Raw genomic sequence first — 261,332 nt, forward strand, 5'->3', positions numbered from 1 at the left:
AATGGTGAAATAAAGTCTATGAGTGATTCGTGACGCCACCTGTGGTGTTCGGCAAGGGAGGTGTTAAGCCGACGCTGCAGACAGATCCTCTGGGACAGATAGTGGGGGTGCAGCAGTGATGTTATAGCCCTCCACAGGTAGGGGTGTTGGTCCCAGGGCAGTGTAGATAGGTGTTGGGGAAGAGGGTGCAGTGTCTGGCACAGAGATGTAGCAGTGTTGAAGAAGTTGCAGGAAGAAGGCAAGGACACAGCAGAATGTAGTTTCTTTACCTTTACTTGTAAGTGCAGTCCAGGGTCCAGATTACAGATGGCACAGGAGATGATTAGCCTGGAAGCAACTTAGGAATCTCTCTCTCAGATGGGTTGTGTAGTCTCCTCTCTAGCGCTTACTTGAGGTACTGTACATGCAGTACTGTGTTACACTGAAGTTCCTCCTTCTTCCCTTTCGGATCTACCTTATATGGTAGACAGCTGTAGCCCTCTATTTCTCTTGGCTCACCTGTCGCTGCTGTGCCTCCGAGTCTTAGGTGGGAATTGTTGGTATAATGCATATTGATCTGTATGTATTGCAGCAACTACTACTGTACTGTTTTATATATTGTGCATATTGTGAGATTGTTAACAAAGTTCAGTGACAAAAAAAAAAAAAAGAGACAGGATGCCCCCTCCTTCTCTTCCCTTTTTGTTGTTGTAATGCTCCCATGCTGCAAGCCATAGCAGATACCAGACTGATCACATTTCATGCTGTAAGCTGTTCAACCTGGATATGAATAAATCTACATTCTGTGTTGCTGACTATGGATGTTACGCTGATTAATCCGCTGCTAACAGGTTATGGGCCCAAAGTCCTAGAGTCCCAGATCCCCAAAGCACAGAGAAAAGAAAAGAAAGGAAGACAGTAAAGATGGCCACCAGCAGCAGCAACTCCATGAAGTTTACAGTACCAAGTCTCACTAACCAGAATTATCAATCCTGGAAATTCAAAGTGAAAATGCTGCTGATAAGAGAAGGTACGTGGAAATACAGGAGCCTAAACCTGACCCAGTATCACAGGAGTGGATAGAGATGGATCAGAAAGCACAAAGTACCATATCACTCAGTATAGATGATCAGATTGTGCATGTGTGTAAAAGTGAAACTGCAAGAGAAATGTGGGAGCAGCTGCAAAAGGTGCATGAGAGGATAAATTTAAGCAATAAACTTTATCTCATGAGAAAATTGTACCAGTCTAAACTACAGAATGGCCAGGATATGCAGGACTACATAACAAGCATTCTAGAGATTGTAGAACGCCTGAGAGGCATTGGGGAAGATTTGAAGGACTTTCATGTAGCCGCATTACTGCTTAGTGGTCTTCCAGAAAACTATGACACGCTTGTAACAGCACTAGATGCACGCCCAGATGATGAGCTTACATTGGAGTATGTCAGAGGGAAGCTCATAGATGAATATAAGCGGAAAGCGGAAGGTGTAAACAGCAGGACATGCGATGCAGAATCTGCTTTACAGACACAAAATCTAAATGATAACAGAAAGCACCTAAAAGAAACACGTGAATGTTTTGTTTGCAAGAAATCAGGACATTTGAAAGCCGACTGTAGAGTCTGGAAAGCTAGAATGAATCAGCTGAAAAAGCAAAGCAGTCTTCAAAGGATTAAAAGTGCTGTGTCTGCAGAAAATGATTCTGTGAATACTGAAACTGCATTTACTGTCAGTGTAAATACATCAAAGCATGCATGGTGTATAGACTCTGGAGCAACTAATCACATGACTAATAACAGGGACTTCTTTTCTAAGCTTAACCAAAGTAAGTCAGAGAAAGTGATTATGGCTAATGGTCAGTACATGACTTCACAAGGTATAGGAGATGGTTATATTGATTGTCAAATCTCACCAAAACAAAGCAAGAAGATCCCAGTAAAAGATGTGCTCTATGTGCCTAGTCTTGAGAGTAATTTACTATCTGTGAAGAAACTCACAAAACAAGGAAATGAAGTTACATTTAAGCATGATAGCTGCATCATCTCAAAAGAGAGCCACACACTAGCAGAAGGAAAAATCACAAATGATCTTTACCAGCTTAAATGCAAAGAGTGTGTGTATACTGCTCAGGAAGAAAGGCACAATAACTGCATTCATGTAAGGCATAGGCGCCTAGCACACAGAGACCCAGAAGCAATAAGGAAGTTAGTTCAAAAGCAACTAGCTGAGGACATTACAATTGATCTATGTAACCAGATAATGAAATGTACTAGCTGCATCAAAGGGAAAATTTCTAGAAAAGCTTTTCCTAAGAGAAGTACTACAAGAACAGAACAGACACTAGATTTAATACATACAGATGTCTGTGGTCCAATGAGCACTCAGACTCCTGGGAAGAAGAGATATTTTCTCACATTTATTGATGATCATTCAAGATATACAGTTGTCCATCTGCTTCACAGCAAGAAAGAAGTTCCAGAGAAACTTGAAGTATATCTAGCTGAGGTATATAATAAATTTGGGAGAATGCCAAAGATTCTACATGCAGATAATGGGACTGAATACACAAGTAATGAGACACAGAGCATTTTAAAGAAAAATGGAATCCTATTTCAGACCACTGTACCATACAATCCTGAGCAAAATGGTGTCGCGGAAAGAAGGAACCGAACACTGTGAAAGTGGAAGAAGTATGTTGTTTGATGCAAATCTGCCCACAGTATATTGGGGTGAAGTAATCATGACAGCTTGCTATCTTCAGAACAGACTACCAGGTAAAGCTACAGAGAAAAATCCATTTGAGCAATGGAACAGCAGAAAGCCAAAACTACATCATATAAGAATATTCGGAAGTAAAGCGCTTGTACATGTTCCCAAAGAAAGGCGAACTAAGTGGGAATCTCACGCTAAGGAAGGGATCCTGGTAGGCTACAGTGAAACCCAGAAAGGTTATAGGATTCTACACCCAGAAACAAACAAGGTCACAATAAGTAGAGATGTAGTGATTTATGAGAACTTTGTGTCCCCCAAGTTTTGTGACATCACACCAGTAGTCCAGCTGAAGTCACAATTACAAGACAATAACAAGGAGGATGTAGAGGTCTGGCTGGATTCTTCAACCACTGAAGGAACAACAGAAAAATCAGGTGAATCTGAAATCAGGAGATCTTCAAGATCAAACAGAGGCGTACCAGCTAAACGTCTATCCTACATAGTCAAGACACTACCTGAATCAGAGCCGCAGTCATGGGATGAAATGCAAGAACTACCTGTCCATGAAAGAACAAAGTGGATCAATGCTGCTAATGAGGAAATCAAATCGCTTCATCAACTTCAAACTTGGAAACTCACCAAGCTGCCACAGGGCAAAAAGGCAATCAAGTGCAAGTGGGTCTTCAAAACCAAATATGACTCTGAAGGTAAAGTCCATAGATTTAAAGCAAGGTTGGTGGCAAAAGGATATTCTCAAAAGTATGGCGAAGATTACGATGCTACGTTTGCTCCAGTCGCTAAACAGACCACGTTCAGAGCTTTGTTAGCTGTAGCTGCTATACAAAAGATGAATGTCAGACATTTGGATATAAAAACTGCCTTTTTAAATGGTGACATTGAGGAGGACTTATACATGACTCAACCTGAAGGTTATGTAAAAGGGGGTGATGAGAATCTTGTTTGCAAACTACAAAAATCCCTTTATGGTCTTAAGCAATCAGCAAGAGCATGGAATACCAAGATGAATAAGGTCTTGTTGGAAGAAGGTTTTAAAAGAGGTCAAGCGGATCCATGCTTATACACAAAATATACAGATGGAAAGTGGATGTATATTCTCTTATATGTGGACAATGTGATTGTAGTTCATCAGGAAGACGCAGAAATTGGAAAAATGGCTGAAATTCTGAAACGAAAGACCTTGGAAATGTGACATATTATCTAGGAATCCAAATCCAGAGAGAGGAAGATGGAAGTTTTCTTCTAAACCAAAGTGCAAAAATTAATTTGATTCTGAATCAGTTTGGAATGTCAGAAGCCAAAGGTATATCAACCCCAATGGAACCATCCTACCTGAAGCTGGAAGGAGAAGATGACCTGTTGCCAAACAATGAGAAATATCGTCAGGCAGTGGGGGCACTTCTATACATATCAACTATGACTCGACCGGATATCACAACAACAGTTGGAATCCTTTGCAGATATGTGGAAAAACCACGCCAAAGAGACTGGAATGCTGTTAAGAGACTTCTCCGATATTTAAAAGAAACGCAAGCTGTAAACTTAAAGCTGTATGCAACGGGAGATCTAGAACTCACCGGCTATGTAGATGCAGATTGGGCTGGTGATTCGCATGATCGTAAATCCACAAGCGGATACTTGTTTAAAGTTGGAGAAAGTTTAATCTCCTGGTCTAGTAGGAAACAAGTGTCTGTTGCCTTGTCATCTACAGAAGCGGAGTATGTGTCCGCAGCCTATGCAAGCCAGGAGGTCATTTGGCTAAGACAATTGATGGATGATCTTGGCACACCGTCAACTCAGCCGACGGTGATTTATGAGGACAACCAAGGATGCATTAAACTTGCATGCAGTGAAAATATCAGTGCTAGAACCAAGCACATTGACGTCAGACATCATCATTTACGTGATTTGATAGATCGTGGCATAATTCAGTTCGTCTATTGTGAAACTGAAAAGATGGCAGCTGACATTATGACAAAGCCATTGCCACGAGCCAGGTTCCAAGAATTGAGGACCACAGTGGGACTAAGAGGATAAGTAGTTGTTGAGTGGGGGTGTTGGAATAATGCATATTGATCTGTATGTATTGCAACAACTACTACTGTACTGTTTTATATATTGTGCATATTGTGAGATTGTTAACAAAGTTCAGTGACAAAAAAAAAAAACAGACAGGATGCCCCCTCCTTCTCTTCCCTTCTTGCTGTTGTAATGCTCCCATGCTGCAAGCCACAGCAGATACCAGACTGATCACATTTCATGCTGTAAGCTGTTCAACCTGGATATGAATAAATCTACATTCTGTGTTGCTGACTCTGGATGTTACGCTGATTAATCCGCTGCTAACAGTCTTAGGTGGGAATAGAGCATTTACAGCTTCCTATTCCTCTGGTTTCTGTTGCAGGACCTTCAGTATCCATACAACCGTGGAGACCAGGCTCCAGATCTTGTGCTATCACTGGGAGGGAGCTCTCTATCCTCAGCTCAACCTTCAGCTTCTCTCCACATGTCTACACTCATTGCCCTCCTCACACTAACTGACTAATTTCCCCTCCTGGCCCCCAGAGAGAAGCTCTTCCCCTTAGCATTGGTTCAGATCTCCCTCTGCTGGCCTGGAGTGGGAACCGTGTTGCATGACATGGTTAACTGTTAGAAAGACCCTTCATTGCTTCCAAGCCTGACATCACCCTCCCTGGAGGAAGGCATTGCCATACTCCTGGGGGCGCCACATTTCCCTCCTCAAACTAGTAGTTTTGAGCTCCTTCTTTAAGGACCCGGGTACCACTCCAGATCCCGTCTCTGAGGATGATGTTTTTGAGGTAGAGCATATCTTGGCCACTAAGAAAGTAAGGGGTAAGACCTATTACCTGGTGGACTGTAAGGGCTTTGGTCCTGAGGTGAGGTGTTGGGAGCCTAAAAAGAACATCCAGGCCCCTCTCCTTCTTAAAATATTTTACGCAGGCTTTAAAAAGAGGGGGCGTAAAGAGGGGGATATGGTTACACTCGGTCCCAGTTCTGGCCTTGCACCCAGTTCTGGTGCTGCCCCCAGTTCTGGTCCCTCACCTGCTCCTGCTCTCCACACTGCCCCTGTACCTCGACGAGGTCCCTGTCTGATTCTCATGCTCTGTTTGTCTGTCGGCGTCCTGCTGTTGCTTCTCTCTCCTCTACTTCCTGGCATGCTGCCAGCAGGACTTCAGGGAGAATGCTTAGGATGCGCGCACGCTTCCCTCTGGTCTTTAAAAGGGACTAGTGATGAGTGAGTATACTCGTTGCTCGGGTTTTCCCGAGCATGCTTGGATGTCCTCCAGGTATTTTGGCTTGCTCGGAGATTTAGATTTCTTTGTCTCATCTGCATGATTTGCGACTGCTAGACAGCTTGAATACATGTGTGGAATGTCTGTTTGTTAGGGAATTCCCACATGTATTCAGCCTGTCTACAAGTCGCAAATCATGCAGATTAGACCACGTACTCGCTCATCACTAACAGGGACAGCGTGCATTTTTTGAAAATAGCAATTAACGAGTATCTACTCTTGCTACATCCGCTTCAGTCCCTGTTCTGTCTGCGCTACGTTTGCAATCCGTTTTCATTTGCTCATACTGTTTGTCTCCGCAGAGTATCTGTGACCAGTGTTCAACTATCTCAGACGACATCAGTATCCACAGATTCAACTGCCATCCCGTTCCAACACTCTCCATCCAAACCCGAGGACTACATCAAGGTTACTGGAGCCAGCTTCCTATCATCTGCCCGGAACCTGACCTTCCTCACCAGTGCCAGCTTCACCTCTCATACCCGGTGTCCGCCGATCAGCTCCATCAGATCTGTTTTATCTGTTACCCGTTTGTCCCGTTGGGACAACTGCTGGGGTCTAACTGTAGGTATCACCTGTGTCCCCCAGGTATTCCATTCTGGTCCTGTTCAAGGGATCTTACTTCGGGTACCTGGGACTCACTAGTCATGCCCCCTTCAGAGCCCCCCGGACCGTGGTCCCGAGGTTTCACTCACCACTTCACCATCTGTTCCTTCGCTTTAATTCGTTACAATAATCTGTATACACAGTGACTTTTTTTGTACTTGGGATTCCTGCAGTTTCTAGTATGATTTGGCTTCAGACATCTCATTCTCGTTGACCTTGTAGATTGGCTTTTGATACTTTGGAGCTGGTGATGTACAGTATGTGGTTGTCTCTGGACTTGTTCCTTGGACTCTTCTTAGTGATGGTTGTGATTCCAGTGAGATGTTATTTATCATCGATCTATGAACATTTGGCTGCCCTGACGTAACAGACAGAAGAGGCCCCTATGCAAGAACAGTATATGGGCCTTTTGCAGCCCAATATCTTCTCATGATGTACAATTTCACTGCTTTGGAGGTGCTAGAGGCCACCTTACCTCCTGGAACCCTGTGCGGCTGCACCAATAGTATGTCCGCCTCTGCTCGATTGTATTCTCTAATCTCAGGTGAACGGGCCGTGAAGTAGTTTCCTTATTACCGGATGATTTATGTCCCTTCTACATGTGGATACTTTCTGCTTTGTCGAATGGTCAGAGGTAAAATCCCAGTGGATCTCGCTAATGAAGTAAATATGACATAATTAATGGAAATGAATGAGAACACGTACACTTGCCTCTTGTCGCTGCCCATCCCATTAATGAGGGAGCCATATGATCGCAGTAGTTTTATGTTGGTGACCCTTATGACTTTCATCGCTGGTGGCTTTGGTCATTCAGAACAACCCAAAGAAGGTTACGGCTATGTGCACACGTAGCGTTTTAAAACGCTTACTAAAAACCGGACTCCTTCCCAGAAATCGCGCGTTTTTTTTCCGCGCGATTTCACCGTGATTTTACCGCGATTATGATCGCGATTTTGCCACGATTTTCGCGTGCGATATTCAAGCACTTTCCAAGCGATTTGAAGCATCGCTTGGAAAGTGATTGACAGGTTGGTCACACTCGTCAAACATAGTGTTTGACAAGTGTGACCAAGTTTTTACTATTGAGGCCGCCTATGCGGCATCAATAGTAAAAGATAGGATGTTAAAATGCTAAAAAAAATAAAAAAATCGGTGTATATTTACCTTCCGGCGTCCCGCGCTGCATTCCCGGGCCTCAGCGTTCCCAGTAATGCCTTGCGAGACCTGTGATGAGGTAGTCTCGCGTTGCTATAGCGATCTCGCGAGACCGCTAGAGTCACGCGAGACTACGTCATCACAGGACCTTGCCGCAAGGCATTACTGGGAACGTTTAGGCCGGGAATGCATCGCGGGATGCCGGAAGGTAAATATACCCCGATTTTTTATTTTTTATTCTTTTTTTACAGGGGTATGGTACCCAGGGCCTGGAGGACAGTCTCCTCTCCTCCACACCGTGGGTACCAACTGCACATGAGACGCTTAACTTCCCGCATGGTGGGCATAGCCACATGCGGGAAGTAAGCGATTCTCATGAATTCCTATGGGTGCGGAATCGCGGCAATTCTTTGCGATTCCGCACAAAGAATGAGCATGCTGCAATTTTTTTCCGCGATGCGATTCCGCCGCGGAAAAAAGCGCAGCATTAGCACAGCATGTGCGGAATGCCATAGGAATGCATGGGGGGCGTTCTGTACACGATTTTTAAGCGTTTTCGCAGCGTTTTCGCGCTGAAAATCGCGGCAAAAACGCTTAAAAATCGCTACGTGTGCACACAGCCTAAGTGGTCACAGAACAATGGTGCAACCAATGGTAAATGACAGAACCCCCGAAACCTAAAATGTTGTCCTTTTCCTTGCACCTTTCTTTTTCTCAAGATATGTTATGGATGATTACTGGTCGAATGGGAAGCATTTTATAACATTTATCACCTGTCCAGTGAAAATTTGGGGATGTAAATTTCCTTCAAACCCCCCATTTATATGTTTGTCAGACAGGGGTCAAGCAGAGGCTCCACCAATCCCGGCATCAGAAGCGTCACCATGCGATTGTCAGGTGGAGCCAGCTTCCTAATTTACCAATACGTACTGGCGCCTCTCCCCTATACATTATTTGCTCTATAAACACAGGCTGATTGGTCACATATTTATACTAAAGGATGCTGGGTATTTTGTGAAGCCATTCCCCCAGAAGAAGGCAAACAGAGTGATCTATTTCAAGTGTTTATTTCTGTTAATGTTGATGATTGTGGCTTACAGCCAATGAAAACCCAAAAGTCAGTGTAAGGTATCAAGCAGGAACACGGCATGCAGTGATGGGATGCGGGCAAAGCAAGGGTTAACAGGTTTATTTACAGGGGAATACACCACGCAGGGAGGTAAAAGGTTAAACAATATAAATGACAACGGATTTTGCAAGGTGAGGTACAACCGTACAGTTAACGGCAGTTCAGTAGCAAACGTGTTAGGAAGTCCTAAATTTGTAGCTCCGGCTGCGTACTCAATTGCGCCGACAGTTGCTGGCGCGATGTCCTTTCCATTGGGACCAAGTAAATAACAATACACCGTCTTCTGTTGACAGTGGTCGGTCTCCGGTACCTTCCACTGCCCCTAGTCCATATACGGTAGTGGCTGAACAATGGTACGCACCACAGTCCTGTACGAGCTCAGAGTGACTCTGCAAGTATATGAAGGCCAAGTCGAGTCACAAGTGTCTGGGCCGAGATTTACTAGCACAGTCAGGGTGTAGGTTACGGTCACGCTACCGGTCTCTTTCAGGTGGCACACACACAGTACTCACAATCCTGAAGTGTCTGGCTCCTGGCTTTATGTCGGTCACTGGGCACACACTGCCCGTCTCTCACTCTCTCTTGTCCCCGCGGTTGGAGGCGGGTGACAGTGGTCGCTGGTCTGTGTAGGGCTGATGCTCCCCGGACGGAGCACTCCTCTCTCTTACTGCTGCAACACCTGGCTCAGCTCTGCTCTGTGCACATGGCTCTGCTCTGCTGACACGGCTCTGCATGACTCGGCTCTGCTCTGCAGGCAACGGGGACTCCTTCTATATGGCCAGTCGCCACACTGGTACTCTCTGGTGGGGAAGCAGAGTGTGCTGCTCACCGCTCTGCATGCTGCTCTCTGCACTGCTCCCCGCCCGCGCCAGAGTGCCCCGCTTTGCGCGCTTTTCCCTTTTATGCCTCTGCTGCTGCGCACACTTTTCTGGCTCTCCCCACCCCCTCCTGTCCTCAGGAAGGTTCTCCTCACTCGGGCTTCCCCGAGACAACAGGGGAGTCTTCCCCACTCAGGCTTCCCCCGGGAACAGAGGATGCAGCCCTTCTAGTTCTGGACCCGGCATACAAGTACCTGCGGTCTGGTCTATCTCCTTACATCATTATCCCAGTAAATTAGAATAATTTATAACACCTACTGAAATGTATGCTCAGTAAATGCACTCAATACTTGGGGCTCCTTTGGTATCAATTACTGCATCAATGCGGCATAGCATGGAGACGATCAGCCTGTGGCACTGCTGAGGTGTTTCCATTTCCAAAAAGCTTGTTGGCAGAGGGAAGCATGAAGTGCCCTAAAATTTCCTGGTAGACGACTGCGCAGACGTTGGTCTTGATAAAACACAGTGGACATACACCAGCAGGTGACATGGCTCCCCAAACCATCACTGATTGTGGAAACTTCACACTAGACCTCAATCAGCTTGGATTTTGGCCTCTCCACTCTTCCTCCAGACTCTGGGATCTTGATTTCCAAATGAAATGCAAAATTTACTTTCATCTGACAACAACACCTTGGACCACTGAGCAACAGTCCAGTTATTTTTCTCCTTGGCCCAGGTAAGATGCTTCTGGCATTGTCTATTGGTCATGAGTGGCTTGACACAAGCAATGCGACACTTGTAGCCCATGTCCTGGATAAGTCTGTGTGTGGTGGCTCTTGAAACCATGACTCCAGCAGTAGTCCACTCCTTGTGAATCTCCACCACATCTTTGAATGGTCTTTTCTTAACAATCCTTTCAAGGTTGCGGTTATCTCGGTTGCTTGTGCTCCTTTTTCTACCACACTTTTTCCTTCCACTCAACTTTCCATTAATATGCTTGGATGCAGCATTCTGTGACCAGCCAGCTTCTTTAGCAATTACTGTACCTTTTGTGGCTTACTCTCCTTGTGGAGTGTGTCAATGACTGCCTTCTGGACATCTGTCAGGTCAACAGTCTTCCCCATGATTGTGGTGCCTACTGAAACAGACTAAAGGGCATGTCACACTAAGAGATATCGCTAGCAATAGCGCTATAACTAGTGACGTTATAGCGATATTGCTAGCCATATCGCTGTGTCTGATACTTACCTCCGACCGGCTCCCTGCTGGTTATCGCTGATCGCACGAGAACGTCCTGGACTGTTTCTCGTCGTCAGCTTCCTGCGGCGCTTCCTGCTGTGACGACGAGTGACGTGTGGAGCCGGGCGGGAGGACGCAGGATCGCCTGGTGTGACAGGTAAGTAGCGACCCCCATCCCCAGCGATGTCGCTAGTGAGATCTGCCTGTGTGGCAACTCACTAGCGACCACTTAGCGATGTACCAGCGATCCTGACCGCGTCATATCGCTGGTGGGGATCGCTGGTACATCGCTAAGTGTGACAGTACCTTAAGGGACTTTTTTAAACGCTTAGAAAGCCTTTGCAATTGTTTTTTGTCTGTCTGAGATAATGACTTTTGGGTTTTCATTGGCTATAAGCCATAATCATCAGTATTGACAGAAATAAACACACCTGAAATCGATCACTCTGTTTGTAATGACACTATATAATGTGCGAGATTCACTTTTTGTATTAAAGAACTGAAATAAATTAACTTTTAGAAAATAATAATCTCTTTATTTATATAGCTCCAACATATTCCGCAGCGCTTTACAGTGCTTTTTTTGCACACGTTATTGATGATATTCTAATTTTGTGAGCAGCATTTGTACCATTTGGTTGCTAGTTCACCTCCGTTTTTATATGATTCTCTGAATAATTTGGTGCTTTACTATACTTACCAGTCCTACTTCTTAGGCACTAATGGGTTAAATTACTGAGTCTATTTGGTAGGCCATGTGCACACATTGAGTATTTGGTGAGTTTTTTACCCCAGTATTTGTAAGCTAAAACCAGGAGTGGAACGGTCAGAGGAGAAGCATAATAGAAACATTTGCACCACTTCTGCATTTTTCACCCACTCCTGGTTTTGGTTTACAAATACTGGGGTAAAAAACTCACTAAATACTCAATGTGTGCATGTGGCCTTAGGGTATGTGCACACGTTGAGGATTTTGATTAGTTTCCGCGGCGTTTTTGGACGCGTGGAATTGCATCAAATCCACAGTGCAGAGTGCACACAATGTAAATCAATGGGAAATCCAAAAACGCTGTGCACATGCTGTAGAAAAAAACGCGCTGTTACAGAATCCCCCAGCACCCCGAATAGGAGATGCATGTATGATAGGTGCAATGTGAGATGCATACCCCTAATGCAGCAACCGACCGGCTGCGACCCCTGGGCAGAGGTAAACGAGATATCCCACTTCTGACCTCCCCCAGCTTTGTAAATTCCACGGTAAATGATCGGGGGTCGCCGGCCACCTGCAGCTATTGTAATGTACATCTGGTGTCTTAATTGGAGCCTGTTATCTACTGGCCCGCCACATATTGATTGTCCTGTCCTCTGTATGTATATATATTCTGAGACCGGTGAGTAAAATGTTGTCACACTGGAGACATGGAGAAGCAGTGATCTTTTATATGTTCCCATGTTGCAAAGCCTTTTGAGCCAGCGTCCTTCATCCAGAAGTGAGGAAAAGCAGAGTGGGCCTCCTGAAACACGGGGTGGTAATGTAATAGGTATTACAGCACACGCGCGGATTCGAAGCGTTTTATTTTTCGCAGCATGTCAATTCTTTGTGCGGAACTGCAGTGTTTCTGCACCCATTGACTTGCATTGAGTCAGGCACATCCACAGCAAAACTGCAGATGTAAAAAAGATCTGCGGTTTTGCTGCCGATGTGGGTGTGAGAAACGCTGCAGACCGGGAGGTGTGAAGTGTGTGGGCGGAGAATGTGTGTGTCTGTGTGTGGGCGGGGTCTGAGTGTATATGTGTGTGCCGGTGTCTGCGTGAATCTGTGTGCGGGGTCGGCGGAGCTGTGTGCAGGGTCGGCGGGGCTGTGTGCGGGGTCGGCGGGGCTGTGTGCAGTGTCGGCAGGGGTTGGCGGGTCTGTGTGTGGGGTCGGCGGGGCTGTGTGCGGGGTCGGCGGGGGCCTGCGGGGCTGTGTGTGTATGCAGGCATCGTCCGATGGGACTACAAGTCCCATCTGGATATGCCTGCTACAGTGACAGTGAGTGACACTAACCAATGATGGGACAGTAGTAGTCCCATCATCCGGCTAATGTGCTGAATGTAAAAAAACCCACATACACACATATAGTTCATACTCACCATCTACGTCTAATCCCCAAAGCCCTTGCTCACCTGCAAAATAAATTTAAATAATAGACCAACAATATACTCCCTGTGTTCGCCGTAATCCAATTAATACGATTGTCCCACCACGATCTCCCGTGGAGAGCTGTCACATCAGCAGATGCAACCACTCTCCAGGGGCTCCAGTTATACAATGACGGAGATAATCCTTCGCATTGTATCATCTGAGTTCACCTGTCACTTTGCGGCCATACAGCGTGAGAATTTTCTCACGCTGTAGTGCTGTAAAGCGACAGGCTTAACTCCGATGACATACTGCGGGAGAGTTATCTCCGGTCAGTGTGTCATCGGAGGCCTATAGAGCGGTCACATCTGCTGATGTGACAGCTCTATAAGGGAGATTGTCGTGGGACAATCGTTATTAAAGAGGGACTGCGTCAGACAGGGAGTATACTGTTGGTTTGGTTTTTTAATTTTTTTTTACAGGAGATGGTGGCTTCAAATGGATTTAGGTGTGTAATAAAAATAATGAAAAAATGTATTGGGTTTTATTTCATTAAAATACTTTATTCTTATGTGTGTGTCTTTTTTTAACCCTTTGATACTTTAAGATTAATAATGGATAGGCGTCTTATTGATGCCTCTTCATTATTAACTGGGCTTAATGTCACCTTACAATAGCAAGGTGACATTAACCCCTTAGTACCCCATATGCCAACGCTACACGGCAGTGGGATGGGAGAGGCTAAGTGCCAGAATTGGCGCATAGTACAGATGTGCCATTTCTGGGGAAGCTGTGGGCTGGTATTTGTAGCCGGGGGGGGAATATCCATGGCCCCTTCCTAGGCTATGAATATCAGCCTGTCTGCGTAGCCTTTCTGGCTATAAAATATTGGGGAACCCCGCGTAATTTTTTTTGGGGGGTCCTCCTCTTTTAATAGCCAGTAAAGGTTATGCAAACAGCTACAGGCTGATATTTATAGCCTGAGAAGGGGCTTCCCAGGCTACAAATATTGGCCCCTGGCCGTCGGCTTTCCCTCTCTAGTGCAGAAAATTGTGCGGGAGCTCACGCCATTTATTTTCCCGTTTTTTTTTTTCAAAATGAGACATTCTTCATTAATAAACATCGGCCTTGCTATTATTTATCTATCTGTCTATATCTATCCATAGATATATCAAATATATCAAAGCTACTTGAAAAAGGCTCAGTGTGGGCCAAAACATTGCTACCACAGCATGTGGGTTTGAAGTAAACCACATTTTTTTCACTTTGATTTTGGAGAGCTGTCTTCATTTTTTCCTTTGTCTGGATTTGGGTATTTTTGGATACTTTGCTGGGGAGACGTGCACCCACTAGTGATGAGCGAGTACGCTCGTTGCGCAGGATTTCCCAAGCATGCTCGGGTGTCCTCCGAGTATTTTGGCGTGCTCGGAGATTTAGTTTTCGTTGTCTCAGCTGCATGATTTGCAACTGCTAGACAGCTTGAACACGTGTGGAATACCTGTTTGTTAGGGAATTCCCACATGTATTCAGCCTGTCTACAAGTTGCAAATCATGCAGATAAGACCACGAAAACGAAATCTCCGAGCACGCCAAAATACTAGGAGGTCACCCAAGAGTGCTCGGGAAAACCTGAGCAACGAGTATACTCGCTCATCACTAGCACCCACCTATTGGTATTGTGCTGCTCCATTTCTTTGTATCTATCTATCTATCTATCTATCTATCTATCTATCTATCCCATATCTATCTATCTATCTATCCCATATCTATCTATCTATCTATCTATCTATCTATCCCATATCTATCTATCTATCTATCTATCCCATATCTATCTATCTATCCCATATCTATCTATCTATCCCATATCTATCTATCTATCTATCTCATATCTATCTATCTCATATCTATCTATCTCATATCTACCTATCCCATATCTACCTATCCCATATCTATCTATCTATCTATCTATCTATCTATCTATCTATCTATCTATCTATCTATCTATCCCATGTCTATCTATCCCATATCTATCTATCCCATATCTATCTATCTATCTATCTATCTATCTATCTATCTATCTATCTATCTATCTATCTATCTATCCCATATCTATCTATCTATCTATCCCATATCTATCTATCTATCTATCTATCTATCTATCTATCTATCTATCTATCTATCTATCTATCTATCCCATATCTATCTGTCTATCTGTGTGTAGTGGAGTGTGGGTTGGACAAATGTAAAAGAGGAGGTAGGACCAGAAATGACATCACAAATCTTTTTGTTTTCGTTAAATAACATATCTTTATGTAGCTTACAAAAACGCATACAAATCCGCAACAAAAACGCATCAAAACCACATGAAAACACATAAAAAACGCATGGATTTTTACCTGCGTTTTCTGCCAAGAGGTGCGGATTCTGTGTGGACAATTCTGCAGGCTAATCCGCAACGTGTGCACACACCCTTACAGTGAATCTCTGTGTACTTATACTAACTGCTTATATTTGTGATGCACTGATACATTGTAGCAAACCATCTGGACAGAAGAGGGGTTTGTGCTGCTGATGTCCTATCTTGCAGAGGATTGTCTATACTTGATACTATGAGAACAAACCCCCTGCTGTGAAATTATTAGGACAAGCTTTCAGCATTGAATATTCTATTCACTTTCAGCAAGCAGACATGCCGTTAGTGAAGACATATTTCGGCACATGTCCGGCTATATGCGATAATTTTCAGAGCGGGGGTTCTGGATCTGGAGAAGTTGTCATTCTTAGTACGCAGAGCCTGCGTTGCTGTTATATTTCAGTCTCCGGAGCGACAGATTCATGTAACCATCTCTTGTCCCTGATGCACAATGACATTAACACAGAATTTACATCTAATCATAAGAAGATTACGAATCACAAAGGCGAAGAAACAAATAAAAGCGACTGAAATCATCTGCAAGAAAATAAGTTCACGAGTTCCAGTAATCAGTGACAGCTTCTGTCTTCATTAGGTCTGATAGATGCAATTGTTTCATAATTACCCGCAGAGCGACTGTCACCCCCGCTCTGCTGCTGTCTGTGCGCACCATGTCAGACATGGAAAATGCCTCGAAGTCGACATCTTCTCATTAAGGTGCTCACTAGTAAGACTTAACTCCTATCAATAACTCGGGGGTTAGGTTTTCAACTTTGGAAATACTTTGAGAATGCTGCTCTGGCTGTGACTGCAGCACAGAACATGATGAAAAGTCAAAGAAAGTGAGAAAAGAGTCTTTAATTGCTTCTTGTTGTTTCAACAATTTTTGCATACAGTGCTGCTCACCATTATTGGCAGCCCTTCATTTTTGTCATAGACTGTACAATAGCTTCAGAAATAAATGGAAATGTACCAAAGTTATATCCTCAGGACTTTGTAATTTGTGGTCCAAAGTAATACAACAATAAAACATTGTTTCTCAACTCGTTGCAATTTCAAAGAAGAAACAGAATAAACAGCATGTGCACCGATAAAGGCACCCCTAATTAATACTTGGTTGCACACCCTTTGGCATTGATGACTGCCTCCAAACGTTTCTTGTAGCCATTTCTACGTTTCTTGCACTTCTCGCTGGTATTTTCTCCCACTCTTCCTTCACTGTTCAAGTTCTTGAACGTTTGCGGATTCTTTTCCCAATAGCAGATTTCAGCTCACCCTTTTTCAATGGGCTGAGGTCAGGACTCCTTGCTGGCCATTTTAAAGCAGTCCATTTTTTTCTTTTTCAACCATTCCTGTGTACTTTTGGATTTGTGTTTTGGGTCATTGTCTTGCTGGAGGACCCACGATCTTCAACTCAAACCAAGCTTTCTTATGCTAGATAGGACATTTCGTTCTAAAATCTCTTGATAATTCACTGATTTCATGTTTCCTGTGATATGGTCAGGGCCTCCAGTACCAGACACAGCAAAGCAACCCCACAGCATTATGGATCCAACACCATGCTTACCTGTTGGTAGGGTGGTCTTTTCCTTATAAGTTTCTTTGAGCCTTCTGTAAACAAACTGTAGCTTTGCATTGCTATAAAGCTCTACTTTTGCTTCATCTGTCCACAGACCATTTTCCCAGAAGGATTGTGATTTGTCAAGGTGCTCTTTGGCAAAGAACAGTCATTACTTTTTATGTGTTCTTTTTCAGCAATGGTTTCTTCTTTGGGTTTTGCTTATATAGCTCTGCTTGGTTTAGTGTTCGGCGTATGGTACTTTGGAAACCATAATCTCAGACTGTTCCAGGTTGGCCTTCAGGTCTTTGGATGTTTGACATGGTGTTTTTTCCACCATTCGCACCAATCTTCAAAGACATTTCTTGTCCATTTTTCTCTTTCCCCCATGTCCAGGGAGGTTCTTGACGGTTCCATGCTTTGCAAACGTCTTATAACATTGTGCACTGTTGAAACTGGGATACCAAGGTCTTTGGAGATGGCCTTATACCCTTTTGAAGTCTTGTGTTTGCAAATAATAGCAGTTCTGATGTCCTCAGATGGCTCCTTTTCTTCAACATTGTGACAAAGGAACAGGGCTGACAATGTAGCTTTTTAAAACACCGAAGTCATCATTCATTGGCTAATTCATGTCACATGGGCACTGACCATTAATCACAGGTGATTCTCATTTATGATTTACCACAGGCGAATCACAATGTGTTTCCATACTAATGTAATTTAAAGGGGCCAATACCAGTGTCGCAGAAATCTGTAGGTTTCTCTATTTTTCCTCCTATTGTTTCTGTTTTAAATTATTGTCTATCATTTGCACTTTTGTATTTAACATGAGTGCTTGATACAAAGAAACTGTTTCAGCTCATTCATTTTTTTAGGAGATATTTCACATTATGTACTTACACTTCATGGGTGCCAATAGCATTGAGAAGAACTGGAAGTCACTAGTACAAGCAAATATAAGGAATTTGTAATATATCTAATCAGTGAATCTACTTCGTTCTCAACTCATGAGCCATTTCTTCCCCTCCCGTCTTCTGATCTCATGATTTATGCTGAACGATTGCTAAAAACAGTCTTATACAAGATAAGACGAAATGTCATCTCACTGAGAGATCAGATTAGAGTTGCCTTTTGAGATCTATGGAGAAGAAAATTGGGAGGAGACAGAGAGACAGATCCTGCTGCTGATTTATAGTGAGTGTTTTATTCCCCACCCAGAAATGGATTCACAGCTATACTACTCAGTGTAAGGTCTGCTTCACCCAATTTATATTCTGCAGCGACAGGATTGTGCAAGACGCTATGGAATGTAATGGCGCTATATAAGTAAGTAATTTATGCTACTTTCACATTTCAGTTTTTTAGCATCAGGCACGATGCGGCGAACTATGTAAAATCCGGATCCAGCACCGGTTGCCACCGGATCCGTTTTTTTCCACAGAGTTTAATTAACACCGCATTGCGCAGGATGGCCATGCATCGCGTCCGGCTCTTGCCGGATACAGCAAAAATTGTAAGTCCAGCGTCTGGAAAAAAACGTTCCATGTAAGGTTTTTTTTGCCTGTGCCAGACCACTTTTTAAAACTGCGCATGCCTGGAAGATATTCCCTGGCATGAATTTTAACCCTGGAAGTGTCGAGAAAACCTCACTGTAGTCACATAGCACCATGTTGCGCCGCTCACAGAGCCGAACATTGCTTACACAATGCTAGCATTGATCATCTGCCTGCAGAATGCTATTCTTTTGCTTAGTGCTACCAGTGCCTACATATCGCCTAATGGTACCGTTACACTTAGCGATGAACCATCGATCCCGACAATGATATGGATCGCTGGTGCATCGCTAAGTGGTCACTCTTGAGCTGCCACACAGGCAGATCTCACCAGCGACATCGCAGGGGTCGGGGGTCGCTACTTACCTGTCAGACGCGGCGATCCTGCGTCCTCCCGCCCGGCTCCACGCATCGCTCGACGGCGCCACAGGAAGCCCAGCAGGAAGCTGACGACGAGAAATGATCCAGGATGTTCTCGCGCGACCAGCGATAAGCAGCGGGGGAGCCGGTCAGAGGTAAGTATCAAACATAGGGATATCGCTAGCAATATCGCTATAACGTCACAAAATTGGTGATGTTATGGCGATATTGCTAGCGATATCGCTCCTTGTAACGGGGGCTTAAGACGTCCAAATCATTAGTTCCTCCCACCAAAGAAACACCAACTATCTCCACTAGTGCTGCTGTTTTTAGGGGAGCTGTGCCACCCTCTGCTGGCCATCTGTATAGCTAGTAATATCTTCGTGGCATTACTGGTAAAGAGCAATTCTTCAAGTTCCACTCATCTTTGGGGATCAGTGAAGTTTATGGCTGGTGTCAGTGGGATGGCACCTTAAATCCTGGACTTTACTGCTGGGTTTGGTTTACTTAGAAAGCTTGGGACTAATTTAGAGAATTTGTGCTCACGTATGTGACATCCACTCCAATGCAGCCCATAGACTGTAAAATGTTCTAATCTATGAGAGTCGATCTCAGTGATTAGTCCCTTTAACTCCGGTCATTTCCATGTTCTCCAACACAACACAATGCTCTCCCGCCATTCATCGTGTCTCACAATCAGTGTGTTGATTCTCTGGGGCTCGGAGCAGATGTATCACTCAGTGCCAGCGCTGCCATCTCTGCAGCTTGTAACATAATATTTAACAATAAATCCATATTCCAGCACATCTTGGATGGCGTTCGCTGCCAATTATCTTCTCCGCAGCATTGGAAGCTCTGCCAGGATCCCGGGATTGTTAACTAAAAGCTTAATACACAAAAATAAGACCTCTGAAAAGGACGCAGATGGAGCAGAATTCACCCCGATGCGCGTTACACAAACGGGACTCTCAGCATGTAAAGTCAATGGCATGTAATGGAGAAGCGGGGTGATCAATCCAGGGTCGGGTTATGGCCAGAGGTAATCCGGCAGCGGCGTAGTCATTAACTGAAGGTGGAGTTGACGTCGCTTCGAACATACCGCCACTTATTTATTTCCATTTATTCATTATTTATGGATTAGCTATTTCAGCTAGCTATAAATAATGAGATGCGTCACATGTGGCTGAAGCCTAGAATCCATGAGCGTACGGAGGAAAGGTGGACAACATGGAAGTAAAAGCTACAACCTACTACAATGTAGAAACCATACTGTAACAGTGAGCAGCGCCTTTATAGCGAGCATGGAAGGTGCCATAACCCCGCACAATTGACATTAAATCAAATTGAACCCCAAAGACTTATCCCATTGAAAAGCCTGAGTGATTTCAGAGCAACCCCGTCCTTCCCATTGCCATTTAAATGCTAATCTCCACTGTCTATAGATGTAATTATGAAATATGGAAGCGCCCGGGGCCTCGTAGTCGCGTCCTATGTTACCGCATTTTATCCTCCCCAGCAGATTTCTAATGTTGTAGGTAATTGATGCTAAGCCTCCACAATGAAGTGTACTGGGGGCTGTCACGTCTCACCCGGGCAAGGGGTTCACTTATATATTTTTTTAATGTTTCTTAAATCAGCCTTCAAAATTACTCTTTTTCTAAAAGGGATGAGAAGCCAGTGAAGTTATAATAAATACCCCGCACACTTTTTGGGATTGGTCCGGGATAGTAATGATCGCCAGGCAGATGACACGGAGAAGGCCCGCCGCAGCCGCTCTCATTAATCCCGCTATTCCACCGCTCTGCTTTCATGTCTATGAATACCATTTATTATACATCAGGTCACATCCGGCATTTATCTGCACTTCATAAACAATTATTTCTTGGAGAATCCTCTAAATTGCTAAATAAATTATACAATTTTATTCCGAAGAGCCTGGGCTGCCGCACTCACTGTCATGTACACAGTGCACAAACGTCACAGATGTCAAGATGTCTTCCCCAAAGTCCCACGTACCAGATGCAAAGGCTGGAACAATGTCTGACTTTTCTTTGCTCATTATGATGATATAAATAATATTAATATTTAATAATAATAATGAAAGTCATTTTAAGCTTACCTATCATTTTAGGTAACTTTTCAGAATAAGCTGCCTTGTGTGTACAAATGATGAAAAACACTTATTTGGCTATTCTATGACTCATATCCTGCTTATTTCACCAGTTTTCCCTCTGCAGCCTCTAGCTCTACATTTCTGTTGTCTTTGAACTGGTAGGGGCAGACTAACTGCTAAGCTGTCTCCCATATACAGCACACAGACATGAGGGATTACTGTTCTCCTTTCTCTATGTAGCGCATGTTCAGGAACAGCATCATCATGGAAGACATTATCTAGCAGTACTGAGCTGTGTAGCTGTGAATCCAGCACTTGGTGAAATAAAGCACTTACTAAAAGCACCAACAATATTGTGGACATTATATAGTACAAGCTCTGAGCTGTTTACTTGTGAGTCAACAGTGAGTAAAATAAACACTTATTTGAAAGCAGTAACATGGATGACATTATGTATCAACACGAATTGGTGTAACTGTGAATCAGGCTCTGTGGTAAGATAAAACACTTACTATAGACAGCAGCAACATGGCGGTCATTATCCAGAAGTACCGATTAGTATACCTGTGAATTTAGGTTCTAACTGAATTAAGACACTAATTAGAAGGAGTGGCAGCAACATTAATGTCATTATACATTAGTACTGAACAGTATGGCTGTTAATCCAGCACAGAGATGTGTAGCATAATTAATAGAAGCAAAAGGAGCACAGAATATACTGTACAGTATTATAGTCATTAAAGTCAATAGAAGGCAGGGTTAGCAGAGTCATCTCATTATAATTAGAGGGCGTGGTCAGCAGAGTCATCTTATTAGAGGATGGGTCAGCAGAGTCATCTTATTATCAATTGAAGGCAAGGTCAGTAGAGTCATCTCATTATCATTAGAGGGTGGGGTCAGCAGTGATCTCATTATCATTAGAGGGCAGATCAGCAGAGTCATCTCATTAGAGGGTGGGTCAGCAGAGTCATCTTATTATCAATTGAAGGCGAGGTCAGTAGAGTCATCTCATTATCATTAGAGGGTGGGTAAGCAGAGTCATCTCATTATCATTAGGAGGCGGCTAAGCAGAGTCATTTCATTATCAGTAGAGGGCGGTGTAAGGTAGCGCTTGTTATTCAGGTAGGGGACACTCGCTAGGCAGCCAAATAACCAGGTCCGGCACAGGTTTCTCATATAACTCCAACAGTCGATGCGGTTTATTAAGCATCATAAACCATGAACAGCAACAGAAAGTTCATATCAACAGCATAGCGCCCATTACAGAGCTCCACTCTGTTAACCCTGTAGTCACACAGGTTATGCAATGTCCTATATGCAGGCTCTCTAGCCTCACAGTTATCTCACCCCGTGGCTGGGTTACCTCATGGTTGCTTCACCACACTGCAGACATCCATTCCCTCCCCTGGGAACTCTCAGGCACTTGCAGCCATTAAACACAGTGTCCATATGCTGTCAGGAAGGCAGCCATGTCAGCCCAGATGAGACCTTCCATACAGACCAACCGGGTCCAAGCATTCACTCATGTGACCTACCCTGGTCACCTTATATGATCCGTAGCCACGCCCACTGAACTATGGCTATGACCTCATCACAGGTCCTTCACACACATCCACTTTACTATGGCATTCTAGACACCGCCCCTAGGTGGGTTTGTAGGTAGCTGGTTCCGCCTATCTCACCAGCTACCTAGAAAGCTCTCCCTGACACAGTGTAACAAAAGCTCAGCAGTACCTCTGCTGATCAACACACATATTCAAGCTTCCATCCGAAGGCCACGTACTTTGGGATACATAACGATCATTCAGCCTCCTGTCACTCATCCTCTCCCCTGGGACACCCACACAGCGCCCCCTAGCGGACTCAGTGGTCACTACACCACAGCGGGTAAGCAGAGTCATCTCATTATCATTAGAGGGCGGGTAAGCAGAGTCATCTTATTATCATTAGAGGGCAGAGTCAGCAGAGACATCTTATTATCAGTAGAGGGCAGGCAAGCAGAGTCATCTCATTATCATTAGAGGGTGGGTAAGCAGAGTCCTCTATCAGTAGAGGGCGGGGCCAATAGAGTCATGTCATTATAATTACAGGGTGGGGTCTGCAGTCATATCATTAGAGGTTGGGTAAGCAGAGTTATCTTATTATCATTAGAGGGCGAGTAAGCATAGTCATCTTATTAGAGGGCGAGGTCAACAGAGTAATTTCATTATCATTAGACAGTGGGATTAGCAGAGGCATCTCACTGTCATTAAAAGGTGGGGTCAGCAGGTTCATCTCATTATCATTCGAGAGCGGGATCAGCAGAGTCATCAAATTATATTGAAGGGCGGGGTCAGCAAAGTCATCTCATTATCATTAGAGGGTGGGGTCAGTAGAGTTATCTTTATCATTAGATGGTGGGGTCATCAGAGGCATCTCATTATCATTAGAAAATTGTGTCAGCAGTCATCTCATTATCATTAGAAAGCAGGGTCAGCAGTCATCTCATTATCATTAGAGAGCATAGTCAGCAAAGTCATCTTACTATAATTAAAGGGCAGGATCAGCAAAGTCACCTGATAGGGAATCCTATAAATATTCTTGGAATTCTTTTTGGCTTTTTGGGGTCTCTTACACACACACTGTATATGTAAGTGCTGTCTCACGCTGAGTCCCCATAATAACTACTTATAACCTTACTCTTATGATTCTCATGAGTTACACAGCAGATGATCGATAAATAATTTACTGCACCCATCTAGACATTGAGGCTACATGACTATGTCTAATGGGGATAGAGTCCAGATACTAGATAGATAGTGGGGATGTAGCCCTCATTAACCCTCATTAAGACAGATAATGGAGCTATAACCATCATTAGGGTAAGTTAATGAGGTTGGTATTAGGGTCTTGTGTAACTTGCACCTGCTCTACTGGAAATTCCATCACGCAACAACAACTGCTAATAATTAACATACACAGTACAATCTGATTGGTTTCTGAACAAGAATCTGGTTGGTTGAAAACCATTTATGCTTACCTTTGATTAAATGACTGTCCAATGAAATATAATGATGTAATGTAACCACCTACTTAGAAGAATATATAAACCCGGATCTAATTAGACAGCCTTATGGCATTTCCAGATACATAACCTGTCTCTGTGTATTTGTCCATCACCACTCGAGTAGGCCACAACCAATCTGGCGACCCTCCAATATATCGATGACCCCTGAGGGTCAAACCTAACACATCTCAATATCATTAGAGGGCAGGGTTAGCAGAGTAATTTCATTATCATTAGACGTTGGGGTCAGCAGAAGCATCTCATTATCATTAGAGAGTAGATTCAGCAGTGTCATCTCATTATCAGAGGGTGGGGTCAGCATAGGCATCTCATTATCACTAGAAAATGGGGTCAGCAGTCATATCATTATCATTATAGAGCGGGGTCAGCAGTCATCTCATTATCATTAGAGAGTAGATTCAGCAGAGCCATCTCATTATCAGAGGGTGGGGTCAGCATAGGCATCTCATTATCACTAGAAAATTGGGTCAGCAGTCATTTCATTATCATTAGAAGGCGGGTCAGCAGAGCCATCTCTTCAGTATTAGAGGGTGTGGTCAGCAGAGTCATCTCATTATCATTAGAGGATAGGGTCAGTAGAGTCATCTCATTATCATTATAGGGTGGAGTCAGTAGAGTCATCTCATTATCATGTTTCTTTATCATCTTTTTTTATCATAGATTATGGAGAGACTGATGATATGTTATAATTGTCATAGAAAACATTAAAATCCATAAAGCAACTCCAGTGAGACGGAATTCACCCTCTACTCCTCTGTCTCACAGAATTTCCAGTAGGAAAAAGAGCTTACATTCTACGCCTCCTTGATGTAGAATTACACACTGAACATAAGGAAGTGGGTAAATTACATATAGCTAGAGGTTGAGGAAACCAATTAAGATAGGAAGAGTTAACCATTGAGGTTCCCTTTTAAAGCCACAACTCCCTACAGAATACAGATGATTAGAAAGGAAAGAACAAACCAAAAAGGACATGTGTTTACACATAGATAGAGAAGTGGCAAAGTCTCTTTTGTCTCCAGGAAAGACATCCTGAGGTAAAAGGAAACTATGGTTTCCTTCAGGGAAAATTTTACACCTGCAACTAGCCACTGGGGCATCGGTGGAAAGTTATGAATATTGGGGTTTGTATAATGTATGATGGGACATACAGTTGTGGCCAAAAGTATTGACACCCCTGCAATTCTGTCAGATAATACTCAGTTTCTTCCTGAAAATGATTGCAAACACAAATTCTTTGGTATTATTATCTTCATTTAATTTGTCTTAAATAAAAAAAACACAAAAGAGAATGAAGCAAAAAAGCAAAACATTGATCATTTCACACAAAACTCCAAAAATGGGCCAGACAAAAGTATTGGCACCCTCAGCCTAATACTTGGTTGCACAACCTTTTGCCAAAATAACTGCGACCAACCGCTTCCGGTAACCATCAATGAGTTTCTTACTATGCTCTGCTGGAATTTTAGACCATTCTTCTTTGGCAAACTGCTCCAGGTCCCTGATATTTGAAGGGTGCCTTCTCCAAACTGGGCCCTACATTATGCTGCAAAATTTGTTGGTAGTCTTCAGACTTCATAATGCCATGCACACAGTCAAGCAGTCCAGTGCCAGAGGCAGCAAAGCAACCCCAAAACATCAGGGAACCTCCGCCATGTTTGACTGTAAGGGACCGTGTTCTTTTCTTTGAATGCCTCTTTTTTTCTCCTGTAAACTCTATGTTGATGCCTTTGCCCAAAAAGCTCTACTTTTGTCTCATCTGACCAGAGAACATTCTTCCAAAACGTTTTAGGCTTTTTCAGGTAAGTTTTGGCAAACTCCAGCCTGGCTTTTTTATGTCTCGGGGTAAGAAGTGGGGTCTTCGTGGGTCTCCTACCATACAGTCCCTTTTCATTCAGACGCCGACGGATAGTACGGGTTGACACTGTTGTACCCTCGGACTGCAGGGCAGCTTGAACTTGTTTGGATGTTAGTCGAGGTTCTTTATCCAACATCCACACAATCTTGCATTGAAATCTCTTGTCAATTTTTCTTTCCCGTCCACATCTAGGGAGGTTAGCCACAGTGCCATGGGCTTTAAACTTCTTGATGACACTGCGCATGGTAGACACAGGAACATTCTGGTCTTTGGAGATTGACTTGTAGCCTTGAGATTGCTCATGTTTACTCACAATTTGGTTTCTCAAGTCCTCAGACAGTTCTTTGGTCTTCTTTCTTTCCTCCATGCTCAATGTGGTACACACAAGGACACAGGACAGAGGTTGAGTCAACTTTAATCCATGTCAACTGGCTGCAAGTGTGATTTAGTTATTGCCAACACCTGTTAGGTGCCACAGGTAAGTTATAGGTGCTGTTAATTACTCAAATTAGAGAAGCATCACATGATTTTTCGAACAGTGCCAATACTTTTGTCCACCCTCTTTTTTATGTTTGGTGTGGAATTATATCCAATTAGGCTTTAGGACAATTCTTTTTGTGTTTTTTCATTTAAGACAAATTAAATGAAGATAATAATGCCAAAGAATTTGTGTTTGCAATCATTTTCTGGAAGAAACTGAGTATTATCTGACAGAATTGCAGGGGTGTCAATACTTTTGGCCACAACTGTACATTTTAAATTTCAGGATTAATCGAGGAAGAATCTGCATATTTTTTCATAACTGTGACACCTGCCTATAAGCCTTGAATAAATTGTGGTCAGATCGCTGACACCAGCCATGTCATGTTTACTATCTATGGAAAGGTAAAATTCCGATAAAAAATATGGCGGCGATCTCGGACTTCTGTGATCGTCAGGAGTGAAGATGTTGTTAATGTTGGGAATTTCATAAGATCCTGAAGGGCTGTGAGCATCCCTCAACCTGACCCACTTGAGGCCATCAAGGGGGGTGTGTGAGTATAACTTAGGTGCTGATAAAAGGTCAAGACGAATTATGATCTCTGTTCATGCAGAAAGATACATATCAATGTATGTACGATTCTGTTCACTGGACATCTCCAATCAAAGTGCTCTCCTTTACTAAACCGAATAATCTCTGTGATCAGCGTAGTAAGTATCTTTTCTCAATCCTGCTTATTTTATGTAATTGGGATGAAGGTTCACCTTCCAACAAGACAACTCTCCTGGCTGTGATCTTTCCACTATAATCCCTTGACAATTGGTGGCAGCAGTGGGATCTGTGTGATCTCTCTGCTGTCATCCCTGGCTTGGAAAATCGTGGCAGCAGTGGGATTCTGCGTGATCTCTCCAGAGTCATCCCTTGACAATTGGTGGAAGTGGTGGGATCTGCGTGATCTCTCCAGAGTCATCCCTTGACAATTGGTGGTAGTGGTGGGATCTGTGTAATCTTTCCGGTGTCATCCCTTGACAATTGGTGGCAGTGGGGGGATTCTGCATGATCGCTCCTGAGTCATCCCTTGACAATTGGTGGCAGTGGTGGGATCTGCGTGATCTCTCAGGTGTCATAACATGACAAATGGTGGCAGCAGTGTGATCTGCATGATCTCTCTGGTGTCATCCTTTGACAATTGGTGGCAGCGATGGAATCTCCATGATCTCTCCAGTCTCATCCCTTGACAATTGGTGGCAGAGGTGGGATCTGCGTAATTTCTCCGGTGTCATCACTTGACAATTGGTGGGAGTGGTGGGATCTGCGTAACTTCTCCGGTGTCATTCTTTGACAATAATTATTACATGTTTTTCTTACTTGTGTTTTTTTTTTTTGGTGTTTTTTTTCTTGCTTGGTTATAAGGGTAGAACACATTCACCTTCATTATCAGGACTAACACCAGAGCCCAATCCCATTATTGAAGCCTTGTAACCCCTCATGGCGCTGAGCAATCTCTGAGCAGCAGTCATCTGAGCATTAATGACTGGGAGGGTCACCCCTTACCCAGAATGATCAGCACTTACAGTGGCTATAATGCCACGTGAGGAAACTTCTGCTGGAATGACACCAGGTCATTACTGGGGATGCGGAATCCCGAATATTGGATGTAATAATGAAATAAGACTTTCCATTATGATTTTGGCCGCTGCCCAGGCTCACACATACTTCACGGCTTCAAGGTAATGGGAATCATTCCCCAGGCACACAACAGCGAAATTAACCCTTCACTAGGGCTGAGGATATTTTAACAGAACTTTATAAGGGGCTGCATTCTCTGAAAGCAATATTTCACTTCTGTTGCCAGTTCACACATAGAGCAAACACAAGGACATTATACAACAATACTGAGCTGTGTAGCTGTGAATACATCTGATATAAGTGTTTATGGAGGACCATGTTGAAATAGTTAAACAGCCGTTAGCAGAGAGAAATAAATTGCATTATCCTGCATATCGAAGTAAAGATAGACTACAGGTGTACCGTCAGTTTAAGGTTCTCTAAAATTGTCACTCTGTATTTTCTGGAACAATGTAACCACTTTAATTATCACATTGACTTGTAATCTGGTAATTGCTACATTGTAACGCTGGAAGAGGAGAGGAATATTGAGATTAATCTTCGAATTACGAGCCCATTAATGCCGCTCTCGTCTCTACACCTGTACGTTACTATGAGCTGCAGAGTGAAATCTGCCTTCCTGAGACAGTCCACCTGACAGACCCTCCACCTGCGCTCATTTCATCGCCATCTTGCCTTGTAGCAATTAGTCAGTTTTGACAATTAAGAGCTTCCCCAGACATTGACACGTGTAATAAATCGCCCCGTTTATGGGCCTTATAATGTCCTCATATAAACACGGCGCTGCAGGCACCGCGCAGCTTTAAGTATTAAGTGCAGTCGCCTGTGACCAAACATAATGGGGTTTCTGGGATGAATTATGGGGAAACTAATGCAAAGAAAAATGCTCCAACTTTTAACGTATGGAAAGAGTTTGAGATGAAATTCAATAGTTGACGTCAAATGATGATAGCGACGGTATTGGTGCTGTTGTAAGGAGGTGGCAGGTCCCCTCAGTTGTGCACTCTCCTCCTTTCAAATGACCCCCCGTGCACTTTGAATAATGTATGTGTTTCTTTGTCAATGTATTATAAGTTGTTATGATGTTTCCCTTTAATATGCTATGCCTGTCATGTCTGTAATGTACCTAGTGGAGGCAGTGACAGAAACAGTTAACTGGTGGGCTGGGCCAGCAGCAGTAAGGCCACAGAAAGCTGTTGTTTCCCTCCAGAACTGCCTGAGATGTAAGACAGGGCAGACATACATGGACACAGGGCACTGCCAGGCCTCCAGGACAGGAGGGAACTGTTGCCCTGGATTCCCAAGGACTACGGAATAAGGAAGGCTAAGGACTGCAATATGGACCTCAGGGCTCCCGAAGGGCCCCCTCTTCTGAAGGGTTAATCCCGGTGCGTGGAATTCCCATGAACTTTGGCTGCTTCAGCTGCTGTGGGTGCGGCTGGAGAGTATGACAGGGACAAAGCAGGAAAACCAGTATTGTACTTGTGTCTTCTTCCTGTTTTACTATCATCCAATAAAAGTTATTTTCCCTGTTGGAAAGCTGCTATATTCCTGGATCTTTATTTCCTGGACTGCTGGAATCCAAGGAAGGGAAGATAACTCATGAACTCATGAGAAAGACTGCAGCAAACTAGTATGACGTACAATGGGCCGGGGGGGAGGTACTCGCTGAATGTGCTCACTAGACTCTGTATGGAAACTACCTCTTTAAATATCTTGGCCACCATTACCCTCCGGTTACCCTTGTATTACACTTGGCGTAATGGTGGCCGGATGGACCCTCGCAGCCTAAATAATTATGAATCTGAAATGGGTGATGCCTGAATTGGAAGAAATGGAGCTGTCGTCTGACAGTGATTCTGAATTTTATGACTGTGAATTTGGGACTTGTGCTTTGTTGCCCGCTGTTACAGTATTGCAGGTGGATGATAGAGACTTTGAGCAGTGGACCGCCGCAAAAGAAGTAAAGATGGTTGATGTTGCTGATTTATAAATGGCACCGACCACTATGGATAAGATGGCGGTCATTGGCATGAAAAATGGGGAAATTGCCGCCTTTTGGGGGCACCATGCAGAGAATTTGGCGCCAGGAGAAAATAGGCAACACCAGTTGTGATGGATGCCTGCCCTAACTGGATGTGGGCAAAGACAGAGCTCCCGCCCCCACAGTTGAACTTAGAGGAACGTATGGAGCCACAGGAAGTGACCCCACCCATGAATGGGTGGGACCCAGGAAAGACAGACTACCTGAGATTGGACGAGGCGCTATTATCTCCTTACAGAGAAAGACACAACATGTCACACCGCCGTGGTATGGGCCGCCAAGATTGGAGGTGATCCAAGGTCCGGGTGGAGGCGGGCCTGCAGTATGAGGCCTGGTGGACAGAAGACCTAGAGGAGCGGCCTTTAGCCCGATGGCCGCCTTTGCTACCCACGGAGGCCAAGGACTATGAGGAAGAAGGACCAGCAGTACCCCTACGGAAGGCTGCAGGCAAACAGGAGATGCTGGAAACTGTTCTGCTAGGCATCTTGTTGGCCGCAATTGCTGGACCCGGTTGCGCCAGTCAGCTAACATCAGGCGATGGCAGTGAGTAAAAACTACCCATCAGACTGTCCTGTTGTCTCGTCGGCCATTTACCTGTTCCCATTGTCCCGCTGTCCACACCGGAGCTGTCCAGTTTGTCCTCGTCATTGACTTCGGCAGCAGAGTCCCTGGCAATTCCTCGGGCTGTGCCCGCTACCGACGACACCCGTGGCGAAGGTGTGGAAGAGCCCCATGCAGCTGTGGAGGAGCCCTATGTGCCTACAGAAGCTGAGTGGAAACACAAAGTGATCCAGGAGAAAAGGGGGCGGGAGCACAGCATCCGTGAGGAACTACAGGGTCTGGGCAGAGGAACAGCAGCAGGCCGGATGACCCGCGGCCTCGTCAGGTACCTGGATCTGCGCAGGAGCTACGGCTTCCTGCAGGAGTTAAACACTGCAACCAAGGTCTATTTGAATGCCAGGTCCCTTATGTTCCACAGTCCTCTCCGGCAGGGGGACTTCATCAAAGAACAAGGGCCCTACGCTGTGGCCATAAGAACAGCCTCTCATTTTGACACCAGTCTACCACAGGGGACCCCGCAGGTGGAACAGCCGGCTGCTGCGGCCGCAGTTGCCCTAGCTGCACAGGAGCAAGAGGTGCCTCGGAATATTGAGGCGGCTGCAGAGGTGTTTACAGAGCCAGAGGTTCAAGGAGGTTTAGGACAACCACTGGAGGGAGTGTAGAGCCAAAAGAATAGCGGGGACTCCTCCTCCTCGAGTGGGTCCTCATACAATGTGTACATAGTAGTACAGAGTCCCCATGTGGCTTATTATGCAACCCAGAGGCCATCTATGGACTAAGCGGCCCTTTTAAGAGAAAAAAATGTTGTTGGTGCCCGTTGCACTCTATGGGGCAATACTCAGGGACTGTTTCCCGTCCCCAAGAGGACAATGGACCTCACATAGCGGCCAAGGACGGTGCCGTTTGTGGTGGCCACCTGGTGACAGCCACATTTATTTGTTTTCACGTCCTCCCAGCTTTGTTGACACCAGTTGGTGTCCCCCCTGCTGGATCACAGGACCAAGACCACATGGGGGTTAATGACAGTGGACTCTAGATGTGGCTGCTGGATGTCCGTTCCTGAACTTTGTCCCCATTCTTACCCTGGACTGGCCACATGTTCAAACACAGCCCACCACTGTCAAAAAGGGAAACATGATCTGCTGCAAGAAGGGAAGGGGATACTGTCCTCAGAAGGACCAGGGTCATGTGGATCCCTGCAACAAGAAGGACTGTCGGATCTGACTGAGGCCCATTTCCAAAGACTGTGACCACCCATGTTAATGGGATAACCAGCCGTTATAAATGTTATGTGTATTTTATGGATTGCTGTCTTTCCGTGATTGTCATGGCTGTGGACGGCCATGTTTAAGGGGGGGAGTGTAAGGATTTGGCAGGTCCCCTCAGTTGTGCCCTCTCCTCCTTTCAAATGACCCCCCTTGTGCACTTTGAGTAACGTATGTGTTTCTATGTCAATGCATTATAAGTTGTTATGATGTTTCCCTTTAATGTGCTGTGCCTGTCATGTCTGTAATGTACCTAGTGGAGGCAGGGAGAGAAACAGTTAACTAGTGGGTTAGGCCAGCAGCAGCAAGGCCACAGGAAGCTGCTGTTTCCCTCCAGAACTGCCTGAGACATTGGATAGGGCAGGCCAACATGGACCCAGGGCACCGCCAGGCCTCCAGGACAGGAAGGACCTGGATTCTCAAGGACTACGGAATAAGGAAGGCTAAGGATTGCAATACGGGCCTCAGGACTCCCGAAGGGCCCCCTCTTCTGAAGGGTTAAACCCAGCACGTGGAATTCCCCTGAACTTTGGCTGCTTCAGCTGCTGTTGGTGCCGCTTGAGAGTGTGGCAGGGACAGAGCAGGAAAACCAGTATTGTACTCATGTCTTCTTCCTACTTTACCATCATCCAATAAAATTTATTTTCCCCATTGGAAAGCTGCTACATTTCTGGATCCTTTATTTCCTGGACTGCTGGAACCCAAGGAAGGGAAGGTAACTTGTGAGAAAGACTGCAGCAAACTAGTATGGCTTGCACAATGGGCCGGGGGGGAGTTCTTGCTGACTGTGTGTCAGTAGACTCTGTATGGGAACTGTATCTTTAAATATCTCGGCCACCACTACCCCCCCTTCCCCCGATTGCCCTTGTGTTACCGCACCCAGGAGGCCTGATGACAACTGACTAAAGTTACAATGTTCTGGAAAAAATAAGCAACTTTGCAGTTTTTTAATAAAGGAAACTGGATTGGCCTTGTAAATTTTAATAACTGCTGATGTATAAAAATGGAAGCCACATGGATGACAATTCAGATGAAAATCCATTTTTTCAGGATGAAAATTGGATGATTTTTGATACGCTCGTGTAAACTTAGCCTGAGAGTGATTAACAATCATGAGACTCACAAGCATTAAGTACAGTGTCTTCTGAAAGCATTCACCCCCTTGGCTTTTTACCTATTTCGTTACATTACAACCTGTGTTTAAATATTTTTGTATTCCGATTTGTGTGTGATGTATCAATACTAAATAGTTTAAGTTAGAGAAATGAGAAAAATATAGGCATAAATTAAATTTATGTGATCAAATAACTAAAAATTGGCATGTGCATATGCATTCATCCCTTTTGCTTTGAAGCCACTAAAAATTTCTGGTGCAAGCACTTCCCTTCATAAGTCCCATTCTTAGTGACAGACTTTACAGTCCCAATCACAATACAGGGATTGTCTGCCAAGCAATGAAACGCCACAGCCATCTTTGTTGTGGTCGTGCAGTGATTGGCTGATCATTACGGCATTTTTCTTTTTTTTTTCCTGGGTGAAACTTTACCTATATACAGCACTATTTAGCAAAAAAAAAAAAGAAACCAAAAAACACATTTGTCGTAGTGGTATCTGCGTGCAGCTCATATCTGTGCGTGCTCAAAGTTTGGCCAGTTTACGGCAGTTTTCTTTTTTTGTCCTGGATGTCACAGTACTTATATACAGCACTATGTTGCATTATTTTAAAAAAACAGGCCACATTTTACAGTGGGGTCTATCTGTGACACGCCTCATATATCCATGTGCCACAAATTGAGGCATTTTAGGCCTAACTTCCCTTTTTTGGGCAGTCTGTCACTCTCGGTATATCCAGCACTTTTTTTTTACATAAAAAAAAATAATAATAAATTTTTTTTTTCAGTGGAGTATCGTCGGTATAAAGATTTCTGTTTCAAGTTGTTATGGCAGCTTCATGAATGTTAAATGCTCCAACTACTACCACCATCATCATCTTCAGCCTAGAGGCAGTCACTGCGCAGATAGAAAGTCTGAGTATCAGAGGGTGAACGATTACGTAATGTTGTACTCTGTATTGTACTCTGTCTCCGTATTACGAAGGCTAAATCTTCTTGATGAAATCATGCCTGGAAGAGCCAAAGCATGATAACGTTGAAGATCATGGGGACAGGACTCACAACTACTGAAGCCTGGTGTCCCTGGGCAGGATTCTGACAAGCCCTCACCTACTAATACTGAACTGGTTGGACAATGACATTTAAAAGGAGCCCATGCATTTTCTATAACTGAAGCTAGAGATTTTGACATTTCGGATGCATTTCCAGAGATGTCAATTGGACAGCTTGGTGGTCATAGATATGACTTCTACACCACCACACGAGCTGCCGCCACTACACCACCCGAAGGTGCCGCACCCACCACCTTCTGTCTTTTTCCAATTATCCCGCAGAATGAAAATCGGCAAGGACAAGGTCCTCTCCCCTCTGTAACAGTCTGTCATTGTAATTTTTGTTTGGGTAAACGATATCTATTGTTATGTATGTAACCCCTTGTCATGTACGGCACCATGGAATTAATGGTGCTATATAAATAGCTAAATAATAATACTATATGGGTGTTTCCACTAGACAATCTATCAAACATGTTATTAAAACTTTTTTTTTTTCTGACAACTCTGTTCAGCTGTGCACAAACTATATCAACTTGGTAGCTATACCCCAGTGGGATTTGGAACAGTGTCATGTTGACTACAGTCCCCAGATGTTATTTAGGTCCCTAATCTCACCTCTACTTCAGCAGCATGATGAATTAATAGGAAAAGCACATGGTATTGGTGTAGCTGTTGTTTTCTTGGCAAAGAAACTCAATAACATCAATGAGGTGGTTAGCCGCACACGGAATGGAGAAATAGTAAAGATGACAATTGATAAGTAGTTTCACATTTGAGGTAAAACACACTTCAACAAGTTGCTTTAACTCTTCCAACATTATATTCCAAAGCCTTGAAAAAAAAAATGAATATATTGTGAACCAAGTAGGTATGAATAATTAATCACACAAATGATGTAACATAATTCTAAACATACACAAGCTATCAGTTGGGAAATTATTTTCCACCAAAAATTGTAAGTATGAGACTAGTGTCATCTTGTGGAATGATATGAGCCACAAAGTCCTTCAAATTGAAACTGTTCTGGATGTACTGTACAATTTTCTCTAGAAAATTGGAAGTACATGCCTTCTGTGCTGGTTGCATTAAAGAACTGATTTGCCAGATATGTACAGAGTCAGGATGACCGGGCGGCGGGTACCTGTGCTGCGCCATTTCCGGAACTGTCAAGGCTGCGTCCCCTGTTTCCCGGCGGAAGGAATAGGGTAACGGACAGGCCCCATTACACAGAAAGAGGGGTTGTGTTTAGACAGGGAACCTGGCCGGAAGCTGAGGGAAAAAAAAAGCAAAGCAGGAGTGAGTCCCCAGCTCTGACCGTGTAGCAGCAAGGGGCGCAGTGCAACTGAAGTACCAACGCTGCAGCAAAATGCAGCAGACAGACCCGGTGTCCTAGAGGCATGGGGCCAGCTTAAGAGAAATCGGCCAAGACATCATAGATTTTTGGCATGGACAAGCAACACATAGGTGGCTGAGTAGCGTACTCCGTCCTTAGAGCAGTGGCGCTGCAAGGGACAGTTCCCATTGTCTTCCGCCATTAAAAGCGGTACTGCCATTTACCAAGGTGTGCTTGCCCAGTGACCACCAGAGAGCGAGGCACCATGCGCTCCTTGACCGTGAGTACAGCGCATGTGTGCAGTAGAGAGAGCCATTTCATGCCACGTGTTCAGCATGGATAACCAATAATTAGAAGGCACAGAGGAATGACAGAGGATGTTGGTACGGTCAGCAAGGTACTCCCTCAGCATTTTCAAAAACTTGCACTCCATGTGAGAGTCTTCTGCGCCTCAGGGACAGGGCGATGGGAGGCTCTGAGAAAACTCTCCCCATACTTTGTCAGTCTTCCACTGCCTTTGCTGGCTTGGAGTTGTGTCTCTCTCACCTGTACTCCTTGCTTGGCTAACAAACTTTGACCTCTGCTGCCAGCTTTTTCAGATGTGAATTTTTTTAATAATTCCGAAAGAAGGGCCCTCTGTTCCTCCAACATTTTAGTACACCTGTCTGCCTCTGGAATAAGAGATGTAAAGTTCTCCTTGTAGCGCGGGTCTAGAAGTGTCACCAATCAGTATTGCCCGTCACCCAAAATTTTGATAACACAAGAGTGATGGGAAAGGCAGCGTAGCGTAAACTCAGCCATGCGTGCAAGACTGCTAACAGTTAACACTTCCGTATCCTCACCAAGAGGACGACTGACTATGCTGTCCTCCTACTCCTTGTCCTCAGGCCTCCAACACTTAGAACTAACCTCAATAATGTCATTGTACAAGCATCATTTTAAATAACTTCTTTTAAATACACCCCTGAATTTTTTATCTCCCCCACCTCGTTTTAGATTGTAAGTTGTCACGAGCAGGATTGTTTTGTTGTGGTTTAATTATTGTTATCGTTGTTACTTAGTGTAGATTGTTAGCTGTCACCAGTAGGGTAGTTTTGTTTTAATTATTGGATTATTGTTATCGTTGTTACTTAGGACTGTTGTGTTTGAAACTGTTAAACTGTAAATATAATTTTTGCTCTATAATAACTCTCAATCTTTAAATTAGAACACAGATAAGCAGGATGGAGACGTTAATTATGGTGTCATTGACACTCACCCTCTTTGTGGGTTCGTCAAAGTTTTGGAGGATGTTACGTATGTCAATCATCCATGTCCACTCCTCACATGTTATGTGTGAAGACAGAACTGAATACAGACAATCTTGTTGATGCTGGTAGATTATTCAACAACTGCCCTCTTCTGCTCACAAATCTTTTCCAACATCTGCAGTGCAGAGTGTGGCGCCCCTGAGGCTTCAGTCGCCACAGAGGTACTGCACCTTCTCCTAAGGTGTGGTGCCCCACCATCCAGGTAGGCTGGGAGCTCCCTTCCACATTCCAACACATGCACCCCACACACAGGATAGTTCAGCAGGGACCCATCCATGCTTTATGCTGGAAAGGTCATAGAGTGCCTTTTGTGGTCCCTGGCTTCGTAACACGAGAGGTGCTGGGGAGGCGGGTGGAGTTAGATATAAAAGAGAGGGATGGTGTAGGATTTCAGGTCAGTCAGACGAGGGTCTGAGAGAGAGAGCAGGCTGACAGCAGGTCAGCCTGAGAGGAGCTCAAAGCGGAGGAAAGCAGTCAGTCAGGAGAGGCTGAGGACTGGTCTTAGTGGAACGAGCTCCCTAGGGAAGGAAGAGAAGGAGAAAGAGACATAGACTGAAGACTACAGATTCCATAAGAGAGATAGAACAGATCGGAACGAAGGAGAATAGAAGGACGGTGGGAAGCAGGTTGAGAAAGAGAGAGAACCCTTCCAGTCCAGAGCGCAAAGGCCGGGGCCCGGTCCCCGAGGTTGATTGGATCTTTATGTCCGGCAACAGACACCGGCGGAGTAGTGAGCCACTAACGCCTTACTCCCATCATAGACTTGGGACACAACAGCACTTGGAGAGTGAGCCGGGATGCAGTGAGGAGTCCCCGAAGCAGGCTACAGCTGTCTGTCATACAAGTAAAGACTAGGAACACCTAGAGAGAGGCATTCCAGGGTAACTAAGTACTGGAGTGCTTTGCACCTAAAGGCGCATTGGAGGAGTCGTTCAGTAAGGTACATGTTGGCGGAGTGTGGAAGGGAAAATCCTATCCTGCCTGGAGGTTGGCTGGAGCCCTGACCTGGAGAACACAGTACGGAGGCAGGCAGTGGAGTGAACTGCAAACAGTGAGTAAAGCTTTGGAACCACATACTCTGGTGTCCTCCAGTTATTCCCGCACCACTACACCTGGGTACCAGCCTCCATACCATTCTGTGCCTCTCCTCATCCATTGTACCTACACTGCCCTGGGACTACAGCTCCACCTGTGGGGAGCTACACCATCTTTGCTGCACCACACCATCAGTCCCAGCGGATCTGCATGCAGCGTTGGCTCAACATCTTACTTGCCAAACACCACGGGTGGCGTCACAAACTATTCTAATAAACCTTATCACCCTTAACATCACCGCCATTAATATTGGACGCCCAGGGCCACGGACCGGGTCATCGCTGCTGTGACACATTCTCACCTTGACACCGGCCCGGTACCGAGTACCCCGCTGCCCCGGGTGTGCGAGGGCGACCCATAGAGTTCCAAGGCCTGGGGGCATCACACACCAGTCACTGAGCCAGAAGATGCAAGCGCTGCTGAATCAAGTGAAGGGCGGATTAAGCTGTAGCTGACTTTCTAAAATGGAGATTTCGAGCGTTGCACTTTTCCGAGCAGATCTGCCAGCTTCGTGTCGCTTTTCAAAAAACGTTGACCAATTTGTTTAAGAGCATGAGCCAGGCATGGCACGTGTGTGAGCTCACCTTGACACAGAGCAGCCACCAGGTTCCAGCCATTGTCACACACAACCATGCCTGGCTGTGGGTTCAGCCATCTCAGCCACCGATCTACTTGCTCTTTCAGAGCTGTCCACAAGTTTTCAGAATTTTGGGGTTTGTCACAGAAGCATATTATCTTCAGCACAGCCTGTTCCCGCTTTAATTTGGCAGTGCTGCAGTGCTTCCAGCTTGTGACTGATGTGCTACCCTTTGTAGCTGGAGGCTAAAGAGGAGGCGAAGGACGAGTAGGAGGTGCAGGAGCTGTAGACTGTGGAGGCAACCCAGATTGGCATTTGGGAGGACGTGCACCATACCAAGGTTCGAGTGGGTCCCGAATTCCACTATGTTAACCCATTGTGCCCTCAATGAGATGTACCGTCCCTGCTTCCTGACCACAAGCACTTGTCCACGTTTGTGGTTAGGTGGACTTTCCAAGTAACAGCATTGTGGAGGGCACAGGTAATGTTGTGGGACACGTGCCTGTGTAATGCCGGGATGACACACCGGGACAAATATTCCCACATGTTCGTGCCCTCGGGGTGATACTCGACTCTTCCCTCTCTTTCAAGCTAAGATCCAAGCCCTTGCCTCCTCCTACCCATTACAACTCAAAAACATTTCCTGGATCCTTACTTTGTCGAACGTATGAAATATATATCTCATGGGAATCAAAAATAGTGCGAACATATATATCCCTTAAAACGAATTATTTATTTTATACATTAAAAAACACCTATCCCAGTGAAAAATGGCCAATGCCAAAAATAACCAGACCTACGCTGGGATGCTACATAGCCCTACTTTAAGGCTCACTGATACCTTCCTAGCCGTGGAGGTTGGCACCCTAAAAACGCGAATTGGTGCCCCCACTCAACGTGGACTATCCCTCACTCCCCTACCAGTCCCTATTCAGACAGGAGGGAAAACAATAATCTGAACAATAAACAAAGATGATGCATGATGGCATCATCTGGGTATCATATATGGATATGATCCTCCTGATGAACCGCTACAGGCGGGGAAACGCGTCATGGTTGACCTGCACATGATAAGTGACTTTGTTTATTATACTATGATTCAGAATATACCCTTGAGAGGGGTTAGTTTGTATTATCTGTCTGTCGGACATATTAGTCTGTCACATATGGTCATGATGTGGAGGTAATAGATTTTTTATCTTTAATAGTATCCTGGGGTCCTACTTTAGCCTAAGGCAACTTTAATGTTCATTGCTATAATATCAGATGGGCATACCTACATATGACAAGCAATTTATTGGTTAATATACCCCTGTGTGGGGGTTCTATCAGGACAACATCAATTGTTTGAGGTTTTGCTTGAGCTTAGGGCATTCTGAAGTTTCATTTCTGCAGAAATCAGATTATTGTTTTCCCTCCTGTCTGAATAGGGACTGGTAGGGGAGTGAGGGATAGTCCACGTTGAGTGGGGGCGCCAATTCTCGTTTTTAGGGTGCCAACCTCCACGGCTAGGAAGGTATCAGTGAGCCTTAAAGTAGGGCTATGTAGCATCCCAGCGTAGGTCTGGTTATTTTTGGCATTGGCCATTTTTCACTTGGATAGGTGTTTTTTAATGTATAAAATAAATAATTTGTTTTAAGGGATATATATGTTCGCACTGGATCCTTACTTTCCAAGAAAATTAAAAAATGTTTGTGCACGCCCTCATGATCTTCCGCCTCGACTATTTCAACCTTATACTCTCTAGCCTCCTCTCAAGCACTCTTGCACAACTCAAATCTATTCAAAACTCTGCTGCCAGAGTAATCCAACTGTCCCTCCTTTATGCCCCAGCCTCTCCTCTCTTCCATGCGCTTCACTGCCTTCCTATTGCCCATAGGCTACAGTTGAAAACCCTAAATATGACATAAAAAATATTCAGAATTGAGAGTCCTCAGTGGTTGATACCTTTTAATGGCTAACTGAAAAGATGGTAACACATTGCAAGCTTTCGAGACTACTCAGGTCTCTTCATCAGGCATAGACTAATACAAAATCCGAAGAGTCACATATTTATGCACAATAAAGCACAGAAAAAATGCAATAGATGAGACAAGTGATGTGTCTCCCCCACATACAGACCCCCACAGGGCAAAAGCTTAGAGCAAGGATGAATGCTCATCATCACACAATAAGAGAAAAAAGAATGGATTTACCTGTGGCAAAACATTTTTGTATGCCTGATCACAGCAACACCATGGATATGAAATTACTAGTATTGAAAAGTAACTTCACATCTCAGAGAGACAGGAGGGTTTGGGAGTATAAATTTATGATGACCTTTGACACTCTCAATGCTGGAATGAATGTGTCACATGGATTTATGTATTTTTACATCAATTAAGGAATTTGCTCCTAAGACCTTGTGGGGGCATCACAACACATTAGGAGACCCCAATCAGAGGACAATAAAACATCCAGACTCCTTATCTATGAACTAGTCCAATATTCATGTTTCTCCCTATCCCATAATGATATTTCTGCTTCACGTCACTTGTCTTATCTATTGCATTTTTTCTGTGCTGTGTTGTGCATACATATGTGATTCTTCAGATGTTGTATTAGTCAATGCCTGATGAAGAGACCTGAGTAGTCTTGAAAGCTTGCAATGTGTTACCATCTTTTCAGTTAGCCATTTGTCATGATCCAGGCTGGATCTGACAAGTTAAATGGACAAAGTGAACTTTTTTTCCTTTGGCTTGGTGCCAAAGTGGGTTGATTGCCCCCGGTGGCCATTAGAATTATTACACGTGGTGTCGTTTGTTCTAAGTTGCCCCGGTGGTGGTGAGCGGTAGTGCACCTTAGTTTCTTTGGTTTAATGTGCACATAATTATAAAACAGGTGTTAGGCTCTTTAAAAGAGTGCCAGGTGTGTTTGATGACTGTTGGTGATATTGTGTGTTCATTTGGCAAGTAAGCCTGGGGTGAGGAAGGAGCTGAACATGAGTCCTGCGCAGCCCAGCCAGAGGGGACGAGTGGCAGCTATGTGGTCTGCAAGAAGGGCTGGCATGGCGTGGAGGAGTCACAGTTTATGGTGTCGGCAGGAAGTGCTTGCATGGCTTGGTGGAGTGGCGACTATGGAGAGATTTGCACTCAGCATGCGGGACTTAGTTGCTGAGAGCTGGACTCAAGCATGCTTGACTTTTTGGGCAGGAGCTGAACTCATTTTTGGGACTCTGTTGTTACTGGACTTCTGCAATTGGTGGTGGACTCTGCTCCAAGGCTGCACTATGGTGAAGGATCCAGTTATGGTGATGAATTAGGGTGGAGGAGAAGATGCACGCAGGTGGTGGGCTCTGTTGCTAGGAGCGTACACAACAGAGCAAAGCTAAGTGGTGTTTCCCCTGCTTTGTCATCTTTCCTCATGTGTGTTTTAGTGCAGTGGTGGGATTAGTTTCCGCACCGACCAATTCCCTAGTGAGGGTTTAGGTCAGGGCGAGCTAGGGTTTTTAGGTTCCTGTGCGCGCCCGGTGCGGAACCGGCATAGGGAATGTTAGGAGTGCAGGGACACTGGCTCAGAGGAGCTCAGGAGGTCTCCACTTCCCTATTCCCTATTGCAGGGCCCACCATTGTTAATGTTTCCCAGGTTTCCCCTTATTATTTAAATTCGCCTTACAGGAGGCGGGGTTTCCAGACTATTGTACATAAGGTGTATTACCTAAATTCGCCAGTTGGAGGCAGCGTATCCAGCTGCACGTTTTATTATTTAAATTTGCCCCACTGGAGGCGGTGTATCCAGGGTCACGTGTGTTATGGGTTCGCCTTGCGGTAGTCGCTGTGTCCAGACACACGCGTGGCTGTGACATTATCACCAAACCTTACTTTTTTTTTTCTTGGTGAGCTTTGGCCATGTGGAGACCTGTGAGTAATTGCTGCCGGGCCTCACTGAGGTGAGTGGGGAGCAGCATGGCGTGTTAGAGCCGCGGCAGCAGCAGTTATCAGGGTCTGGGGCCTCTGCTCAGGTAACCAGGAAATCAAAATGGCGGCTTTGGCAAGTAGCCTCCTAGAGTCGCTGCTGGGGAGCGGGACTTGTTCCTACAGGCGGATGTAACCAGACAGGTGGGTGGAGTTTGTGATCCCCATGGTGCTGCTGGGGTTCCTCGAGGTGAAGGGGTACGTCCCTGTAGTGAGCAGACTGGTGTTATAGTCCGCGGGGCTCACGCCAAATCTTCCATACCATTGAAGAAGCCGCCCCCTCCTGGTCGTGTGGAGGAAGGCGACCAGCGAGTGTATATTTCCTCCATATCCCGGTCCCTTCTCCTCCAGGTGTGAGCAGCAGGTACGCTGCGGGGGAGTGGGGGCATATCTCAATCCTCGCCATTATCCAACCCTGGGAGGCGTAGACCTCATGGTGAAAGGGTTGGAGGGTGGTGTCCCTTGGTGAATAGCGGGGGTGTGAGTGTGGTGACAGCAGGGGGACGCCTCTGTTGTCAAGTCCAGAATGAGTTCACCAAAATATGACAAACGAATGTGTGGCAATAAACGTTCAGGTCCGGACCTGTGTGTGAACGAGCATGTATGGGTGGCCACCAAAAAACATCTTGTGGAAGTGTGTTGTGGAGTCTGATCAGCTCATAGCAAACATACACATACATAAACTCGTTCCCCAGGTCGGCGCTGTGGAGATGAGTGGTGCCTCCAGAACATACATTGCCAATACCAGAGGTGGGTTTGTCATTAACCTGAAGTGTCAGGTAGTGGTGGGGTGAACTCTGGATCTGGGCGTCCCCGCTGTAGGTGTTTCCCTTATGAGGAGTGGTCTTGAGGGTCCAGAGGCCCCTCATTAAGGAGGGGGTACTATCATGATCCAGGCTGGATCTGACAAGTTAAATGGACAAAGTGAACTTCTTTTCCTTTGGCATGGTGCCAAAGTGGGTTGATTGCCCCCGGTGGCCATTAGAATTATTACACGTGGTGTTGTTTGTTCTAAGTTGCCCCGGTGGTGGTGAGCGGTAGTGCACCTTAGTTTCTTTGGCTTAATGTGCACGTAATCATAAAACAGGTGTTAGGCTCTTTAAAAGAGTGCCAGGTGTGTTTGATGACTGTTGGTGATATTGTGTTCATTTGGCAAGTAAGCCTGGGGTGAGGAAGGAGCTGAACATGAGCCCTGCGCAGCCCAGCCAGAGGGGACAAGTGGCAGCCATGTGGTCTGCAAGAAGGGCTGGCATGGCGTGGTGGAGTCACAGTTTATGGTGTCGGCAGGAAGTGCTTGCATGGCTTGGTGACTATGGAGAGAGTTGCACTCAGCATGCGGGACTTGGTTGCTGAGAGCTGGACTCAAGCATGCTTGACTTTTTGGGCAAGAGCTGAACTCATCTTTGGGACTCTGTTACTGGACTTCTGCAATTGGTGGTGGACTCTGCTCCAAGGCTGCACTATGGTGAAGGATCCAGTTATGGTGATGGATCCGGGTGGAGGAGAAAATGCACGCAGGTGTTGGGCTCTGTTGCTAGGAGCGTACGCAACAGAGCAAAGCTAAGTGGTGTTTCCCCTGTTTTGTCATCTTTCCTCATGTGTGTTTTAGTGCAGTGGTGGGATTAGTTTCCGCACCGACCAATTCCCTAGTGAGGGTTTAGGTCAGGGCGAGCTAGGGTTTTTAGGTTCCTGTGCGCGCCCTGTGCGTAACCGGCATAGGGAACATTTGTAGTGCAGGGACACTGGCTCAGGGGAGCTCAGGAGGTCTCCACTTCCCTATTCCCTATCGCAGGGCCCACCATTGTTAATGTTTCCCAGGTTTCCCCTTATTATTTAAATTTGCCTTAATGGAGGCGGGGTTTCCAGACTATTGTACATAACGCGTATTACCTAAATTCGCCAGTTGGAGGTGGCATATCCAGCTGCACGTTTTATTATTTAAATTTGCCCCACTGGAGGCGGTGTATCCAGGGTCACGTGTGTTATGGGTTCGCCTTGCGGTAGTCGCTGTGTCCAGACACATGCGTGACCGTGACACCATTAAAAGGTATCAACCACTGAGGACTCTCAATTCTGAATATTTTTCTATCTACTGGCTAACATGGTACAAAGATATACATCTTTCCTGTATAAATATGACATACAAAGTCTTCCACAACCTGTCTCCTCGATACATCTGTGACATGGTTTCCCAATGTCCGACTGGGTAATGACTTCTTCTACGCAAACCTAGTGTGCCGTCAGCGAGTTGTACCATCCCTGCCCACAAGCATTTGTCCACGGGTCCGTGGTTAGGTGCACTTTCCCTGTAACAGCATTGTTGATGGCCTGGGTAATGTTGTGGGACACATGCTTGCTTGTGTAATGTCGTGACCACATACCTGGAGAAATAGTGGCGGGTGGGGACCGAGTACCTTGTTACTGTCACCGCCATCAGGTTGTGGAAAGTGTCCATCTTCCACCAGCCTAAAATGCAACATTTGGAGTGCAAGCAGATGTGAAATTTGTGAATTTAGTACTGTGGCCTGTGGGCCGTTGGCTGCGTCTTTCCACTTACGGACCAATGACTGGGGTATGGAAAACTGAAGGCTGCGCTGGGACAAGGATGTGGACGTGCTTGATGATGGTACTATTTGACTGTGGTCAACAACAGGTGCAGGGCAGGAGGCATCTTCGCATGCACCATGGACAGGGGATTGGCTTACACGCACAACAGCGGAAGAAGCAGTGGTATTACCCGCAGACACTGTTCATGGAGCCTGGTGTTCAACCAACAAAGTTGGGTGCTTTGCTGCCATGTGACTGATCATGCTGGTGGTCATAAGGCTGGTAGTTTTACTACCCCTGCTGATGCGGCCATGGCCGGTGTTGCAAATGTCCTTTTTGGGGTTATTGGCAGAGTCTTTAAAGTAAAACAAGACTGGTAGGGGGACATTCATTGTCTCCGTCTCCCACACCACCTCCTCACCTCGACACCTGTCTTCCGGTATTCCCCAAGGCTCTCCTCTAAGACCCCTACTCTTCTCCATCTACATCTTCGGCCTGGGACAGCTGATGTAATGGCACAGTTTTCAATATCATCACTACGCCGATGATACGCAGATCTACCTATCTGTACCTGACATCACCTCCCTACTGACCAAAATCACACGTCTTCCCGCTAATCATCCTTCTTTTCTGCTCGCTTTCAAAAAGTGGACATGGACAAATCAGAATACATCATCTTTACAGTATCTCATGCTGAGTATACCTGAGAACTGTGTATGCCTCATTCGGTACCACTTTAGTAAGTGGTAAACTTTGCCCTAGAGAAGATGAATTTCCAGACATTCACTGCCTTTTTTTCACATTTTTTGCAGCTGTGATCTTCATCTTATTGGTGTGGATGTGGTCAATTTCTAAGTCGTCATCAATGCCATCATCGTTCATATGTTGTAAAGAGGAAATCAGGTGTTTCCAAGGGTCGTGGTTATGTACGTTTTGTGCCATTCCTTTAACAGTGTTCGTTACACTAGGACTATTAATTTTAGACTGGAACATTAGGATATTATTGGTAATATGTATGGGTGAAGATGAAGAAGCTTGTGCCACGGGTGTGTTTTTTATAGTTACAGACGGTGCACTCATCTTTAAACTTAGTTTTTCACAAGCATCCATTAGTTTGTTTGGTTTTCCTCCAACACTGATCTGCTTTCTCTAATTCAGCATCTCATGAACATGTTGCACTATGCCCTTTATACAGACACGTGCGTCTTTGGCAACATATTTTGGACGGGCATTTCTTAGGCCGAGTCTCACACATGCATCTGTTACACCGATCTTCAAACGGGCATGAAACCGATTCTGGTAATTGATGGTGGCTAAACAATAAATTATTGTTGGCTGTATCCTGGATCTCATACCTCCCATAGCCACTGCTGTTATTAATCTTGTACTTTCCCATTCCTGTCATCACCATGCCCCTTTTCCATATCACTTCATCCAACGATTCGTCCACCATATTGTTACTAAAAACATGCACCTTCCCAGCAGCAACTGTGTAGGAAACCACGTTACAGTTTTGCAAGGTGTTTATGATGCCCCTAAAAAAAAAGGTACACACTATGTTGATATCTACCCCACGGGGAAAATGTTTGCCAGCCAACATACTTAGTGTATGGGCATTACAAGTCTAGGAGACTTTAAATTGGGCATAGTTTTTAATCAGGCCTTCCTCCACGTCTTATCATCCGTCGCCACTAGATCACCAGCGTTATCGTGTTCCATGCTGCTACAGCCATTGTCAAAATCCTAACAAGGGTGGGTGTTTTTGCTGGGCATTAAATACTTGTTATGGAAAAGGTTGAGGTGCACCCCACAGGGGAAAATGTTTGCCAGCCAACACACTTAGGGTATGGGCATTACAAGTTTAGGAGACCCGCTCCTTTTTAATGGGACATTTTTTGTTAAGAGGCCCTCCTCCATGTTTCTTCCAAGGGGGGATTGGGGTTGTTGGGGTGCATATGACTTGGTAGCAGGGCAGGCCTTGCAGTCAATGCATAAGAAAAAACAATGGGAGTACAAAATGAATAATGTGAAGTGGATTTTCCTGGGCCCATCCAGTACCTGGGTTAAAAGGCATATTGGACTGCAGATGACTTGGCAGCATGGCAGGCCTTGCTGTCAATGCATAAGAAAAGAGTATGGAAGTGCAAAATGAATAATGTGAAGTGGATTTTACTATGCCCATCCAGTATGTGGGTTCAAAGCCTTATTGGGGTGCATATGACTTGGTAGCAGGGCAGGCCTTGCAGTCAATGTATAAGAAAACAGAATGGGAGTACAAAATTAATAATGTGAAGTGGATTTTCCTGGGCCCATCCAGTAACTGGGTTCTAAGGCATATTTAGGTGCATATGACTTGGTAGCAGGGCAGGCCTTGCATTCAATGCAACATTTTTTATGGAAGCCCTCCTGTACATCTCGTGAAAGGGGTATTGGGGTGCGTTGTAATTCTTGTCAGCCCATCCACTCACTGCATAAGCTATAACAGTTTAGGAGACCCACTGATTAATAATGGCCCTTTAAGCAGATTAATGCTGCCTGATGCCCCGATAAAAATAGGCTCTGTGACTTTAAGAGTCCCTCCTTCATAAATGAAGCAAGATATGTCTGCTTATGTGTCACACACCACATGGCCAGCTAGGGTTGTTAAATGTTACAATGACATTTCCCAGTGAATGCATTTGTTTTCGTTGAAAGCAATGTTAACCCCTTAGCGACCGCCGATACGCCTTTTAACGGCGGTAATTAAGTGTATTAAAACCACAGCGCCGCTAATTCACGGCGCTATGGAGAAAGTGAATAGCGCCCCCCAGTGTCAGATTTTCAACCCTATAACGGTGACCGCAAAAAAAAGCCATGATTTTGCATTAAATTTCTCTTTCCTCTGATGTGATCACACATCAGAGGAGAGAGAACTAGGGTCCCCGATCCCACCCCGGTACCTCTCCGTGGTCCAGGGTCCCCTCCCGGTGGTCCCGTGTCCCGCCGACGTCCTCCAGTGGGCGCCGCCATCTTGGATCCGGAAGAAAATGGCGGACGCATGCGCAGTGCGCCCACCGGGAATCTGCCGGCTCCAGCTGGCAAATTCCATTCATTCATTCTGATCACTATGATAAACTATCATAGTGATCAAAATAAAAAAATAGTACATAACCCCCCCGTTTATCACCCCCTTAGTTAGGCCAACATAACGAAATAAAGAAAATATTTTTTTTTCAGTTTTCCATTAGGGTTAGGGTTAGGGCTAGGGCTAGGGTTAGGGCCAGGGTTAGGGCAAGGGTTAGGGCCAGGGTTAGGGCTAGGGTTAGGGCTAGAGTTAGGGCTAGGGTTAGGGTTAGGGTTAGGCTAGGGTTAGGGCTAGGGTTAGGGTTAGGCTAGGGTTAGGGCTAGGGTTAGGACTAGGGTTAGGGTTAGGGCTAGGGTTAGGGCTAGGGTTAGAATTAGGGTTAGGGCAAACTAGGATTAGGGTTAGAATTATGATTAGGGTTGGGGTTAGGGTTGGGATTAGGGTTAGGGGTGTGTTGGGGTTGGGTTGGATCAAGAATTGATGGGTTTCCACTATTTACCAACTTTGGGGGTCTAAAAATTTGGGTCTAAAAAATCACTTTTGTGGAAATAAAAAAGACTTATTATTTTCACGGCTCTGCGTTTATAAACTTCTGTGAAGCGCTTGGAGGTTCAAAGTGCTCACCACACATCTAGATAAGCTCCTTGGGGGGTCTAATTTCCAAAATGGGGTCACTTGTGGGGGGTTTCCACTGTTTAGGCCCATCAGGGGCTCTGCAAACGCAACATGATGCCCGCAGACCATTCCATGAAAGTCTGCATTCCAAAATGGCACTCCTTCCCTTCCAAGCTCTCTCATGCGCCCAAACAGTGGTTGCCCCCCACATATGGGGTATCAGCGTAATCAGGACAAATCGCACAACAACTGTGGGGGTATGATTTCTCCTGTTACCCTTATAAAAATAAAAATTTGGGGGCGAAAAGATCATTTTTGTGGAAAAAAAATGATTTTTTATTTTCACGGCTCTACGTTATAAACGTCTGTGAAGCACTTGAAGGTTCAAAGTGCTCACCACACATCTAGATAAGTTCCTTAAGGGGTCTAGTTTCCAAACTGGGGTCACTTGTTGGAGGTTTCCACTGTTTAGGCACATTAAGGGCTCTCCGAACGCAACATGGCATCCGATCTCAATTCCAGCCAATTCTGCGTTGAAAAAGTCAAACGACGCTCCATTCCTTGAGAGCTCTGCCGTGTGCTGACATATGGGGTATCGGCGTATTCAGGAGAAATTGTACAACAAATTTTGTGGTTGATTTTCTCTTTTAACACTTGTGAAAATAAAAAAATTGGTTCTGAAGTAAATTTTTTGCAAAAAAAGTTAAATGTTAATTTTTTCCTTCCACATTGCTTTAGTTCCTGTGAAGCACGTAAAGGGTTAATAAACTTCTTGAATGTGGTTTTGAGCACCTTGAGGGGGCTAGTTTTTAGAATGGTGCCACTTTTGGGTATTTTCTGTCATGGACACCCCTCAAAATGACTTTAAATATGATGTGGTCCTTAAAAAAGAATGGTTTTGTAAATTTTGTTGTAAAAATGAGAAATCGCTGGTTAACTTTTAACCCTTATAACTTCCTAACAAAAAAAAATTTTGCTTCCAAAATTGTGCTGATGTAAAGTAGACATGTGTGAAATGTTATTTATTAAGAAATTTGTGTGACACATCTCTCTGATTTAAGGGTATAAAAATGTAAAGTTTTAAAATTGCAAAATTTTCAAAATTTTCGCCATATTTCTGTTTTTTCATAAATAAACACAAGACTTATCAAAGAAATTTTACCACTAACATGAAGTACAATATGTCGCCCCCTGACAAAGGCTCCCGAAATGCGCATCGGGGCGGGTACCTGGTCCTCCCATTTGTCTGTGTGCACGGGCATCTAATAGGTAATGTAGGACATACTTATTTTTTGTGACATGACTCTGTGTAGTGTATTTAGATGGTATCACTGTTATACTGAGTGGGCTATGTCCCCATACTACACCTTGTATGTCTGACACAACATTTTTGTGTCTGTTTTTTTCTTTTGTTTTTTTTTCCTTTTTCTTTTTGTCCCCCCTATTTGGGTTACATTTCAGTGACATGTGAGGACTTTGGTGCTTTTTTATATCTGATGACAAGTTACCAACTTATACAACTTTTTATCTGTATTGTTCCTTGCCCTGTATCCTAATAAAGCAATTTTATCAATTGACCTGTTTGTTGTTAGGAAGTTTTTTCTTCTTCCTCCCCCTCGCTGGTCATTAAGCTGCAAAATGGCTCTGTCACTAAGGGGTTAAAGTTGAAAAATGCTTCAAAAACGCTGCATCTGAACATAGCCGAAGTGGTGGAGGAAAATTTTGGTCTAGGGTTATTTATTTTGCCTTGTATACAAGTCATTAACCTGGAAAGGACGCACCTTAACATATTTCCCAGCAAAATCCATTTTGGTTTCGTTTTGGTATGTTTTTTGGTGCATCGGTAAAAATGGCATGAAACTCTGACAACATTGTTTAAAGCTGTGAACTAGGAGTCAGGAATGCTTCTAGGGGCGATCCCCATGATGTCCCCATGTCATTTGAGCAGTGTTTCCATAATTTTCAGATGTTTTCAGACCTTAAAAGGACCCCTGGGGGGGATCGCGGTAAAAATGCTCGGGTCTCCCTTAGACTTTCATTGGGCTCGTTGTTCTGTCCGAGTACCCGAGTATTCCAATTTGCTCGACCCGAGCAACGAGCACCCGAGCATTTTAGTGTTCACCCATCACTAGTTATAAATAAAATAAAATCTCCCAATCTCTGATGGAAAAAACATGGTAGCACAACAAAGAGAGGGCGTCCACCAAATCTCTCAGCCCAAGCAAGGAGGGCATTAATCAGAGGCATCACAAAGACCAAAGATAACCCTGAAGGAGCTGTAGAGTTCCCAAGTAGAGACTGGAGTATCTGTCCATACGACCATGATACGCCGTACACTCTATAGAGGAGACCTTTATGAAAGAGTGGGCAGAAAAAAGCCTTTACTTACTCACAAAAATTGTAAGGCTCATTTTGATTTTGCTAAAAGACATGTGGGAGACTCCTCAAATGTATGAAGGAAGGTGCTGTGGTCAGAGGAGACAGAAATTTAACTTTTTGGCCACCAAGGAAAACGATGTGTTTGGAACCAAATCAACATAGCTCATCACCCCATGAGCAATATCCCCACCGTAAAACATGGTGGTGTCAACATCATGCTGGGGGGATATTTATCGGCAGCAGGACAGGGAAAATGATCCAAGTCAAAGGGAAATTCAGGGATATTCTTGAGCAAAGCCTGTTTCAGTCTGTCAGTAATTTGAGACTGGGACGGAGGTTCACCTTCCAACAAGACAATGACCCAAAGCATACTGCTAAAGCAACACTCGAGGAGTTTAAGGGGAAATGTGTAAATGTTCTAGAGTGGCCGAGTCACAGCCCAGACCTTAATCTAATGGAGAATCTGTGGTCAGACTTGAAAATTGCTGTTCACCAGAGGAAACCATTTAACGTGAAGGGGCAGGAGCAGTTTTCCTTTGAGCAATGGGCAAACATTCCAATGGCAAAATGTGAAAAGCTCATAGAGACTTATTCAAAATGACTTGCAGCTGTAATTGTCGCAAATGGAGGCTATACAAAGTACTGACCTTAGAGGGTTTAATAGTTATGTACTCTGAAGTTTTCAGCTATTTTGTCCTATTTGTTGTTTGCTTCACAATAAAAGAAATGTTCACAGTTATTGACATGTTCTTTCGACATGTTCTTTACATGAACTGATGCATACCTTCAAAAAACAGTGAAATTATAGGTCGTGAAGAAGCAAAACACACCGAATGCCAAGGGGGTGGATACTTTTGCAAACCTCTGTGTTCTGTCTCCAACATTTAATTCATAATCCCTGATTATCTGCTTGTTAAATACATTTTTACAGTGTTTTCTGGCTCCATCTAGTGACCAGAGTCGTAACCGCAGTGTTATTGTGTGTTTTACTTTCATTTTCCCATTTCCCTCCATTCGCAGTGCATTCTGGTAAGGTTGCAATGCACCCTGCTAGCCTTTTGCAAAGGATTATGGTTAGTTCAGCCCCCATTTTCCCTCCAGTACACCATTTTCCTTCAGCCTGCATTCAGGAAGCATCTCATTTCTCTTCTCCCCTTGTGACAGCATCGCTGGTATGTATTTATGCATCCTGTATCCAATTCTTGTCTCATATTAGCCTGCTTAGTTAGTTCCCCCTGGTTAGCTATTAGTGCAGATGATGTATTATATATATATGAATCCCTGAAGAACCCAGTACTGATTGTATGCATATATGTTTTTGTTTGTAGTTTCACCGCGCCAATATACCATCACGTTCAATAAAGCCCAGATTCAACCTACAGTCACCTAACTGGACCCCAGTATCAGTTTAGCTGCCTGTATAAGCTACATGAACTCTGCTTCATTTAATGAGGACAGAACACTCTGTATATGCAAAATCAATATGACATATTCCAAGACGTGTCTGGTCCTGTGAGTACTTCTATAAGGGCACTGAGAAGCTGATTTTGGATGCAAGGATGTGGATGCAACGGAGGACTTTGGCCTGAAAGTGAGTACACCGCACTGGACACAGCACAACAATGATGGACCTTCCTCCACATCATTCACATGTAGGACATACAGAAACACTAGGTATCAAAAGGGCTAAATGACCTCTGCAGTCACATAGCCAATGGCATAAAATATCCTACAAACAGGAACATATGTATTTGTCCCACAGGCTTCATTACCTGCAGAACGAGGAAAGTAATGATTCCTGCGATCTCCATGGGGCTCAACGAGAGCAATGTTATTGAAACAACAAACAGCAAATCTATATAGTCAGAAAGGTTGGTCATATCCGAAAGTTATGCACCCTGAAGAATGGCAGGAGTCGCGGCACAACAGCCAACACCAAATTTTTACAGAACTAAAGATCTACTTATAAAACCAGGAAGAATTCAGGAAAGCTTTTAGGTACACTAATCCTGCAGCAATGTACAGTATGAACTAATCAGACATCAAAAAGTCATGATTTATACTGGAAAAATCTACTCGGTATATTAGTGAGCTGTATTATAGCAGTTATACTCCTGAACATGGGGGCAGTGCCGGACACTGGAGCCAGGGGCCTCAGGTGGAATTGATTCTCAGGCCCGCCCTACTACTACTCTGCATGAAAATCTTACATGCTCGTATTAAAGCCTCATGCATGAGGACACTATGTAATAAGGGACAGCATTACACAGAATAGAAAAGAAGACTATGTAATAAGGGACAGAGCTACACAGAAGAGAAAACACTATGCAATAAGGGACAGAGCTATACAGAAGAAGAAAAATTATGTACTACGGGACGGAAATGTACAGCAGAGAAGTCATTATGTAATAAGTAGTGATGAGCGAGTATACTCGTTACTCGGGTGATCGAGTATTTTGGCATGCTTGGAGATTTAGTGTTTGTCGGTGCAGCTGCATGATTTGTGGCTGCTAGACAGTCTGAATACATGTGTGAAATTCCTAAGGGTGTGTGCACACACTGCGGAATGCTCTGCGGATTTGTCAGCGCGGATTTAGTAAAATCCGCAGGTAAATGTTAATTCTTTCTGCGGTTTTGAAACCACAGCAAATCCGCACCATCTGCACTGCGGTTTCCATTTTCTATTCATTGTAATGGTACTGTACAATGCAGCTGATTCTGCTGTGGTTCCGCAGGGCCAAATCCGCTGGGGATCCGCAGCAGAATCCACAGCGTCTTCACACGCCCTTACAAATGAGCATTTCTCACATGTATTCAGCCTGTCTAGCAGCCACAAATCATGCAGCTGCGTCGGCAAACACTAAATCTCCGAGCACACTAAAAAACTTAGAGATTACCCAAGCAACGAGTATACTCGCTCATCACTAGTAATAAGGGATGGTGCTATACATAAGAGAGAACACTAAATACAGTAATAAGGGAAGACATTATACATAATGAGAAAAAAGAATGCAGTAAGGTATGGAGTTATACAGAAAAGAGGACACTATGTAATAAAGGAAGGAATTATACATAAGAGATGACACTATGTAGAAAGGGGTGGAGTTATGCATAAGAGAGGACACTATATAATAAGGGACGGCATTATACATAACAACAGAGGACACTAGTAAACCAAAGACTGAGCTACACCTAGCAAGAAAGGATACTATTTAATAAAAGATGTAGCTATACCGAAAAGAGGACAGTATGTAATAAGGAACTGAGTTACTGTATACATAAGAGAGGACACTATGCAATGAGGGACGTCATTATAAATAACAAGAAAGGACACTAAGTAGTAAGGCACGGAGCTATACATAATAAAGAACACTATGTAATAAGGTACGAAGCTATACAGAAGAGAAGACATTATGTAATAAGGCATGTAGCTATGCATAAGAGATGACGCTATGTAATATGGGACGGCATTATAAATAGCAACAGAGAACACTATGCAATAAAAGACTTAGCTATACATAACATGAAAGGACATTATTTGATAAGGGATGGAGCTATAAAGAGATTACACTATGTAATAAGGAATGGAGCTATAATGAAGAGAAGACACTATTTAATAAGGGACAATCCATTACCAGTCCTTGTCTTGTAACATATATTCCTCCTCTTAATTATTACATCAGTTCCCTTCTTGTGTCCTTCCCCAATCCATTACCGATCCCTGTCGTGTATCCTATCTCCCTCCCCATGTATTATCAGTCCCTTTCTTGTGTCCTCTCTCCCTCTGCCTCTAATCCATTACCAGCCACATTCCTATGTCCTCTCTCCATCCCTGATTCATTACCAGTCAATGTCTTGTGTACTCTCTCCTCCCAATTTTTACCAGTCCACGTCCTCTCTTTCTACCACTAATTAGCTACCAATATTTTTATTGTGTCCTATATACCCAATTCATTACCAGTCTCTGTTCTGTGTCCTCTCTCCCTCCCCTTTCATTACCAGCTCCTATTATGACTCTAATTCACTACCCCAAATTCACCACCAGTCCTTGCCAAGTGTTTTCTCACCAACAATGTAAAAAAGAAAAGAAAAAAGGGGGTAGCATTGTAGTAGTTATATTCCTGTACATAGAGAGCAATATAAAAGTAGTTCTATTCTTGTACATGGGATCAGTATTATAGTAGTTATATTCCTGTACATAGGGGGAAGTATTATAGTAGTTACATTCTTGTACATAGGGGGAAGTATTATAGTAGTTATATTCTTGTACATTGTGGCAGTATTATAGTAGTTATATTCTTGTACATAGGAGCAGTATTATAGTAGTTGTATTCTTGTAAATAGGGGACAGTATTATAGTAGTTATATTCTTGTAGATGGGTAGATGGGGGCATTAGTATAGTAATTATATTCTTGTACATAGGAGTAGTATTATAGAAGTTATATTTGTGTACATAGGAGCAGTATTATAGTAGTTATATTCTTGTACATAGGGGCAGTATTATGGTAGTTATATTCTTGCACATGGGGCAGTATTATAGTAGTTATATTCTTGTACATAGGGGGCATTATTATAGTAGCTATATTCCTTTACATAGGGACAGTATAATAGTAGTTATATTCTTATACATAGGGGCAATATTATAGCAGTTATATTCTTGTATGTAGGTGACAGTATTATAGTAGTTATATTCTTGTACATAGGAGCAGTAGTATAGTAGTTATATTCTTGTACATAGGGGCAATATTATAGCACTTATATTCTTGTACATAGGGGCAGCATTATAGTAGTTATATTCTTGTATATAGGGGCAGTATTATAGTAGTTATATTATTATATATGGGGCAATATTATAGTAGTTATATTCTTGTACATACTGTAGAAGCAGTAGTATAGTAGTTATATTCTTGTACATAGGAGCAGTATTATAGTAGTTACTGTATATTATTGTAGAAAGAAGCAGTATTATAGTAGTTATATTTTTTATATAGTGGGCAGTGTTATATTTTTCTTACAGTTGATTGTGTGTTTATCTATTAGTGATGAGTAGAGTTGAGCGAAAAGGGTCGAAAAAATTCAAAAGTCGCCGACTTTTGGCAAAGTCGGGTTTCATGAAACGAAACCCGACCCTAGGATGAGGTCGGCCACGAGGTCGGCGACTTACGCGCCAAAGTCGCGTTTCAAAAGTTTGTTTTGCGCTCTTTTTCAGCCAATCAGGATCCACGGACACTGTGGGCAACGTGATGACATAGGCACGGGTCACCACCATCTTTCAGAAGGGCATGCAAGTGATTGGCTTGCTTTGGTGGGCGTCACAGGGGGTATAAAAGGGCGTGCACGCCGACCGCCATCTTACTTCTGCCGATCTTAGTATAGGGAGAGGTTGCTGCTGATTCTGTAGGGAGAGCGTTAGGCAGGGAAGAAGACAAAAAAACTGCTTCTGCTGCTAGCGATTTGGCCTGCACAACACACAAGTCACTGTGTGTGCAGTGCAAGGGGAGGCTATATTGTGGTGTATCAGTGGTGTTGGTTGTTGGGCTGCCTTTTAAGGCTTCCTGACACGCTGGCATTGCTGTTTACCCACTGCTCCGCAAACTGCTTTTTTAAAAGCAATCCAATCTCCCTTATCCTCTCGTCACTTTGGTCACAGGCAGCTGTGCCATCGAGCGTGTCACATAGCGCTCAGATATCAGTGGGCCGCACACAATCCACAAGTGTCCAGTGTCCAAAAGTGTACGCAGAGATTCAAAATCTCCATTATCCTCTCGTCACTTTGGACACAGGCAGCTGTGCCATCGAGCGTGTCACATAGCGCTCAGATATCAGTGGGCCGCACACAATCCACAAGTGTCCAGTGTCCAAAAGTGTACGCAGAGATTCAAAATCTCCATTATCCTCTCGTCACTTTGGTCACAGGCAGCTGTGCCATCGAGCGTGTCACATAGCGCTCAGATATCAGTGGGCCGCACACAATCCACAAGTGTCCAGTGTCCACAAGTGTACGCAGAGATTCAAAATCTCCATTATCCTCTCGTCACTTTGGTCACAGGCAGCTGTGCCATCGAGCGTGTCACATAGCGCTCAGATATCAGTGGGCCGCACACAATCCACAAGTGTCCAGTGTCCAAAAGTGTACGCAGAGATTCAAAATCTCCATTATCCTCTCGTCACTTTGGTCACAGGCAGCTGTGCCATCGAGCGTGTCACATAGCGCTCAGATATCAGTGGGCCGCACACAATCCACAAGTGTCCACTGTCCAAAAGTGTACGCAGAGATTCAAAATCTCCATTATCCTCTCGTCACTTTGGTCACAGGCAGCTGTGCCATCGAGCGTGTCACATAGCGCTCAGATATCAGTGGGCCGCACACAATCCACAAGTGTCCAGTGTCCAAAAGTGTACGCAGAGATTCAAAATCTCCATTATCCTCTCGTCACTTTGGTCACAGGCAGCTGTGCCAACGAGCGTGTCACATAGCGCTCAGATATCAGTGGGCCGCACACAATCCACAAGTGTCCACTGTCCACAAGTGTACGCAGAGATTCAAAATCTCCATTATCCTCTCGTCACTTTGGTCACAGGCAGCTGTGCCATCGAGCGTGTCACATAGCGCTCAGATATCAGTGGGCCGCACACAATCCACAAGTGTCCACTGTCCACAAGTGTACGCAGAGATTCAAAATCTCCATTATCCTCTCGTCACTTTGGTCACAGGCAGCTGTGCCATCGAGCGTGTCACATAGCGCTCAGATATCAGTGGGCCGCACACAATCCACAAGTGTCCACTGTCCACAAGTGTACACAGAGATTCAAAATCTCCATTATCCTCTCGTCACTTTGGTCACAGGCAGCTGTGCCATCGAGCGTGTCACATAGCGCTCAGATATCAGTGGGCCGCACACAATCCACAAGTGTCCAGTGTCCAAAAGTGTACGCAGAGATTCAAAATCTCCATTATCCTCTCGTCACTTTGGTCACAGGCAGCTGTGCCATCGAGCGTGTCACATAGCGCTCAGATATCAGTGGGCCGCACACAATCCACAAGTGTCCAGTGTCCAAAAGTGTACGCAGAGATTCAAAATCTCCATTATCCTCTCGTCACTTTGGTCACAGGCAGCTGTGCCATCGAGCGTGTCACATAGCGCTCAGATATCAGTGGGCCGCACACAATCCACAAGTGTCCAGTGTCCAAAAGTGTACGCAGAGATTCAAAATCTCCATTATCCTCTCGTCACTTTCGTCACAGGCAGCTGTGCCATCGAGCGTGTCACATAGCGCTCAGATATCAGTGGGCCGCACACAATCCACAAGTGTCCAGTGTCCAAAAGTGTATGCAGAGATTCAAAATCTCCATTATCCTCTCGTCACTTTGGTCACAGGCAGCTGTGCCATCGAGCGTGTCACATAGCGCTCAGATATCAGTGGGCCGCACACAATCCACAAGTGTCCACTGTCCACAAGTGTACGCAGAGATTCAAAATCTCCATTATCCTCTCGTCACTTTGGTCACAGGCAGCTGTGCCATCGAGCGTGTCACATAGCGCTCAGATATCAGTGGGCCGCACACAATCCACAAGTGTCCAGTGTCCAAAAGTGTACGCAGAGATTCAAAATCTCCATTATCCTCTCGTCACTTTGGTCACAGGCAGCTGTGCCATCGAGTGTGTCACATAGCGCTCAGATATCAGTGGGCCGCACACAATCCACAAGTGTCCACTGTCCAAAAGTGTACGCAGAGATTCAAAATCTCCATTATCCTCTTGTCACTTTGGTCACAGGCAGCTGTGCCATCGAGCGTGTCACATAGCGCTCAGATATCAGTGGGCCGCACACAATCCACAAGTGTCCACTGTCCACAAGTGTGTGCAGAAATTCTAAAACTCCCCTGTCCTATAGACACCTTGTACCTTGTTTTACATTACTATATAGTTTGTTGGATTTTGTCTACATTTCTACCAAAAATGAGGAAGGCTGGTGGAAGAGGCCGTGGAATTGGGCGGGGGTTGGCAGCTGGTAATGATGGTGTTGGTGGTGGATCTGATGGTAGTGGCAAGAGCAAAATAGGACTGAATGCAGGAGGTGCTGACCCTGCGTCATCGTCTGGCTACATAAGGACTCGAACGCTTAGTTTTCTAGGAGTTGGCAAACCGCTTTTAAAGGCAGAGCATCAGGAAAAAGTTTTGTCTTACATTGCTGACTCAGCCTCCAGCTCTATCGCCTCCTCTTCTTCAGTTGTAAAAAGTAAAAGCACTGAGTCGTCATTGGAGGCTCATGTTCATGAACCACACCTTTCCTTGTGTCCTTCACCCCAACCAAGATTGAAGGATGACGCAGGCCATACTACTGATTACTCCATGGAGCTGTTTTCACATACCATGCCTGGATTATCAAGTCAAATGGTGAATTACCCAGGCCAAGATGAATCTGACATGGAGTGCACTGATGCACAGCCGCTGATGGATGATTCTGCTGGTACATTCACTCAGAGCACTACATTGTCCTCGCAGTGTACAGAGCCAGATTTTGACCCTGATGAGACTCAGGTGCCCCTTCCCGCACACTATACCACCATACACGGTGACACAGAGAAAGGTACACATGACATAGAAGAGGAGGTGATGGATGACCCAGTTGTTGACCCAGATTGGCATCCATTGGGGGAAGAGGGTGCTGCTTCCAATAGCTCAGATGAGGAGCATCCACAGCAGACATCGACATCGCAACAGCTGTTATCTGGCAGGCCCGGAGCACTCCAAAGACAGGTTCCAAACATCAAAAGAGTTGCTGGACAGCTTGTCCAGAGGGTCAAAAGATCACAGCGTGCTAGGCCGCAAAATGTCTGCCAAAGTAGGAAGAGTGCAGTGTGGCACTTTTTTGAACAAAATCCTCATGATCAGGCCAAGGTTATCTGTAAGAAGTGCGCAAAGACCTTTAGCCGAGGGAAAAATCTGAAAAATTTGAATACCAGTTGCATGCTTAGACATTTAACCAGCATGCACTTGCAAGCGTGGACACAACACCAAACCTCAAGTGCCACATGTGCAACTGATCACAACGAAGGTAGTCAGCAACGCTACATTGTTTCCCCCACTGTAAGCCCACCGGTTAGCACAGCAGCAAATGTTGAGGTGTCGTTGCAAGGCCACAGCAGTCAGGGAATCCCACTGTTATATCAACGAAAGACTGATTCTAGGCCATCAGAAAGAACACCAACTCCATCACCATCATCAACCCTCTCTCAGTCCGCCCTGTCCACCGCTACTTCCACCATATGCAGCTCTCAAGTCCAGCTCACCCTCCCAGACACTATGAGTAGGTCAAGAAAGTACTCAGTCTCTCATCCGCGTACACTGGGTTTGAACGCCCACATTGCCAAACTAATCTCGTTTGAGATGATGCCCTTTCGGTTGGTGGAAAGCACAGCTTTCCGCGAACTCATGGCCTATGCAGTACCACGCTATGACCTACCCAGTCGCCACTTCTTCTCTCGCAAAGCCATCCCAGCCCTCCACTATCATGTGAAAGACCGCATTGTCCATGCACTCAAGCAGTCAGTGAGCGGAAAGGTGCACCTCACAACTGATGCATGGTCCAGTCGGCATGGCCAGGGCCGTTACGTGTCCATCACTGCGCACTGGGTTAATGTGGTGGATGCAGGGTCCACAGGGGACAGCGGTGGTGGGACAGTGCTGCCTAGCCCATGGTATAGGAAACAGTTGGCTGTAGGCGTTCGACCCTCCTCCTCCTCCTCCTCCTCCAGAAGCGACAGCTCGTCCACAGAGCGCAGTCGTACGAGCACTCCATCTGCAGCTGCCACTGTTGCACACGATGTGTCCCCCTATCGAGCAGCTAGTGGAAAGCGTCAGCAGGCTGTGTTGCAGATGATGTGTTTGGGCGACAGACACACCGCCGAGGTGCTGGCCGAGTACTTGAAGCGACAAACTGAGTCATGGCTGGGCAGTGTACATCTTGAGGCAGGCAAGGTAGTTAGTGATAACGGCCGTAATTTTGTGGCAGCCATAGCCCTTTCAAAACTCAGCCACATACCTTGCTTGGCTCACACCTTGAACCTGGTGGTGCAGTGCTTCCTCAAAAATTATCCGGAGTTAACAGCCCTGCTCCAGAAGGTGCGAAGACTGTGCGCGCACATCCGCCGGTCGCCTGTACACTCCGTTCGTATGCAGAAGCTGCAGCGATTGCTCCACCTTCCCAACCACCGCCTCATTATCGACATTGCAACAAGGTGGAACTCCACCCTGCACATGGTGGAGCGGCTGTGCGAGCAGAGGCAGGCCATAATGCATTTGTGGGAGGATACACGGCCAGGCACTTTGAGAGCAGACATGGAGTTGACAGGCGTGCAGTGGTCGAAGCTGAAAGACCTTTGTAAAGTCCTTCAGTGTTTTGAGGAATGCACACGGCTGGTAAGCGCAGACGATGCCATCCTAAGCATGAGCATCCCACTTATGCGTCTGCTCATGCAAACTTTGACGCACCTTAAGGAGCAGGCGTCTGCAGCCAATGTTGATGAGGAGGAAGAGGAGGAGGGAATCCTTGATGACATTCAACCATTGTCTGCTCAGGGACCTCTCCTGGACGAGGTGGAGGAAGAAGAGGAGGAGGAGGATGATGGGGATGATTACTTAGGGGAGGAGGATGCATCTCGTGGGGCAAGTGAAAATGTTGGCGTGGCAAGGTCTGGTACAGGGTTTGTGCGTGACTGGAGGGATGTGGATTTGCCAGAAAGTGCTCCTCCACCCAGCACTCGCAGTGCATCATTGACACCGGGAACATTGGCCCACATGTCAGATTATGCCTTGCGGATCCTAAAAAGGGACCCCCGCATTGCCAAAATGATGAACAATGACGACTACTGGTTGGCCAGCATCCTGGATCCACGCTATAAAGGCAAATTACAAAACATCATGCCACAGGAGAACCTTGACCTAATATTGGCTAATAAACAAGCAACTCTGGTAAATCGGTTGCTTGAGGCATTCCCAGCACACAGCAGCGGTGATGGTTCTCACACGAGCCGTACGGGCCGGGGGCAGCTTGGCAGAGGTGTTCGTGGTGCACACAGCAGAAGTGGCGTTGGAGACAGGGGTTTCATGACAATGTTGTGGACTGATTTTTCAAATACCGCTCACACAACTGGTAATACTGCATCGATGGAAAGTGACAGGAGACAGCAGTTGTCAACTATGGTTACAAACTACTTTTCCTCCCATATCGATGTTCTCACACACAGGTCATTCCCCTTTGACTATTGGGCCGCTAAACTGGACACCTGGCCTGAATTGGCCCAATATGCCTTACAGGAGCTCGCTTGCCCAGCTGCAAGTGTGCTATCGGAAAGAGTCTTCAGTGCAGCTGGATCAATCCTGACAGAAAAAAGGACCCGTCTGTCAACCCAAAATGTGGATGATCTAACCTTCATTAAAATGAACCACGCATGGGTTTCCAAGGATTTCGTCCCACCTTCCCCTGATGACACATAGGGTGACAGAAAAATGGCTTGCTTTGGTCCACCTCTTCCTGGTACTTCACCTATTTCGCCTTTTGCATCAGTTGAATGTCCAACATCAACATATGCCACTTTCTAAAACTCCCTAACTGTGCTGCCTCCCCCCCCATGGCCGGGGTCACCACCTAGCGCACGACACCGTGCGAGTGCCGTTGCCCTGGACAGGTGGGTAGGCCGACTCTTGGGCGCGGGCACTGGCACAGGGTCCCTCATAGTGCAATCAAGTGTCTCTGACGGTGGTGGTGCACACCCGCCGTCAGACACACCGCTGTACTATGAGGGGCCCAGTGCCAGTACCGACGCCCACGAGTGGGCCCCCCTTGCTTGGCCAGGGCCCCAGCATTTGCAATCTTTACCTCTCCCTGCTCCTCCGCTGTGTAATCTGGGCCGTCAAATCCATACTGTGCCTGACACCGTCTGAGCCTGCCTCCTGAGACATATATTTTGAATGTGTACGCTATCCATACATGTTATCCGGGGATACGGTACCCCTTCTAACCTTTGTGCAATGACGTGCAATCCATACTGGGCCTAACACCGTCTGAGCCTGCCTCATGCTGTATAGACATATATGTTGAATGTGTACGCTATCCATACATGTTATCCGGGGATACGGTACCCCTTCTAACCTTTGTGCAATGACGTGCAATCCATACTGGGCCTAACACCGTCTGAGCCTGCCTCATGCTGTATAGACATATATTTTGAATGTGTACGCTATCCATACATGTTATCCGGGGATACGGTACCCCTTCTAACCTTTGTGCAATGACGTGCAATCCATACTGGGCCTAACACCGTCTGAGCCTGCCTCATGCTGTATAGACATATATTTTGAATGTGTACGCTATCCATACATGTTATCCGGGGATACGGTACCCCTTCTAACCTTTGTGCAATGACGTGCAATCCATACTGGGCCTAACACCGTCTGAGCCTGCCTCATGCTGTATAGACATATATTTTGAATGTGTACGCTATCCATACATGTTATCCGGGGATACGGTACCCCTTCTAACCTTTGTGCAATGACATGCAATCCATACTGGGCCTAACACCGTCTGAGCCTGCCTCATGCTGTATAGACATATATTTTGAATGTGTACGCTATCCATACATGTTATCCGGGGATACGGTACCCCTTCTAACCTTTGTGCAATGACATGCAATCCATACTGGGCCTAACACCGTCTGAGCCTGCCTCATGCTGTATAGACATATATTTTGAATGTGTACGCTATCCATACATGTTATCCGGGGATACGGTACCCCTTCTAACCTTTGTGCAATGACGTGCAATCCATACTGGGCCTAACACCGTCTGAGCCTGCCTCATGCTGTATAGACATATATTTTGAATGTGTACGCTATCCATACATGTTATCCGGGGATACGGTACCCCTTCTAACCTTTGTGCAATGACGTGCAATCCATACTGGGCCTAACACCGTCTGAGCCTGCCTCATGCTGTATAGACATATATTTTGAATGTGTACGCTATCCATACATGTTATCCGGGGATACGGTACCCCTTCTAACCTTTGTGCAATGACGTGCAATCCATACTGGGCCTAACACCGTCTGAGCCTGCCTCATGCTGTATAGACATATATTTTGAATGTGTACGCTATCCATACATGTTATCCGGGGATACGGTACCCCTTCTAACCTTTGTGCAATGACGTGCAATCCATACTGGGCCTAACACCGTCTGAGCCTGCCTCATGCTGTATAGACATATATTTTGAATGTGTACGCTATCCATACATGTTATCCGGGGATACGGTACCCCTTCTAACCTTTGTGCAATGACGTGCAATCCATACTGGGCCTAACACCGTCTGAGCCTGCCTCATGCTGTATAGACATATATGTTGAATGTGTACGCTATCCATACATGTTATCCGGGGATACGGTACCCCTTCTAACCTTTGTGCAATGACGTGCAATCCATACTGGGCCTAACACCGTCTGAGCCTGCCTCATGCTGTATAGACATATATTTTGAATGTGTACGCTATCCATACATGTTATCCGGGGATACGGTACCCCTTCTAACCTTTGTGCAATGACGTGCAATCCATACTGGGCCTAACACCGTCTGAGCCTGCCTCATGCTGTATAGACATATATTTTGAATGTGTACGCTATCCATACATGTTATCCGGGGATACGGTACCCCTTCTAACCTTTGTGCAATGACGTGCAATCCATACTGGGCCTAACACCGTCTGAGCCTGCCTCATGCTGTATAGACATATATTTTGAATGTGTACGCTATCCATACATGTTATCCGGGGATACGGTACCCCTTCTAACCTTTGTGCAATGACGTGCAATCCATACTGGGCCTAACACCGTCTGAGCCTGCCTCATGCTGTATAGACATATATTTTGAATGTGTACGCTATCCATACATGTTATCCGGGGATACGGTACCCTTTCTAACCTTTGTGCAATGACGTGCAATCCATACTGGGCCTAACACCGTCTGAGCCTGCCTCATGCTGTATAGACATATATTTTGAATGTGTACGCTATCCATACATGTTATCCAGGGATACGGTACCCTTTCTAACCTTTGTGCAATCACGTGCAATCCATACTGGGCGTGAGAACGGCTGGCGAGCTGTTAAGCAAGCTACAGCACCTGTCCAGACAAGTACAGGGATTCCCTAGCGAGGAGACTTATTTGATTGTTTTCTATGTTGGGACAGCAATTTTTGGGGAGCACTATACTCTGGAGAATGATAGATGGGGCCCACCATACACTGGAACATTCCAAAGGTGGACATCAGACACTGGAGCAGCATTTACAGGGCCCATTATACACTAGAGCAGTAGAAATGGGGCCCATTATGTTTGGAGCATTATTTGGGCCCATAAGACAGTGGAGCTTCATCCATGGGGACCAACATATACTGTAGCATTATGTGGAGCTCATCATATACTGTTTCAAACATTATATGGGACCAATGATTTTGTATGGAGAAATAGATGGGCCTCGTCATGAGATGTAAAAAGTGAGGTATTTTTCATTGTACTATACCGCTATTTCTCTGCCGTATCTTGCTTGCCGTATCTTGCTTGCCGTATCTTGCTTGCTTGCATCTCTTGCAAGAGATGTCAAAAGCAATAATAAAGGATTTTGGGGATATGTCAAAAGTAAAAGAAAAGTCAAAGATGCTATAGGATTTTTACAGGATGAAAATGATGAAATGGTAAGACAGGATGTTGAGAAGGCTGAACTTTTAAATTCCTATTTTGCATCTGTTTTCTCTCAGAAAGGAAATGTAACATCAACTGTTATTCACTGTCCTATTAAGGGAATAGAAGAATCCAGGATATCTATAAACAGAAAGATAGTGAGGAAACACTTAGCTAGCCTAAATGAATTCAAGTCTCCAGGTCCAGATGAATTACACCCCAGACTACTGAAGGAGATAGCAGAAGAAATTTTTGAACCCCTCTCTATAATCTTTGAAAATTCTTGGAGAACAGGAGAAGTGCCAGAAGACTGGAGAAGAGCAAATGTTGTTCCTATCTTCAAAAAGGGGAAGAAGGTGGACCCAGGTAACTATAGGCCGGTGAGTCTGACTTCTATACCAGGAAAGATCTTTGAACAAATTATTAAACAACATGTATGTCAATACCTGGATAAGAATGAAGTGATTAAACAGAGTCAGCATGGGTTTGTAACTAATAAGTCATGTCAGACTAACTTAATTTCCTTCTATGACGGTATCACTGATTGGGTGGATCAAGGAAATGCTGTAGATATAGTATATCTTGACTTCAGCAAAGCATTTGACAAAGTCTCTCATACAATCCTTATTGAAAAAATGATTAAGTATGGAATGGACAAGGCAACTGTTAGGTGGATTCATAACTGGCTTAGTGATCGGACCCAAAGAGTGGTCGTAAATGGCTGCACATCCAGTTGGAAGAATGTCTCAAGTGGGGTACCACAGGGCTCTGTCCTGGGCCCTGTATTGTTCAACATCTTTATCAACGATTTAGATGAAGGAATTGAGGGTAAACTGATTAAATTTGCTGATGACACAAAGCTAGGAGGGATAGCTAATACTAGAGAAGAGAGAGAGAGGATTCAAAAAGATTTAAATAAACTGGAGAAGTGGGCAGCAACTAACAGAATGGTTTTTAACAGGGAGAAATGCAAAGTACTACATCTGGGCAATAAAAATGGAAAAAGCATATATAGAATGGGAGGAATAGGGCTAAGTGACAGCACATGTGAAAAAGACTTGGGTATACTAATAGATCACAGACTGAATATGAGTCAACAGTGTGATGCAGCAGCAAAAAAGGCAAATGCAATTCTAGGATGTATTAACAGAAGCATACAGTCTAGATCACGTGAAGTCATTATTTCCCTCTACTCCTCTTTGGTCAGACCTCATCTGGAATATTGTGTCCAGTTTTGGGCACCACATTTTAAAAAAGACATCAACAAACTGGAGCAAGTTCAGAAAAGAGCGACCAGAATGGTGACCGGTCTGCAAACCCTGTCTTATGAGGAAAGGTTGCTGGATTTGGGAATGTTTAGTTTGCAAAAGAGAAGACTGAGAGGAGACTTAATAGCTGTCTTCAAATATCTAAAGGGCTGTCACATTGTAGAAGGATCAACTTTATTCTCATTTGCACAAGGAAAGACTAGAAGCAATGGGATGAAACTGAATGGGAGGAGACACAGATTAGATATTAGAAAAAACTTTTTGACAGTTAGAGTGATCAATGAGTGGAACAGGCTGCCACGAGAAGTGGTGAGTTCTCCTTCAATGGAAGTCTTCAAACAGAGGCTGGACAGACATCTGACTGGGATGATTTAGCGAATCCTGCTTTGAGCAGGGGGTTGGACCAGATGGCCCAGGAGGTCCCTTCCAACTCTACGATTCTATGATTCTATGATTCTATGTATCGGAGCATGATGAGTTGTGGTATGTGTTAAAGGGGCGCTCTTTCGCCCAGGGCACATGAAAACCTGCAGCCAGCCCTCCCCCCCCACAAATTTAGCCAAATAACCCCCATTTTTCAGTGCGTAACTTGTATTATGAAGTTAATTAAGGTTGACAAGCTTAAGTAAGAAGAATTGATGCTTTTGGCATTCAAATGGGCACTGTAGGTGTGTTTCCTGTCCTCCTCTCACTGCCGACTTTTATTCCCCATTGACTTACATTGGGTTTCGTGTTTCGGGAAGACCCCGACTTTTCCCTATAATCGGACGATCTTGCTCGACCCGACTTTTGGAAAAGTCGGGTTTCACGAAACGAAACGCGACCCTAAAAAAGCAAAAGTCGCTCAACTCTAGTGATGAGACACGTTCAGTGTATGTTCACTGAATGTGATTTTTTTTGTTATAAAACGCTCATGTCTGCAGTTTACACATATGAACACATGCATATAACATGACATTTGAAACAAGTAAAACACTTCCTTCTTGTGCTGATCATCTAATAAATGTCCTTGCGGTTTAGTTACCCTGTCTCTAGCATGAATCCTAAATATTGGCTAGAAGCTCATTATCCTGCACTCCAGGAGTTGGGAAGGAGCTAGAGTAGGTGGAGGACCCCTGCCATGCTACAGGCAAAATGTGGATTTAACTGAGACATAAGATAATTCTTGGAGAAATCTCACATTACACTCGGATTGGATTCTCCGCTGTGTCTAAACCATTGGACGTGGCGTATTCCGATTGTTATTATTATGTCTATTTATGGTTCATTTGGAGATCGCCTCATCAGAAACAGAACAAAGAAAACATAAAATACACAAGAAAAACATGGAAGCTTCATAAAACTTCTCTTTGCATGCAGGAGCAAACATCCATCAGCCATGACAGCGCCTCCTCGAGAAGATGACATCTCATTCTCAGCAAAGCCCCTGTCAGTGTTCTCCATCAGCCGGAAACCTTTCCACATGACTGACACTGGCTCCAGAGAGTGCGGTGCACACATTGTCGTTGTCATTGTACTTCATGAGCTGCAGTCTGCACTGATCTGCCCTGTTAGGTGCTTGATTGGCAGGTCCTCCGCTGCAACTCAGCAAGGGGCACCCGAACCTCCGCTCTGTTCCCCCAGAAACTGGAGCTTCTATCAAAGATGAATCTGTGCTACATCTAAAGATATAAAGACGTCAATATGAACAGACATTATTTGTCAATATTGTGAGAGTTCAGTCTGCAAATAAAGCACCATCAATTAACATAGTGATAGGAGAACTTTAAATAAGAACAATGTGGGAAGGGAATCAAAAGGCCAGAAAAAGCCATACACCTGACAAATACTATTGATAACTCTGCTATTAGAAGTGGAAAGGAAGAAGACAAAAAATCTAAATAATAAAAATATTGGAGGAAGAGAAACCAATCACTAACTAAAATGTTTCTATAAAAATGCACAAAGCATGGGCAACAAACAAGGAGAACTGGAACTACTAACACAGGAAAAGAAATATGATGTCATTGGAATCACTAAAACTTGGTGGGACAATACACATGATTAGAATACAAGGCTAGAAGGATACAACTTATTTGCCAGACACAGACTTGATAAATGAGGAGCAGGTGTCACATTGTATGTTAGAAAAGCGCAGAGATCCAAGCGTCAGAGACTGGGAGTTCTGTGGAAACTGTTTGGGTAAGAATACAAGGACAGAACAATGGAAAGGACACCATTGTAGGCATTTACTACAGGCCGTCTGTGCAAGCTGAGGATATGGATGAACTCTTTATGCATCAAATGGCCAAGTTCTCCAAAAAATATGACATAGTTGTCATGGGAGATTTCAACTATCCAGACATTTGTTGGGAATCTCTCTCAGGCAAAACTAACAGGTCAAGCAAATTCTTATTCTCTCTTGCTGACAACTTTATCTTCCAAAAGGTAGGGGAACTGCTACCTTGGATCTAATCCTTATAAACAGGGAGGAAATGGTTGAGGAGGTAAGAGTGGCTGGGACCCTAGGAGGTAGAGATCATGCTATTTTAGAATTTTGGATAGCTAGAGGAGGAAGACCTGTGAAGACTCAGACTTCAATGTTACATTTCAGAAAGGCAGATTTTAAGGGACTCAGAAAGAATATCAGAGGGATCCAATGGTTGGATATCCTTAAGGGCAAAAATGTCCAGGAAGGATGGGAAATCTTGAAAAATGAGATTCTCAAAACACAATCATTAACAATTCCAAAAAGAGGGATGAATAGGAAGCATTTAAGGAAACCAGGATGGATGAACACAGAACTTAAACACATACTAAAAAGGAAGAAAGAAATGTTTATCAAATGGAAAGAGGGAGGCATATCTAAAGAAGAACATAATGCTGTCTGCAGAACCTGCAGGGCACTAATCAGATTATCTAAAACTGACAATGAAGTAAGGCTTGCAAGAGACATCAAAAGCAATAAAAAAGGATTTTGGGGATATGTCAAAAGTAAAAGAAAAGTCATAGATGCTATAGGACTTTTACAGGATGAAAATTATGAAATGGTAAGAAAGGTGTCACGTGTACCTGTCCTGTGTGACACGACCCACAGATCGGTAACTAAAACAACAAGACAAAAGTGTCACGTGTACCTGTCCTGTGAGACACGACCCGCAGGTCGGTAACTGAATCAACAAGACAAAAGGGGAACACCGGGGAAACAGTTACAACGGTGGGCCCTGCAATAGGGAACGGGGAAGTGGAGCCCTCCTGCACTCCCCTGAGGCAGTGTCCCTGAACACTCCTAACATTCCCTGACAGGCTCTTCACCTGTCGCCGAGCAGGATACCTGATTCCCTCACTATCCCTGCACCTATCCCTTACTAGGGAACTGGATAGTGCGGACACTGGTCCCACCGCTGCAGTAATACACACCAAGGAAAAAAGGGGGAAAAACCAAAATGCTTATCTTTCTCTGCTGCAGTCAGCAGGCAGCAGAGTTCATCACCAGATTAACTTTCAGCAGTGGCTCAACACCTCAGAGCCAGCTGTGTTGTGAGTTCATTTTCCGGTCCACCAGTTGTGAGTTCTCCTTCCAGGCTCCCTCTGGTGGTAACTGGAGGTAGTGAGGCTGATTTAATCAGTAGAAATCTGCCACCTGATAATGAGGATGACGATTGGACCTCAGGAATCTCAGACTGGATTTAAGACAGCCGACGCCCTAGTCTGGTGCTGGTGATTCCTTCTGGCTTGTCAGGTCTTGGTTTTCAGCTCTGTTCCAGTCATCTAAAGCTAAGTTTTTTCTGCTAATGTTCACACTTGATTTTTTTTGGTCTATTCAGTTTTTTGTGTGGTCAGCCAGCCCCGGCTGGGGCTGCGCTAAATTTCCACTCTGATTTATCTGTATTTGCCAATTTGCTTTTTGTCCCTTATTAGATTGGCCTCTTTTTGCTCTGTCTCAGAATATTTCAGAGTGCTGATATAGTGGGAGAAGTCTAGTGACTTCAGGGTTAATTTTGCTATCAGAAGTGTTGGACTCTATTTTTGTAGGGTTTTTTGCAGATTGCAGACAGTGTCTTTCCTTTCCTATCCTTTCTAGTTAGTTTGGGCCCCATCGTTTGCTCAGCCTATTTTCCTGCATGTGTTTGTGCTTTCATCTTGTTTCACCATCAATACATGTGGGGGGCTGTCTTTCCTTTGGGGCCTGCTCTGGGGCAGTTAGTTTTCCCCTTTTCTTGCTTCAGGCTTATTTAGTATTCCGGCTGTGACGAATCGTCTAGGACCATCGTAGGTACGCTCCACGGCTGCTGCTAGTTGTGTGGTTAGGATCAGGAATCTGCAATCTGCATAGTTACCAACCTCTCTGGTTTTCTGTGACTTAGCTTGTTTTGTTTTTTTCTCCTCGGTGACCCATTCATAACACAGCTGCTACCTTCACCATCTATCTCTGCTGCAGACCCCGGGCAGGCAGAGTTCAGCACCAGTTTCAGCAGTGGCTCGACACCTCAGAGCCAGCTGCTACTTCACCAGGTTACAGCAGTGGCTCAACACCTCAGAGTCAGCTGCTCACTTCACCGTGGTTGGAATCCAAAAAGGACCTGCTATAACCTCCACCTGCTGATACACCATGTGACCTTGTATAGCCAAGAGAGTGGTCATATTAGCAGGGAAACCAACAGACATGCAATAACACCTATGGCCACCGGGGGCAAAAAACCATAATAAGTCCCCAAAGGCCTGAAAAGGAAAAAAAAGGGTTTAAATGAGGGAATCCCGATTCTGACACAGATTCAAGAATTGGACTGTGACAAAAGGGTGTTGAGAAAGTCGAACTTTTAAATTCCTATTTTGCATCTGTTTTCTATCAGAAAGGAAATGTAATATCAACTGATCTTCAATGGCCTATTAAGGCTGTGTACCCACATTGCGGATTGCATGCGTTTTTGCCACTTTTTTCGCCATGAAAACGCTGTGAAAACACATATAGAACGCACCCCACGCATTCCTATGGCATTCCACACATGCTGTGCTAATGCTGCATTTTTTTTTTCGCGGCGGAATCGCATAGCAGAAAAAAAACACAGCATGCTCATTCTTTTTGCGGAATTGCGGTGATTCCGCACCTATAGGAGTGCATTGATCCACTTTTTTTTTCGCATGTGGCTATGCCCACCATGCGCAAAGTGAGCGGATCATGTGCAGATGGTACCCACGGTCTGGAGGAGAGGAGACTGTCCTCCAGGCCCTGGGTACCATATCCCTGTAAAAAAAAGAATTAAAATAAAAAATCGGCTTATACTTACCTTTCGGCATCCTGCGCAGCCTTACCGATGCTCCTGCCAACTTCCGTTCCCAGTAATGCCTTGCGGCAAGGACCTGTGATGACGTAGTGGTCTCGCGAGACCGCAGCAGTATTGCGAGACCACTACGTCATCAAAGGTCTTAGTCGCAAGGCATCGCTAGGAACGGGAGCATCGCTGAGGCCTGGGGACGCTGCACGGGACGCCGGAAGGTGAGAATATCATGATTTTTTATTTTTTAAAATTATTTTTAACATTCTATCTTTTACTATTGATGCTGCATAGGCAGCATCAATGGTAAAAAGTTGGTCACACTTGTCAAACACTATGATAAGTCACAAGTGTGACCAACCTGTCAATCACATTCCAAGCGATACTTCAAATCGCTTGGAATGCGCTTGAATTCTGCACAAGAAAATCGCGGGAGTTGCGGAAATGCTGCGGAAATTTCTGCAGCATCTCTGCAACGTGGGTACATAGCCTTAAGTAATTGAAGAATACAGGAGGATATCTATAAACAGAAAAATAGTGAATAAATGAATTCAAGTCTCCAGGTCCAGGTGAATTATACCCCAGAGTACTGAAGGAGATAGAAGAAGAAATTTTTGAACCCCTCTCCATAATCTTTGAAAATTCTTGGAGAACAGGAGAAGTCCCAGAAGACTAGAGAAAAGCAAATTTTGTTCCTATCTTCAAAAAGTTGAAAAACTGAACCCAGGAGACTATAGGCCAGTGAGTCTGACTTCTATACCAGGAAAGATCTTTGAACAAATTATTAAACAACATGTATGTAAGTACCTGGATAAGAATGAAGTGATTAACCATGTCAGACAGCATGGGTTTGAAACTAATAAGTCATGTCAGACTAACTTAATTTCCTTCTATGACAGTATCACTGACTGGGTGGATCAGGGAAATGTTGTAGATATAGTATATCTTGACTTCAGCAAAGCATTTGACAAAGTATCTCACACCATCCTTATTGAAAAAATGACTAAGTATGGAATGGACAAGGCAACTGTTAGGTGGATTCATAACTGGCTTAGCGATCGGACCCAAAAGAGTGGTCGTAAATGGCTGCATATCCAGTTGGAAGAATGTCTCAAGTAGGGTACCACAGGGTTCTGTCCTGGGCCCTGTATTGTTCAACATCTTTATCAATGATTTAGATGAAGGAATTGAGGGTACACTGATTAAATTTGCTGAGAGAGAGAGAGGATTCAAAAAGATATAAATAAACTGGAGCAGTGGGCAGTAACTAACAGAATGGTTTTTAACAGGGAAAAATGCAAAGAACAACATCTGGGCAATAAAAATGAAAACAGCATGAAAAAAATCATATACAGAATGGGAGGAATAGGGCTAAGCAACAGCACATGTGAAAAAGATTGGGTATACTAATATATCATAGACTGAACATGAGTCAATAGTTTGATGCAGCAGCAAAAAGGCTGTGAGGGATGAAGTAAAAGTCTCTCCCCTCTTGAAATGTGCCCCCACCCTTGGGATTCCACAGTATCATTGTTTTTTTTAATTAAAAGAGCTAGGAAGAAACTCTTTGAAGCTCTTAACACAAGTGTGCAAATTTTTTTTTGCAGCTGCAACCAGCTGGCTCTTTTGTCTGACTGAAGTACATGGAGACCCCTTGGTACAACAAGTCACAGCAGGCTCTGAAGTATTGAATCTGGAAAATGACCTATAATAACAGAATGCATTATCTCTGAATCTAGCTGAGCATATTATCGGAATCGGCATTCCTTTCCCCACACGCCCATATTATTTATCCACCTCCAGAACCCTGCATTAAGGAGTTATAAAGCATAGCTAACAGGAATGACATACGGTAGGCATATTTGGTCTCTATACGCAGATAAAATCCAGTGGAACCCAGTGTCAGCACAACCAACCCATTCAGAGCTTTGGGCGCAAAGTTATGGGCCATCCACTATTCTGGACAGAAAATCTTATTCTCAGACATGGGAGGAGGGAGGCAGCCTAGCCCAGGGGTGGCAGCAGAGTGTGGGAGGGAAAAGCCTGGGAGATATAAGGCAGACCCTCATCTTGGACTTAGTTTTTACTAGCAGGAGGGCCCGTTAGCTGACGCAGCCAAGGGAAGTACCTAACTAAGATTTGGACCTGTGATTCATCAGTGTCTCCCTGTGATCACATGCTATATAACACGGTAATTGCAACCTATCTATACCCTATCCTTACGGACTGGGGCTGAAATTCAGCCCTGGCATTTGAAATCACACAGGCCCATGCTGTTCCCTTCCCCAAGCACTAGATAGGATAAATTCCTAATATTACCTGAGATAGAGGAAAGCAAGATTTACTAAAAGACCAATATTTCTAATGATACCAATGGCCTGCTGGGGTAAGTGTCGGCGGACTTTGTGCTCCGTCACAACTCTTAACAGTATGGGTGTCTTGAGAACGCCGATTCTGTTAACAACGTAGCAGACAAGGCAGCCCACAACCAGACAAGCGCTTCTGGCATTTGCCAGAATTGCCAAATGGCCAGTCCGGCCCTGCTTGTACTATATTTGTGACTGTACACCTGTATATTTTTCTTGTAAATATATACCTGTATATTTCTAGTGTGCCTTTTCGGCTATTAAAACTGGTGGCAGAACTGGTGGCAGTATTGCTTTAGTGAGGAACTCTGGCAGTGACGGCCGGGAGGTTTAAATATATATCCCCAGCCTTGACTGATGATATATATCTCCCCTCACTGGGAGCACCTCACTAACTTGTACCTATAAGGGAAGCCTTTCCGGTGACTATTTGTACTTGGTGCAGTTCCCTGACTGGCCTGGAGCAAGTGGAGGCGCCAGAGAGCCGATCCCTGCGGGCTTCTCTCCCCTCCCCCGAGGTGAGCGAAGTTGATGCCCCCCTTCCCCTGAGATCCCTCAAAGGCAAATGCAATTCTGTGTTGTATTAACAGAAGCATACAGTCTACATCACGTGAAGTCAATACTGCCCTCTACTCCTCTATGGTCAGGCCTCATCTGGAATACTGTGTCCAGTTCTGGGCGCCACATTTTAAAAAAGGCATCAACAAACTGGAGCAAGTTCAGAAAAGAGCGACCATGGTGACCGGTCTGCAAACCCTGTCTTATGAGGAACGTTACAGGATTTGGGAATGTTTAGCTTGCAAAAAAGAAGACTGAGAGGAGACTTAATAGTTGTCTACAAATATCTCAAGGGCTGTCACATTGTAGAAGGATCAACTTTATTCTCATTTGCACAAGGAAAGACTAGAAGCAATGGGATGAAACTGAATGGGAGGAGACACAGATTAGATATTAGAAAAAACTTTTTGACAGTGAGGGAGATCAATGAGTGGAACAGGCTGCCAGGAGAGGTGGTGAGTTCTCCTTCAATAGAAGTCTTCAAACAGAGGCTGGACAGACATCTGACTGGGATGATTTAGCGAATCCTGCATTGAGCAACGGGTTGGACCAGATGACCCAGGAGGTCCCTTCCAACTCTACCATTCTATGATTCTATACGATATGGAGCATGCTGGTATAACCTTGGCATCTCCGGTATATAATTATGTATGTACAGCTGGTATAACCTTGGCATCTCCTGTATATAATTATATATGTACAGCTGGTATAACCTGGACATCTCCTGTGTATAATAATATATGTACAGCTGGTATAACCTGGGCATCTCCTGTATATAATTATATATGTACAGCTGGTATAACCTGGGCATCTCCTGTATATAATTATATATGTACAGCTGGTATAACCTGGACATCTCCTGTGTATAATAATATATGTACAGCTGGTATAACCTGGGCATCTCCTGTATATAATTATATATGTACAGCTGGTATAACCTGGGCATCTCCTGTATATAATTATATATGTACAGCTGGTATAACCTGGACATCTCCTGTGTATAATATATGTACAGCTGGTATAACCTGGGCATCTCCGGTATATAATTATATATGTACAGCTGGTATAACCTGGGCATCTCCGGTATATAATTATATATGTACAGCTGGTATAAACTGGGCATCTCCTGCATATATTTTTATATGTACAGCTGGTATAACCTGGGCATCTCAAGTATATAATTATATAATCACAGCTGGTATAACCTGGGCATGTGTGCAGGGAGACGTCGTACATGTGGCAGTCTCTTTTATTTGCGGTTAGTTCTGTCTCCATTTTACCATATATAATGTATAAGATGTGCAGTAATATTGTAACACTCAGGTGTCATGGTAACAGCATCCATCAGCAGAGAGGCTTGGATTTTGCACCGGGCCATTCTCTTGGAGAATGTATGAATATGCGGCACATGACGGGCTGCTCGATGGGGATGACATGGCAGCGAGGAGACGTCGCCAGAAAAGGCGATTTACTATAGTGTAATATTGGTGAAGGGAGCGGTGATGTAAATAAAGCAGATGTTGCGGTAATTGCCGCAGTAATAACCAGTAATGGAATGTTTATCCATCCTGAGAAGATTGTACAGATTTCTCTCATTTAACAATAAATGCTGTGATTTTAATTTGATGTGAATTTTCAGCGCTGCCGGGCAGAAAAGAGCACGGTGCTCCGAAACCGCGGCGGAAAGGAGTAGATACCCTTCATGTAAAGATTTGCACTGCTTAGATGATAAAGGATCGATCCATCTCACATATATCATTCACCTACAGTGGGGGAAATAAGTATTTGATCCCTTGCTGATTTTGTAAGTTTGCCCACTGACAAAGACATGAACAGTCTATAATTTTAAGGGTAGGTTAATTTTAACATTGAGAGATAGAACACCAAAAATAAAATCCAGGAAATCACATTGTATAAATTATATAAAGTTATTTGCATTTTGCAGTGAGAAATAAGTATTTGATCCCTCTGGAAAACAAGGCTTAATACTTGATGGCAAAACTCTTGTTGGCAAGCACAGCAGTTAGACGTTTTTTGTAGTTGATGATGAGGTTTGCGCACATGTCAGGAGGAATTTTGGTCCACTCCTCTTTGCAGATCACCTCTAAATCATTAAGATTTTGAGGCTGTCGCTTGGAAACTCAGAGCTTCAACTCCCTCCATAAGTTTTCTATGGGACTAAGGACTGGAGACTGGATAGGTCACTCCATGATCTTAATGTGCTTCTTTTTGAGCCACTCCTTTGTTGCCTTGGCTGTATGTTTTGGGTCATTGTCTTGCTGAAACACCCAGCCATGACCCATTTTTAATGTCCTGGAGGAGGGAAGGAGGTTGTCACTCAGGATTTTAGGGTACATGGCTCCATCCATTCTCCCATTGATGCAGTGAAGCAGTCGTGTGCTTTTAGCAGAGAAACACCCCAAAACATGATGTTTCCACCTCCATGCTTGACAGTGGGGATGGTGTTCTTTGAGTCATAGGCAGCATTTCTCTTCCTCCAAACACGGTGAGTTGAATTATTGCCAAAGACCTTAAGTTTTGTCTCATCTGACCACAGCACCTTCTCCCAATCACTCACACAACCATCCAAGTGTTCATTGGCAAGCCAGACGTGCCTGCACATGTGCCTTCTTGAGCAGGGGGACCTTGCGGGTACTGCAGGATTTTAAACCTTTACGGTGTAATGTGTTACCAATGGTTTTCTTGGTGACTTTGGTCCCAGCTGCCTTGAGATCATTAACAAGTTCCCCCGTGTAGTTTTAGGCTGATCTCTCACCTTCCTCATGATCAAGCATACCCCACAAGGTGAGATTTTGCATGGTGCCTGTCATGAAGAGGGGTGTTTGGTTGCCCCAGTTCTTCAGGGGATTTATTATATCCCACTTCCCAGTTCCAGTTTGGAACTTGCAGCTCTCTGGTGCCCCCTTACCCTCAGGTCAGTAAGGGAACTACACCTAGGAAAATTAGTAGCCAGGAGGGCCACCTTGCTGTGTACTGGCTATTGGGCATGCTGCAGTGAGGGCAATATAACTCTTCCCAGTCTCAGGTGGGAAATACACTTATAAATCTCCATCCGTCACTCCCAGAGTTTCCCCAAAAGCCCCTAACACTACGCTGCCACCAGTTCTTATGATTAGTATTGGGTCAGGAGCCAACCCAATCAGTAGCGTTGATTTAGTTCGGAGGACGTGGCAATAAGTTATTAGAGCAAGGAAAACAAAATTAGTAAATATACATTTTACAAAAAAAGAAATAGGCAGTGTTTACAAAAAGTATATAAAAGATGTTACAAATTAGACAATTACACTATGTACAGGCAATTACAAAATAAAGATGGATTAAAGATGAGCTTACATGTTTCATTTACTGGCATGCCATGTGGTGATGGTTGGTGGGGGAGAGTAACCGTCCCAATTCAGGTCACAATGCACAGCCTCTCATAGGTGGATCCCCAGGCAAAATACTCCCTCCTCATTGGGCTTCATAATCTTATACCCGCTGTTCATGACCTCGCTGAGTGGGCGGAGCTATAGAATGTACTCTCCTTGTCCAACAGTCACTAAAACTCATAACCGTCATAACTCAGGCTGCAAGGCTCGTAGAGTGGTGGCAGAACCATCATTTTTTTCTGAGTATGAAATTGGCGTTCTTTTAAGTCTAAACATGAAGTGGCTGTATGACTTGGTTAAGTAGAAATCCATTTCTCGTATTCTGCTTGTGCCAGAGCTTAAAAAACTCACTGGTGGGTGGTTCTACCAATGCACATGCCAAAAATTTATTTGTCCTACTTCCAGGCCTAATCTGCGTAAGCATATACCAGTTTAAAGGAACAAAGAGATCTGAAGCCATGTGCTCCTACTTTTACTTTCAGTTTAGCAGCTGTATGCAGGAGGGAGGGGTGAGAGGAATCACACACACATTCCAGAGGGAGGGGGGAGAGGGAGATAGAATTACATGCAGGCAGGTAGAGAAGGAAGGCTGAAGCTTGTGCAGGGGGGGAAATGTAAGGATGATCTTTGTTGCAGCATATGGACTTTACACAAACCTAATGGGGGAAGGGAAGCATGCATGTGTGTCCCAGTAAATGCAGTGGAAAGTTCTTGAAGTGTACTTAGGATATGAGCATATTCATATTATCATGACAGTGCCCCAGATCGATAGTGATTGATAGTCATTTTGTATTTCTTCCATCTTCTTACTAATGCACCAACAGTTGTCTCCTTCTCACCCAGCATCTTACTTATGGTTTTGTAGCCTATTCCAGCTTTGTGTAGGTCTATGATCTTGTCCCTGACATCCTTAGAAAGCTCTTTCATCTTGCCCATGTTGTAGATGTTAGAGCCTGACTGGTTAATTGAGTCTGTGGACAGAAATCCTTTATAAAGGTGACTATGTAAGACAGCTGTCTTTAATGTAGGTAACTAGCTGATTAGGAGCATCTAACTGGTCTGTAGGAGACCAAACTCTTAAGGTACTGTCACACTTAGCGATGTACCAGCGATCCTGACCAGTGATATGACCCGGTCAGGATCGCTGGTGCATCGCTAAGTGGTCGCTAGTGAGCTGCCACACGGGCAGATCTCATCAGCGACATCGCTGGGGACGGGGGTCGCTACTTACCTGTCACACTAGGCGATCCTGCATCCTCCCGCCCGGCTCCACGCTTGTCGCTCGTCTCTCCACAGGAAGCGCCGCAGGAAGCTGACGACCAGAAACGATCCAGGACGTTCTCGCGCGATCAGCGATAACCAGCGGGGGAGCGGGTTGTAGGTAAGTATCAGACACAGCGATATCGCTAGCAATATCGCTATAACGTCACAAGTTATAGCGATATTGCTAGCGATATCGCTTAGTGTGACAGTACCTTTAATTGTTGGTAGGGGATCAAAAACTTATTTCTCACTGCAAAATGCAAATAAATTTATATGATTTATACAATGTGATTTTATGGATTTTATTTTTGATATGCTATCTCTCAATGTTAAAATTAACCTACCCTTAAAATTATAGACTGTTCATGTCTTTGTCAGTGTGCAAACTTACAAAATCAGTGAGGGATCAAATAATTATTTCCCCCGCTGTATCTATCTATGTGGGGGGCCATTACACTGTATGTAGGCTGTGTGTGTGTGTGGGCATTATACTGGATATAGGGCTGGGGGGGCAATTATACTGTATGTAGGCTATGTGGGGGCCATTATACTGGATATAGGGCTGTGTGGGGGGCCATTATCCTGTATGTATACTGTGTGGGGGGCATTATACTGGATATAGGACTGTGTGGGGGGCATTATACTGTATGTAGGACTGTGTGAGGGGGCCATTATACTGTATGTATGCTGTGTGGGGGGCATTACACTGGATATAGAGCTGTGTGGGGGCCATTATACTGTATGTAGGCTATGTGGGGGCCTTTATACTGGATATAAGGTTGTGTGGGGGCAATTATATTGTATGTAGGCTATGTGGAGGCCATTATACTGGATAGTGCTGTGTGGGGGCCATTATACTGTATGTATACTGTGTGGGGGGCATTATACTGGATATAGGGCTGTGTGCGGGGCCATTATACTGTATATATGCTGTGTGGGGGGCGTTACACTGGATATAGAGCTGTGTGGGGGCCATTATACTGTATGTAGGTTGTGTGAGGGGCCATTATACTGGATATAGGGTTGTGTGGGGGGGCCATTATACTGGATGTAGGACTGTGTGAGGGGGCCATTATACTGTATGTAGGCTGTGTAGGGGTGCATTAAACTGGATATAGGGCTGTGTAGGTGGCCATTATACTGTATGTAGGCTGTGTGGGGGGCCATTATACTGGATATAGGGCTGAGTGGGGGGCCATTATAATGTATGTAGGCTGTGTGGGGGTCATTATACTGGATATAGGGCTGTGTGGGGGCCATTATACTGTATGTATGCTGTGTGTGGGGCATTATACTGGATATAGGGCTGTGTTGGGGCCATTATACTGTATGTATGCTGTGTGGGGGTCATTATACTGGATATAGGGCTGTGTGGGGGCCATTATACTGTATGTATGCTGTGTGTGGGGCATTATACTGGATATAGGGCTGTGTGGGAGTCACAGTTGGGGCATCATACTGTGTGGTGGCCACAGTTGGGACATCATACTGTGTTGGAGTCAGCAGACTTTGGGGGGATGCAGGAGGATCATCATACTGTGCATGTGGATTGTACTGTGCAGTATTTCACGGTGGGAGTATCCTGGTCTGTTAGGAGGCAGTTTTTCATAATTCATGGGGGCCATGAAAGGGGAATCTAGGGCTTCAGTAGGAAGAAAATTGCTTTGTAAGGGCTGCAAAGTTGTGGGGTATGCGCTTTTATGACACTATCGAATGTTATTTCTTTTTTTTTGGGAGGAGGGGGCAATTGGAACTTTTGCTATCGGGCCCCATGATTTCTATGCACGCCTCTGCTATTATATATTATATTGTTTGCCTGGTACAACATTCTTAGTACAAAAGGATGAACAAGCAGTTATAGACATAATAAATTATAAATGTAGCTCTGGAGATGACTGGAAAACAAGGCATCATCTGATAGCGGAATTGTAAATGCAGCTCTGGAGGTGACAGGAGGACAAGTAATCATGTGACGGCTGAACTGTAAATTCCGCTCTAAGGTGACTGGAGGACAAGACATCATGTGACAGCCGAATTGTACATTAGGCTCTGGAGGTGACTGGAGGACAAGGCATCATATGACAGCTGAATTGTAAATGCAGCTCTGGATTTGCATGTACTTCATAACACAGAAGTCAACATCTGGAACAGGGAGGGAGACATATCATTGGTGCAGCCACATGGGGACCAGGAGGTCAGGGGTCCACATCTACCTCCAGAGCAGGTGGGATTGTGCATTATGATGATTTATTGGGCTGTAGAGGACCCCTATGTTGCTCTTGGTCAGGGGTCAACTCTTCTGTGGCTGCGACCTCCCAGGGGATCCTGGTCCTCCGTTCCGCTGTCTCTTCCTCCTTACAGCAGAGAATGCTGCATATCTAATGAGAATGGGGGTTAGCACCATAAGGAGCGGCAAACATATTGTACATTTCCTTCATGCGCGCGACGTGATCGTCTGCAGAAGCGATAACCGTTATTCTGCTCGTTCCAGGATCCGGCCAGCTGTCTGTGATTGTGCTGCGCTCTCTCCAGACTCATCTGATCTCATCAAAAACACTCAGGAAACATCTCTGTTCTCCATGAATCACAGCTTCTCTGGGCGACAGGTAACAAGCGGTGTAAGCGCAGCTCCCCAAAATGAGGACATGAGCAATGAATAACACCTACCACAGAGGTGTCTGGATTGTTCCAGAGACTGTGCCAAGAGGTAGAAGTATGGAGCAAAGTAACAGTGTAATAGAAATGTCATGTACAAGACGCGATACGAGGCCAGCAAGAAACAAAGCTGCTACAGAAAAACTCCTAACGGTACAAGAACCAGGAAAAGGTTGCCTGTCACAAATATTCCTCTGAGCAGCACTCCAGGAAACACGGAAATGCACATCATGTTAGTAAAAGTGCCACTAACGTCCACCAGCAGAAAAGTGAGTGCAGCTCTGGAGTATAATACAGGATGTAACTCAGGATCAGTAATGTAATGTATGTACACAGTGACTGCACCAGCAGAATAGTGAGTGCAGCTCTGGAGTATAATACAGGATGTAACTCAGGATCAGTAATGTAATGTATGTATACAGTGCACCAGCAGAATAGTGAGTGCAGCTCTAGGGTATAATACAGGATGTAACTCAGGATCGGTTCTATTATTGTATGTACACAGTGACTGCACCAGCAGAATAGTGAGTGCAGCTCTGGACACGCCCAGGAAGAGGAGGAGTGTTGCAGCTGAGCATCTGCAGGCTGGGATTTTGCTAAGCTCCTGGGAAGGGAGGTTTTTTTTTCCTGCAAGGACTTTCCATCTGCCCCCTTCCCAGGAAAGAGGACTCTCCCTGGGACTGAGCGCCGGGGCTGTGCCCCTGCCTCCCACCCCCCAGCAAGCCAGCTGGGGGTGGGGGGCCTCATCCACCACCAGGAGGCCCAAGGCACAGCCAGCCAGTCCCAGGGATGGGGAAAAAGCGGACACCAGGGGGCCGCAAGGCTCCAGGGTCCGGGACCCCTGAAGTGAAGGCTGTGGCGGGCCCTTCCCCCGGAGGTGCAGCAGCAGGCAGAGGTGAGGCGGGGCCCCCCTTAACATCTGGGGCTCAAAGGCTGCGGGAGAGCCGGCTACCACCTACGCCTCCCGCATCCATGCCCACCTCTCCGAATATGAGGAGGCCGGGAAGCAGCTGAGGAGACTTCGGGGGGAGTTGGAGGGAGCCAGGATAATATCTAAAAACAGGCTCCGTACCTCAAAGAGAGCGGAGGTCGCCGCCACAGTCCAGCGGCTGGAAGAGGAGATTCGGGCCCTGGAGGGCCGGCGAAGTGTCATCATGGCTGGCAGCGGCCCCTTCCAGGAGAAGCTGCGGAACGAGGACCGGTTCAGGGCCATGGCCGGTGGGTCTCCTGGGGGGTCAGGAGGCCCCACCCAGGTGGAGGAAAGTGAGGAGAAGGAAGAGCAAGATGGCGCCCACGCTACACCCGGGCCGCCTCCACCTGAAGACCTGACGGACACCAGCGTGAGCCAGGTAACATACAGTGGGATAGCCCCCGAGCAGGTGGCCCTCCCGCTGGACTCCAGTAACGTGGAGGAAAGCAGGAGCGAGGGGGAGGATGGAGGGAGTGGGAGTAATACTGAGGGGGGCTGCCTCATCCTCAGGCAAGTGCGGCAGATGGAATCCCCAGCACGGTTTGGCACGCTGTTTGGGGATGAAGTCTGCCCAGAGGATGAGGCAACCGGGAAGAGGAGAAACAGGAGGCGCAGGCATAAGGCCTCTGAAGGCGTGGAGGAACAACTGGTTTTTGCTCCTCTTCCCGGGGCCCCTCTGTCCCGCTGTGTGGAACCCGCTACCCACCCCGGCTCGGGCCCTGTGGTGGGTCCGCAGCGAGGGAGCGGGGAGAGAGATGACTGTTGTGACCTGACTGTCGCATCCGGTGACAGTTCAGACCAGGGCAGCGACATGGAGGTCGGTGCTGGTTGTGGTGTTGGTGGTGGTGTCCAGGCTCAGCCCTCGGTGGCAGGGGGGGCTGGCCTGGCACCAGGTAAAGTTGGTACAGCCAGGGCCGCACCTCCGGCGGCGAGTGCTGGGGCTTCAGGACCCCCCACGTACGGATCCGCTAAGTCTGGATCGCTAGTGGGGGTCCAGAAGTCTAGGAAGGGCGAACAAAAAATCAAACGACAACTGAAGCGGTGCAGGGAGCTGGTCGCTCCCATGGCGGCGCCCGTGGTAAGAGCGGGGTCTCCGGCACGTCGACCCAAAAGGGGGTCTGTGCAGGGGGCTCCGCCGCCACTGGGCGACGAGGGGGAGTGGCCGGCCCTGCCCGTGGCAAGTGGTGGGCACAGAGTGGCGGCGGTGGTCTGCGAGGGGGGCGGGGCCTCCCCGAGTGTTGCCCGGCCTGCAAAGGCTGTGGCATGCGGGGGGGCGTGTCCTCCTCGGCCGCTGTCCCGCTCGCTATGTCCGCGTCACCTGGGGGGGGCGTGGCCTCGCAAGGGGTCACTGCTCTGCCCGTGGTGGCCGTGACTGGCGGGGGGGCGTGGCCACGGCAGGCCTGCTGCCCTCTGTCCCACCCACCCTCCCAAGCAGTGCAAGCAAGCTGCCCCCAAAAGCTGGCAGGGGGTTGTCGGGGTCCCCAGCCCACCTACCTTCATCTGAGGGTGCGGGGACTCTGGCGCCTCCTGGCAAGCCGGAGGAGGGGGTGAAGAAGGATGCAGGGCAGGGAGCTGTGCCAGAGGCCGTCCCTGCCCAGAGCAAGGAAAACAAAAGAAACTCTGAAAAAGAAAAAAAAATGGTGCTGGAGAAACCAAGAGCTGCTGCTACTCCCAGGCACAGCCAGGGAAATGTGCAGTATGTCATCAGCGCTGAGGCACTTAAAGGGGCAGCAGCACTCTTGGCCAGTAAAGGCAATCATGGAGCACCTGGCCAGCTAGGGCCCCCAGCAGGTGGGAGGGAAAATTGTGGCAAAGGAACTGTTAATGCTGATGTAAATAAAAATGTAAATATAAATAAAATTGGTGCTGAGGAGTATGAGGAGTGCGTGAGTGAATGTGAGAGTGGGGTGACTGATATTTTTGAGGAGTTGTTTGTGGACGTGAATGGGGATGTGAGTGACATGGATGAGGGAGTGAATGTGGCTGAAAGTGCTGGAGTGAAAGCTGGGAATAATAGAGTGAATGGGAGAGTGAGTGGGAGGACGAATGAGGGTGCAGGCACAAGTGGTGGTGGGAGGGCTGGCCCATCTGCCCCCCCGGCCGCGAGACCCCAATGTAACTATGCGGGGGCCGCGGCTGGGGGTCAGGGTGGTCCTGGGGGGGTCTCCTCACCTCCGGGCTCCAGGGACGGCGCTTTGCACCACCGTTTCCTGGAGGCCCTTAAAAGGGGAGAAAGGTCGTTAACAGTAGAGGGGAGGACAGTGGACCTGTCTTTCTGGATAGAGAGACACGGCCTTGCTGCCTTCCAAAATCAAAGGGAGGGAGGGACTGTTTGGTCTCCCCCCACAGCCGGGCAGGGGCCGCCAAGAAGGAATGTGGTCCGTCTTAGGTGGGGGGGCAATGAAGCTTGTCCACCCAGGAGCAAGGTGGTGGAGCTCCTCCTAAAGATGGGCTTCGGGGCGAATGACATCTTTGCCCTGATACATCCTTCGGCGTCCCGCTTCTTTGATGTCAGTTTCGTGCGGCCAGAGGGGCTTGAGCTCTTCTGGTCGAACTATGAGCTGGTGCGAGAAGAGCCCGGATGGCGAGACTTCGTTGCGCAAGCGGTGTCTCGCCAAAATGCCGTCAAGCGGGTGACCGTGGTGACTTGTAACGAGTTGCTCACAGGCGTGGACATAATGATGTGGCTTTCTCGTTACGGGGAAGTCACCAAGGTCCCAAAAAAGAACAGGGACGAATTTGGCATCTGGTCGGGGGGCTGGACCTTCATGGTAAAGCTGAAGGTTTCCGGCGGCACGGTCACCCACATCCCTTCCTCGGCGTTCTTGGGGAGGGACAGGATCCTGGTCTTCTACCAGGGGCAACCGAAGGTCTGCCACAAGTGCGGCGACCCCACCCACTTCAGCGCCAGCTGCAAGGTGCAGAAGTGTGCGTTGTGTGGTGGGGTAGGCCACCTGGCTGCCTTGTGCAAAGACATTCGGTGCCACCTGTGTGGTGACCTAGGTCACCCGCTCAGCCGCTGCCCTCGCTCTTTCTCCAATACCGCTGCAGGCCCGGTGGGGGGAGACCGTGAGGGGGCAACCTCTGGCGGTGCTTCTGCCGTGGCAGGTGGTGGCGGAGGGGGAAGGGCTGAGGGGCCAGTGAGGAAGGGCAATGCTAAGGCAAGGGGCCCCGCTTATGAGCGGAGGCAAGAAAAATGCCATGGAGGCAAGGGGCAGGTGGAGCCTCGGGAAACTGGGGTGATGCCTGCCCCTCCCTCTAGGCCCGTGGCAAAAGCCTCTGAGGCCCTGGGGGAGAGTGCGGTGAGTGAGGAGATCAGGAGGATGGAGAGAGAGGAGAAAGCGGATGACTCAGACGACTCCTCTCGTTATGAAAGTGTCGACGAGGATGTCAGGGGGCAGCCTACAGCATCAGGTGGCAAAAACAAGCGTGCCAACCGTAAATCGGGAGGGAAGAGGGCTGACAAGTCTTCAAAGTCCCCCCGCCCCCGACCACAAGAGTGCATACGGAAGGGCCCGCTGACCCCCCTCTGATCAGACTCTCCAACCGGTTCAGCGCCCTCGGAGGTTCAGATGATGATCCGCAAGACGAGGGTGCTGGGCCGGGGGTAACACCAGAGGGTCCTTCGGGGGATGGTGGAGTCCGTCCCTCAGGGGGCACTGTTCCTCCTGAGGGGGGACAGGCCTGGAACCCGGGGGCGAGGACACTGGGGGGGGAGGGATGGACACGTCGGGGGCTTCCCTAAAAAGGAAGGTGTCTGACCCCTCCCCAGGAGGAGGTGATAGCGGGGCAGGGAAGAAACTGGCCATCCAACTCGATCACCCATGATGGCTGAACTCGCCCCATTGACGCTGGCGTCCATTAATGTCGCCAGCATTAAGTCAGATGCGGCTCGCTTCACGGCCTTTGATTTTTTCTCCCGGATTGAGGCAGAAATTTTATTTTTGCAAGAGACCAGACTAACGGACATGGGGGCCATCTTTAAAGCACGGAGGGAGTGGAGGTGTGGGCCCTCATACTGGTCTCTTGCGGCTGAGCCGTATAGCGGGGTGGCAGTCCTTTTTAAGACTGCAGATGTTGAATGCCGACGGGTTACTGAGTTGGAAATGGGGAGGTGCCTGATCCTAGATGTCTTCATGAGGGGACAAGAGCTCCGGCTCATTAATATCTACGGCCCACAGTCCAAGTGGGACCGTAAATGTCTCTTCCTGAGGATCAAGCCCTTTCTTTTTACGAGCCGACAGGTGGTCTTCGGTGGGGACTTCAACACCGTTACGAGGTCCCGTGACCGGGGGGGTCCCGGACACCGCCTGGCTTATGACAGCGTCGCACTTAATAGCATAGCTAGTGAAGCTCGCCTGGTGGATGTCCACATCCGGCACACCCCAGGCCACGGGGGTTTCACCTACCATAGGGGTAGCAGTAGGTCTAGAATAGACAGGTTTTTTTTGAAGGAGGACGCCATCTTTTCTGCTGTGTCCACCGTTGAGGTGGAGTTCTCCGACCACTGTTTAATTTTCTTTTCTCTGAATGTTGCAGAGACTCCTCGGATGGGAAGAGGGCTGTGGAAGCTCAATTCGTCCCTGCTGGAAGAAGCGGAGGTGAGACAATCCTTCGAGGATTTTCTTCAGAGTCAGGTACCGCTGTTGGATCTCTGTAGTAGTAAGTCAGAGTGGTGGGAGATCTTCAAAAAGCGGGTGCCGGGGTTCTTCCGTCAGCTCTCGAACCTCAGGAGTCTGAACAGGCACCGCTTGTATCAGGCTCTGGGGAGGAAACTCGAGCAGCTTGTCTCGACTGGAGGTGACCGTGAGGAAATCTCCAGAGTGAAATCTTTGCTCAAGAGGTGCCAGTATGATAGACACACATCTTTAGTTTTTGAGAGGGACTTCGGGAAGTCCCGCTCGCCCGACCCTTACAGAAACTGTAAGATGTCAGTGAATTGTAAGATGGTGACAGGACTGATCGACAGTACGGGGTCCCTGAACAGATCCAAATCAGGGATCCTGGAGGTGGTCAGATCCTTCTACTCGTGCCTCTTGGAAAAGAAGGATCTGGATCGGGATAGGATGTCGGCTTTCCTGGCTGAAACCGTCCCTGAGCCAGGGGGTGATCCCTCTCTTGGTGTTTTGGCAGAAGAAATTAGGGAGGAGGAAGTGAGACTGGCCATTGATGGGCTTCGGCCCAAGAAATCGCCAGGTCCGGATGGCTTAACATCCGAGTTTTATAAGACTTTTAGGGACTCCTTGGTCCCCCTCTTGACAGGGGTCTTTAATGAGTGTCTATCCTCGGGCACTCTTCCCGACTCAATGAGGAAGTCAGCCCTAATTATTCTGTCAAAGGGTAAAGATCCGTCCCGTATCGAGAATTGGCGTCCCATAGCGCTTCTCGATACGGACCGGAAGGTTCTGGCCAAGGTGCTGTTTAATCGGCTGGTGAAGTTTGCACCCCGGCTCCTTTCGGGGGCCCAGCATTGCTCTGTTCCAGGCCGCAGTACTTTTAATGCTGTGCTCGGTGTCCGGGAGGCAGTGGAGCAGGGTAGGGCAGGCCACTGGAAGGGGTACTTGCTGTCGTTAGACCAAGCGAAAGCCTTTGACCGGGTCAACCATGAGTACCTCTGGTCCGTCCTTTTGAGGTATGGTCTGCCTGGGAGGTTTGTAAAATGGTTAGAGATCTTGTACCAAGGGGCTGAGACTTTTCCGCTGGTGAACAGTTGGTCAGGTCACCCTTTTGAGGTGGGTTCTGGGGTCCGTCAGGGCTGTCCGCTGAGCCCGCTTTTATACGTGTTCGCGATCGATCCCTTCCTAAGGAGGGTAGATCGTGGACCGTTGGCGGGAGTCGGGATGGACCAGGCGGGCTCTGGGTCCTCTCTGAGGGTGGTGGCGTACGCCGATGATGTTTCTCTTTTCGTGTCCTCGAGGGGGGAGGCGGATTGGGTCATGTCAGAGGTAGTGCGCTACTCGGAGGCATCCGGGTCCATGATCAACCGGGATAAGTGTGAAAGTCTCTGGCTGGGAGGGGGAGATCCTAGTTTTGATCTCCCGGACACCCTTCCAGGGCCCCAGGCCACCGCCAAAATTCTAGGCATCGAATTTGGCCCCGGGGACTACCCCCAGCAAAATTGGGAGGGCAGACTTAAGATCGCTGCCCAAAAGGTGGACCAATGGAAGGGTTGGTCTTTGTCCCTAAGGGAAAGGGTTGCCCTGGCTAAAGGCTTTCTGCTTCCCTTGTTAATTTACCTAGGCAGCGTGTGCATCTTGCCAGAACCTCTCTGGACACGGGTCTATAGCCTGTTCTTCCAGCTGTTATGGGGGAATAGGCTCAACCTAATCAAGAGAGAGGTCACATACCGCACGAGGAGACTAGGTGGGTTGGGTATGGTCAACCCGGTAGTGTTCTTAGTGAACACCTTTCTTAAAGCCAACATTTCCAACCTCTGGCTAGAGAGGGCTCCTCCGTGGGTAGTCTCCTGCAAGGGTTGGCTTCGGCCCTTCTTCCAGGAATGGGAGACAGGAGGGCAAGTGAAGGACCTCCGCACACCTCATAGGCATCTCCCGGCTTATGCTACCCCGGTTCTGAAGGTGATCCGCCGGTGGGGTCTGGGAATGTGGGAAATCAGGACCATGTCGCGGCAATGCCTTGACAGGAGGGTTCTGTTGACCCATTTCCAGAAGCCCCTGGCCCTTAAGGATTGCCCAGGCTGGAATCTGGAGGTGGGGCTCGGGCTTTTAAATTCTAAGCGGATCCCCACGAAGTTTTGGGACTTGACCTGGCGCTGCTTCCACGGGAGGCTGTATGTAAAGGATAACCTGAAGTGCAGGAAATCCGATGATCGGGGTTGTCCCCGTGAGGAGTGTGGCGACGTGCTGGAAAGCATGGAGCACTTCCTGCTTCAGTGTCCCTTTAATACAGAGGTTTACAACAGGGTGGGGGCTTCCATACGTTGGCCGCGGCTGGCGTCCCTCTCCTATGCCGAGTGGGCCTATGGAGCGTTCAGAACTCTGGGTGGCCGAGACCGGGGCACTTTATTCCTAGTCAGTGTAGTGGTTAGGTTCTACATTTGGAATGCACGGTGCTTAGTTTCGACGCGGCAGAAAGCCCTCCCAAGGGAAGAGGTGGTTAGTAACATCCTGGGTGACCTGGTGAAGGTGCGTTCTTTGGAGTTCGAAAGGTTGGGTGTGAGGAGGGCCTCTTGGCTTTGGAGGGGCCTTTCCTTTTAAAAACGCACTCTAGGGAGAGCTAGATTTTGTGTGAATGTGGGTAGGGACAGCATAAGGTGGTGTGGGTGGTGAGGGACAGAAGTAGGGGCAGATAGGGACAGGGAGGGACAGGCACTGAGGGACAGATAGAGAGTTAGTTATGATAAGGTAGGTAGAGTAGGGGCAGGTAAGGACAGATAGGGACAGTTTCTTTAGGGACAGAAGCAGGGACAGTCTTAGTTGTTGAGGGACAGGGTGAATGTGTTAGTGAGGGATGGGGCCACTAGAACTCCTTTTTCCTGGTGGTGGGCTACTGCATGGCACACCTAGATTTTTGTTTTGAGATAGAGAAATAATGGATATTGGGCTTGCAGGCACTGAACTTGGGCCTGTAAGTAAAGGTTTGTGGTGTGGTATTATTCGGTAAAGCAAATGATGTAATGACATTGCATTGTAATATTGTATTGTAATATGTATTGTAGTATATGTATTGTAGTATGTGTTGTTATTCTTTTCCGTAGTCAGAGGTGCATGGGGGGCGTAGTGAGGTTGGGAGGGGGGTGAATGGGGGGGTAAGAGCGGAAAAAAAAGTAAAAGGACCCTAAACCAAGGGGAAGGTGGCGAATGGATATACCATATACCATGGACCATGGAAATTATGGAAAATGGACCATTTTTGAGCACATCGGGGGCAAATGGGTGAGGGTTTTGCTTGTGGGCATAAACTTTCGTGCTCTTCAGGCCTAGATGTGATAAGGCCATGGACATTTATGGACCTGTGGTGTGGGTGGTGGGAAAAATAATAAAAAAAGCAAAAAAAAAATAAAAATATATATATATATTGAGGTGTTAAGCTGGTGTAGGTACTTTTGCCAAAAAAGAATTGGCTAGGTTTATTTAAGGCAGCATGGGCCAAGAATATTATTTTTGTTTTCCTGTATATAGGTATGGGTGGAAGTGTGAATGGGGAGTGAAAGAGAGTGAATGGGGGTGAAAGATTAAAAACTGTTTTTCATTATTTTATGGGAAGAGTTTTCTGTTGGAAAGTTCCTGCTGGGGGTCCCCTAAGCTGGAAAGCTTGGGGACTATAACAAGTTGCGGTTTTGCACAAGCTTCTGTATGTCCTAAGTGTATGATTAATGTGTGTATTTTGGTTTATGTGTTTTCTTTTCTGGAATGTTGTGATGTATTGTTTTTGATATTTTATAAGAAAAGAGATACAGGATGTAACTCAGGATCGGTACTATAATGTATGTACACAGTGACTGCACCAGCAGAATAGTGAGTGCAGCTCTGGGGTATAATACAGGATGTATCTCAGGATCAGTAATGTAATGTATGTACACAGTGACTGCACCAGCAGAATAGTGAGTGCAGCTCTGGAGTATAATGCAGGATGTAACTCAGGATCAGTAATGTAATGTATGTACACAGTGACTGCACCAGCAGAATAGTGCGTACAGCTCTGGAGTATAATACAGGATGTAACTCAGGATCAGTAATGTAATGTATGTACACAGTGACTGCTCCAGCAGAATAGTGAGTGCAGCTCTGGAGTATCATACAGGATGTAACTCGGGATATGTAATGTAATGTATGTACTCAGTGACTGCACCACCTGAATAGGGAGTGCAGCTCTGGGGTATAATACAGGATGCAACTCAGGATATGTAATGTAATGTATGTACACAGTGACTGCACCAGCAGAATAGTGAGTGCAGCTCTGGAGTATAATACAGGATGTAACTCGGGATATGTAATGTAATGTATGTACACAGTGACTGCACCAGCAGAATAGTGAGTGCAGCTCTGGAGTATAATACAGGATGTAACTCGGGATATGTAATGTAATGTATGTACACAGTGACTGCACCAGCAGAATAGGGAGTGCAGCTCTGGAGTATAATACAGGATGTAACTCAGGATATGTAATGTAATGTATGTACACAGTGACTGCACCAGCAGAATAGGGAGTGTAGCTCTGGGGTATAATACAGGATGTAACTCAGGATATGTAATGTAATGTATGTACACAGTGATTCCACCAGCTGAATAGGGAGTGCAGCTCTGGGGTATAATACAGGATGTAATTCAGGATCAGTACAGGATCAGTAACGTACTGTATGTACACAGTGACTGCACCAGCAGAATAGTGAGCACAGCTCTGGAGTGTAATAAAGAAAGCAACTCAGGTTCAGTAATGTATGTGCACAGTGACTGCACCAGCAGAATAGTGAGTGCAGCTCTGGAGTGTAATAAAGAATGCAACTCAGGTTCAGTAATGTATGTACACAGTGACTGCACCAGCAGAATTGTGAGTGCAGCTCTGGTGTATAATACAGGATGTAACTCAGGATCAGTAATGTAATGTATGTACACAGTGATTGTACCAGCAGAATAGTGAGTGAAGCTCTGAGGTATGATCCTTATGGGAAAAGTGCAAAAGGAGGTTTCCCTGGGCAGAATGGCAGGTCCATATTCAACTCCATCAGTTTACAATTTACGTGCTTCCCCATTAGGAATTGTTCCCAAAATAGATCCAGGCAAATTTAGTTTTAATTCAATATCTCTTCCACCCCTGGTGATCATCGGTAAATGACAAAATTACTGAAAGCAACGCGTCTGTAACGTACATTTCCTTTGGCCGGCCTATCACTTTGATTAAGGAGGCTGGCTCTGAGGCTTTAATGGCAAAATCTGTTATTGAGTCTACCTTCAGTCTTTTGCCAGATTATCCTGATTGTCATCACCTTTTGGGTCGCTTTGTAGATGGTTTTTATTATTATGACACCTGCCTCCCTATGAGTTGTTCTATTTCTTGTTATTATTTTGAGTTATTTGGTTCTTTTCTAAAGTTGGTCGTCAAGTATGAAACCGGTTGCACCGCAATTATCTATCACCTTGACGATTTTCTTATTGTGGGTCCAAAGGATTCCAGGTCCTGCCAAATTTTGTTGGTTACTTTTTGTTTCTTAATGTCCCATTTCGGTGTTCCTTTATCCAGTGAAAAAAAGTTTGGCCCTGCCACTTGACTATCCATTTTAGGGACTGAAATTGATTCTGCTGCCATGGTTTTTCGGCTCCCCCCCCCCGATAATATTTCCAAATTACTGTCTCTGATTGAAATTTCTGTTCAGTCCACAAAGTAACGCTACGTCAGATGCAGTCCTTGTTGGGCCTCCTCACCTTTGTTTGCCGGGTAATGCCTATGGGGAGAATTTTTTCCAGACGTTTGTCCCTCTCAACCAGAGCTGTCAAGCTTCCCCACCATAGAATTCAGATAAAACCCACTTTAAGAGCTGATTTGCTAGTTTGGAAGGAGTTCCTGCTGTCCTATAATGGCCACACTTGTTTTCAGTCCTTGGAAATGAAGAATGAGGATTTATCTCTATTTTCCGATGCCGCCGGGTTCTCGGGTTTTTGTGTAGTTTTTGAAGATCAATGGTGTACAGATCATTGGCCGGAGTCTCGGCACACCAAGGGCTGGGTTAAAGACAAGGGCTGGGTTAAAGACCTTACATTGTTAGAGTTACAGTATTTCCCATTGTTACGACCATTTCCATCTGGGGTTCATCTTTTAAGGATAAACAAATTTGTTTTTGGACTGACAATATGAGTGTTACACCCTTCATAAATTACCTGTCATCCTCGTCCCTATCGGTTAACAAATTACTTCGGTTCATAGTATTAAAATGTCTGTTTCAACATCTGGTTTTTAGCTCCCAATATTCATTGTACAAATGTCCTTGCTGATTCTCTTTCTTGTTTCAATTGACAGAAATTCTGGGAATGGTTCCCCACGGCCAAAGCAAAGGTGCACCCATGCCCATCATTCATGTGGCAAGTGATGGAGGATGATTGTTGTTTCTGGTGAGATCTTCAGTGGCCCCATCTACATGGTGTTCTTATGGTAAGGCGTGGAGGGAGTGGTATAACTCAGTATGGGATAGATCAGGAGCGTCATCTGACGTGACGACACCAGATTGGAGGATACTATCGAATATTTTCTTCACCTTCTTAGCATGGGTGTTACTTCACCTTCATAGCATGGGTGTATCAGGGGCAGTTGTTCAGAACCGCCTATCTGGTTTGGCTTTTTACTTTTGCCTCTTTGAATGGACCTATGTTACCAAGGTTTTCATCATCCGCCAGGCCACAAAGGGATGGAGAAGGGGGAACATTTGTCAGGAGAACAGACTGCCTATTTCTTTTAGTTTGCTTAGGCTAGTTTCACATTAGCGTTTTTTTGCGCAGCGCATCGGGCGCATAAAAAACGCAAAGAAAAACGCAAAACAAACGCGCGTTTTTTTAACATCATGCGCACGCTGATGTGTAAAAAAAACGCAGCGTTGTTTGCGTTTTACATGCGTTTTTTGCATGCGTTGGCGTTTTTTATGCGCATGCGTTTTTAAGTGTGACGTTTTTTCCATTGTCTAGAGAACATTCTAGACTTGTTTAACTCAAAAACGCATGCGCAAAAAAACGCAAGCGTGCGCAAGACCATGCGCACGCATGCGTTCCCATAGGCTCCAATGTGGTGTTTTTGCGCATTCCGTGCGCAAGCGTGCGCATGCGTTTTTTTGACGAGACAGGGCGGAACCAAAAATGCAACATGTTGCGTCTGGCGCGCCTGGCGCAAAAGACAAAAAAACGCATGCGCACGAAAACGCAAGTATGCGCAAGACCATGCGCACGTCATGTTAAGTATAGGTGCGCAGTGCGCATGCGCACGGGTGCGCACGATGCGCTGCGCACAAAAGCGCTAATGTGAAACCAGCCTTACTCGTTTAATTCATAGTACGTACACCATCTGTTCATCTCCTTTCGAACCTGCTCTTTTTTTCTGCTGAATTTGGCCACTTGCGCACTAGCGAATTGATTTCCTCATCAAAGCACACTCCGGGAAGCCTCCAACATGATGACATCACTCCTTGGAAAGGAGGTCTTCATATCTGCATTCGAAAATCGAAAACCGACCAGTCTGGTATTAGTTCATGTGTCCCCCTTTTTGCCATCCCTGGTCCTATTTGTCCTTTGACCCTTGTTAATAATTATTTATCTTTTCAGAGTTCTGGCTTCTTCTTTTTCTCCCATGAGGATGGTTCTCCTCTTACAGTATTTAAATTTCAATTGCTTTTTCCATTTCCTAAGGAATTTGGTAGCCACTCCTTCAGGATCGGAGCGGCTACAGAAGCAGTCCCTGTTGGTTTGCCTAACTCTGAGATTCAGTGCACTGGTAGATGTTGTTCCTCTTCTTTTCTCAGGTATAATCAGACATTAATTTTATCATCTTTTTGTAGGTGGTGCGAAACCCACAGTGTGGATTCTGGGTGACTCACATCTTCCGGGCATCCAAAAAAGCAGCGTGTCGGCCAGGTGGAAGAGGTTTTGACTTTCAAGGGATTGATGTCTTCTGGAAAGGAGTAGGGGGTTGACATGGCCTCAGGTTTTTCCTGAAGTCGTTCAGATTGCTCAGACTACTTCATCTCCTGTAAGCTTAGTCCTCCTTTTGGGCAGGAATGACCTCTGCTATTTCCGCTTAGCAGAACTCCTCGCTATGATGCTTTCGAACGCTGATAAATTTCGCGGCTTCTTTCCAGAGCTTACCCTGGTTTGGTCAGAGGACATTTCCTGCGTTGCATGACACGGCACGAGAGATGCGGAGGCAGTCGAGCATTCTTGGCGCACTTAACCCTCACATGTCCCGCTTTATCCCTTTTAAAGCCAGAGTGATGATCGATCATCGTCAGCTGGAGGGAGACTATACCCGTCTTATGTTACCCGATGGTGTTCCTCTTACAGGGATATTTTTCTTTCCAGTCTCCAGGACAGTATTGAGCAGGCCAAATGGGAGAGGGTCGGAGCGCAATATAGATACTCTGCTCCTCCTTAGCGGTCAATTGTTATACCATAATGCTGTTTCCTGTACAAAGTCTGACTTGTGCCGGGAGTCCGGCTGTAGCACGATGATTCGCACCTGTTCGGCTGGTCAATCTCTTATATGAGATTTATCTTTTTAGATGTGATCGGGTCCCCACAGTCTGTGCTCCTTTCCATTACATTTTTCTGGTGTTTTTTGCTACTCGTGAGGATAGAACTTTCCGTCTTGTACTTTGTGTCCAGCTCCCCCCTCTCGCTGCTTCTCTCGCTCCTGCACCTCCTTGACCTGCTTTCGCTGAGTCTCTCTCATCAGAGTCGCAGTCTTTGGAGACGTCAGCAGGTTTCTCTACAGGCGCAGCCTCTTTCTTATGAGGATAAATACCTGTGGCAGGTTCCATTTGGTATCAAAACTGTGGATAACAATAAACTGATGCGATTAGTTAATCCGGGGATCGGTGTGAGGAGACGACACCAGTTTGAGGGTCAATGTCACTCTTCATTGCCATCTGCTCGCTATAGAAAGAGAAGGAAACTGCGGAGGGAGAAAAGTGAAAATCAGCAGCATAAATCATTGTAAAGTGAGACGTCTGCAAATTCGGAGGGATCTGGGTCACCCGTAGTGAAGGGAACGTACTGGGGGCGCTATTAAAGGGGCGCTCCACAGGCATCACTCCCATCCATGTTCTGATCGCTCAGCGTAGCACCGTGCTGTGCAGACCCCCATTACTGATCATCTTGTTGCATATGTTTATATCTTGCAGGAATGCGGTGAATTATTCACGTCGGCGGCTGCAGTCTGCCCCTCGTTCCGCGGCTTCTCTGCTCGTTTCCATGACGAAGAGCTTGGATCATACAAAGTGACTTATATGAATGAGCCCTTACATCTGTTCTTCAGGATCATCTCTCCTAAAGTGGATTTCATACCCGGGCGGCATCGATCTGATGGCGCATACTACCGGCCACGTATGGATGATTTACAAGCCCGCGCCGCCTGCGCTCTGCTATGCAGATATTTCCTGTATTTAAGTAAATTAAATGTCACTTTATTCACTGTAGCAGAACTGAATCCGATAACTGGAAACTCCGTCCCTGATACATTGTCAGCACCAGAAGAAACAACGTAACAAATGGGAGAAGCGGGAAACATGGCAAGATATGGAGGACGCAAGATCCCTATAACCACTGATGGAAGAATATCTCCAGCCGGCAGTCAAAACTACCCATGTAACCACGGTCCAATATTTTGTGTCTCCACTGGGAAATGTCGGCAGTTACCGGGGCACACTGGGCTTAAGGGCCCGTGGCAATCACCTGGAGACTGGCATGTTTTTACTTAGAGGACCAAAAACTGCAACATATCTAAGATAATAGAAAATATTTCCACGGTTCCTCTAATGATCAGCTGCAATCTATAAGGGAACTCTGCAACAAGTATCCTATTTCCTAGCAGCGCCTCCTCTGGAGAAATGAAGTATTACACAGATGTCTGCAAAATGCATGGACGTTCCTGGTTTTCCAGAGAGTGAGAAGCACTCTGATCCTACTGTAAGCGCGGAACGTCAATGGTGGATCCTGATCGAGGACAGAACGGCCATATATCCTCCCCGGCAAGAGAGATTGTCCTTTATGTGCACTAAATAGAGAAAAGTATGTGCCCCCCTCATTCACCTCCGAGGACTTGTCTTTCCTCATCTACATCTATAGACATTACTATAGAGAAAAGTATTTGCCCCCCTCATCCACCTCCGGGGGCTTCTCTGTCCTCATCTACATCCATAGACATTAATATGGAGAAAAGTATGTGCCCCCCACATCCACTTCCAGGGGCTTCTCTGTCTTCATCTACATCCATAGACATTAATATGGAGAAAAGTATGTGCCCCCCACATCCACTTCCAGGGGCTTCTCTGTCCTCATCTACATCCATAGACATTAATATGGAGAAAAGTATGTGCCTCCCACATCCACCTCTGTCCTCCAACTACATTGTGAGGCAGTGACCTCTGTTACAGCTAGGGGGCACTCTATGTGCTCCTCAGAATACGCACGGAGGCGTACTGAGGCCATAGGATTGCATGGCAGTCACAGGCTGATATGATATGATATATGATAGTGAGACAGTGACCGGCATGATTGTAAATGGCCGGTACGTGTCGCAGAAGTCCTCTGCACTGTAATCCTGAAATAATGTTGTTGTGCTGGGACTTGTAGTTCCATGAGTTTTGCTTAGTTTATAATAGGGGGGCTTATAGGGTTAGTCGGGGAGCTGGGCGGGACTGACTAACCACACATACACCACCCACCTATGGGGGTGGTTTCAGCTATATAATGTGACTGAGGTCTGGTCACATGGCTCGAGTGTATGGACCTGAATGGTCAGTGTGTAAGGTCCTGAAGGTCTCTGTTGGAAGGTCCTGTGTGTGTGTATCGGATTCCTGAAAGCACAGGGTGAGGCCATGAACCTGCAGAGCCTGTGACGGCTATTGTGTTGAGGAAGCTACCATCATGCTGTGGATCTGGACTGTCGGGTGGCCTGTGAGCAAGGCACTGTCACAGGACGGTGATCCCAGTTAGGCAGCTTCTTCGGGGACCTAGGACTGACGAGGAGTAAGCATTTGGAGCAGGAGCTCCTGGAAAGTAACCCAGACTATGGGGGAACTGTGTGCACTGACAAATGTCAGTTAATGAACTGTGTGGTCACCCACGGGAACTGGACGGAGCATGTGCCAGTGTGTTTAGAGACCGCAAAGCTTAATTGTTATGTTCCAGTGATGTATGTAATGAACTGTTCGTGGTACGGTTTATGATTGCATAATAAACCGCATGGACTTGTTTATGTGAGAAAAACCTTACTGTGTGCCTTCATTCCATTGCCAAGCGAGTGTCCCCCAAAACACTCAGTAAGCTCTGTCTTACAACATCCATAGACACTAATATGGAAAAAAGTATGTGCTCCTCTGCAGATATAACGGCTCCCGCTCTTTTTTGTTTTCTTCAAGATTTTGGAGACGTCTCAGAAGATTTTTGTCCCTTCATCTAGAAAAGCATTTATGAGGTTAGACCCAGATATTGGGGGGAAGCCGTGCTTACAATCTCTGTTCTACATGTTGGATGGGTTTGGGGTCCGGGCTCTGTGCTTCCGATCATGTTCCTGTCTGCATGTCTGTGTGGACCTTGTGCACTGGACACAGTCATGGGGGACAGAGAAGGTCCATCCCCAAACTTTTCCCACAAAGCTGAAGCTACAATTGTCTTGTGCTGAAGATTAAGATTTCCTGTCACTTGAGCTGAGGGGGCCAAGGCGGCTCCCTGATAACGAGCCTATAGTATTATCCCTTTGCCACCGTCTGTACAGCAGCACAATGCAGTCAGGGTTGGGGAACATCCTCCTGTAATTACCAAACCCAGACTCTTCCAGCAGACGCCAGATAGAAAATTGTGATCCGTCACTGCACAAAACACTTCTCCTCCAGAGTCCTGTGGTGTCAGTCAGCTTTACACCACTCCATCCGATGCTCGACATTGTGCTTGGTGATGTACAGCTGCATGTAACTGCTCGGACATGAAGATCCTGGCCCCGGCAGGGGCGTAGTGTTTGTGCTGATACCAGAAGAGGTCTGAACTCTGCATTTATGGGGTCAGTAGAGCAGTAGTGACTTTTCTGCTCCTCATCCCCCTTTCTGTAACATTACGGAGTCTCCACTTTGTGGCTGAGTTGCTGCGGTTCCTTCCACTTCTGAATAATATCGCTCACAGGTGATGGGGAAGATCCAGGAGGAAGAAATGTCAGGATCTGACTTGTTACCCCGGTATACTTTGGAGAGGCAACGGATGGGGCTAAGGGCTGATTTTCATGATGAAGACGTGCGGTCCTATACGTTTCTCTTCATTTTGCATTGTATCAATTGTATCCTCTATGATTCTTCTCTGTATATATCATCTCCAGAAAGTGCAGCAATGCCATTTGATCCCAGAATGCTTGCAGGCAAAAAACAAAGCAACTTTTATTCCCAACAAGATAATTTCTGAAACTATCATTGTAGACACGCTGTTATCATTTTCTGCTATTTTGTTATTCAATCAAATATCCTTGAGGCTGTGTGCCCACGTAGCGATTTTTAAGCGTTTTTGCTGCGATTTTCGGCGCAAAAACGTTTAAAAATCGTGTACAGAACGCCCCCCATGCATTCATATGGCATTCCGCACATACTGTGCTAATGCTGCGCTTTTTTCCGCGGCGGAATCGCATCGCGGAAAAAATCGCAGCATGCTCATTTTTTTGTGCGGATCGCAAAGAATTGCCGCGATTCCGCACCCATAGGAATGCATGAGAATCGCTGACTTCCCGCATCTGGCTATGCCCACCATGCGGGAAGTTAAGCGTCTCATGTGCGGTTGGTACCCACAGTGTGGAGGAGAGGAGACTGTCCTCCAGGCCCTGGGTACCATACCCCTGTAAAAAAAAGAATAAAAAATAAAAAATCGGGGTATATTTACCTTCCGACGTCCGGCGCTGCATTCCCGGCCTAAGCGTTCCCAGTAATGCCTTGCGGCACGGTCCAGTGATGACGTAGTCTCGCGTGAATCTAGCGGTCTAGCAAGATTGCTATAGCAACGCGAGACTACGTCATCACAGGTCTCGCAAGGCATTACTGGGAACGCTGAGGCCCGGGATGGCAACGCGGGACGTCGGAATTTTTTTTTTTAGCATTTTAACATTATATCTTTTACTATTGAGGCCGCATAGGCAGCCTCAATAGTAAAAACCTGGTCACACTTGTCAAACACTATGTTTGACGAGTGTGACCAACCTGTCAATCACTTTCCAAGCGATGCTTCAAATCGCTTGGAAAGTGCTTGAATATCGCACACGAAAATCACGGCAAAATCGCGATCATAATCGGGGTAAAATCGCGGTGAAATCGCGCGATTTATGGGAAGGAGTCCGGTTTTTGGTGTGTGTTTTAACACGTGCCATGGGCACATAGCCTTAATGAATAATAAAGTGTTACTTGTAATACCCAGCCTGGCCTCACGGAGTGCTGTGACTAGGAATCACATCATAAAGAAACTCAGAGGACAAAGCAGAACAATCCTCCACAGCACCACCTGGTGGTGGGAGCGTTTAATGTAGTTTATAATCAGTTGTGTTCTATTAGTCTCTTGTCTGATACAGTAATGACACTGGTGTTGATCGACTCTTGAGCTATATTTTTATACGAACCTCGGCCTCTGTTTACTGCACTCCGGACATATTGCTAAACTGAGTGTAAACTTCTACATGAAATAAATCCTGGTAATAGTAAAGTGTCCGGTTTGTGTTACTGAAATATGATTTCTTTTTGTGCGACAAGCACTAAACTGAGACCCTCAGAACAGGGCGTTATCGCGCAGGTGGATGAGATAAATCTCTTCTGTTGGTTTTATCGGAGTCTCACACTCAGCGCAGATTGAGAATTCTGTAAGGCCATCGATTGGGTCAGCACTAAACATGGGATGTTTAGATGCAATTTACTGCAGACCTGATGCAAAAGACAAAGTCCGGAGATTGTCCATGAGGCCTTACAGGATTATCAGGGGTCCTCCGAATAACATTATTATCTTTGACACTTTATCGGAATTTTACCATAAGAATTACGCCAAATTTTAAGCTGAGAGCATTGAGACCAAAGGAGACAAATGTTGGTTAGAAATGGCAAAACACTAATTTCCTTGGGATCAGCAGCCCATGATGTTAATGGAGGTGTTCCAACTGTTGCCCAGAATCAGATAGAGACGGATAGGACAGTTTTATTTTAATATGCCCGATCCTTGTGTTCTAAATGGAGATAAGCAGCTGCCATATGTTTCTCTAGTCACACCCAAAGCTGCATCAAAGTTCTGCTGGTTGCTCCTGAAATTCATCTGCATCCAGAAATCAGTGAAGAGACCTCCCCGATTATGCTCCGCACGGTGCAGCTCTGGATGCGACTGGAGCAATGAAGTCCAAGATCAGTATTTACTGAGTCCACACTCCACGCAGATGAAGCTATAAGGTACAATTCACACGATGCAATATTCACCTGCGGAGTACAGAAGGAGGAACGAGCACGCGGTTTATTTGGTGCCGGATTCGCTCGCGCTCTCGTATTCACGTGAGTTATTCACTCTTCAATGTCACCCACTCCCGCTCTGGAGAGCAATGGCTCCATGCAGAAATGTTGTCACCCATTAATGGATCGTTGTGGAGAGGTGTACATGAGAGAGTGTGGAGCGGCAGATCCAGGGCCGCGCCGCGGCACAGTGGAGTATGCTACGGTTTGAGATGCTTAATGAATAGCTGTCAAGTGTAGACTTGGGACCGCCATCCGTCCTCGCACAATAATGGACTAATCTGCATGAGAGAGGAGATGGAGCGTGGGTGCGGAGCTGGGGAGAAGCGAGCTGACTACAGAATTAGTGCACAATGGCGCGGCGGCGATGTTCTGCAGGCACAGCAGACTGTGGGGGCTCATCTTCTCTGTCACTTTTTCATGTTTCCTGTGGATAAATTACGCTAAAAACTGGTTTGGATTTCTAGTTTTTATGTCACGGAAGCTGCAGCAGGAGCAAATACGCGGGATCAGCGACAGCAATTTGCGATGACACAGTTATTGTGGTATTTTCTGAAGTGCTGGACCAGGTGGCGGTGGAGGGGGCGTTAGGGTTCATATGGGGGCAGTTCAATGGATAAAAAAAGCTGAAGCCAGAATTATATTATCATGGACGTGTTTCGCGGTGCAGATCTGCGATCATTTCTTATACACCCAGTTAGTTTAGTCTTACATTTACAGGAGGAACAGCAGAGGAACCACACATTGTAGAGAGAAAAGATGTTGCAGAATTTTTCTTTCTTTCTTTGGGGAAGGACAGAAAGTCCTCAATTCATAAAGTGACAACTTCTCTGTGCACCAAGCTTTGGCTCATGGACGTGTTGTCAGTGAGATCTCCACTCTGAGCAGTAGGGGAGGTTCTCCTCTGTTTAGCATCTTGTACTATGTGGGACCTCTGGGCCCCATTATTGCTCCAGAACCTGATCTGATCATGGATATTTGGGATCAGATGGATGCTCATTAGATACATGATAGTCTATGTTGTGGTGTTCTCCGCAGCTGATGCTCGACTTCACGGAATTTGGTGTATTTGTTTCCCACGATTAAGTGTTTCCTACATTTTAAGGTTCTGAACAAAAGCAGCAGCTGAAACAATGTATCCGAGCGGAATATTGATGCCGAGAGAAAGTGAGAGGCAGAAAAACAAGTCATTGTTGTGTAAGCCGCGCGACGGCTGGATGCACTGGGGTTGGCGCTCTGACATCGGAGCAAATTCACGTCTTTTGTACTCGGAGCTGGAATCATTTGCTCTGAGCCTTCGACTATTCAGAATCTGCTTGAAATCTGCCATATTGCAAGCGGAATAAAATAACGCAGAAGAACATTAACAATGTCAGCGGCCAGCTGTTCCCACCTCCAATAATTACACTTCTCTTCTAATAATCGCCTTATAAATACCTCCATTTTCAATTACCGAGTGGGAGCAGCTTTGATTTTTTCACCATTTCCATATTTTTGCCGCAATTATAATTTGAAGTCATCGTTTTTTGTGACACTAGTAACAGAAGTGATAAGCGGTGATTATGGATTTAATGGTCGCATTACTGGCTTGTGTTCGCAAAAAAACTGGAAATTGGTTAAAAAAAACACTAATATTAGGATTAAAATAAAACTTGAAATTTACCATCCGGGCAAGAATGGCATGTCCTGGAGTCACCTCTGCTGTTTATTAGAAGCAATGCTGAAGCATAAATGAGTACACCCCTATAAATTTGTCCGAAAACCTTTATCTTACTTTCAAAATGCACATTTGCTACGGACACTACAAAATACTCCACAATTGTGTGTTATTGATTGCAAACATGATTTTTTTTTTTTTTGCAACCAGAAAAGACCATATTGCAAAAATGAATAATGAAAGTCTTAGAAGCAAATCTAAAGTTTAGAATGCAAAATTCCAATTACCAAGACTTCAACCGCAAGTCAATCCAAGGCCGGGGTCACACTTGCAACTGCAATGCAAGAAATTCGCGCGAGTCTCTCGCCTCAATACCGGGCACTGCCGCCGGCGGTTCGGACCGGAGTGTTCAACTGCATAGAAAGATATGCAGCCGCACACTCCGGTCCCGAGTGCCGGTGGCAGTGCCGGTGGCAGTGCCGGGTATTGAGGCGAGAGACTCGAGCGAGTTTCTCGCATTGCACTCGCAAGTGTGACCCAGGACTAATTCTTCATTAAACCGGTGTCCAGCAGACAGGTAACTATAAAAAAAGCAATATTTAACACAGAAAACCACTTCCCATATCATGCTGGCAGCAATGGCACCACATGGAAGAGAAATGTCATAAGACGAAGAAAAGTGAAGTCTACAAGAAGATCATGGAAGCTTTACTTATCAGATACTGGAGCAAAAGTGATATAAAATCTAACAAAGATGGAGCTGCATCATCTCACAGAGATGTCCAGGTGACCGCGGAAGTTACCACCTACACAGCAGCGTTTTTTTGATGAGTAAGGTGGAAGAAAATCACCATGGAAGTTCCCTGTCATTTTCTAAAGAAGTAGAAAGTCGAACTGGGGTGGCACTGGTGGGGATCATGCACAGAGGAAACCTCTTCTAAAGTTCAGGCACAAAATAGCCACCTACAATGTGCTGGGCCTAGGCTGAAAAATCTGAAGATACTGGGACTCTGTACTTTGTAGTGATGAGTCCAAGATAAATGGTGATACTGTGACGGAGGTACAGGGCAGTAGTCATGGCTGATAGCATTTGTATTAGCACACCCTGCCCTCCCGTCACATACTGGCCATAACAATGCATACCTGTGGCTTCTTCACCCATCAGGGTCCTCTGTCCGTTTCTAAAGGACTCCTTGATCCGGTTTACTACAAAATGAGCCACAGTCCAATTCAACTTTCAAACAGGTAACTTTACTGATTCTGGTACTCAGCATATTCATATTCTTTCCAGCATCAACATCAGCTTTCACAAGGTGCAACTCATCCTCTGTCCCTGTCCTTCTTTCTCTGTCACTAAGCTCGCTTCTGGGACGGACTGTACCTTCGATCCCTCAGAGTTATCCCTGTTCAGCCTTACTTTGTTAGGGGACTCCCTCAGCCATTTAGCCCCAGTCCTGAGGGCATCAGCCCACACAATAAGTTGCCATAAAATGAGAGACCTGCGCGTACTGCTTAGTCTTCACCGGGAACTGCAGTCCCACTAATACTGCACCGCTAGCACTGTTGCTGTTGCTCCTTCCGGTGAAATCCTGGCCACAAACACTATATGGCTGGGCATTAACCTTCGGTAACATTGAGTTACACGGTGTGGCCCGGGGCTAGTTAGCCCAAGTGAGCTGCACGAGTGCCCTGGCCCCAACTGACTTCTATAAGGAAGTCCTTATTACCTTATTCACCATGCCCTTCCTATCTTAACTAATTACACTACTATTCCTACCACTAAAATGTACCCCATCATGTGACCATACATGGATACTACACTACCCTACCAGTACAATGACATACACACAAATATATATGAAATACAACAAGAAAACACAAAATGACAAATTTACAAAAATACTCTGCAGTAAAAAATATGGCAGTAATCAGAAAGTGCTGGATAACAAATACAGGGTATTTAGTTGATACGTTTTTTGCAAAAAAAAATATATGCCAAGCAGCTCCACCACGTCACAGTAACCCTTCACGGAGCAGTCCCTATCTAATGTATTTAAAACCTGAACATGTGAACAGTGACTAAATGAACAGGATACAGACAGGCGCCTCCTAGTATATGGGCTTGTGGTTTATGGCAGCTCATTTATGTATCGACTAAATACCCTGTATTTGTTATCCAGCACTTGCTGATTACTGCCATATTTTTTACTGCAGAGTATTTTTGTAAATTTGTCATTTTGTGTTTTCTTGTTGTATTTCAGCCATTGGGTGGCGTGAGCACTGTCTGACCGACTTGTTCACATTTTGTGCATGTCACATATGTTTTTAATCTGTTTTTTCGTTGCTCAGCATGGTTTGGGAGACCCCACCCCTCTCTTGTGTGACATGCACATAAATGAGCTGCCATAAACCACAAGCCCATATACTAGGAGGCGCCTGTCTGTATCCTGTTCATTTAGACACTGTTCACATGTTCAGGTTTTAAATACATTAGATAGGGACTGCTCCGTGAAGGGTTACCGTGACGTGGTGGAGCAGCTTGGCATATATTTTTTTTGCAAAAAACATATCGACTAAATACCCTGTATTTGTTATCCAGCACTTGCTGATTACTGCCATATTTTTTACTGCAGAGTATTTTTGTAAATTTGTCATTTTGTGTTTTCTTGTTGTATTTCAGCCATTGGGTGGCGTGAGCACTGTCTGACCGACTTGTTCACATTTTGTGCATGTCACATATGTTACATAAATATATATATTACATAGATATTCAACCTTTATATATACAGCAACCGGGATGTAACTTAAGGGGTTAACGAGACTTTACAACCCCTTACAACACACATACATAACATGACATACAGTGTGTGAAGGGCACTGTGGGGTCATTATACGGTGTAAACGGACACATTAGGGCATCATAATGGCCCTATATAATGTGTGAAGGGGCTATGGGGGCTGTGAGTGTGGTGGGCTATGAGAGGTCATCATACTGTCGGAGAATCTTACTGATTGAGACCACTGTAAGCTCATCATACTGTGTAGGGGGCACTGTTAGGCCATCATACTGTGTAGAAGGCACTGTTAGGCCGTCATACTGTGTAGGGGGCACTGTTAGGCCTTAATACTGTGTAAGGGGCACTGTTAGGCCATTATACAGTGTAGGGGCACTGCTAGGCCATCATACTATCTAGGGGGTACTGTTAGGCCTTCATGCTGTATAGGGGGCACTGTTAGGCCCTTGTAAGCAGGTGCGGGAATGCAGTAATGCAGGGAATGCAGAACAAGGCTGTATAACAAGGTTGTTTAATTGTTTAACAAGAAAAAAGGAAAGCAATGGTGTCCTCGCAGGGAGTTAGTAACATTAAACAATGGGAGTAAATAAAGGATTAACGCAACAGTCTGATATGCAAATGGCACTTATCGTGGTCTTTTCTGGTCCTCATCCACATATAGTCCGATGGGAGTTTGAGTACCGACAGCGGTCGACGCGGTGTCCTCAGGTGAAATCCACAAGTCACCGTCCAACGGTCGGTCACCGGTTTTGCCAGCTGAGCCCCTAGTCCATAAATCTGTGCAGCCAAAGTGGGGAGCCCTGCAGGAGTCTCTGTCCAACACGCCTGCTGCTGCGCGCACCTAAGGTCCTGCACTAGACACCCTCTCCTCCGGGCGGACACTACAATCTCCTCACCCGGGCACACGATGCTCTGCACACTCACTGTTTTATTAGAGCATCCACATGAACTCTGCCAGGGCACGACTGCACGCTGTCTCTCACACTTCGTCGCGCACCACACACCTGCCTCCACTTTCACTACCAGCGGGAAATTCACTCCTTATCCCGCGCTTCCTGTTCTCTGCCTGGCTTAGCCACACCCCCTCTCTCTAGGTCATGGGGCCTGTCCAGTGCCCTATTCTTTACCCCTGGCCACACTGGACACAGCCTCGATAGTTCCTGGACCCGGCATGACGCAGGTACCCGCAGCCCGGTCTTCCTCCTAATACTCCCGCCCTCCTTTAACTCGCCGTTCCATGGGCGAGAGTTCCTTCATCAGACATTCACACTCTTCCATCTCTTGAATAATTAGTTGCCAAACAAACTGGTCTTGTTCATAACGAGTGGGAGGTATTCCAGCTGTTGTCCGCTCCGTACGGGTTCTAGTTCAGGTTGAGTGGTAGAATCAGGTTTAGTGGTAGTTGATGGGAGCATATCTTGATCTGATGAATCTGCCATCTCTGGGGTTTCAGGCCTACGCAGTACCCTGGGACTGGTGAACAGTGGATTATCCAAGTCTGAGAACGAGGCGAGTGTCTCTTTCTCATCACAGTCGAGAACCGCTGGGGTGGTTGTGGTTGGCATTCTCTCTCCTTCTTCAGGACCCTTTGACAAGCAAGGATGCAACATGCTGCGATGGACTATTCAGGTAGGCGCTCTTTCCTTCCGTTTGGGTTGTACTTCAAACACCGGCCCATCGGACCCAACTCGGTGTTTCACTCGATACGGGTTTTTTTTCCCACCGCTGCTCCAATATGCCCCAGACCAACACGCAATATCGGGCCTTGAGTGCTGTCCCTCAAATAAGCATCGTTTCATGGTGTTGGAGTTCCCGACACTTAGTCTGCACCAGCCGGTGAAGAGTCTGCAGCCAATGTCGATGTTCTTGGATCTTCCGGAACCAACTCCAGCTCGCTAATTTCTCGTCCCTTTTGCCCGAACAGCAGGGTGTACTGAGTGTATCCTGTTGTACTGTGTACTTGATTATTGTGCACACAGACCAATTCGGCCACGTACTCAGGCCAGCGTATTTTCCGATTGTCCTCCAATGTTCAGAGCATCTGAATTAACGTTGGATTGGCTCCACTACCCTGAGGAGGATAGGGCGTCGTCCTGGACTTCTCAATCTGGTGCAAACGATCTAACTCTTCCATCACTTGGCCTTGGAAGCAGAGTGGATCCTCTTTGAGCAACCGTACACCCGCATGAAGTCTCAGCAAATGACCTTGGCCGCTGACTCAGCAGTCTGATCCCGAGCTGGAGTCACCACCGCGAACTTAGTGAAGTGGTCAGTCATCAAGAGGCAATGTTCATACCTGAGATGGGCTGGGCCCACGGTTAAGTAATCGATCATCAATAACTCTAAGGGGGCAGAAGTCACGATGGTCTGCGTCGGGGTTCTCTACTCTGGAGGTTTGGCTAGTTCACAGCTCCGGCATTGTTGTCAGGCCTCTTCTACGGCAGCCTTCAGTCAGTGGTGATATATCAACCTCTGTAACCACTGGAACGTCTTCACCGGACCAAAGTGAGCTCCTTCTCATGGGCTTCCGTAGCCACTACACGGATCAACTACTCGGGGAGCACCACTTGCCAGGTGATCCCCAACTACCGCACCAGCTGCACTTTTCTATATAACAAGCCGTCCTCTAACTGGAGTCTCTCCCACTGTCTCAGAGTCTGCAGAGCCCTTGGGGACAGAGTGTCTCTCTCGCGCCGGCTGTGAAGTCGCTTCAGGGCCACCCACTGTCTCAACTGGGCAAGTTCCTTATCTGCTTGTTGGAGTTGCATCCAGTCATCCCGGGGTCGTCCCATCACCTGTTCCCCAGACGCCTCTCCGATCTGTCCCTGCGTCGCCACCAACAACCTAGCAAGGTCCCGGAAACCTGGAATCTCTTCGGCCTCCAATTCATCTCGGTCATGCTTAGGCCACTCATGGGTCACTCTCGAAAGAGCGTCAGCATGTGTATTCTCGGTTCCGACCCGATAAGCGGTCTTGTAAAGAAACTTTGCCATGCGGGCCATCCATCGCTGTTCCAAGGCCGCCAATTTTGCTTTTTCCAGGTGGATGTTATCGGTGCACACTAGGACTGAGAACTTTTCGGTCATCGCCCACACCAATGCCAGCAATTCCCGCTTGAAGGAGCTGTAATTGTCTGGGTTCCATTCCCAATCATGAAGAGACTGGCTTGCATAGGCAATCAACCATTTCTTTCCTTCTTGCATTTGCAATAGAAAGGCCCCCAAGCCATGTAAGCTTCCATCAGTGTGAAGGATGAAGGGCTGTGAGTATTGGGGCCCCAGTCAAGGCCATCTTCAAGGCTCTGAAGGCTTCTTCCCGGCTACTGCCCCATTGGATAGTCTGATTCTTTGAGCCAGATGACACTCCCTTTAGTAGTTCCAGCAGCGAATTAGTAATATGGCTGAAATTCTTCAAAAACCTTCGGAAGTAACCGGTAAGCCGCAGAAAGGCCCGAATGTCTTTCACTGTCTTTGGGGTGGGCCAGTCCTGTACTGCCGCTATCTTCTCACGGGCAGGTCTCACTCCCTCAGTGGATACTATGTGTCCCAGGTACTCGATTTGCTTGTGGAAAAAGTGACAGTTTTTCTGCAGTCGACTCAATACTTGCTCCAGCCGTCGGAGATGTTCTTCAAAAGGTGGCTGCATAGACAATGATATCGCCCAGATAGATGAGTGTTGCTTCGAAGTTCAGGTCCCCCAGGCATCTTTCCATCATTCGCTGGAACATCCCAGGAGCGTTAGTGAGGCCGAAGGGCATCCGATTAAATTCAAACAATCCCATGGGCAGTATGAAAGCTGTTTTCGGCCGATCGTGTTCAGCCAAGGGCACCTGACAGTACCCGCTGGCCAGATCCAGGGACACAAAAATACTTCGCCTTTCCTAAAGCACATAATAACTCTTCGATTGTGGGCAATGGATAGGAGTCCGGCACCGTACAAGCATTCAGTCGACTGTAATCAACACAAAAATGCAGGGTTCCGTTCTTTTTCCAAATTAAAACAATGGGAGCCTCCCACAGGCTCTGACTCTCCCGAAAGACTCCGCTCTGCAGCATGTACGCCAGCATCTCCTTTAATTCCTTGTACATCTGAGGCGGTATCTGCCAATATCTCTCCCAGACTGGGGCAGCACTTCCTGTAGGAATTTTGCGGGTAATAGCCGCATGCGCCGGAGCACTATGTCCCGGAACACAGCGAAATACTTCCGGGACATAGTGCGCATGTGCAGTAATGCTTTTCAGCTTTTTCTGCAGTTGGGCAAAGCAAGATTGCATTGCGCATGCACGAACTATGGAGGACACCTACTCAAATTCCTGAAAATATTGCGGACAGCGGGGAAGGATGGGGTGGAGGAAAGAAGACGAAACACCGCCCATCGGACCGGACACAAGGCATTTACATAGCCCGCCAATTTGAGGTGACAGATTCTCTTTAATCTATATTCTGTTTTATCCCTTGTGCCAGGATTTGAAATCACAGCATTCTTATTGCCATATTTTCCCATTTTTTGGAGGGTGTGTACAATCCTGTCGAGGCGTCCAGTGTTGCATAATCCACTGTTTTGATTAATCATATATTGATATTATTATGTATTTTTCCATACACATGATCAGTCTTTAATATTTTGAGGTCTGTTGGCCTGGAGCATTTTGTTGTATTCTTTTAATTGTTTTTAAAGGGGTTGTCCGGGCTTTTCACATAATCTCAGTACATATCTAGAAAACCCTGCAAAGTGGTGACAAAAGGTAAATTACTTATTGTCACCATTCTGCAGCCCAGATATGCACTGAGATTATGTGAAAAGCCCCGACAACCCCTATAACTCTATGCTTGTTCAAATTGTGTCCAATAAAATTAAAATTTTTAATTATATATTGTGAGTGTGCACATGTTACAGGTATCCTTTCTTTTCTACATTGATGTTCCTCAAATTTCTACCTGATGTGGCACCTCTTACTACATAGATATTATTTGTATTACTCCTTATATTGTAGTGCGCCCTAATTCCATATACGCACCATTGGTTTCCCAGGCCTGGGCAACCCATATCAATTGTTGAAACACCTTCCTCTGGCGGGTTCGTGGGCTCCATTGGTCCAGAAAAGCATCTTGTGGCTAACTGATCAAGAGGGTTCTGAGTTCCTTCAGCGCATTCATCCCCAGAGTCACCGCATGAAAGTTGCCAATGTCTCTGGTGACCAACACGACTTCTTTCCGACCCACATCTTTGCCGGACACTGTAATCTGCATCCAGACCACCCCTGCGACCGAGATAGGCAACTGATTGGCTGTCATCAGCTTGATTACTGGGCCCCATTCTGGCCACGTCACCTCAGGATAATAACGTCTAAACTATGTTTCCGGCATGGTGGTTACCTGCAATCCGGTATCGACTAGGCAGCGAACGGTTCGCCCATTCATCTCAGCCCATGCGAGGGGACTCATTGAAATTAAACATTCGGGACTACCTTCTCTCCTCCTTGGCTTCTCAGGCTCCAGGCGGCATCCCCCAGCCACGTAGCCCACTAGTTTAATTGGCTGCTGAGGTAGGGAACGACCCCATCTCGCACACCTTCGGGCGTAGTGACTGGTGTTCCCACACTTGAAACAAGTCGAATTCCACTCTGCATGGGGCTCAAAAATAAGCGGGACTCTGACTCACTCATTTCTCTTGTTATATTTTGGGCTGAAGCGGGCACTCTTCTAAGGCTGGACCACTCTTCCCGCATTTCCTGGACTTCCTTCGAAATCTCTTGAGCCCACTCTGGTTCTGCCGCGGGTGAGGTGGGTACATCATTGCTCAGGACCATCCCTGCCAAGGCTGCTGTCCCCTGCTCCTGCTCTCTTTGGCACGCTTCTGCCCCAACTTCTGAGAACGTCATACACAGCCTAGCACGCAGGCACTCCCGCAAAGCTTGCTTAGGCGAGGTATCTCTGAGGCCTGCCACGAACTGGTCCCTCAATATCACATCAGGGAGCCCCACTGTCACAATCCATTGTTTGGATTTGTGGCAGTTCTGGCTCCACTAAGTTAAAACTTTTTTCCTTTCAGGCCATCAGGGGTTAATGTCACTTTTTCCCTGCTGTCAACCTGGTGTTACTGCAGTGCTGCAAGGTCAGCTGATGTGGGTGGTGACCACTCCTTACATCCTTTAAAAGGTCACCTGATGCATCAGCTGACTGTTGGTTATACAGGTCCTTTCTGGAGACCAGCCTAGCAGAAGTAGCTCTCTGGTGCCTGCCATGTTTGGTGTTAGGAGTCCTGTTGCTGTTAATGTCTGCGCTTTTCAGCAGTGCATATAGGCTAAGTGTGATGTTTGTCACTTTCCCCTGTGTGTACTATCTCCAGTGGCAAAGGCTAGTGCTCCTTGCCGGCCAGTGCATTAGCGAGGGCAGAGAAAGGGGACACTAGGGATTAGCTTCCTGATGGCGGCAGGGGGAAGGACCTGCATAGGGTGTTAAGGGAGTGTAGGGACAGGCTCAGGCTGAGCTCAGGTGGTGACCATCCCTCATTCCCTATCTCTAGGGAGTTCCTTTCGCCTTTTCCATCCCTTTGTGTGTGAGTTGCACCGTCCATTGGCCGACCAGTGTGACCACCCATTGGGGTCGAGTCACACCGTGACACCCACTTCTATTACTCCCACATCATCCCGTCAAGCGATAAGTGCATGCACCTCTTGTAGCGCATTAAGGTATTGCGTCACTGACTCCCCCTCTCTTTGGATATGGCTGAACAAACGCATCCGCATTTCCCCAACATTGGTGGGGTCTATGTAGGGAAGGTGACCTGACGGACAGACGGACTTGTCAGAATAGAGAAAGGAAGGTTTGCACAGTTCAGACAGGTGTCAGTACAATGGGGAAACAGCTAGGAAAGTGTAGTGGACGTGCAGTACCTTGGGTTGACCATTAGAGGGCAGGGAGGAGTGTGAGCAAAGGACTTGACATCAGCTTAGGGCTTAGGAAACCGTTGGTCATGGGGGCGGAGTTACAGGGAACCGGGTTTGATATAAATTTGAAAGGAGGGTTCCAGAAAGTTCCAGTCCCCAGGGGGAGCTCCAGTGACAGGAGGACTACGACAGTTTGTGTACTGTGAGGAAAACCATATCAGGGGGACTGAGGAGAGAGAACGTCAGGGGGGGTGGTCCTGACAGGAAGAACCGCAGAAGAGACGAGACTCTGGTTGTGGGACACCGTATGTGTAATGACGAAACTGACCAGTAAAGTGCTGATGGTGTACGGGCCTAAGGCGGCCACAGTGACTGAGCTGACAGGATCGTCATCGAGTGGAAAAGGGGCGGTACGTACAAATACGGCCCTGGTGTAAAAGTACGGTGTGTGAAGCAGCCCTGGACATGGAGGGCCGTGAGGAAAGAGATATTGCGGTGTGCTGTGAGGGCTGTCAGTCGGACGGTGGACAATAAACTTGGACCTGTTGCACCCAGAATCTGTCTCCATCTTTTCTCTGTTTCGTCTCTGCGCGGTAAGAAGAGGGACCACCCCCCAGCCCGGCCCACGACCCTACATCTACATGCATCTCTTCCAGAAACTGTAACACTTGGTCAATGAGTCCCATTCATGAGGGGGGCAAAACATTACAGAACATCTAGCCCCACCGTCCAGGACCATCAGAGCAATCTCCGATTGCATAGCAGGAGTCATAGGATATATTCTCCACATGCTTTTAACCCACTCGGTCCAGTTCCACAACAATAGATTATCCCCGTGAATTTAGAGAGATTGCTGAGCATGGCCTCCAGTGGCAAGCTGGACTGCGGGGCACCCATGACAGATTGTTCTGCTGCCTCTGCCTCTTGTAGACGGCATCCTGCCGACTACACCAAATGTAAGCAGGTGCAAGAATGCAGTAATTCAGGGATTTCACAACAAGGCTGTATAACAAGGTTGTTTAATTGGCTAACAAAGAAAAGGGTGGCAATCGTCTCCTCGCAGGGAGCTAATGACATTAACCAATGGATAGTAACAAGGGGAGAAAACAAAGGGTTAACGCGACAGTCTGATATGTAAATGGAACTTATCGTGGTCATCTCTGGTCCTCATCCACATATAGTCTGATAGCAGTTGGAGTACCGACAGCAGTTAGCGCAGTGTCCTCATGTGAAATCCACAAATCACGGTCCAGCTTCTGGCGGCAACGGGCGGTCAATGGTTTTGCCCGCTGAGCCCCTAGTCCATAAGTCTGTGCAGCCAAAGTGGGGAGCACTGTAGGAGTCTCTGTCCAACACGTGTGCTGCTGCGAGTCTATCATCCTGCACCAGAAGCCCTCTCCTCTGGGCAGACACTACACTCTCCTCACCCGGGCGTGCGATGCTCTGCACACTCACTGTCTTATTAGAACGTCAGCGTGAACTATGCCGGAGCACGCCTGCGCGCTGTCTCTCACGCTGGGGAGCGCGCCGCACACCTGCCTCCGCTTTCACTGCCAGAGTGAAACTCGCTCCTTTTTCCTGCGCATCCTGTTCTCTGCCTGGTTTAGCCTCACCCACTCTCTCGGGGTCATGGGACCTATCCAGTCCCATATTTATTCCCCCCGGCAACACTGGACGCTGCCTCGACAGTTCCGGGACCCGACATGACTCAGGTACCCGCAGCTCGGTCTTCCTTCTTACACCCTCATGCCAAGTAGGCAGCACTGTTAGGCCTTCATATTGTTTAGGGTGCACTGTTAGGCCTTCATTCTGAGTAGGGGGCACTGTTAGGCCGTCATACTGTGTAGGTGTAAGAAGGAAAACTTTGCTCTGGGTACCTGTCTTGTGCCGGGTCCGGAACTGTCGGGGCTGTCTCCTCCGTTGTCTGGAGGAAAGAGTAAGAGACCAGACAGACCTCTGCACTCGGAAGCAGAGGGCGTGGCTAAGAGGTTACAGCCACAGCGCGCAGGGAAACAGTTAGTATTGGCGGGAGCAGGCAGCGCGCAGCACAGAGAGAGGTGTGCTCCGTCCCTTGAGCAACGGGACTGCGCTGGCCTGCGTTCTGCGTTTCCCGCTGACATCAGCGGGGACTACAGAGGGAGAAGCGCAGTGTACCCGGTAACTGGCAGAGAACAAGGTGCCGTGCATGCCGCAACCATGAGTACAGCGCGAGTGTCACAGAGAGAGAACCGGGTGTTGGATAGACGTCTGTGGCCCACCTTACCTGCATATCCGTGCCCGCTCACGGTGGACCCTGAAAGTGCTGCGGCCTTGTTTGTTCTGGTCGCATATGCTCATGGACTATGGGCTCAGCGGAAGGTGCCGGAGACCGACGGCTGCTGTCAACAAAATATCCTTGGACCATCACCGCATCAGCCGTTGTCGGCGCCATCAACCCTCAAGTAGTACCTGCAGTCTGAAGGACCCCGACACGCTAAGTGTACCAAAGAACTCCTGTTGTTTCGTTTATTAACTCTTCATAACCTTCATAATTGGACTGTTATTCCCCCACTTAACCCTTCATCTCCCTGTGAGGAGTTCATCCCCAGTTTCAATAAAGCTGTTAAACTTGTTAACCTTTGCTCTGCCTTCTGTCTGTCACTGCATCCCGCAAACCTGCTTCCATAGGCAACATTGTTAGGCCATCATACTGTGTATTCAGCACTTTTAGGCCTTCATACTGTGTTGGTGGCACTGTTAGGCCTTCATACTGTGTAGGGTCCCTGTTAGGCCTTCATACTGTGTAGGGGACACTGTTAGGCCTTCATACTGTGTAGGTGGCACTGTTAGGCCTTCATACTGTGTAGGGGGCACTGTTAGGCCATCATACTGTGTAGGTGGCACTGTTAGGCCTTCATACTGTGTAGGGGGCACTGTTAGGCCATCATACTGTGTAGGGGGCACTGTGAGGTCATTATACTGTATAGGGGCACTGTTAGGCAATCATACTGTGTAGGGGGCACTGTGAGGTCATTATACTGTATACGGGGGACTGATATGCCATCATGCTGTGTAGGGAGAACTCTTAGGCCTTCATACTGTGTAGAGGGCACTGTGAGGTCATTATACTGTATTGGGGCACTGCTAGGTCTTCATACGGTATAGGGGGCACTGTTCGGCCTTCATACTGTGTAGGGGGAACTGCGAGGTCATTATACTGTATAGGGGGCATTACTGGTGCATGGTAATGTTTGGGGGCATCTTCCTGTGTGAGGAGCACTATGGAGGTGTCATATTATGTGGCAGTCGTGAATGCGGCACTGTGATGGCACATATAACGGATTGGGCAAGCTCCGGCTGTTGCTGCAGCAGCAGTCCGTACTCTTCTCTCCTATTTGCTATTCTACATGTACCAGGTGGGGCGCTGCAGATTTTGCTTTAGGGTCCAATTCTTTATCCTGGTAGTGGCCAACTTGTTACTTCCTAGTTGCTGCCAAACTGCCCTGACCTCCTCGCTGGCCTAAAAGTAAAGGTGCAGAGAAGCTGCTGCCTGCATCTAGCCACCGGGCACAGTCTGTTCAGATTCCCCAGCTCCTTGCCGACTGACAAATCTTCTGTTTTCTCCTAAATTTCTATCTCTTGCAGTCACATCCATATTACATTGTCTTAACGATTATCTGCTGCGCTTCCGGCTTATCTCCCAGACACAAGCAACTGAGTGAAGAGAAGAAAATGAGACTGTTGGTGTGGGTGTCAGAGTGCGGAATACAACAATGAGAAAGGACAGTAATAACGTAACGCAGGCGTCGCACACAACCACACTAAATCAGCCACAATCCAATAAGAGGCTGATTCATTAAGGCAAGACGAGTCTTCAGAGAGTCACTACCGAGAAAACGGGTGTCCTGGACCTCAGCCAGCTAACTGGGTGAAAGACTGTACAGGAGTAAATTGTGCCTTTAATTAACCCCCTCCACACTGGAAGCTTCTTAGTCTATAATGGGAGTGTATATACAGGGACGAAGAGAAATAAGTCACAGGTTTGCATCTTGTCACCAGAGGTTATGTATCTTATGGTAGTCTGTTCTTCATAGTCAGGGACAAGTCATTGAGAGGCAGTGACTGGTGTTACATGTAAGGGTCAGTGTATGTTCCCCCAGGATGCGCACAGAGGCGTACTGAGGCCATGAGAAGGCATTGCAGTCACAGACATAGCTGTGGTTGCAATGCAGACTAAAGTGAGTATAGGTCTTGGACATGCTGGTTGTCCAAGGCAGATTTAGGGAAAACCTGCTCTGGGCTACAGATGGTAGTGGTGCACTCCGTTTCAATCCCGGCCTGGGTTTTCCATGTGGCTGAAGGTCACAGATTCCAGTTAAAAGCCCTGCAGTAAATTGTTTAGGTGTGTCAGGTTCAGAGTCAGTGTCAGTCTAGTGTTGGCAGGAGTACAGAGCAAGAGGCTCTGCAGAGCTCCACCTGTGTGAGGAAATGCAGGACAGTGGAGCCAAACAGCCAAGGCAGCTAAAAAGCCTGGCACCCACAGGGTACACAGCAGTGCAATTGCCCACGGCAACTGTCAGAGGAGGACTGGCGTGTTTAGTGACTCTAAACTGGAGGATATGGTTCCTGGTTGTGATCCGGAGGATATCGTGTACTGTGTAATGCTGTGAGTAGAACATTAACACAGCGGTGCAGTCGCCCATTGCAACAGGTCAGAGGTGAACTGGCGTGCTTAGTGACTGTAATCCAGAGGATATGTGCCCAGCTGCGAACAGGAGGTAGACTATCTTGTACCCGGCTGTGATCCAGAGGTGGACTGTCCTGTTTCCCCGCTGCAAACCGGAGGATATTGTGTGCTGTGTTTTGTTTGTTGAAGAATTAAAGAGCCGTTTTGTTTTTTGAACTTTGCTGGGTTCCTGCCTCATCACTGCACAGTGTTCTACCGCTGCACTACATCATATATAAAGCGGATTAGACCCCCAAGATACGCCGTTACATCACTACCACAACCATCATCTGTAGCTTCAAAAAATTAGTGACTCTTACACCCTTGAAGAAGGGAAGGGCATCATAATACTCCAATTCATGACTACCCTTCATTGGCTTGAGAGAAGGACCTTTGCTTAGCCTCTAATGACCACCAACAAGCCTTGGTGGTCTAGTGAAAGTTTATCTCGGAGAAACCTCCGATCCTGGCTGTGAATTAGTCTGATCACTTGTGATCACAACATAATCAAAGGGGACGTCTACAATTAATGGGATAATGGAGTCTGGAGTCCCCCTGTCCAGTTGGCACTGGGGACCTAGAAAACAAAAATTGTGCCATAGTAACACAGGTAATAAGGTTCTAGAATACAGTAAAAATATGTCAATCTGTACTCACACAGGCATTAAAAAATATCTAAAAAAGGAAAAAATAGGATGACATTATTTTTATTGCTCCAGAGATCTTTATACTCTGAGACAATAAAGATCTTGGTTTGATGATGCCTCAATCAATCCCCGAGAGTGTTCGTTCCCACCGCGTCAATGTCTCATGATATTTTTGACTATTTTTGGCCTCTTTGTAAATCTCTCATATTATATGAGCCGTCTATCACTCCGCTGTGTTATTTCCAACATGAACTGCTGCTCCAGGGTAAGATGAGATGTGTAGTCCTAACATATTCCTGGGAGTCCTGCAGTAGACTTAATGTACTTCATACTTCAGAGTCTTGACTTTTTGTTCCAGTTTCTTCATTTTTTGCATGAAGTTCACTGATAAAGTAGTGACAAGAAAGTACATTTTCCATCTGCACAGCGGAGGCCATGATGGCTCTGGAAGATGATTTGTCTCATTTCACTTACGAGGGTGACATTGAGTGACAATATGACAGCTCCCCTAGTTCTCCTCTCCGAGAGGCTTCTACCAGTTCTCTGGGAACACTGTGATGTTGTGTCATTTGCTGTAATTCTGATGATTGATGAGTCAACGCTTAGTGCTTTGTTTACCTTGAGAGCAAAAATGAGCCAAGGAAAGGTTAAGCAGAGCTCAGAAGCATCGAAGAAACTCCACAAATCAAAAGTGGAAGAGCCTGATGCAAGAGTTGGTAGTAGAACCTGATACATGAAGTGGTAGAAGAATCTGCCACATGTGCTGGTAGAAGATCCTGCAAGTGTCAGTAGAAGAACCTGATACATGTGATGGTAGAAGAATCTGATACATGAAGTGGAAGAAAAACCTGATACATGTGGATGTAAAAAACCCGATACATGTGGTGGTAGAAGAACCTTATATATGAGGTGGGAAAAGAAACTTGATACATGTGGTGGTAGATAGAGTTGAGCGACTTTGGTCGGATTGGGTTTCATGAAACAAAATTTGTTTCAGATGAAACTGGTCCGACTAGGGCAAAAAAAGTCGGAGTTTCGTCCGAAACCCAACCCCATTGCAAGTCAATGGGGAATAAAAGTCGGCATTGAGTGGATGAATGTCATCCGCTCAATGACGACTTTTATTTCCCATTGACTTGCATTGAGGTCGGGTTTCGGACGAAACTCCGACTTTTTTTACCCTAGTCGGACCAGTTTCATCTGAAACAAATTTTGTTTCATGAAACCCGATCCGACCAAAGTCGCTCAACTCTAGTGGTAGAAGAACCTTATACATGTGGTTGCAAAAGAAGCTTATACATGTACTTGTACAGTAGAAGAACCTGATACACGTGGTGTAGAAGAACCTGATACATGTTGTGGTAGAAGAGCCTGATACATGAGGTGATAGAAGAACATGATACATGAGGTGACAGAAGAACCTTATACATGTGGTGATAGAAGAATCTGATACATGAGGTGGTAGAAGAACATAATACATTTGGTGGTAGAAGAACCTGATTCATGTGGTTGTAGAAGCGCTTGATACATGAGGTGGTATAAGAACCTGATACATGTGGTGGTAGAAGAACCTGATACATTTGGTGGCAGAATAACCTGATACATGAGGTGGAAAAAGAAACTGATACATGTGGTGGTAGAAGATATTATATGTACATTATCACTGTGCTATTTGTGATGTTACATAGGACTGTAGGTGACATCAGGGCCGTTTTTAGGGGGGACGGGGGTGCGATCGCCCGGGGCGCCTCCCAAGCCAGGGGGCGCCTGCAGGGCCGCACCTATCATGAGCCAAGTTGAGCTATTTGCCTCAGGCGGCAGTGCTTCCTGAAGACAGGGGGCGGCAGAGTGGCCCCCCTGTCAGATAACGTGGTGCCGACTCTCCCTGCAACCCCTGCTGTGTCACATGTCTGACTCCAGCAAGGAAGTTTTTCTGTGGGCGGAGTTTGTGCTGTCCTGTTGTCTCTATGGAGTCTGCTCTGTGCCTGTATTGTCTATGGAATCTGCTCTGCCTTCCTGCCTTTCATCTTCCCCTCATCAGGATCTGGGTGAGTCCAGACATGGAGCATCTGTTACTGTATGCACAGTCCCGGCCCCAGTGATGTGTATATACCCCAGTATCTGTTTATACCCCAGTGTCTGCCCCAGTGATGTGTATATAACTCAGTGTCTGCCCCAGTGTCTGTATATACCTCAGTGTTTGCCCCAGTGTCTGTATATACCCCAGTGTCTGCCCCAGTGATGTGTATATATCCCAGTGTCTGCCCCAGTGATGTATATACCCCAGTGTCTGCACCAGTGATGTGTATATACCCCAGTGTCTGTATATACCCCAGTGTCTGCCCCAGTGATGTGTATATATCCCAGTGTCTGCCCCAGTGATGTATATACCCCAGTGATGTATATACCCCAGTGTCTGCCCCAGTGATGTATATACCCCAGTGTCTGCACCAGTGATGTGTATATACCCCAGTGTCTGTATATAACCCAGTGTCTGCCCCAGTGATGTGTATATACCTCAGTGTCTGCCCCAGTGTCTGTATATACCTCAGTGTCTGCCCCAGTGTCTTTATATACCCCAGGGTCTGTATATACCCCAGTGTCTGTATATACCCCAGTGTCTGCCCCAGTGATGTGTATATATCCCAGCGTCTGCCTCAGTGATGTGCATATACCCCAGTGTCTGCCCCAGTGATGTATATACCCCAGTGATGTATATACCCCAGTGTCTGCACCAGTGATGTGTATATACCCCAGTGTCTGTATATAACCCAGTGTCTGCCCCAGTGATGTGTATATACCTCAGTGTCTGCCCCAGTGTCTGTATATACACCTCAGTGTCTGCCCCAGTGTCTTTATATACCCCAGGGTCTGTATATACCCCAGTGTCTTCCCCAGTGATGTGTATATACCCCAATGTCTGCCCCAGTAATGTATATACCCCAGTGTCTGCCCCAGTGATGTGTATATACCACAGTGTCTGTATATACCCCAGTGTCTGCCCCTTTGATGTGTATATACCCCAGTGTCTTCCCCAGTGATGTATATACCCCAGTGTCTGCTTCAGTGATGTGTATATACCCCAGTGTCTGCCCCAGTAATATGTGTGTATACCCCAGTGTCTGCCCCAGTGATGTGTATATACCACAGTGTCTGCCCCAGTGATCTGTATATACCCCAGTGTCTGCCCCAGTGATCTGTATATACTCCAGTGTCTGCCCCAGTGATGTGTATATACCCCAGTGTCTGCCCCAGTGATGTGTATATACCCCAGTGTCTGCCCCAGTGATGTGTATATACCACAGTGTCTGTATATACCCCAGTGTCTGCCCCTTTGATGTGTATATACCCCAGTGTCTGCCCCAGTGATGTGTATATACCCCAGTGTCTGCCCCAGTGATCTGTATATACCTCAGTCTGCCCCAGTGATTTTGGGAGGCTTCGCTGATGTCACTTGTCATGTCCTGGTTGGTGGGGGGGTGAGTGATGTAATGGCACAGAAGAGGGTCGGAGGCTGCACACAGAAGTCTGCGCCGGCTCCTATAGATGATGATGGACCATTACCGGCTCACAGATGTTCGGTGAGGACGGGAGCCACTCTCGTTATTCTCATACGTTATCATCCCAAATGAAAACCATTGTTTCCTAAAATAGAGATGGATGTCTTACATACATTGTTCACACACTGCAATCTTTGCAATCTGCAGATTGATATCGCAGGGTCTGTGAGTCACTGTGTGTGAGGCCGGTTTCACACGTCCTGATATTTCTGGTACCGGAAAAACCGGTACCGGAGATATCCGTGACTGAGTGTGTAATACTTGCGGCACACGTGTGGCAACCGTGTGCAGCCCGTGTGCCACATCAGTACAACACAGGAGGCCGCCGGGGAAGAAGCGCTACAGTAAGCACTGTTCCCCGGCAGCGGGTGCTGAAGATTGCTCTCATCATTCTCCCCTGCTCTGCCGGCGATCGGCGCGAGCAGGGGAGAATGATGAGCATCATATTAAGGTGAGAACAATGACAGCAGGTGGAGGCTTTTGGGACTATTACTCCTATCAACCTACACCTGCTGCCGCTAATAAAAGTGACATGAGGACACGTTTATCTAAAGTATTCAGCATGTTAATGTTCGGGGGGGGGGGGGGGCGCTTTTTCGATGTTCGCCCTGTTGGCAAAATTTCCTTGAAACTGACATCCACATTATCTGTACTCAGAGAGTTATCACTGTGTAATCTATGGAGTTACATAGTGCTGCAGGTGACATTATTACATTATCTGTACTCAGAGAGTTAGTGTGTTATCTGTGGTGTTACATAGGACTGCAGGTGACATCTACTACATTATCTGTACTCAGAGAGTTATCACTGTTAGCTGTGGTGTTACATAGGACTGCAGGTGACATCTACTACATTATCTGTACTCAGAGAGTTATCACTGTTAGCTGTGATGTAACATAGGACTGCAGGTGACATCTACTACTTTATCTGTACTGAGAGTTATCACTGTGTTATCTTTGATGTTACATAGGACTGCAGGTGACATCTACTACTTTATCTGTACTGAGAGTTATCACTGTGTTATCTTTGATGTTACATAGGACTGCAAGTGACATCTACTACATTATATGTACTCAGAGATATCACTGTGTTATCTGTGGTGTTACATAGGACTGCAGGTGACATCTGCTACATTATCTGTACTCAGTGCAGTGTAGGATTAGAGTACCAGGGCCCCACCAGTGATTGATTCTGGGGGCTTGATCTTCAGTTACATGTCCACATTACGGGCCAGAGATGGAGGACGTTGTGTGATTTGCTGCTGCTGTTTTCTTCCATATATGAATATAATTTGCAATTTGATACATAAATGAGAATTTGTCGCTGTTTTTGTCTGCTCATATGCATCATGTGCACCGAGCCAGTCACTGCTCATGTGGGGGCCCTTCCTGCATCGTGGCCCCCCTGGGGGTTCACCGTTTCCTCTGTGGGCCTGGGCCGAACCCATGTTTAGCTTTGCTATATGTCTCGTCCTGCCCAGGTGATCTGTAGTGACCCCTCCATTGTGTGAGACCCTACTGTACTCAGAAGTGACCCCAATAGCGTTTATGGCTTCATAGATCCAGTAATGTTGGCCACGCTCTCCCTGTGCGACTGTAATCTCGCTCTCACCATCTTTCACACGGAGAAGTCGCAGGAGATACTGAGCCTCATAAAATGTAATGAACTTAACATTGATTTTTCTTAAGTGAAGGATTGCGACTTGTCACAGAAATGAATTTTTTTCTTCATCGTCTTTCTATTTTCATAACTGCGCTAAATCTCCATTACTGTCACCCAGAGTCATTTTCAGAAGAGACGGGATGAAGTCAACCATAGACCCATCCACCTTCTAAGTGACCGGCGCCAGCACAAAGCTGCAAATCCACAACGTTAGCCAAAGCCTACTACTACTGGCAGCACTTGTCTTATATGTGCTCATCTCTGCCACCTGCTGCCCCCTGGCTGCCACAATAAAACTTCCTCCTAACTTCTGCTACAATGTATCAGGATCTCTTAAAGGGCAACATCACCCAATTCCTAAAAAAGGGGAAATTCCTGATTTGTAAAGTACAGAGAACAGGGACACACACAGATTTGCAGCTTTAGGAAGACCCAAGGCAGCAATTAGTTTTGCACCTTTGGCTTCATAAGACCCAAGCATTATAAAAAGCACATGGTAGGCAGGAAGAGGGGTGAGGGGGAGTTATAAATTTGCATTGGGGCTTAGGTGCTTCAAGTTATGGCTTTGGGCAAGGACATTGCAAAAGTCTTGTAGTCACTTTAATTAAAAAAAGGAAATAAAAAATTGTGCAAAATGTACTTAATATTTTACAAATTCATTGTCAAAGAGAATCTGATGTAATGTCTTCATGTTCCTTATAATGGTGGGACAGTCACTCTAAGCGACACCGTAATGTCGGCCGATCATGGACGATAATCATTGGCCCATACTGGACTCAGGTCTGCTTCTGTGACAGCCTCTCAGGTCTCCGCTAGGAAGGAAATAGTTAAGTTTATGCCAAATTTCACTCCTAATTTGCCTCTTGATGCCAGCGGCTCAGATCTCCAGCTTATCGCCGCTATTGTATTAAGTTATGCTAATTCTGCGCTCTCCATATATCGCCGCGTGAATGATGATGGATCCCGGCGTTTGAAGGAAGTCGCTTTGTGTTAATAATAATAATGATGATGGAAGAAGTCGCTTCAGACGGAAACCGCACAAGGTTAATGAGGGCGACACAAGATAAATGATTGTTAGGGGGAATTAGTGCCAAATGGATGGAAATCCCTTATTTACATGAAATTGGCGCAGAGCAGCTTTGTAGCTTGGATCCAGGAAGGAACTGGACGTCTGATCCCCAATAGATGAAAACTAATTCATCAAAGTGACAAATGGGGGCAAAAAAGTGTTTGTTCCTCCAACGAAATATCCCATTGTGTGATTGTCTCAGCTGTAATAAGAAATGAAAGAATCTTGACTAATCCCAAAACACAAGAGTTTCCCAACCAGTAGGTTGTCACCCAGTCCTGCTCACACACTGGAGGGTTCGCTACCATGTTACAATCAACTGACACAAATCTATCCATACAGGTGAAATGTAAGAAATCAGGACAGGAGAGATGAGTGCTGCTGTATTTACTGGATTGTCTCCACTGGTCTGGATACAATTGTAACTAGCTCAGGCTGACGATGGAAACAATAACAATAATAATCACTAACAGCAAGAAGATACTGAAAGTGAGGAATGAACCATGAATTCTTAGCAGAGGGTGAACCAAAGAGGCATCCTCATAGGGGCCCAAAAACAGGCAGCCAGCTATATATGGGACTATTTAGGTAACAGTATATGGGGGCTATATAGGTAGCAGTAAATGGGACTCTGTAGGTAGCAGTATGGGGGGCTCTGTATGTAGCAGTATATGGGGGCTCTGTAGGTAGCAGTATACGGGGCACTGTACTGAGCTGTATATGGGGGCTCTGTAGGCAGCTGTATATGGGAGCTCTGTAGGTAGAGGTATATTGGTGCTCTGTAGGTAGCAGTAAATAGGGCTCTGTAGGTAGCACTGTATGTGGGCTCTGTAAGTTAGTAGTATATGCGGGTGCTGCACGTACAGTATACGGGGCTCTGTAGATAGCAGTATGTGGGGGCTCTATAGATAGGCTTTATGGGCTCTTTAGGTAGCAATATATAGTGGTTCTGTGGTTATTAGTATGTGTGGACGCTATAGTTAGTAGTATATTAGGGCTTTGCAGGTAGCAGTATATGGGTGCTCTGCAGGTGGCAATATACGGGGACTCTGCAGGTAAAAGTATACAGGGGCTTTGCAGGTAGCAGTAAATGGGTGTTCTTTATTAGGTAATGACTTAAGACTCCTAACAAACTCGATCCGGAGACCCTCGGACTGGCACTTAATGTGTAACTGGCATTTTTTGTGATCTGTGGCAGGATTATCAGAATTTTTGGTAGTTGACATCAGTTGAGATGAGCAAAACTTTCAAGGTTTGGTTAGATTCGGCGAATGTCTCAATGTTCGCCGAACATGGTTGGTGAACACTTCGTCGAACATACCCAAACACCATTGAATTCAATGGGAGGCAAAACTAAACGCATAGACATCTTCTGTCAAAACAGTTCAAACTAGGGGCAGACTCCAGGAAAAGTGGCATCCAGGGTCTGACTGGCCCATCGAAGAACCGGAGGATTCTCCGGTGGGCCCAGGCACTGACATCAGCTGGTATACAGGGTGGGAAGCTGCCTAGGGTCCCCAGCCAGTGGCATATCATTAATAGCGGCACACCACGCTGCTATGGGCCCTTGAGTATGGGGTGCCTGCTCGGTGCCAGCGAAGCAGCAGTGGATGAAAGGAGGCAGAAGCTGACTGCTGCGGCTAAAGCCTGTAAAGAGAAGTGAATATTCACTCTTCCCCATGCCCCCATGGGCATGGAGAGGGGTGAATATTCTTTTCACTTTAATAGCGGGCAGTGTTTGCCGCAGGTTGTGGCTAACACTTCCCGCTATCAGGGCCGGGAGACCAGGGACCCCGCTCCCCCCAGCCCACGCGGCCGCTATGGGACCCGTAATCAGGGGGGCCCCCCAGTGCACACCGCATTCAACTATCGGCATCATAGATGAAAGCAATAATGGAGGAGAGAGCATCAGATGACAATCCCTCTCCCATCATTCCCCTCTGCCTCTGACACTGGGGGGTGCGTGATGACGTCACTTTATCACGTACCCACTGTGTGTCAGGCAGACGGCAGTGCAGCTGCTGATACCAGAGCAGAGCCGGGATCAGCGGGGGAATGAGGAGAAGAGGTGAGGTGAGTATTGTTTGTTTTTATACATATATATACAGTATATATATCAGTGAGTCCTGGTGACCATAAGACTGTAGGACTGTGGGGCTGTATTATATTCTATGAGGAGGCGACTACATTATTTTCCATGTGGGGCTGCATTATTCTCTGAGTGTCTACATTATATTCTGTGGGGGGAGGCTGGATTATATTCTGTGGTGGGGGAGGCTGCATTATACCCTATGAGGGTGGCTACATTATACCCTATGAGGGTGGCTACATTACACCCTATGAGGGGGCTGTATTATACCCTATAAGGTGCTGCATTATACTCTATGTGGGGGGCTGCATTATACTCTATGTGGGGGGGCTGCATTATACCCTATGTGGGGGGGCTGCATTATACCCTATAAGGGGGGGCTGAATTATAGAAAAAAGTTGATTCAGCTCACCCTTATAGTGATGTCCACACCACACATGAGTAGTTCTATCCGAGCAAGGAAGCATCTCTGCTTGACGTCAGGTACTTGTGAAAAAAGAAGGTATCCAGCTCCGGAGATAAAATCCAAAATCTTTATTGAAACAAATTAAAAGGTAATAAGCTGCTTGATAACCAGTATATACTGGAGGAAGGAATGTCCTAGATAACTGGACGCGTTTTGAACACGTGTAGAGGACTAAGAGCACTACACATGTTCGAAACGCGTCCAGTTATCTAGGACATTCCTTCCTCCAGTATATACTGGTTATCAAGCAGCTTATTACCTTTTAATTTGTTTTAATAAAGATTTTGGATTTTATCTCCGGAGCTGGATACCTTCTTTTTTCACAAGGGGCTGCATTATACCCTATAAGGGGGGCAGCATTATACCCTATGAAGGGGCTGAATTATACTCTTTGTGGGGGGCTGCATTATACCCTATGAGGAAGGCTGCATTATATCCTATGAGGGGGGCTGCATTATACCCTATGAGTGGGGCTGCATCATATTCTGTGGGGGCTGCATTATATTCTGGGGGGCTGCATTATAACCTATAACCAATTTAAACAAGGTATTTATGCATGAAAGGTGCGTTGTCAGGGGAAGCAAAAGTACTAAGAGAATCCCTATGTGACACACAATTGAATGATATCATTATATGATATGTCAAAAAAGGGGTGACAGATTCCCTTTAAGATTGTCTACAAGTGTTTTTCGATATTCCGGCATGCGCAAGTTCCTTTTCAGGGGGTGAAGTATCTGGCAAAATGTACTCTTGTACTGTGGATCTAACAGAGTGGCAACCCAGTAGTCAGCACTATTTCTAATCCTAATAATATGGGCATTATGTTACAGTGCAGCAAGAAGGCGCTCATGTGTTGGGTGCTTCCATGAGGTCCAAGTCCATGGTGTGATGGTGACGTGGTAACACTCAAGCTTGCTTCCTCTGTCCCCTCACACCAACCACAGACAACAGAGAGAGGATCATATCCTCTTCATCTCCTGACTGTTCTGCGTCCATCACCTCTTCCTCCTTGTCCTCCTCCATTTGTTCCAGGGTTTCTGCACCTTCACTAGCATTTTCACTAGATCCCCTTGATCGCTGTGCTCCACCCCCCTATGGCACCCACCTGTGATAAGATAATCCAGTACTTAGAGATATTGTTATCACTTCCACATCCTCCTTTGCTTCCACCTCTTCCTCTGTGACCACCACCTCCTCCCTTAGACAATTCAAAGTGTGCTCCATCATGTACAGTAGTGTTCAAAATAATAGCAGTGTGTTAAAAAAACATGCGTTAATCACAAAATTTTTACACTAGATTTTATTTCGAGCATTGGGAACATTGAACACTGTTTTCTAATTCAAGACATGAAGAGAAATGTAAATAATTATTAACTACTTTACAGAAAATAACAAAAAATCAACTTTATGTCGTTCTAAAGAATAGCAGTGTCTGCATTTGTCTTTACAAATACACAATATATACTTTTTTGTGGATTTATCATTCCTGTGAATTACTAACCTAATATTTAGTTGTTACCCACAGTTTTTCAGAACTGCTTCACATCTATGTTGTATAGAGTCAGCCAACTTCTGGCTTCTGTCACCTGTTATTCCAGCCCAGGATGCTTGGACTTCAAACCACAATTTATTGGCATTTGATGGCTTTGCCTCAGAAACGACATTTTCAATGTCACCCCACAAGTGTTCTATCGGATTATGGTCTGGGGATTGAGCTGGCCACTCCATAACCTCAATTTTGTTGGACTGGAACCAAAGATTTTGCTCATTTACTGGAGTTCAACAATCGGTCTTATATTAAAATAGTAGAAGAGATCCAGTAAAACTGTAAAAACACATTTTATTATACAAATTATTAAAATCAAACATAGAAAAATAATAATTAAAAATAAGCAGAATGCCCAGAAGGGGGAATTATACGCCATCCAGATGTAAAAGATGGAAGTATTACTGTGCCAAAAGAATAGGGTCGTATCTTGATTTTTGCAAAAAATGATCTACCAATATATCAAGGGCTATCAATTCTGTCTATAGAAACCTCTACAATAGAACATCACCAAAATCATGTTTATCATATAATACACTCAGTAAATAAATGGTGAAGTCTATATCACAAGGTGCAGAGAATCATAGATATCACGCAGAACCGCAAAACCTGCGGCAACATGAAATAATTAAATCCGCTGTCAAAAGACATAAACCAATGACATAAATATTAAATAATGGAAGGATTACCTATCAAAGAAGCACAGAGAGATGGAAGGATGGCGTGACCCCCTCAACCCAACCCGCGTTTTGGGGGTGTCCTGGCTTCACCCTTAGATAAGGGCCCCCTGATTCACACCTGTTCTTCACAGAATGATTGACCTCACTAATTGAACTCCACACTGCTATTATTCTAAACACTTTCCCCTTTCAATTAATTATTCTAATTCACAGACTCAAAAACCTGCAGATCATGAATGCCGAGTCTGGTGGTTTTCTAAGGAATCTACTGTGCCAACTGGTAAATTGATTGACATGTGGTAATATAATTTTACCAAAAACAGTGATTAATCTGGTTAGTCATATTGGACGGCTAGTATTTTGAACACTACTGTAGATAACCAGGATAGTGATGCTGATGGTGACATCATCAGAGCTAAGCATCTTAGGCTAGCTTCACACTAGCGTATGGAGGAGCTGTGAAGGGATGCGGACTTCCTCCATGAAGCTCCGCCCACGGCCGCACCTCCTCCGGTCAGCTACGCCTCCGTCGGCATGTGGCCTGCATACCCTATCTTGAGCATTAGGTACGCAGACCATGCCGATGTATGCGGATGCCTCCGCATGCGTCATTTTGACGGTGTGGCGACCGCACCAAATGTAACATGTTGCGCTCGGCGCAGCTTGCCTCACCGTCAAAACGACGCATGCGGAGGCATCCGCATACATCGGCATGGTCTGCGTACCTAATGCTCAAGATAGGGTATGCAGGCCACATGCCAACGGAGGCGTAGCTGACCGGAGGAGGTGCGGCCGTGGGCGGAGCTTCATGGAGGAAGTCCGCATCTCTCCGCAGCTTCTCCATACGCTAGTGTGAAACTAGCCTAAGTAGCCATTTCAAAACTGTGCAGAAGGGTGCAGAGGTCCTTCATCTGTGCCCACTCTGCAAGCTTGATTTGCACCACGTCCATAATGCGTTGGCCCACCCTATGCAAAAGGACATATTGCACCCGGGCTTGTTGTTGCTCCCACAGTCACTGCAACATGTGCAGAGCAGAATTCCACCATGTCGGCCCATCCTATATCAAACAGTTAACCAGTAGGCCAACAGACCTCTGTAGTAATGCAAGTTGATGACCTCCTGGGTGCCAACGACGGAAGTGAGCACACAGCGACAGTGCTTTCTGCAGCAGCGCATCCAGGCCGGGACAGTGGTGGCGAAATTGCTGTTCCACCAGGTTTAGGTCGTGAGCCATGAGAGGCACGTGTGTGAGGTTGCTACGACATAGGGGCGCCATGAGGTTTGCACCATTATAGCACCTGGCCTTCTCTGCCTCCAGGTTTAGTGTAGACAGCCATTGCTCTAATTCAGCCTGGAGAGCTGTCCACAACTCACAAGGCATATTAATTTAAACACTGCCTGATTGTGGTGAGCCCTGGCTGGGCAGTACAAAGGAAGAAGGATTCTATCTGCACTATTGGAACGCGTGTCTGATTAAGGCAGAGGTTGAGGGCACAGGTGGAGGCCCTAGAGGAGGTGGAGGAGCCAGAAGCAATGGAGAAAGTGATAGATACAGAGTCACCCAGTGCCCAGTCAGCAAGATGTAACGCACATGACCAAGTTTGCTCTTCCAGGTGTCAGTGATGAAATGTACCCTGGCAAACATAGATTTTTTTCAAGGAACGGGTGATGTTGTTTGCAACATGCTCGTGTAGCACAGGCACAGCTTTGTTATAAAAGTAATGGCAAGTGGGCAACTGATACTGAGGTACTGTGACGGCCATCAACTTTCAGAAACCATCTGTATCAACCAGGCAGAAAAGCAGCATTTCCATGGACAACAGATTGGAGATGGTGCAGTTCAAGCTCTTAGCTTTGCCATGCGTAGGAGGAAACAATCTTTTACGTGACCCCAACTGTGGGATCATGGGCTGGCTGCAGTGCTGAGAGAGGGCTGAGTAAGCTGAACTGGACAAACTGCTGGACTGTGAGAGGTGCAGGCGGAGATGATATGGTGGATTGAGAAAAATGTGGTGTGCTCAGTGAAACAAAAACAGGTCTCTGCACTTCCATAACAGCTGATGGGCTCTTACTCACCTTGACTGTAGGTGGTATACTAATGGATTTCCTGCAGCTGGAGACCTATGTGAGAACATTTGGCAGGGTGACAGAAAAGGAAGTAGCAGAAAATGTGGTTGATGGGATAACTGGTTGTTGGCGAGGCACGCTAGTCTGCATTTGTTTACAGTGAGATTCCCAGACTAGCACATGTTGATCATGCATGTGCCAGTTCATGCAAGTACCAGTCAAATTATTGCAATTTTTGTCTCTGCGGAATCGTTTTTAGCAAAGTTGGCAGATAGCGAGAGTTGGGTCATCTTTGGCTGTCTCAAAAATGACCCAGGCTAGGCAACACTTGCCACCCCTGCGAACTGCAGACCCATGACTGTTGCTGGTCACAGCCAGAGTTGAGGATGAGGATGAAGTGCTTGTCGTGGTTGCATCACTCTGTGTCTATGTGGCAAGCCGCAATGTAACCTCCTCATCTTCCTCCTCCTCCACCTCCTCTGCTGAGCTACTCAGCTGCATGCCTCTGGGTTCACACCAAGTGGGATCTACAACCTCATCATCATCCTCTCTGTCCTCCCACTCCTTGCCCTCCTCTTTCTTTCACATGATCTTTCTGGCCCTCATCAACAAGGCATACTGCTGTGCGGCTGCCAAAGAAAGGGAGGCAAGTAGCCCGTCCCGTAATAGTCCAGTCAAAATCCGAAAAAAAAAATCCTTTACCCTGAACAAATTCCAAGAAAGCGTTTTATTGTTTTTTTTTGTAGTATTAAATGTAGGGAAAAACATACTAAAAGTTTACCAAGATAGGGTTACCACAAAGGGTCCAAATGTGACATCAAAGAATATGGCCGCCAAAGCTGTAAAATGTTAAATGCGACTCGCCTTTCAGTGTCTATCATATTTCTTTTACAATTACTACTATTATATTTATTATTTAACAATTTATTTATCTTCTTTTACAGAGCTGAGAATGATGGAAAGTCAAGAAACTAGCCCCTTATGCAGCCATGAAGTAGAAGATGACAGAGAAAGAGTGGTGATTGGTGCGAAAGGAGCTGAAGGGATCAATAAAGCCAGTATTGAGAGGGGCGATAGCACAGTGGTAGCTGCTGGAGCAGTGGTGCACAAAAGATGTCATATGAACTACATAAACAAGAAGCAAATAGACTTGCATAAGAAAGCTACTTCCGTTCATCGTTCACCTGCCAAGAGAGGTACACGGGTGTCTACTGGATCCTATGATTGCACGACGCAGTGCTTGTTCTGTGGACATGAAGTGGTGAAGACAAGATCTAGCAGTGATTTCGATGACTATAGCTTTGTTAAAATGGATGGATTTGTAAGGTCCATCTCGTCACATTGCAAACAGCGTAATGATGACTGGGCAATCACCATTTAAGGGAGAATCGCGTACTTTGGGAAAGACTTACATGCTGCAGACTGTCTGTATCATCGTTCATGTGACATTAACTTTCAGACAAATTACGGAATTCCTATGCATCATGGTGGTGGATCTACTACAAAGAAACCGCGGAAGGTAGGGAGGCCGATGAACATGGACCAAGAGCAAGCGTTCTTGAGAATGTGTGCATTTCTCGAGGACAACGATGAAGCGCAACTGACTGTCACAGATCTTGCAAAGTATGACAAAGTATCTTGTAGAAGGAGACAGTGCCTGCCTATAGTAATAAATGGCTGAGATATAGGCTGGAGGAGAGGTGTGGCGATTCGCTATTCATAGCAGAGTGTGAAGGGTTGCCTAACATTGTAACGTTCCGTGAAAAGACCAGAATAATCCTGAGGGACTATTTCCGTAGTCAGGAAATGGATGAAGAAGCCCAGAAGAGAGCCATCATAGAGACTGTGGCCAAACTAATCAAGAGCGATAAGTCTAAGATCCCATCTTCAACCGATGAATATCCGAAGACTTCTTCGCTTGAATGTCAGTCTGCCTTACATTATCTCCCCCTGAGTTTGCTTTGCTTGCTTGAAACCCTCTTCATTGGAAAGGACATTCACAGGAAGGTCGCAAGTATTGGACAATCAGTTGTTCAGGCTGTACGTCCCAGGGCTGTAGTAGCTCCATTGCAGCTTGGGTTAGCAGTCCAGCTCCATCATCATTTCAGGTCTCAATTTCTTGTAGACAGTCTCTCAGCCATGGGATATTGATCATATTCGGAAGTTCAGCGATTCGAGGAAAACGCTGCCGCTTCTGTTGGCCAGGATGTACTCGGTGGTACCATAGACAGACTGGATACGGCACTGCTGTTCGCTGCGGACAACGTCGATCACAATATCATCACTTTAGATTGGAAGGGGACATTCCATGGCATGGGGATGGTAGCTACTGTGACTCCAGGAAGGAAGGTCAGTCGCACTGTTCTCAGACAGAAGACTGCGGACTTGGAGATAGTTGAACAAAGCAGAGTTGATATAAGGGAATACCGTTTCGCAAAACACACTCGCCGAAACATAAAATTCAAGCCCTTGCCATTTCTCGATGCCATTGACCATCGTGTTGATGTATTGTGGGAGATGTCTTTACTCTTTACGCTTCAAACAGCCTGCACATGCTGCATAAAGACTGTGGTTGTCTTCGGTAATCTTCCTGCCCATCATTGACATGTATTCCAGAGACAAGTCATGCATCTTCTCTACTCTTATTATCTGTGCAACCTTGCTGATAAACACCGATCCGCTGCAGTTGTTACAATCGATCAGCCACTCTACTGGAAAGCGGCAGAAATCAAACACGAGGCGCCTGAAGACAGCCCGATTCGAGATCTTGTCCTGATGCTCGGGAGCTTCCACACATTGATGAATCTTATGGGTGCCATAGGAACGTTGATGGATGGGAGTGGAATCAAAGAGATCTTGGGAACAATTTACAGTGACAATGCTGTGCAACACATCATGACTGGAAAGGCAGTTCAGCGTGCAGTTCGTGGCCATCTCCTCCTTGATCAGTGTCTTACTCAGCAAGTTGCAGACAAAGTACTTTGCGACCATCCTGGTTTTGCAGACCTGTTGTAAGAACTTGAGAAGTTGTATGCTCGGACACTGACAGGGGAGAGTGACTTGAATTCGGTCATCACTTCTACCTGCCTTAGTGTAGTTGTCCACCTCTTGTCCCCCAAAGAAACGGATTATTCGATCACTCTCGCACCAGTAAACTATGGCTGAATTACCAACAGATGGTTGGAATTGCAAGGGAGCTTATCGAGGCCGATCGTACAGGATCCTGGCTGATGCACCTTCATGCTGTAGCTGAATGTTTGCCCATTCTTGCAGCTGCTGGGCATGGAACTATGTGAAGGCCGCCTACCTTTACCTCCAGTCTATGACCACTCTGGAAGATGATATGCCATCAGTCTTCCATAGATTTATGAATGGCTTGCATGTTGTAAGGCGGACTGATCAGTACTGGGCAGGCCTGGGTTGCGACCTAGTCATCGAGCAAGCTCTGATGTGCTCCCTAAAAACTGCAGGAGGACTCACCAGAGGAAGTGGAATGTCTGAACATCAGAGGGCCTTGTGGACTCTGTCTGTGCCAGTGTCCTCTTCCTACAGTGATGCAATGCAGGGTTTCACTCGCCAGAGCTTTGTCACCAGTGAACAACACAAGGAGGCAAGAACGTCAAGGACAAGAAGAGATTGTGAAGACCTGGAGAAAATTGCAGATAAACTCGAGACCTTTTCAAATTTCTCTGATGAAGTGTCTCTTCGCAACATTATCACCAGTGTCAATGCAAATAAGAATGTGAATGTCCATAACCTGTTCACCACTGGCAGAGAAATAGTGGCAACAATGGAGGGTCAATCATTGTTTTCAGTTAAGTACAAGCGGTCAATGAAAGCCAAGACCCTGGCATCCAGTGAGGCTATTGACGTTGCTAAGGACAAAACAATAGACCCCGCTCTTTTGTTCCAAAGGTTTCTTGTGGTGTCTCAAACTGCTGATCTTTACATTGATGAGGTGATGGCCTATGAACTTTCACCATACCCACCATCCCTCTTTGAGGCAAAACATCTCTTACGCAAACCAAACTAAGCACAACTGATGGCTGCTACTGTATAAAAGAACAGAGTTCAGATGACACAGTACTCAAAGATGTACCAGAAGTGGAACATTATGTTCTTGACGGAGGTTCTCTTCTCCATCGACTGAAGTGGTCAGAAGGAAAGACATATTGTTCAATCGCTGAAGACTATGCATCTTTCACACTAAAGCACTATGGTAAGGCTACAATAGTATTTGATGGTTACATTGGAGGACCAAACACTAACGACATTACCCATCAGCGACGGCGCAAAAAACGAACAAGTAGCAAAGTGAACATTGCTGAAGGAACGAAATTTGTCGGGAAAAAGGAGGATTTCCTTTCGAATGTGGAGAACAAACAGTCTCTTATCAATCTCGTTTCACAGCGCATGAATGACAGAGGTTGCCACTTAATACAATCAGAGGGGGATGCAGATGTGGAGATTGTTAAGGTAGCAGTGTCAATGTCATCCAACAAAAGTACTAGTCTCATTGGCGAAGATACAGATCTTTTGGTGTTGTTACTTCATCACGCGTCAACCAGCGATGGCAACAAGCTTTATTTCTACTCGGATAAAGGGAGTCCTGCAACAGTATACGACATTAAGGTTATGAAGAAGTTCCTGGGAAACCATGTCTGCAGCAGTCTTCTGTTCCTTCATGCATTCACGGGTTGTGATACCACTTCCGCGGTTTTTGGAATCGGAAAAAAACTCGGTCTACACAAGGTTTTGAAGGGAGACTCGGTCTTAAATAGCTGTGCTAAAATCTTTTCCACACCTAACAAAAACAGAGCTGAGATTGAAGACGCTGGGTGTAAAGCGATGGTGGCATTGTTCGGGGGAACCTGGAGACAATCTGTCTGCAATGAGGTATTCTACTCTCTGCAAAAAAGTTGGTTCAGCCAAAATCCTTGTTACACCTGAACGACTGCCACCGACCTCCTCTGCAACGAAGAATCATGCCCTTCGGAGTTACCTCCAAGTGATGCTTTGGATGGACAATGGTGAGGCCATGGACACTACTGAATGGGGATGGGAATTGCAGAACAACAGTCTAGTTCCAGTGATGATGGATACTTCGCTCGCGCCCGAAACACTTCTGAAAATAATTCACTGCAATTGTTCTCGTGGTTGTAGTACACTTCGGTGCACTTGCAAAAGACACGGACTTACCTGTTAATGGGTATGCGGACCATGTCAAGAAGGGCATTGTGACAATATGAGTGAGGAAGCAGTGTCTGATGATGAAAATAGTGACTGTTGACCTGACACGCTTATTCAGTGATGAAGTAGGTCTTAAAATGCACTGTGTATTAATTCTATAATTTCTAGAAATGTACATATATGTCATGACCTTGCCTGTCCATGTAGTTAGTATAAAACTTTGTATAAAAATTGTTATATGAAAATATATAGTATACAAAATGCAAACTCTTCTGTAACTTAAAGCTACAGCTTTGAAATAGGGAAATATTCATTATTTTTAGTGCAATGGCTGTCATCGTCTTATGACGTCATAGTTAGGACCTCTGTGGTGATCAATTTTTGGAAAACTTAATATGTTGTTCCCCGCATATAATAGTAATAAAAAAAAAAATCATAAAACGCTTTCTTGGAATTTGTTCCGGGTCAAACCGTATTTTGACTGGACTATAACAAATGTTGTAAGTTGTTTTTGGATAGGATGAGACGGTATTTGTTCTGTTGAGCTCTCAGTAGCATTACCACCTAACCCATGTACATGTCCAACAGCAAGACTATTCCCCCTTCCATCACGACCTCACTTTTCACACTCATGTTGGATGTACCCATCCCCTCTTTTAACCAGCTGTTTCACAACACTAGGCCTAGACTTCTCAGTCACCTGTCACTAAATTAACAATAAGTAGTTATTTGCTTGTGTGTCTGTACCACATTATTAACACAAACAATTTAGATTTTGAAATGTGGCCTCCTGCCTGCACCACAGTATTAGCACAAATGATTTAGATTATGAAATGTGGCCTCCTGCCTGCATAACACTATTACCACAAACAAGTTAGATTAGGAAATGTGGCCTCCTGCCTGCACCACAATATTAGCAGAAACAAGTTAGATTAGGAAATGTGGTCTTGTGCCTGCACCACAGTATTAGCACAAATGATTTAGATTAAGACATGTGGCCTCCTGCCTGCACCACAGTATTAGCACAAATTATTTAAATTAGGAAATTTGGCCTCCTGCCTGCACCACAATATTAGCACAAACAATTTAGATTAGAAAATGTTGCCTGGTGCCTGCACAACAGTATTAGCACAAGCGATTTAGATTATGAAATGTGGCCTGGTGCCTGCACCACACCACAATATTAGCACAAACGAGTAAGATTAGGAAATGTGGCCTCCTGGCTGCTCCACACTATAAGCACAAACAAGTTAGATTAGTCTGCTTTTTATATGGAGAGGGATATGTGATTTTGGCAGCCAATGACAGAAGACCTTGTGTCTGGACATTGTGTATGGTTTCTGCATCCTGATTGGCTGCCAGAATCTTCACCCATTAAGGCCTGTTTCACACTTCAGTTATTGGACGTCAGTCAAAATCCGCCATTTTTAGAAAAAAATGGATCAGCCATTTTTTGGCGGATCCGCTTTTTTCCCCATAGACTTAGAGGCGGATTTTGACTGATAGTCGTCCGTTGCAACCGTTTTTTGACGGATCCGTTAGAATTTTAGTGTCAGCCGGCTGGAGTAGACGGACAATGTAACCCTTTTTTCCAGCAGCGGACCGCTATTTTAAACTGCGCATGCTCGGAAGATTTTCCCTTTCATGTAGTTTAACCCTAAACGGTGTTCTGGAAACGGCAAAAAAAGTTTCTCTCTCTCTCTCCTTTTCCAGAGATCGGTTCCTTTAAATTTCAGGCACTTAGCGGCTGCAGTCCAAGAAACGGATCCGGTTGCATCCGTTTGTTGCAAAACGGAAACGGATCCGTTTTTTCACACTTTGGTTGTTTGCAACTGACGTCAAACATCTGAAGTGTGAAACAGGCCTAAGTTAAAAAGAAAATTACTGTCCGTCGATACTCCCCTTCTCCCCTTATCAAACATGTCCTCCCGCTCATCATACAGCACCACTATCCTAGCCAAAGCCCTAACAAAATCATTATTGGAAGCGATCATTTACTGAACTGTGAACAAATTTTGCCGACTTTGAGGGAAGATGCTCGGGAATTCGAAGACTAATCCGAATGAGCTATGTTCATGCCAAAGTTGAGATTGACGAATGTTTGCTAAATAAGTTCGCTCATCTCTAAACATCAGTAATGCTATTATCTTCAGGTCATGAATGAGCAAATCCTGGTGTTGGGATGATAATAGACAATTATTATTTGTGCAGACCCCCAATGTTTATTTAGGGGTCATTGGAGGTGAAAGTTAGCACACAGCCCAAGCACTGACCATCTGACCTGACACCCCCCAGGGATGAAGATGATGGCTCCTGACACCGCATCTAACATCTTTCATCTTGTAAACAAGGCAGACTCCGGGGATGGGGCGCATTTGCATGTTAATGGGCGCACGTGTCGGATAAGGTATTCCAGCGCATATGCTCCTTTGTAATATCCAGATGTCCTTAAAATCTTACCAGAGGCAGAAATATGTAATATTAAGCATTGGATATATAATTTATGTGCCTAGCGGCTGCGGGGATCTGCAGCATAGAGCACCCGAGCAATAAACCAGCTGCAGAGCTCCGACGTTCTGCAATAGCAATGTTATATTTCACTCCTAAAATGTCCTGCGCCACATGGCAACGTCAGGCTGGGCCTGAGAACAGCGGCGGCATCGGACTGAATGTAATGGCGGCGCTGGGTGTCGTAACTCTGCCGCTTTCACAGGTGGATGTTTAGACTTGTGCGATGCAGAAACATAAAGGAAAAGTACAAAACAATGAAAACAGTGGCAGGAGACGAGAGTAACTCCGGGGGATAGAATGGGGATCCAGGACTGAAGCCAGTAATGGAGCCTGTATGTTCTCCCGTGGTTTTGTGGGTTTCCATCCAGGTCTCCAGTTTATGTCCATGTGTCAATATCTCACTGGGGGTAATTGTCCGCCATTGTCTTTGACCCTAGGGTGCTGTTGTAGAAATGCTGCAGTGGGTAATGGAAGCTTCACTGTATTTTGGGGACTATTTAGGAAGGAGGCACCATGGACTGCCATCTGACTATGAGTTTTCCTTCCCTATGGGTTTTGGATGTATTTTATGATGTGACAGTTGGCGGTTGCTTTTTGATCTCCATTCTTGTTGTAACCTCAGCTGATATAGACCTGTAATACATTACTTTATATTACGCTCCATCCACCTCTCTCCTTATCACCCGAACCTTTAACATTTTAAAGCTCTGTGTTATCATTGAATTGATGGACTCTTGCTTTTGGGAAGAGGGAGCTCTTTAAGACTTATTCCCATCTTGATACATGGATATTGTTTGGTACAGTTTATAAATAAAAGCACTTTTGCAATTTACTGCTTATAAAATTTGCAGCTGCTCTTGAAATATTAACCCATTAGTTTTGTTTATAGCTTATAAACCATACCAAAAAAAGGTGATCACAAGGCCAAAATTTTTTTTAGAAAAAGATTCATAATTTTATTCACATAGAAAATATTTAAAATCCAATTGACAGGATAATTAGGGGAAAGGATTGAAAGATCACTCATAGATATGGTAGTACACAAGCACATACAAAAAGGGACGTACTCATCCAAGTAAATATGTATACTGACAATACATCAGAATTAAATAGTTAAATAGTTCACATTATTGTGGATACTATTCCACTCATGACACATATGGACACTAGTAAAAAATCAGGCATAGAGACTGTATATGCAAAAGTCACTATGGTGATGGTTTTATTTTATGTTAGCATATCTATATTAGCAATTTGTGTGACTAGCTCTCTCGGCTTGCACGCGCCTGTTGTCTCGTCCCTCCTGCGCCCGCCTGCTCTCGGTGGTTCTATGCGGCGGCAGAGCCTGCCCCTGGCTCCTCCCCCTGCATGACGTCAACGCAGGCTGGCGTCGCTGGTGTCCTGACAACGGAGCGCGTCACTTCCGGGCCGGGACCGCGACTTCCAGTCGCGCGGTCAACGCGCTATGACCGGGCAGTATAAAGAGGCAGGCTGTCATCAGCAGAGTCAGGCCCCTTGAAGAAGGAAGGTCCGAAATGCGCGTCGGGGCGGACGCGCTCATCCCGGTGTGTGACACGCTCCCCTGCTGCTGATGATACCTATGGTAATTAACTCCTTATGTCTTGTGGCACTGTCCTGATTATTATATTTGTGAGGATCATGGGAGGTTGTGAGCAGTCAGTGGGGTGGGATCATTGTGTATATGTCAGTGGGGATTGATTGTGGTATATACCCCAGCTGCCTGCACATTATGTTTACTAGTGTCCATATGTGTCATGAGTGGAATAGTATCCACATTAATTTGAACTATTTAACTATTTAATTCTGATGTATTGTCAGTATACATATTTACTTGGATGAGTACGTCCTTTTTTGTATGTGCTTGTGTACTACCATATCTATGTGTGTTTTTTCAATCCTTTCCCCTAATTATCCTGTCAATTGGATTTTATATATTTTCTATGTGAATAAAATTATGAATCTTTTTCTAAAAAATTTTTTGGCCTTGTGATCACCTTTTTCTGGTATGGTTTATATGTTGCTGGTGATAGGCAACCACAATCCGCATTACATATAGATGGTAAATGTATTATACGATATACTATGTATGTAAGTTTAACCTGTTGGTTCTGTTTTGTTTATAGCTTGTAGTCTAAGTAACTGACTACAGCTGCTGTGTAGCTTTTAAGCACAGTGCTGAAGCTGTCCAGGATTGGGAGGTACTGTAACTGCACACACCAGAGATCCTGGCATCTTCAGAACAGCGCTATATAAAAGAGCAGCATGTAGGTACTGTGCATGTTCGGCAGTCTAGTGTTAATATCCCAAGAATGGCTGGAGATTGTAACAAGCAGAAAATACTAAAAGTTCTTGCATTTATTTATTTTTCTTACAGCAACATTGATTCTCAGTTCTGTACAAGTGAAGGGGTTACATACATTATACAGATCTAAATTACAATGACAGCCATGTACAGAGGAGGGAGGTCCTGGCCCTCACAGACCCTAAGGCTGAGTTCACACGTGGCGTTTTTTTCGCGTTTCCGCGGCTGTTTTAACCGCGCGATTTTGCCGCGAAAACGCAAAAAATAAGCATCCCATGCATTCATATGGGATTCCGCAATGCTGTGCTAATGCTGCGGTTTTTACCGCGGCGGAATCGCTTCGCGGTAAAAACCGCAGCATGCTCATTAATTTGCGGAATCGCGGCGATCCCGCACCCATAGGAATGCATTGTTCCGCTTACTTTCCGCATGTGGCTGTGCACACCATGCGGAAAGTAAGCAGAACAATTGCGGATGGTACCCACGGTCCGGAGGAGAGGAGACTGTCCTCCGGGCTTTGGGTACCATACCCCTGTAAAAAATAGAATTTAAAAATAAAAAATATTGTTATTCTCACCCTCCGACGTCCCGCGCAGTCTTTCCGCTTCTCTTCACGCTCCCGTTCCCAGTAATCCTTTGCGAAAATGCCCGCGATGGCGTCCGTTCTCGCGGGATCGCGAAGTCTCGCGGTCATTCGCGCGACGTCATCGCGAATTACCGCGAGACGTCGCGATCCCGCGAGAACTGACGTCATCGCGGGCATTTTCGCAAAGGATTACTGGGAACGGATGCGCGGGACGTTGGAGGGTAAGAATAACACTATTTTTTATTTTTTTTTACATTTTATCTTTTACTACTGATGCTGCATAGGCGGCCTCAGTAGTAAAAAGTTGGTCACACTCGTCAAACACTATGTTTGACGAGTGTGACCAACCTGTCAATCAGTTCTCCCAGCGATGCTACAGATCGCTTGGAGAACGCCAGCATTTTGCAAGCTAATTACGCTTGCAAAATGCTAGTTTTTCCGCGGGAAAATCGCGGGAATTTAAAATGTGATTTTCCCGCGGACTGGAATTCCGGAATTCTCGCGATAATTTCCGCGAGAGTTCCGGTACGTGTGCACTTAGCCTTACAAGCAGACCCTCGCAGACCCTTACAAGCAGGTCCACACAGACCCTTACAATCAGGCCCTCGCAGACCCTTACAAGCAGGCCCTCGCAGACCCTTACAAGCAGGCCCATGCAGACCCTTGCAAGCAGGCCCTCGCAGATCCTTACAAGCAGGCCCTCGCAGACACTTGCAAGCAGATCCTCACAGACCCTTACAAGCAGGCCCCTGCAGACCCTTGCAAGCAGGTCCTCACAGACCCTTACAAGCAGGTCCTCGCAGACCCTTTAAGGGGAGGCCAGGACTATAGTCGTGCCAGAGACACTAAAGCATCTGTGTCCCAGCCTTCCCTCCCTCACAGAAAATTGCATTTCACTTTTCAGCGTACCTGCATCTCCAGGTTCAGGTTCAACTGGGCACTTTCCAAGCGGCGTTGGACCTTCACAGAGGCGATTCCCAATAATTGAGACACAGTCCAGAGTAACTTGAACCTCTTATTTACTTATAACTTCACACATTATATCCACAGTTGGCACATCATGGAATACACATTCAACTTCGCTTGCTTCCTCAGCTCTCCCTACTTTGCTGACGCTTCTATACGGCACATGTCCGGACCGGACCATCTTAGACTGCTTCCCAGCTTCTTCCTGGCCTAACCTCGCCATGATGACAATTCCTTCTGCCTGTTTTGCCCCAGACTTGAAATCATCTGCCACCCGGTTTGGCTGCCTCTAGAAAAGCATCCGGCCCATCTGTACAGCTCCCTGCGAAGCTTCAGCATTCTCCTGTTCCTCACTAAAAACCGACTCGCACCCTAAAGGCGTCCGCCCAGGCTATGAGTCGCCACATCTTCTCTCTACTGTACTGACACACTGTCTTGATGTCCAGTGGCCGTGGATAATGTGGGCTGTCACTGCTTAACGTTGCATGGCTGTCGAGCCGTCTTGGGCCTATAGCCCATGTGGACACTTCGGGCAACCTGGCCTCGTCTAACTAACTTCCCTTCTGCTCTAACCTTAACTTCCGGCAGCCTCTCTTACACTTAACCCTATCCTACCTACTATGAGTTCTATACACTAGAATGCCCCCCTCTAGTGTCCCAAAAAGAGCACTACGCTTTCACTATACTATAAATGACACACCATGAAATGCAGTAAGACATTATCACAACTATGTGCAAGTAAACGCAATAATACAGTAAAACATAAGGACAAAACAATGGTAATGCCCAGAAGGGGTAGCAGTACAATTCCATAAGTGTGGTAATACATGTACAAATATAGCAGTACCAGTAAGCAAAGAGTAATGAATACAACAAAGAACACTTTTTACTTAAACCCCCTTTACACAAGCAGGCTCTCGCAAACCCTTGCAAGCAGGCCCTCACAGATCCTTGCAAGCAGGCCTTCACAGACCCTTACAAGCAGGCCCTCGCAGACCCATACAAGCAGGCCCTCGCAGACCCATACAAGCAGGCCCTCGCAGACCCTTATAAGCAGGCCTTTCCAGACCCTTATAAACAGGTCCTTGAAGAACCTTATAAGCAGGTACTCGCAGACCCTTACAAGCAGGTACTCACAGACCCTTACAAGCAGGCCCTCGCAGACCCTTATAAGATAGCCCTGCCAGACCCTTATAAGCAGATCCTCGCAGAACCTTACAAGCAGGTCTTCGTATTCACTCTATTCTATGTTAGCAAGCAGCCTCTAATGGTATCCATCTCTGCTTGCTGTCTACTGTCTGCCATCTGCCGCTTTAACATATAGCAACATATCTTAATGTGCCTGCTAAATCATTGGTATAATTCATTTGTTGCATTGTACTTAATTCTCACTGTTGTATATTCATGACTGGGGTCACTCTAGATGTCATCTGGTGGAAGGTGATATAGCATATAGATGTAGCCAGGCCCAATGTCTTTGATTATCTAACCACCCCCTGGGTGTGCTGGCCCCAGCTGCCAAATTATCCCAAACCAGCTCCCACAATCAATCTCTCCTGACCTTGTAGTGTGGGCTATATATTTAGAAACATTCTGAGGGGTGCACACATGTGTGGGGTTGCACGCATCCCATAAGCAAAGCATCACAGAAGCTAAGCATCAAGAAAATGCAGTTACTCCATGGCAGTTAGTCAGGGCAGGAGTCAGGTAGCGCACACTTTGCTCTCCCTTTTACCCATGTGCTTTATTTCTATCCTCCTGTGTTCCCCTCTATACTTCCCTCTCCCATGTACAGCTCCCATTTATTTCTCACCTTCCTGAAAAACCTCCATCCATCTTACCCAAACACATCGCACAAAAAAATTTCTTACAATTCCAATAACTACTTGCTCTTTATCTTCCTGCTCCTACTGATCTCAGGGGACATCTCTCCCAACCCTTGTCCACCATCCCCCAACCTTAACCCTTACCGCACCTCACATCAAAACCTTACTAACCGTATGAATGGAGCAGGTCAGATCTGACCTTGGTCCGATGTGATATCATTTGAAGTGTGACATCTTTCAAGTGTAACATCAGAAATGTACCAGAATGGTAACCGATGGTATATTCTCTTCATGCTGTCATGTCCTGATCCATCTACTTTCATCCACAGGTATGTCTGAACTATCTCTTAATCCAGAATACCCACTGTACCCCAGAATCCCATACGCTCCCCTTCCTCTGTTTTAACTGGTACGCCAAAACTATCTCTTAATCCAGAACACCCACTGCACCCCAGAATCCCAAGCGCTCCCCTACCTCTGTTTTAACTGGTATGTCTGAACTATCTCTTAATCCAGAATACCCACTGCACCCCAGAAACCCATGCGCTCACCTTCCTCTTTTTTAACTGGTACGCTGCTGCTTTTTCCCTGACTTTAATTCCATGTACAATACTTCAAATTTACTGAATGCATATTGATATGTCAGTGCTCCTCACTCCTAGCCCTATTCTTCCATCTCATTCTGTCTCTTTCTCCAGCTTTGATGCTAGTCAAATGTTCTATCAACTGCAATCTGTTAATTGCTCCCTGCTGTGAACTTTCCTCCTGCTCCATCCTCCTCCTCTCTTTCTCTCACCTGACTTCATTTCATGGATGGTATAAGTTGAATGGAGCAGGTCAGATCTGACCTTGGTCAGATGTGACATCATTTGAAGTGTGACATTTTTCAAATGTAACATCAGAAATATACCAAAAATAGTCCAGAAATCAGTCAGAAGGTAAGAATAATCACTGTCTTCTAATTTTACTTGCCTTTCCTTTCTTACCCTGCTCTTTATCCATGCTCACATTTGCCCTCACCATTTGGCTCCACTAATCTTCACTCTCCTTCGCTATCCCCAAACTCCTGCACCTTCAAATCAAATAACTATCTCCCCCTCTCTCTACCCCCACCTCGCTTCATCTGCAGACCTGCTCCTTAACCTCAGACCTGTCCTACTAAAATAATATAACATAAGCTAGTCACTCTCCTTCACCCACCTGCTTTCCCTTTCTCTGCTTCTTCTCACTGCTGGCAACATATCCCCTAATCCTGCCCACCCCTGCCTCATACATCCCACTAATCCTCACCTCCATCTTTCACACACTAAGAGAAACTACCGCAATCCCTCACACTTAATATCTGTGCCACTGACCCACACCCCCCTGCTTCCTCTCTCTGGAGCACTTTGGAATGCCCGCTCCGCCTGCAACAAGCTCCACATGATCTATGACCTCTTTACTTACCGCAACCTTTCCTTCCTGGCCCTCAATGAGACCTGGCTGATGCCCCCTGACATGGCCTCCCCTGCTGCACTGAGTTACTGTTGCCTCCACTTTACCCACACTCCTCGCTCTGGCAACAGACATGCAGTGGGTTTCCTTCTTTCTAAAAACTGATTCTTCAACCCTATCCAATCCCCACCCTCCCTTATCCTCCCTTCTTTCGAGGTGCACTCTGTCCGTATCTACTCTCCCTCTAATCTCCAAATGGCTGTCATATATGCCTTCATCAACCAATTCGCCACCTGGCTTCTTCACTTTCTCTCTGCTGACATCCTCACCATCATCATGGGTGACTTTAATATTTCTACTGACACCTGCCAGCCAGCAGCCTCCAAACTTCTGTCACTTACTTCATCCCTTGGACTTAGTGGTCCTCCACACCCACCCACACACAGATGGACATACATTAGACCGCATCTTCACCCGCCTCTGTTCCCTATTTAATCCCACAACCTCTCCCCTCCCCTTATCTGACCACCACCTACTCACCTTCACATCCCTGTCCTTCTCACCTACCTCCCCATGTCGAGCCACTAGCACATCCTCGCAGAAACCTCGCACACCTAGACTCTCAGACTCTCTTTTACCTCTGTCCTCCATATCTTCACTCCACGTCACGGACAGTGCCACCGCTTTCTATAACGCTACCCTCACATCAGCCATAGACTCAGTCGCCCCTCTCACGCATGGCAAAGTGTGACAAATCAACAGTCAACCCTGGCACAACAATCTTACCAAAAAACTTTGACAATCATCCAGGGTCCCGGAGCGGCGTTGAAAGAAAACACGCCTGCCAGACAACTTCACTGCTTTCAAACAAGCTACATTTGCCTTCAAATTAGCCCTCACCTCTGCTAAACAGATCTATTTCACAAACCTTGTATCTTCATTATCCTACAACCCAAAACAACTGTTCAGCACATTCAACTCTCTCCTCCGCCCACCACTGCCACCTCCAACTCCCCCCATCTCTGCCGAGGACTTTTCCACCTACTTCAAAAATAATATTGACCAAACAAGGCAAACCTTTACTGTTCCACCACCCCAACCACTCCATTTACCAGACCTCTGTCTTTCCCTAATAACCTCCCTCTCCAATATCACTGAAGGAGAGCTTACTCATCTCCTTTCCAAATTACACCTCACCCCCTGTGTACTTGACCCTATCCCTTCCCACCTGCTCCCCAACCTCACGGTCTGAATGTAACAAACTTCCTTTCCTACAAAATTACAGTACTTTCTGAACAACTCTCTCAACCTGTTGGTCCTCACAGAAACCTTGATTCAGGATTCTGACACTGTCTCCCCTCCTGCCTTTTCCCATGGTGGCTTACAATTCTCCCATTCTCCAAGACCCACAAACAGACATTGTGGTGGAGTCGGCATACTCCTGTCCCCAAAATGCACTTTCCAGATCATCCCCCCAGTTCCATCACTCTCATTCCCTTCTTTTGAGGTCCACACCATCAAGCTCTCCCAGGCTCACCCACCCACTTCCTTGACCATTTCTCTGTTTGGCTATCGCACTTCATGTCCTCAGAACTCCCAACCCTTATCCTGGGAGACTTCAACATCCCCATTTACAGCCCCACTTCCACATCTGCATCTCAGCTTCTATCACTAACTAATTCTCTCGGCCTCTCACAGCTCTCAACCTCTGAGACACACAAAGACGGTAACACCCTTGACCTGGTCTTTGTCCGGCTTTGTTCAATCTCCTACCTAGATAACTCACCACTTCCCCTCTCTGACCACAACATTCTCTCCTTCACACTCACAAATCATCACCAGCCCCAGCATACTCCTACCTACCACACATTCTGAAATCTACAAGCCATTAACCCTCATACACTTGCAGACTCCCTACACTCATCATTGTTCCCAATCTTCTCTTTTTCCTGTCCTGATCTGGCTGTACATCACTACAACGACACTCTTAGAAGTAGCTCCCCTCACCCTTCTCCAAGCAGAGAGTAAAACAGCCCTGGCTCACATCACAAACCCGATTTCTCCAGGTGTGCTGAACGCTTATGGAGGAAAACTTGCACACCAGAAGACTTCATCTACTTCAAATTTATGTTAAGAACCTATAATTCTGCCCTTCACCTCACCAAACAGACCTACCTCACCACCCTGATCTCCTCATTATTCAACAACCCCAAGAAACTTTTTGACACCTTTCACTCCCTCCTCAGGCCGAAAGCACAAGCCCCTATCACAGACATTTGTGCTGATGACCTGGCCTCCCACTTCATAGAGAAAATAGAAAACATCTGTCAGGAAATCCGCTTCCAGCCCCCAGGGGCAGTGACTCCCATCCCTCCCTGCATTTCCTCTGGTTCACTCTCCACATTCGATCACATCACAGAAGAAGTCTCCAGGCTCCTCTCTTCTTCTCATCTGTATACTATGAGTTATTTTTATATGGTTTCAATCAGTATACTTGTACACTGAGATGAGGTAAGCAAAAGGTCACTGAAACTTACTTAAGATAAAGGAATGCAAATTACTGGTCATTTGTTTATCCATCAACAAAGGACCATTGATATTCAAGGCAACTACCCTAATTAGATTGGGTGTGTTAACTTTCCCAAGGATGTTATCTTGCACTCCGAAGCCCCTCCTCCAGCTTGCTGTATTTCTGCCATGTGGCACACATGAGGCCCCTCTCTAGCTTCCTGTATTATATACTGGTTAAAACAGGTATTGAGGGGATGTGTTTATAGCCAATGCACAATAGACTTATGATATCATTCCCCACATGGTGGGGCTGGACACACCTTTTAGCTGGACATTTAAAAGAACCAGAACACATGTGCTCAGTCTCTTTTTGGCTCCTGGAGGATGACTGGTCGACGTCTATTTGAATAATGTAACGTATGAATAATGCTTGTTTCTGATTAATGCATATGTATTTATAGTTTTATACTGTTTATTATTTGATCTTATCACTTAAGTAAATCAATTTAGTAAATTCAATTCTTGTGTGAGCATTTTCTTATTCATTACAATCCATTGGAACCTTTACAATACAAATTGGTGTCAGAAGTGGGATTGTTTTGAATAAAAATGTTTGCAAATTAGAATAAGTTTGTTAAGAGTAGGAAAGCAGTTGAGAGTAGTGTCAGATATTTGCCAGAATGGGTGTTACCAGGAAAGTGGACCCCAATGGCACAGGAATGTAATAAATATATGGAGGGACAGCGCTTATCAAATCCTCAGGATGTGGCTGGCAAATTTGATCTCTCAAGGTATGATGCAAAAGAGCAGAAAGCTGCAGCAGCCGTTGGATGGATCTGTGTGCAAGTGTCCCAAAGATTACAGGAGGAGATAGATAATTTGCGTTTAGAGCTGCATACAGCTATAGAGCAAAGGATTAGCTTGCAATCAGCCTTGAGAGAGCAAATTAAACAGCATGACAATATGCAAAGGAATTTTGAAGCTTATGTAATGAAAAATGTGAATAAGAATAGGCGCAGGAGGAGACAGCGGCCAGTGTCAGATATTTGTACTTCACAGATTAGAACCATGATTGCACATGAGAAATGGTCAGATTTGCTAGAATGGGATGGCTGTAACAGTGAGACAGATGAGGAAGAAAAGCAAGCCAGACCAATTGTGACTACTAAAACTAGGAGAGAAGTCACACAGCGTAGTGGGGATAGGATGGATGCAGGAAACGCAGCTACAGGAGCAGAAGCTTCAATGACCGAGGAAACTAGGAATTATACAGCAGGAGAATTAACAGAATTAGCTACCAGGTACAGGCAGCAAGCAGGAGAACCTTTGTTAGCATGGATTCTCAGATTATGGGATCAGGGAGCCGATACTATAATTTTGAACCGTCTTGAGGCAATAGGACTTTATAGTATTTGTATTGATCCTATGGTACGTCTAAAAATGAGACATGCAAGGGACACTGCAGAGAATTTCTCTTTGCTGCATTTAGTGAGGGATTCTGTGGCACAAGTGTATGACTCTCCCATGGAATTAATACCACAGACACGATGGAAGACCCTTGCAGATGGAGTTCAGAGATTGAGAGAAATCGCAGGTATAGGTGGCATAACTCGCAATCCTTTGCCAGATCTGAATGATCACTTTGCTGTTGTTGAGGATTGGAAGGGACCAGATGCTGCAATATTGACAGTATTGATGAAGAATAAGTTCATAGAAGGTGCCCCAGCGTCATACAAAGCCCCATTATTCACTATGTTCAGTGCACTTATGGGAAATTCCACTACTGTATACACAGCATGCAACTTAATCTCCCAGCTATCTGCTCTAGAGAGAGCAAAAGTATCAAAAATAGTATAGTAGAGAGAGTAGATCAAGAAAGGAGAAAAGAGGATGATACCCAAATTAGAAAGAGCAGGAAGGAGTTGCTTTGTGACCTGATAGCTAGTGGAGTTCCATTCCAGGAGGTAGATGGGATCTCTACAAGTGACCTGTTGAGAAGATGGCAAGATCTGAGGAGAAAGGGTAAATTGCAACTCGCCAGACCCAAGAGGGTGGCGACAAATGAGATAGGGGGTTGGAAAGATAGAGGTGGGACACCTGATGGAGGCATGCAAAGCCCCCACGTAACCGCCCCTTGCACTCTTCCAATACCATGGCATACTACACCCCCTGCCAAAATTCCCTCATGGACTAATTATAAAAGTTGTGGAACATCCCTGAAAATTGTTTGAACAGTTTTGCCATTTTTTGATGTCTAATGATGTTTGTTTTCGTTCTAGAGTTTCTTAGAGAAATATTCCTGTGAGCATGCTATGAAGTATGTGCTGGCTGATATATGATGAATTGGGTTTGGTCTTGGTGATGCATAAATGTGCATTCCTCACCTGAGGGTTTGTAATAGACCTTGATGTTTTAAAAGGCAAAAGACCACAGCAGATATAAGATGATTCTGTATGTGGGAGCCATGTGAGAGAAACATACAAGGAAAAGAGGGAGTGACATTACAGACAATGAATTTAAGACTGATCTAAAGTTAGATGACTGATAATATACTGGGGGGTTGACAAGATAAATAGATGACTTATTTGTACTAAGTGTTTACCTTTGTCACTGTATGTGCTTTGTGTATTTGTCATGGATATCCGTTTTAAGCCGGATGTTGTTTTTTACCAAAACGGTTTTCTATTGGTAGCAAATAAATAAATATATATAGGAGCAATGCAAATAATGATAAATGGAATAGTTTAGTGGCATGTTAATTAATTAAAGTGATTGAAACCAGGGGTGGAATGTATACTATGAGTTATTTTTATATGGTTTCAATCAGTTTAATATAGTGAGGTAAGCAAAAGGTCACTGAAACTTACTTAAGATAAAGGAATGCAAATTACTGGTCATTTGTTTATCCATCAACAAAGGACCATTGATATTCAAGGCAACTACCCTAATTAGATTGGGCATGTTAACTTTCCCAAGGATGTTATCTTGTGCTCCGAAGCCCCTCCTCCAGCTTGCTGTATTTCTGCCATGTGGCACACATGAGGCCCCCTCTAGCTTCCTGTATTATATACTGGTTAAAACAGGTATTGAGAGGATGTGTTTATAGCCAATGCACAATAGACTTGTGACATCATTCCCTACGTGGTGGGGCTGGAAACACCTTTTAGCTGGACATTTAAAAGAACCAGGACACATGTGCTCAGTCTCTTTTTGGCTCCTGGAGGATGACTGGTCGATGTCTAATCTAACGTATGAATAATGCTGGTTTCTGATTAATGCACATGTAATTTATAGTTTTAAACTGTTTATTTGATCTTATCACTTAATTAAATCAATTTAGTAAATTCAATTCTTGTGTGAGCATTTTCTTATTCATTACAATCCATTGAAACCTTTACAATACATCATCCAACTACATGCACTTCTGACCCCATTCCCTCACATCTCCTCCAGTCTCTCTCTCCAGTCATCACAACTCACCTAACTACAATCTTTAATCTCCCTCTCCTTGTGCAGTTCCCCTCCTCCTTCAAACACTCTATCATTACTCCATTATTAAAGAAACCCGCTCTCGACCTATCCTGTCAAAACAACTACAGACCAGTCTCCAATCTCCCCTTCATCTCTAAACTCTTCGAGTGGCTGGTCTACTCCCACCTTACCCATTACCTCTCCACTCACTCACTCCTAGACCCTTCATAGTCCGGCTTCCACCCCCTACATTCAACAGAAACTGCATTCATCAAATTGACCAATGACTTTCTGACAGCAAAATGTAATGGTGACCACTCTCTGCTCATTCTTCTTGACTTTTCTGCAGCTTTTGACGCTGTTGACCACCACCTCCTACTCTCTAGGCTTACCCCCACTGTGCTACAGAACGCCAGTGACTGTCTGTCCGCAGCGCACCTAGGATTTCACTGATTGAGCGCCTTTGCCGGTTGCCGCAGTGTTTTCTTTGACTGGTCTCCCTGAGGTCAGTGATTGTTTCGTGATGTTGGTCTACTAGGCATTGCTCCCACCTAGCCAGAATCCTACTCCACACTGATGAGGGGCAACACCCCGAAACAGCTGTCTGTGGATGGATACCTGGCCTTGGTATTTCCCTTGTCATATCTGTAAACTCATAAAGAGCTGGATATTGACTTAAAGGGCCACTTAATATGGTGGTAATAGTGGTTTCCGAAAGGAGCCACTCCTTGGCTGGGTCCCTTCTGTCATGGTCACGTGTGTCAGGACGCAGATGATGCCGCAAGGCGAACCCATAACACACGTGACCCTGGATACACCGCCTCCAGTGGGGCGCATTTAAATAATAAAGACGTGCAGGTGGATACGCCGCCTCCACCTGGCGAATTTAGGTATTACACGTTATACATACAATATCTGGAAACACCGCCTCCAGTAAGGCGCATTTAAATAATAAAGGGGGAACCTGGGTAACTTTAACAATGGTGGGCCCTGCAATAGGGAAAAGGGAATTGGAGACCTCCTGAGCTCCCCTGAGCCAGTGTCCCTGCACTCCTAACGTTCCCTATGCTGGTTTCGCACCGGGCGCCGCACGCGCACCTCAACGCCCTAGCTCGCCCTGAACCTAAACCCTCACTAGGGAATAGGTCGGTGCGGAAACTAATCCCACCACTGCACTAATAACACACATGAGGAAAGAGACAATACAGGGGAAACACCACTTAGCTTTGCTCTGTTGCGTGCGCTCCTAGCAACAGAGCCCTCCACCTGAGTGCATCTTCTCCACCCGGATCCATCACCATAACAGGATCCTTCACCTTAGTGCAACCTTGGAGCAGAGTCCAACACCAGTTGCAGCTGCTTAGAACCAGAGTCCCAAGGATGAGTTCAGCTGCTGACACGAAGTCGAGCATGCTTGAGTCCAGCTCAGCGGCCAAGTCCCACATGGTGAGTGCCACTCTCCATAGTCGCCACTCCACCAGCCCATGCAGACACTTCCCGCTGACACCATCACTGCGACTCCACCACGCCATGCCAGCCCTTCGTCCAGACACCATAGCTGACACTCTTCCCCCCTGGCTAAGCTGTGCAGGACTCCTCACCAGCTCCATCCTTCATCCAGGCTCTCCAAACTCAGAGTGAACACAAACTCACAATATCACAGGCAGTGATTGCACACCTCTAGCACACCTTTATAGGGTGTAACACCTGATACATGATTAAGTGCACAAAACCTAAAGTGCAATATCAAAACCACCACCGGGGACAGTCAAGACACCTTGGAACTTTCCAAAGTAAAAAAAGTTCACCCAGTGATTTAAAACTGTCAGATCACTTCAGATCATGACAGTACCCCCTCCCTAATGAGGGGCCTCTGGACCCTCAAGACCACCCCTCATTAGGGAAACACCTACAGCGGGGACGCCCAGACCCTGAGTTCACCCCACCATTACCTGACACTTCAGGTTTATGACAAACGCACCGCTGGTATTGGCAATAAAGTTCATTTTGGAGGCACCACTCATCTCCACAGCGCCGACCTGGGGAACGAGTTTATGTATGTGTATGTTTGTTTGTTATGAGCTGATCAGGCTCCACAACACACTTCCACAAGATGTTTTTTGGTGGCACACATACATGCTCGTTCACACACAGGTCTGGACCTGAACGTTTATTACACACATTCGTTTGTCAAAAAATTGGTGAACTCATTCAGGACCTGATCACAGAGGCGTCCCCCTGTGTCACCACACTCACACCCCCGCTATTCAGCAAGCGACACCACCCTCCAACCCCTTCACCATGAGGACTGCGCCTCCTAGGGTTGGTCAATGGCGAGGGCAGAGATTTGTCCCTACTCCCCCGCAGCACACCTGCTGCTCACACCAGGAGGATAGGGAACGCATATGGAGGAAATATACACTCACTGGCTGCCTCCACACGGCCAGGAGGGGCGGCTTCTACGGTGGTATTTGAAGATTTGGCGTAAACCCCGTGGACTCTACACCAGTCTGCTCATCACTGGAACGCACCCCTTCACCTCGGGGAACACCAAGCAGCTCCGTGGGGCACCATTCCTCCCACCTGCCTGGGTATGCCCACGTGCATGAGCAAGTCCCGCTCCCCAGCAGCGACTCCAGGGGCTTTTGCCAGACCCGCAATTTGCCAAAGCTGCCATTTTTTATTTCCTGGTTACCTGAGCAGAGGCCCCAGACCGTGATAACTGCTGCTGCAGCGGCTCTAAACACGTTGCCGCTCCCCACTCACCTCAGTGAGGCCCGGCAGCAATAACTCAGCGGTCTCCACATGGCCAAAGCGCACCAGAAAAAAAAACTGTAGGGCCTGTGATAATGTCATGGTCACGTGTGTCAGGACGCAGATGATGCCGCAAGGCGAACCCATAACACACGTGACCCTGGATACACCGCCTCCAGTGGGGCGCATTTAAATAATAAAGACGTGCAGGTGGATACGCCGCCTCCACCTGGCGAATTTAGGTATTACACGTTATACATACAATATCTGGAAACACCGCCTCCAGTAAGGCGCATTTAAATAATAAAGGGGGGAACCTGGGTAACTTTAACAATGGTGGGCCCTGCAATAGGGAAAAGGGAATTGGAGACCTCCTGAGCTCCCCTGAGCCAGTGTCCCTGCACTCCTAATGTTCCCGCCGCACGCGCACCTCAACGCCCTAGCTCGCCCTGAACCTAAACCCTCACTAGGGAATAGGTCGGTGCGGAAACTAATCCCACCACTGCACTAATAACACACGAGGAAAGAGACAATACAGGGGAAACACCACTTAGCTTTGCTCTGTTGCGTGCGCTCCTAGCAACAGAGCCCTCCACCTGAGTGCATTTTCTCCACCCGGATCCATCACCATAACAGGATCCTTCACCTTAGTGCAACCTTGGAGCAGAGTCCAACACCAGTTGCAGCTGCTTAGAACCAGAGTCCCAAGGATGAGTTCAGCTGCTGACACGAAGTCGAGCATGCTTGAGTCCAGCTCAGCGGCCAAGTCCCACATGGTGAGTGCCACTCTCCATAGTCGCCACTCCACCAGCCCATGCAGACACTTCCCGCTGACACCATCACTGCGACTCCACCACGCCATGCCAGCCCTTCGTCCAGACACCATAGCTGACACTCTTCCCCCCTGGCTAAGCTGCGCAGGACTCCTCACCAGCTCCATCCTTCATCCAGGCTCTCCAAACTCAGAGTGAACACAAACTCACAATATCACAGGCAGTGATTGCACACCTCTAGCACACCTTTATAGGGTGTAACACCTGATACATGATTAAGTGCACAAAACCTAAAGTGCAATATCAAAACCACCACCGGGGACAGTCAAGACACCTTGGAACTTTCCAAAGTAAAAAAAGTTCACCCAGTGATTTAAAACTGTCAGATCACTTCAGATCATGACACCTTCCTGGAGGAAGATCTGGCTACTCCCGTGTTTGAGACTCTTAAATGAGGCTCCATGGACTTTATTTGCATAATTGTTTTCTCGTGACATATTGTACTTCATGTTAGTGGTAAAATTTCATTCATATAACTTGCATTTATTTGTGAAAAAAATGGAAATTTGGCGAAAATTTTGAAAATTTCGCAATTTTCCAACTTTGAATTTTTATGCTCTTAAATCACAGAGATATGGCACTCAAAAAACTTAAAAAATAACATTTCACACATGTTTACTTTACATCAGCACAATTTGGGAACCAACATTTTTTTTGTTAGTAAGTTATAAGGGTTAAAAGTTGACCAGTGATTTCTCATTTTTACAACACCATTTTATTTTTAAGGACCACATCACATTTGAAGTCACTTTGAGGGGTCTATATGATAGAAAATACCCAAAAGTGACAGCATTCTAAAAACTGCACCACTCAAGGTGCTCAAAACCACATTCAAGAAGTTTATTAACCCTTCAGGTGCTTCACAGGAATTTTTTGAATGTTTTAAAAAAAATGAACATTTAACTTTTTTTCACAAAAAAAAAAAAAACTTCAGGTTCAATTTTTTTTATTTTACCAAGAGTAACAGGAGAAATTGGACTGGAAAAGTTATTGTGCAATTTGTCCTGAGTACGCCGATACCTGATATGTGAGGGGGAACCACTGTTTGGGTGCATAGCAGAGCTCAGAAGGGAAGGAGCGCCGTTTGACTTTTTCACTGCAAAATTAGCTGGAATTTAGATCGGATGCCATGTCACGTTTGGAGAGCTCCTGATGTGCCTAAACAGTGGAAACCCCCCACAAGTAACCCCATTTTGGAAACTAGACCCCCAAAGAAGTTACCTAGATATGTGGTGAGCACTTTGAACCCCGAAGGGCTTCACAGAAGTTTATAATGTACAGCCATACAATTAAAAAAATCATATTTTTTTCCACAAAAATGATCTTTTCACCCCCAATTTTTATCTTCCCATGAGTAACAGGACCCCAAAAGTTACTGTGCAATTTGTCCTCAGTATGCTGATACCCCATATATGAGGGTAAACCACAATTTGGGCACATGGCAGAGCTCGGAAGGGAAGCAGCGCCATTTAACTTTTTTGACTGGAATTGAGATCGGACGCTATGTCTCGTTTGGAAAGCCCCTGATGTGCCAAAACAGTGGAAACCCCCCAATTCTAACTCCAACCCTAACCCTAGCACTAACCTTAGCCCTAATGGGAAAATGGAAATAAATAAAAAAAAAATTATTTTATTATTTTTCCCTAACTAAGGGGGTGATAAAGGAGGGTTTGATTTATTATTTATGGCGGGTTTTTATGTTTGGCAGCTGTCATACGCTAAAAGACGCTTTTTATTGTAAAAATAGTTTATGCATCACCACATTTTGAGAGCTATAATTTTTCCATATTTTGACCCACCGAGTCATGTGAGGTCTTATTTTTTGCGGGACGAGTCGATGTTTTTATTGGTACCATTTTCGGGCACGTGACATTTTTTGATCCCTTTTTATTCTGATTTTTGGGACGCAGAATGAACAAAAACCAGCGCTTCATGAATTTCTTTTGGGGGGTTCATTTACACTGTTCTGTGTGCGGTAAAATTGATAAAGCAGTTTTATTCTTTGGGTCAGTATGGTTACAGCAATACCTCATTTATGTGTTTTTTAAGGTTTTGGCGCTTTTATGCAATGAAAACAATTTTATATAAAAAATAATTATTTTTGCATCGCTTTATTCTGCGAGCTATAACTTTTTTATTTTTTCGCTGATGATGCTGTGTTGTGGCTCGTTTATTGTGGGACAAGATGACGTTTTCAGCGGTACCATGGATACTTATATGCGTCTTTTTGATCGCGCGTTGTTGCACTTTTTGTTCGTCGGTATGATAATAAATCATTATTTTTTGCTTCGTTTTTTATTTTCATTTTTTAAGGGGTTCACTAAAGGGGTTAACTAATGGGACAGTTTTATAGGGTGGGTCATTATGGACGTGGCGATACCAAATATGTGTAATTTTATTGTGTTTTTTTATTTTCAAAAAATGAATTTATTAGGGAATATTTTTTTTTTTAATTTATTTAGTGATTTTTTAAAATTATTTTACTTTTTTTTATTTTATTTTATTATAATGTCCCAGGGGGGGACATCACAGTTATGTGACAGATCACTGATCTGTCACATCACAGATCGCTGTGACAGATCAGTGATCTGTCACAGGCACTGCTGCAGGCTTCCTCATGAAACAGCGAAGGCCCCCGCAGCAGCGCTGCACATTGCGCTGCTGTGGGGGTCTCAGGGAAGCACGGAGGAAGCCCCATCCCTGACGATGCTTCCTTTAACCCCCATGTTTGATCGTGGTGTGCCAGGGGTTAACGTGTCAGGGGCTGTCCGTGACCACCCCTGACACATAGTGCCGGGTGTCAGCTGTGATAATCAGCTGAAACCCCGCCGCAATCAGCTGTGCTCCCCGTGAGCGCAGCTGATCACGCTAGACGTACTATTCCGTCCTTGGGACTTAGGTCCCAGGTCACATGGACAGAATAGTACGTCTAATGTAGGAAAGGGGTTAAAAGGGTTGTGTCACTAACAAAAGTATATTTTAATCAATACATCTTGAAATAAAAATAAACTCTACAATTGGATGTGTTTAAATAAAATGTTCCTGAGCTGAGATAATCTTATAAATGTCCCCTGCTGCACTGTGTAATGGTCGTGTCTGACCACAGCTCCTTGGGGGAAGCAAAAAAAATAAGAGTATACAGACATTAAAGCCGGGATCACAGCTGATTCTTTCTTTGGGGTAAAACTTTGTTTAAAAACAGGCAGAGAAATGTTTTAGCTCACAAAAAGAATCAGCTGTGATCCCCTACTGTCCTGTCTGTATAATCTTTCACTTCCCCCCCTGTCCAGGAGCTGTGGTCCACACTGACTAGACAGGACAGGAAAGGAAAGACTGTCTGCAATCACGCAAAAAACCCTGCAAAAAGTCCAACACGTCTGATGCACAAAAAACACTGAAGTCGCACGACTTCGCCCCCACTATATCAGCACTCTGGTATATTCTGAAAGCAAAGCAAAAGAGATCAATATAACAGGAGACAAAACAAACTGGCACAAGCAGTAACATATGGGCGGTGATTCAGCACAGCCCCAGCCGGAGCTGGCTGACCCGCACAAAGCAGAGATAGACAAAACCAGATCACATGCAAACAGAATAGCAAATGAACCACTTAGCTGAACCATGCAGGGACAGAGCAGGAGACATCAGACCTCAGAAGGCACAGGAAGAAAATCACCAGCAGGGATAGAGGGAGTCAGCTGTCATAAATCCCAATCTGAAACCCCAGATCTCCAATCGTCATCCTCATTATCAGGTGGCAAGCCTCTGTCAATCAGATCAGCTCCACTACCTCCATTAACCACCAGAGGGAGCCCAGAAAGAGAACTCGCAACCCCTCTGTCAATCTGACCAGCTGCACTACCTTCAGTAATAACCAGAGGGAGACCAGAAAGAGAATTCACCACAACCCATTTAAAAGAACTCCTCTAATCAAACTTTTTAGCATCTTAATATTGTTATGATAGTGTAACAACTCACACTGGAAAATAAGAAAAACACTAAAAAACTGCAACACGACCCAGTCAGTTCCTGTACAGACTAGAGATCCTGACATTGCAGTTCCTAGTGGTTCCTGCATAAGCTGAGATAGCTCTAATCCCAGACTAGACAAATGGCAGCTTGGATTTGTGCTGTCTGAAAGCCTGTTGAGCATTTCATGTTCCACCTAAGGAACCGGAAGGCAGAGCAAAGTGCAAATTACCTACAAAAAGGGAAAGTGTGCTGAGATAGAAAGAGATCCCAGAGTGAGTAAAGACAAACCACAAAATGAAGAGATAATTTATGTACTGCTAGAGAGTATGCCACCTACTTCCTAAACAAGAAACAGAAGATAGGTGCAGGGTGAAAAGCAAAACCAGCAGACAGATTAGCCCTTGCTGGTCTTTCACTGACTGGCATAAACAATGGCATTATGTCTAGTCACCCATATCTGACAATCACCAGCAGGAAAATACCAGCAAAGGGAAAGTATATAAAGCTACACCTGATAGGTGACTGGGCAGACAAAGAAACAAAAACACATTACCCTAAAGAGACTGAAGCAAGAATAGCAGACAAACACCCAGAGAAAAAGTGTAACTGCATTGGCTCAGCAGATGGAGAAGCTGACTACAAAGCACAGGATCAATGGATTGAACCCAGATACATGTCAAATATATTACAGTCATCATATTATACACACTGTGTACTTACAAATGCTCATTTTACCTTTCTACCCAATTAATTCTCTTTGCTCTATGTAGAAACAGGAAGTCTCTTGTCTGCAGAAATCATTACTCTCTTCAACTCCTGACCCAGCTGCTCCCCCACCCCCACAAGGGACTTTGAAGTTACTGATGACTTATACAGGGAAAACTGACCTATCTGCATAGAGCTCAGAAGGATTCAGCTCCTCCGTTATTAACCACGTGATGTCATAGATCTAATGGAAAAGAGAACAATTATCTGGGTAGAAATGAAAAATGAGCAATTGTAAGTGCACAGCTCTGAATCATGTGATGAGTCCAATATATTCAGAGGAAGAAGTCTTTGATGAGAGAAGGAGGAGGGCTTCTTTAAGTCTAAGCAAAAAGTTTCAGCCACAAACAAGGAGGATGCCGCCATGATGTAGTAACCATTTCCAGATTTTTTTTACCCTTTTAGGGTAATGAGGTGGAAAAAAATAATGGGTGTAAAGCGCCATCCGTACTTAATAATCCTACAGTATGAGGCGTGCGGATGCCGGGTCTCATCAGCACATTATGTATCCCTGCAGTTATAGGAGAACGTATCACCGGCATCTTGTCTGCCCGGAGGAATGGTCGCTGCTCCAAGCGCATTAAATAAGACTTCAAGTACCAAGCGCTGGGAATAAAAACAGAGACGGCAGCCAATGCTATAACTCCAGAGCAGATAATATTTGTGAACCCTCCGAAGGATCCTGAAAAACTACTTTTAGCAATAACTTGTTCTAGATTAATAAATATTTCAGTAACTGGCATCACGGGAAAGCGAAAACAGAAAATAACATTTTATATCTGAATAATAGGAAGGAGCCTGTCTTTTCGAGGCTGGGTGTGCGCGTATGGGCCCTATCTGCATGGGGCCCAATTATATCTCTGAGAAATGAGTCCAGTCCAGGTGCACAGAACCAAAAACAGGGGGGGCAACTGGTGAGACTGAGGTGACGCCCCCGATGGCAAACTGTGTTGATGGACAGCAGTATGTATAGAGTTGTACATTATATAGGGGGACTGGCGTCTCCACGGCTGCTGTGCGGGTTGGCTACTCATGGCATAATGTCAACTATACACAGAAACTGCAACTTCATCCCCCTCCTCCCTACTGTGGACAGAGTGGGGTCCAGTATAGTTATACAGAAGCCAAAATAGAGTACAGCTTGACTGGGATGGGCTAACCCTCTCCAACATTGATATGAGCACCATAGAAGCTGTATAGCTAGACTCTATACCAGAGGAAAGTGGCATCTCTGTAGATCCTGTAAGGTGGTGTGGGCTTTACCCCTTTAAATATTCATGCTGCTATTTATATTTATCTGTATACTACATGGTGGCCCAATTCGAACGCATCGGGTATTCTAGAATATGTATGTAGTTTCGCGGGCGGACAGCACCTGTCGCTGATTGGTCATGGCCGACCGGGCGCGACCAATCAGGCTAGCGCCGGTCATCTCCCGGCTGCGTCGCCGCTGACCTCCATGCGGCAGATGACCCGCGGCAACCGTCAGGAGATCAGCGGCTAGTGCTGCAGATCTCCCGATGGTAGGGGTGGCGTGCGTCGTTCGAATTCCACGCCATTTCATGGCTGGACTGTGCGTGTCGCTGACTGGTCACGCCCGGCCGGGTGCGACCAATCAGCGACGCGGGATTCGCAGCCGGACTGCGACAGGTGCAGTCCGCCTGCGAAACTACATACATATTCTAGAATACCTGATGCGTTAGAATCAGGCCACCATCTAGATTTAGATAATTCTCTACTGCTTCCATACACACACACAGGGCAGAACATGACATATAGGATAGGACACACAGGGCGGGGCACACTGGCCAGGCACAGATAGCCGCATAACGCCGACTGTGAGGCATAACGTGTCCCATACACTGGCGCTGCTGCCCCCTCGCCTGTCTCTACCCCCCGCACCCACACACCGGTCGCCGTCCCCCTCACAGAATGCAGGATACGTTCCAGGTAGAAGTTGTCTCTGTCTCCCTCCATAGCTGCGCTGCTCGGTTGTTGGAGTCAGTGCGTTGCCAGGTAACTACAGCCACTGCCTAACTCACCACGAGAGCAGGCGGCATATCATGAGACTTCCCGCAGCGCCGGCCTCATACACAGGAGTGCGCGGTACCGCATCATGGATGCTTCCACAGTACAGTTGTTCCTGTGAGGAACTCATTCCTACAACTGCATCCTACACGATTCTGTCTGTCTGTCTCTCTGTTTGTAAATCAACAGCCGCGGAGACACCATCACATGTTTCTCAACGCAAGCAATGACTAGCCAGGTCTTTCCCCGGGAAGGAACAACCACGGGAAGGGCAGTCTCCAATGAAGGAAACCACCTATGCCAAAACATGGTATCCATCCACAGACAGCTGTTTCGGGGTATTGCCCCTCATCAGTGTGGAGTAGGAAACTGGCTAGTAGGAGCAATGCCTAGTGAAAGGCTATGAACATAAGGATCCTTCCCGGGGAAAGACCTGGCTAGTCATTGCTTGCGTTGAGAAACATGTGATGGTGTCTCCGCGGCTGTTGATTTACATGCTTTTGCATATTTCCCATAAGGGATGGGGGCATTGCTCTAGATCACTGCGTTGAGAAACATGTGATGGTGTCTCCGCAGTGTTGGATGTTGATCTCCATGAGGTCACTCATCCTTATGTTCATAGCCTTTCACTAGGCATTGCTCCTACTAGCCAGTTTCCTACTCCACACTGATGAGGGGCAATACCCCGAAACAGCTGTCTGTGGATGGATACCATGTTTTGGCATAGGTGGTTTCCTTCATTGGAGACTGCCCTTCCCGTGGTTGTTCCTTCCCGGGGAAAGACCTGGCTAGTCATTGCTTGCGTTGAGAAACATGTGATGGTGTCTCCGCGGCTGTTGATTTACATGCTTTTGCATATTTCCCATAAGGGATGGGGGCATTGCTCTAGATCACTGCGTTGAGAAACATGTGATGGTGTCTCCGCAGTGTTGGATGTTGATCTCCATGAGGTCACTCATCCTTATGTTCATAGCCTTTCACTAGGCATTGCTCCTACTAGCCAGTTTCCTACTCCACACTGATGAGGGGCAATACCCCGAAACAGCTGTCTGTGGATGGATACCATGTTTTGGCATAGGTGGTTTCCTTCATTGGAGACTGCCCTTCCCGTGGTTGTTCCTTCCCGGGGAAAGACCTGGCTAGTCATTGCTTGCGTTGAGAAACATGTGATGGTGTCTCCGCGGCTGTTGATTTACATGCTTTTGCATATTTCCCATAAGGGATGGGGGCATTGCTCTAGATCACTGCGTTGAGAAACATGTGATGGTGTCTCCGCAGTGTTGGATGTTGATCTCCATGAGGTCACTCATCCTTATGTTCATTGTCTCTCTGTTTGTAACGGAAATCCCACGTCGCTGATTGGTCGCGCCCGGCCGGCCGCGACCAATCAGCGACGCAGAATTCGCGGCCGGACTGCGCCTGTCGCTGATTGGTCGCGCCCGGCCGGCCGTGATCAATCAGCGACGTGGGATTTCCATTACAGACAGACAGAATTAGATGATTATATAGAAGATAATTGTAATATATTGCATTGTGTCGTATTCTCGTATCTTTGTATATTTTGTGTAAGATAGGGACAGTGCAGTTAGGAAAAAGGGCCACTAGATGGGGGCACTGAGTACATTGCATGGTACGGTTTAGTTGTAGGACACATAGAGGTTAATACTAGAAGGGGTAGCTGGGGAATAAGATAGTGAGACTTCCTGGATATAATCAGTCAGGGGAAGACCCCTGTGTTCTGCTCAGGTGGCCTTTGGCCTGGGCTGCCCGGCTATCACGAAACATTCTAAGCAGAAGCCCAGCCATCTTAGGAAGAGAGTGGGAGTACAAGGAAGGAAGAGAAGAGTTAAGAGCACAGCATACGCAGCAATGTAATGAAGACTAAAGCAGATTACAGACAAAGTTAGAGTGGGCCACCATGAGAGTGCGCAGGCAGGATAACCATAGAAGGGGTGGACGACCCTGTAGACAGTATTTCTGAGTCTGAGATGGAGCTGGTTTCAGGGAGATATATTACAGTGGCGCTTTCACCGGTCTCCTCGTCCTGTTATTTCTTTGTGGCCTATTCTGAGAAGCAGAAGAACAAGTTAGGGGAAGAAAGAGAAATGTATTGCTGGTGACGAATGTGCTGGAAGTGTTATGGATGTGCTGTGTCTTGAAGATAATAAACCCGTATTGTTTAAAGTTGCTTTGGACTCTGCCTCCTGTCCTTTGAATGCAAGGAAGAATGGGAGACACAGCAGGGAAGAAGCAGCTGCCAGCACAGTGAGTACGGATTGTGCTGACATGACTACAACCCTGTCGCTATCTTACAACCCACTCTGTACCTGCGGGGTTTTTGCACAATAAGCAAAAATATTCTGTCTGCAATTGGGAGGAAGATGGAAGTGGAGAAACCTGCAGCTTTGCTCTGAGTGCACAGTATAATGCCGCTGTGTTTGTACTCTGTTTACCCAGCGTTACTCTGCATATCTCTTCTTTAACCCCTCGCTCCTTTCCCCCTAATGAGCTGGAATGCTGTTGTCAGTTACCTGTATGGATGCTGCTCAGTTCCCGGCTCCGCTGCGTAGCCGTACATGCGTGTCTCCACTGTGCTGCATGACCACCCGCATGTGCAGTCCCTGGCTGCCACTGTAGAAGCTATACGCGGGTTGCAAGGTTCTCTGCAGTTGTGCATGACTTACCATGTGTGTCCAGGCTTGCTGGCAGGTGTCCTTTGCTATGCTGATTTGTTTCTGGCTGTGCTTAGGGTGCGTGCGGCCACACCTCCCTTGCTTTTATGAGGTATGGGTGTGTGCTTGAATTGCTGTCCCCAGCCTATTGCTGTGAGACAGCTCCTATATAAAGTTCCCCTGCCCTGTGGGACGTTGCCAGAGCTTTGCATCAAGTTTCTGAGTCTTGCCATGTGTGTTTGGTGTTCAGCTCCTGTTCTGCCTGTGTGCAGTTCTAGGTGAGATGATGCCTGTTTCCGCCAGCTCTGGGGGCTGAGTACCCAGATCCGTTTCTGTTCATGTCCTGTTTTTCTGTCTGCTCTGGGGGCCGAGTACCCAGATCCACCTTTCCAGGAGGCTGCATATTCAAGCCCGTTTCTGCCTGCTCTGGGGGCTGAATACTCAGATCCGCCTTTCCTGTAGGCTGTATATCCAGGCCCATTTCTGTTTTGTTTCCCGCCTCCCTGAGGGCTACATTCTCAGGCTTGAACCCTTGATCCTGTATCCATTCCTGTACCTGACCCTGTCTGAACTGTGTCCTCAGTGTTACATTCCTGAGGACCCTTTGTGTCTGGAGCCATGTACCCAGTGACTGTGACTTTTAGCTAACTGACTTTCTGTGAACAAACCTGGGTTCATTTTGGAAGCTGGAGTCCGGTGTTTCTGCTGAGTCTCTTCTATGCTGTAGTCAGCTTGTTATTCGGTGCAATCCCCGGCTGGCTCCAGTCCAACCCGGCAGTACTTGCACCAAACCGCTTGAGTTCCTTTTTAGTTAGCTGCCAGATGTCTGGAGCTGGACAACCGTGGACTCGTGTCTGGAGCCAGATGACCGTGGCCTGATATTTGGTGTCTGACGACCGCACCCAGATGTCCGGTGCCTGACATCCTCCGCCAGATGTCCGGAGTCCGATGCCAGTGTTCTGATGTTCTATCTGAGACTTGAGTCCTGAGGTCCAGCCTGAGTCCTGATATCTTGATGTCCGCCTTGTGCCCTGATGTCCAGATGTTCTGCTTGTGTCCTGATGTCCTGAAGTCCAGTCTGTGTCCTGATGTCCAGCCTGTGTCTGATGTCCAGATGTCCTGCCTGTGTCTGATGTCCTGATATACAGCCTGTGTCCTGATGTCCCACCTGAGTCCGATGTCTGTCCGTGTTCCGATGTCCAGTCCGTGTTCCAATGTCCAGCCTGTGTCCAGATGTCCAGTCCATGGTCCAGCCTGTGCTCTTGAGTCAGTCCCGTTCATGTTCCTGGATGGATTCCTCCTCCGTGGTTCTCGGGAGTCTCCAGCTGTTTCCCAGTGACTGTCCCGCCAGTGAGGCCTGGATCTGACCAGCCGATGCCCGATGCTGTAGTCCCAATGTTCCTGGACCTGTGCTATCCATGTCTTGCTTATGTTCTGATGTCCTGCCAGTTCCCTGGGGTCTTACCCGTGATGGCTCCTGCTATTGTCTGAAGACTGTCCAAGGTCGGTGTCTGATGTTCTCCTGCTGTGCCTGTGCTAGGCCTGAGTGAGAGGCCATCCTAGTATGCCCATGCCAGACAACCGTGGACTGCATCAACCTGTGATGACCCTAGCCATCGTCTGAAGTCGGCCCGAGGTCGGTGTCTGATGTTCTCCTGCTGTGCCTGTGTCTGTCCTGTGGGCAGAGAGAGAGGTCCTCCTAGGATGCCTGTGCCAGATGTCCCTGGATTGTGCCAACCCGTGATGACCTCCTGCTTCATCTATTAACCTGAGATATGTACCCTTCTTGATGTGCGTAAACGGGAACCTGGTGTCTAGATGTCTTTTTGCTTCATTTAAGTAAAATTTGTTTCTTCATACCTGAAGTTGTGAGGTGTCTTTTAGTTCTGCATATGGCCATCTTGTCCACTAGCTCAGCTGCCACAACCCCGGTCGCTACCCTTCCCTAGTCCGGGTAGGCCCGGGTCCCCCCGTTAAATTTCAATGACATGGGAGCGTTGGCTGGTAAGTCACGCTGTGTCCGTGATCGTAACACACAGTAGGCAGACCCCACCCAGTCAGTAGGTACGAAGAGAGAAAGAATGGATTTACAAATCAAGCAGAGAGAAATAAATCTGTAGGTTACACATAATATTACTGGCATTGAGGGATTTGTATGACTTAATTTGCATTTCCACTTGCAATACCTCTCTGGACCTCATGGAGTGCTGTTATTGGGGAATATACCTAGCAGCAACCTAGACGCTCTGTACAACCACCTAGTGGTAGAAAAGCATATTGTAGCGAGATACATAGTTACTATTGGGATCTGGACAACAAAGGATACAATGTAACATATTTAAGTGATTTTGTTACATCCGCCATGAGGCACTAGAATCTCTCCATCTGGCATGATCTCTGCTGTGGCCGTATTAGCCACTCATATCATGGCTGCCTCTGACTTGCTTCTTACATTGAATGCAATGAGCCATTTACATTATTCATGGACTCAATGACTTAAATTTGGCCTGTCAGCCGCCGCTCCCTCAAGTCATCCGCAAGTTATTAACACTGGTAAAAAAAAAATCTGTTTCAGACTTAGTGGAGTAGAGAGAGGAAACCGCCCGCAGCGTAAGATCATCTCATGTCAAAATGGGAGCATCCAGGGGGATTAATGTGCACTTTTGATTTTTTAAAATCTTTGTCACTACCAGTAATGTCTCGCTATGTGATGGTAGACAGAGTCAGGTAGGCGGCTTCAACTGAGCGCCAGGCTGGCGGTGGGAGTAGATACAATGAGGATAGTCTGCTGCAGCTCTGGCCGGGTACCTCAAGAGAGAATCAGACAGGATAAAAGTAAACTGCCACCTGAGGAAGATGGAGCCATTCCGTTGAAACGCGTTGTGGAAACTAATAAATAAAGACTTTTAATACCAGCTGAATTGCGTCACTTGCGGTCCATATGACCGGTCTATTTTACTTTTATTGCTATGTGATGGGGCCTTCCTGGGTATTGATGGATATGGCTGTGAATATTGAAATATAACCCCCTACTGCTGCTGGTTCATATGCCTATCCACCATATACTTTACTTTGAAGGAAAGGGGGCATATGACCTCTGACCGGTTCCCTTCTTTAACATAAGCTCACACAGGCAGGACCCAGCAATCTTCAAGGGGCAGGAGGCAGGCCTTAACTAAACACGCCCCTCTTAACTCCTCCTCCTTCTCCGGAGTCAATGACAGTCGGCCATTACTATAACACATTTCTAGGACATCTAGTGTTTCTGTAACCAAGAAACATCGCTATTCCAAAACTCTTAATAAAACGTGAAGAAAGCAGATAAGGAAGCGTAGTGGCCATATTGGATATTACCCAGCAGTGTCAGGGTAGGTGTAAATGGTCCCAGTACTTTCTGATAACTAGATACCATCTGGCAGATAACGGGTTAAATGCACTTTACATTACTAAGTTATGAGGAGTTACCCCCCAAATGCCTCCCCTTTCTGTCTCACTTCCTCACTGTAGGAAATGAAGGAGGGTCTGTGTCTCTAAACAAGGTGGGGCTGGGTCTGTGTCTCTACACGAAGTGGGTGTGGTCTGTGTCTCTACAGGAAGTGGGGAAGGGTCTGATTCTCTACAGGAAGTGGGGGTGGGTCTGTGTCTCTACAGGAAGTGGGGAAGGGTCTGATTCTCTACAGGAAGTGGGGGTGGGTCTGTGTCTCTACAGGAAGTGGGGTGGGTCTGTGTCTCTACTGGAAGTGGGGGCGGGTCTGTATTTTTACAGGAATTGGGGAAGGGCCTGTGTCTCTACAGGAAGTGGGGGTAGGTCTATGTCTCTAAAGGAAGTGGTGGGTCTGTGCCTCTACAGGAAGTGGAGAAAGGCCTGTGTCTACAGGAAGTAGGGGTAGGTCTATGTCTCTAAACGAAGTGGGGGTGGGTCTGTATCTTTACATGAAATTGGGAAGGGCCTGTGTCTCTACATGAAGGGGGGTAGGTCTATGTCTCTAAAGGAAGTGGGGGTGGGTCTGTGTCTCTACATGAAGTGGAGAAGGGCATGTGTCTCTACAGGAAGTGAGGGTAGGTCTATGTCTCTAAAAGAAGTGGTGGTGGGTCTGTGTCTCTACAGGAAGTGGGGTGAAGCTGTGTCTCTACAGGAAGTGGAGGTGGGTCTATGTCTTTACAGGAAGTGGAGACCATCAGCGGACCGACAGTGGATTCTGGGTCGCTGATGTCTGCATGGCACCCCCACCCACCCAGGTATTGTTTGATTCAGGCTCCATGCCCAGCGCCTAGTGCATGACCAGGCACATTTAAAGTGACTATGGTGTCACTTCTATTATCGCACTGAATGCGATTAACTACTATACTGCAGTCTGTTACTTATGAAGGCCAGTGAGGCCGAAACGTCTATTATTTTCTGGCTGCATTAAAAAATCCAAAAAAATATTCTAGAAGTTGAGTGCCAAGTTTTCTTTATTATTCATGTATGGTGTGGGGCCCTACTTGAGCACCTTCTGAAGTTGTGCATACACTGTTTTTCCTCTACAGGAAGTGGAGATAAGGTCTATGTCTACAGAAAGTTGGGGCAAGTTTGTGCCTCCACAGGAAGTGGGGGCAGGTCTGTGTCTCTACAAAAAGTGGGGGCAGTGGGGTCTACAGAAAATGGGGGGCAGGTCTATGTCTCTACAGTAAGTGAGGGTGGGTCTATGTCTCTACAGGAAGTGGGGGCGGGTATAAGTCTCTGTACAGGAAGTGGGAGCGGGTCCATGCCTGTACAGGAAGTGGTGGTGGGTCTGTGTCACTACAGGAACTGTGGGTGGATCTGTTTATTTGAGCAGGAAGTGGGAGTAGATCCATGTCTCTACAGGAAGTGGGAGATGGTGCAGGCCTCTACAGGAAGTGGAGGCGGGTCTGTGTCTCTGTAGAAAAAGTGGGGCGTGTGTTTCCCTTTACAGGAAGTAAATGGAGATCTATGTCTCTGTACAGGAAATGGGGGCAGGTCTATATTTCTATGAAAAGTGGGGATGGGTCCATGCCTCTACAGGAATTGGGTCTATGTATCTACAGGAAATGGCAGCAAGTCTGTATCTCTGTACAGGAAGTGGGGACAGATCTTGGTCTAAGTACAGGAAGTGGGAGTGGGTCTGCCTCTACAGAAAGTGGAGGCTGGTCTATGTCTCTGTATATGAAGTGGAGGTGGGTCTGTAGCTCTGCAAGAAGTGGGAGCAGTTTATGTCTCTGTACAGGTCCGTGTTGCTACAAAAAGTAGGGGCAGGTCTTTGTCTCTGTACAGGAAGTGGACGTGGGTCTGTGTTTTCAGGAAGTGGGGTCAGGTCCATGTCCCTACAGAAAGTGGGGGCAGGTCTGTGTCTCTAAAGGAAATGCAGGCGGGTCTGTGTCTCTGTACAGGAAGTGGGAGCAGGTCCGTGTCTCTACAGGAATTAGGGGTGGGTCTAGGCATTTTCAGGAAGTGGAGGTGGGTCTATGTCTCTGTACAGGAAGTGGGGGTGGGTCCGTGTATCTGCAGGAAGTGGAGAGTGGGTCTTTGTAACTCTAAAGGAAGTGGTGGCTGGTCAATGTGACTCTGACTCTACAGGCAGGCCTTTGTCTTCGTCTCAATGTGCTTGACATCAGATACAGGGGCAGAATGAAGAGCATGTGCAGTGAGAAATGTCAGGTAGTGAGCATGTGCAGTGAGAAATGTCAGGTAGTGAGCATGTGCAGTGAGAAATGTCAGGTAGTGAGCATGTGCAGAACAGCCTCTGACGCACTGCAGTCTGGGAAATGTAGATTATGCACAAATAATACTTTCCAAAATCAAAGCTGCAAAAGCCAAGCTAGTGGCTTCTGCCAGAAGGCCTGGAGCTCCAAAAACGTACAAACCATTGCATAATTCACTGACGTTTCCACATTCTGATTTCCGCCGCCGCTCGCTCACATACTTCTTCTGCACAGTGTCCCCAGGGTTGGTTCACGGCGATTTTAAACAGGGGTCATTAATACAAGATGTAAATCCATTATATCAGAGGATCATTAAACAAATCCACAGACATTTATTCCGAAACCTACAAACGTCTCCTGCGCGGCATCCAATTACATCTAATTAACGCGCAAATCACCCAACGTCATTTTTCTTCAGCCACATTAAATATTAAAGTCGCTCCCAGTCATTTCTACATGGCGGTCGCTGATCTATCACAGCGCTACATTGCCGAGGAGCCGGACACATGGGGATATGTAGACAAGGGGCCGTGTGTGCCGGAACCCCAGAACTGTCCAGACACCAAACAACCAGTCACGTCTCTGACAGTGCGGAAGCAAATAATAAACCAATAATATCACAAATTAGGATTCCTGTTACATGGGACTGCAGGTGACATGTACTCCATTATCTGTACTCAGAGAGTTATCACTTATCTGTGTTGTTACATAGGACTGCAGGTGACATGTACTCCATTATCTGTACTCAGTGAGTTATCACTATGTTATCTGTGGTGTTACATAGGACTGCAGGTGACATCTACTACATTATCTGTACTCAGAGAGTTATCACTGTTATCTGTGGTGTTACATAGGACTGCTGGTGACATCTACTACTTGATCTGTACTCAGAGATTTATCACAGTGTTATACTGTATGTAGAGATGAGCAAAACAGGTCAGTCAGATTCAAAAGTCGCCGACTTTCGCCAAAGTCGGGTTTCGCTGAGCGAAACCTGACCATAGCGTGAGGTTGGCCATGCGCTCGGCGACCCGAGCGCCAAAGTCAGATTTCACAGAATGCTTGCACATGACTTTTTTTTTTCAGCCAATGAGTAAGGACGCACACTGTGGGCAACAAGATGACATGTGCAGCGTCCGGGGAGAGAGAGAGGGAGGGAGAGGGAGAGATTTTGCGCACTTTAAAAAAGCCGTCCGGCATGTAGGTGTCCTCCACTCCCTACCGACTTTGCTTCCCCATTGACATGCATTGGGTTTTGTGTTTCAGTCGGACCTCCGACTTTTCCTGATAGTCGTCCGATTTCGTTCGACTCAACTTTTGAGAAAGTCGGGTTTCATGAAACCCGACTCAACCCTAAAAAAGGAAAAGTCTCTCATCTCTAGTTATATGTGGTGCTACATAGGACTGCAGGTGACATCTACTACATTATATGTACTCAGAGAGTTATCACTGTGTTATCTGTGGTGTTACATAGGACTGCAGGTGACATCTACTACATTATCTGTACTCAGAGATATCACTGTGTTATCTGTGTTGTTACATAGGACTGCAGGTGACATATACTCCATTATCTTTACTCAGAGTTATCTGTTGTGAGTTCATTCTCTGGTTCACCAGTTGTGAGTTCTCCTTCCAGACTCCCTCTGGTGGTAACAGGAGGTAGTGAGGCTGATTTGATCGGTGGAGATCTGCCACCTGAGAATGAGGATGAGGATTGGACCTCAGGATTCTCAGATTGGATTTAAGACAACCGACGCCCTATTCAGTTGCTGGTGATTCCTTCATGCTTGTCAGCGCTTGGTTTTCAGCTCTGTTCCAGTCATCTAAAGCTAAGTTTTTCTGCTAATGTTCACACTTGATTTTGTTCGTCTATTCAGTTTTTTGTGTGGTCAGCCAGCCCCGGCTGCGGGCTGTTCTGAATTTCCACTCTTATTTATCAGTATTTTGCCAATTGGCTTTTTGTCATCTACTAGTTTGGTCTCTTTTTGCTCTGTCTCAGAATATTTCAGAGTGCTGATATAGTGGGAGAAGTCTAGTGACTCCAGGGTTAATTTTGCTATCAGAAGTGTTGGACATTACTTTTGTAGGGTTTTTTGCAGGTTGCAGACAGTGTCTTTCCTTTCCTTTCCTGTCTAGTTAGTTTGGGCCCCATCATTTGCTCAGCCTATTTTCCTGCCTGTGTTTGTGCTTTCATCTTGTTTCACCATCAATACATGTGTGGGGGCTATCTATTCCTTTGGGGTCTGCTCTGGGGCAGTTAGTTTTCCCTTTTGTTGCTTTAGGCTTATTTAGTCCTCCGGCCGTGACGAGGCATCTAGGTTCATCGTAGGCACGCTCCATGGCTTCTGCTAGTTGTGCAGTAGGATCAGGGATCTGCAATCTGCATAGATACCAACCTCTCTGGTTTTCTGTGACTTAGCTTGTTTTGCTTTTTTCTCCTCGGTGACCCATTCATAACAGTTATCAGTGTGTTAGCTGTGGTGTTACCTAGGACTGCAGGTGACATCTACTGCATTATCTGTACTCAGAGTTATCACTGTGTTATATGTGGTGCTACATAGGACTGCAGGTGACATCTACTACATTATCTGTACTCAGAGTTATCACTGTTATCTCTGATGTTATGCAGGACTGCAGGTGACATCTACTACATTATCTGTACTCAGAGAGTTGTCACTGTGTTATATGTGGTGTTACATAGGCCTGCAGGTGACATCTACTACATTATTTGTACTCAGAGTTATCACTGTGTTATCTGTGGTGTTAAATAGGACTGCAGGTGACATCTACCACATTATATGTACTCAGTGAGTTACCACTCTGTTATCTGTGGTGTTACATAGGAATGCAGGTGACATTCTCTACATCAGTGGTCCCCAACCTTTCTGACCTTGAGAGCCACATTCAGCTTAGAGAGATGGTCTCGAGCCACATTCAGCACTGAGAGAGGGTTGCGAGCCACATCCAGCTCCTCACCCCCTCAAAGTAGTGTCAACCAAAGCCCCCATTACAGGTATAATCATAACCAAAGCTTTTCCACATAAATCACTCCAAAGCAGTACACTGAGATCCAGGGGTTGTTCCCACAATCCCCCATTCAGTATTCTCCCATCAAGGACTCCTAACACACTGTCACCTCCAGCTTCAAGAACCTCCTCTAACAGGTAGTACCATCCTCCAGCGTACCATATCTAAATCATCTCTAAACCCCAAGAGAGAAAATGTTCATCCAGATCTGCTCTTCTGTGCAGGGCTACTCACAAAATTCACCATTTTGAGATGTACTCTTCATACCTGTTTGCTAGACCTGGAGCTAACCCACCAACTGGGAGACAGTCGCGAGCCACAATTCATGGGACCGCGAGCCACATGTGGCTCCCAAGCTACAGGTTGGGGACCCCTGCTCTACATTATCTGAACTCAGAGAGTTATCACTGCAGGGCTCCCAACCATCCCAGATCCAGCGGGACAGTCCCGATTTTGATTCACCCACCCACTGTCCTAGCCGGGATTTTAGATTGTAAGCTTGCGAGCAGGATCCTCATTCCTCTTGGTATCTTATGATCTATGTGATTATTGTTATGCTGTAATGTCTATCGTCTGTACAAGTCCCCTCTGAAATGTAAAGTGCTGCGGAATATGTCAGCGCTATAGAAATAAAATGATTATTATAATTCCCGCACTGCGAATCAGCCGCCATGCTCACCTGTCATTTCAGAAGGGCCTGTGTACTGATCGCCATACAATTCCCTCTATGCACAGCACACTCCAGAACAGAAGCCCTCCCCGACTCTTGTGACCGTCACATAATCACAGGTCCTGAAGCTGAAGTCGCTCCTTTCCTGCGTCTGCTTGGGTTGCTCATATATGGCTGTTCTGTGATGAGGTCACAGGAGGGGAGGAGTCAAGGGTCACATGATCAGGGGCCTTAGTGTATGCAGGACTCTGCTGTGCTGGTTGTCATGGTGATGGAAGATTATGAGTGTGGCCAGGAAGGGTTTATTACAGGGTGGATGTACTGTAGCAGAGCCGTGTGTGTACGAGGTGTATGGAGCGGAGCCGTGTGTACGAGGTGTGCAGAGCGGAGCTGCATGTGTACAAGGTGTATGGAGCAGAGCCGTGTGTGTACTTGGTGTACGGAGCGGAGCCGTGTGTGTACTTGGTGTACGGATCAGAGCCGTGTGTGTACGGAGTGTACCGAGCAGAGCCCTGTGTGTACGAAGTGTACGAAGCTGAGCCGCGTGTGTATGGGGTGCACGAAATGGAGCCCTGTGTGTACAAAGTGTACGGAACTGAGCCGTGTGTGTAAGGAGTGGAGCAGAGCCGTGTGCGTACGAGGTGTACGGAGCGGAGCCACATGAGTACTGGTGTATGGAGCAGAGCCGCACGTGTACAAGGTTTACGAGTAGAGCCATGTGTTTACGAGGTGTACGGAGCATGGCCGTATGTGTACAGAGCAGAGCCACATGTGTACGAGGTTTACAGAGTGGACCCATCTGTGTACTGAGTGGAGCCGTGTGTGCGAGGTGTACGGAGCGGAGCCGTGTGTGTACAAGGCATGCAAAGCGGAATCGTGTGTGTATGAGGTGTGCGGAGCTGTGCGTGTACGTCCTCCCAACCGTCTCGGATCCAGCAGGACAGTCCCGATTTTGATAGTCTGCCCCGCTGTCCCAGCCGGGAGCTTAATTTTCCCGCAAATACAGGAGTACACGGCGGAGCCCCGAGGAGCACTTTAAAATTCGCATGTGACATTCCACCGGAAGTGATGTGCTGGAAGCTGACCGGAAATTAGGTAATTTCAGGAGGAGATTGTGACGGAACCTTGGAGGCACTTCAGTGAATGCTTCAGATCCATCACCGTGTCCTCCTCCGACAGCACAGACAGCGGGATCACCTTGAAATCAGGGATACTGGCCATGTGAGCGGATCATGATATGTCCTGCACTGGGAGGCTCAGGTTGGCATTACAATGGGAGCCAGGCTGCTATAGTATCTTTATAGAATCTTTCTTTCTTTCTCTCTCTGTTCTTTCTTTCTTTCTCTCTCTGTTCTTTCTTTTTCTTTCTCTCTGTTTGTTCTTTCTTTCTTTTCCTCAGTACCAGTCAGTGTGCCCATAGTACCAGCCACTGTGCCATCAGTACCTGTCAGTGTAATCAGCAGTGCTAAATGGGTGTAATTGGGGTGTGGATATGGGTGTGACTAGTTGCAAAATGGGTGTGGTCAGGGCATGGCCTAAAATTTGCCACAGCCTTTATTCCTCTTTCCCTTCTTTAAAAGTTGGGAGGTATGTCACTGTGTTATCTGTGGTATTACATAGGACTGTAGGAGATATATGCTGCAGTATCTGTTCATATAGGGTTAATATCTGCACAGTAGCTAGATACTGGGGGCTGAGGGGGCCATCGTCTGGGCCCTGTCACATGAAGGGGCCCACTGGAGTCAATGCCACTTTTTGATATGGCACTGAGGCAGATCACCACACAGGAGGAGAGCAGGAAAATACCTGCTCCTTGCCTGACAGACATCCTGCACACTGCTGGCACAGTGGAGTCTCCCTCCTGCAGTGTAAAGTGCCGGCTTTACTGACCTCACCTGAGGAGCTTCTTCCTAAACTGCACTGTTTGGATTTGCTCATGCACACGGGGTCCTAGTGCACACCTTGCATTTCCCTCAGACATTTTCTGGTCCTTCCTCACTCTGCAAACTTGGTAAGTGGCATGCTATGGTCACTCGAAAGTGAATGTGAGAGAATGGGGGTATTTTGGGGGCGGGAGACAGGGCATTGGGGGGTGAATGTGAGACCAAGGAGGTATTGTGGTGGTGGGAGACAGGGCACTGGGGGTGAATGTGAGAAGATGAGGGTATTGTGGGGAAGGGGGGACAGGGCACTGGGGGGTGAATGTGAGAGGATGGGGGTATTGTGAGGGCTGAGGTGGGTGAGGGGCGACAGGACACTGGGGGTGAATGTGAGAGGATGGGGTACTGTGAGGGCTGAAGTGGGGGAGGGGGACAGGACACTGGGGGGCTGATTATTAGGTAACAATTGTAGGACTTGTAAATACAGTCATATGTAAACGTTTGGGCACCCCTATTAATGTTAACCTTTTTTCTTTATAACAATTTTGGTTTTTGCAACAGGTATTTCAGTTTCATATATCTAATAACTGATGGACTCCGTTATATTTCTGGATTCAAATGAGGTTTATTGTACTAACAGAAAATGTGCAATCTGCATTTAAACAAAATTTCACCGGTGCAAAAGTATGGGCACCCTTATCATTTTCTTGATTTGAACACTCCTAACTACTTTTTACTGACTTCCTGAAGCACTAAATTGGTTTTGTAACCTCATTGAGCTTTGATCTTCATAGCCAGGTGTATCAAATCATGAGAAAAGGTATTTAAAGTGGCCACTTGCAAGTAGTTCTCCTATTTGATTCTCCTATGAAGAGTGGCATCATGGGCTCCTCAAAACAACTCTCAAATGATCTGAAAACAAAGATTATTCAACATAGCTTTTCAGGGGAAGGATACAAAAAGTTGTCTCAGAGATTTAACCTGTCAGTTTCCACTGTGAGGAACATAGTAAGGAAATGGAAGAACACAGGTACAGTTCTTGTTAAGCCCAGAAGTGGCAGGCCAAGAAAAATATCAGAAAGGCAGAGAAGAAGAATGGTGAGAACAGTCGAGGACAATCCACAGACCACCTCCAAAGACCCGCAGCATCATCTTGCTGCAGATGGTGTCACTGTGCATCGGTCAACAATACAGCGCACTTTGCACAAGGAGAAGCTGTATGGGAGAGTGATGCGAAAGAAGCCGTTTCTGCAAGCACACCACAAACAGAGTCGCCTGAGGTATGCAAAAGCACATTTGGACAAGCCAGTTACATTTTGGAAGAAGGTCCTGTGGACTGATGAAACAAAGATTGAGTTGTTTGGTCATACAAAAAGGCGTTATGCATGCGCTGTATTGTTGACCGATGCACAGTGACACCATCTGCAGCAAGATGATGCTGCAGGTCTTTGGAGGTGGTCTGTGGATTGTCCTTGACTGTTCTCACCATTCTTCTTCTCTGCCTTTCTGATATTTTTCTTGGCCTGCCACTTCTGGGCTTAACAAGAACTGTACCTGTGTTCTTCCATTTCCTTACTATGTTCCTCACGGTGGAAACTGACAGGTTAAATCTCTGAGACAACTTTTTGTATCCTTCCCCTGAAAAGCTATGTTGAATAATCTTTGTTTTCAGATCATTTGAGAGTTGTTTTGAGGAGCCCATGATGCCACTCTTCATAGGACAATCAAATAGGAGAACTACTTGCAAGTGGCCACTTTAAATACCTTTTCTCATGATTTGATACACCTGGCTATGAAGTTCAAAGCTCAATGAGGTTACAAAACCAATTTAGTGCTTCAGGAAGTCAGTAAAAAGTAGATAGGAGTGTTCAAATCAAGAAAATGATAAGGGTGCCCATACTTTTGCACCGGTCAAATTTTGTTTAAATGCAGATTGCACATTTTCTGTTAGTACAATAAACCTCATTTGAATCCAGAAATATAACTGAGTCCATCAGTTATTAGATATATAAAACTGAAATAGCTGTTGCAAAAAACAAAATTGTTATAAAGAAAAAAGGTTAACATTAATAGGGGTGCCCAAACTTTTACATATGACTGTATATGGTAAAAACAAATTTTTTTTTATAATAATGACAAATCCACATCGTTCAAAATTAATAATTTTATTAATTGTAATACCGATTTTGTAGTGTACAAAATTGATTGCACTATTTGCAACAAATCCTATATAGGTTGTACATCTAGAAAATTGAAGACTAGGATAGCTGAACATCTATATGATGTGATTAATGTCACAAGTGGAGTCCGTAATATTTCTTCTGCAGCTAAACATTTTATTAATTTCCATTCCCGTAATGTTGCTTCTTTGCAGGTGACAGGTATTGAAAAAATCAGGAAATCTTCTAGGGGTGGTGATATCAGAAGAACTCTGCTCACCCGGGAGGCTTTCTGGATTTTTAACCTGGGGACGAGATTTCCTGATGGATTAAACAAAAAGAATGAAATCATGTTTCATTATTAGTATTTCAGAGCATGTTCATTATATGGTGTTTTTCATATTTATTTTTGTATGTACATACATGTGCATGATATTTTTTCATGTTTTGTGATAAATATATGTGACACCGCTAATTGATCTTTGCGCTGCCTATGTCAGCTTTTACGGTCACATGATTTATAAATTTATACTTGTAGCTTTATTGTTCTTGATAAATTTGTGAATTTTTTCTATTGATGGTGTTTTTTATATTTATGTAATGTCTTTTTTGTATATTTCATATATATTTTTGAGATATATTTCACAAATTCGTTGTTTGTTTGTATTGTATTAATGGAACAGGACCTTCCAATCATGTGATTTGTATCAGATTTTGGATTGGTCTTTGCTCCTTTTTAACCTGCTTGTGATTTTGATGTAGTAGCTTTGATAAAGATCGCTAAATGCCGCTCCTGTGTGAGCTATGCAACCCTGGAGCTGACTTGAATATTGTCTTTATTGGAATAAATTCCTGAATTGAATATCGTGTGGAGCTGGATAATTTTTCCTTTTCTTCGTTGATTTAACCATTGTGGGATGGTGATCCGTGCTCCTGTGAAGGTCGGTGAGCTGGCTTACATACTTTTTGAAGGGCTGATTATTATACTGTTTTGTTAGGATATTTTATGTACTCAATCACATGTAATACTGTAGTTGCTGTCTGGGGGCTGGAGATGGGGAGGTTGGTGGCTTTTGATACTTACCAGTTGGGTCTTTAACGAATATTAGTATAACAAGCCCCCTATAGTAACCATGAGCTGCATCACATTTAAAGGGAATCTGTCCCCCCTCCCGGATATATATGACCTATTAATATGGGCGTACAGGTAATAGAAATGTTCCACAAGTCCTACTTGTCTGCCTCATATTAGTGGTCTTGTTGCTGAGAAATGTTATATTCTTTCTTTATGTTAATGATTTCTTCCAGGCTCCATGGTGGGCGGTGCTGTAAGAAATCCCTGCCTCTTGTCTTCATTGTAACACTACCCCCTTCCCATGGACGTCAGTTATGGCCCCAGAATCCGGCGCCTGCGCACTACACTCTCTCAAGACTATGTACCTCATCCTCACTTCTATGGGCACTGCATTCAGGGATCTTCTGTGCAGTCGCTGATGACTTCCGCTCCAATGACCTCTGGTGTGCGTGACAATAAGGTGTTCTCCCCATTTACTCCCTGCATAGTCATCACCATGTACACATGGTTCCTAGCAATGACTGTACAGGGAGGAAGTGGGAAGAACATATTATAGGCGCACGCACCAGAGGTCACAGTGATTCGCCTGCGCATAAGATCAATGAATGCAGTGCCCACAGAAAGGAGGATGAGGTTCAGATTGTGGTGACTCGCAGGCACAGGATTCCGGGGCCATAACAAACATACATGAGAGAGGGGTAGTATTATAATGAAGACAGGAGGCAGGGATTTCTTACAGCACCGGATGCCCTGGAGCCTGGAAGAAACCATTAGCATAAGGTAAGGATATAAGATTTCTCAGCAATAAGGCTGGTTTCACACTAGCGTTTTATCGCGCAGCGCATCGTGCGCTATCGGGCGCACGCGCAATGTTCCCCTATCTTTAACATGGTGATCGCCGGGTCTTGCGATTGTACGCAATCATCAGCACTTAGCGTGCGCTGCGCATTTTACAGGTGTGCACCCAGACGCGCCATACGCTACATGTTGCATTTTTTGTTCCACCTACATCGTTAAAAAAATCGCGCGCGCACGTGTGCGCCAAAAAATAGCATTACAGTCTATGTGGTCGCTGACGTGCGCTTGGCACCGCGCACATCAGCGCCTTGTGCGCGCACACGATTTGAGTAAACAATGTCTAGACACTTGTCTAACACTCCCCCTAAACAAGCAACATTGTTTGGGAGGAGTGTAGATAAAAGAAGGAGTCTTCAGGGTCACACAATTACTCTACAGACAGCCTTGCAGAGACCAGACAAGCACCTCCAAGAGCCTTCCACCTGTGGATTCAAGCTTCAGGAGCCAAAATGTGAGTATTCTTCAACATAATGTCTGTGTGTCCTGTACAATTTTATAATGTACTAATGTATTTTTTGTTTACATTTCAGCACGTCTTCTTAGGCCTCTTTCACACTTCAGTTTTTTACAATCAGTCACAATCCGCCAGGTTTTGAAAAAAACAGATCCTCAATTTTCTTTTGAGGATCCGTTTTTTTTCTCCATTGACTTTCATTAATGGCGGATTGTGACGGATTGCCGTCCGTTGCATCCGTTTTTTTTGAGGATCCGCCAAAAGTTGCTGTCCGTCACCATCCTCAAAGATTTCAAAACGGAGCTTGCAACGTTTTTTTTTCTGGCGGATCCTCCAGACACTCATTTAACCCAAAATTCTTTCTGGGTGCCGGACAAAAAAAAAAAATATTCTCTCTCTCTCTCTCTCACATTAGGTATCGCCGCGTTCAGAATCGCCCGATCTATCAATAAAAAAAAGCATTAACCCGATCGCTAAACGGCGTAGCGAGAAAAAAATTCAAAACGCCAGAATTACGTTTTTTTTGGTCACCAAGACATTGCATTAAAATGCAATAACGGGCGATCAAAAGAACGTATCTGCACAAAAGTGGTGTAATTAAAAACGTCAGTCCAGCACGGAAAAAATAAGCCCTCACCCGACCCCAGATCATGAAAAATGGAGACGCTACGGGTCTCGGAAAATTGCGCATTTTTTTTTTTTTTTTTTAGCAAACTTTGGAATTTTTTTTCACCACTTAGACAAAAGAGGACATAGACATGTTTGGTGTCTATGAACTCGTAATGACCTGGAGAATCATAATGGTAGGTCAGATTTAGCATCTAGTGAACCTAACAAAAAAGCCAAGCAAAAAATGTGGGATTGCACTTTTTTGCAATTTCACCGCACTTGGAATTTTTTTCCCATTTTCGAGTACACGATATGGTAAAACCAATGATGTCATTTAAAAGTACAACTCGTCCCGCAAAAAATAAGCCCTCACATGGCCATATAAATGGAAAATTAAAAAAGTTATGGCTCTGGAAAGAAGGGGAGGGAAAAATGAAAATGTAAAACCAAAAATACCCCTGGTCGTTAAGGGGTTAAACTGCTGTCTTGATCCTGTTTTCACTCTTGCTCCGGAGGATACTGTTGCTTTGGCTGCTATATATATTCTAGCAGGAAACATAACAGTGTCCTCAGGATCAACAGTGACTGCATTGTGTCTGTAATAAATTTGTACTGCAGCATTGACTGTTTGCAAAGTTCTATCAGGTGTGTGTGTGCTGATAATTAAGTTGCCTTAAGTGCATTGTCTAACGTTGTTTTTTATTTTCCCAACAGTGAACAAAATCCGCACACGTTGGCGCTCGATGAAGGACCGCTTCAACACTGATGTTCGTGCTGAGGGATAGGTTCGGAGTGGTTCTGCGGCAAGGCGCAGAAGAAAGTACCGCTATTATCGAGAGTTGGCTTTCCTGAGACCGGTCCTTGCCAGCAGAATGTAAGTTTTTTTTTTATTTTGGTTTGTTATTACTATGTGCTTTTCAATTCCACAGGTGATGCTTCTTGTAAATGCATGATACTAATGTTTTCCCTTTCTTTCCACAGCACTTGGAGCAGCATCCTGCAACCTGTCCCGGGAGCGGTTCTTCATTGATCGACCTCAGACCCATCTCCCAGCCATCCGACAGCCAGGAAGCATCTTGCAGGTCAGCAACTCAGACAGCTGGTGACCAGGAAGCTGGTCCATCAGGTGTTCCCCTGTCCTGGGTCTCTGTCACTGGTTATGCGGGCACTACCCACCAGCAGCAGAGGGCCTCGGACAGGCCTGTCATGCCCGAGTTCATGCTCTTGAGCGAGGCCTTTAAGGGCAGCCTCAGGGAGCTGTCCGCCAGAACGGAAAGCGGTTTTTCCCTGATGGAACGTGGTTTTAACCACATGGAACACCGTTTCCACTCTGTTGACCAGCGCCTTGACCGTCTGGAGGCCGACCTCAAAAGACCAGTGCACCATTTTTTCAGTAAAATTGAACAGGGCATGGCGGAACACCTTAGTCCTGAGCAACAGCTGAGTGTGTTACAGGCCTGCAACACTGCTTACTTGCAGGCTATGCAGCAGAATTGGTATGTTCAGCAGTCAGTGGTGTCATTTCCAACATTTCCACCGCTGACTCGCTTAACCACACTACCGACTTCTGCTGCATACCATTGCACGGCCACCTGCATTCCCAGTGAAGCCGGACACCACTACACCACCCCAAGTCTGAGTGCTGCTGGATGCTCCTCCGCCTCCACCACTATGGCAAGCGCTGCTCCTGTATGGAGCACCACCACCGCCATAGCACCACCAGCTTGGAGCCAAACCACCACAGAACCTGCTTGGGCCACCGACACCACCAGTCAACATCAAAGGAGCACTGCCAACACTCCTCATCAACAGAGCACCGCCAGCACTCCTCATCAACAGAGCCCCGCCAGCACTCCTCAGCAAAAGAGCACCGCCAGCACTCCTCATCAAAGGAGTACCACCACCACTCCTCATCTTAAGAGCACCGCCACCAATTCTCCTCCTCGGAGTCCCCCAAGAACTTTGGCTGAGATCCCAGACAGGCAGCCTTCTTCTCGGAGCACCGACCAAACTTTGTCCCCTTCTAGGAGCACCGCCACTGCCACTTCTAGCAGCACCACCACCGCCACCATAGAGCAGCAAAGGGGTGATCTGCATTCCCTATTTTACAGGGCAACGCCACAGTCCACCATCACAAGGCGGTCGACCAAAGTAAGGCGGTCACAGGGTGCAAGTCGGTCTGGGCAGGATACTCCTGCGCCAAAGAAAAAAAAAAAAAACTTTGTTCGTCCATCCACCCTCTCCTCCTAATGTTTCTCAACCTGCCTCCATGTCCATTCCAGAGCTCCCTTCCCCCAGTACTTTCGTCGCCCCTTCTCCTAGAACACCCAAAGTATCCCAATCTTCCCCCGAACGTCATTCCTAATAAAAATGTTTTTTTTTTTTTTTTTTGTTACAAAATAAATGTGCAATTGTGCTTTCAAAATATTTGGATTGGTTACTGTGCAGGGGCTGGCTGGCAAATTTTAGCCTGGGGGGGCAAGCACAATGCAGTGGCCCACTGTGAAGCAGGATGCGGCCCATCTTAAGGCTTAGGTCTCCTATAGTAGCACTTGAGTATAGCACATGTGCAACAGAGGTAAACCTTCTAACAACCCATTTCATAAAAATGGTTGATGTACAATAAGGGTGTGTGCACATGTTGCGGATTCTGCTGCGGATTTTTCTGCGCAGATTTGTACAAATCCGCAGGTAAATCCGCAGGTCAAAAGACCTGCAGTTTATCTGCGGATTTAGTGCAGTTTAGCCTGCGGTTTGACACCTGTCATGAAATCCGCACAAAGGATTGACATGCTGTGGTTTTGAAACCGTAGCAAATCCACGCAGAAAAATCCGCAACGTGTGCACTGCGTTTTTCTTTTTACATAGACTAAAATGGTACTGTACACCGCAGCAGAATCCGCATCGTGTGCACACACCCTAAATACTTATCAATAGAAAAAAGGCTCTGTTAGTGTATCACCACCGAAAACATAAGTAAGTACTCAGTTAAACGTGTCAGCCAGGGATCCACAGCATACCATAAATTGATATCAGCACAAATCCTGCCATGCTGCAGGTCCAGCTCTCTGAACCCTCGGCACGCTATACCACCACCGTCAGTACATGGTAATACTACCGTAATTTTACTAAATTATTGGTAGTGGTTGTAGTAGTGTCTATACAACCAGCTGATATCTCAGCCCCATATTTTCAGCGCAGTGGTATATATATATATATATATATATATATTTATAAAAAAATAATATTAAGAGACCACCACATCAAATACCTGCCATGGCCAGCCCAATCTCCAGACCTGAACCCCATTGAAAACCTCAGGAAAGTAATCAAGAGGAAGATGGATAGTCACAAGCCATCAAACAAAGAAGAACTGCTTACATTTTTGTGCCAGAAGCAGTGTGAAAGACTGGTGGAACGCAGCCAAGACAGCTGGGATTAACAATCACGGTTATTCCACAAAATATTGGTTTCTGAACTCTTCCTGAGTTAAAATATTAGTATTGTTGTTTCTAAATGATTATGAACTCGTTTTTTTAGCATTATTCAAGGTCTGCAAGCACGGCATTTTTTTTCTAATTTTAACCATTTCTCATTTTCAGAAAAAAAATACAAAAATTTAGTGCTTGGAAATTCGGAGTCATGTTGTCAGTAGTTTGTAGAATAAAAGAGCAATTTACATTTTACTCAAATATAAAGAAAAAAATCAGACAAACTGAAAATTTCAAAGTGGTCTCTTGATTTTTGCCAGAGCTCTATATACTGTACTGTGTATATATTCTTTACAATCAGCTATAGTGTGCTATGCGCTACAGTATTGAAGCACCCTCAGGGATAGCACCCATTTGGGATAATATTGGACGTGGACACCACTTACCACAGGGCGCAGGCACTGGGCAGCAGGGACTGGAGTAGGAGTGGGACTCAGACTGGCCTGTGGCACACTGTAACCTAGAGGGTCACATCCACATTATAGAGGGTCACATTCATATTACAGAAGTTGAAATTCACATTACAGAGGGTCACATCCACATTAGAGGGTCACATTCACATTACAGAGGGTCACATCCCCATTACAGAGGGTCACATCCACATTATAGAGCAGACCTGGGTAAAGTGCGACCCAGGGGCCACATCTGGAATGAGACAACTGTCAGGCTGGAAATCAGATGCCCACGGGCCGCACAATGCCCGCCTGGCCTCTCGCTGCTTCCATGTGCGCCGCTGACTCCTTTAGTGGAGGAGGGGCCTCCGGCCACTTCCTCCACCAGTGTGTGAAACAGCTGACATGATAAAATGACGTCATTGCATCAGCTGTTTAGTTTGGAGAGTCCGCGCACCGGAGGCAGGGAGAGAAACACAGTGACAGGGAACGGGACGAGGTGAGTATGTGGTGTTTTATTTCCTTATGTGTATGGGCCATTTGGGTGGGCATGGGGAGGCTAGGGGGTGACGATGTGGTGCTGCACACCTGAGGTGGGTGACAACATGGTGCTGCACACCTGGGGTGGGTGACGACATGGTGCTACACACCTGGGGTGGGTGACGACATGGTGCTGCACACCTGGGGTGGGTGACATGGTGCTGCACACCTGGGGTGGGTGACGACATGGTGCTGCACACCTGAGGTGGGTGACGACATGGTGCTGCACACCTGGGGTGGGTGATGACATGGTGCTGCACACCTGGGGTGGGTGACGACAAGGTGCTGCACACCTGGGGTGGCTGACAAGGTGCTGCACACCTGGGGTGGGTGACGACAAGGTTCTGCACACCTGGGGTGGGTGTCGACATGGTGCTGCACACCTGGGGTGGGTGTCGACAAGGTGCTGCACACCTGTTGTGACATGAGGGGTTGATATGGTGCTGCAGCTGCACATGGTGCATATAGTGAGGCTGTGTGGGGCTCATCCAATGTATATAGGGAGGCTGTGTGGGGCTCATGCAGTGTATTTGGGGAGGCTGTGTGGGGCTCATGCTGTATATGGGGAGGCAGTGTGGGGCTCATGCAGTGAATATAGGGAGGCTGTGTGGGGCTCATGCAGTATATGGGGAGGCTGTGTGGGGCTCATGCAGTATATATGGGGAGGCTGTGTGGGACTCATGCTGTATATATGGGGAGGCTGTGTGGCACTCATGCCGCATATAAGGGGCTGTTAGGGGGCTCATACAATATACTGAAGGGGCTGTGCTCGGGTTCAAACAATATATAGGGGGATGTCGGCTTTCATAATTCTGATCAATGTACAATTCTGATAAAATTAATATTAATACAATTATCAGTAATATAATAATTATAAAATATCAATATTAATATTGAGAAGAATTAAATTTGGCCTATTTGTTCGGCCCTCCACGACAGTCATGGTCTCTCATGTGGCCCCTCAGGAAAATTAATTGCCCACCCCTGTTATAGAGGGTCACAGCCACATTATAGAGGGTCACATCCACTTTACAGTGGGTCACATCCACAATATAGAGGGTCACATCCACAATATAGAGGGTCACATCCACAATATAGAGTCACAAACATGATGTGACCCTCTAAAATGTGGATGTGACCCTCTACAATGTGGATGTGACCCTCTACAATGTGGATGTGGCCCGCTACAATGTGGATGTGACCCTCTAAAATGTGGATGTGACCCTCTAAAATGTGGATGTGACCCTCTAAAATGTGGATATGACCTTGTGTAATGGGGATGTGACCCTCTAATGGGGATGTGGCCCTCTAAAATGTGGAGAGAGAAATAACAGAGAGAAAGAAAGAACAGAGAAGGAGAGGAAAGAAAGAACACAGAAAGAAAAAAGAGGGGAAATAAAGAGAACAGAGAAAGAAAGAACAGAGAGAGAGAGAGAAAGAAAGCTTAGAGGGAGAAAGAAAGAGGGGAAAGAAAGAAAGAAAAGAGCGAAAGAAAGAACAGAGAGAGACAGAAAGGAAGAGGAGAAAGAAGAAAGAAAGATTAGAGAGAGAAAAAAGATTAGAGAGAGAAAGAGGGGAAAGAAAGAAAGAAAGAAAGGAGAGAGAAAGAAAGAGGGGAAAGAGAAAGAAAGGAGAGAGAAAGAAAGAGGGGAATGAAAGAAAGAAAGGAGAGAGAAAGAAAGGAAGAGGGGAAAGAAAGAACAGAGAGAAATAAAAAAAGAAAGATTAGAGAAAGAAAGAACAGAGAAAGAGAAACAGAGAGAAAAAGAAAGATTCTATAAGGATACTATAGCAGCCCAGCTCCCATTGTAATGCCCACCTGACCCTCCCGCTGCAGGACATATCATGACTGACATCCCCGAGTCCAAGGCGATCCCGCTATCCGCGCTGTCGTCAGAGGACACAGTGATAGATCTGAAGCATTCCCTGAAGTGCCTCCATGGTTCCGTCACAATCTCCTCCCGAAATTACCTCATTTCTGGTCAGTTTCTAGCATGTAATTTCCAGTAGAACGTCACGTGCAAATTTTAAAGTGCTCCTCGGGGCTCTGCCGTGTACTCCTGTGTTATGAATTCAAAACCGAGGAGGAAAAAAAGACAACAAGCTAAGTCTCAGAAAACCAGAGAAGTTGGTAACTATGCAGATTGCAGATCCCTGATCTTAACCGCACAACTAGCAGTAGTTGTGGAGCGTTCCTACGCTGGTCCTAGATGCCTCGTCACAACCGAAGAGCTACATAAGCCTAAAGCAGGAAAAGAGGAAAACTAACTGCCCCAGAGCAGACCCCAAAGGAAAGACAGCCCCCCACATGTATTGACAGTGAAACAAGATGAAAATACACACAAAGGCAGGAAAATAGGCTGAGCAAACGATGGGGCCCGGCTAACTAAAAAGGACAGAAAAGGAAAGACACTGTCTGCAATCTGCCAAAAAAAACCTACAAAAATATTGTCCAACACTTCTGATAGCAAAATTAACCCTGAAGTCACTAGACTTCTAAACCTATATCAGCACTCTGAAATATTCTGAGACAGAGCAAAAAAGAGGCCAATCTAATAAAGGACAAAAAGCAGATTGGCAAATACTGATTAATAGGAGTGGAATTTCAGCATAGCCCCAGCAGGGGCACAAAAAACTGAATTGACCAACAAGCACAAGTGTGAACAATAGCAAAAAACAAACTTAACTTGAGAAGACTGGAAGAGAGCTGAAGTCCAGGACCTGAGAAGCAGACTGAATCACCAGCACCCGGATAGGGCGTCGGCTGTCTTATATCCAGTCTGATACTCCAGAGATCTAATCGTTATCTTCCTCATCAGGTGGCAAATCACTACCACTTAAACCAACCGCACTACCTCCTGTCACCACCAGAGGGAGAATGGAAGGGGAATTCTCAACTGGTGGAGCAGAAAATGAGTTCATAACACTCCTGTGTCTGTGGGAAAAGTAAGCTCCCAGCCGGGGCAGACTCTCTCAAAATCGGGACTGTCCCGCTGGATCCGGGACGGTTGGGAGGTAAAAATGCTCCCCACCACACACCTTGTACACGCATGGCTCCGCACACCTCATACACACATGGTTCCACTTTCTATGCCTCGTACACACGGCTCCGCTCCATACACCTCACACACACATGGCTCCACTCAGTACACACATGGCTTCACTCCATAAACCTCATACACATGCAACTCTGCTCTGTACACTTTGTACACACATGGCTCCTCTCCGTAAACCTTGTACACATGCGGCTTTCTTCCATACACCTCGTACACAGGCGGCTCCGCTCCATACACACGCGACTCCATCCCATACACACATGCACTGCTCCGTACACACAGGGCTCTGTTTCGTATGCCACGTACACACGCGGCTCTGCTCCGTACAACCCATACACGCGGCTCTGCTCCGTACAACCCATACACACGGCTCTGCTCCGTACACCCTGTACACACACGGCTCCGCTCCATGCACACGCGGCTCCACTCCGTACACCCCGTACACAGACGGCTCAGCTCCGTACACTTTCTACACACAGGGCTCTGCTCAATACACTTCGTACAAACGTGGCTCCGCTCCATACACCTCATACACAGGCGGCTCCGCTCCGTACACTTATACACATATGGCGCCGTACACTTTCTACACACAGGGCTCCGCTCAATACACCTCGTACAAACGCGGCTCAGCTCTGTACACTTCGTACACATGCGGCTCCGCTCTGTACACCTCGTACACACACGGCTCCACTCCGTACACCTCGTACACACACGGCTCCGCTCCTTACACCTCGTTCACAAACAGCTCTGCTACATCCACACTGTAAACCCCTCCTGACCGCACACATACACTTGTCCTCATCCAGCACGATGACAACAGCACAGCAGAGTCCTGCATACACTGAGGGCCCTCATCATGTGACCCCCGACTCCTCCCCTCCTGTGACCTCATCACAGGTCCTGTGCGCAGCACACAGAAAAGATTGACTATAGTGGCCGCACTGGCTGAGTGCAGAATGTAACAGTGAGTGACCCACCGCCCCCTCTGCCCCCCCCAGCTACCTACTGCTCCAATAACAGCGCGCTGCCGGCTGCCACGGCAACGGGGTCTCAGCCTGCAGTCAGTGCAGTGATTGAGTCCCGCCCACCGGCCCCGCGCTGTGTCTGCTTTGTGTGTGACCTCCACTCTCCTTTCCACATGTACAGGGGGCCGCGCCGGCGTGGCCGCAGCAATGTTTTATATCATGTAATGTACAGGCTGCGGGGCAGGCAGGTGAGTGGCGCGGCCCTGTCTGACGCTAATTAACCGGCCCGGGGGGTAAATGCCTCTCTGCCACCCGGCCCAGCCTGCCCGTTACTGTGTCAATCGTCGACTACACACACTGCGCCGTACACTTAGCGTTTTTGCCACCAGATATCTCCATTACTGAGCCATGTTTCTTGTGTCAGTCTTGGAGATATATGTTGTCAACGAAACAAATCAACATGACTTGTCTTTTCAACAACAGTGTCTACATTCTAGTAATATTGCACAGACTGGATCCAGCTGGGTTCACCAACTCCAGTCCTCAAGGAACACCAACAGATCATGTTGTATGGAATCCTCTTTTTTTTGGGCTCTTGTGAAAGAGTTATCAACGGAGATATGGATTTCATTACAACATGATCTCTTGGTGGACCTTGAGGACTGGAGTTGGGGAACCCTGCTGGATCCAGTCTGTGCAATATTACAAGAATGTAGAGACTGCTGTGGAAAAGAGAAGTCATGTAGATTGTTTTCGTTGACAACACATATCTCCAAGACTGACACAAGAAACATCAGTAATGGAGATATCTGGTGTATTGCAAATGCTGAATTTTGGAAGGGTTCCCCAACTACAGTTTTAAAAGACAACAAACAAATCATGTTTTTAGTAATTCCATTTGAGGGGAAAAAAAATCATTTAAACATGATCTGTTGGTTGACATTTTGGACTACATTTTTGAAACCCTGGCATAGAGGATGGTGTTGAGTGCAAGGCATATCTATTGTTACCTTGCCTTTTTTGTACCGTTCTCATTTAACTATTAGAGAAAAGGCAAGGAACTATAGATATACCTTGTAATTAACCACATACTCTATTATGTATTTGTGGAAGAAACAGATTGATGATGGTGAAAATAAATGTTATATATACTTCAAAAATACCCTGAACTTGCATCAGTATCACACCTGGGCAGGTGAATAGAGTTTGAACCTGCAGCGTTACTATAACTCTCCATATATTTTGCAGAAGAGTGTAGTGATGCTGCAGTTTAATCTGTATTGTATTGGCCATTTGTGATAAGTATTTAGCATGACACAAGATCTGGGTATTTTACCTGACACAGTTGTATTATCTCCACCATCGCTGTTAATTGAACACACTGTAGAGATTATAAAGGTAATACAACTTGTGTGTGTATGTATAGTCACCTACTCAGGAGTATTAGTGAATTCATGATGCACAAAACACAGCATCATAAATTCACTGATACACCTGGCTACTTGCTAATGGTATTGGGAGTGTAAAAACAGAGAATGCACTCAGTACAGGTATCAAAACAATATTTTTTATTAACATACCAACAACATGTATTAAAACCTTTTTTTTATTAACATACCGACAATAATTTTTTTTTACACCATTTGCTCTTGCCATTCCACCTACATCTGAGTTGAAGTAGGCCGCAGATTGGTCCCTCATTTGGCCAACTTCAACGGATGACCTGAGAGGGTGCTGTGTAAATTCAGGCAATGGATTAGGAGCAACATCATCAAGATCAAAGCTCGGGTGCTCTCGAGAATTTACAAAATTATGTAGAACAACACAGGCCTTGACCACCTCATCCACTGTTTCCAGTTTCAGATTAATAGCTGTGCCAAGAATGCACCATCTAGATACAAGTATACCAAATTCACACTCTACTGTTCTCCTGGCCCTGGTGAGCCTGTAATTAAAAATTCTTTTGTTGAGGTCCAAGTCCCGGCTGGAGTAGGGTTTGAGCAGGTTTTGGCACATCTGGAATGCTTCATCACCAACCATTACAAATGGCTGTGGCGGACCTTCGGTGTTGGGAAGAGGCCGTGGCATGGGGAAATTGAAGTTGTTGCCATACAACCTCATGCCCATGTCTGAGTTCTTAAAAGCCTGGGAGTCATTCCCACGGCCAAATGCCCCAATGTCCACTGCAATAAATATACAGTCTGCATCCGCAATGGCCATCAGTACAGTAGAAAAGTACTTTTTGTAGCTATAGAAATCAGAGCCTGTTCTTTTGGGCTTGATAATCCGGATGTGTTTCCCATCCACCGCTCCCAAACAGTTAGGGAAAATGCATACTGTCCAGAATCTTTTGGCAATTTGCAAGCACTTGTCTGCGCTTGGCATGGGCATGAATTCGGGACAAAGAACGTTCCACAAAGCCCGGCAGGTGTCCGCTACAATTCCAGACAACGTGGAGATTCTAATCCGGTACTGGAAGTGCAGTGACGAGAGGGTCTCTCCAGTACCCAGGAATCTGTGACACAAAGAAAACAACAAAAATGAATATTTGTGTATACGTAATTTTTTATTACACGTTTAATTTAAAAAAAAAAATATCTGCAGCCTTTGGTTCAATACATGCCATCAAAAAATTACCGCAGCCTTTAGTTAACTATATGGCAGAACTATAATTCTGCCTGATTTGGAAGGGTACATGTCACAACCAAAAAATCAGCAGGCATTGGTTTAGCAAAACTACGTACCTTAATGTGACCAGGAGCCGTTCCTCAGGAGTAATCGCACGCCGAAGTTGCGTGTCCTGTCTCCGGATGACTTCTTTTACCCGACCAAGCAAAGAGTTAAAGGTTTCTTGGGTCATCCGGGTATAATCCGTAAATTTCTCCGGGCTTGCCTGGAGCTCGCTGTAGAGGGTGTGGTACGCTCCACGGCTCTCCCGGAGTTCCATAATGGGATGTATCCACATACGCCGCTGCTGCCGTCTTCGCTGCCTCTCTCTCTCCCTCTTTTCATGGCAAGCAACGGCATAAGCCTGAGCCATCCTGACGTCCAGATCCAAGTCAAAGTAAAAACTCTTCCAGCACAGATCCATGTTTCACAAGTCAAATGCAAGCAAATGTGAATAATTCACTTGTAAACAGGTGCTATATAAAGAATTTCAATAAGACACGCCCACTGGTTTCCCATTGGTGGAGTGTGTTGCAAGAATTTTTCAAGGATTTTTTCTCCAGTATATTGCGCATAAAAAATGCAAACGCATGAAAAACGCTTACAAACGCATAAAAACGCTGCGATTTTTTGTCGTTATGCGCACAATAATGCTACAAAAAACGCAGCGTTTACAAGTGTTTGCATGCGCCTTTGACATGCGTTTCATGTGCGCTCCAAGCGCAGCGCAAAAAAAAGCTAGTGTGAAACAGCCTAAGACCATTACTATGAGGCCTACAGGTAGGACTAGGGCAACATCTCTATTACCTGTATGCCCAAATTAATAGGTCATACACATCCCGGAGGGTGACAGATTCCCTTTAAAGGGATCCTGTCAGCACTTTTTTGGGCTACCAGCTAAAAATATTTAATTTAGTGTCACCTATGCATTACACAATTACTTCGGATACCCCCTGACTCCCCATGTATCATCCTTAAATACCTTTTTTATTCCTCCCGCGCTGTATGTTAATATGTTCAGTCCGGTCCGATGGGCGTGTCTTCATTTCTGTCTCTCCCCCCCTCCTCGCTTGCTCTACGCATTCCTTGTGGTGAATATCGGCGATCACGTAGAGTTTTTGCTTGTGCGCATTTGAAATCCATCTCTCGCGTGCGCAGTATGCTTTTCCCAACTGTGGGCAAAACCAAAAAGCGGTATTGCGCATGCATCTGCAGGGAACACAGAATTGCAGCGAAATACTTCCGGGCCAAAGAAAGCAAGAGCATATGCCGGTGCATGTGCAATACTGCTTTTCTGCTTAGTACACAGTTGGGCAAAGCATACTGCATACGCGCGAGATGCCATTTGATGCGCACGCGCAAAAACTGTACACAATCTGTGATATTCACAGCAAGGAATATGTACAGCAAGCAGAGGAAGGGGGAGAGATGGACACTAAGCCACACCCATCGGACCGGACAGCAGGAGGATTAAAAAAGGTATTTATGAATGATACATGGGGAGTCAGAGGGTAGCAGAAGTAGTTGTGTAATGCATAGGTGACACTAAATTAAATGATATTTTTAGCTGTTAGCCCAAAAAAGTGCTGACAGGTTCCCTTTAAAGCACCACTCCAGCATGTTTTTTATGTCACCACTGGAGTGGCGACTTAAAATCCAAGACCTCTACCGACAGATACTCACCTTCCGGCGTTTTCATCTGTTTTCGCCTCCTGCTTGGCAGTTTGTGCCCTGTCCACTGCACCAGTGTTTCTTGGAGCAGTACAGGGGTCTCTAATCAATGTGAGTCTATGAGAGTCTCTTTCTAGCCTCGTTCTGGCCTCTTTCTGTCTTTCATAGACTTACATTGAGCGCTTGTGATGTAGCTTCTAACTTCTGGCCAGTTAGAAGCTGCACTCACAAGGTTGAGCCGCGAGACTGTAGCGGTGCCAGAAAATGGTGAATACACCGAAGGATGCGTATATGACCGGGGCAGGGGACTTGCGCTTAACCCCTTCACTACCAAGGGTGGTTTGCACGTTAACTACCGGGCCAATTTTTACAATTCTGACCACTGTACCTTTATGAGGTCATAACTCTGGAACGCTTTCATGGATCCTGGTGATTCTGACATTGTTTTCTCGTGACATATTGTACTTCATGTTAGTGGTAAAATTGCATTCAAATAACTTGCGTTTATTTGTGAAAAAAACGGAAATTTGGCGAAAATTTTGAAAATTTCGCAATTTTCCAACTTTGAATTTTTATGCCCTTAAATCACAGCGATACGGCACACAAAAAACTTAATACATAACATTTCCCACATGTTTACTTTACATCAGCACAATTTTGCAACCAAAATTTTTTTTTGCTAGGAAGTTATAAGGGTTAAAAATTGACCAGCGATTTCTCATTTTTGCAACACCATTTTATTTTTAGGGACCACTTCACATTTGAAGCCACTTTGAGGGGTCTATATGATAGAAAATACCCAAAAGTGACACCATTCTAAAAACTGCACCCCTCAAGGTGCTTAAAACCACATTCAAGAAGTTTATTAACCCTTTAGGTGAGTCACAGGAATTTTTTGAATATTAAAAAAAAAATGAACATTTAACTTTTTTTCACAAAAAAAATACTTCAGGTTCAATTTTCTTTATTTTACCAAGGGTAACAGGAGAAATTGGACTGCAAAAGTTATTGTGCAATTTGTCCTGACTACGCTGATACCTGATATGTGGGGGGGAACCACTGTTTCGGTGCATGGCAGAGCTCAGAATGGAAGGAGCGCCGTTTGACTTTTTCAATGCAAAATTGGCTGGAATTCAGATCGGACGCCATGTCACGTTTGGCGAGCCCCTGATGTACCTAAACAGTGGAAACCCCCCCAAGTGACCCCATTTTGGAAACTAGACCCCCCAAGGAACTTATCTAGATATGTGGTGAGAACTTTGAACCCACAAGGGCTTCACAGAAGTTTATAACGTACAGCGGTACAATTAAAAAATCATATTTTTTCCACAAAAATTATCTTTTCACCCACAATTTTTATTTTTCCAAGGGTAACAGGACCCTAAAAGTTATTGTGCAATTTGTCCTGAGTACGCTGATACCCCATATGTGGGTGTAAATGACTATTTGGGCGCATAGCAGAGCTCGGAAGGGAAGCAGCGCCATTTGACGTTTTTGGCTAGAATTGAGATCGGACACCATGTCGCGATTGGAAAACCCCTGATGTACCAAAACAGTGGAAACCCCCCACAAATGACACCATTTTGGAATCTAGACCCCCCAAGGAACTTATCTAGATGTGTGGTGAGAACTTTGAACCCCCAAGGGCTTCACAGAAGTTTATAACGTACAGCAGTACAATTAAAAAATCATATTTTTTCCACAAAAATGATCTTTTCACCCTCAATACTTATTTTTCCAAAAGTAACAGGACCCTAAAAGATATTGTGCAATTTATCCTGAGTACGCTGATACCCCACATGTGGGTGTAAACCACTATTTGGGCGTATGGCAGAGCTCGGAAGGGAAGCAGCGCCATTTGACGTTTTTGGCTGGAATTGAGATCGGACACCATGTCGCATTAGGAAAGCCCCTGATGTACCAAAACAGTAGAAACCCCCCACAAATGACACCATTTTGGAAACTAGACCCCCCAAGGAACTTATCTAGATGTGTGGTGAGCACTTTGAACCCCCCAGTGCTTCACTGAAGTTTATAACGTCCGGGCGTGAAAATAAAAAAATCGTATTTTTTCCACAAACATGATCTTTTAGTCCCCATTTTTTTATTTTCCCAAGGGTAACAGGAGAAATTGGACCCCAAAAGTTGTTGTCCAATTTGTCCTGAGTACGCTGATACCTCATATGTGGGAGAAAACTACTGTATGGGCACACGTCGGGGCTCGGAAGGGAAGTAGTGACGTTTTGGAATGCAGACTTTGATGGAATGGTCTGCGGGTGTCATGTTGTGTTTGGAGAGCCCCTGATGTACCTAAACAGTGGAAACCCCCCACAAGTGACCCCATTTTGGAAACTAGACCCCCTAATGAACTTATCTAGATGTGTGGTGAGCACTTTGAACCCCCCAGTGCTTCACAGAAGTTTATAACGACCGGGCGTGAAAATAAAAAAATCGTATTTTTTCCACAAACATGATCTTTTAGTCCCCATTTTTTTATTTTCCCAAGGGTAACAGGAGAAATTGGACCCCAAAAGTTGTTGTCCAATTTGTCCTGAGTACGCTGATACCTCATATGTGGGAGAAAACTACTGTATGGGCACACGTCGGGGCTCGGAAGGGAAGTACTGACGTTTTGGAATGCAGACTTTGATGGAATGGTCTGCGGGTGTCATGTTGCGTTTGGAGAGCCCCTGATGTACCTAAACAGTGGAAACCCCCCACAAGTGACCCCATTTTGGAAACTAGACCCCCTAATGAACTTATCTAGATGTGTGGTGAGCACTTTGAACCCCCCAGTGCTTCACAGAAGTTTATAACGACCGGGCGTGAAAATAAAAATATCGTATTTTTTCAACAAACATCATCTTTTAGTCCCCATTTTTTTATTTTCCCAAGGGTAACAGGAGAAATTGGACCCCAAAAGTTGTTGTCCAATTTGTCCTGAGTACGCTGATATCTCATATGTGGGAGAAAACTACTGTATGGGCACACGTCGGGGCTCGGAAGGGAAGTAGTGACGTTTTGGAATGCAGACTTTGATGGATTGGTATGCGGGTGTCATGTGCGTTTGGAGAGCCCCTGATGTACCTAAACTATTGAAACTCCCCACAAGTGACCCCATTTTGGAAACTAGACCCCCCATGGAGCTTATCTAGATGTGTGGAGAGCACTTTGAACCCTCAAGTGCTTCACAGAAGTTTATAACGCCTGGGCGTGAAAATAAAAAAAACATTTTTTTCCGCAAAATTATATTTTTGCCCCCAATTTTTTATTTTCCTAAGGGTAACAGGAGAAATTGGACCCCAAAAGTTGTTTTGTAATTTGTCCTGAGTAGGCTGATACCCTACATGTGGGGGTAAAACACTGTTTGGGCACATGGCAGAGCCTGGAAGGGAAGGAGCACCATTTGACTTTTTCAACGCAGAATTGGCTGGAATTGAGATCAGACGCCATGTTGCCTTTGGAGAGCACCTGATGTGCCCAAACAGTGGAAACCCCCAATTATAACTCCAACCCTAACCTCAACACACCCCTAACCCTAATCTGAGCCCTAGCCCTAACCCTAGCCCTAACCCTAGCCCTAACCCTAGCCCTAACCCTAACCCTAACCCTAACCCTAGCCTTAACCCTAGCCCTAACCCTAGCCCTAACCCTAACCCTAGCCCTAACCCTACCCTAACCCTAACCCTAGCAGGAAAATGGAAATAAATACATTTTCTTTTAGTTTTATTATTTTTCTCTAACTAAGGGGGTGATAACGGGGGGTTTGATTTACGATTTATGGCGGTTTTTATGTTTGGCGGCTGTCGCACGCTAAAAGACGCTTTTTATTGTAAAAATAGTTTTTGCATCACCACATATTGTGAACTATAATTTTTCCATATTTTGACCCACCGAGTCATGTGAGGTCTTATTTTTTGCGGGACGAGTTGACGTTTTTATTGGTACCATTTTCGGGCACGTGACATTTTTTGATCGCTTTTTATTCCGATTTTTGGGATGCAGAATGAACAAAAACCAGCTTTTCATGAATTTCTTTTGGGGGGTGCGTTTACACCATTCCGCGTGCGGTAAAATTGATAACGCGTTTTTATTCTTCAGGTCAGTACGGTTACAGCGATACCTCATTTAGGTCGTTTTTTTATGTTTTGTCGGTTTTTTGCAATGAAAACAATTTTATATAAAAAATAATTATTTTTGTATCGCTTTATTCTGCGAGCTATAACTTTTTTATTTTTTCGCTGATGATGCTGTGTTGTGGCTCGTTTTTTGCGGGACAAGATGACGTTTTCAGCGGTACCATGGATATTTATATGCGTCTTTTTGATCGCGCGTTATTGCACTTTTTGTTCGGTGGTATGATAATAAATCATTATTTTTTGCTTCGTTTTTTATTTTTATTTTTTAAGGGGTTCGCTAAAGGGGTTAACTAATGGGACAGTTTTATAGGGCAGGTCATTACGGACGCGGCGATACCAAATATGTGTACTTTTATTGTTTTGTTTTTTTTTTATTTTCAAAAAATGGATTTATTGGGGAATATTTTTTTTTTTTTTAACTAATTTATTTAGCGATTTTTTTTAAATTATTTTTAACACTTTTTTTTTTTTTTTTTTACTTTATTACCTTGTCCCAGGTGGGACATCACTGTCCTGTGACAGATCGCTGATCTGTCACATCACAGATCACTGTGACAGATCAGCGATCTGTCACAGGCACTGCTGCAGACTTCCTCATGCCTGCGCTTTGCAGGCACTGAGGAAGCCAGCTTCCTCAGGCCCCCGTCGCCATCTTGGATTCGGGGGCCTGGAGGAAGGGAGTCCCCCGCAGCAGCGCTGCACATTGCGCTGCCGTGGGGGGCTCAGGGAAGCACGGAGGGAGCCCCCTCCCTGCCGATGCTTCCCTTTAACCCCCGGTACACCGCGATCGCGTTTGATCGCGGTGTGCAAGGGGTTAACGTGTCGGGGGCGGTCCGTGACCGCCCCTGACACATTGTGCCGGGTGTCAGCTATGATAATTAGCTGACACTCGGCCGCGATCAGCGGCGCTCACCACGTGGGCGCCGCTGATCGCGATGACGTAATATTCCGTCCATGGTAATTAGGTCCATGGTCACATGGACGGAATATTACGTCAATTGTAGGTAAGGGGTTAAAGCACCTGATATAGAAAGGTTAATGATTTGCCTTTAAATGCCTAACTGAATTTAATTCTTCATTTGCCTTTTGCCTTTTATTTATTCTTATAACACTGCAGTTTTGGCTGTCTCCTCTTCAAGGGAAATACGCTTCTTATCATATATGTTCTCAATAGTCAGCCAAAACGTGTTCTGGGTACATTATAAACAAGGTATGACCCTGAAGTGATGGTGGGGGCCACATGAGCTCCATAGAATTACATATTGTTGTAAATGGTATAAAAGATTGCCTTGTGTTTCATTATGTCAGATAAAGTGATTTGCCCACAGCTTGTATGTGCAGTCTCTTTTGTCTCCAAGTGCTTGTAAATTAAGGGCGTAAAATTCCTAACTCGGCCTCACTGGTGATCTGGCATATGTGACCTTGGTCAAAATGAAAACAGCTACGACAGTTTGGCGCCCAAATGGGGACCGTGGAAAACAGCCTATTCGAAATCCGTATGTGGGAGCTTCCTGGGAGGTTGAAACATTCAAAATCCAGCTGCAGCAGGTGAGGAAATTTTATTATTACATTGATTTTGCATTTTGCAGCCTCTCTATAGATGTCTAATTATCTCTGGGTAAAGCTGTACAACACGGTTCAAAAGAACCTACATCACCAGTGAGCATGTCCGTATGAGAGTTGAATAATAGAGTAATAAGATAATAATTGTCATCTGTATTATCTGTCAATCTATTCTGGCAATATACTAATATACTCACTGGTTCTGTACTGTGTAGCACAGAGGTGGGATACTCCGTGCAGTGTTGTTATTTTGGTCATTTTGGATTGGCAGTAAATTATATGAGGCTGTATTTTGTATAGGGCTGTGGTTTTTGATTGTTTTGGTTTATGTTGTTCTTGTGTTTAAGAAGTCGGCTTTGGTGTTCTCAGAGTGTCAATGGACACTGCTGTAGTTTAAGGTGTTAATTCTAAAGTGCAAAATAGGCAGGCTGTGTGAATCCTTGTATGTATGTCTATGAGAACCTCTGAATGAGATGAGAGATGAGTAATTGAGTATAAGGGATATGAATAAATCCCTGATTGATGAGGGGTTCCGATTAGGAATGGTCCTCTGTATGTGACAGAGGACATTATTCAACTCACTTTGAGCTGAATTAGGCGGAGTGATTGAGGTAAGGGATTTTGTTCTCTTCTTGTAAAGTCAAATAACCACTAAAAAGTGAAAAGGAAAAAAGAAAATCACTGAATGAGCACGTATGAATGAATCATCACACATCATTTTGTGTCAAGAGATTGTTACCTTTCTAGTTCTTGTGGGAGATCCTGGACAGAGGCGTTATAGATATTTCAAATCTACATCTGAGACTGAATGAATTGAGTAATGATATAGCTCGTGTTATATGTGGCATTACATTGTAAAGTTTCCTGGATGCATTTGGCCAGAAAAGGGCAAGGCTCGGTTACTCACATTATACAGTTTCCTGCTCTTACCGTGAAATCCTGTGATTTTGAGAGTTTTGTAGAAATTGATTTTGATTAAGTCTAAAGAACTGCTGTATTCTGTTAGTGTGAAGGACACTACTTTTCTAAAATTCTGATGGGAGGGGGGAATGAAAGGGCTGCGCGGTTCTCCTATCCTCTCCGTTGTTATCTCCGCTGAGTGTCTAATGGGAGGATTCACGGAGCTGCGCTCAAGATTCCCTGTGTTTCTGTCCTTGGTGTAAATACTCGCTAGGAGATTTGTGCATTTTAAAGCAACAGTACTTAATTGAAGTGGAATGAAATTTTGTAAGTTGAAGTTGAAAGTTAAATATGGTGCCTAATTTAGAAGGAAATTGTAAGTGATTGTTTGGTCATTAATGTGTTTGAACCTGCTTCTAGTTGTGTGATTGATTTATAGCAAATTGTGGATCAACAAAGGAGGTAGCCGACAGCAGGGCCCTCTTACTTTAGTCAGTGGGTTTTTTTGTTTTGGGTGAGAGGCGAGGGCAAGAAGCCTTCTGGATACACATTGGCAGGCTCACTCTGACTTGCTATGTGTGGCCTGTAAGACAAGGTCAGACACACTAGAAGAGCATTTCAGAAAAGAGGTGAGCTGTCTAAGTTGAAGCAGCCTTCCCAAGTTCCATGGAGCTGGGCTGGAAAGAAAAAGGCCTATTCCTATTCTAGCCAGCTGATCTAATGGGTGAGAGGCAGCGAGCCTTCTCGTTACATCCTGTAGGTCTACCGGGTGAGAGGCAAGCAGCCTTCCCGCTACACCTTGGCAGGCTCTCTCTGACTTGCTAAGTGTGGCCTGTAAGACAAAGTCAGGCACACTAGAGGGGCATTTCAGAAGGTGAGCTGTCGGGAGAAAAAGTTGAAGCCATGGGCAACTTTTTCTGTGTACAGCCGGTGCCCCCAATGGGATCCAAGACAGCTATGCAGATTGTAAAAGACAGAGGAGAAAGGAAGCAGTAAAACAAGTGGAACCAATATTGAAAAAGGCAAAAATACCAGAGTGTGAATGTTTGGATGTACAAAAAGGCACAGACAAGGGAAGAAAATAGCAAGTGAATAAATGATGTTTGAGAATGTGCAACAGTATGGAAGGTGTATTATGAATGTTTTGATTGACAAAGTTTAACCAGAGACTCAGACAAAACAGATGGACTTGTAAACACTGTGGTCAGACTCAGACAAACCCAGACTGAATAGCTACTTGTGTGACCTGTGCTACCGACCTAAGCGACAAGTGTCATGATGTATATATTTTTCCCTGTCCTGTATTTGTATAATATGCCACGTAACTGTTCTCTGCTTGCATTTGCTGTGTTAGCCATGTTTCCCTTCCCCCAATGCTTTGCAATGCCATGTGATGTGTGTAATTGTTCTCTGGTTCTATTAGCTGTAACTAACCTGACTTCATTCCTGAGACTATAATGTAATTAACTTGGTCAACAGATTGGGAGAGATTAGCTATTGTTTAGTAAGCAGAGGACTACTTTCAGTGCACATCCTCGTAGACACAGCGGTGCCTTGCTGTGGGCCAAACCATTGCATAGGAGGAGTGGAACCCTCCTGCACTACACACATGGGCTGATCCAGGAGCAGAGACACTAGATCTCTGTGCAACTCAGTCAGATGTGAGTTGGATGCTGAAAGAGAAGGACGAGGCTGTCTGAGGAAGCCTCGGCCTCTGTGTGATCGTGGTGGATTTCTGGGACTCTTAAAGGACTATGGTTTTGTGATCTGGCACAAGGATTGTCGGGAGGTGCCCCCGAATCTGTTTCCTGTGGACTTATTTTGGGACTCTGCAAATTACCTTCGTGTTGTTCCTGTTTTCTGGTCAATAAATCTGTTGGATCGTTCCCAGGCCTGTTGTCCCTCCTTGCTCTGGAGAATACTCCCGTCACAAACTGGTGGCAGCAGTGGGATCAGAGCAGAAGAAATGGAGGACAACGGCCCATCAACTTCTGGAACCAGAGCCTCAGAGTACAAGAACTGGACTGCGAAGAACCTACAAACAAAGGCCCGTGAACTGGGAGTCAGCTACAAGGGACTCTCCAAGGAGCAGCTGATTGAGGCTTTGGAAGCAGTTCGCCTGCAAGACGATGCTGAGGAAGGATCCTCACAGCAAAGAGAGGAAAGACGGCAGCCGGAGGTAAATACCCAAAATAGTCAGTGGGTTGTGTGGTACGAGGAGGAGATGGCCTTGCTGGGAGAAGAGGTCTCCATAGAATATAAGATGGAGGTCATGCGCAGAGCTGAGGAGAGGCAGCGCAGGATGGAGGAGAGGGCATTGCTGGAGGGGCAGAGTGCAATGCTGGAGAGGGAGATCGCTTTGGAGGCAGCGAGAAGCTCCAGACAGACTGTACCCACAGCATCCCCCATGAGGGAACTTCCCAGAGTGTCCCGCAAAGACTTCAAGCCGTTTAATGAGGCTTCCGGTGACATTGAGGGCTTCTTCCAGGACTTTGAGCATCAGTGTCGATTAATGGAAGTCCCGGAAAGGGAGCCCGTCCGACATCTGGTGGGGCTCTTAGAGGGTGGAGCTGCCGCAGCCTATAGAGCTATGGACCCTCGGTGGAACTGTGAGTATGCAGAGATTAAACGGACTGTTCTAGAACATTATGCTGTGACCCCAGACACTTACAGGACCCAGTTTCGTACTTTAGCCTGTAATGAGGAAGTGTCTTTCAAGATGTATGCCCACAAACTCAAACAAATATGTAATCGCTGGCTGGAGGCAGAGGAGGCCTTAACCTGGAACACCTGTCTCCAGGTTATCCTAAAAGAACAATTTTTTGCCCAGTGCCCCGCTGAGATCAGGGAATGGGTGCGTGAGAGGAAACCTGCTACAGTGGAAGAAGCTGCATCTCTCGCTGATGAGGCTCTCACCATCAAGCCTCAGTGGAGAGTTCTGTTGGAGGATGGAGAGAGGCCTACCAGCTCCACAACACCGGTGGCCTCCAGTTCTTCTGTCCCCATTGTTCCCCGTTCCTCTGAGCCACCACCTCGTGTTGATACCTGTGTTAATGTGCCTCCTGTTGCTTCTACTGCGTCTTCTGGAATACGACGAGGAGAGGAAGTAGCAGAGCGCAGGTGTTATGATTGTGGGCATCCGGGGCATCTGCAGGCCTCATGTCCAGCCAGCCCATGGAGGAGTCGTCCTCAACCCCCTACAGCACCTTCAGGTGGGAGCCGACCGGCAGGTTCCCTTACTCCTCGCCCAAGAGGACGCATTGGATGGAGTGAGACACAGCACAGATGCTATCGATGTGGGCAGCCGGGGCATCTGCAAGCCTCCTGCCCAGCTGTTCAAATGAGGATTGATCCTGTACCCAATCATATTATTAGTTATGTACAGCCAAGTGCCATGGAGGAAGACGTGTCACCACTACGTGAGGACTGGCCTAGTGCCTCACCCACCCATGTTGCACCACTAGGAGTTTATGGTGTGCTACCCGCAGCTATGACGACTTCAGCTCATCGAGGTAAGCACTTGCAGGAGGTCGTGCTGGATGGACAAAGACTTGTTGGATTTTGTGACTTCAGGGGCTTTCCTCACGCTGGCTGATCCCCGAGTGGTTCGGCCTGAGGCAATCCATAGAGGACCTGGGATTGTCATTGAACTGGCTGGTGGACAATGGAGGACTATTCCCACAGCCACTGTGGATCTGAACTTTGGTTTTGGGGTCAGGCGATGTGTGGTTGGGGTGATGGGTGGACTGCCTGCAGCTGTTCTCCTGGGCAATGATGTGGGAAAGCTACGATGCCAATTCGTGGCTGCATGAAGCCACATGTAAGTTACGCCATGCCTGTGTGTACTTAACCAGCGACCTGTAGAGGTCCCTAGTACGTACACAAATTAGGAGGGGAAGGGATTGTCATGATGTATATATTTTTCCCTGTCCTGTATTTCTATAATATGCCACGTAACTGTTCTCTGCTTGCATTTGCTGTGTTAGCCATGTTTCCCTTCCCCCAATGCTTTGCAATGCCATGTGATGTGTGTAGTTGTTCTCTGGTTCTATTAGCTGTAACTAACCTGACTTCATTCCTGAGACTATAATGTAATTAACTTGGTCAACAGATTGGGAGAGATTAGCTATTGTTTAGTAAGCAGAGGACTACTTTCAGTGCACATCCTCGTAGACACAGCGGTGCCTTGCTGTTGGCCAAACCATTGCATAGGAGGAGTGGAACCCTCCTCCACTACACACATAGGCTGATCCAGGAGTAGAGACACTAGATCCCTGTGCAACTCAGTCAGATGTGAGTTGGATGCTGAAAGAGAAGGACGAGGCTGTCTGAGGAAGCCACGGCCTCTGTGTGATCGTGGTGGACTTCTGGGACTCTTAAAGGACTATGGTTTTGTGATCTGGCACAAGGATTGTCGGGAGGTGCCCCCGAATCTGTTTCCTGTGGACTTATTTTGGGACTCTGCAAATTACCTTCGTGTTGTTCCTGTTTTCTGGTCAATAAATCTGTTGGATCGTTCCCAGGCCTGTTGTCCCTCCTTGCTCTGGAGAATACTCCCGTCACAACAAGATCATATGCAGTGACATAAGATGCTGACATAATAGTGTGGTTAGTGGGTAGTGGGGACATTGACCTTTGACGAGTAAGCTGACAGTAGACATCAGACGACCAACCACATCAGGACCTAGAAGGGCGACTAGAATAAGAAAGATGCAGGTGTATTATCCCTGGAGCCCCTCTGACCAGCTAGCTTTGCTGAAGCAGCTGCCTGACCCTGAAAACCAACCATTCCCATTTTACAGACACATAAAGGAAATACAGCGGACATATAAGTGCACCTGGGCAGACCTAGAGAAGTTGGTGAGTTTAAAGGCAGGTGACACACTAGGACATATAGTTAAGACACACACAGATGTGGCAAAGAATCAGGCTTGGGGTATGGATGATAAATCTGCACGGTCTGGGGAGACATACTGTGAATCACTAAAACAATGGGCTATAGTGAAACAATCAGAGCAGTCTGTACTCCTGACTGACGTGACACAGCAAAAAGGAGAGAGTGTAGAGATGTACTTTGGACGGTTACAGCTGAAATGAGCAGACATGGGGTACATTTGCCTAAACCCACTTGATGTTAGAATACTGGTGAATGCATTCATTGACGGTATGAACAAAGACTTAGGAGACGCAGTACAGACAGCCAGACCTGAATAGAGATATGTAGATCCGAAAGACCTCCTTAAGGTAGCTAAAGTAGTTGAGCAAACAAGGACGATAAGATGACCTATCATGTATGCTGGAACACAAGGAAAACAGTGGAGACGTAGCAAGGGACCTAGGGACATAAAAACAGTGAGGTGCTGGAATTGTGGTGAGAATGGGCACTACGCCAACCATTGTGGATCGCCCGCCAGGGCAGTGGGGTACTCGGTACCGGGCCGGTATTTCACAGGGAAGTGTCACAGTAGCGGTAACCCGGTCCGTGGCCCTGGGCGTCCATGTAAGGGAGTGAAGTGATGGAATAAAGTTTATGAATAGATGATTCGTGACGCCACCTGTGGTGTTCAGCAATGAAGATGTTAAGCTGACGCTGCAGACAGATCCGCTGGGACAGATGGTGTGGTGCAGCCAAGATGTTATAACTAGAGTTGAGCGAAACGGGTCGAAAAAATTCAAAAGTCGCCGACTTTTGGCAAAGTCGGGTTTCATGAAACGAAACCCGACCCTAGGATGAGGTCGGCCACGAGGTCGGCGACTTACGCGCCAAAGTCGCATTTCAAAAGTTTGTTTTGCGCTCTTTTTCAGCCAATCAGGATCCACGGACACTGTGGACAACGTGATGACATAGGCACGGGTCACCACCATCTTTCAGAAGGGCATGCAAGTGATTGGCTTGCTTTGGTGGGCGTCACAGGGGGTATAAAAGGGCGTGCACGCCGACCGCCATCTTACTTCTGCCGATCTTAGTATAGGGAGAGGTTGCTGCTGATTCTGTAGGGAGAGCGTTAGGCAGGGAAGAAGACAAAAAAACTGCTTCTGCTGCTAGCGATTTGGCCTGCACAACACACCAGTCACTGTGTGTGCAGTGCAAGGGGAGGCTATATAGTGGTGTATCAGTGGTGTTGGTTGTTGGGCTGCCTTTTAAGGCTTCCTGACAGGCTGGCATTGCTGTTTACCCACTGCTCCGCAAACTGCTTTTTTAAAAGCAATCCCAATTTTTTTTTTTTGTCCTGCTGAGAAGAAAAAAAAACTGCTTCTGCTGCTAGCAATTTGGCCTGCACAACACACCAGTCACTGTGTGTGCAGTGCAAGGGGAGGCTATATAGTGGTGTATCAGTGGTGTTGGTTGTTGGGCTGCCTTCTAAGGCTTCCTGACAGGCTGGCATTGCTGTTTACCCACTGCTCCGCAAACTGCTTTTTTTAAAAGCAATCCAATCTCCCTTATCCTCTAGTCACTTTTGTCACAGCTGTGCCATCGAGCCTGTCACATAGCGCTAAGATATTCATTGGGCCTCACACAATCCAAAAGTGTCCACTGTCCACAAGTGTGTGCAGAAATTCAAAATCTCCCTTATCCTCTAGTCACTTTTGTCACAGCTGTGCCATCGAGCCTGTCACATAGCGCTCAGATATCAGTGGGCCTCACACAATCCAAAAGTGTCCACTGTCCACAAGTGTGTGCAGAAATTCAAAATCTCCCTTATCCTCTAGTCACTTTTGTCACAGCAGTGCCATCGAGCCTGTCACATAGTGCTCAGATATCAGTGGGCCTCACACAATCCAAAAGTGTCCAGTGTCCAAAAGTGTGTGCAGATATTCAAAATCTCCCTTATCCTCTAGTCACTTTTGTCACAGCAGTGCCATCGAGCCTGTCACATAGCGCTCAGATATCAATGGGCCTCACACAATCCAAGAGTGTCCAGTGTCCAAAAGTGTGTGCAGATATTCAAAATCTCCCTTATCCTCTAGTCACTTTTGTCACAGCAGTGCCATCGAGCCTGTCACATAGCGCTCAGATATCAGTGGGCGTCACACAATCCAAAAGTGTCCACTGTCCACAAGTGTGTGCAGAAATTCAAAATCTCCCTTATCCTCTAGTCACTTTTGTCACAGCAGTGCCATCGAGCCTGTCACATAGCGCTCAGATATCAGTGGGCCTCACACAATCCAAAAGTGTCCACTGTCCACAAGTGTGTGCAGAAATTCAAAATCTCCCTTATCCTCTAGTCACTTTTGTCACAGCAGTGCCATCGAGCCTGTCACGTAGCGCTCAGATATCAGTGGGCCTCACACAATCCAAAAGTGTCCACTGTCCACAAGTGTGTGCAGAAATTCAAAATCTCCCTTATCCTCTAGTCACTTTTGTCACAGCTGTGCCATCGAGCCTGTCACATAGCGCTCAGATATCAGTGGGCCTCACACAATCCAAAAGTGTCCACTGTCCACAAGTGTGTGCAGAAATTCAAAATCTCCCTTATCCTCTAGTTACTTTTGTCACAGCTGTGCCATCGAGCCTGTCACATAGCGCTCAGATATCAGTGGGCCTCACACAATCCAAAAGTGTCCACTGTCCACAAGTGTGTGCAGAAATTCAAAATCTCCCTTATCCTCTAGTCACTTTTGTCACAGCTGTGCCATCGAGCCTGTCACATAGCGCTCAGATATCAGTGGGCCTCACACAATCCAAAAGTGTCCACTGTCCACAAGTGTGTGCAGAAATTCAAAATCTCCCTTATCCTCTAGTCACTTTTGTCACAGCTGTGCCATCGAGCCTGTCACATAGCGCTCAGATATCAGTGGGCCTCACACAATCCAAAAGTGTCCACTGTCCACAAGTGTGTGCAGAAATTCAAAATCTCCCTTATCCTCTAGTCACTTTTGTCACAGCAGTGCCATCGAGCCTGTCACATAGCGCTCAGATATCAGTGGGCCTCACACAATCCAAAAGTGTCCAGTGTCCAAAAGTGTGTGCAGATATTCAAAATCTCCCTTATCCACTAGTCACTTTTGTCACAGCAGTGCCATCGAGCCTGTCACATAGCGCTCAGATATCAGTGGGCCTCACACAATCCAAAAGTGTCCAGTGTCCAAAAGAGTGTGCAGATATTCAAAATCTCCCTTATCCTCTAGTCACTTTTGTCACAGCAGTGCCATCGAGCCTGTCACATAGCGCTCAGATATCAGTGGGCCTCACACAATCCGAAAGTGTCCACTGTCCACAAGTGTGTGCAGAAATTCAAAATCTCCCTTATCCTCTAGTCACTTTTGTCACAGCTGTGCCATCGAGCCTGTCACATAGCGCTCAGATATCAGTGGGCCTCACACAATCCAAAAGTGTCCAGTGTCCAAAAGTGTGTGCAGATATTCAAAATCTCCCTTATCCTCTAGTCACTTTTGTCACAGCAGTGCCATCGAGCCTGTCACATAGCGCTCAGATATCAGTGGGCCTCACACAATCCAAAAGTGTCCACTGTCCAAAAGTGTGTGCAGATATTCAAAATCTCCCTTATCCTCTAGTCACTTTTGTCACAGCAGTGCCATCGAGCCTGTCACATAGCGCTCAGATATCAGTGGGCCTCACACAATCCAAAAGTGTCCAGTGTCCAAAAGTGTGTGCAGATATTCAAAATCTCCCTTATCCTCTAGTCACTTTTGTCACAGCAGTGCCATCGAGCCTGTCACATAGCGCTCAGATATCAGTGGGCCTCACACAATCCAAAAGTGTCCAGTGTCCAAAAGTGTGTGCAGATATTCAAAATCTCCCTTATCCTCTAGTCACTTTTGTCACAGCTGTGCCATCGAGCCTGTCACATAGCGCTCAGATATCAGTGGGCCTCACACAATCCAAAAGTGTCCAGTGTCCAAAAGTGTGTGCAGATATTCAAAATCTCCCTTATCCTCTAGTCACTTTTGTCACAGCAGTGCCATCGAGCCTGTCACATAGCGCTCAGATATCAGTGGGCCTCACACAATCCAAAAGTGTCCACTGTCCACAAGTGTGTGCAGAAATTCAAAATCTCCCTTATCCTCTAGACACTTTTGTCACAGCTGTGCCATCGAGCCTGTCACATAGCGCTCAGATATCAGTGGGCCTCACACAATCCAAAAGTGTCCAGTGTCCAAAAGTGTGTGCAGATATTCAAAATCTCCCTTATCCTCTAGTCACTTTTGTCACAGCAGTGCCATCGAGCCTGTCACATAGCGCTCAGATATCAGTGGGCCTCACACAATCCAAAAGTGTCCAGTGTCCAAAAGTGTGTGCAGATATTCAAAATCTCCCTTATCCTCTAGTCACTTTTGTCACAGCAGTGCCATCGAGCCTGTCACATAGCGCTCAGATATCAGTGGGCCTCACACAATCCAAGAGTGTCCAGTGTCCAAAAGTGTGTGCAGATATTCAAAATCTCCCTTATCCTCTAGTCACTTTTGTCACAGCAGTGCCATCGAGCCTGTCACATAGCGCTCAGATATCAGTGGGCCTCACACAATCCAAAAGTGTCCACTGTCCACAAGTGTGTGCAGAAATTCAAAATCTCCCTTATCCTCTAGACACTTTTGTCACAGCTGTGCCATCGAGCCTGTCACATAGCGCTCAGATATCAGTGGGCCTCACACAATCCAAAAGTGTCCAGTGTCCAAAAGTGTGTGCAGATATTCAAAATCTCCCTTATCCTCTAGTCACTTTTGTCACAGCAGTGCCATCGAGCCTGTCACATAGCGCTCAGATATCAGTGGGCCTCACACAATCCAAAAGTGTCCAGTGTCCAAAAGTGTGTGCAGATATTCAAAATCTCCCTTATCCTCTAGTCACTTTTGTCACAGCAGTGCCATCGAGCCTGTCACATAGCGCTCAGATATCAGTGGGCCTCACACAATCCAAGAGTGTCCAGTGTCCAAAAGTGTGTGCAGATATTCAAAATCTCCCTTATCCTCTAGTCACTTTTGTCACAGCAGTGCCATCGAGCCTGTCACATAGCGCTCAGATATCAGTGGGCCTCACACAATCCAAAAGTGTCCACTGTCCACAAGTGTGTGCAGAAATTCAAAATCTCCCTTATCCTCTAGTCACTTTTGTCACAGCAGTGCCATCGAGCCTGTCACATAGCGCTCAGATATCAGTGGGCCTCACACAATCCAAAAGTGTCCACTGTCCACAAGTGTGTGCAGAAATTCAAAATCTCCCTTATCCTCTAGTCACTTTTGTCACAGCAGTGCCATCGAGCCTGTCACGTAGCGCTCAGATATCAGTGGGCCTCACACAATCCAAAAGTGTCCACTGTCCACAAGTGTGTGCAGAAATTCAAAATCTCCCTTATCCTCTAGTCACTTTTGTCACAGCTGTGCCATCGAGCCTGTCACATAGCGCTCAGATATCAGTGGGCCTCACACAATCCAAAAGTGTCCACTGTCCACAAGTGTGTGCAGAAATTCAAAATCTCCCTTATCCTCTAGTTACTTTTGTCACAGCTGTGCCATCGAGCCTGTCACATAGCGCTCAGATATCAGTGGGCCTCACACAATCCAAAAGTGTCCACTGTCCACAAGTGTGTGCAGAAATTCAAAATCTCCCTTATCCTCTAGTCACTTTTGTCACAGCTGTGCCATCGAGCCTGTCACATAGCGCTCAGATATCAGTGGGCCTCACACAATCCAAAAGTGTCCACTGTCCACAAGTGTGTGCAGAAATTCAAAATCTCCCTTATCCTCTAGTCACTTTTGTCACAGCTGTGCCATCGAGCCTGTCACATAGCGCTCAGATATCAGTGGGCCTCACACAATCCAAAAGTGTCCACTGTCCACAAGTGTGTGCAGAAATTCAAAATCTCCCTTATCCTCTAGTCACTTTTGTCACAGCAGTGCCATCGAGCCTGTCACATAGCGCTCAGATATCAGTGGGCCTCACACAATCCAAAAGTGTCCAGTGTCCAAAAGTGTGTGCAGATATTCAAAATCTCCCTTATCCACTAGTCACTTTTGTCACAGCAGTGCCATCGAGCCTGTCACATAGCGCTCAGATATCAGTGGGCCTCACACAATCCAAAAGTGTCCAGTGTCCAAAAGAGTGTGCAGATATTCAAAATCTCCCTTATCCTCTAGTCACTTTTGTCACAGCAGTGCCATCGAGCCTGTCACATAGCGCTCAGATATCAGTGGGCCTCACACAATCCGAAAGTGTCCACTGTCCACAAGTGTGTGCAGAAATTCAAAATCTCCCTTATCCTCTAGTCACTTTTGTCACAGCTGTGCCATCGAGCCTGTCACATAGCGCTCAGATATCAGTGGGCCTCACACAATCCAAAAGTGTCCAGTGTCCAAAAGTGTGTGCAGATATTCAAAATCTCCCTTATCCTCTAGTCACTTTTGTCACAGCAGTGCCATCGAGCCTGTCACATAGCGCTCAGATATCAGTGGGCCTCACACAATCCAAAAGTGTCCACTGTCCAAAAGTGTGTGCAGATATTCAAAATCTCCCTTATCCTCTAGTCACTTTTGTCACAGCAGTGCCATCGAGCCTGTCACATAGCGCTCAGATATCAGTGGGCCTCACACAATCCAAAAGTGTCCAGTGTCCAAAAGTGTGTGCAGATATTCAAAATCTCCCTTATCCTCTAGTCACTTTTGTCACAGCAGTGCCATCGAGCCTGTCACATAGCGCTCAGATATCAGTGGGCCTCACACAATCCAAAAGTGTCCAGTGTCCAAAAGTGTGTGCAGATATTCAAAATCTCCCTTATCCTCTAGTCACTTTTGTCACAGCTGTGCCATCGAGCCTGTCACATAGCGCTCAGATATCAGTGGGCCTCACACAATCCAAAAGTGTCCAGTGTCCAAAAGTGTGTGCAGATATTCAAAATCTCCCTTATCCTCTAGTCACTTTTGTCACAGCAGTGCCATCGAGCCTGTCACATAGCGCTCAGATATCAGTGGGCCTCACACAATCCAAAAGTGTCCACTGTCCACAAGTGTGTGCAGAAATTCAAAATCTCCCTTATCCTCTAGACACTTTTGTCACAGCTGTGCCATCGAGCCTGTCACATAGCGCTCAGATATCAGTGGGCCTCACACAATCCAAAAGTGTCCAGTGTCCAAAAGTGTGTGCAGATATTCAAAATCTCCCTTATCCTCTAGTCACTTTTGTCACAGCAGTGCCATCGAGCCTGTCACATAGCGCTCAGATATCAGTGGGCCTCACACAATCCAAAAGTGTCCACTGTCCAAAAGTGTGTGCAGATATTCAAAATCTACCTTATCCTCTAGTCACTTTTGTCACAGCAGTGCCATCGAGCCTGTCACATAGCGCTCAGATATCAGTGGGCCTCACACAATCAAAAAGTGTCCAGTGTCCAAAAGTGTGTGCAGATATTCAAAATCTCCCTTATCCTCTAGTCACTTTTGTCACAGCAGTGCCATCGAGCCTGTCACATAGCGCTCAGATATCAGTGGGCCTCACACAATCCAAAAGTGTCCACTGTCCACAAGTGTGTGCAGAAATTCAAAATCTCCCCTGTCCTATAGACACCTTGTACCTTGTTTTACATTACTATATAGTTTGTTGGATTTTGTCTACATTTCTACCAAAAATGAGGAAGGCTGGTGGAAGAGGCCGTGGAATTGGGCGGGGGTTGGCAGCTGGTAATGATGGTGTTGGTGGTGGATCTGATGGTAGTGGCAAGAGCAAAATAGGACCGAATGCAGGAGGTGCTGACCCTGCGTCATCGTCTGGCTACATAAGGCCTCGAACGCTTAGTTTTCTAGGAGTTGGCAAACCGCTTTTAAAGCCAGAGCATCAGGAAAAAGTTTTGTCTTACATTGCTGACTCAGCCTCCAGCTCTATCGCCTCCTCTTCTTCAGTTGTAAAAAGTAAAAGCACTGAGTCGTCATTGGAGGCTCATGTTCATGAACCACACCTTTCCTTGTGTCCTTCACCCCAACCAAGATTGAAGGATGACGCAGGCCATACTACTGATTACTCCATGGAGCTGTTTTCACATACCATGCCTGGATTATCAAGTCAAATGGTGAATTACCCAGGCCAAGATGAATTGACATGGAGTGCACTGATGCACAGCCGCTGATGGATGATTCTGCTGGTACATTAACTCAGAGCACTACATTGTCCTCGCAGTGTACAGAGCCAGATTCTGACCCTGATGAGACTCAGGTGCCCCTTCCCGCACACTATACCACCATACACGGTGACACAGAGGAAGGTGCACATGACATAGAAGAGGAGGTGATGGATGACCCAGTTGTTGACCCAGATTGGCATCCATTGGGGAAGAGGGTGCTGCTTCCAATAGCTCAGATGAGGAGCATCCACAGCAGACATCGACATCGCAACAGCTGTTATCTGGCAGGCCCGGAGCACTCCAAAGACAGGTTCCAAACATCAGAAGAGTTGCTGGACAGCTTGTCCAGAGGGTCAAAAGATCACAGCGTGCTAGGCTGCAAAATGTCTGCCAAAGTCGGAAGAGTGCAGTGTGGCACTTTTTTGAACAAAATCCTCATGATCAGGCCAAGGTTATCTGTAAGAAGTGCGCAAAGACCTTTAGCCGAGGGAAAAATCTGAAAAATTTGAATACCAGTTGCATGCTTAGACATTTAACCAGCATGCACTTGCAAGCGTGGACACAACACCAAACCTCAAGTGCCACATGTGCAACTGATCACAATGAAGGTAGTCAGCAACGCTACATTGTTTCCCCCACTGTAAGCCCACCGGTTAGCACAGCAGCAAATGTTGAGGTGTCGTTGCAAGACCACAGCAGTCAGGGAATCCCACTGTTATATCAACGAAATACTGATTCTAGGCCATCAGAAAGAACACCAACTCCATCACCATCATCAACCCTCTCTCAGTCCGCCCTGTCCACCGCTACTTCCACCATATGCAGCTCTCAAGTCCAGCTCACCCTCCCAGACACTATGAGTAGGTCAAGAAAGTACTCAGTCTCTCATCCGCGTACACTGGGTTTGAACGCCCACATTGCCAAACTAATCTCGTTTGAGATGATGCCCTTTCGGTTGGTGGAAAGCACAGCTTTCCGCGAACTCATGGCCTATGCAGTACCACGCTGTGACCTACCCAGTCGCCACTTCTTCTCTCGCAAAGCCATCCCAGCCCTCCACCATCATGTGAAAGACCGCATTGTCCATGCACTCAAGCAGTCAGTGAGCGGAAAGGTGCACCTCACAACTGATGCATGGTCCAGTCGGCATGGCCAGGGCCGTTACGTGTCCATCACTGCGCACTGGGTTAATGTGGTGGATGCAGGGTCCACAGGGGACAGCGGTGGTGGGACAGTGCTGCCTAGCCCACGGTATAGGAAACAGTTGGCTGTAGGCGTTCGACCCTCCTCCTCCTCCAGAAGCGAAAGCTCGTCCACAGAGCGCAGTCGTACGAGCACTCCATCTGCAGCTGCCACTGTTGCACACGATGTGTCCCCCTATCGAGCAGCTAGTGGAAAGCGTCAGCAGGCTGTGTTGCAGATGATGTGTTTGGGCGACAGACACACCGCCGAGGTGCTGGCCGAGTACTTGAAGCGACAAACTGAGTCATGGCTGGGCAGTGTACATCTTGAGGCAGGCAAGGTAGTTAGTGATAACGGCCGTAATTTTGTGGCAGCCATAGCCCTTTCAAAACTCAGCCACATACCTTGCTTGGCTCACACCTTGAACCTGGTGGTGCAGTGCTTCCTCAAAAATTATCCGGAGTTAACAGCCCTGCTCCAGAAGGTGCGAAGACTGTGCGCGCACATCCGCCGGTCGCCTGTACACTCCGTTCGTATGCAGAAGCTGCAGCGATTGCTCCACCTTCCCAACCACCGCCTCATTATCGACATTGCAACAAGGTGGAACTCCACCCTGCACATGGTGGAGCGGCTGTGCGAGCAGAGGCAGGCCATAATGCATTTGTGGGAGGATACACGGCCAGGCACTTTGAGAGCAGACATGGAGTTGACAGGTGTGCAGTGGTCGAAGCTGAAAGACCTTTGTAAAGTCCTTCAGTGTTTTGAGGAATGCACACGGCTGGTAAGCGCAGACGACGCCATCCTAAGCATGAGCATCCCACTTATGCGTCTGCTCATGCAAACTTTGATGCACCTTAAGGAGCAGGCGTCTGCAGCCAATGTTGATGAGGAGGAAGAGGAGGAGGGAATCCTTGATGACATTCAGCCATTGTCTGCTCAGGGACCTCTCCTGGACGAGGTGGAGGAAGAAGAGGAGGAGGAGGAGGATGATGGGGATGATTACTTAGGGGAGGAGGATGCATCTCGTGGGGCAAGTGAAAATGTTGGCGTGGCAAGGTCTGGTACAGGGTTTGTGCGTGACTGGAGGGATGTGGATTTGCCAGAAAGTGCTCCTCCACCCAGCACTCGCAGTGCATCATTGACACCGGGAACATTGGCCCACATGTCAGATTATGCCTTGCGGATCCTAAAAAGGGACCCCCGCATTGCCAAAATGATGAACGATGACGACTACTGGTTGGCCAGCATCCTGGATCCACGCTATAAAGGCAAATTACAAAACATCATGCCACAGGAGAACCTTGACCTAATATTGGCTAATAAACAAGCAACTCTGGTAAATCGGTTGCTTGAGGCATTCCCAGCACACAGCAGCGGTGATGGTTCTCACACGAGCCGTACGGGCCGGGGGCAGCTTGGCAGAGGTGTTCGTGGTGCACACAGCAGAAGTGGCGTTGGAGACAGGGGTTTCATGACAATGTTGTGGACTGATTTTTCAAATACCGCTCACACAACTGGTAATACTGCATCGATGGAAAGTGACAGGAGACAGCAGTTGTCAACTATGGTAACAAACTACTTTTCCTCCCATATCGATGTTCTCCCACACAGGTCATTCCCCTTTGACTATTGGGCCGCTAAACTGGACACCTGGCCTGAATTGGCCCAATATGCCTTACAGGAGCTCGCTTGCCCAGCTTCAAGTGTGCTATCGGAAAGAGTCTTCAGTGCAGCTGGATCAATCCTGACAGAAAAAAGGACCCGTCTGTCAACCCAAAATGTGGATGATCTAACCTTCATTAAAATGAACCACGCATGGGTTTCCAAGGATTTTGTCCCACCTTCCCCTGATGACACATAGGGTGACAGAAAAATGGCTTGCTTTGGTCCACCTCTTCCTGGTACTTCACCTATTTCGCCTTTTGCATCAGTTGAATGTCCAACATCAACATATGCCACTTTCTAAAACTCCCTAACTGTGCTGCCTCCCCCCCCATGGCCGGGGTCACCACCTACCGCACGACACCGTGCGAGTGCCGTTGCCCTGGACAGGTGGGTAGGCCGACTCTTGGGCGCGGGCACTGGCACAGGGTCCCTCATAGTGCAATCAAGTGTCTCTGACGGTGGTGGTGCACACCCGCCGTCAGACACACCGCTGTACTATGAGGGGCCCAGTGCCAGTACCGACGCCCACGAGTGGGCCCCCCTTGCTTGGGCAGAGCCCCAGCATTTGCAATCTTTACCTCTCCCTGCTCCTCCGCTGTGTAATCTGGGCCGTCAAATCCATACTGTGCCTGACACCGTCTGAGCCTGCCTCCTGAGACATATATTTTGAATGTGTACGCTATCCATACATGTTATCCAGGGATACGGTACCCTTTCTAACCTTTGTGCAATCACGTGCAATCCATACTGGGCCTAACACCGTCTGAGCCTGCCTCCTGAGACATATATTTTGAATGTGTACGCTATCCATACATGTTATCTGGGGATACGGTACCCTTTCTCACCTTTGTGCAATCACGTGTAATCCATACTGGGCGTGAGAACGGCTGGCGAGCTGTTAAGCAAGCTACAGCACCTGTCCAGACAAGTACAGGGATTCCCTAGCGAGGAGACTTATTTGATTGTTTTCAATGTTGGGACAGCAATTTTTGGGGAGCACTATACTCTGGAGATGATAGATGGGGCCCACCATACACTGGAACATTCCAAAGGTGGACATCAGACACTGGAGCAGCATTTACAGAGCATTAGAAATGGGGCCCATTATGTTTGGAGCATTATTTGGGCCCATAAGACAGTGGAGCTTCATCCATGGGGACCAACATATACTGTAGCATTATGTGGAGCTCATCATATACTGTTTCAAACATTATATGGGACCAATGATTCTGTATGGAGAAATAGATGGGCCTCGTCATGAGATGTAAAAAGTGAGGTATTTTTCATTGTACTATACCGCTATTTCTCTGCCGTATCAGAGCATGATGAGTTGTGGTATGTGTTAAAGGGGCACTCTTTCGCCCAGGGCACATGAAACCCTGGAGCCAGCCCTCCCCCCCACAGTTTGTAGCCAAATAACCCCCATTTTTCAGTGCGTAACTTGTATTATGAAGTTATTTAAGGTTGACAAGCTTAAGAAAGAAGAATTGATGCTTTTGGCATTCAAATGGGCACTGTAGGTGTGTTTCCTGTCCTCCTCTCACTGCCGACTTTTATTCCCCATTGACTTACATTGGGTTTCGTGTTTCGGGACGACCCCGACTTTTCCCTATAATCGGACGATCTTGCTCGACCCGACTTTTGGAAAAGTCGGGTTTCACGAAACGAAACGCGACCCTAAAAAACCAAAAGTCGCTCAACTCTAGTTATAACCCTCCACAGGCAGGGCTATTGTCCCAGGGCAGTGTAGATGGGTGTTGGGAAGGAAGGTGCAGTCCATTCAAATGTGGAATTCTTCTGCTTGCCTTTCTTGGACTGCCCCACCAGAAGGTTTTGCATCGGGGTGGCTATTTTAGTGAAGCCTTTGATGAACCTTCGGTAGTAACCTACCAGCCTGAGGAATTGACGTACTTCATGGAGGTTGCTGGGCTTCTGCCAGTCCCGGATGACTGTGACTTTGTCAGGATCTGGTGCCACACCTTCTGCACTGACTACATGACCGAGGTACTGTACCTTGGGCTTCAGGAGGTGGCATTTGGAAGGCTTCACTTTCAGGCCAAAGTTGGACAAGGCTTCAAACACCTCAGCCAGGTGCTTCAGATGGTCTTCATAAGTCTTGGAGAAAGCAATGACATCATCAAGGTACAACAGGACCGTCTCGAAGTTCTTGTGCCCAAGACAGCATTGCATTAGCCGTTGGAATGTCCCTGGAGCAGTGCAGAGCCCGAATGGCATGTAGTTGAACTCACAGAGACCCATTGGGGTGGTAAATGCTGTTTTCTCCTTGACTGCCTCTGCCACGGGAACCTGCCAATACCCACTAGTGAGGTCCAAGGTGGAAAAATAGTTAGCAGTTTTAAGTGCAGCTAATGACTCCTCAATTCTGGGTAATGGGTAAGCATTTTTATGTGTAATGCTGTTACTTTTTCTGTAATCAACACACATTCTCATGGTACCATCTTTCTTTTTCACAAAGACTATTGAGGCTGCCCACGGGCTACAACTGTCTCTGATCACCCCAGCCTCCTTCATTTCCCACAACATACATTTGGCACATTGATATTGTGTTGGGGGTATAGGCCGGTACCTTTCTTTAATGGGTGGCTGGTCTCCAGTGGGGATATGGTGTTGAACCCCTTTTGCCTTCCCAAAATCTAGAGGGTGTTTATTGAATACCCGCTCATACTCCTGAGTCACCCGGTAAACCCCATTCTTTTGGTATGAAGGGGTGAAGTCAGTTCCCACCTGCAGTTGCTGACACCACTCCTCCAGCTGCTTTACAGAGCCATTCTCCTCCACCAGGTCGGATGAGACCAAGGGCTCTGCTGCCCATATTGCGTTGTTACTGACAGTAAGCAGCTTAGCAACTGTGGCATACCGAGGTATTGTGGCCTCCTCCTCCCACAATTCAAGAGGTGTACAGGTACCCTCCCTTTACGAACATCAACTACCCCTCTGGCTGTCAGGACAGTGGGCCTGCTATCAGAGTACACTGGTTCTACCATTGCCTGGTAATCTTTTCCTCTGAGGCCTATGGCTGCCCAACACCAAATCAACAATTCTCATCTGGGGGGTATTGCAATTGGGAAAGAATCACTCACTCTGACGCTGCCAATTTCTCCGCCAGAGAGTTCTACCTGCTGTCTTTGCATCAGGGCTCTGATCTCCTTCTGCAGGACTCGTTGTTCACTGGAACCAGCAGTTTCAGCCACCTGTTGCAATAAGACAATAACCTCGGAAAGACAATTTTCAATCACATTGGTACCAAGAGTCATCATTGTGTTACATTCTCGTCGATCAATATCCACAACTATCAGACCTTGAGATTTTAACTCTACTCGACCCACTTTAAGAGTAATTTCTTTACATCCTATCTGCGGTAAAGACTGACCATTACTAGCAACGACTGTCAGTTCATCAGTTGGGCCACGGGTAAGTTCAGAGTCGGCCAAATACCACTTCTAAAGGATATACGGCATAGTAGTCACCTGAGAGCCAGTGTCCAGCAAAGCGTTCATGGGGATGCCATCAATCACCACTGGGAGGACCGGTCGCCCTCCAACATACTTGGCTCGCCAGTTCCTTGGGCCTTGCGGTCCAACTCCTGGAGGTTGGCCCTCTGCCCCAGGGGTTACTTGTTTAAAGGACAGAATCTTGCGAGGTGGCCTGCTTTGTGGCAGTGACGACAGATGGGACGTCCGTTCTGGTCATAGCGATCGCTGTTCCTCCCTCGGATTGGCGAGATCCTCTTCCTCCGCATCAACGGGACATCCTCCGGACTGGAGGCCAACTGGATCTTCTCCTTGGAGGACTCCTTGAGGGACTGCACGGTTTTGGCAAGTGCAGCCATACCTTTTGTCAACTCCTGGACCTGAAAACGCAGTTCTGAAGATGGGTCATTGTCCAGAGTCTGTGCATCAGCCTCCACAGGGTTGAAGGGGAAAGATGTTGTTTCCTGGTGGTAGGTGATCGCTGGGCACCTAGGGGGCGCTGGACGGCTGACAGTTGGTTCATGCAGCACCCGGATAGCCCTGTCCTTGAAGTCTGCAAAATCCAGGTCAGGGTTCTGCAGGGCTATAATGCGCAGCTGTGCTCTGTGGGTACTGGATAGGAGTCCTTCAATAAACTGCTCCTTTAACAGTCTGTCTCCGTCCTGCACACTGTGTGGATCCATCTGCTTTATGGCTCGCAGCACCTCCTGCAGGTTAAGAGCATAGTCCTGTATACTGTCCTGTGCTTCTGCTTACATCCAAAGAATCTCGTCTTTATTTCAGCTGCAGCGCGGGTGTCAAAGGTGCTTCTGAGCTTAGCCAGAATCTTTTTAACAGTCTCTTTATCAGTGTCCTGCCAGGCTTTTACTTCTCTCTGCGCTGCACCTGTTAGCTGCCCAATAAGAATGTTCACTTTCTGACTTTCAGACAGGGGATACACTTCGAACAAGCTGCACAGTCTCTCTTTGAATTCACTCAGGGTATGTCACTCACCCGAGTACTGCGGTAGCCAGGCTGCTCCTGGTATATAGGGCATGGACAGCGGCATTATGGGGATCGCTGCGGTGGGCGCTGATTCTTGCGGTGCCCTGGAGGCAGCGCTGACTGCCGGATTCAGTGGCGCTGTTGGAGCTGCAGCTGTGCTGGACCCTGCATCTGGCGGCGCTGGGAGGTTAGCGGGAGCGTCCGCCGCTGCATTGGCGTTGTCCTCAGACATTTTCTCTCCCCCCCTAGTTAACATGGGCCAGGCCGCGGGGTTGCGCTGGCTTACCGGATGCCGCTACTCGGCTGGATGAGGGGGCGCCGGAACTGCAGGCCTCAGCTTCTCACTTCCCGCACGCTCTTCTCCTTTCGCGCTTCTCGGCTGGCTCTACCCATGAAGGTCTGCCCCCTTTTCTTCCTGCGTGCCAATCAGCGGGATAATGGCGGCAATGGCGCCAATTACGCACACAGTCTATAGCACACAGGACCCGGGGATGCCGGGCTCTGTTAATCCTGTTCATGACGCCAAAATGGATTGCCCGCCAAGGCAGTGAGGTACTCGGTACTGGGTCGGTATTTCACAGGGAAGTGTCACAGTAGCGGTGACCCGGTCCGTGGCCCTGGGCGTCCATGTAAGGGAGTGAAGTGATGGAATAAAGTTTATGAATAGATGATTCGTGATGCCACCTGTGGTGTTCAGCAATGAAGATGTTAAGCCGACGCTGCAGACAGATCCGCTGGGACAGATGGTGTGGTGCAGCCAAGATGTTATAACCCGCCACAGGCAGGGCTGTTGTCCCAGGGCAGTGTAGATGGGTGTTGGGAAGGAAGGTGCAGTGTCAGGCTCAGAGATGTAGTGTAACAACCCTGCTGGCATCACTGCATGGCCTCCCATTCCCCGCACACCAACTTACTTTCTGCTTCAAGCCATGCTGTGAACTCTGTCTGTTGCCAGCCCTGAGCTCCAGGTGCTATGCCTCTTGTTTTCCTGCTTGCTCTCCATGTTTCCTGACTGTGTGTATAGGGGGGCGGCGCCTGAACTCTCTGGTTCTTATGAAGTCAGGGTGCACCTGTGTAATATGTTCCTTACCAATCACCTAGAGCCCTTGACTATTTAGTTTCACCACACCCACTGACCTTTGCCTGAGCAATGTCTAAACTCAGTTAGCTCCTTGCTGCTGAGCTAGCCAGGCCCTGTCCTATGTCTTGCCTTCTCTGAAGGCTCTAATTGCGTATTCCTGTGTCTTGGCACCTTGCTTAGTACTTCTCTGTCCGCCTGCCAGGAGGCTGAATATCCTGGTCCTTGTGTCTTTGTCCCTGTGTCTCTGTCTGAACTCAGTCTTACCTCTGTCTGTCAGTCTCCTTGTCTGTGGTTCCATCTTCCTTTTCTGCTGTGTCTTTCCTTGTGTCCTCCCTATCAGAGGCTCTGCTACCTTGCAGCCCTGCCCGCACGGCTCCCTAGCCGCTCTGCCTGCACGGCTCCCTAGCCGCTCTGCCTGCATGGCTCCCTAGCCGCTCTGCTTGCACGGCTCCCTTGCCGTTCTGCCTGCCCGGCTCCCTTGCAGTCCAGCGTACTCCGCACCTCCTGTGTGAACAGGTCCAAACCTGTTCCTTCATATTCCACTCCTTCCTGCCTATATCCATACCTGCACCTCCTGTGTGAACAGGTCCCAACCTGTCTCTCATATTCCACTCCTGCTTGCCCAGTGTCTCCAAGCCGTGCCCGCTTGCCCAGTGTCTCCAAGCCGTGCCCAGTGTCTCCAAGCCATGCCCACTTGCCCAGTGTCGCCAAGCCATGCCCGCTTGCCCAGTGTCTCCAAGCCGTGCCCGCTTGCCCAGTGTCTCCAAGCCGTGTCCAGTGTCTCCAAGCCGTGCCCGCTTGCCCAGTGTCTCCAAGCCGTGCCCGCTTGCCCAGTGTCTCCAAGCCATGCCCGCTTACCCAGTGTCTCCAAGCCATGCCCGCTTGCCCAGTGTCTCCAAGCCACGCCTGCTTGCCCAGTGTCTCAGCCGTGCCCGCTTACCCAGTGTCTCCAAGCCGTGCCCGCTTGCCCAGTGTCTCCAAGCCCTGCCCGCTTATCCAGTGTCTCCAAGCCGTGCCCGCTTGCCCAGTGTCTCCAAGCCGTGCCCGCTTACCCAGTGTCTCCAAGCCGTGCCCGCTTGCCCAGTGTCTCCAAGCCACGCCTGCTTGCCCAGTGTCCAGCCGTGCCCGCTTACCCAGTGTCTCCAAGCAGTGCCCGCTTACCCAGTGTCTCCAAGCCATGCCCGCTTGCACAGTGTCTCCAAGCCCGCCTGCTTGCCCAGTGTCTCAGCCGTGCCCGCTTACCCAGTGTCTCCAAGCCGTGCCCGCTTGCCCAGTGTCTCCAAGCCGTGCCCACTTACCCAGCGTCTCCAAGCCGTGCCCGCTTGCCCAGTGTCTCCAAGCCACGCCTGCTTGCCCAGTGTCTCAGCCGTGCCCGCTTACCCAGTGTCTCCAAGCCGTGCACGCTTGCCCAGTGTCTCCAAGCCACGCCTGCTTGCCCAGTGTCTCAGCCATGCCTGTCGTGTCTACCTGCCTGCCAGTCTATAGCACCTGTCCAAGTGAATTGTCCCCGAGTGGGATCAGCAGCCACAGCCAGACACCACCCTGGAGTGGCACCCGACAGCTACCTGCTGCACAAGCCTGACCTCACCATCAGAGGCTCCAGTGAAGACCGAGGTAGCTGTCGTATTCACGCCCCTTCCAGGGTAGTCTGGTTTGTGGCCCAGTGGGGCCACAAACCCCCGGCTCGTGCCATTCAGCCAAGGCGCGAGCGTGACAGTTTGCTCAGGCCATGGTCCCCGCTGAGTCCCATGTCCTTTCGCTCTCGGAACAAGATGAGCTTTTTTGCCAGTATGGGCAACCAAATAAATTTACCCGGTCTGAAGCCCTATCCTTCACTGCTCCACCCACCATTGTGGTCTCCAATAGACTGTTTGCTCAACTAGAGGCTGGCATACCTAAAGAGGAACCTCCCTCGGACCTGCCGAGATATGATGGGGACCCTAAGAAGTGTCGTGCCTTTATGGAGCAGTACTAAAAAAACTACTATGCACACTGAGTGAGGTGGAAGTTGAAACTGACAAGGTATCATATACTTGTGATAGATATGGCAACACGCAAAAAATAGATAAAATACCCTTTATTAAAAAATGGGTGTACACATTAAACATAAAAAGGCATCACAAAAGTTTATACATGGCATGATAGCATGGTAGGCTATAACATGAAATTGTATAAATAGCCATATAATACAGGCTCAAAAATAAAAGGAATACAAAAAATGTATATACTGAATAGGGTCCCCAAGGAAGTTATATATAATATGTGGTGCTGTTAAGAAATGCAGTACCAATATGAATATGCATAAATCAAAGAACCATGAGTTCCAGTGCGCAATAAGAATTCATCGTGCAAAGAGCAAAAATCGCTTTATACAATGGGGAGCAAAAAGAATGGTAAAGGGTTAATACTTCATGAGCCAAGGATGGATGCCTGAGAACGCGCCCCGACGCGCGTTTCGGAGAAAAAGAACTCCTTCGTCAGTACCTACCCCCTGACGAATGGAGTTCTTTTTCTCTTCACATATTGGTGATGCCTTTTTATGTTTAATGTGTACACCCATTTTTTAATAAAAGGTATTTTATCTATTTTTTGCGTGTTGCCATATCTATCACAAGTAGTGTTGAGCATTCCGATACCGCAAGTATCGGGTATCGGCCGACACTTGCTGTATCGGAATTCCGATACCGACTTCCGATATTTTTTCAATATCGGAAGTCGGCATCGGAATCGGAAGTTCAAAGTTGATTGACAGCCGAAATGACGTCATCATGATGCGCGGTGTGTGCGCATCATGATGCGCCGTCATTTCGGGCCTTCCGGGGGTCTCTGCCGGCCTGCCGGGGGGCTGTGTGGACTGCCCGGGGTCTGTACCGGCCTGCCGGGGGGCTGTGCCGGCCTGCCGGTGGTCTGTGCACCCTGTGGGGGTCTGTACCGGCCTGCCGGGGGGCTGTGCCGGCCTGCCGGGGGGCTGTGCAGATGTCCGGGGGTCTGTGCAAGCATCGTCCGATGAGACTATAAGTCCCATCTGGCGATGCCTGCTACCATGACAGTGATTGACACATTAGCCAATGATGGGACAGTAGTAGTCCCATCATCCGGCTAATGTGTTAAATGTTAAAAAAAAAAAAAAAAAAATACTACATACATACTACATACATACTACATGCATGCTACATACATACTACATGCTACATACATACTACATATATACTACATGCATGCTACATACATACTACATGCTACATACATACTACATATATACTACATGCATGCTACATACATACTGCATGCTACATACATACTACATACATACCACATATATACTACATACATACTACATGCATGCTACATACATACCACATACATACTACATACATACTACATACATACTACATGCATGCTACATACATAACACATATATACTACATGCATGCTACATACATACTACATACCACATACATACCACATACATACTACATACATACTACATACATACTACATGCATGCTACATACATACTACATGCTACATACATACTACATATATACTACATGCATGCTACATACATACTACATGCTACATACATACCACATACATACTACATACATACTACATACATACTACATGCATGCTACATACATACTACATGCTACATACATACCACATACATACTACATACATACTACATGCTACATACATACTACATATATACTACATGCATGCTACATACATACTGCATGCTACATGCATGCTACATACTACATACATACTACATGCTACATACATACCACATATATACTACATACATACTACATACAATACATTCATACAATACATACATAGACATACAGTACATATAACATAGAGTAACATACTTACCAATACTTGTCACATTGTTCCCCGAAGCCATTGTCTTTTACGGAATAAATATTAACATAACAAACCACAAAAAATACTCACCCACGATCCGAAGCAGTCCACGAGTGTGTCCCACGACGATCTTGGGTAGAGAACTGCAGCATCAGCTGATGCTGCCGTTCTCTACGGGCTGCAGGAATCCAATGACGGAAGGTAGGTATCCTTCCGCACTGTATTCCTCCGCCACTTAAAAAAAAAAAAGTCCCTAGTCTCACTTTATGCCATTGCTGCGTGGGAAATACTACATGTATGTAGCATGTAGTATGTATGTAGTATGTATGTGGTATGTATGTAGCATGTAGTATGTATGTAGCATGCATGTAGTATGTATGTAGTATGTATGTGGTATGTATGTAGCATGTAGTATGTATGTAGCATGCATGTAGTATATATGTGTTATGTATGTAGCATGTAGCATGCATGTAGCATGCATGTAGTATGTATGTAGTATGTATGTAGTATGTATGTGGTATGTATGTAGCATGTAGCATGCATGTAGTATGTATGTGGTATGTATGTAGCATGTAGTATGTATGTAGCATGCAGTATGTATGTAGCATGCATGTAGTATATATGTAGTATGTATGTAGCATGCATGTAGTATATATGTAGTATGTATGTAGCATGTAGTATATATGTAGTATGCATGTTGCATGCATGTAGTATATATGTAGTATGTATGTTGCATGTAGTATATATGTAGTATGAATGTAGCATGTATGTAGTATGTAGTATGAATGTAGCATGTATGTAGTATGCATGTTGTATGTATGTAGCATGTAATTTTTTTTTTTTTTTTTACATTCAACACATTAGCCGGATGATGGGACTACTACTGTCCCATCATTGGCTAATGTGTCAATCACTGTCATGGTAGCAGGCATCGCCCGATGGGACTTGTAGTCCCATCGGACGATGCCTGCACAGACCCCCGAAGCCTGCACAGACCACCGGCAGGCTGGCACAGCCCCCCGGCAGGCCGGCACAGCCCACCGGAGCCTTCACAGACCACCGGCAGGCCGGCACAGCCCCCCGGCAGGCCGGCACAGACCACCGGAGCCTGCACAGACCCCCTGGCAGGCCGGCACAGCCCCCCGAAAGGCCCGTACAGACCCCAGAGAGGCTGTACAAGGCAAAAACAGGGTTTTTCTTATTCCGATACCGGAAGTCCCATAGACTTGAATGGGACTCCCGGTATCGGAATCGGCGATACCGATACTTTTTTTTAAGATCGGCCGATCCATTCCGATCCGATACTTTGAAGTATCGGACGGTATCGCTCAACTCTAATCACAAGTATATGATACCTTGTCAGTTTCAACTTCCACCTCACTCAGTGTGTATGGTAGTTTTCTTACCGGATGGTCTGCCATCCATTTTCTCAGAGGGGTTGTTTGTATATTTAGTTTACATTATTACAATGGATTTATTATTAAATTAATATTGAACATCATCCCCACTGTTTTAATCTTTATGGAGCAGTGCCTACGCTATTTTCAATGGCATGCTCCCTACTTCACCAGCGATCGGGTAAAGGTAGGATTACTAATGTCCTACCTAACAGGAGATGCATTACAGTGGCTTAACCCCCTTTGGGAAGCGGGGGATCCTATCACCTTGAGCTTACTGGCCTTCCTGGTGGCCTTCTGCAAAGCCTTTGACAAGCCAAATACAGTGTCTCCTGAAGAGTCTTCCCCCTCAAGCTTCCAGAAACAGACCAGACAAAGAGAACCCGAGGCTAATTCGTCTCATCCGTCTATGACCGTCCATGACCCACCTGTTCCACCACCTGCCAAGACAACCCGCCGTGCAAGATCCAAGAGGTCTAAGAAAAAGGGGCTGGCTAGGTTGTCACCAGAGTCCAGTCCTGAGAAGGAACATCCTGACGGTCTCTGCCCTGTGAAGCCACAGCTCCAGAACCTTGGGTCAGTAGGAGATACTGCCCTTGGTGAGAGTACCTCCACTCCACTAAAGTCTGTGACTGTTCTGGTGCCTTGTGGGAGTTTCGGCCCTGCAGTTGTATGTAAGCTGCAAGCCAGACGGAGTCTGTGTTGGGTTCCTGTTCCACAGTTCCAGAATCCTTTGAGGGTGTTTGGTGATGGCCGAGCCCTACTTGTGAACAGTCCAGTACTGAGGGGTCAACTACAACTCCTAATCGGAGCGTTATACACGAAGACATTTATTTTCCACCTGCTGTCCAGTTTGCCCACTGGTCGTTCAGAGCCGGGTACTCTACTGCCCCTTCCGGTCCAAAGACCCAGCGTGGTGCTGCATTTGGAACTACCTAGCCAACAGAGGTTCCTAGTTCCACTACTGCAAGGCCAGTCTTCTGTATTGTCACCTTCTCCACCTGATCTGCTGGTTATTAAGTCATGGTGTGCTGACGTCACTGAAGAAAAGAAAGCAGTGGCGACCTCTCCGCACACCTCCGATGACCTGTCCCCAGGAACATCCCTGTCACTTGATTGTCTTCCCCAGGATAGTGATCTGAAGATGGATCTTGAGTGGATCCCCTCGGCTCCTCTATAGCCTGTGGGTGAAGGTCCCAGGATTAAGCAGTACTCCTTCGCCAACTTGAAAGAAGTGGCCCAGTCTTTTCCGGGTAACAGGCAGAAGTGGCTCCCCGTATGTATGCCTCCAACTTCCGTGTGGCAGGTGGATGAAGAGGTGAGAACAGTGGCCTATGTATCTCCGTTTTTTACCCATCTGGAGGAGGCGGTCCAATTTTCTTGGAATAACGGCCTAAAAATTGACTCTGTGCAGGTGTCTTCAGTTTCTAGCTGGCCGGCTGATGTAGGGGCGAATTCTGAAGCTGCCAGGGCCCCGCTTTTCGCCAATCTGGAGGAAGAAGTCCTTGTACCCTCTGTGTTGGAAACTGACTCCCTTGGGCACCAAGAAACCGGGCAATCTGGGATTCCTGATGGCACACATAATCTATTCGACCTGATGAATATCATGTTAGCCTGGACTGTGTGTGGTCCCACACTCCTTCTGCAAGTCATTCTGGCAGGCTTGAGGAAGAGGGGCCGTAAAGGGGGGGGGTACTGTAACAACCCTGCTGGCATCACTGCATGGCCTCCCATTCCCCGCACACCAACTTACTTTCTGCTTCAAGCCATGCTGTGAACTCTGTCTGTTGCCAGCCCTGAGCTCCAGGTGCTATGCCTCTTGTTTTCCTGCTTGCTCTCCATGTTTCCTGACTGTGTGTATAGGGGGGGCGGCGCCTGAACTCTCTGGTTCTTATGCAGTCAGGGTGCACCTGTGTAATATGTCTCTTACCAATCACCTAGAGCCCTTGACTATTTAGTTTCGCCACACCCACTGACCTTTGCCTGAGCAATGTCTAAACTCAGTTAGCTCCTTGCTGCTGAGCTAGCCAGGCCCTGTCCTATGTCTTGCCTTCTCTGAAGGCTCTTATTGCGTATTCCTGTGTCTTGGTACCTTGCTTAGTACTTCTCTGTCCGCCTGCCAGGAGGCTGAATATCCTGGTCCTTGTGTCTTTGTCCCTGTGTCTCTGTCTGAACTCAGTCTTACCTCTGTCTGTCAGTCTCCTTGTCTGTGGTTCCTTCTCTGCTGTGTCTTTCCTTGTTTCCTCCCTATCAGAGGCTCTGCTCCCTTGCAGCTCTGCCCGCACGGCTCCCTAGCCGCTCTGTCTGCACGGCTCCCTAGCCGCTCTGTCTGCATGGCTCCCTAGACGCTCTGTCTGCACGGCTCCCTAGCCGCTCTGCCTGCACGGCTCCCTAGCCACTCTGCCTGCACGGCTCCCTAGCCGCTCTGCCTGCACAGCTCCCTAGCCGCTCTGCCTGCATGGCTCCCTTGCAGTCCAGCCTACTCCGCACCTCCTGTGTGAACAGGTCCAAACCTGTTCCTTCATATTCCACTCCTTCCTGCCTATATCCATACCTGCACCTCCTGTGTGAACAGGTCCAAACCTGTCTCTCATATTCCACTCCTGCTTGCCCAGTGTCTCCAAGCCATGCCCGCTTGCCCAGTGTCTCCAAGCCGTACCCGCTTGCCCAGTGTCTCCAAGCCGTGCCCGCTTGCCCAGTGTCTCCAAGCCGTGTCCAGTGTCTCCAAGCCGTGCCCGCTTGCCCAGTGTCTCCAAGCCGTTCCCACTTGCCCAGTGTCTCCAAGCCGTGTCCAGTGTCTCCAAGCCGTGCCCGCTTGCCCAGTGTCTCCAAGCCACGCCCGCTTGCCCAGTGTCTCCAAGCCACGCCCGTTTGCCCAGTGTCTCAGCCGTGCCTGTCGTGTCTACCTGCCTGCCAGTCTATAGCACCTGTCCAAGTGACTTGTCCCCGAGTGGGATCAGCAGCCACAGCCAGACACCACCCTGGAGTGGCACCCGACAGCTACCTGCCGAACAAGCCTGACCTCACCATCAGAGGTTCCAGTGAAGACCGAGGTAGCTGTCGTAGTCACGCCCCTTCCAGGGTAGTCTGGTTTGTGGCACAGTGGGGCCACAAACCCCCGGCTCGTGCCATTCAGCCAAAGCGTGAGCGTGACATGTAGCAGTGCCAGGGAGGTTGCAGCAAGAAGGCAAGGACACAATAGGTTGCAGTTTCTTCAACTTTACTTGGCAAATGCAGTCCAGGGTCCTGAGTACAGATGGCACAGGAGCTGGTTAGCCTAGAAGCAAATCAGGAATCACTCTGGCAGATGGGTTGTGCAGTCTCCTTCCTAGCGCTTGTGACGTGAGTATTCTCCAGAGCAAGGAGGGACAACAGGCCTGGGAACGATCCAACAGATTTATTGACCAGAAAACAGGAACAACACGAAGGTAATTTGCAGAGTCCCAAAATAAGTCCACAGGAAACTGATTCGGGGCACCTCCTGACAATCCTTGTGCCAGATCACAAAACCATAGTCCTTTAAGAGTCCCAGAAATACACCACGATCACACAGAGGCCGAGGCTTCCTCAGACAGCCTCGTCCTTCTCTTTCAGCATCCAACTCACATCTGCTGGGTCACACATAAGTCCATTGTCTTGGGCTCCTGGGATCAGCCCAAGTTCCCACCTCCTAGTCAATGGTTTGGTCCATCGCACGGCTCCGAGGTGTCTACGAGGATGTGTATTGTGAGTCCTCCCCCTGCTGAGGAGAACAATGGTGATTCCCCTAGCTGTGTTGACCCAAACCTGAATTCAATTATGGTCTAGATACACAAGTCTTGTGGAAAGGAGACAGGTTACTTACATAATTACATTATAGTCCCAGAGACACAGGCAATGGGGAAAGGAAACATATTGCTACAGGTATACACAAGACATTGCAAAGTATTGGGGAAAAATACATATCATGACAATCCCTTCCCCTCCTAATTTGTGTACGTACTAGGGACCTCTACAGGTCACTGGGTAAGTACACACAGGCATGGCGTAACTTACATGTGGCTTCATGCAGCCACGAATTGGCATCGTAGCTTTCCCACATCATTGCCCAGGAGAACAGCTGCAGGCAGACCACACATCACCCCAACCACACATCGCCTGACCCCAAAACCAAAGTTCAGATCCACAGTGGCTGTGGGAATAGTCCTCCATTGTCCACCAGCCAGTTCAATGACAATCCCAGGTCCTCTATGGATTGCCTCAGGCCGCACCACTCGGGGATCAGCCAGCGTGAGGAAAGCCCCTGAGTCACAAAATCCAGCAAGTCTTTGTCCATCCAGCACGACCTCCTGCAAGTGCTTACCTCGATGAGCAGAAGTCGTCATAGCTGCGGGTCGCACACCATAAACTCCTAGTGGTGCAACATGGGTGGGTGAGGCACTTGGCCAGTCCTCACGTAGTGGTGACACGTCTTCCTCCATGGCACTTGGCTGTACATAATTAATAATATGATTGGGTACAGGATCAATCCTCATTTGAACAGCTGGGCAGGAGGCTTGCAGATGCCCCGGCTGCCCACATCGATAGCATCTGTGCTGTGTCTCACTCCATCCAATGCGTCCTCTTGGGCGAGGAGTAAGGGAACCTGCCGGTCGGCTCCCACCTGAAGGTACTGTAGGGGTTTGAGGACGACTCCTCCATAGGCTGGCTGGACATGAGGCCTGCAGATGCCCCGGATGCCCACAACCATAACACCTGCGCTCTGCTACTTCCTCTCCTCGTCATATTCCAGAAAATGCAGTAGAAACAACAGGAGGCACATTAACACAGGTATCAACACGAGGTGGTGGCTCAGAGGAACGGGAAACAATGGGGACAGAAGAACTGGGGGCCACCGGTGTTGTGGAGCTGGTAGACCTCTCTCCATCCTCCAACAGAACTCTCCACTGAGGCTTGATGGTGAGAGCCTCATCAGCGAGAGATGCAGCTTCTTCCACTGTAGCAGGTTTCCTCTCACGCACCCATTCCCTGATCTCAGCGGGGCACTGAGCAAAAAATTGTTCTTTTAGGATAACCTGGAGACAGGTGTTCCAGGTTAAGGCCTCCTCTGCCTCCAGCCAGCGATTACATATTTGTTTGAGTTTGTGGGCATACATCTTGAAAGACACTTCCTCATTACAGGCTAAAGTACGAAACTGGGTCCTGTAGGTGTCTGGGGTCACAGCATAATGTTCTAGAACAGTCCGTTTAATCTCTGCATACTCACAGTTCCACCGAGGGTCCATAGCTCTATAGGCTGCGGCAGCTCCACCCTCTAAGAGCCCCACCAGATGTCGGACGCGCTCCCTTTCCGGGACTTCCATTAATCGACACTGATGCTCAAAGTCCTGGAAGAAGCCCTCAATGTCACCGGAAGCCTCATTAAACAGCTTGAAGTCTTTGCGGGACAATCTGGGGAGTTCCCTCATGGGGGATGCTGTGGGTACAGTCTGGCTGGAGCTTCTCGCTGCCTCCAAAGCGATCTCCCTCTCCAGCATTGCCCTCTCCTCCATCCTGCGCTGCCTCTCCTCGGCTCTGCGCATGACCTCCATCTTATATTCTATGGAGACCTCTTCTCCCAGCAAGGCCATCTCCTCCTCGTACCACACAACCCACTGACTTTTTTGGGTATTTACCTCCGGCTGCCGTCTTTCCTCTCTTTGCTGTGAGGATCCTTCCTCAACATCGTCTTGCAGGCGAACTGCTTCCAAAGCCTCAATCAGCTGCTCCTTGGAGAGTCCCTTGTAGCTGACTCCCAGTTCACGGGCCTTTGTTTGTAGGTTCTTCGCAGTCCAGTTCTTGTACTCTGAGGTGCTGGTTCCCGATGTTGATGGGCCGTTCTCCTCCATTCCTTCTGCTCCAATCCCACCGCTGCCAACCAGTTTGTGACGGGAGTATTCTCCAGAGCAAGGAGGGACAACAGGCCTGGGAACGATCCAACAGATTTATTGACCAGAAAACAGGAACAACACGAAGGTAATTTGCAGAGTCCCAAAATAAGTCCACAGGAAACTGATTCAGGGCACCTCCCGACAATCCTTGTGCCAGATCACAAAACCATAGTCCTTTAAGAGTCCCAGAAATCCACCACGATCACACAGAGGCCGAGGCTTCCGCAGACAGCCTCGTCCTTCTCTTTCAGCATCCAACTCACATCTGCTGGGTCACACATAAGTCCATTGTCTTGGGCTCCTGGGATCAGCCCAAGTGTAGGGGAGTAGAAGTTCCCACCTCCTAGTCAATGGTTCGGTCCATCGCAGGGCTCCGAGGTGTCTACGAGGATGTGTATTGTGAGTCCCCCCCTGCTGAGGAGAACAATGGTGATTCCCCTAGCTGTGTTGACCCAAGCCTGAATTCAATTATGGTCTAGATACACAAGTCTTGTGGAAAGGAGACAGGTTACTTACATAATTACATTATAGTCCCAGAGACACAGGCAATGGGGAAAGGAAACATATTGTTACAGGTATACACAAGACATTGCAAAGTATTGGGGAAAAATACATATCATGACAGCGCTCTCAATGAAGTACTCCCAGTACTGAGTTACACTGGAGTTCCTCCTTTCTGATGTTATCCACACCCCACTCGCATGGCAGACAGCCGTAGCCTTCTATCTCTCTTGGCTCAACCGTCGCTGTTGTGCCTCCGAGGGTTATGTGGGGATAGAGCATTTACAGCTTCCTATTCCTCTGGTTTCTGGTGCAGGACTGTTAGTATCCATACACCCTTGGGGACCAGGCTCCAGATCATGCGCTATCACTGGGACTGAGCTCTCCGCTTTCCTCAGTCTCCCCAGCTCTTCTCCTTCACGTCTGCACACGACACCTTCCTCACACTAACTGCCTCTCCCCTTCCTGGCCCCCAGAGAGAAGCTGTTCTCTCAGTTTTGGTTCAGAGCTCCCCCTGCTGGCCTGGAGAGGAACTGTGTTGTATGCAATGGCTAACTGCCAGAGAGACCCTTCATTGCTTCCAGGCGTGACATCACTCTCCCTAGGAGGAAGGTAATGCCACTGTGGCGACCATACTCCTGGGGGCGCCACAATTGCAAAAACCCTATAAAGGAGAGTAAGCAGACCAATCTTCCACATACAGACTAGGAAACTGGCAACCCAGTGACAAATGTGTGCCCTGTTCTTGTCCCCTCCGGACCTGGTCCTGCCTTGATGACCACCATAACAATGCCGGGAGGGAAAGAGGCAGAATTTTTGATTGACAATGGGGCAGCCGGGACTGTGGTACACAAAGATTTGATAATGCCAGACATGATTACTAATGAGATTGTGAAATGTGTGGGGGTAGAGGGGCAAGTGACAGAAGCCCCTATGACTAAACAAATAAGACTAAAATTACGAGATAGCCAAGAGGTGCTTACAAAACTTATTGTTAGTGACAATACCCCTATGAATTTACTGGGAGGAGATGTACTGAGTGCAATCCAGGCCACCATACAGTACTCTCCTGAGAGTATTACATTCACAAGTCCCCTCTCAGATAAACATTTGTGTAAGACTGCAGGAGTTCTGGTGCAAAGATTTCCCCCTTTAACACCCCTTTGTATCCCAAAAAAAGGACCAAAGGGTTCCCCTGACACTTATAGAATGGTTCATGACTTAAGGGCTATTAATGATGTTACAGAGAGTATAATCTCAATTGTCCCTGATCCACACACAATACTGTCACAGATCCCAGTGATGTCAAAATGTTTCACAGTCATTGATTTAGCGGGTGCATTTTTCTCTGTACCCCTGCACCCTTGCTGTCAGTATCTTTTTCCTTTACTCATAAAGATAAACAATATTGTTGGATGGTCCTCCCACAAAGGGGGAAAGAAATCCCCTGCCATCTATTCAGCAGTGATGGCAGGGATCCTTGAGTAGTGGCAATCACCTCGTCCGCAGATTGTACTATTACAGTATATGGATGACCTTTTGCTGTTCTGCCTGGACCAGAGGTCCTGCAGGGAAGCTACAGTTTCCTTGCTATGTTTTTTTAGCAGAAAAGGGCTGCAAGGTCTCATGTGACAAATTACAGTATTACAAACAAAAGGTGATATTTTTGGGACATTGTATTGCCGAAGGTACCAGACACCTGACTGAAGACAGGAAACAGGCAATTCAAAATCTCCCTCTACCCAAGTCACATCAGCATCTACGCACTTTCCTATGCTTGGTGACCTACTGTAGGCCTTGGAAAAGGTCTGCTTCACAAATGATGCAACCACTTTATGACTGTTTGTCATCAGACCCCTATGATCTCATTCAAGAAGCAATTGATTCCTTCCATTCTCTCAAACTGCTCATTGTGTCAGCCCCAGCCTTAAGGCCCCTTTACATTTAGCGATGCTCCAGCGATCCCGACCATGATATGACCCGGTCAGGATCGCTGGTGCATCGCTAAATAGTCGCTAGGGAGCTGCCAAACTTGCAGATCTCACTAGCGATGCAGCAGCGGTCGGCGGTCGCTCTTACCTTTCAGACGCGGCGAGGGTGTCCGTCGTCCGCCTGCGTCCATGGCTTGCTCGTTGGCAAGCAGAAAGCCGATGACGAGAAATGGACCGCGCGATCAGCGATAGCCAGCGGGGGAGCCGGTCGGAGGTAAGTATCACATGTAGCGATACCGCTAGCAATATCGCTTCTGCGTCACAAAATTGGTGACACTTTAGCGATATTGCTTGCGGTATCGCTATGTGTAAAGCCCCCTTTAGGCATTCCAAACTATGACCAGCCATTTTTCTTGTTTTGCACAGAGCAGGGAGGACATGCTACTGCAGTACTGACACAACAACATGGAGGGAAACAAAGACCAATAGCTTACTACTCAGCACAATTAGACCCAGTAATCAGAGGGTCACCTACGTGTGTCCATGCGGTAGGAGCAGCTGCACTACTACTAGGAAAGGCATGTGAGATCACACTGACGTTTCCTTTGACAATTTATTCCCCACATGACATCCATTCCATACTCGTACAAGTTCAACCAAAAGATCTGTCTATGGCCAGACAGCTGCAACTTGAATGTGCTCTACTAATTCCTGAGTATGTCAACCTCAAAAGATGTAATGTTCTGAATCCCGCCACCCTCCTGCCTGTGGATTCAGAAAAGGGGGAATTGGTGACCGTATTAGCAAGTGAGGAAGAATACTTTGACACGATGCATGCACATGACTGCATAGAACTGATGATTCAGGAGACAGTGGGTTTTGCACACGTTCATGAAAAACCTGTTCCTAATGCAGATTTTGATGGACGATTCTACACTGGATATGCAGTAGTATCCTCACATGAGGTAATCCGAGCTGAACCACTCCCTCCTCACATGTCGGCACAGGAGGCAGAGTTGAAGGCACTCACTGAGGCATGTAGAGCTGCTGCAGGTAAAGTCGCTAATATTTACACAAATTCGAATTATGCATGGGGAATAGCCCATGATTTTGGCCCTATCTGGAGAAGCAGAGCGTTTCTTACATCAGCCGGTAAGCCCATTAAGAATGCAGAGCTGGTGAAACAATTGATGGAGGCATTGATGTTACCAGTCCAGGTTGGCATTGTCAAGGTAAAAGCACACACAAAAGGTGACTATGTGGAGGTAGAGGGCAACAGAAGGGCGGACGAGGCTGCTAAAGTAGCAGCAAGGCGACCTAGGGAGCAGTGGACGGTGGCGGGGAGTCAGCGTATTCCAGCCACACTGAAATCCCTCCAGCAAAAGGCTGCCCAAACAGAGAAGGTACACCGGGGGAGACTGGGAGCTGAGCTAAACTCAAATGGAGTATGGGAAAATAAGGATAAATTGTGCCTACCGAAGTCCCTGTTCCCAATCAAGGCGCAAGCAACACATGGCCCCACTCACGCCTCAAAAAGTCACATGTGTGCCATGGTAGATGCCTTCTAGATCGCTACTGGTTTCAGTTACACAGCCGCGAAACTTGTACAATCATGCCTCATCTGTGCACAGCACAACCCAGGTAAAACAGTAAAAGTCCCTAAGAAACCGACACCTAGGCCTCTCTACCAGTTTCAGAGACTGCAGATTCACTACATACAGCCACCAAGGTAGGAGTGTATGCAAATGTCTTCGTATGTATAGATCTCTTCTTTGGTTGGCCGGAAGCCTATCCAGTAAAATGTGAAAATGCTAAAACGACTGCAGACAAACTGATGAAAGAACTGATCTGCACGTATGGTGTCCCAGAAACCGTAGAAAGGGGTACACACTTCATGGGAGAAATAATGAGGGAAGTCATGCAGGCCCTGGGTGTACAGCAAGCATTTCATACATCATATAGACCACAAAGTAGTGGGAAAGTGGAAAGACTAAATGGGACACTTAAACTGAAAATTCAAAAGGCCATGGCAGACACAGGAAAGAGCTGGGTAGAGTGCTTGTCTCTTGCACTCTTTTCAGTCAGACACACTCCAAATAGAAACACAGGCTTGACTCCCTTTGAAGTCCTGTTTGGTAGTGCACCAAAGACTGGTCTGTGCTTCCCACAGGTGCGAAAAATGCAACACGGTTCTAGAACAGCCTATGTCCCGGCCTTGCAGAAAAGACTTAATGTGGTGCATAACCATGTGTTCTCATCCATTCCAGATCCTAATGCCAGTGCAGATGTGCATCAGCTGAATCCAGGTGATTGGGTGGTTATACGCAGACACATGAGAAGGAGCCTTGACGCATGATTTGACGGCCCCTTCCAAATCCAGCTGACCACATCCACCTCAGTAAAACTTGAGGGAAAGCCCACCTGGATCCACGCCAGTCACTGCAAGAAGGTCCTTTCAACAGCAGAATGACTGTTCTCCTAATCAGCTTGCTGGCAGTGACAGGGTTACTGCAAGCTACAGAGACACAGGACACGCTCCTAAATGCTGACTGGGACAACAAACTTATTCGACATCATGCTCTTCTCATAAAGGACATGGAAGGACAGAGACCGAAAGACTGTTGGATCTGTACACACAGCCCAGTATCTGCAAGGACTATTCCATACTTAGCCTTACCTCTGGAGCCATGCAAGGTATTAACCCCACACTGCATACACAATGAGACTTGGACTCAATCAAGGTTTTGGGGAAAAGATGTGCCTCGTGATATATCTGCCTCATTGGCTATAATCGGATGGGCTGCTAATCCCTGGTTTCAGTTTAATACAACGCGGCCTCAGGTATAAATGTTAAGGAGGAATGTGTCAAATAATTGGTCCCACCTGTTGTAATCGACCCTGCTGGCAATCTCCAGATCAGGGCCAGTATAGACAAAATGGTGAACTTAGAGACCAATGGTTAAAACAACACAGTGCAAACAGAGACTCCTGGTGAGGTAATACATTCTTTTTTTTTTTAAATCCAGCAAATTGGTTTAATGGCATAGCAGGATGGATTTTTGGCATTGTACAGACTTGTATGCAAATTTTGTTGTTTTGCTTATTGTTTTATGTAGCCGTAAAAGCGCTAGTATATGTATTACTTAAGCTACTGAATAATGTATGCATGAAAAAAGAATCTAAGGCTGAACATTCTGTAGTGTATCATAGACCCCAGATAGCCATTGCTGATGGGGAAAGTGAGTGTCCACACTGAGGGTGGATGGGCGAAGCAGGTAGGAAGCCCCCTTATGGGTACTAGACCCATGAGACAGTAGCTCCTTTGTGGACATCAGCTGACCCTGTGGCAAAGGTTATACCATTTACAAAAGGAGGGAATTGATATAGAAGGGTTAATGATTTGCCTTTAAATGCCTAACTGCCTTTAATTCTTCATTTGCCTTTTGCCTTTCATTTATTCTTATGACACTGCAGTTTTGGCTGTCTCCTCTTCAAGGGAAATATGCTTCTTATCATATATGTTCTCAATAGTCAGCCACAACGTGTTCTGGGTACATTATAAACAAGGTATGACCCTGAAGTGATGGTGGGGGCCACATGAGCTCCATAGAATTACATATTGTTGTAAATGGTATAAAAGATTGCCTTGTATTTCATTACGTCAGATAAAGTGATTTGCCCATGGCCCGTGTGTGCAGTCTCTTTTGTTTCCAAGCGCTTGTAAATTAAGGGCGTAAAACTCCTAATTCGGCCTCACTGGTGATCTGGCATATTTGACTTTGGTCAGAATGAAAACAGCTATGACACACCACTCCAGTGGCGAGGGAAAAAAAATGTCCACTAGAAAAGTTTGGTTTCTCTCAATAGAAGACAATTGAGAGAAGCCGAAAGAGTCGTCACATGACCACCTACTGACATCAGTGATGCTGGGGTCATTGTCACTGTACATGGAGAGACTCAGGGCACATTATTAAATGTTAAGTGGGAATTTAAGCATTGTTGTTATAGGGGCACTCAGAGTATTCTGACCATCAAAATTACATTTTGTCCCTATTACTTTTTAGGGACAAAATGTGGAGGGCACTAGCACAGGGCATTAATATTTTTTAGGGGGGGAATTTTACTATCTAGAGAGCACAAGTGGGGCACTATTACTATGTAGGGGTAACAGGGGTGGCAGTATTATGTGGGGCAGTAAGGGGAGCATGGTTATTGTACTGCACAGTAGGTGCAGTAATAGGGACACATATGGCAGCAGCGGCTCAGTATTGGGGTATCAGCAGGATGAGAAGTTTGAGCAGGTTCGGGATAGATATGGAAGGTGCAGGAAATGTGAGAAGTCAACTGTGTTGTTGCTTTAAGCTCTGCAGATGAGTCCTGGCTTGAGAAGTTGTGTCGGTCTCGGCCAGATGGAAAAGACGGGAAACGTCAACGACTCCATAAGAAGGAACGTCAGTGGTAAGTCACGATCTATAACTGCACTGTGATCTCTTATATGGTCTGCAGCACTGGTATCTACCACTATATGGTCTCCATATAGTAATATCAGTGTTCGTTTTGTATATAGATTTATTTTCAATCACAGCTCAGGCACCTGCTGATGTTCCCCTATGCTCACAATTAGGGTGCACCATAAAGCTGTAGTCAGGATTACCTGGTTAGGGGCCCACTGAGATTTTTCGCCCCCCCCCCTAAGCTGAAACCCTAGCTACGCATCTGTATCTGCATCTTGACGCCTCTGGGGTCTCATCAGTCTCTACATTAATGGGGGATGTATCACTTTGAGGCTCATTCATGTCTTTGTTGTGATTCATTACCACATTGCGTTCACTTTGTGTTGGTCCCCGTGGGGTTTGATGCCTCTGGGTGATGAATACACAGCTCAGTCAGAAGCATTAACCTCAGGGCGCTCACTGTCACCCCCAACGTCTCACCTAAAAATGAATCTGTTTTAATTAGCTGCTCCGACAGATGTTTAGAGGAAGATGAAACGTGGGCGCCTGCTCCTCTCCGCAGCGCTCACACTCACATTATTACCCTCCTTCTGTCTCCTTACTGCTCCCCAGTCTGTTGTGGGTTTATTGCTTCATGGGATTAACCCTTTCCCTGTAGTTGTGGCTCAATAGTCAATTAGTGGTCCTAATGTGAAAAGTGAAATATGTCATTCCTGGGGCTTTACAGTGTAGTAATGGGCCCTTATTACTGGGGCCACAAGTGTTCATGGAAAAAACTCCACCCTAAAAATAAAGCTTTAGCTACATGTTGTATAATATAAGGGTATGGATATAATGTAACCTGTCCTGGAGTATTTTTGATCAGTATCACATCAGTATTTTGAATTTATGTTTGGCTGCCAAAACCAAGAGTGGAACTTACAGAGAAAAACTATAATTGAAATATTAGCAAATGTCTGTGCTTTGGAGATATAATTGTTTTAGTATGCAAATACTGATGTGTGAATGAGCCTAAAGTGCGGTGGATACATTGTAACCTAAGTATATGCAGCGTAACATGCGGGGGATACTGAGTTACTTGCAGTGAATACTATGTAACCTGTGTTGGATACAGAGTATCATGCAGTGGATACAGTGTAACATGTGTTGGATACCATGTTACCCTGCGATGGATACAGTGTAACCTGTGCTGGATACAAGCTACAGTGCAGTGGATACAGTGGAACCTGTGTAGGATACATTGTACCCGTGCGGTGGATACAGTGTTACCTATATTCGATACAGTGTACCGTGCAGTGTATACTATGTAACCTGTGTTGGATACAGTGTACCGTGTAGTGGATACAGTGTTTCATGTGGTGGATACAGTGTAACCTGTGTTGGATGCAGTATAATGTGCGGTGTATACAGTGTAACCTGTGTTGAATACAATGTACCGTGTGGTGGATATAGTGTAACCTGTGTTGGATGCAGCGTAGGGTATGCTGGATACAGTGTACTGTGCAGTGGATACAGTGTAACCTGTGTTGGATACAGTGCAGCGTGCAGTGGATACAGTGTAACCTGTGTTGAATACAATGTATCATGCGGTGGATACAGTGTAACCTGTGTTGGATTCAGTGTACCGTACAGTAGATACAGTGTAACCTGTGTTGTTTTCAGTGTACCGTGCGGTGGATACAGTGTAACCTGTGTTGGATTCAGTGTACCGTGGGGTGGCTACAGTGTAACCTGTGTTGGATTCAGTGTGGCGTGCGGTGGATACAGTGTAACCTGTGTTGGATTCAGTGTATCGTGTGGTGGATACAGTGTAACCTGAGTTGTATTCAGTGTACCCTGCGGTGGATACAGAGTACCATGCGGTGGATACAGTGTCCTGTGCGGTGGATACAGTGTAACCTGTGTTGGATTCAGTGTGCCGTGTGGTGGATACAGTGTAACCTGTGTTGGATTCAGTGTACTGTGCGGTGGATACAGTGTACCATGCGGTGGATACAGTGTACCGTGCGGTGGATACAGTGTAACCTGTATTGGATTCAGTGTACCGTGCAGTGGATACAGTGTAACCTGTGTTGGATTCAGTATACCGTGTGGTGGATACAGTGTAACCTGTGTTGGATTCAGTGTACCGTGCAGTGGATACAGTGTAACCTGCGTTGGATTCAGTGTACCGTGCGGTGGATACAGTGTAAACTGTTGTGGATTCAGTATATCGTGCAGTGGATACAGTGTACCATGCGGTGGATACAGTGTCCTGTGCAGTGGATACAGTGTAACCTGTGTTGGATTCAGTGCCGTGCTGTGGATACAGTGTAACCTGTGTTGGATTCAGTGTACTGTGCAGTGGATACAGTGTAACCTGTGTTGGATTCAGTGTACCGTGCAGTGGATACAGTGACCATGCGGTGGAAACAGTGTACCTTGCGGTGGATACTGTGTACCGTGCGGTGGATACAGTGTAAACCTGTGTTGGATTCAGTGTATCGTGCGGTGGATACAGTGTACCATGCGGTGGATACAGTGTCCTGTGCGGTGAATACAGTGTAACCTGTGTTGGATTCAGTGCTGTGCTGTGGATACAGTATAACCTGTGTTGGATTCAGTGTACTGTGCAGTGGATACAGTGTAACCTGTGTTGGATTCGGTGTACCGTGTGGTGGATACAGTGTAACCTGTGTTGGATTCAGTGTATCGTGCGGTGGATACAGTGTACCATGCAGTGGATACAGTGTCCTGTGCGGTGGATACAGTGTAACCTGTGTTGGATTCAGTGCCGTGCTGTGGATACAATGTAACCTGTGTTGGATTCAGTGTACTGTGCGGTGGATACAGTGTACCATGCGGTGGATACAGTGTCCTGTGCGGTGGATACAGTGTAACCTGTGTTGGATTCAGTGTACCGTGCGGTGGATACAGTGTAACCTGTGTTGGATTCAGTGTATCGTGCGGTGGATACAGTGTACCATGCGGTGGATACAGTGTCCTGTGTGGTGGATACAGTGTAACCTGTGTTGGATTCAGTGCCGTGCTGTGGATACAGTGTAACCTGTGTTGGATACAGTGTACTCTGCAGTGGATACAGTGTAACCTCTGTTGGATAAAGTGTCCTGTGCGGTGGATACAGTGTAACCTTTGTTGGATTCAGTGTAACCTGTGTTGGATTCAGTGTACCTTGCGGTGGATACAGTGTAACCTGTGTTGGATTCGGTGTATCGTGTGGTGGATACAGTGTATCCTGTGTTGGATACAGTGTCCTGTGCGGTGGATACAGTGTAACCTGTGTTGGATTCAGTGTACCGTGCAGAGGATACAGTGTAATCTGTGTTGGATACAGTGGACCGTACGGTGGATACAGTGTAACCTGTGTTGGATACAGTGTACCATATGGTGGATACAGTGTAACCTGTGTTGGATACAGTGTACTCTGCAGTGGACACAGTGTAACCTGTGTTGGATACAGTGTACCGTGCGGTGGATACAGTGTAACCTGTGTTGGATACAGTGTAACATGTGATGGATACAGTGTACCATGTGGTGGATACTACGTAACCTGTGTTGGATACAGTGTACCGTGCGGTGGATACAGTGTAACCTGTGTTGGATTCAGTGTACCGTGCGGTGGATACAGTGTAACCTGTGTTGGATTCAGTGTACCTTGCGGTGGATACAGTGTAACCTGTGTTGGATACAATGCACAGTCCGGTGGATACAGTGTAACCTGTGTTGGATACAGTGTACCATGCAATGGATACTACGTAACCTGTGTTGAATGCAATGTACCGTGCGGTTGATACAGTGTAACCTGTATTGGATTCAGTGTACCGTGGGGTGGATACAGTGTACTGTGCGGTGGATACAGTGTAACCTGTGTTGGATACAGTGTACCGTGTAGTGGATACAGTGTAGCTTGTCTTGGATACAGTGTCCTGTGCGGTGGATATAGTGTAACCCATGTTAGATTCAGAGTACCGTGCGGTGGATACAGTATAATCTGTGTTGGATACAATGTACCATGCGGTGGATACAGTGCAACCTGTATTGGATTCAGTGTACCGTGGGGTGGATACAGTGTACTGTGCTGTGGATACAGAGTAACCTATGTTGGATACAGTGTAGCATGTGGTGAATACAGTGTAACCTGTGTTGGATACAGTGTACTGTGCGGTGGATACTATGTAACCTGTGTTGAATACAATGTACCGTGCGGTGGATACAGAATAACCTGTATTAGATTCAGAGTACCGTGAAGTGGATACAGTGTACCGTGCGGTGGATACAGTGTAACCTGTGTTGGATACAGTGTACCGTGCGGTGAATACAGTGTAATCTGTGTTGGATACAGTGTACCGTGCGGTGGATACAGTGTAACCTGTGCTGGATACAGTGTGCAGTGCAGTGTACCACGCGGTGGATACCGTGTAACCTGTGTTGGATACAGTGTACCGTGCGGTGGATACAGTGTATCGTGCGGTGGATACAGTGAACCGTGTGGTGGATATAGTGTAACCTGTGCTGGATACAGCATCCAGTGCGGTGGATAAAGTGTAACCTGTGTTTCATTCAGTGTACCGTGCAGTGAACCCCTTCCTCAGCTCTGTGACTGGGGGTCTTCCCTCTGCCTTTTCTCTCTCTATACCACTAGTGTGGGTGGGTTCAACTTCCTGTGATGTCAGAGCTGTGCTGTGTGCTCTGGGCCAATCAGATGTCTCTCCTATTGCTCCTCCCAGTTGACTGCTTAGAACAAGGATGAATGCTCATCGTCACACAATAAGAGAAAAAAGAATGGATCTACCTGTGGCAAAACATTTTTGTATAATGGACCACAACACCAGGGATATGAAATTACTGGTATTGAAAGGTAACTTCACATCTCAGAGAGAGAGAAGAGTCAGTGAGTATAAATTTATGACTACATTTGACACTCTCAATGCTGGAATGAATGTGTCGCATGGATTTATGTCTTTTTCCATCAATTAAGGAATTTGCTCCTAAGACCTTATGGGGGCATCACAACACATTAGGAGACCCCAATCAGAGGACAATAAAACATCCGGACTCCTTATCTATGAACTGGTCCGATATTTATGTTTCTCCCTCTCCCATAATCATAATTCTGCTTCACGTCACTTGTCTCATCTATTGCATTTTTTCTGTGCTGTATTGTGCATAAATATGTGACCCTTCAGATTTTGTATTAGTCTATGCCTGATGAAGAGACCTGCGTAGTCTGGAAAGCTTGCAATGTGTTACCATCTTTTCAGTTAGCCATTAAATGGTATCAACCACTGAGGACTCTCAATTCTGAATATTTTTCTATCTACTGGCTAACACGGTACAAAGATATACATCTTTCCTGTAGTCTCACAGTCACAGAAAGAGAAGAAGCAGCTGCATCTCCCTCCTCCATTTATCTAGTGTTGTACACTGTATGGACTGGGGAGGGTTGAGATCATTTATAAAGAAACATACAGGCTGTAAGAAGCCGCATTTATCACTTTTTTACAGGAAATGCATACTTGTATGATTGTTGGGATTCCAGACGCATAGACCAACCACCGGTCCAGACAACAGGGGTCCAAAAAGTCCCCTTTATTAATGGGGCAGTAAATATGTACAACCACTGCTGTTATAGGAAGTGAATGACACTGTGGTCAGACATACTGACTACTACTCCATTCACACAATGGACTTTGGGACCCCCTTTATCTTGATCTCTTGGTGGTCCCAACAATTAAACGTCCAGTGTCTACACATAGCAGTAAAATTACATGATGGGGAGTGTACTACTATATAACTCTTTGAGACACTATCACATATGTTACAAACAATGACCCATGATGGGAAAAGTGGTAAAAGAAATAAGTATGGGGGGGGGGCTCTGACGATTCGTTTCTTTACAAGGGTCCAAACAAAGTTGCAGGAGACTTGAACTCAATAGTCTACATATGGAACACATGTGACATAGTATATTTTATGGGTCATTGAGAAGCAGAGCAGCTCTCTGGCAGGGAACGCAAGAGACCCCTGTATTACACCCATCTGTCCCATTTAACCCTATGGACTGGCAATTTTAATGTAATCTGAACCTTATCAATCCCATTTATTAAGAAGACATCTTGTGTCTGGTGTCATAAGCTCCTGGTACAGGACTGGTTATGTGACCGCAGTGATGGGGACTGTGCAGCGCACGATGGGTTAAACATTGGATGATGTGGAGTAGGGCAATGAGCAGGAATGACACTAGGAAGGTCACAGAGCCCCGTACTGTCGTCATATCACCAGCAGATATGATGAGATCTCATAGAGGAGGGGATGCATCATGTCACGCTGCCTTAAAGCCGCTCTTCTAACCAGAGGAGCAATGGTCCAGATGACAGTCCTCACCCTGGGAGTTTCCACAGAGAGCAGTTTTCTAGAGCGTGGTCTTTATCACTGATCGCTCCGGTGGAGAATCCATTGTCATGTCAGCCAAGACCTCATGGTGCTATTAAATACTCCTGTCCTCATTAAATGGAGCCGCAAAGTCAAGGATGACCACGTCTTCCAGAGCGAAAAGATACAAGAAGAGTCCTCAGGTGGCTCTCCTCAGCCATCAAGAAGTTGGAGAATGAAATATCAAACTTTTTCTTTCTTTGCACATTTGTATCACAGTAGATTAGTTTATTCCTAAGGAAAGTAAAAGCATATATACATTGCACTACCAAAAGTATGTGACCCCCATCTAGCTAGTGAGTTTTATCTACAGGGTGGGCCATGTATATGGATACATGTGTATGGAAACACCTAAATAAAATGGGGATGGTTAGTTATATCAACTTCCTTTTTGTGGCACATTAGTATATGGGAGGGGGAAAACTTTTCAAGATGGGTGGTGACCATAGCGGTCATTATGAAGTCGGCAATTTTGGATCCAACTTTATTTTTTCCAATGGGAAGAGGGTCATGTGCAGCAGATGACCCAAATCGGAGCGCTGAATTTGCAGAATGTGCAAAACAAAAATTGGAACAGGACCCACAGTGTACACAGAACATTGTTCTGTGATGAGGCAAACTTTTTGGGTGGGCCGTTTATATAGATACACCTTGTGAGGTAGCGCTGTCATTCACATAGGGGATCACTCGCTTGCAGTCACAAAACCAGATCCGGCACAGGTTTTTTTATAGAACAATCATAGTCCCTTCGGTTTATTCAGCATCATAAACCATCAAAGCAACAGAAAACAGCATATAGTCATCATAGCGTCCATTACAGAGTTCAGCGCTGTTATCCTGTAGTCATACAAGTTATGCACTGTTCAATGCGCAGGCTTTCTAGCCACCAAGTTATCTCACCCTGTCAGGGTTTCCTCCTGCTGCTTCACCATGCTGCACACGTTCATTCCCTCCAGGGAACTATCAGGCACATGTCGCCATTACTCACAGCCACCTCACACGCTGTTAGCCAGGAAGCCCCATCTCAGTGGGACCTTCCACACTGGACCAACCGGCTCCCAGCATTCACCCCATGTGACCTACCCTGGCCACCGTATATGGTCCGTAGCCACGCCCACCGGGTCTCATGGCTATGACCTCATCACAGGTCCTGGAACCATTCACATACTCTTTGCAATAGCGTCCTTAAACACACCCCCTGGGTGGGTTTGTAGGTAACTGGGCTCGCCCGTCTGCCCAGTTACCTGGAGACTTTTCCCTGACACATTGACCCAGCACTTCAGCAATATCACTGCTGATCAACACACACATCAGTCTCCATCTCAATGCCACCTACCTTGAGATACATAACGGTCCTTCAGGATTCTGCCACTCATCCTCTCTCTTGGGACATCCACACAGCGCCCCCTAGCGGACACAGTGGTCACTACACCACAACCTATATAAAATGGGAATGGTGACAGTTTTCTTGCGTAGGGTGTCTTGCATTGAAATCTGCTGCAATGACCCGGGCACTGTGTTCACCAGACATCAGCACAATTTTTTTCCGCTCCTTACATGTTATCCTCTGCAGCATGTCAATGGCTGTAAACAAAGAGAAACTTGTAAATAACTCATAAAAGAATAAAGTTCCGTTAAAACAAAGCACATCATTGTTTTTCTTGTGAAATTCTCAATAATTTTGATGTGTCACATGACCCTCTTCCCATTGGAAAAAATAAAGTTGAATCCAAAGTGGCCGACTTCAAAATAGCCACCATGGTCACCACCCATCTTGAAAAGTTTTCCCCCTCCCATATACTAATGTGCCATAAACAGGAAGTTGATATCACCAATCAATCCTTCTTTATTTAGGTGTATCCATATACATGGCCCACCCTGTAGTTCAGCCATATTCTTTGTTAACAGGTGCAGAAAACCAGGAGGGCTCCATTCTCAATTCAAGGTTTCAACTGAACACATGGAAAGCCACCAATACTGGAGCCTGGAGCAGAGGAACCAAGTTCTCAGCAGGGGTGATCTGCAATTCACCGTCTGTAAGGCTGGGGAAGGAACCTAAGCATGGTCAAAACCCAAGAGCACTTCTTGTCAAAATACATACAGTAGGGACAACTATAGGGACTGAGGGAGAAGGAAGAAAGCTTGTGATCGGTCCTCATGGTCACTTGAATCTAGGGAAGTAATGCTTCAAGAAAATAGAAATAACTCACAAATCTTTGTCCACCTTTTGGGGAAAGTCTTTTCATATTTCAGCAGGTTGGGTGAGTTATGGACAAAATCTGACAGTCCAGAGCCTGAATCCGTCCAATGCCAAACTATCAGTCTGACACCTGTGACAAAGTCAGTGGCAAGGTGCTGGAGGGGGGAAATGTTACACTGAGGCTGTTGGCTTCAGTGATTTAAAACCAAGAAGTTTTCCTCCAGCACATTAAGTATTGTGAGGGGTTAATTAGTAATTTTGTTTAAGGGCTGGGCTTTTGTGGACAACCATAGAGCGGGTGTTAGGTTGTCCACCTGATCTTCACACCAGAGAATGGTCTGCGGCTTAAATAGTCGGCTTCCAGAGGTAGTCAGTGGTCAGTAGGGCTGGAGAGAACTTCAGCGTTTTGTGTCCAGGGAGGAAAAACTGAACCTTTAAATGCTAAGTTCACGTGAGCAGACAGATCCCTGCAGATGTATCGACTGTGATATGCCATTTTGTTTTTTCAACATACAAAAGTAGAGAGTACCATCAAATACATGGGATCAACCTGTAGCATGTCAAGACATATGGAGCAACAAAAAAGAGAAAAGAGACATGCAATACTCCAGCAGAACCAACAGAAGATTTAAAGATACAGTGTACCTGTGTCTACCTCCATGTGCAGCTGAGCTAGCCGATCTACCACACGTGGTGTTTCGAATAGCGGAGCACGAATAGCGGCTGTGGACCAACTGCATGTCCTGGGTAAAGGTGGCCTTAAGCATGGAGGACATGATTAAGCATCTGGTAATCACACAGCAGCAACAACTGGCCCATCAGGTGACAAGTAAGCTGCTTGTGCAACACCAGCAGCAGAAGTAGCAGCCATTTCAACAACAGTGGCGCCACCAACAAGACCAGTTCCGACAACAGCAGACGTGGTTCGTGGGAGGCCTGCAGCCCCTCCCCCAAGTCCAGGTGATGACACAAACATCTGGAAGACGGTAAGATGAGCCATGCAAAAAAATGACCCTAGGGGATGATGTTGAGTCATTATTGACTGTTTTCGATTCGGTTACAGAGCTGGCGAAACTACCGCCAGGGCAATGGGCAGAGGTGCTGGTCACCTATCTAAGAAGGCTTATTATGACTTGGCCTTACAAGATGCCCGGGTATATACCAATTTAATAACTGAGATATTGGCACGCTCTGGGGTCACTATGTCTGTCAGAGCGCAAAGGTTCATCACTGAGCATATGACGACAAACCCCCTCGCTCTCAAATGTTTGACTCACATCTTGTACAGAAATGGTTGCAGCCAGAATCTTCCACCCCAGCCTGAATGGTAGAGCAGGTTGTCATGGACCGATTTATTCACTCCCTCCCTAGGTCGCTGCAAATCTGGGCTGCCCAGGGAGACCCTGGAATGCAGACAACCTGATAGACCTCGCATAAAAGTACCAGGTTGTCAAGAGATCTCTAAGGAAGCCGGAGGGTGGTGCATGTCCATATTGGGGTACTTAGCTGGACCCCGAATCTCAAAGGAGAAGTAGTAAAGCCACCACTTGGGAGTAGCCCGAGGTACTACGGCGTTGCTGATTGCCCAAGGACGCTGGTAAAGACCTGGTCTGCTGAAGAAGCCACAGTCCTGGACACATGACCACCCGTTGTCCTATGTTCTCCAAGCAGGACTTCATAGGAAGGCGCTGTTCGTACTATGCCTATCCCGCCTGCAGTGTGGACTATCTGCCGGGTGAGGTGTCAGGACTCTTGGACTCAGGGAGTTTGGTGACCCTGGTAAGGGCCACACTCCCCCACCAATTGATCCCCGGAAAACACGTGGGTGTCCACTGTATTCATGGGGATGTCAAGGACTACCCCGTTGCCAGAGTGTCTATAAAAACAAAATGTGGGACGGAGACCCATGAGGTCGGGGTGGTTAAGGGCTTGCTACACCCGATGATAAGAGGGTGGGACTGTGGCCTGTTCTGGACTTATGGCGGAAGAGCCAGTTTAACCATTATGAAACCCCACCGCAGTTGGAAGTGGATGAGTTCCCCTTGTGTGTCCTGGCTGGTGACAAGGACAAGACAATGACCAGTGAGATTCCTGAATTGGGGGTTTCTGGGGGAAATTTTGGAACTGCTCAAGTGCGGGATCTTACATTAAAGGGGCATTTGACAATGTAACAGTGATAAATGGAGTCACTCAAGAACTAGGAGCTGACACCTGGTTTCCACATTTTGTACCCCGAAACACAATGCTTGCAAACTGAGATTCTGGTTTGGCTTTTATCCTAAGTCATGTTACAAGGCTCGTTAAAGGGTCAACATTGACTTTTAGGATTGCTACTTCCAATAGGTGGCACTAGAGTTCTAGTCCTCTTCCTCTCTGAAGAGACAATTTGCATATTTCCCAGAGGAGCATTGCGGCTTTAAGTCTCCTCATCTCGGCATGCTGAGCATGTCAATCTCTGCAAGGAGAAACAATACTTCTTGGATATCGGTCAGACGCCTCTCACACAGCCAAACCACATCTCACACAGCCAAACCACATCTCACACTTTGCACTGATGAGAGGCAGTACTCTGAAACACAGTGTCTGCAAATTGAGATTCTGATTTAGCTTTTATCTGTCATGGTATCTGGAATTTTGGTCTGACAAGCAAAGGGTTAATGTCATGGTATCTGGAATTTTGGTCTGACAAGTGAAGGATTAATGGTTGGAGCCTCTCTTTGGTCTCAGGGAGGGTATTTATGGCCACAGGCGAGCAACCTTCCCTGTCGTTTATACTTCATACTTGAGTGTGTCCGACCCTGCCTTTGCTAAGTGTCTCTCGCCTGTTTCCGTGATTGTGGTGTGTATGACCTGGTCTGGATTTTGGTTTCTGTCTCTTGGCTTTCTGATTTTGTACCGTGCAGCCCGACCCGTGCCTGACCTCCTGCTTCCCTGACCATTCTTGTTCTTCCTGACTCTGTACCGCATTGATTCTCCTGTGTATGACTTCTGGATTGCCCGACCATCGCTACTGTATAAACTCCTGGCTCTCTGAGCCCTCTGCCTGTCACTTCAGCGTCCCTGCGATAAGCTCCACCCCCTCTGACTTCACAGGTCACGTGATGCTAGGTCCTACAGCTTCTGAGTGCTTCTGCAAGCGCTCCGCCCCCTCCACAGGTCCTGCGACCTCCCAGCCTGTGCTGCTGACAGTCCCGTGGTCCGAGTTCCTACACCGACGCCGGGACCACTGACCGGTCACGCTACCCTCCAGCAGATAAGGGTAAGCGTGATATTATCCTAAGTCATGTGACAAGGCTCTTTAAAGGGTCGACATTGACTTTTAGGATTGCTACTTCCAATAGGTAGCACTAGAGTTCTAGTCCTCTTCCTCTCTGAAGAGACAATTTGCACATTTCGCTTTAAATGAGGAGCTGCTATATCAGGTCACTAAATTTAGAGAGGAAGTGGTAGAGCAGTTGTTAGTCCTGAGACCCTATAGTAGTAGGGTACTAGACCTCACCAATTCTAATGTCTTGGGGGGCATTGGAGCGTAGACAAAACCCAAGAGTGGGTCCTTCAAAGGTTCTACTGGCCTGAGTGTCACCAGGAGATTGTTAATTATTATCGATCCTGTCCTACATGTCAATGAACTGCTCCCGTTTCTCACTTCTGAAGTCCCCTAGTACTATTGCCCATTACAGAGGTCCCATTTGACCGGATTGACAAGGTCAGTTGGCCCATAGTTAAGTCTGACAGAGGCCACCAATACATCCTAGTGGTGATGGACTATGCCACACGGTACCCCAAGGCAGTACCGCTAAGAAACTCCTCCGCCAGGAGCATAGCCCAAGAGTTAGTCCATATTTTCTGACAAACGGGCCTGCCAAAGGATATCCTGACGGGCCAAGGAGCTCAGTTTATGTCCAAAGTGATAAGAGAGTTGATTAAAGCTCTCCATATTAAACAACTCCAATCGTTGGGGTTACATCTGCAGACGGACAACCTGGTGGAAAAATTCAAAAGACCTTGAAGTCCATGGAGAAGGATGGCCGAAACTGGGATTGCCTACTCTCGTATCTGTTACTCTCTATCAAGAAAGTTAAACAGGCCTTTAAGGGGTTCTCGCTGTTCTAGCTGCTGTAAAGACGGCATGCTTGGGGACTTCTGGACTTTGCAAAGGAGACCTGGAAGGCAGAGGTTACACCCCACCGGAGCATCATTGAGCATGTGGCACAGATGCAGGGCAAGATCGCAAAGGACATGCCAATTGTGAAGGAGAGCATCCTTCAAGCACAAGAGGCCCAGGCAAGAATCTACAATCAAGCAGCGGGATTAAGACACTTTAGTATTGGAGATCGGGTGTTGTTATTGATCCCCATGGTGGAAAGTAAGTTCCTGGCCAAGTGGCAAGGGCAATACAAAGTGGCCGAAAAACTGAGTGAAGTCAAGTACAAGGTCCACCAGCCAGGGAGAAGAAAGCCGTACAAGGTGTACCACATATAGATCAAGCGTGTCACATAAGCTCAAATAAAATCCAAAGTACTTTATTTCAAAATCTAAAATATAACAAACATCACACATATAAAAACGGATGCCTCAAACCAACTAACACATAAGTGGGGAGAACGACTTTAGTGTGCAAATGAGCACATGAACCTATGTGTAATTGAGCACAGGGATGTAATACACTTGTAGTTAGGCTAGAATCTTTAATGTGCAATTGGGTACATGTATCTAACACAGAAATGAATGCAGTTCTTCCGTATAGCAACAAATATACCTCTGCACTAGCACTTTAGCAATTCTTCGAGCCATTTGCTGCAGTCTGGGTATTTTTTGCACCTTATAACTTTTGCTTTGAATATAGTAACTGTTACAGTGTATCAAGAAAAATAAAAATATTGCTTTAATGTGACAGGGAGCGATTTCATACCACTGTGTACAGCGATATCCAGACTGTGTGCAAAAATTGAATTTTTTATCCCTAATACAAGTTTACCTGTGCAATTAGGATATATGTGCATAAAAAACACTATTTGAATGCTGAATGTGGCTAAATGTATATACAATTAATATCCTACTGCTGTAGTCGTTCTCCCTGCTTATGTGTTAATTGGTTTGAGGCAACCATTTTTATATGTGTGATGTTTGTTATATTTTGAAATAAAGTACATTGGATTTTATTTGCACTTATGTGACACTCTTGACCTATATTTTACATAATTGTGATGTGATCTACAGTATATGATATATCAGTGTATGGAGTGTTGCCCACTCCTTGTATGAGTGAAATGGGCTTGGGTATTGTGCTTACAAGGTGTACCACGTGCCTGGAGGCCAATCCTGAAGCCAAGGTCTAGGATGTCACAGTGGCAGAGACACTGTTACCGACCCAGAAGCAACAGAGCCAACAGCTGCTTCAGTGGAACCGGGACCTGTTTTCAGAGTTGCCAGGTTGTACGCAGGTTGTGGAGAAATCCTGACGGAACCACGTGTGAAAGTGAACCAAAAGCCTTATCGGATTCACGAAGCTCACCATGAGGTGATCTCCAAGGATGTGAGAAGAATGTTGAGTCTGGGAGTTATCAAGGAGTCAAAGAGTGGCTGGTCCAGCCCCATTGTCCTTGTGCTGAAGCAAGACAGAGTGTAGTGGTCTGTAATGACTACAGGAAGCTAAATGAGGTGTCCAAATTCAACTCATCCCGAGACCACTGGTTGGTTGATGAGCTCATTGAGAAGCTAGGGTCAGCCAGATATATCACCACCCTGGACCTAACGAAACGGTACTGAAAAATTCTCCTGTCCCCAAGTGCCACGGAAATGACTGCTTTCTCTATGCCTGATGGATGCTTTCAATACATCCGGATGCCGTTCTGTCTGCAGGGAGCCCCAGCTACCTTCCAAGAGGGCCATTAACTGGATCCTAGTCTCTCACAGAAAGTATGCCGCTGCTTATCTGGACGTCAATGTGATTTTCAGTCCGGATTGGGGAAGTAACCTGCAGAAGGTCCAAGCGGTACTGGATGCACTGAGCAAGGCAGGGTTTACCAAAAACCAAAAGAAGTGTGCCATGGGTAAGGAAGAGGTAAAATACTTGGGCAACATCGTCATGAGGGGCGAAACAAAGCAGCAACTAAATAAAGTGGAGGCAATCCAGAACTGGCCACAACCAATCTTCAAGAAGCATGTTTGGGCCTTTCTGGGAATTGAAGGATACTATAGGCAATATATGCCAAATTTTGCCATGATAGCCACCCCTCTGACTGATCTTCTTAAGGGTACAAAGACGTTGATGGCCAAGTGGTCCTCTGAAGTGGAGATGGCATTCCTGGAGTTGAAGTCCGCCCTATGCAAATAGCTGGTCTTGGTCCACTGGACTTCACTAAGGAGTTCGTGCTCGAGATAGACACCTCCGAGGCCAGTTTGGGTGCTGGGTTGTCACAGGAAATAGAGGGGGCCAAAGATCCAGTCCTATACCTTAGTAGGAAACTGTCCTCCTGTGAAAAGAACTAGAGCTATGCAATTGTAGAGAAACCATCAAGTGGGCAATTGACACCCTGAGATACTACCTGTTAGACCAGAAGTTCAGGCCAGTGTCAGATCATGTGCCCCTCAGATGGATGAGGGAAAAGAAGGGGAAAAATGCCTGGGTTACTAGACGGTTTCTAGCGCTCCAGGACAATACTTTTCATGTGGAGCACAGGCCCGGGAAGCTACAGTTGAAACCAGAAGTTCCCAATGCCTTAAAACATTCACTCTCTCATTATTCCGGCAAATAATAATTATGGTAATCCTAATTATTTTCCTAAAACGGGAAAGATTTAGTCTGATTTCATGTCAGATATTGAGAAAACCATGCAGATGTGTCTTTTTATATACTGGATGGAAATTTCTGGTTTCAACTGCACATGGTAACACAGAGGCCCTGTTCAGATTTACCTGTTTAGCGAGTGAAGTTGCCAAAAACCCCAGATTTGGGCAGAGGTGGGGGGGAGATATGTCAAATAGACCAGATACAATTTCAGATCTACAGGTAAGGGAGCATTTGGGAAACAGTAACTATAACATGGTAAGTTTCAATGTAATTTTCAATCAAACATTCAAAAGGGGAAATACCAAAACCTAGAACTTTAAGACGGCTGATTTTAACAAATTAAGGGAAGGGCTTAATCTTATAGATGGGGACCACATCATGGTAACTGGGAATACCGAACATAAATGGGGCATTATAAAGGAAATACTACTAGAATCCTGCAGAAAACTTATACTCCCTGGTAATAAAATGTCAAGGAATAAAAAGAAACCATTATGGATGATGTTTTACCACGTCAAAGTGACAGGGCGGGTACGCCCTTACTTACGTAATGCTCACTAATATACAAATTAGGCCCACTAAATACAGTTTTATGGTTAAACAATAATGTAACAATTTATTAAGATTACATCAGGATAATGCTGAATTATGGAATGGCAGATATAATTTTACCCTGTTTTGTTAATTCATTTCATGTGAATCATACAATTAATATGAATTATAGTATATAGAGAAATAAGCATCAATACATTACCAAGTATTGTAACATCACTTCTCCACTGGAGGGACCACAGTGTCAGCGAGAGGGAAATACTCTGGTCTTGTCATCACAGAAACCGTGCCTCCACGATACCTTCTGGAATGTCCCTCCCTCGCTGACACAGGGTCCCCTTTTTTATACACAGCTCCCACATCCTCCCCTATCACATCTGTGCAGTATGTTTATGCCGAGTCATCAGTATTTTGCCATTGCGCAATAGGTTGTTTTCTAACAATAGCATAATGCTTCAAGCTTGTTTGTTACTGATTACAACCCAAGATTTGTTTGCCACTGGCAAGTCTTCTAACAATAGCACAGTGCTTCAAGGTTTTTTGTTACTGTTCAAAGTTCAACATATGTTGCTTGTCACAAATTTACCGTAACTCTTCATGCTCATAGCATAACGCTCTAAGATGGTAGCATATGGGCAGCATGACTTCAATAATCACCTATTCTGAAAACTGGATACCTATCGTAACCAAGGCACACACTCATACTTGTCTCATTTGTATCACAGATGAATAAGACAGTACAAAGTTTAATAAGACAAAAACAAAGGGCTTTCAAAATCTTGAAAGCCGAGAATACTGAAATAGCATTTCAGGAGTATAAAGAACTAAATAAGAAACGTAAAAAAGAAATCAAGCTAGCAAAGCTTTCTACAGAGAAACAAATTGCCAACTACATTAAAATAAATCCCAAAATGTTTTATAAATACATCAATGCCAAAAAAATGTCTAATCTGAGCAATGGATCAGTCCAATTACCACCACTAATGTCTGACCCACCTAATGGACCAGTCCTATCAACACCACTAATGTCCAATCTGAGCAATGGACCAGTTCAATCACCAATATTAATGTCTGACACAATTAATGGACCAGTCATATCTTCAACACAAATGTCTAACCCAACTAATGGACTGACTTTGTCACCAACACCAGTGTCCAGCCCAGTGTGCAAGTGTGATCACCAACATGAATGTTCAACATCACTTATGTCTGACCCAACTAATGGACCAGTCCTATCACCAACACTAATGTCTGACCCAATTAATGGACCAGTCCAATCACCAACACTAATGTCTGACCCAATTAATTGACCAGTCCAATCACCAACACTAATGTCTGACCAAACTAATGGACCAATCCAATCACCAACACTAATGTCTGACCCAACTAAAAGACCAATCCAATCACCAACACTAATGTCTGACCCAACTAATGGACCAGTCCAATCACCAATACTAATGTGTGACTCAACTAATGGACTAGCCATATCTCGAAAACCAATGTCTGACCCAACCAATGGACCAGCCGTATCTCAACACTAATGTCTGACCCAACTAATGGACTAGTCCAATCACCAACACTAATATCTGACCCAACTAATGGACCAGTCCAATCACCAACACTAATGTCTGACCCAACTAATGGACCAGTCCAATCACCAATACTAATGTGTGACTCAACTAATGGACTAGCCATATCTCGAAAACCAATGTCTGACCCAACCAATGGACCAGCCGTATCTCAACACTAATGTCTGACCCAACTAAGGGATCCGTGTTGTCCTATAATCACCACTAATGTCTGACCCAACTAATGGACTAGTCCAATCACCAACACTAATATCTGACCCAACTAATGGACCAGTCCAATCACCAACACTAATGTCTGACCCAACTGACGGACAAGTCCTTTCATCACCGCTAATGTTCAATTCAAGCAACGGGCCAGTCCTATTAACAACAATGGTGAGTGACACCACTAACGGACCAGGCTTCTCACCAACACTGGTGCATGACACCACTAATGGACCAGGCTTATCACCAACACTGGTGCGTGACACCACTAATAGACCAGGCTTATCACCAACACTGGTGCATGACACCACTAATGGACTGGACTCATCACCAGCGCTGGTGCATGACACCACTAATGGTCCGGGATCACCACCAACACTGGTGAGTGACACCACTAATGGATCAAGCTTATCACCAACACTGGTGAGTGACACCACTAATAGACCAGGCTTATCACCAACACTGGTGCATGACACCACTAATGGACTGGACTCATCACCAGCGCTGGTGCATGACACCACTAATGGTCCGGGATCACCACCAACACTGGTGAGTGACACCACTAATGGATCAAGCTTATCACCAACACTGGTGAGTGACACCACTTATGGACCAGGCTTATCACCTACACTGGTGCGTGACACCACTAATGGATCTGGCTTATCATCAACATTGGTGCGTAACATAATTAATGGACCGGGCTCATCACCAACACTGGTGTGTGACACCTTTAATGGACCGGGCTCATCACCAACACTGGTGCGTAACACCACTAATGAACCAGGATTATAACCAACACTGGTGCGTGACACCATTAATGGACCGGGATTAACACCAACACTGGTGCGTGACACAATTAATGGACCGGTGGACCAACACTGGTGAGTGACACCACTAAAGGACTGGGCTTATCATCCAAATTAATATGGACTGGTCTTTGGTTTTGGAATCACGTGTTCTTACATATGAAGGTGATCTTCAAGAGTTCACATAGTTTTGGCCATATGGTCTATATTTTAATTAGCTTGGATAAAACCTGATGAATATTACATGTAGAGGTGACTTGGATGCGACTTGGATGCGTGAACCGGGGCACAATGCAGAAAGGCTGGACAGGCGGCTGCACAGGGAGTGGACATGATTAAGATGTCTTTAGAGAACCCTTAATTAGGGAATGTTCTGCTAGATAAGGACAAAGTCTGTGCGGCTTCCAATGCACAAATGTGATTATTTCCCTGTGCTGATGATGCCTGCGAGAACGTAATATAATATAATTCATATCCAATCTCAGTCATTTTACTGAACATTACCCCTTCTTATCCTACAAATGGCTGCAAATAACCACAGCACAAAGGACACGCGATTCCACCGCCGGCGCCAGATACCAGAGCAGCGACTTGCACAATAAACACACGACTTTCAAGGTCCCTAAAACAGAATCTCTGAGATTTTGTTCTAGAGACTTCAGGGGAAATATCAACAAAAGGGATTTTACTCGGAGAGATAAGCATAGTGTTGTCACCGGGGGGGGGGGGGGGGGGTAGGGATGTTCTGTGTTGTTGTAGCCTTTATCTACCTGCATTGTATGATCTCTACAATGTGTATAAATTGTATCATTGTTTCTGTGTAGGGAAATCTGCAGCACATTGTGACTGTCGACACGGCGCAGAGATACCAGCGAGGATAGTGCAGTCAGTAAGATAAAATGATGTCATCATTACCATTTACCATACATTATACACCTGCAATCCCGAGGATCCTATTATCTACTGTTGAATGTACCATGAAACCCACCTGCTAAGTCTGTACCCAGTGATTGCACCAACAGAATAGTGAGCGCAGCTCTGAAGTATAATACAGGATGTAACTC

General features: G+C 46.3%; 1 long non-coding RNA gene across 1 annotated transcript; it reads left to right on the forward strand.

Moving 5' to 3' along the window:
- Window positions 1-121,033: 121,033 nt before the first annotated feature.
- LOC141092203 (uncharacterized) lies at window positions 121,034-240,923 on the forward strand. The gene is made up of 2 exons (XR_012232704.1): window positions 121,034-122,941; window positions 239,506-240,923. It is a non-coding gene; the product is annotated as an uncharacterized lncRNA (long non-coding RNA).
- Window positions 240,924-261,332: the final 20,409 nt, after the last annotated feature.

Source organism: Dendrobates tinctorius, unplaced genomic scaffold (assembly GCF_039654945.1).
Source record: "Dendrobates tinctorius isolate UK_male_01 unplaced genomic scaffold, ASM3965494v1 ptg000058l, whole genome shotgun sequence".
In the NCBI taxonomy this organism is placed as follows: domain Eukaryota; kingdom Metazoa; phylum Chordata; class Amphibia; order Anura; family Dendrobatidae; genus Dendrobates; species Dendrobates tinctorius.